Raw genomic sequence first — 288,358 nt, forward strand, 5'->3', positions numbered from 1 at the left:
CCTGCCTCGTGCTCCTGTCACAAACCCTCCTCTGTCATGTTGAACTGGACGGTCAAACTGTGAGCCGGCATCACGTAAAGTAACTAGCATATCCAGGAGCCATTCTCCCTGCCACTGGGTGTGACTTCTGTGCTTGTGGCTCTCACCTGAAGTGGGGCAATCTCTGAAGCTTGTGATTCTGACCTTGGCTCCATTTGCAAGGATGATCCCTCCTATGCTCTCCCTTTCTCCTGCCCCCTTCCAGCCCTGCATCCCTCCCTGCCTTTATCTCCCTCTCCTCCCATCCCTCCCTCATTTCTCCCTCTATCCATCTCCCCTTCCATCTATTCCTCCTCCAACTGTTCACTCCTTCCCTGCCATCCATCTAGTCATCTTCCTGTCTATCCATCCACACATCCATCCATCCATCCATTCATCATATAGACATCTGTCTGTCCATCCATCCATCCATCCATCCATCCATCCATCCATCCACCTTCCCATCTATTTGTTATTTTACTACCCACCAATACTTTAGCCTCTTTCTTCATCTATCTTTCCATCCATCCATCCATCCATCCATCCATATATACATCTGTCTGTCAATCTGTTTTCCATACATTCATTCATACATATATACATACATACATATGTCTATTTGTCTATCCATACATACATTTATCTATCTATCTATCTATCTATCTATCTATCTATCTATCTATCTAATCTATCCATCCATCTATCCATCTGTCTACCCATCTATCCATCTATCTATCATCCATCTATACATCTATCTATCCATCTGTCTATCCATCTATCCATTCATCCATTCATCTATACATCTATCTGTCTATCTATCTATCCATCCATCCATCCATCCGTCTGTTTGTCCGTTCATTCATCCATCTATCCTCTTATCTATCCCACCTTCCACCCATCCACCCCTCTCCATTCCCCATCTATTCTGCCCATTCATCTCTCCAGTAAGTATTTATTGTCTCCAACATACCAAACATTGTATTGAACATTTAAACAACACAGAAAAACAAAAATGTATCATTTGGAGCTGGATTTTATTTTATATCTTTGAAGGAGATACTGAGGGAATGGAAAGTTTAATACACATGTGTTTTTGCCACCAATGCAGCACAACTGTGGGTCTTGCTTTGTAGGGAGTAACATAATGAAGGGCTTACTTGGCTAGGCCTGTTATGAGGCCCTGAGTCTCTGCAGGACTTGAGCAAGCAGTACAGATCCACCACTAGATACTAGGGGAGAGCTGAGGAGGTTTACAGGGAAGAGGCAGGGAGGTGAGTGTTTCACAGCCAACCAAATGGCAAGTGCCAAGGCCCTCTGATGTCAGTGTGTGAGGGAAGACAGGAAGTGACATCAGAGGGCATGGACACAGGAGAGAAAGTAATATCAGAGGGCTTGGAGAGAGGAAGTGACATCAGACGGCATAGACGTGGGAAAGGAAGTGATATTAGAGGAGATGTGGGAGAGGAAGCAGGTGGTGACAAGGGCCAGGGCACACAGGACTTTGAAGGCAGTAGAATGGAGTTTGGATTTATTTGTTCAGTCTGTTGGTCTGTGCATTTAGCAAGCATGAGCCACTTCTACACAGCAGGCAGTGTGTTAAGAGTTAGATTCAGTGGAGAGGCACCGAGACATGGGTCTGTCTGTCTGTTTATCATGAGACCTCAGACTAGTAGGTGGGACGGCAGTTTAGAAATCTAGGAAATCCAAACTCTCCCAAAATATTTGAACATGAGTAGTGTAGACTTTCTGTCAAGTGTCCTCCACGGAACCGTCTTCTGTCTCAGGAAGTCCTTTCTCATGGCCCCTTCAGATTCCCAGCCCCTTCCTTGAAAGGAAGTCTCCTGTCTCCTTTGCTCTGGGTTGTCTTCAAACCCTATCCCAACCCTGCCCAAGGCTTACTTTACTCATGTGAAGCACCTGTGCATGCATAAGGCATCCCCACAGATGGGACCAACATCTGGGTTTTATATCACAATGCAAAGAATTTTACATGTAATATTGAGTTACTATATATTTAGTTTCCAGGTGTGCCCTTGTGCCCAGGTATGCCTATGCCAGATGTGCCTGTGCCCAGTGCCCAAGTGTGCCTGTGTCAGGTGTGCCTGTGCCTAGCATTCTTCATTGGTCACCTTACATTAACGTCCAGCTATTCACCATATTCACTTACTATGGTGCTCCCTCCAGTCCTCCTGGAACGTGGCCTTCTATGCACTTGGCCTCATGGGAATCAACCTTCCATTACAGCCCATTGACAGATCATCATTTAGCAGGTAAAACCAGAAGTGAATTGTTGGACCTGGAAATAACACGTTTGCTTTGCTTTTCCCCTTGTCTTAAAGAAGACCATTGAAACATTTAACTATTAAGTATTATTAATTAAGTATGGTTTGGGGCACATTGGACGTTTAGAGAATATTTGCTGAGCAAATATCAAATGAGCAGAAATTCCCCTCTGATTGGCACTATTTCCTACTCTTTCCTTTGAAATTGGGCTGGCTAGGACCATTTGGGTTTTGATGGATGTCATCATTATTTGTTTTGCCTTGTGAGCACCCAGCCTGGCAGAATAGATTGTACTGTGTTAGGATTGGGGTAAGTGACAGAGGCTCTGGATGGCATAGGGGAAGCTCAGCTGAGATCCTAAAGAGTTAGCTGGAGAACAGGATAGGAGAGTCATCCTCCTGATGTCTTTAAGGGTCAGTCTGTTGTGAAGAATGGAGAGAAGCTAGGTGGGGTGGGAGAATGGAGATTTGGGGCATAGGGAAGAAAGTTGTGTGTGTATGTGTGTGTATGTGTGTGTGTGTGTATGTGTGTGTGTGAGAGAGAGAGACAGAGACAGAGAGAAGAGAGACAGAGAAAAACAGGTGGATAGATAGATGATAGATACACAGATAATAGATAAATAGATGATAGATAATAGATACATACATAGATAGATGATAGATAGATAGACAGACAGATAGATAGATAGAATGATAGAGAGAGGGAAGGAGGGCAAGACAGAGGCACCTGGCAGGCTTGTGAGTCTTGTGAAGAACTCTGGAGCTGGTCCTATAAACAACGGACATTTGGAACAGGAACAGCATGTCTTTCTCCTTGGCTCATGGGTTTTCTTGTGCTTCAGGCACCTCACGCGCACTGCACATACCCCTGCTGTTTGTTCAAGTCTTAGAATTGTGCCTGATTCCTCAACCCTGACTTGCCTGACTCTTGTTTGCTTAAAGCCTGATTTGATATCGCACCTCTCCTTCCCCAGCATTTGAGACTGACTTGATAACTACAATTCAGCTTTTGCTTTGCTGGGAGAGTAGAGAGTAGGCTGAGTGAACATCCCAGGCTGCTTGGGGGTATTGCTTACTAGGTGTGTGATTTGGGCAGTGCACTTCATCTTTCTAGGCCTCAGTTTCCCCATCTGTAGAGGGGGAGCTAAGACCTGGCCCTAGTTCATAGGAGCCTAATGTGATCAAATATATAAAATCAGTTATCTGGAGCATCTAACACCTAGTAAGGATTCAGGGTCACTGTGCCAACTTGATTTCTGTTGCTGCAATACAGCACTAACCAAACCTAACTGGGGGAGGAGGAGATACTTGGCTCACACCCTTCTGCTGTGAGCCAGAGCAAAGCTTTCCTTCCTTCACTTGCTTTTGTCAAAATAATTTTTCACAGGAACCAGTAAAAGTAGCTATGACATCATCCCATTCTCTTGGGCTGCCAGGAATTGGACTCTGGACAGACATGTGACCCGTTCTAGTCCAGGGACATCAAAGACGACATTTACTGGACGTCTGGATAATGAGAGACCACACAAAGAAACCTTTCACCTTTCGCCTTTCACCCGGCCTTCTCCTCCCTACATTGTCATGGGAGGATGAGATTCTTGCACCCATATTTCAACCACGAGGACAGACTATGATGATGGTGTGTCAAGTGGAGTCACCTCAAAGGGTACAGACCAAGTATGGGAACCAGAGCTGCAGAAACAGCTCTGCAGGCACCTCTAAACGTCTCCTGGGGTTGGCTGAAAGCATTCATACGATGTCTAGCCCCTCTTCATTCAGAAATCGTTACTTGAAGTTGTAACATCCCGATAGTGTACAGAACATTTAGCTGCTCGCTAAATGAAGCACAACAGGTTAAGAAGAACATCAGCTCCTTTATTATCGCCATTATTATGTACCGTTATTTTCCCCCTAAACAACAGCACAGTTCACACAACAAAGACACACACATCCCCCCACATACACAATGCCACTAGCCTGCGTGCCAGGCTGTCTGGCCTTTGCTTGGTTCCTGGTGGCGCTGCCTGAAGACAGCTCTCTGTAAAAATCTGACTTGGACACAGGGGACACAATAAAAGGGGAACCTTAGCCAGAGAATTAACTGAGGGGCTCCCCAGAGTCTTTGGTGGTGATGGTTTGAGAGCCACGGGGTCATGCTGCAAAAAAAAAGGCACTGTGTTGTGTGGTAATGGATAAATCCCATATGAGGACATAAGACCTACCTATAATCTCGTCTAGACAAAGAGTTTAGAAACACACTGAGGTGAGCCAATGAGTCCCATCAACCAAGCCACATATAAGGAGAGCCCAGGGCAGGGATCTGGGTGATGGGAAGGTCCCCAGAGAAAAGCAACTCTTGCATTAGCTGCAAGGTAAAAATGTAACATGAAATCTTCAGTCCCCATTTGCTTGTTTTTGCAACTATAGACCATGTGGCATCTTCACCCAGATAAGATGAAGAAAAACCTCCCAATACTTTGACCTAACTAACGCAACCAAGCAAGGCTGGCCCATTACGTCACCCTGTGAAGAAATCTATTACTACATTAGCCAGGGACGGTCATTCGTTTCTCCCTCCCAACCCCCAACATCTGAGTTGCCTTAAATCTGAGTGCTGCTAAAGTCATGTACCCTCAAATCAGAGAGTCCCTGGGGCTGGGGACAGGAGCAAAGAAGGACCAAGGCTGACGTCTTAGGAACAGGTGACTTCCTGGTTGTCTTGAGGAAGCTCGTTGTTGAAGCTGCTCTCTCCAAAGGGTGAGTAAGGAGGGACCTGGGGAGCCTCGATGATGAGCAGCCCCTCTGGAGAAAGCGAGGCAAATACCGTCGCTGGATCCACTTCTGCAGGAAGCCTAGGAGAGCAAAACACAACATCTTACCCACCGATTGTTTTTAATATAGCTGAAACGGCTGTATTCATTGGAAAGAAAATGTTCTTCTGCATGCAAGTGGGTGTATGGTGTAAGTACGTGTGTGTATGTCTGTGTGCATGTATGTGTCTGTGTGTCTGTGTGTGCATGTGTGTGTCTGTGTGTGTATGTGTGCATATGTATGTGTGTGTGCATGTGTGTCTGTGTGTATGTATGTATGTATATGTGTGTGCATGTGTGTATGTGTGTATGTATGTATTTGTGTGCATGTGTCTATGTATGTGTGTATATGTGTATGTATGTATATATGTGTGTATATGTGTGCATGTGTATGGCTGTGTCTCTGTGTGTGTATGTGTGTGTATATATGTGTATTTATGTGTGCATGTGTGTGTCTGTGTGTATGTATATATATATATATGTGTGTGTGTGTGTGTGTGTGTGTATGTGTATATGTGTGTGTGTGTGTGTGTGCCTGTGTGTGTCTGTGTGCGTATGTGTGTGTGTGTACATAGGCGCCCATCCAGGCCTCCCTGATGTTGGGAATCTTCCCCTATTGTTTGCATCTTATTGTTTGAGGCAGTGTCTCTCACTAAACCTGAAGCTCATCAATTTGGGAGGCTCACTAGCCATTGAGCTTCAGGGATACCCCATCTTTCCACTTCTGTTACAGACGTGTACAGTCACACCTGGCTTTAATGAAAGTGTCCGGATCTGAACTTGGGCCTCCTGTTGCCATCTTTTAAGAGTTTCGGGCAGTGAACCATGCGAATCCAAGCTTCTGTTTCACAGATCATGAGACAGAGGGGGTGGGGGGAGGGGGAATGGCTGACAAGCTCAAGACAGAAAGCATCAAAGATGGGACCTGTGTTCTCAAACTTGAGTCTGCTTAGAAGGGTTTGGGAGGTGGAGGAGACAGCGTCTCACAGAGCCCAGGCTGGCCTTATGACCTTAACTCCTGGACCCCCTGAGGACTGTAATTGTAGGCATGTGTCACCCCACCCAGCCCTAAAAATTAAAAGATCTTTTCTTTGTTATTTGGAGGGAACAAAGCTACCCAGTATATGATTTCTTCTTCAACAAACTCGAAACCGTGAGGGCGTGTTAATGGTTTCCCTGGAATGCCAATATTAGTAAGAATACAAAAATCTCACGACCGGCTGCGCCCTTTCAACATTTCGGGTGTTGCCTCAGATTCAGTTACTAAGAATCCCGCCAAGAAGGTTCTATTACTGTCCCTACTTTGTACAGGCAGGGAACGGTCTGCCCTCCCCTGGTTGTGAGCACGACTCTCCCTGGGGGGTTGAGGGGTGGGAGTCATTTCCTATCAGAAGCCCAGAGCCCTCCGAGCCACAGTCACCCAAAGCCACCTTGCCAGACCGGAACTATGAAGATCAACAAAGGTGCTTGTGGAAGACTTGGATGATGGCCAAGCCAAACTTTGGAAGCAAGAAGACAAAGCCTGGCTGTGGACCTCCCTCCTGCCTTCCCCCCCATCTCGGGGACCTGGCGATTGGATTCTGTTTAACCGTTTGTGTGCCGGGCCGTGGGCACCTGGTACAAGTAGAGCTTGGGTCCCACAGGCGAGCAGAACTGAGTTGACATTCTGAAGCTTCTCCAACCAGCAGAAGGGAACTGACGATCTGACCTCTTCCAAACCTACTTCCATGTAGGGAAAAGAATGTCGGAATAGTGTCCTGGAGTCTACTGAGTGTTGTGAGGATGCCTTGCCACACTAGCCCTGCATGCTGGCATCCTTGCAGTTTTAGATAGTTAAAGGCAAGTTACACTGATATCAGAGCCCAAAAGACCTACCTGATGGCCCCAAGGATATCTCTGGATCTCATTTGCATCTGAATGACGGTACCCCACCGAGTGCTAAATACCCAAGAGCCTCTAGGGCCCTTCTTTAACTGCTTTCCCTTTCTTAGTAAAAGCTGACTTAAAACTTGGGCCTCAGAGCAACTGGCCTTATCTAGTTAGAACTGGCCTGGGGTAGAGTCCTTGAGTTTATTTTCCTCACAGGTGGGTTCTTTAAGGATCTGGTTGGTGGTGAGGATTTAACATTATCAGAAGTGAACTGACAGCAGAGGGGAGTAAAGTCCAAAGTCGGTGATGGGAGCCATGGAAGTTTATGAGTCTGAGAACATAAGGACGGTGAAAGCTGTCATCTGAGATCCCTCGGTCCAGTAGGAAGGTAGAGAGACCTGTGATTAAATTCCACATACTCCTTTTCTTTTAGAGACAGTTTTATCAGACTGTGTATGTGTGTGTGTTCATGTGGCTATGATTATAATCACAAACATGTGCACGAGCATGTGGAAGTTGGGGGTCAACTTTAGGTATTGTTCCTTAGGAATTTTCCAGCCCATCATCATTATTATTATTATTACAATAATAATTTTGATTTTATCATCATCATCATCATTGGGATCTATTTTGGGGATCTGGCCCAGGGTTATCCCAGTCTCCAGCCAGACGCCTTGACGTCCCCCATCTGTCAAAACCACTCATGTGTAACTCCAACCTTGGGGGATTTTAATAATATCAATCCCCCCACCAAACCCTTTACTGTAGCCCTCCAACCCTCTCACACAGCCACATGTGGGAGGGAATGTAAGCTGGGAGCAGCCACCTGAGTCACTCCAAGTGACCCATTAATTTTACCTTAATATGGAGGCTCTCTACACCCAGGGTAGGAATTAAAATACTAACAGAGTCAGGGGGACACTGGGCATTGACCATTCACAATGGATGGGGCATGCTGTGGAGGAAGACCCTGGGGACCTCCAGTTGTTGTAAGGGAAGGAGGTTTGGGCAGTCTTAGGGACAGAGTTTGTTCATCAACGTTGTTAGTATTCTATCTAAACTCCACCTCCCCAGTAACCTGGCAACAGTCAGGTATGCTCCTCCCCACAGTTACCTGGCAACCGCCAGGTAGGCAGATTCACTATAAAAGGGGCTGCTTGCCCCCTCCTCTTCCTCTTACTCTCTTACTCTCTTACCCTCTTGCCTCTCTGTCCCCTCCCCCACCTTCCTCTCTCTCCACATGGTCATGGCCGGCCTCTACTTCTCTTTTCTCTTATCTCTTCCACCTTTCTCTCCCCACCTTTGCCCTTTCCCCTGAATAAACCTCCTCCCCCTTGGAACCGCCTGGTCTGGAGTGGTCTGTTCTGAGCTGCGGTCGGACTTTTTCTTAAAACAACTAGCAAACGTGTTTGGTCCTCAGAGAAGGATGCTGCAGAGTGGATTGGGGGTGGGAGAGAGACTGCTGTTGGCAGCACCATCCCATAGTCTGAGGGCAGGGGGCACAGTGGCTCCGGACAGTGGATGGCTCACCCACCAGCAGCTGAGTAGCTACACCATCTTCAGCAAACTCAGGCATTTCTGTCTACTCACTTAATTCCCAGAGAGCTGCTTCCTGTGAGGCCTCAGAGGAAGGGAAATCCGAAGAAAATGGGTGTGTTTCATTTTGTTTGAAACAGGATCTCACTATGGAGCCCTAGATAGCCTATATTAGCTGAGGTTGGCCTCAAACTTAACAATATTTCTGTCTCAGTCTTCAGAGTTCTGGGATTATAGGCACCATGTCCAGCTTTGGGTCTCTCTTTCTCTCTGTCTCTGTCTCTCTCTGTCTGTCTCTGTCTCTGTCTCTGTCTCTCTCTCTCTCTCTCTCTCTCTCTCTCTTTGTGTGTGTGTGTGATGTGGAGGCCAGAGTAAGACATTGGGTGTCTTCCTCATGCAGTGGTGGTAACTCTCTGCCTTGTTCCCTTGAGGCAGGATTGCTCACATGAAACTGGACATTCCAGCGAGGCTGGCTACCCAGTGACTGCTCAGGATCTGCCCTTCGCTGCTCCACAACAATAGAGCTACAGGTGTGTATGCACAGCCATGGCTGGTTTTGCACATGGGTGCTGGAGATTCATTCTCAGGTCCTCCTGCTTACAGAGCAAATCTCTTACCCTCTGCACCCCTCCTCATGCCCTGGACATTTCTGAAGGGATTGATTCACCATGTTCCCTGCTGGATCTTTTTCTCAGCTCTGCCGTATTTGTGATTCTGTCCTGAACCTGAGTCTGAGCCTCTGGAAGGCAACATTCGCATTCTCCCTCCCTCTCTCCTTCTCTCCCTCCCTTCCTTCTCAGTTCTATTTGATCTGGAGGCTGAGCTAGGGAGAGGTGAGGGTCACAGATTCAGGCAAGCCAATGAACGCAAGAAGAAACTTGCTGGTATTTGCCTTATCAGGAAGTTTCCAAGAGCCTCCAAGAACCATGGGGGCTGTGGGGGTGGGTCAGGGAAATGCACAAGGTACAGACTTATGACGCTGAATGAAATCTCTTTCAGCTGGTGAAATCTCTCTGACCCAAGACATCTTTGCTGGGGCTAGTATGGAGCTCAGACACAATCACAAGGATGGTGGCAACAAACCACCCATTCGAGGTCCCCTAGGGACATCTACCATTTTCTGCAAGGATACGGGAGCAGTATCCCTTTAGCAGGTGGAGGAAACAGATCAGAGACCTGGTTAGGGTGGTGCCAAATCTTTGCTATAGACTTCAGCCTTTCCCTTTCACCTACTGGAGATTGACTTTCTCCAGAATACTCAGAGGGAGGTTTGCAATGCATCTTCTTATCCCTTCACTGCAGAGGTCAGAATAGGGATGGCTGAGAAAGACCTCAGGGCCAGACATCTACTGAGTGATTGATATTGACCGGAAAGACAGCATGACAGGCACCTGAGTGTCTAATGCAGCCAGCATCCTCCACTGAGCCTTCTCTCCCTACAGGGACTGTCAGTTAGGGAATATGGCCATGCTTCATTCATTCAGCTTGGCTGGCTGCTTACTGCTCTCACAAGACCGAAGTTAACAAGAATCCCTCCCTTAAGTCAAACTGGTCCTTCCTCTAGAGCAGTGTCTCAGCCTCCAAATCTCCACAGCTAGCGAGAGTGATCCCAGGAAACCAGACATAGTAAATCAATATTTTGAGGCATGTAGGTATTATCTAAGCTGTAGGGGAAGATAGCCTATTTGGAGGGGCCATGGAGGTGGCTCCGTGTGCAAGCATGAGGATCTGAGTTCAAATTCTCAGCACTCATGGAGAAAAACAGGCATGGCAATGTATACTTGTGACCCCAGTGCTGTGAGAAGGGGAGGCGGGAGGACTGGTGTGGGCTTTCTGGCCACTAGCCCAGCTCTAGGGTCAGTGAGAGACTGTCTCAGGGGGGTAAGGTGAGAAGTGTTGGGGCAGAGCAGCCACAGACAGCATCTGTGGCTGACCTCTGTTCAAGCACAAGGGGTCATGCACTCCAGAAACATGCACACAGCCATGCAGGCACACATGCATGCACTCACATGCACACGCGTGTGCACACACACGAACATATGCATGCACATACACACGCACACACATCTATGCATACACATGAATGCACACACATGGACGCTTATGCTCATGTGTGCACACATACCACACACACACACACACACACACGATTCTATCACAGTAACTAGTAGGCTAGAAGGCTAGAGGTGCGTGGGGCTTACTTTGATGGCGATACCCTCTCCTGTCTCTCCTCCTGGATGGACAACCACTATGGTTCTCAGTGTAAGTTGCATGAATCATTCTGACTCTCTGTTCCCTGATGGGGTCAATGCCCTCTTATAGGGCACTGAGCTGATGAGATGACAACCTAACCCCCTACTTGGGATCCCCCTATTGAAAGTTTACTATGATAGCATCTTCCCTTTTTGGTATGAGAGCTCAATTCCTTGCCCAGGTGTGTCTCCCAAGAACATTGGGCTCTACTCACAATCGCAATGCCTGCCTGCCCAAAGTCCACCCGCAAGGCCACTTACTGTATTTTCTTGGTGAAGTTCTTGGAGACAATCCCACCTTCCTGCTGCTTCTCTTCATGCTTGCCTGGAAGACAAGAGCATCATCGTGTGTTAGAATCTGCATCCCTCGAGCATCATTCAGGACACGGGCTTGGATCCAAATCCTGTTCTGCTGCTGTTTTATGCAGCTTAGGGGTGGTTCGGAGTTCAGGCTTTGAGTCTTAGGACTCTGGCGTATAGACTCAAGCCCACCTCCCAGGCTGGCTGAAGAGGGGCTAAACTGATGGGCAGGAAAGAGAGTCTTCACCACAGTTTGTTGACAGCTCCGTGTTAAACTGGGACACCTGCTCCTTAACTTCCAGCCTCACACTTAACCAGGACCCACTAGCCAGCAGCCACAGCAGGTGACAGCCACAGGAAGTAACAGGGACTTAGCAGCACAGATGCAGAAGGAAGAACCATAGTAGCATCTGGGACTTCTTAGCCACCCTGAACCCTTGCCTGGTTCTGCTGATTAGAGCAGCTTCATTCTCCGGCTGTTATTGAAGTATGGACCGAAATCCCAGAGTGGGTTGGAGGCCACCCAGGTGCATGGCTGCTCTGGGCTTTGATCACATCTCACTGGATCAAGGCCAAGTGCTGTGGCCTCCTACCCTACCCCTCTCGCTCTCAGGCTTGCAGTGAGCGAGCCTTCTGTACCACCTTATCCTAGAGAAAGGACAGCCTTTCTTTAATGCTTCAAGATGCTGGACACACCCAGACTCTCCTAAGGCAGCTCTCCTCCGAGAGCAAGCCACGGAACCAGAGATCCCACAGCCCCACCTCCCAGGAGCTCCTTCTCCCAATTATAGAGATGAAATTACAAGAAGGTTGGGACCAAGCCGGCTTTTACACTGCAATTCACAGGCAAATTATGATGCTCTCAGCTCTCTTCATCCTTCCTCTCCCCCTTCTTCCTCTTCTTCCTCCTCGTCTTCAATTTCTCTTTGAACAAACAGGATTAGTGCCTGGCTCAGCCACCCTTCCGCACTTCCCACTCCCTTTTGAAGCCGCATTCCAGAGCCCGGGCACCACACTCACACGCAGGAGCTTCATAAAGCAGACTATAAATACCCAGGAGGGTCACAGCACCATGTGGAGGTCCAAAATGTCTTCAGCTCGTCATCTACAGGTGATTGCATTAGCGATACTTTGTCCCGGTTAATCACCCCATTTAATAACATTTTCTGATTACAAGATAATGCATATGTATGTTAGAAAGTGTAGGAAATAAATTTTCAGAAAGCACAACCACCCATGGGTCTCATCCCCACTCCCCAGGCTGTCATAAATACTGTGTTTACATCTCCAGACATAGAGAATGCTTCTTAGAAATGTATGGATTTTTTCTAGAATTCAGCCATACATGATACACTGTACCAAAGGGATCATTCTATGCACTGCTTGGAAATCTGTTCTCATCTCACTAAGACATTCTGATTACTTTTCCATTTCCCCCAAATACTCCTTAACAGCATGAGTGTGTTTTGTGTATGTGTGTGTGTGTCAGTGTGTGTATGTGTGCACATGTGTGTGTTGAATGTCATTCTCATTTGCTTATCAGCCTTATTATTTTATTGTGTTTTAAGTTTATTAACTTATTTAAAATGGTATGCTTGGTGCAGGGATCAGAGGACAGCTTGTAGGAGTCACTTCATTTCCACCTAGTGGATCACCAGGGTCAAATGTAGATGGCCAGGCTGCCTTTTAAACTGAGCCATCTTACGAGGGGGTCGCTCAACCTTAGATTTTTGAGGGAGGGTCTTTCACTGAACCTGGAGTTTCATTGATCAGTCTAGTCTGGCTGATCAGAAAGTACCCAGAATCCTCCTGCCTTTGTCTCCCCAGTGCTCAGGTTGCTCTGAGGACTGGAACTCAGGACCTTGTCATTTTTAACGGCTGCATCATACTCCACTTCAGGATTCCATAATGTCTGACTCAGCGTTCCTCTTACCTTTTGGAAGCCTCCTCTCTGCACTAAAATGTCTTGCAGACGGGTCTTCACGCCAAGCCAGGTGATTTCTGGGATTTGAAGCAAGCTTTCAGCCATCTAAGGCCCGAGCTATATTACTACATGGTTCTTAGGAAGGCCACACTATTTCTTGTTTTTCTACCGGGAGGAAAGGTAGACTGACCAGAAATCACTTTTGAAACTGCGGTGTCTGGAGGCCAGAACTCTCTATCCTGTGGGTGTGCTGTCAACCAAGAGGTCATTCTGTTCACCTCTGTGACAGTTACCTGCCCTGCCCTAGCACAGGCCTGTGGTCACAAGAACATGGTCTGTTCTCTGGTCCCCTCCCTGAGGCCTGGGCCTCCGAGGAGCCTGGTTCCACTGGGAGCCAGGGCCTCTGACTCAACTCTTCCTTCTCTGTCTTCCTTCTGCCGGCCTCCTAACTACCAGAGGCGAAGATGAAGATGAAGGGCTAACAGCCAGCTGGACAGACATCACCAACGTCCAGTTTTTGAATGGATTCTTATCCACCCTGTTTACCATGCTGCTGCTGTGTGTCGGTTCAATAGATGACACGAGGTAGCCAATGCTTTGCAACAAAGTCAGTGTGGGGCCAGATAATTTTGCCTGAGAGTAGGCCCGTTTCAAACAGACATGGCTCAGCCGTGGCTGAGGCATATTGAGTACATTTCCGACTTGGGATACTTTGGATTTTAGATGGGGTCTCTGGGGCCCTGGTTCCATAGTAAGCCAAGGGACACCCACGTAGGCTGGGCCCAGTGTCAGGCTCTGTTCTCAGCAACTTACTTATGTCACCTCCTTTAAGCAGGGACTTACTTTACTGCCAGCACTGAGTGGATAGAGAGATTGAAATTCAGAGAGGTCCGTAAATCTGCGACCACATCACCCTGTACACGCCTGATCCAGTGACGTTCCTGAGGCCAAACACCCCAGAAGTCACGGAGCAAAAGATTTGGAAGCAGAGGTGGCGGAGTCCAGAGAGCCAGATGTCAATCCTTGCTTAGACACTTCCTGACTGGATTTTACCCTTCTCTCTCCCTCCGTGTATTCGTCCCTAAATGTTGTGGAAACCGCCTTACTGGAGCTCTGGGAGACCGAGTGAGTCACGTGGTCCTCGCAAGCTGCACGGGTGAACCTTGTTGTTCTTTAGGGAAATGCGGATCCTTAGACGTGAATGGATCCTGCCCATGCTTTGAAGAGCAGGCTGGGGGGAGGGAGGGGGACCTCTGAGCAGGAAAGACTCCAAGATTCCCTGGAAGGAAATGTGTAATGAGGGCCCGAGGTAGGGGACAATAGAGCTTAAAAGAGGTGGGTCAACCGCATGCTTCCTTTGCGCGTTATTTGCATATTATTTGCATATCATTTGCATGCGTGCCTTGCTTATTGTACGTCTGATGTTATACCAGCAAGTATAGCTTATTATGCTTCATTATATAATTTATTTATATTATTGTTTATTAATACACTTATTTTATATAATAATATAAATATATTTTGTTATTGTTTACATATATGATTGTTAACGTAAAAGTAAATATTATGATGAATAATATTAAATTATGTATATTTAACATGTAATCATTTATTATATAATAAGGTGTAACTTTATTAGCTTGCTTTCTGGTTCACATTTTACACCATCGATGTTTTAACCTTTGTGTGCAGAAGGAAGTCCGTACAAAAAGACCATCTCTCCCATCCCACGACAGCACCAGCACGGCTCTGATGTTTATCAAGTGCCTGAGAGCTATGGCTGAGGGAGGAAAACACCGTTGTTGGGGAAGGATGGGACCCATCAAAGAAAGGTGCTATTTCCAGGCACAGCAGAGGCCTTGGGGACAAGAGTTTCCAGGCTTCCCCCAGCCAGAGCCTGGCCCAGTAGCCCTGAAGGGCCATGCCTCAGATCTGTGAACTGCACCGACTAGGGAAGGCTCCAAGCCCTGGGCCAGGAGGATGCTTACTCATGATTTTGGCACATCTGTCATCATCCAAAACTCCAAATAGCCTTTCCTCCACTCTCCAGACAGCCGGAAGCAGATGACGAGGCAAATCTGACCTAACCCCTTTGGGAGACCAGCACTGAAGCAGAGACCAGAGGTTGGGGGTGAGGTGTCTAAGCACGTTCACAGTTCCAGCTAGAGTCAGCCAATGAACCTCCAGGCAGGCCTGGCTTTAAGTATTAGGTACTGCCAGAGAAGAAGCAGGTGGTTGGTTGAGCTGGGTGAGTTAGCTTTTCTAGGACTCAGTTTCACTATCTGTAAAATGGGCAGGGCTAGTGTTACAAACCTACCCACGATCCTTAAAAATACAACAGTGAGTAACCAGTAAGCCAGCCTAGTTGGAAGTTGAGCAAAGGTCTGGCCTGAAGTGCTTTCGGAAGGACAGGTTCTTAGTCGTGGTGTAGCTGTTCCTGGCTCTGTTCCCTGATTTCCCTTTGCTTTTGCAGGGAGCCCCAGGTCTTAGTTCTCAAACCCCTTTCATGGGAGAAAGCTTTGGCACCCACTATCAGTGGGCGTCGAGACTGTAGAGTTGGGGGCCACACGTTAGCTGTGCCTGGATAGCTTTATCTTTTGTGTTAGTTTCCAGCCTCACAGACAGAGACATCGGGGCTCCGAGGTACACCCCGAGCCTCGGGATCACTAAGGCCCATGGCTGAGATCTCAGCCTGTGGCTGCCAGACTCCACTTGTTAAGGCGTACCTTCAGATGAGAATGGAGAAGAGACTACAGGGTGTGGGCGATCTGGAAGCCTCTGGATTATAATTAATTTAATCATAATTAAAACAGAACCAGGGCGGAGTGATGATGGGTTCCGGCGGCGGCGGGATGCGCTATTAACTCCATTTTACAGGCACTCTGGATATATGGTCTGCATTTACTACATCTTCCCTGCTTGACAGGAACGGTCACAATTCCCTTTGCACAGATGGGAACACTGAGGCTCAGAGTGACAAAAAGACTTCCTAGTTTGCAACCATGCTGCTACCCCACAGGACACCTGGGATTTGAACCCGGGTCTTGAAGAGTGTTTATCATTTATTATTACCAGGGCCACCACTGTGACTGCTGTTAACAGAACAAACTAACTGTTAGTACCCGGGCACCATCTGTGCAATTACCACGTAGATAAAGATATGTTGGTGGCTACCACCATCCTTCCTGAGGACCCATAGGGACCTCAAGGCCCAGAAAAGGAACAAGGTATCTGAAGAAATAATTAGCCGTCTTGTAGGTTAGTGAGCGGCGGAACCAGTGTTGGCTCGCCAGCCAATGCAGGGAGCCTACACCTACGTCAACACGCGCCCCTGAGCGCCTGCCTGCCCCACCACACCCACACCCACACCCACAGCGTTTGATGTTTACAATTCTACTCCAAGCGACTTTAGAACACAGCCTCGCACACTGCTGGGGCTTGTCCCTGCCCAGCCAGTGCGTTCAGCGTGGCTGTTATTGATTTTCTGGCTGACAGGCCTCTGCCAAGAACATGCTCTTTTTAATGGCCTGTTAATTGGGAGGGAGGCAGAAGAAAGCTTTTCAGAGGCCCAGCTTACCAGGGGGCCGAGCTTCCTGTCTCATTGGTCTTTTCCCCTTCTGTGTATGTATTCTTTCTCCCAGAGTGCAATGGGGTAAGGAAAGCCCTGGGCCTAGTGCTGTGACCAGGCCTGAGCTCTGCTCTGGCCTTTTTGCTGACTCATTGTATGTCCTGGGACTAGGCCTCCTCAGCTACAAGAGGGGCCGGAGGTGGGGAATGAATATATATATATATATAAATGAATATATATATATATATATATATATATATATATACACCAATTCCCAAGGCAGCCTGGGTTTGAACCCTTTACTGCCTTGAGCGAATTATGCTAATCCTCTCTGTGAGATGTGGGCACAGGAGCCCCATCCTCTGGCTGTACTAACACAGGTGCTGTCTGATGCTGAGGACATGGTTCAGTGTGGTGCCTGACAGACAGCTCTTCACCTAGGATAGGAGCCGTGCTGATGACATTACCACCCAGCTTTAGTCTCCTTGCCTGGTGACAGTATGGAGACCCAGCATTAGCCCCGGCTCCTGTGCCCATGGCTTTGGAGTGTGGTAACCCCTCTCCCTGTGTCTTCAGAAGTCCTACGTGCATCCATCTATTCTTTATATTAAATTAACCACCTCAAAACATCTAGGCTGGCTTCTGCCAGCTCTCAGGTGAGGACTCCAGCTAGTCTGTCACATTCAGACTCATTCTGTCACCCATTGAGAAACACTTGTCTCTGAAGATAACATTGTGGGTTGCGTTCTTGAGCCGTGAGGTCACCTGAGCCATGTTGTCTGTCACAGGCCCCTTCTACTGAAGCTCTTTCTGGGCTGAACCTGAGAGCATGTGCACGTGAGCATGACACACACACACACACACACACACACACACACACACACACACACACACACGACCCTGTCAGCCTCTCACTCACCTGACACTTCTACGTATCCATCCTTGGTCTTTACCATCAGCTCTTCTGGCTTGAAGCTGTGCACGTTGACACACACTTTCCAAGGCTCCCCAGGGAAGGGTGGAGGGCTCCTGCCCTCAGCAGGCACCCCAAACCTGGCTGTGGCTGGAGGCCCTCGGGGTACCATGCCAGACCTTAGGGTTCCAGGCCAGGCAGAAGAGAGCCGAGGTAAAGCCCACTCGGGCCAAGGGGCTGTCAAGTCGTCTGGGAAGGGGTCCATGCCAAAGCCATCGTCCAGCAGGCGGGAAGAGAGCGGTGAGTCCCTGAAGGGGTCTCGGCGCAAGCGGCTTGGGTAGGAGCACGGAAAAGGCAATTGCCCGTCAGCCATGGTGTTTGTTGAGCTTACAAAGGGAAACAGAGGCTCAGAGAGACAGAGCCACCTACCCAAAGGTCACACAGCAAGGTGATGTGGCTTGAGGTGGCTTTCAGAGTTTAGTCCTCCACTTCAGAAAATGCTGATCTTCCTTTAGCCACGAGCCCAACCATCCGCTGTCCAGAATTGAGTTGAGGTCCTGGCTCACAAAGGTGACCCCTTAAGCGGGCCCAGCAGAATCCCAGAGGGCCTCTCTCAGTCCCACCTCACCAGGCTATCAGCAAGCCACCGGCTGCCCTCCTCCCAGGCTGCCCCGGCTCCCAGCCAAAGCCTGCTGAGGTCTTGAGCACAGCAGCCAGGAGTTTAATAAAGCCGGGGACACGCGCGCCTAGAAACTTCTCCTGGCTTCTGGACTGGGAGCTTTCTATTTATTTGCTGCTGGGGGCTGGGGGCGGGTTTTGCAAGCGCCTCCTGTCACAGGAGTATTCAAAGGTGATGAACCAGCCCCTGAGAATCCGCTGAGAGAACAACTGGGCTCTGGGAGAGGGTGGGGAGCTGGGAGGGGCCGTGGCATCCGAGTCCAGGCAGCCTCTCAGGCACTCTCTCCTCCTCCTGCTCTGCTCCGCCCCGCCCTCCCTCTGCCTCCAGCAGAGTCCACTCCAGGCACCAATGCCCTGCAGGGCACTAAAGCCAGACTATTAATAACCCTCCGCCAGGCTGAGGGCTCAGGTCACACTCTGGAAATACCATCTTCAGAGCATGTTCTGTCTTGCCTCCCACTCTGGGGACTTGCAAAGGAAGAGAGACAATCCTCATTGGATCCAAAAACATACCGAATCCCCACTTACAGTACGGCCCAAGTCTTACAGCCTCAGATTTCTGAGAATTATGATTATTTGTTTTAAATGGCAGTTATGAAAAGAGGGACGTTGTCAGGCAGAATCTATTGGGATAGGTAGGTCTTGGGATGAGAAAACAGATCGGGCTCAACTCCTAGCACAGCTTGAGCCACTGGGGATTTACAGCCTGGAGGTAGAATTGGGGGGGGGGAGGCGGTGGGGGTCAGCGGATGGGAAATGACTGAGGGGAATCCAGGGACCAGAGGGAATTCCGGATAGAGGGATCTAACTGGCTTCCTCTCTGGATAGACTGGGGTGGCCAGACCTCACTTTGAAAGCCAGTGGAGGATAAGCAACTGATCAGACCTGGGAGGGGGTGATCCTACATGGAACTATGGGGGTTGTGGCTAAACTGACATGTTCTCATTAAGACTGGGTGAAGAGAACGCAGCCCTGGGCCTCCAAGGAGGAGTCTGCCTAAAGTTTGGTCAAGGGAAGAGTTTCTATCCGCGGCCATATGGCTCCCAGGCATGCCTGAGCTGCCTGCTTTCCACCTGTGGGATGGGGCAGGAGAGGAGCCTGCTCTGGGACAATGTCATCAGGAATGCATGACGTCACAGACCTCGCAGAGGAGTCTGTGCTTTTAAGCTTTAGACTTTCAATTTGCCGGTTGCACAATGTTTGCTCTTAAGTGCTTCATAAACATTAGCCAGTGAAACCCTCCCCCTCTGCGCACTGAGAGCTATGACTGTCCCATTCGGCAGGAGAATTAACAGCCATAAGTCATCAGAAACCTTTTTTTTTTTTTTTTTTCATTGTCTGCCTTATACATGCCGGAACGGATTTCACACCACAGAGCTAGCTGCGCCTCCAGCCCTCCTCCTTCTGTAAAATCATTTATCACGGTGGGTTCACAGATGAAAACATCACACAGCGAAGCGAGCCGCTCGAACACCTGCGCAGGCCCAAACTCTATCCATCTCCACAAACCCCTGTACACAGAACAGCCACGCCCTGGAGTCCCCCCTTTGTGAACCCCTGTACACAGAACAGCCGCGCCCTGGAGCTTCCCTTTGTGAACCCCTGTACACAGAACAGCCGCGCCCTGGAGCTTTCCTTTGTGAACCCCGTATACAGAACAGCCACGCTGGAGTTTTTGTATGTGATTTACACTTTAACTATCAGTCACATCTTTATTCACAGGGGGGAAAATATGTTTTCTGACCTCTTTCATGACTTATGCGTCCTTTGCCTACGTTCTATCCTTTCTCATTACCTAATATGGCCCTATCTTGATGTTCTTTCTAAATGTTACTCTGTTGCCCATGCTATTCCTCATAGTGGGAATCCTAATCTGTTATCTCTCTCTCTCTCTCTCTCTCTCTCTCTCTCTCTCTCTCTCTCTCTCTCTCTCTTTGTTTCTGTCTCTCTGTCTCTCTCTGTGTGAGATGTATGTGTATGTATGTGTGTAAATGAGGCTTATGTAAGCAGGTAAAGAGACTCTTTTATTTCCCTTTTTATTTTCAGATAGCGTCTCACGAATTTACCTAGACTGGCTCTTGACCTCACTCTCGCTCGGCTCAGGCTGACCTTGAACTTGTGAGTTTCCTGCTGCAGTCTCCTGTGCATGCTGGACTACAGGCCAGCAGCGCCAGGCTGGGTTTATATCTTTATGCTGAATAATAACAAATCTCTAGATGCATTGTTCTCCAAGTGGGATATTCTGAAAACCTAGATCCAGGAAGAACCATATCTAGAAACCTCTGCTAGAAAAATGAATTTATGAATCTTTTAACCTACAGGTGCCTTGAGTTTAGGGTTCCTCAGCAGGTGGGGAGCTTTGGACTTTTCATTTTCCCTTTGAGAGTCTCTGGGTCCCAGCTCTGCTTTCTTTATGGGGTGGGCTTGTTGAGGAATTTGAGTCCCAGGTTGAGAAGCTGTTTTGATAGAGAGCTATCCTACTCAAAGTAACAATACCGAGAAGGATCACTCCTGTGTGTCTCTCACGGCGGCGAACCGCAGGCATGGCAGGAAATGTTCACAGCCATCTTTGTTACCTTCAACCCATTTTTCAGATGAGAAATAGAAGAGAGCTGGCCCATGCACACAGATGTCCTGTTCCAGGAAACCTGGTGGGAAAGCTGATTGGTTGTAATCTTAGATCTGTACTGAGTGGGTGGGCTGAGAGCCCTGGCTTTTTGCTCCAATGGGGAAAGGGTCCCCCAGAACCTGGGTGACCTCGATACGATGCAGGATGAGCTCATTGTCCCAGAAGACTTACGCTGACGTCATGGCTGGGCATAGACGGCATCTGGGAGGGGTGGGGTGAGCCTGCAGCTAATTTTGAGGAGAGTCACCCCGTATGATAAACAGGGAGAAATCTGGCCCTGCCTGGGACCAGGCGGGGGCGGGGCTCTTCAGTGGGTGGGATGGGATGGGGGCGGCGCGGTCTCTGGCTGAGTGCATGTGGATTCGGGTGGGCGTTGTGGTGTGTGTTTACGCGTTGCTGAGCTGTATTGATTTATGGGTCAGTCTGTTTGGAAGATGTGTTCAAAAAGACTTTCCTCGTCTCTCCCAGGCCTCTTGGCACATCTTCATTGAAACTTTCTAGAAGGCCTTTCTACCTGGAACCAAGAAGAGGGAAAGCTTGACAGCGGTGGATTAGCGTCTGAGGTGGCCTGAGCTTCTCCCCTCCCAGCACACCCCCCCCCCTTTCTGTCTCTCATGTAGCACAGGGCAAACCTTGAGCTCCTTATAGAGCAGACGGTGACCTTGACCTCCCGACTCTTCTGACCTCAGCATCTTAAGTGCTGGGATTACAGGAGTCTGCAAATGGAGCCCAAGGCTTGGCATGTGCTAGGCCAGCACTGACCACTCGACTCAAACCCCAGGCCCTGTATTCTCTTTATAAGGCTGAGGACCATATGGCTAGGAGACCCAGGCGCCTGCCTCTGCCCTTCGCACTTTGAACTTCCTGTACACTCATGGAATCCTCCCAAAAGCCTCTGAGGAAGGGGCTTTTAGTGTCTCCATTTTATAGCTGGAGGACTGAGGCACACGCCGACTTGCCTAACTCTGTGTGTCCTTCAGTGACAAAACTGGGATTTCAGCCTAGGCCTTTGGCTCTGACCCAGCTGTCATACTCTCTGAAATCAGAGTCGCAGATCATGTTTGGGCAGTACTGACCATATACAAGCTCCTAGTTCAGCAGGGTTTTTTTTTTTTTTTTTTTGTTAGTTTGTATGGGTCTTTCTACGTGGTTCAGATTGGGTGGTAATTTGATATCTTCTGCCTTAGCCTGCTCAGTGCTGGGATTATAGCTTCTGTTCATCGCATTCTCCTTCATATGTATTCATCGTAGTCCAGAGAGATGAAACCACCTCCTCCAGAGCCAATGGGATGCAGGTTGCTCACAATAACCACGAAGGGAAAATATCACCCAGGTCTTGTGGTCCTCTGCACCACACGGCATGCTTCTCTGGGATTTTACTGCATCCTGGGTCAGGCCAGCTTTCTGCCTGGGGAGATTGAGAAGTGAGGCAGCTGCTAACTGTGCTGACTGAGCCACCAGTTGAGATGTAAGATGACTTGTGGGGAAAGCAATCAGTAAACACCCTGGGCCATCACTGACCATCCAAAAACATGGAGTTAGACTCAGAGAGACTGTGGAGAGGGAGGAAGCCCGGGCTGGTTTTTCTAGAAAAAGAGAAACTCTAGGAGTGTGTGTGTGTGTATGTGTGTGTGTTTATGTGTGTATATGTATATGAGTGTATAAATGTATGTATGTGTATATGAGTGTGTTTTGTGTGAGTGTGTATGAGTGTGTTTTTATGTGTATGTATGAGTGTATGTGTGTACATGAGTGTGTGACTCATATATATATATGAGTGTGAGTGTGTATATGAGTATGCAAATGTGTGAGTGTATAAATGTATGTGTATGTGTGTATATGAGTGTGTATTTTTGTGTGAGTGTGTATATATATGTGTGTGTGTGTGTGTTAGGATGTTAGATCCCAGGACCCAGAACAAACATTGTCTCCCCTGCCTGCCATCTACTTAAAACTTTCACACGGGAAATACCACAGTTAATCTCCCAAAGAGACAGTTCAGGGAGAAGGTGACATCATCCTGCATTCCAGAACTGGGGCCCGGAGGCAGAAGCAGGAGCCATAGTCACACAGGTATTGGCAGGACATCCTCCCATTCCTTAACCCCAGCACCATCATCAAAGACTGAGGGAGAGTCTCTCAAAGGCAAGGTTTCTGGTGAGAGTTTCCCCCCTGCTGCATCATGGCCCCAGGGCTCAGAACTCTCTCTGGGGAATCTGGGCGGCTCCTGGGGCTCTCCATCTTCACTGAGACTCTGGGTCCAGGGTGACCTGTCTTCTCTCCCTCCACTTTCTCAGAAGCCTTAAAGATGTCACTAATAGAATCTCCAGCACGCCACACCTCACGCAAGCATCATGCTTGGGTGTCCCGTTTCCGCCCGGGTTCTTGAAGATAACATGCCGGGGCAGAGCAGAGCACAGCCTTTGTGAGCATCTGATGCTCCCTGAGTTTGGTTTGTCCTGCCCTGCATAGCATGTACAAGTCATAGCACTTGGAAATGTACTGAGATAGCCATAATGGGTAGAAGGAAAGGAAGGTCTCCAAGCAAACCCCATCTTACAGATGAGGAAACTGACGCCAGTATCATCACCAATTTGTGGATTCTCAATGCAAGTCTATGTAAACGTCAAACTGGGATCTCTTCGGTCTGCACAGTGAGGTCATGATACTTGCTTCCCCCCTTCCCCCCCCCCCCCCCCCACCGCCGTCTCCTCCCTTCCCTATGCCTGGCCAGATCCCAGCCCTCCAATCCCAGCCACGCCTAATAACCACAGCTGACCTTTAGTTTGTCACCCCATCCCTTCATCCTTCTCACAGGACCGGGTTTTCTGGAACCTTCTTCCAGTGGAACAAATGACAGTACACACTGAGATTGAGGAAATGGGCAGTGGCCTGGGATGAGCCAGAAATATGCCCACTACAGGCAAGTATTCTTAGTGTGAGATATCAGCTCTCAACTGCCCGGGTAAAGCCTGTGCCAACTCATAGAGATGGGTAAGCTCTAGATGATCAGGTACCCGGGTCTTGTTCATGAGCCCCTCTTCCACGATGCTTACAGTTACCTTCTGTCCTTCTGTCCTTGCTGTGATAAAACACTTACTTTGGAGGGAAGAGTTGATTGGTTCACAGGTCACAGTCTGTCACTAGGGGAAGCCAAGACAGGAACAACACCGTGGCAGGAGCCAATGCAGAGGCCATGGAGGGCGATGCTTACTGGCTCGCTGTCCACGGCTGGTTCAGCCTGCTTTCCTGTAGAACCCAGGACCACCTACCTGCCTAGGGGTGGCACCACCCACAGTGGGCTAGTTTTCCTCACATAGATCATTATTCAAAGTATGTCCCATAGACATGCTTATAATGGGCCAGCCTCGTGGAAGCAACTCCTCAATTGTCTTGCCAGATGACCCTAAGTTGTATCAAGTTGACAAAAATTAATCGAATGGGAACAGAGTCACTAGAAGGATCCCAGGGTCGAGAGGGAGCCCGTCAAACACAGGACTTGGATTTTAGACCTCGTCACTGAGAGGGCTAACCAGAGGACTAACCAGGGGAAGGAGGGGGGTGTGGCCCGCTCTGGTGAGGAGGGGGTGTGGCCTGCTCCATTTCTCATCCATTCCTTTCACCACTGCATGCTTATGTGCACAAACGGCTAGCCTAAGGAGTAGAGATGGAGGAGGAGAGAGAAGCCCTGCCTCTCATGAGTCTTCAGAAACAACCAAACAGCTAATTAAAATGGCTGCTGGTACGGAAAAGCTTTGTGAAGGCGAAAAGCAAGCTCTCTGTTAGCGACCTCATTTGATTCTCTGCATTTGTTTCTCACGATCTTAGCTCTTTAGCCACAGAGGCCCTCCTGCTTCTCGGACAGAAGAATGTTCTCGCCCGAGACCTTTGCTGCGTCTACTCCCCCTGCCTGGAACAGTGTTTCCCGGGTCTCCCGGCTCATTCAGGTCTTTACTTACATTTCATCTGCTCAGAGGAACCCTCCTTAACCGTTGGCGGCAACAATCTCTCCTGTCTGCTGGCTTCATTTTCTTGGGGTACTTGCCACTAACTGAGGTCTTTATTTTCACGTCTAATTCTTTGTCTGCCCCACTTCCATCAGCATGGGTATGGTAGGAGGCAGGTGAGAGGGGCCTTTAATCCAATCGTTCACGGCTGTGACACAGTGCTTAAGAAAACGTGTTGTGGTTGTCATTGGGGCCTGTTTGTCAGGCATTTCCAGTTTCTCCTGTGGTAGCTGGTTTCTCATCGCTGTGGCCCATTACCGAGCAGAGGCAAAACAAGGGACAGGGCTTGGCTTTGGTTCAAGGTCCAGGGATGGTGTCCCTTACGGTGTGGTTGCAGAGGCTGTGGCTAGGACAGTGGAAACCCGTGGCATGCTGTAAGGCACACACCAGTGAGCTCAGAGAGCGCATCAGGAAGTGGCTCCACCCATAACACTCAAGTCCCGCCCCCTTGGAAACCTACTTCCTCCAGCAAAGCCCCTAAAGGCTCCATAACCTCCCCAAACACGCTACCAGCGGTGTGTTTCAGGGCACGAGCCTGTGGGAACGCTTCATATCCGACTGCCTCGCAACTCATTGAAACCTACCTGATTCTGACAGGCAGCCCTTTCAACTGTCTCCCTTGGTACGTGTGAGTATATAGCTCTATGCACAAGACCATTCTCAATACGAATGACCCTCAAACGGGCGAAGCTTTCAGTGTCCTCATTTGAGGAGTTTTTGTCTGGTAATCTCGTGCCCATTTCTCTCATTCCTGGACATTTATTACGCATGCTGTGTTTGTCCCTTCAGCAGAAGGGTGACTCTGAGCTCTTTGGGAAAGGGAGACCTGGGAGGTCCCTTCTCCCAGAAGCCACTGGGGTAAAACAGGAGCTGGATTGACCAGTTGGTGACCATGACACCGAGCAACTGCTGTGGAAATGTTTTTTTTTTTTTTTTTTTTTTTTTGAGACTGAGAGTGACAGCTCTTGGGGGTGTGCAGCCTGAGGAAGTTCTCTGAGTCTGAGCTTGGGGCAGGGCCTGAGATACTGTGGAGAGAGAAGGGTACCAGGAAGATGGCTCTGCTGGGTGGCAGCCCTAGTCTCACCCTGGATGAATGAGAATTAGCCTTATCTGTGAACAACAGCCATACAAAGGGTCACCCATGAAAACCGGAGAAAAGCTGATTTCTTGCCACTGCCAGAAGTCCAGGGATGTCCATCCAGTACTGGTCCGATGCCCACAAAGCCCCGTGAGAGCGAGGCATTTATAGTGCCTGTCACACATGTACTAGCTCCAGCCTCCTCCTTCATCATCGTCTCATGAACCACGGAGCCACTTGAGTGCCAGCCATCACATCCACATCCCATCTTGAAAGAAAGATGGAGGGGACAAACAAGGGATGAGGCTTTCTCTAGAAACACCGGGTTCTGCCCTTCTCTGATTGGCTAAAAATAGTCACCTGGGCGGAACTAACATAGAGGAGGCTTCATTGTCTTCTTCCTGAGTGGCTATAAGCCTAGTTAAAAATGGAGGAGGGCCTGTATTATCATGGATGACAGAGAAAGGGATACTGGGGGTGGCATTGGCGAAATCTTCACTATCTTAAGAGAGGAGAAAAGTTGTTCAACCATCCTAAAATTTCCTACAAGTTAAGCTCGTAGCCCCTGTGTTGATACTTTCACACGTTCTCTGTGGAGAGCATCAAATGATGGAGTTCAAGTCATGGATTCTCTTTGGTTAAGATACCTTAATGTAGAAATACGAGTTGAGGGGAGAGAGGTTGAGGAGAAACAAACTCTCTCTCTCTCTCTCCCCTCCCTCCTCTGTGTGTGTGTGTGTGTGTGTGTGTGTGTGTGTGTGTGTGTGTATGTGTATGTGAGTATACATGTGCATGCCTGAGTGTGTGTGTGAGTGAGTGTGCCTGTGAGTATGTGTATGTGTGAGAGAGGATGTGGGAGAATGTGTGTGAGTGTATGTGTGTGTGTGAGGATATGAATAAGTGTGTGTAAGAGTGTGCAGTGAATGAGGGTGGGTGTGGCTGTAAGTGCATGTGTGAGAAAGTGTGTATACACATATGCACAGGTACACACACACACACACACAAACACACACACACACCAGAGGACAACCTTGGGTGTGATTCTTCAGTCTCCACCTTATCTTTTGAGACAGTATCTCTCATAGGGACCTGGGTCTCGACAGCTAAGATAGGTTGGTTAGGTTGGTTGACTAGAAAGTCACAGGGCATCCTCCTGCCTCCGTCTCCCTGGTATTAGGGTTACAAGCACACGGCACCACGCCTGGCTTTTACATGGATGCTGTAGGTTGAACTCAGGCTCTCAGTCCTCCACGGCAAACACTTACTGACTGAGCTGTCTCCCCAGCCCCCTTTCTGTTACATAATATGACTCTATTTAATATGGTTGGTATTACTCATTTAAAGCTTAGATGTGAGAGGGTGCCAAAGAGGCCTAGTGTTTGTTGCAGTTTGAGAGAGCATCGGATAAGTTTCTATGGCAAACTCAAAAAACAAGGTGAAAAGAAAAGCCAGATGTGAGTCAACCAATTGCTGGTTAGTCTCAGCTATCACATGATGTGGAGTTGGAGTCCCTGGGTGTGGTAAAGTAGAGCTGTCATTCCACATTGATGGACAGGCAAGGACAGCCCACAGTCTTGTCTCTCCACAATAGCACTGAATGACCAGTGTAAAAAGCTTTGATGGAATGCCAGGGGGCTGCGGAGAGGGGCCAGCTCTCTAGAGACTCTGGATTCTTCTGAATGGAGGAGACACTATGAAAGGTAACAGATAGTGAAAGGTCTGGGACTCCCCAGAAAGGGGGTCCACTTAAGTCACAGGATAGCACGCACCCAAAGGACACACGAGAGACCGTCTTGCTGTAAAGCACATGAGGTGGTTTATTAAATCAGAGCTCTGGGCCAGCCCATATCCCCATATCTCACATAGGGGATAGAGGGACTGACCTTGTGGCTCAGGGGTCTAGCGCTTATATATGGGCGGGGTGGGGGAAAAGCGAACTTTCGCGCGGGTGCACAGGATTGGTTGTTTTACCTTTTTTTTTTTTTTTTTTTTTTTTTTTTTGAACACTAGTAGGCCGTACCATGGGGCAGGGTGTAGTTCCTCCCTTGGCCAGTCAGTTTCTGGGATGTTCTTAACAGGCCTTTGTACTGTAACTCCCCCTCCTCTGTAACTAATTAGATGGACCCAAACCTGCTGGCAGGTGCTTTTCTGCCCAAGGTCTAAGGCGAAAAAATTACACATATTTCATAAAATGGCCTTTATAATTTCTCACTCTACAATAGGAGTGCTTGCTCTCCCAGACTAGGTGGCATGGAATCTTCCAAAAACTTCTTGTGAGCTTATCTCAGCATTGGTTCTCCTGCTCCTCTTCCTAGGGGTGTGTGTGTGTGTGTGAGGGGGATTCTAAGTCAATCCTTTTCTCTGCTGAGTGCCTGGTACACACCACCTCCTTTAAACTCCAAGGTGATTTTGTGAAGTTGGTGTCTTGTAATTCTCTGCAGACAGTAAGAAACTTGAAGCTCAGAGAGACCATGAGACCCACATAAAGGACTCACAAATACGACAAAGCCATACATAGTCTTTGCTTCCAACCACTCCTTTTAAGATCTGTGTCATCCTGTAGCCCCGGGGTAGGTGCCCCTGTGCCTCAAGTAAGGCCAGATGGATGGTAGGGGACTCATGTCTGCCCTACCATCTGTGATCCCTTCTCTCTTCCCAGGGTGGATCAGTGACATTGCTCGGGGGACATGTCACTACCTTACTGTAGCCTTCCAATAGAAACACACACACACCCCATATATATATCATATATATATATACACACATACACACACTCCATATATATATGTATATATACATTTATACACTATACACACACACACACACACACACACACACACACACACACACACACATCTGCTTCAAAATGAATAGGCTTTGGGAGGGAGCAGAGCTGGAAGCCCTGGGCAGATCCAATCACTTGACAGCCAGCTGCCTACCAGGCAGTGTCCCTGCAGGACAGAGAAAGCTCCTGCCCTCAGAGAGGGGCACTAAACAAAAGAAGTAATTACAGGTTACCAGTAAGTACTGAGGTAACCGCCCCACCCCCACTCCCACCCCGGAACGAAGGGAGAGAGGGGTGGGGATGGGAGGTGGGGGTGAGGAACTGACTTCAGGCAGGAGCTGGATCACCACCCTGCCCCCACCCCCTGCGCATGATTCTCCCGTGGCTCCTCCCTAGGCTTCATTTCTGTTCTTGGCTAATCCTCCTGACCCAGCATCTGCCTAGAGGGCACATTCCTCAGCTCTGTGACATCTTGCTTGACCCTCCAAGGTGTGTCATTACTCTCTGCCTTATTCCCCTCCCCCACCAGCTGGCTGTGTCACTTTACTACCAGTGAGACCGACAGCAACCATTTGTGTCCCAGTTTCTGCAACTATGAAATTGACGGAGATGAATATGTAGGTAGTTTATGTTGACACAAGTCATATGGAGCTCCCAGACACCTGCCTGGCCCATGACTGGCACCATGGAGATGCTGTCTGATCTTAGTGTTGGCTTTTATGGTCACTTAGATGTGTGTCCTTCACCCTAGAACATCGATCAGCTCTGTGTAGTGTTGTGGGTACCATCTTCTTCAGTGTTTTCCACCCTGGCTTCATACTGGAATAGCCTAGGGAGACTTTTAGAAGCATGGGTGCCTGACATTCTCCCTTCGACACACATAATATCTGGGGCGGGCTAACAATTCAAAACAATTTCCTACACCGCTCAATAGGTAGAGCAGCTGTGTCCTAAAGAAGGGCTTTACTTGCTGAAGTACTCGGGCTGCTAGTGCAGCCTGCAGGAGTCTGGGTTCTATCTCCTGGAAAGTTCTGTTTCCCAACATTCCTCCCACGTCTTGAACTGTCTCATCGATTGAACTCAGCAGAGAGGCTGCACGCATCTCCGGATCACCAGAAGCGGGAGTGTTGGAGGCATGTTGCCTAGTTCCATAATTGGGCACCTGCCAATCTGGTAAGGAAAGAAGGCATCTGAGAAGCAGGGTTTTACCTCTGCAGCCTGGACAGCTGGGACTAGGGGGGATGGGAGGATAAGGGGTGCGGGGGTGGGGCATCTGTCCAGACCAATGGCTAGGTCAAAAAACACGTGGATTCCCAGTAACTGGGAGTCTGGGCGGAAGACAGAAAGGTGAAGGCCTGTCCATGAGTCACAGAGAGTGATGACATTAGTCACAGGGACAGACTCCCAAAAGACACAATTTCTGACAAGTCATCTAATTGGAACTATTGGGGAAGTAGGGTGTGCTAGCTCTGCATTGATGGGAGTTCACACACTCGGGGATAAAAAAAATAAGAGGCGTTTAAGAAATGCTCCTGGCAAATCTGGACCCAGATGCCCAGTAGTTATGTGAGCTGGAGCCTTAGCAGTATCTTCTATGAAATGGAGCACTCCAAAAGTGATGTGTCAGTGTGGGCAAAGGGCAGGTGGCTGTTAAGTCATCCATTGGTCTTAGTCACTAAAAAACGTCAGAAGAGGACATTGGTTACTGCTTCACCACCAACTATTTAGGAAGAATGAAATCAGTGTGGGGTTGGCAGGGGCTGGTGGGTGGCACAGACTTACGCAAGGCAGGTCACCCCACCCTCAGGATTCCCAAGGCTGGTTTTCATTGGATAAGAGACAGGATGAGTGATGAGAATAACTGGTTCTGTGTGTGTGTGTGTGTGTGTGTGTGTGTGAGACTGTGTGTGTAACTGTGTGTGTAACTGTGTGACTCTATGTGTGTGTGACTGTGTGTGTCTGTCTGGGACTGTGTGTAACTGTGTGTGTGACTGTGTGTGTGACTGTGAGTGTGTGTGACTGTGTGTCTGTGTGTGTGACTATGTGATTGTGCGTGTCTGTGACTGTGTATATAACTGTGTGTGACTCTGTGTGTGACTGTGTGACTCTGTGTGTGACTGTGTGTCTCTGTGTGTGTGACTATGTGACTGTGTGTGTCTGTGACTGTGTGTATAACTGTGTGTGACTCTATGTGTATGTGACTGTGTGTATGTGTCTGTCTGTGACTGTGTGTAACTGTGTGTGTGTGACTTTCTATGTGACTGTGTGTGTGACTCTGTGTGTGTGACTGTGAGTGTGTATGACTCTGTATGTGTTACTGTGTGTAACTGTGTGTGTGTGTGACTTTCTGTGTGACTGTGTGTGTGACTCTGTGTATGACTGCGTGTCTCTGTGTGTGTGACTGTGAGTGTGTGTGACTCTGTGTGTGTTACTGTGTGTAACTGTGTGTGTGTGTGACTTTCTGTGTGACTGTGTGTGTGACTCTGTGTATGACTGCGTGTCTGTGTGTGTGGCTGTGAGTGTAACTGGGTGTGTGTGTGACTGTGTGTGTGACTGTATGTGTGTATGTATGACTCTGTATGTGACTGTGTGTCTGTGTGTGTGTAACTGTGCGTGTAACTGTGTGTGACTATGTGTATGACTCTATGTGTGACTGTGTGTGTGAGAGACTGTGTTTCTGTATGTGACCTTGGTGTTTGTGACTGTTTGTGACCCTGTGTATGAATTGTGTGGCTGTGTGTGGCTGTGTGTGTGACACTCTGTGTGTGTGACACTCTGTGTGTGTGACACTCTGTGTGTGTGACACTCTGTGTATGTGAGTGTGTGTGTGTGGTAGTAGTGACTCACATGATATTTGAAAAACATGATGGTGTGAATAGCTTAAATATAAGACTTTCAACCTGAAATGCAGGTCCCCTTGAGAACTGGAGGTTGTAACAGCCCTGGGCTGAGATTCATGCCTGGAAATGTGTGTACTGTGCTCTCCATATCCCCAGAGCTAACCCTACCCACTCCCATCTATCCCTTGAGTGCTTTCAACTTGTCCTGGAGGGGAACAGATGTTGAATTTTGTCTTGAGAACATTCCCAGAAAACCCGTGTTCCAAGATGGCTCCGTCGGGCTGACCCCTGGACTCCCGCTATCACACTTCAGGCTCAGGGCTGGAAATAATAATTTTGCTCATTATCACTAGTTGAATGCTATCCCCGCTTTCAAGCATTTACAGAACTGACTATCTCATTTTGTTCCCACAGCAACCTAGGGAGGTAGCTGCTGCTAACCCATTCTACAGATCAGCAAACCAGTCACCTACAGGTGCTATCCTTATCCAGTGCTACACAGAGAGCAGTGGAACTGTCCTAGATGTTTAGGATCTAAAATCTTTGCCAGACCGTGACGGAAGAGGTTAGATATTTACAAACTCTGGAGCTACAGAGAGCAGTCGGCAAACCAGGATTTTGAGTCAGCTTGCTTGAATTCTGTCCCTGATTCTGGAGACTGTGGCTCTTGGGCAAGTGGCTTTGTTTTTCTAAGCTTCGGTTTCTGTTAGGAAGAAAATCTAATGTTGGGATTGAGGCAAAGGCTGAGATGAGGTGTACAGTGAGGTGACTTGGAGTATGTTTTCCGAGGAAGTGCAGAGAAGCTACTACCATCTGGGTACCATGGGTATCCGAAACCCAGGCAGGGTGGAGGACGCAGTTGATAAAGCACCTGCTTCATAACTATGTTCCCCAGAACCCATGTAAAGAGGCTAGGCGTGGTTCCCCAAACACATGTAACCTTAGCATTGCGGGAGGTGGAGACAGGCTAATTCCGGAGCCACACTGGCCACCAGGCTGGTGAGATCCTCTATCTCAAAAAAAAAGTGGTTGGACAGAACCTGAAGAATGACACCTGAAGTTATCCTTTGGCCTCTGCATGTATGTGTGCGCGCGCACACACACACACACACACACACACACACACACACAAATGCACACAAAAAGCCAGGCGGTGGTGGTGCACTCCTTTAATCCCAGATTAAAGGAGGCAGAGGCAGGCAGATTTCTGAGTTCGAGGCCAGCCTGGTCTACAGAGTGAGTTCCAGGACAGCCAGGGCTACACAGAGAAACCCTGTCTCGAAAAACAAAAAACAAAACAAAACAAAAACCAAATGTACACAAAAGTAAAATCACCCAATTGCTTACAGATCTGTTTGGGGAATTCAATAAATGCACTGAGTCATGAGGATGTATGTGCAACGCATGCCCATAGGCCATGAGAGCTCCCAAACACCCTGCCTTCCTTCTCTGAACAGCCCATACACAGAAGACACTGGACCACATATGAGAACACCTTAGCATGGACCTTAACTAGAATGGAGCTGTGAATCCTACAGGCAGAAGAACTGGAACCCCTTGGGAAGGTGTGTTGTGCTCACTGCAATGTTCCCAGGACGCTGGAGGACACAGAAGCTTTCCCCTCTCTAGTGAAGACATTCTGAGCAGATGCTGTATGGTTGGGCTGAGCCGGGATAATTGAGGGTCTTCTACTTTGATATTTTCCAGGTGGGAGTCCTAGCCCCTAATGTAGAGACATAGCTTTAAGGTGTATGTGGGCAGAATTAGCTAGGCCCTTGGCCAGTGGAGGAAATAGCTTAGCCTTGGAGAAAAGAGACACAGTGCGGAGTCCTCACAGTTTAGGTCTTCCTAGAAAGGTTTCACAAGGGACACGGAGTCAGGCAGATGCCAGTTCTAGGAGTTCTAGGAGTTGGGAGTGACAGTCCCTCTTCCACAGGCTGGCCTCAGCCCCTCCCATCTGAAAAGTAGCAATAGGACCTTTGTCACCAGCTCATTAGAATCATTATAGAAGATACGGCCTGCCAATGGACCACACTTAGATTCAGGACAGCGTAGAGTCACTTTGCTTCCCCCCAGCATGACTCCAGGGAAATTAGACTGGAGAGTTTAAATTGGACACAGAAGCCTTAGAGTCAGGCTCTGGGATTTTTATCACCTTGGTGCATCCTGCACCCCAGCTATTCCTATTCCCTGCAGGAAATTCCAAGCCCTACATCCTTTGGCTTCCTTCCTTCCTTCCTTCCTCGGTAGATGTCCAATGGTCTTGCAGTCTATTGTAATGCTGTAATGCTAACTCTGGGACCCCAAGACCTGGAGTCTGCACGTAGACCTGTGACCCTGCCCCCTCTCCCCCTGAGTTATTTCTGGTTAGTAAATAAAGATGCCAATAGCCAACATCTGGGCAGAAGAGACATAGGTGGGGTTGAGGTTTCCCTGGGCTTGGGGTCGGAGGAGAACCACAGGGGAGAAGAAGAAGGTGCAGGAGGAGGAAGAAAAAGCCACCATGGGTTAGGAGTCAAGAAAACATGGTCCCGTGGGAGGGCCAACTGGAATTAAGAGTATCCCAGATGAAACATAGTAAGTAATAACTTGGGGCTATCGATAGAAAAGTAGATTCTAGTAACATAGAGGGTAGATGTCTGCCCAGCTGTTATGCTGATTAAGGCTTACTGTAAATATAAAGGCTGTGTGTGTCTTTTATCTGGGAACTAGATAGTCAAGGATGGGATAGAAACCCTGGGTTGGGATAAAAAAAAGTACTACAATATGGTATAGCCACAATATCCACCAGGATGGAGTTCACTGCACCAGAGCAGAGCTCTCTCCCGTGCCCTCCCCAGAACATACTGGTCAAGTCCATTGGGTTTCAAGGACAAGACTGAAGCCCAAGATCCACTCCTATTATCCCCTAAGGCAAGAAAAGCACACAGGAATCTGGTGGCTTTCTCTTTGACGGAGCGTGTTAATATACAGACATAATTTCACGTGGTCAGGGAAAAAGGATTCTCTCTCTGTGTTTCAGTTGTGACTTTTTTTTTTTTTTAATAGAAGTTGGTTCGAGTACAGGCATTTGAGTTCCTCAATTAATTTCCATCTAAATGAGGTTTTTCCAGAGAGAACTGGTGATTTAGCTCCATTTGGACTTAATTTGTATGACAGAAGCCTCTGTTTCTGTGGTTCCAATTCATCTGGTAAGTCTAGCACTCATTACCTGGGTGATAATTCCCCACCACAGACAGCAGCACCCAGAGTTGAGAAATGGATGGGTTTCCAATAGCAACCCAGCAGGAGGACTGGTCCCCCTCACTTCCCAATACCACTCAATAAATAGGAAATAATAAATTATTAAGTAAGCCATGTTCCGAGGTCAGGCTCGCATCATGGTATTTACAGTGCAAAATGACAACCCCCCCCAAAACAAAACAAAAACAAACAAAACCACAATATCAAAACAGAGATGAGAATAATGACACAAAACAAAAAGCTAAAATCAAAAACCGAAAGAACCCCAAATACACAAACAGAAGTAAATGTTAAAGACAGAGGGATGGTGACCATGGTGTCACTGTCATTGGCTCATCAGTACAGAACAGAGAAGGCAGAGCGTTCTTTAAGTGTTTATCCAACAATGTTGTGTTTGGCCAGAGTGTCTCTGGTGGGCTGGTCAGTGGAAAGGGTCATACATACATATATCACCAAATAAAATTTTCTACTCAGCAGAGGGAAAACCAAGGTGGGACACAGATACCAGAGAGACTATTCAGAATATCTGCAGAAGAGGGCGAGGGAGTCTAACACAGGACTGAGGGTGTGGCTCGTTTGCTAGAATCCTTGCTTAATGTGCATGAGATCTTGGGTTCCACCGTTAGCACCACCGGAAAAGAAAAACGCAGCAGAAAAAAAAAAATAAACAAACAAACAGAAAAAAAAAACCAAAACAACAAAAACCAAAAACAAAAACAAAAAAAAACAAAACAAAAAAAAACTGAAAAAAAAAAGTTGGAAGTCAGCCTCAAGAGAGACAAAACCCAGCGCTCTCTTCAACCTTTGGTAGCATCCTAAATCTGTACCTTCTTTAAAGCAAACTCTTCTGGGAAAGAGACTGGGTAGGAGAAACGTAGGGATGGGGGCTCTCTGAGACTAAGACCCAAATTCCTTTCCAACGGTTTCCATTTTGTTCTGCTCCAGAAAAGCTGAGTCACCCTCCAAGGAGGTCTCGAGGAGAACCTGGAATGTGGTCCGGCAGGGGTGGACATGAATGGTCTTTGCTGGCAACTCGGATTAGTTTGTGTTCTCATGGGAATTCAGATGCTATTTTTAATTTCTTCTCAAGAATGGGAACCTCCCTGTAGCATTTCAAGATTCTTCTCCTCCCTGAGTCTCCGGACACTTATTGTGTTTATTGACTCTCTCGGCCTCAGGCCAATGTTTGGAATTATTGGCCAACTACTCCACCTCACTAGGTGGAAACACTGGCTCATAACAAAGTAACAATTAGCCCGGGTTCACTCCTGTAGAGCACGCCCACAGCAGGAGGTCAAGGGGGCTTTGGCAATGTGTTGCTTAACCTCAGGCTTATATGTTCTACCCATTTTGGATGTTGGTGGTTGAACTAAGCCCTCACCCCATAGCCTATCGTCACCCGGAATAGCGCCGCTGTACGAACACAGCTGCAACCCGCTTTCGGGTGGTGTTGTTCCCTGGAAGCAGAAAGTAATGAGGAGGGTACAGTGAGTAGATAACACCTGAGTATAATGGTTCTACTTGACCAAGGTTATCAGTGTCCCAGAAAGAGTTCTATGTTTGCTTGGAAAGAGAAGCAGTATAGAGGAGAAAGGGAATGAGGGATGAGAGATGGAGGAGGAGAGAGGGGAGGAGGAGGAGGAGAGAAGGAGGAAGAGGGAGAGGAGAGATATTGAGGAGGGGAGGGGGAGAAAGATGGAGGGGGAGAAGAAGAAGAGGGGGAGAGAGATGAAAGAGGAGGAGGCAGGGGAGGGAGAAGCAGAAGAGTAGTGTATCCTAGCCTGGATTAAAGCATGACAGCCACACTGATGAGAAGAGCCAGGGATGTGCTGGTGAATCCACAACTGGACCAGGCAATCTGGCACCAGCAAGGCCATGAAGAATGACTTCTGAAAGGACAAGAGCTCTCTGTAGCCGGCAGGCAGAAAGTCACTGCCAGTTGGTTAAGAAGGCAGGACGGAGAAAGGTCTTTAGGTCTAAGCATGAGCTTAGAAATGACCTTTGGGGGGGGGGGTGGTGGCTTTTGGCTCTCCCTCCATCTGCCTTGTATTTTCTAGTTTCCGAAGTAGCTTTGTGCTATCCCTAATGGAACAGCTGCTGATCACAGCAAAAGGAGGCTTGATTTGGGTTATGGGTTTGCCCCAGGATGGCCCGTACGTACCCTCTTCACAGAACAGTGTTTGTCAACCTCGGATAAAGCAGGAAAGCTTTCTGATCTTAAAAGCTATGAGTGAATTAGAAGCAGATAGGGGTAACTTACATAAAAACCTACCAGTTTTGCTCATAGGAAGGATTGGATTCCTTCCACTGATACCAAGATGAGCACAATGTCTTCCCCGGGTGAGCCATTCCTACCTTTCTCTCCCGATGTGCGAGCATCAATCAAGCACCATCAGAATGATACTTCCTCTCCAAGAGCCATGCTAGTATCAGAATGTTCTTAACCACCTGGTTCCCCAACAACAAGGGAAAGGCTCTATCATGCCTGACACGGGAGACTGGCCTTCTGGCTAAGACATGGCACTTCTGACGCTAGACAGTCATTCAAGGAGTCCTTCACAGCCCTTTTAAATTTGTGTAGCTTTACGTGCTAATGTCCGGCTCCAGCCCTGGATTGAGGATCATAAGCTCTGTGGCTGACTTCATCTTTCTGTTATCTCTGTGATAGCAGTGAAGCTGGTGTACATGTGGTTGAGAAACAGGTCTGAACCTCGCTGACATTAAACTGAATAATAAGCCTTAGGACTAGTACACTTTGGGGTCAGTCCCAGGATATTCAGGGTTTAGAGCATTCATGAAAAAGACCAAGATGCCTCTAATCTCTCCCACTGCAGCCATAGCAACGAGATTTAAAAAAATAATAATAAAAGATACACAAATAATTTAAAAGATCCCACCAAATACACAAATGACCACATATCAAGGTACACAATCTCTCTGAATAAATACATAAATAAATAATTAAATACTGCCAATGGTGAGGAGAGAAAGCTCATCACATAAATAATAAATAAATAAAAAATAAATAAATCTAATAAATAAAAAAAAATGTTTGCTAGGAGCCCCAGGCAAAATGGTCCCCTAGAGTGGTTTGAATGAAGTTAGTCTGTGTCTTCCGGACAGGCTCTCCTGCCTTCATAAGCTGTCCTGCTGAGGAGGGTTTATTAGCTCCTGGAAGCCTTTGTCTCCATGGAAAAAAAATGAGGCTTGGTTGGCTTGGTTGGCATCCTGGGTGGGGACGAGGGTTATTTACAGTTGCTGCACATGCCCTCCCGGGGGCATCTACTCCTGTGTCAGGCACCTGCCATCCGGCCTCCCGTGGTGTCAGCATAGGCATCCATGAGTTTCAGTGGGTGGAGTTTCTGTCTGGGCCAGAAGCCATGATGTGACCACTGATCCTCGGCCTCTTCTCCTGACGGATGAAGAACTTGCCTGGTGCTCACTGGACCCCCAGGCATCAGGATAGGCTGGGAAAGCTTGGCATGGGGAAGATCACTGCTTTAATAATGGGAACTCCTCCCCCACCTCCAGATGTTTTCCTTGAGGCAAGAGGGCTAAGTAACTGTCCTAGCAACTATTCAAAGCTGGGAGAGAAGCTCTTTCTCCATGTGCCCTGGCTCTGCTCGACTGTTGTCATCACAAACTTGACACCCACAAGGCTCAGGAAAGCCAGGCAGCTGGTGAGGGGGATGCCCATGGGTTTATTTTAAGGACCATCTCTCTTGCCTGTCTGTTCCCAGTATCTTCTGCAGACAGAGCAGCTGGTGGCATTTATGTATCAGAGGGCAGCTTACCCTTGCTGGCCAGCCCTGGGCACAAGGGTACTTCTATAGCTTTCTTAAGTGTGGTACTTCCTAAGTTTGATTGGATTTCCCTTAGCTGACAGCAAACTCAGAAGCTAGCAAGAGCTCGAGACAGGGATCATTTAAGTCCCTCTGTCACAGGTTCTCTGTATCTGAGTCGTTTCCCCACAACACTGATTTACAATGCAGTGTCCTGTCTTGGCAAAATTCCTGAGAGGCAAGGAGAGTGGTCTTCATGTAGGACAGCAGGTGGCAGGCTGCCCTGGGTAGAATCCAGGGTGTGGCAGACTGGGCAATGTGGAGGGGGGGGGCTGGCAGGCGCCAACTGGAGGGCAAGGGCAGACTGGCTGGCGCTGGGGGCTGGCTGCTGGCCACTAGCCACGGCACTGAGAAGGCTCAGCAGATGGTCCCGTGGAATCAAATCTGTGCCAGCTCCCGGGGATGAGGCAAATTTGGGATGTAGGGCTGTAGCCCAAGGTATGCTGACTGTTCCAGTGTCTCCTTATTATCCCTGGGGTGTCACGGGGCCCTGTGTAACGGCCTCCACAGAGCTGGAACCTGCCGGGCTCCCTTCCCTTGACCATGCTGACATACTAGGAAGGCAGATAACCTGACTCTTCGCGGCTATACTTATAACTAGAGAACCCATTTCCAATCTTCCCTGCAATCTCCCTTGCTTGTGTCTGACCTCTCATAGAAGGACCTAGGAGCTGGAGGTAAAAACTCCGAGCTCTTATCTAGAATTTCAACCACCCTCGCACTCCTCTTTTCCCAACACTGGTTCCAAACTGTGCAGCCAGGAGACAGAATGAGGGCGGGAGGAGGAAGAAGGGACAGGAGGGACGGATTAACCCTGGCCTCTAGGAGATTTCCTGTGAGCAGTGGGTGAGCAGAACAGAGCCATCTCCACGTCTTGGCCAGGCCCACACTTTTGAGTCATGAATCATAGCTTTCCACAGGTGGTCCTCTCTGTCCGCCCTGGTGAGCCCCAGGTGCTGGTAGAGAGACTCCTAACAGCTTGGCAAAGGAATGGAAGTCCCTGTATCCCATGCCACCTTCCCAGGAAACCATGGAGGACAGGAGTCAGGAGCATTCCGTAAATGTCACCCGGGGGATATGATCTGAAAGGCAGGTAGTAAAGGAGACTGCGGAGTACGGAGGGGTCCTCCCGGTGGGCAGCTGGCTCGACAGAGGGCCTTCACTTAGCGCCTCGTGCTGGCATAGCTTTCCGCTGAGCTGTAGCTCAGGCTCCGGTTCCGACTGCGGCTCCGGGAGCCCAGGCTGAGGCTGCGGGAGCTGGAGCTGCGGCTGGTCCGCGTCCTGCTCCGGGTCTGGCTCCGGCTGCTGCGGCTGCGACTGGGACTCCGGCTCCGGGAGTAACTGCGGCTGGGGGAGCGGCTGCTGCTGCTGCTGCTGTACCAGGAGGAGGCGCTACTGAGGCTGCTGCAGGAGGAGGGGCTGGGTCGGTAGTAGGGGATGGGGCGTTTGCGGGCGCTGTAGAGACCAGAGATTGGAAGCATGAGGGTTCACTCAGCTCTCAGGGAGCCCAAGTGCTGTTCCAGAGAAAACAGTATCTTTCTACCCCCCCAGTCTTTTAGCGAGAGAAAGCAAACCAGAAAAACCCCAACCCCTAACAAAATAGCATACCCCATCTCTCTTTTTTAAAGCCCCCTCTGGTAGTTGAGACAAACAAACAAAAACAAACAAACAAAAATCAAAACCAAACCAACCAACCAACCAACCAAACAAACAACAAAAAACCTAGCTTAATCCTGCTCCATTCTGAAAAAAATGATGTCACTTTAAAAAAAAAAAAATCAGCAACTCAGGCTTGGGGCTCACCTTCACAGCTAACAACAGTGCCTACATTGTCACTTTAATTGAAGTTTTGTTTTGCTGTTTTTACTTTTACTAGAACCTTCTATTCCTAGTAGGTTCTGTTTCTAGGCTGGAGAGGCTGGTTTTCCACTTACTGGAGTATACTCTTTCGTTTTAAAAAGAAGTGCATGGGGTGTGTGTGTGTGTGTGTGTGTGTGTGTGTGTGTGTGTGTGTGTTGTGGTGCTGTGAAAAAGAACACACTGTTTTTTTAAAAAATGAGGTACATCCATGATCAGTTAGCCGGCAGCATGGGTGACCAGCGACCAAGATGCTCATGAATATCCAGATGCTGGGAAGAGAGCATTGTGGGTTATTTGAGCTGACAACTCCATCCATCACTCTGGGTCCCCTTGTTCGTATTCTGCCTCCTGGTCCTCTCCAGGAAGGATACAATGTGTTTCCAGGATCCCTGCTGGTCTCTGGGGGTGAGTGGAGATGTCTAGAAAGATAACCTATTGGGGGAGGGGGCATTCTCCATTCTCTCAGCTTTCAAGGCCCGAGGAATTCAATTTCTCTCAGTCTTTACCCTCTCTCTGCCAACAGCGCTTCTCCTGAGACCTTAGCTGCCACAGGTCACACTTCCGCCTCTTCTGACCACTCAGTCAATAATGATAGAATACGGTGCGTCCCGCGTTTTAATTTACAAAGCGAGGTCACCTCTTCTCACTCCCTTTCATCTCCTTCACGTGACACTCTTGGGGGGGGGGGGCGGGCGATGCCTTGTTTTGTGAGTGAGAAACAGCCTAAGGAGAGGAAAAGGCTCTGGGTGCCCCCAGGAACCCGGTCTTAACTCAAAAGCTTTCGTGGACACAGCTCCATTTAAGCCCTTGGAAATCTCAGGAATAGTATTTGCATTCTCTGAACTTGGATAAAGGGATGATCACACACAGCTTAATTTTAACCCGGCTCTGAATATTCTTGGGTATCGGACTATCTCCACCAAGGTCCGCTTTACTACCAGGCCAATGCCCTGCCCTACGGGAACAAACACCCTCCTAGGCTATTAGCCCATCATCTTCTCTCCAGTCTCCAGGACAAGCTCGGTGCACATGATATCTGAGTCCCTGCCCCACTGCAGACATAGCAGATTGGAAGTTCGATAAGATTCCACACTAGGGAACGCTTTGAACAAATATCATCATTTTGGGGGTTGGAAGGGCCATTCTGGAGAACCCCCCCCCCCTCCTTAAATCCAGTTTCAGGGAGGCAAAAGGAGATCTAAAAGATCGGCGCTATCGTCCATATTGACAGAGGGGAGAAGGCTGAAAGCGGGCAACGCCTGCTCTTGGGTCTCACCTGGTTATCCTCCGGGCCTCCAGGTGGCTTGGGGAGTCTCTCCGGCGCTTCCTCATGGGCGAATAGGACCGTCTCCTCCTGCGCGCACGTTCTCGGGGCTGTGGTTCCTTCTCACCATACTTTGGGTCTCGTTCCCTGAAGGGGTACAGCAGCGGGCGCAAGGCAGAGAGGGGAGGTTACTAGGTAACTAGGGCTGGGCTGGCTTTTCTGGAGGTGTGTGCTGTTTGAGTTCGAGACTCTTAGCTGTATCCACTGAGGCTGGGCTTTGCTATGGGCCCCAGAGAAGACAGGGAAGGGAAGATGACCCACTCTGGAAAGAATATGCTTCCGTGAGTGAGCACCATGAGGTGAGCTGGGCATGAGCCACAGTGGCAGTCTCTGTGCATGCGCGCGCGCGTGCGAGTGCTTGTGTCCCTTGGTAGAGGCACAAATATTGGTGAGTGAGGAGGAACATATCAGAAGGCCCTGGGGTGGGCAAGAATCGGGCGGTGAATACAGGGGCAAGAGGACGCAGTAAGTCAAGCAAGGAAACCGAGCACCCGGATGTGAAAAGACAGTAGAATAAAGGGAGCATTGAGGCCTTGTTGTCACTCTCGATTGGACAAAAGGAATTGCAAGAATTCCTGTCCCTACCTTTGCAGGGTTAGGGCTGGGACAGGGCTTGAGATACCCGGTACAGAAAGGCAAGGTCCAAGGGATGTGGCTCAGAAGGTGGCCATCGGGGTGATACCTGCTGGGGCTGTAGCGGGAGTAGCTGGGACTTCGACGAGACCTGGAGCTTCTGCTGGGTGGGCTCCTCTTGCCAGACTTGGACGAATAGCTGGGAGAGCGAGAGTAGGACCTGGGAAAGACAGAAGAACCCCTAAGCAGCTTACAGTCTGCAGCCTGCAGACCTGTGTTTTAGGGCTGTGCCATCATCTAAGGCTCTGCGCACCCGGTCCCCAGGTGGCGCTCTTTTTCTTTGCGCAAGTCTCATGAAGGAATCTGTTCCTTAACCAGAGAATGAAATCTCCTCCTTTTTGAGTAATTGAAAATAATACAGACAACATCCCGTTATGTAGTGAATGCTTGTTGTCCTGCGTGATCTTGGGTAGCTGATTCCTACTACTCTAGGCTTCTGTTTTCTCGTCTGCAAAATGGGGTAATACTACCAACCCTACAAAGTTGGTTGTAAATCTAAGAGTAAACCAGTACACTGTTATACATTTTATTATGTGTGTGCCAGGCATTGAACTGAAAAGGCATGTGTCTCACTTAAGAATTATTATTAATTTCATATTATGGATGGAGAAACAAAGGCACAGAACGGTGATATAACACCACAGAGCTTGTGGACACATGAATCCAAGACTTTCTGGCTGCAAAGTGCTTTTCCCTTCAGTAGATTACAATAGTCCCTCCTCTCTTACTAATGGCCTTGCCTTTTCTGTGGCTTCAATGAATGGTTTGAAAAAAAAAAAAGAAAAAGTAGAAAATTCTAGAAACAATTCACAAATTTCACATTTCAGATCATTCTAAGGAGCATGGTTAACATGGTGGTCCTGTTTCACCATGTCTAGGCAATAGATTGTTTCTTTGTGCAGAGTATCCATGCTGTATTGACTACTTGCCTGTTACCAAGTAGCCTTCTTGTGATTAGATCTACCATCATTGTATTGTTTGTGTGACAGTAATCCCTACTTATGAATGGTTCGTAATGATGCTAGTAACTCCCACATGTCAGAAAGCTGCAGGGGTATGCTTGCCCTAAGAAGAGAGGATAAGCATCCCCATTCAATAAGAAAGAAAACGATTGGACCGCAGAGTGTGTCGAGACTGTGGTAAGAACTGAGGTCTCTGGGTAACTGAAGGAGAAGGAGAGGAGAACTTGTGTTAATTTTGGTATAATACCTTGAATTGAAAATATTCCCATCATAGTGCAAGACAGATGCTTAGTTACAAAAGGAGATGGGCAATGTCATTACAGGGGTTGGTACTGATCCAGGGGTTGGCTACAGGTGTCCATTAAGTATAACAACTGTATCTCCTGTGGGCAGAAGGGTAGCTCTTCACGATGCATCTCAGATACTAATCCTATGGTCCATCTCTCATGACTGATGGTTTTACTCTTAGGGAACACCATCGAGGAAGGAATGATTCTTTCCTATTGAGTACAGTTGTGGTCCCCAGAAAAGTGTCCCACCACTTTGCTCTTTGCATGGGGAAATGTTACAGAAAAAAAATGCAAGTGCCAGTTTTGAAATAACCAAAGAAGCAACTGTGTTTTGATTATATAGTTGCGGAAGAGGAACAGCCAGCTTGCTGTTGGGAGTTTCTATTTGGAGAGGGAAGCTAGGATCAAGGAGGCACGGAGGTTGCATCCAATGGGATTTTCCAGCTCCTGAGATCTTGTGTCTGTATGTTCCATGACATAGTTATTCCATATAAGGTGAAATGTAACTTGGCAACTCCTCCCACTAAGGGAGAATCTTCTGGATGGGTCTTGTGACTTACTATGGCTAACAGAATAGCAAGACGGACAGAATGGAATGTTACTTCAAGCTAAGAAGTAAGGAAGCCTTTTATATTACTGTTTTCTCTCTCTCTCTCTCTCTCTCTCTCTCTCTCTCTCTCTCTCTCTCTCTCTCTCCTTGTCACTACCATGTGTACAAGCAGATAGTGTCCTCCTGTTGGTTGATGAGAGACAACAGAGTCTAGAGACAACTAATCACTGGATGACTTTCAATTCTCAGCCCCCAGCCAACCCACCATCTGGTCAAAAAACACACGAGGGGGGCTAAGAACGGAGCCAGCCTGCTGAGCCCAGCACAAATCGCTAATCCACAGAGTTACAGCAACTAAGTAAACATTTCATTTGAAGGATGGTGTTGGTTACTTTTCCACACAGCAGGAAAGTTAATTGATGCTTAACTCCTCCTCGTGCCAAGGGAAACAATAACAATGAATGTTCCTGTGTTCTAAGAGCTTCTACCCGGGGAGGAGCCATGGGGCCCCTGAGCCAAGCATTCTTATTTTTATTTATTTATTTATTTTTATTGGCCACACAAGGAAGCAGGATCTTAGAGATGTTAGCTGTCTTAACCAAGGCTGTCAGTAGTAATGGCTGGAGCCAAATCTGACTCCTCTTCCCTGGTGAGGGGTGGGGGAGGGAGGGGGAGGACAGGCATCGCTAGTTACCCAAACTCCCTGCCAAAGAAGGACTTACAGTAGATCAGACGCCAAAGACACACACTCACCTTTTTTCAGAGGAGGTGGACCGGCTCCGGGTGTACCTGGGGGAGGCTCTGGGGTTTGGGGACCTGGATGAGGGACTGGAGGATCGAGTGCTGGTATAGGAGGAGCTACGGGAGCACTCTTTGATGGGAGAGCTCCGGGCTGTGGATGGGACCAAACTAGACTTCTTCACCTCTGCACACTGGAGGCACGGGGACTGAAACCCTCTGCAGGAGGAAAAACATCTGCTGTTACCCAGCCACCCTTACTCTGGGGGCACCTTGACCTGATGCTTCCTCCCCCACATCTGCCCAAGCCACAGTGTCCTCAGTTCTTCTTTCTATGCCCCCCTCCCCCCATCCTTTCAGGGACAACCTGCCAGGTGTCAGATTTTAGAAGAGCAGAGATAGAGAAGACCTCACAAGTAGATGAATATTTGGTACAATTCAGCATCTTCAGGTAAGGGACACATACCACACCACAGGGGCTGCTTCAGAGCACCCCAGGAAGCCCTCCTGGGCACAGTGTTAATTAAATAACATCAAATCACGTGGTGAGAGATTCCCGCCCCTCCCTTTTCTTGTCCTTGTCTAGTCCTTCTGCATGAATGAGAAAGCCCTGACTGGGTACCCATGGGTTTTCAGCACCTCCCTAACACTTTGTAATCTCCCCAAGATAAAGGAACAGGCCCTGGGGTTAGGGCCTTGAGCAGGGAACTGTAACTGACCAGAGTTAAAGACACTGTCTCAATCATAGTATCAGAGGTGCTTTCTATTTAGGAGTGTTTGTGTTTCAGAAAGTGGTACACATTTCAATACACAAAAGGCATGATACGATTACAATAAACAAACCAGTGTGAACATAGGGTTTTTTTTTTTTTTTTTTTTTTTTTTTAAATCAAGAAGGTGACCTGTGATTAGGCGACTTTGATGTAGCCCATCTTGCAGATAGAGTGACTGAGAGACTCCCACAAAACAGAGAGATGGTGGCTTGTTCATAATCAGACAAGGGGTAGGGGGTCTTTGCCTTGCAGTCTCTCTTGTCTAGGGATGTACTGAGCCCCTGAGGCATGTTTGTTTCGGGATGAACAAGAGTCAAGTTCAAGAGTCAACTTCACATCGCACTGATAGAGTTTTCTAGATTCGTGACGACCTCCGTTCACCTCCTGCCTTGGCTCTTGGCCGGAACAGTCTATTCTCTCCTATGCACAATGTCCTCTGCTGTCCTTTGTCCCCAGACCTTAGGACATGTTGGCATACAAACTCCTTTGTCCTTGACACCTAGCCATGCCTCTACATGAATTGCTGGTTTGACCTCACCCGGTCTTCTCTGAAAAGCCTTTTAGGACATTGTCTCTGCTGTCAGTCTGGGTTGAGGGTCTCCTCTGTGTTGTCATGGTTCTTTCTGCCTAGTCCTCCTCCCATTCCTTTATGACTCCTCCGGTCATGTAATTCCACATGTCTTTTGCCCTGGTTATTGAGCTCCTTGGAGAAAGGGCATGTGCTCCTCCTTGATACCCTCCACACACATGGCTTGTCAAGTGTCACCTTGAAGTCATCCTCTTGGTCTCCGGCCCTTCATAGTCATCATTTCTTCTAATCCTCTCACTAGCTGCATCGCTGGCCCTCCTTTTATGACGGAATTACTGAGGCGGCTCAGAAGGGCTAGTGACTCCCTCAAGGTCACTCGGAGTTCCAAACTTGGATCTGTCTGGAGGCACACCCACGTGCCCGTCACCGCTCCAATCCCTTCCCCTTCCTGTCTGGGGTGCCCTTGGTTTCCAGTTCATATCTCTTCCACTTAGCTCATATTTATTGAACCCTTTGTCCAGAGCTGGCAGGGCATAAATACCCATGATTTCACCATCATTTACATTCAACAGTGAAAGGCTGCTTCTAAATTATTTAATTGGGCCGTCTATGTAGATCAAATTAAGCAGGTAACGGCTATATATCTCTCGGACTTGGAGTCTGGTCTTCATTTGAATGCCGCTACTGTTGCTTATTAACTGAATTTAGGTCGGCAGGTCTGTGCCTCAATTTCACTTCTACTTCACAAAAAGGTGGTAATATAGAAATAGATACAGATGTAAGGCTGTGGAGACACTAACAGGAGCTGAGGAAAGCTGTTCGCGGGAAGCATTTTTAACAGTGTCTATAGCATGTTACCTGACTCAATAGATGTTAATGGCTTTTAAATTAATTAATACTAATACCATTGTTACTGTTATTATCGCTTCCCTTTCTCTCTACTCTCCCAAATGACAGAACGTTAGTGTGCCTGTAGATATGTGTGGTCTCCCATATGGGACTGTCACTGTCTGCTCTTGGAGAGGCAGACCTTTGTTTGCGCTGACACAGCTCTGGCTCTCGGGATCAGCACGAGCTGAAGACAGGGATGTCCCAGAGAAGGTAAACCATAGGCCGAGCTACAGGCAGCTCCAAGCTGTTTGCTGATACTGAAGCCCTGCCAGGTCTTCTGTTAGAGACGAAGGGCGCTGTGTCCCCGAAGAAGCTGCCAGCTGCCTTCACACGCCAGCAGCGTGCGGCCATCATGTGGAAATCTCGATCACTTAAAACAAAGGTGGACTTGAAGCCCCAGCAGGAGGAGAGACTCAGTGTTTCTCTGGGTAAAGTGTGCCAGCCAACTTTCTCTACTAGGGTATCATCCTAGTGAATTATAAACTTGGGACAGGGGCCCGCCATTTTCACCAAGCCTTTAGAGTGTGTCTGGTAAGAAGCTGAGGCGTCAGCAACTGAATGGACGGTGCTGACTAAGTGGCCAGGAAATTTTAAACAACTACTCCTGTGAGAGCACATCCAGTGCTTAGTGTTGCTCTGTGATTAACTTTTTTTTTTTCAGATTCTTTTCATGTGTCTGTGCGTGTGTGCAATACGTGCGCGCACACATAGATATGGGTGTGAGTGTGTGGGCGTAGGTTCTAGCTGATGCCAGAGATTGTTCTCCACTACTCCCCTCTTTCCTCTTTGAGGCGGGGTCTCTCAGTTAAATCCAGAGCTTACTGATAAGCCTGGTCTCACTAGGCAGCTTGCTCTGGGGGGATCCCTTGGCTCTGCCTCCTGAGGACAGAGTTACAAACAGGCCTTCGAGCCCACCTGACATTTATACTGCTTGCTTAGTGAGTGAACAACTGCTGAACTGTTTCCTCAGTTGCCATTTGCTGAGATTGCTCGAGAGACAGAGCCGTTGGTGACGAAATGATGGCCTTGTCACTGGCTTGTGAATGAATGTGAAACTGTGTTTTCTGAAGGAAAAAAATGCAGGCAGCAAGCACAGCACTCAACAAAAAGGCCTCCACCTAAACTTCACAGTGGCAGCTAGATGTGTTGTCATGAACAATCTTTATTTTGGAGCACTTTAAATTTCAGCCTGGCCTTCAGGGCCTCATCCACCATACACAAACATCCCTCATCAAAGTGGTCCATGTCTTAGAACTGAGGAGCAGTGTCTTACATCAGCATCCAAAACCTACACTGGCCCTTGGTGTTATACATCCTATGGCTTTGGGTGAATCTCTGGACGTTAACTCATCATGATTGTATCATGTGTTAGAGTTTCATGGCCCTAAAAATGTCATGTTCTACCATTCATCTCCCCCGCCCCCAGCCTATGAAAACAATATTTCATATGGAAAAATTCCATATTTTCCACAACTGGAGTCGTGTGTGGGTGGGTGTGTGTGTGTGTGTGCTTAAATGTTTCTTTTGGGTTTTTGTTGTTGGTTTCTTTTTAGAGCCAGATAATATTCTAGAGTCTGAGGCAGGGGCTGGAGAGATGGTTTGGTGGTTAAGAGCACTGGCTGCTCTTCTGGAGGACCCGAGTTCAATTCCTAGCACCCACAGGACAGTTCACAGCTGTCTGTGATTCCAGTTCCAGGGAATCTGATACCTTCTCACAGATACATGTAGGCAAAACACTGATGCATATAAGATAAAAAATAAATAAATTATTAAAAAAGAATTAAAACATATTCTAGAGTCTGGGTATACCACAGTTTATCCACTAAAGACTTGATTGCTTCCATAGAAATATGAATAAAACTATTATAGTCATATATATGCAGGGGGCTCGAGGGTGTATACTTTTAATTTATTCTGGTCAGTATTATGGTACGTTTTTAACGGACAGTGACTCAAATGAAGTTAACATTAGACTTTCTTTGAGATTCTTTGTAAACTGGTGTCTGTCTGCTCCCTACCCCTTCCTCCTTGATATGGTGAACACTTCAGCTTTTCCTGAAGAGGCATCCGGATCTAGCCTGTAGCTCAACATCTACTCTGCCAGAGGCTGGCTTGAGGAGGGACAAATGACCTAAGCTGGGCCAAGGAGAACCAATAGTACTAGATCGGGTGTTTTTGCTAGGAGTTTTGAGAGGGTGGGGTGGAGGTATTCTGTTGCTGGCCAGAGAGACGGGTCCTTAGCATATTTATAAAAGCTCAGGGGGGGCCTGCCTGAGAATGAAGCCACCAGAGTGTGGGAGCAGAGCTGAGAGTTCAAAATAATAAAGGCGCAGTAGCAAATTTTAAGCCGCTGGGTCGTGTGTGTGTGTGTGTGTGTGTGTGTGTGTGTGTGTGTGTGTTATATATATATGTGACATATATTATGCTATATACATGGCATGCACACACACACACACACACACACGCACGCACGCACGCACGCACGCACACACACACACACATATGAAGGGAATGTCCTGTCTCCTGCAAATAAAGACACCTGGGAAGAAAAGGACACCATAATGAGACAGTGTAATGGTGCTGCTAAGATGGGGATCCCCCACCCCCAAATACACTGACCTTGACTCACTGTTCCTGCAGGCTGGAGAGACATTCTCCAAGACAGCCCCCTTGTTCTGGGGGGAGGAGGTGGTGAAGGAGTTCCCTGAATCGGAGGTGTTGCCGCAGTTGAGGTCCCGACTCTTGCTCAGATCCCCACCGGGGCTCCCCTTCTCCTGGCCCTGAGACCTGGCCGAGCTGGTTTGTGTGGAGGGCGGCGAGGACGTGTCATTGCCGGAGTCGTACTCCTGCGAGCGCCCTCGGGAGGCTGCGAGCGGGCTGGCCGATTTGCTAAAGAGGTCAGCCGCAGACCCCGACCCAGAGATCTGAAAGCAAAAAGACCCGTCGGACACTGCTGAGCTCTCGGGCTGTGTGTCAGTAACCTAGAATGTTAACCGTCATGAGTCACTGTAACGAAAGCAAAGAGAGGGGAGAGAAGAGACGCCAAAAAAACAAAAGCACAAATTCCTGAAAGAATTCCACAGAAATAGGAGATCTCTAGATCTTTTTTTTTGTTGTTGTTTCTTTTTCTAAACCCCCTGCTAGAAGAACTGGAAGATTTAGAAGTCATGCAGGGAAATGGCATGCGATTCAGAGTAAACGAAAGTAAAAGGAAATCATACAAAAATGTAGTCTTCAATAAACTCAAACAAAAGAGACAAATGAATAGAAAGGCGAGGGCTGTAGACACCCTTAACCTCAAACAATAATCAAAAGAAAGGAAAGGGGAACGGGGAAGAAAAAAAAAAGAAAAGGGTCTACGGGCCTCAAAAATTATATCTTGAAAATTAAAAACACAAAGGGCCGAGGTTTAAATTTTAACCAAAATCCTCAGCTTCTCTCTCTCTCTCTCTCTCTCTCTCTCTCTCTCTCTCTCTCTCTCTCAAAAAAGTTGCCTGAATACCATCCTGAAGGAATGTCACATGGGCCAAAGAAATAAAGATGAAGGTTGGTGTCTTTTCCTTTCTTTCTTTCTTTCCTTTCTTCTTTCTTTCTTTCTTTCTTTCTTTCTTTCTTTCTTTCTCTTTCTTTCTTTAAAAAAAGTCATGGTCACAAACTGATGACCCAGCAGTTTCCAACTAAAGGAGTCGAGAGAGGGAGGGGCAAAATAAAAGTAAAGTCATATAGTCTGACTGAAAACAAACAAACCAAAAAATAATAACAATAATAACGATTTGGTTTTTTAAAAAAAAAGTCTCTACAGGCATTTGTGCGCGTCCTTCTCCCTCCTAGGAGGCAGCTAAGCATCCTGAGTGGCTTCTAATAAAGTCTCTCATGTCTTTGCGGATTACATCCACTTACCAAGCAAGGCCTCCTCCTTTAGTAGGAAAGGTGTAAGAGAAAGGGAAGAGCGGGCAACGTGAGTCCATCATCAGAGTCGTAAATGACAAGAAAAAACACACACCTTCCTGCACAACTTTAACCTTTGCCCTGACCTTTGGGTTTTGGGGTGCTCAGTGCTTTGAGTGAGTGGATAGCTCATACCTCGTCACTCCCTTCCTGCCCAGGTTGGATGGGGGAAACCTTCACTGCATGGGTACCTGAAGCTACTGTTATTTCTAGAGGACACGGGGGGGGGGGGCGGGGGGAGGAACTCATGATCACGACTGGGAGATTTAGAAGGACAGACACATCAGGGATCGCTGGAAGGGAGGCCTTGGAGTCCTGCTTGCGGACTAGCCTAGGAAGACTGAGGGCTTTGGGAGCCTGTGAGCAGTGAGCTCTTGGGAAGGGAATTCTATGCTGAGAATATGTTTTTCTTCAACGTTCAGGTCAGGCTGTGGCCGAGAAGCTCCTGGCCATTGTACCATGTTCAGCTGATGTGGGTAAGAGGGATCCTTGCCCTGGACGTTGCTATCAAATATATCTCTATGAGGAGAGAAATCTGTGGGGTCAAGCGGACACTCCCTGGAAACCTCTCTGGGGCTCTTAGGATTCCAAAATTCTCTATTTAAATGGCTCCTGAGCCTTCTTCTGAGGTATATGTCTCCTCAAGGTACATGTCCCAGAAGTAAACCATGACTCAAGTGGACCAGTCTTGGCAGAATCTGCATGATCCTGCTAAGGTGTCCAAGTGCCTGTGTGGGGCCTGTCACACTGTTAGATAGTGACAGAGACATGAAGCCTGAGACCTTGAGGCAGATTCTCCCTCACTGCCCCATTCTAGTGCAGAGAGACCCTGAGATTCTGGATTCAAAGGTGACTTTCACATCACCTTGAAGACATATTTGCTAAGAGAGTGAACATACTTTATTAGGCTTTGTTACTTTATTTATGAGCATTTAGACATCTTGACTAGTATAGACGTCCTATCGTCTGGCCCTGGGCCTTATGTAGTAGACTAGGCTTTCCTATTTAAAAAATAAAAATCTGCTTTCCCCCAGCTATCTCCCTTGTTTTGCAGACCTGCTAGAGAAGGGCCATCCGAGCTTTCCTAAGAAACCACTTCTGCCTTAAGGGGAGATGTGCACACCTGGAACTGACAATCACAGAGAGAATCCCAACAGTTTGGAATATCAGGTCCCGAGGCTAGGAGGTAGGGCTTTCTTTACTGTTTCTCTCAGAAGGCTTTGCACATGGGCAAGGTAATGGTCTAGCCTTAGTAAACCCTATAGGCACAGGGCAGCCTCTGCCTTAAACACATAGTGTTTGCCTGGCTAGCTAGCCTTGAAGGTGAGACCTTAAAATAAGGTGGCCAGGTGGAATTTTCTGGAGCAAGACCTCTTTTAAATAGAATACACAGGCTCTGTTCCTATTCAGCTCTGTTTAGATTGGATGCCGTTTCTTTCCCACCTCTGATGTCCAATGGTTCCATAACCATTCCCTTTCACCTCTATCAGGAACGGGAAACCACCATGATGGGGAGCCAGATCTGAACTTTCAGGCTGGGGTTTGATTCAGGGAAAGGATCGAGGGATTTTTGACCTTGAGCGAATGGTGGGGTTACCAACGTATCAGAAAGTAAGTCAATCTTGGAGGGAACAAGGCTGGCCGAGTTCAATGGCAGGTACCTGGGAATTCAGTGCTGTCGGGCATCTTGTGGCTAGACCTTTTTTTTTTTTCTCTTCCAAATACTTTCTCCTGATATTAACTGCAATCTAGAAATGTCTTATTTTCCTGATATCATGGCTCCCTGTGCAGAAAGATGTTGAATAGGAAGTCTCTCTAGGCTAGCGCGCGAATTGAAGGGGACCTTGCCTTCTGCGCATGCTCAGCCCCACAACCTGAGCCCACAGGGATGTTTGCAGAGTGTCTCTCCCTGGCCAAGATGTAATGCAGATATGGCTTGTGTGTTTGACCTTGCAGCGTTAAATAGGCTAATGCTTTTCATCACCAGGAAGTAGAAATGAAGTTCTACTGGGATGCTTTCATTGGGTAAGAGCGCCAGGGTACACAAACATATCAGCCCCTCCTACTTGTCTCACAGTCTCATTCCTTTCGTTCACACGTTCACACGAATTATCGCGTTCTCATCTAAGTCATAAACCAACCAGAGATCCTCACCTGTCACTGCGCCATGCCTCCCTGAATAAGCCTCCCACAGCCTCCATGATGACCAATATGTTTTCTTGGTTTTGCTAATACAGGCCACACCCCCACCCCAGGTCATTTGCATATCCTGTTTCCTCTGGCAGAGACAACTCTTTCTTTCTCTCCCATCACCTTCTCTGACCACTGAGGCCAAACCAGTACAGCACTCTGTAATTAATTAATTCAATCTTTCAACCAACTACTAGCTCCAGGTTAAAATGTCTCATTGCTCAACAGGACAACTTCTTCAACTGCCGGTCTCTTTGCCGGTGCTTGTTGAGGACAGGGGCCCGTGCCTGGTGCAGAGTTGTACAGCAGGACCCTCTAGTGCCTGCCTCAGGGTAGCCGCTCAGCAAATGCTGTTAAATAATCTAAACTCCTCCATGGTCCCTTGGGAGTCTCAGGGACTCAGTCTTCCGTAGAGCTGCCCGTGTGACCAGGCAATGGTGAAATCTGCTCAGATAGATACCAGCTTTAGAGAATCGATTTCTATCATAAAAACAAAACAACAACAACAACAACAACAAAAACCCCAAAAAAACAGCTCCTTAAAAGTCCAGGGGTCTTGAAGCCAACATGAGGCTGCATGTGTTAAGCTAGAGAGAACCTTGGGGGCCAAAAATTAAGTCTGGACCATGGCAGAAAGAGGAGTTTCTCCTGGGTGTTTCCTCCCGATTCCTCTGCCTACACGTTCCTGCCTAGACCTTCCAGTGCATTGCCGCCAGCATGTGCTCCAGGTCTCTGGTGAGGATTTTGAGCTGTACAGAGCTTTCCACAGGAGACCAGCCACCATGGCCTTCTTTGCTGTCATTTGCTTGCTCTGCTACTTTGAAAGGTCAACGAGCCGAGCCTTTAAACTTACATGCAAATGGTTGCTAGCTTCCATTTTGGTTAAGTCCTTCTGGCTAAGGAAAAATGTTACGTCATCTCTTTGAGCCAGACAAGTCAGAAACTGCGTATCCTGGTCTCTGGACTTAAAGCAGGCCAGCTTACCTCACTATGGAGGGCTTGGTGAGTGGAGGGTCAGTGGGGTCTTACTTCTCACTTGCTTCTTATGACACTGCATCACCAAATCCCCTCCCCCCCTTGGCACATACCCCATCTATTTGTCCTATTAGAGGATACTGTGGCAGGGAGAAAGGGGTCATCTGAAGACATTTCTATTCTTTGTTCACAAGGACACTGTTCTGTTTTATGTCTATAGGTCTTGGTGGTCTCTACACTTTCAGGTAGGAGGAATACTTTAATAAACCTGGGGACATTTAATAAATCTGGGGACATCTTTGCCCTTTAAGAACCCCCCCCCCCCGCCCCAGCCCCAGACTCCATCTTTTCAGAGTGTTCAGTTTATTCTGAGAGAAGAAAGCTTGAAGTCACCGTGAGAGCAACCAAAGGCAGAGCTAGTACTGGGGTGGGAGCGGGTGGAACGGGGAGACTGCATGCTGTGATGAGTGACAAAGGGGGCGTCCGTCTTCTGGCCTTTGTCCTCTCATCTCTGAACATCTCTCCATAACCAGGTACCCCACCCCTCACCCCCACGGCACACAAGATACAAGCACTCCTTGCTCAACATCATCATGATTGGATGGCTTCTATTTTTGCATTGTTGACACATGGTTGAGCTAATAGGCCCCTTAAAATCTGTCTTTGAAGAGTTCTTCATCTGGTAGGGATGTTTACATGTACAGTGACTCTCTGATCATGTATAACTGGCTAAGCAATGATCTCATGTCTCACAGATTCATCACTATCTAGTAATGATGGCCCCGTAGTGCCCAGGATCCCCAGAACTCTCACACTAGGGTTCTCTTCTTTGGGCTGCCCTTACCTAGTCCTTGACCTCAACCTTAATTCTTCCTGTTCTGTCTTCATAAAAGCCGATCTGTGGCAAATAGCAAAACCAAACCAAACCAAAATAAACCAAACCAACCAAACAAACAAAAACCCCTGAGCCCAAGAGTTAGCCAGTTACCAAGGAAGAAAGTCTTATCTAACCTGGAACCCCAGGAATTGAGGGAAGAATTTGAGGGCTAATGGTTTATTTTGAGAGATGAAAGCCTTGTAGTGAAGAGAAAAAGAATCAGATTAACAGGAGCCTGTGAAAGGTCTGTTGTTAATACACAGTGGGCAGTGGAGCCCAACCCGAAGAAGGTCTTTGGGAATTAGAATATATATCAAAGACCTAACATTAGCCCAAGAGGGAGTGAGCTGGGGACTTATGCACCAATCATTCAATACTCATGGGAAAGACTGTCTCTAAGGGATGTCACTTCCCTTCTGTGTTAAGACTGCCACACAGGCAGGCAAAATGGGCCTTGGCAACCAGAGGATACCATCTGGAAGCTGCAAGTCAACTGTGTGCCCTGAATTAGGGAGCATGAGGAGGCGGGTATGGAAAGTGTTTGCTTCAATGCATCAAGTTGATCATAGAGAAGGGTCAGGCTAAGTTGTACTGTGACACAGCTAGGCTTTCTTGAGCCCATTTAACGTGTTTGAAAAATAAATGTGAATGGACTCCCAACGTATGCTGAGCAGCGAGGGCTCACACAGCAACCCCACTTCTGGTTTTTATTGGACAACTAGATCTGGGCCCATAGTCCTTGGAAATGCTCAGGTTCAGAGCAATTGCAGCAGTGCGCTGGGACCTTAGGGTCCCTCCCATTCAAATATACTAGTGGTGGGGCCCTTAAGATATTTGAGACCTTCTGCTCTAAAAGTCCAAAGGCCTCAGACGAAAGATGACCACAATGAACCTGCTCTGTCTCCTTTCTCCCTTTTAGACCTAGGACATGTATCATGCTTCTCTTCCATCTCAACCCTTTAAACCCTTGTTGGACTGTTGCCAATCAAAGGAGCCAGGAGGCCAGAGGCACTAAGCCACAAGCAGACTCCACAGTGACTCTGGGTCCTATGAGCTAACCTCAGCTACTCATGTATCACTACTGTTTGTGTATCTGTCCATGCTGTTGGAGCTCAGAGGTCAACATTGGGGGTCTTCCTCATCTACTTTCCACCCTAGTTTGGAGGCTCTCACTGGACCGAGAGCATCAGTTCAGCTACACAGACTGACCAGCAAGCCCCAGGAATCCTCTTGCCAATACCTCCCCAATGCTGGGGGTCACAGGAAGGTGCTGTAGCACCGGGCTTTGCATGTGGGTACTGGCTATCAAACCTGGGACCTCACGCCTGTGTAGCAGGTGCTTTACCAACTGAGTCACCTCCACAGTCCTTACTTGTTAACATCATTATTAGGACGAATTGCTTTTCATGAATTCATGGCCACTGCAGGGAGAGGCTAACAAATGTCTCCCCCTTATCCATCTATCAGTCCTGATGACACAAACCCTCCAAATTCTTCTCTTCCTCTCAGCTTAGGAGTCATGAGCTCTCTTCATCTCCATGTTTCTTAACACACTTGATGTTAACACTTGGGGGTTTTCTAATAATTAATTAAATCCCCTCACCAGGAGCTCCAGCTCCTCTGAGTTTCTCTGGGAATACCTCAGCCCTCCAGGGGAGCCGGCACAGTTATTTATTGTTTTTGTTTCAAATCATTATTTAATCAAGAATGGAGAGGGGGAAGGCAACCTCTCACTTACGCTTCAGAATTTAATTTCGGCTGAATTCCGAGATCAAGAGGCAGCTCGGTCTAATAGGTTACAAAAATACAATCAAGAAGAGAATTTCAATTAAACTGAACAAGTCCATTTATGGGGCTTCAAATGGCCCCATGGAGAGCGGCAGCTATAAATTTCCTCTTGCTTCCCTGCCATATGGGGAGCTGGGGAATCTCACATGCTACAAGGCAGAGCAGGCAGCTAGAGAGTCCCGTTCATTCCTTAAGAAACCAATCCCTTTGTTTCTCTAAGACAGAGGGGTCTGTTTTCCTTGGTGACATTCCTCTTTCTTTGACACTAATTAGGAACGCAGCAGAAGAAAGGGCTTGGTGACCGGATGAGATTCATTTGGGAAGCAGAGAAGAAGAAGAGGAGGCTGGGTAGGAAGAGACTGATTTTCTGAGTATAAAGAGAAGACAAGAGTTTCTAGGACTGAGGCACTTCCAGGCCCTGCAGTATGTCTGACATTGGGTAGGGAGAACTAGCTGGCCTCAGTGTCCTTTCTCTTTCAGGAGGACCCTGAGAGGAATGATCCCACCCAGCTCCGCCTTTCTCAGAAGCCTAACCCAAGGTTTTCCTGTCTGCCATCTTCCCACATCCTCCATATAAACTTGGCTGGATATACCCACCCCCACCCCAGCCTGGGGTTGAAAGGAAGAAAGTAAGCTCAATAATGAGTTTTGCATCCAGGTAAATTTCACTCAGTTTAAAGATGCATCTTATTTTATTCACCAAGGCAATGTGTTTTTCTACCTCTTCTGGTGGTGAAATATCTCTCAGCTGATTTAAAAAAAAAAAAAAAAGATGGTTGTTTCTTCTTTTCTTACACAGCAGAGACTATGCTATGTCATTTCTCATTCCCAAGTCCCCAAGTGTCACCTCCCTATTCTGGACTGTGTCTCCTCTCCACTGCAGGGAAGGACTTTGGGTGCTAAAGCTTCCCTTTCTATAGAATGAAAAGGCATGTTTCCATCCCGTCTTTCCTTAAAGGTTGCTGTCAGGCGCATCGGTGGATTCTGAGGCTAGAGGTCATTGCTGGGCTTATTGGAAGTGAGACATTCAAAAGCTTCCATGGTAATAAATCACGTTAGCAGCTACCATGGATGGGTGTGATGTCAAATTCCAAGCCTTGAAATGAGTTTCTGTAGAGCAGATGCCTGGCGCGTGGTAGGACTGCATAGTTGTTGTTATTGTTGCTGTTGTTGATGTTATTTACATATTTGTGTACACATTCATGCTCACGTGTGTGGGCAAGCGTATGGAGGCCAGAAGTCAACATTAAGTGTCTTCCTTAATCATCAATCTCCATCCACCTTATTAGTTAATTTGTGGGGAGCCGACAGAAGGTGGCTATCATCCTTGTAGCCATCTTGAGCCATACACCCTGACAAGGGACTTGTTTACAATAGCCTACAACAGCTGAGCACACTCTGATAACATCTTGTTTTAGATACCCAGGGTCTTCCCTTGGGTATGTGAGACTTAAGGGTGTGACTTAAGGGTGTGACTTAAAGGTGTGACTTAGAAGTGAGACATATAAAAGGTGAGAGGCAGACAGAAGAGAGACACTTGAACTTGAGACTTGACGCTTGGAGAAGGTATCTAAGAACTTGGAACTCGGAAAGAGACTAGCAACTTAGAACTAGAACTGGAATAAGGACTTGAAACTTATTACAGCTGGAACTAGGAATTAGGACCTGAGACTTGGTACTAGGAACTAGGGACTTGGAGAGAAGAAGAGAGACTGAAGAATAAACGGGATTGAATCACACTCTGTCTGGTCTCCATTCCTCATGTCCATCCTCACTCTCTCTCTTGCTGAACCCCGACCTGTGGACTGGAGCAGCTTGGGGCAGTGCGGGCTCTAACAACTTAGCCCCCAAGGCTTTTGGCAGTGCGGGTTCCAACATTGATAAAGCAGTCCGTGACATTTTGGCCCCCAAACATGGGGTAGTTCGGTTCTCAACATTAATTGATTAAATTTTTTTTTTTGAGATAGGGTCTTTCAATTAACCTGGAGGTCAGCAGGTTAGCTAGACTATCTGGGAAGAAGCCCCAGAGACCTTATTGTCTCTTCCTTGCCCCCCATGTTCTGGGGTCCCAGGTACATACCATTGTGGTTGGCTTTTATATGGGTGTTGGGGATCCAAACCTAGGTTTAGGGTAAGTGATTGAGCTGCCTCTCCTGACTTTAATGCACATTTTAATAAGTGAATAGATACCTTGTCTCACTCCATCATCATATCGACCATGTACATAGGTTAATTGTACATGTAATTATCTCAAGGTACAGATGATGACATTTACATGGATAAGCACACGGCTCTCCTGCTCAGGTTCTCTGGCTTCCAATCTGAGTTTCTACAATGAGGAGCTGCACTTTGTCACCATGGGCCACGGCATCATTATTCTCTAGAGTACATACTGTGTCTGTTGAAGGGCTATAATAAAAACACACGAGGCAGCGTCACGGGTCAGTCATCTACGCTAGCATCTGGTTACATGGTAGGACCTTAGAGAACATTAGTTAGTGGTGTCATCCAAGATGTCACAGGAAGATGAGGTCAGGGACTCCAGAACTCAGATCTGCTCTGCTCCAAAGCCCACATTTTGATCACAGACATTCTTTTGGCCTTCCTCAGTTTACAAAGCACGTGAAACTGTCTTTGACAGACTTTGAATTTTCCTTTCTTCTGTTGGCATCTGTGTACCCTGTGGTCCATACATGAGATAGGACTGCCTTTGGCCCTGATTACAGCACAAAGGAATCAGGAAGAGGTGGCTTGGCTTCTCCTTGGTTCTGATTCAGTCCTTTTCCTAGATCCCCGCTGCAGTTATGAGTGGCTTAATGGAGAATGTCCATACAACAGAAATAGAAAGGCCATTGCTAAGTACCTGAGGCTGCCAGCATTCCCCGCTGTCCTGTCTACCCTCTGCTGACATCACAGTAAGCTTCTAATGTACAGTATTTGCTCTTGCTGTTTTTCTTCCCTCCCAATTGTGTGACTTTCCTAGATCATGGTGCTCCCAGAGCCTCACTTTCTCCATCTGCAAAATGGGGATGATAATAATGCACACCTTTAAGAAACGGGGGTGGGGGGATAACTATGCAAATTATGTGTTGGTGCCTGCCACATAGTGATATTCCATTTCCTTCTCTACATGAGTCATTTCAAATCGATACATCCCAGCCATCCTTCAGTGCCCAGCTCAAATATCCTTTTATCACAAATCCCTCTCAGACATCAAGACAAGAAGTGTAATGCCTCTACAGCATAGCGTGCACGCACCCACCACTGCTGAGAGTTATACTCTGAAGAGTCACCAACTGAGTGTTAGGTACACCCCATTAGAAGGCAGGCTTGACACCGAAAGGGATTAGCTATTGTATTGTAGTGTCAGGGGAGTGCAGAGAAAGTGTGAGGGGAGGATGGATAATTGGCTGGCAGGGGAATGGGACGAGGCAGCAAAATAACCAATTTACCAATCCATGTGCAATCACTTGACGGTTTTAACAAGCGCAGGAAAGGGATGGTGCCCACAGCCATGATCCTGCTCTAATTAAACCGACTACTGTGTCCTTGAGACACTCAGTGACCAAGCAAGAGCGCCTCTGGTCACCTTTAACCAACTGGGATCCAGGTCAGAGTCAAGGCCTTCATTCACACAGGCATAGATGCAAAGAATTTCCGAAGAGCTCTGCGCACGGAACATTGGGGGCGGGGCAAAGGAGGCTCTCAGTGCTTGTAGAACTTCCGTTTCCCTTCTCATTGGCTAAATCCTGCTCATAGTTTTCTGAGTTTTCATTCTCTATCTGCCCCAAATCCTAACACCTTCTGCCTCATCTTGGAGTCCATCCTTTGTCACGCTTGATGACTTTCCTCTTGTCACCTCAACTCTGTTCTCTCTTAGCAGGCACAGACTTTCTTCCCCGTTCATCAGATGCCCGATGTCCAAAGCAAAAACCAAGCCTAACCCTTTATAGATGCTCAGTAGACATGGGTAAACTTGAAGAAATGGTTGGTAGGTGATTTTGTGCAAATGGCCCTGCTGTTCTATCTAATGGAGATTTTGGAGGCTAGAACTCTTGGGACACCTGGGATGCACCTGGAATCTTCTCTCAATATCTGCCTTTGTAATGGAGAAGACAAAAGATGGACAGAGGGAACACAGAATAAGATTTTGGAGTGTATCTAATATTTCCAGGAGCCAAACAACCTCTAATAGGGTGAGTGCAGCCATATTGGATCTAACCAGTATTTTTGATGGAAAGGTAATCCTGTAGGAAGAAGGATTATGACTCTTGTACCAGTTTACCCATTGGCTTACCTAAGCTCCCAGCATACTTTTGTTACTAAGACCTCTGATAATGCCTCTGCCTCCCATGCTGTTGTACCCATGATATTGCCGGCACCACCAACAAGCATTGCATAGCATTTGCCTCTCACCAACTGCATTCTAAAATGTTTACTCACAACTAATCAAGGTGATCCAATGACAAGCTTATGAACTAGGTCTCACTAGTTGTCATGTTTTTCCGAATTTGAGGAAACAGAGACACAGAGAGGTAATGTGACTATCTCAAGGTTCCACAGCAGGAATCTAGAATGTTATCCAAGTTTTGTCCCTGGACAAAGCATTGGGATAAATGATTATCTTTTGAAGAAGACACTGTATATATTGTGCATGTATGCATGCATGCATTTGTGTGTGTGTATGTGTGTTTGCAAAATCATAATGCCTTGTTTTGTTTCATTTTGTTTTTTAAACAACCCCACCTTGAAAAAGCCATCATTACTCTCTTATGCTTCTCCATTTTTGTCCTTCATAATTAATTTGTTGGAAAAGAGATGAGCTCTTAAGGCCTCTTCCTTGCATATAAAGATGAAGCCTGGCTTTTGGTTCTTCTGACAGGGATTGGATTCCTAGGGGATATGGAGGCTTCTGGGGTACATGGAGGCTGCTAGGGTACATGGAAACTCCTGGGTTACATGGAACAGCCACCAAGAGCCTGTGTTCTATAAAACAAACTGCCAAGAGCTAGTCTGGTAACATCACTGGTAAGTAAGGAAAGACAGATGTAGTTTTCGGCAGCATCTTCACACATGTGAGTTTCTTCGGAAGCCATTCCAGATAGGTAAGAAAATATAAAGTCAGATTTTGCCACTGGAACACTGTAGCTAAGGTCAGTTGGGGCTACTAGGTAGACTACCACAGGCACAAGTACAAGGGAGAACTCAGCAGCCATAGCTCACTCAGGAACTTTGTTCTGTCTCCTACTGCTCATCGTTCAAGTTTATTCATACTTTTTCTATAAGTAAAATAATCACACCCATTTCCCGCCTGAGAAAGCTGAGGCTTGTGAAGGTTTGCAGGTTAGTTGATTAGCAAAGACTCAAAACTTAGCACCTGTTGTCTTTGCCACACATGAGATTTAGGGCATTTTAGGTGAGAGGATGCTAGTGGGGACTTGACACCTGCATGTTCTCAGTAGTCACAGACATCTTGAAAAGGAGGTACTTAGGCAGATTACTGCCAGCCATACAGAAGACTGAGTAAAATTAGACCCAGTAATACAAGGTACCTTGATGTAAAGAAGAGTTTCCCAGAATGCACTGCAAATACCTATTGTGTCCACCAGGCCACACTGTTGCTTATTACCAACTCCTAACACTGATCTTCCCACAAGCACCCCTGAACTCCTCCTTTTTAAGGGGAGCACCTCCAAGTTCTCATAGATCTGGAAGACAGACGCCTTCAGGGCTGCCCACTACAGTCTTGTGCTATGTCAAGGCTGACAATCATCCTGTTTGTCCCTGTGACCTGTTAGAGTCCACAAAGGGCCTTCTCACATACTTTCTCTTACTGAAGAGAGTCAACCACCTCAAAATGAATCAGTTTACCCAGTGAGAAAACTGAAGTGATACAGCTCACCCAAAGCCACATAGCTAGGGCGAAGCTGGGTCTTAAACTCAGATCTATTGCTCACCAAAGTGTTTTTGGTCATACAAATTACTTCTTGTTGACCTGAAGGGAGGAGGGTTTTATGCTTTTATTCATTGCCGGCTCACTAAGTTGGATTCAGCATTGTCTCACTCTGTGACTTTGCCCCAGTTCCTAACCTGTCTGAATTTTGCCATTTCTGCCCCAACTGTGAGAGGGATGAGTGATAGCATCTTAGCTCTCAACACCTGAGATTCTGTGTGTGAACACATAAGAAGACACAGGTCAAGTGCTGCAAGCTCACATTACCAGGAGGAACCAGATTCCAGCTGTCAACCGATGCTGCCAGCCAGCTGGCATGAGAAACATAGACTGTAAATAAAAGCCATAGTGTCTTTCCAATGTCAAAGGCCCCTTTCTCCTGCCCAACCCTAAGAAACCTATATGCATCTCACACATGTCACCCAGAGGCCGGTATCTGTGTTTCAACACCCACCCTGAAATACGAATCTAGGTATTTTAGTTTTTCTTCCTCTGTCTCCTGAGTCCCCAAGCCAAGTGCTGTCAAAAGCTGTCGAATGACCATTTGGTGAGCCAATAAGAAGATCTGGAGCCAGTGGGAAATTTTACCCAAAACTGAATTAAAAGGTATCACACACTGCCCTGAACTTGGACCTCACCTCCCACAAGGGTCATGTCAAGGCTGGCAGAGGGGCTGTATGCAATACTTACTACACCCCTGGCTGACAGGAAGCCGAGCCTCTGGAGGGGCTGGCTGGGCAGGTGGCTGGACCGGGCCTCTGGGCTGACCTTGCAGTGGTTCTTGGAGCAGCGGCGGGAGTGTGTTCGGCGGGATTTCCGCCCTTCCTCAGGAGACCGACCTCGGTGCCTGGGGATCCAGAAAGAGATACCTGAAGGCATTTTGAAGTGAGCATAATGGAAAGATGGTTGGGCAGCCAGCATGTTGTCTGAGAGAGTCAGAGAGTATGTTTCCGTATGTTTGTATGATTTTGTCCCTGGGTATGTCTGTGTATGTAAGAATGTCTCCTGTTTGCCTTTGGATCAAGATGTAGAACTCTCAGCTCCTCCTGCACCATGCCTGCCTGTGTGCTGTCATGTTCCTGCCTTGATGATAATGGACTGAACCTCTGAACCTGTAAGCCAGCCCCAATTAAATGTTGTCCTTTATAAGACTTGCCTTGGTTGTGGTGTCTGTTCACAGCAGTAAAACCATAACTAAGACAGGCTTAGGGGTTAAGGTTAGGAGCTACTCAGTGTGGGACAGAAACTGCGTCAAGCATTCTCCGGGCTGGAGGATGAGGGGCAGGGACAAAGGGGTTACCTGCTCTCGCAGCTGGGGGAGCGCAGCTCTGAGCTCTGAGACCTTGAGGGGTCACGGTGATGTCTATGTCGGTGGGACTTCCGGCTTCGAGATCTTGTGGTGAGGAGAGAGAGAGAGAGAGAGAGAGAGAGAGAGAGAGAGAGAGAAGCAAGACATTGATTTTGATCTTGTGATACATAGTGCCTCTGTCACTTTGTGATTCCCCATACAACTTGCCACTCACCCCAATGCTCTATGACAAGTCACAGTGACACCTTTTCTAGTTTGGGTCGGGGAGGGGTCCTGCTTCTTACAGAATTCCTACTCAAGAGAAGTCTAAGTGGATCTCAAGTCTAAGTGGATTTCTACCTAAGAGAAGTCTAAGGGACACAGCTCCCAGCTTCTCAGTTCCAGCCTCCTGCTGGCATCATAGGAGGTGGGGGGGGGGTTGTCTCTGCCCAACTGTGCTTAGCACAGGGAAGGAGAAAGGGGCCTTTGTGGAGACATGGATGACTAGCATGAGACTTGTCCTCATGCTACAGACTGTCCTGGTACAAATGGCACCTCAGGCAGGAAGTCACCCCCAAGTCTCCCCTGTCTCTTCTCAGGGTCTAGATCTGCATTTCACTCAGTTCCAAAGGCTAGCCAGGTTCTAGAAAAATCCTAATCTGTGGCCTGGGCTGAAGAGAAAGAGTCTGTTGAGCTTCCAGACTTCTGCCCACCAGACCTTCGGATGTTTCAAACCCACTGAGAAACAAGTGTAGACCCTTTAATGTAAAATATCCCTATCTTACAGAGACATTCCTTTAAAACAAAAAGATAACCTTCCATGCACACGAAACACTTTTGCAGAGCCTCCTGGGCTTTTCAGCTGGCAGCTTGGGACCTTTGACCCAGCACATGAACTTCATGCCCTTAGCATGGAGTCAGGAGCCCGTCAACAATGGTGACCACCGTCAGCATCCGTAGTAGTCACCACCCCACCATTAACAGCAGGCTCACCCTGCCTTACTTCAATCACTCCCAAGGAGGGCTCAATCTGCCTGAGGACGAACAAGGAAATCAGATGTGGTAGTTCACACCTGAATCCTAGTACTTGAAAAACTGAGGCAGGGGGATCACCATAAGTTAGAGGCTGCCTTGAACTATATAGGTCAAGGTTTGCCTGGGCTCCATAGAAAGACCCTCATCATGAAACAATTAAGACAACACAAAATGAAAGGTGTGTGGAATGTTGGTGGCTTAGGAATCTGCTTGTTTATCTTAGCAAAGGAGTTGGATTCTTTGGATACAAGTAGCAGGCCACATCATTTCCCTGCTTAAAACCTCCTCACTGTCTTTATGTCCACTCTGTCCAGACTCTGGTCTTGAACCCCAAACTCCTGCAGAAGCTGGCCCTGCCTGACTTTCCATCTGGCTTAGCCATCCAACATGCTCTGTACTGACCTGTCGGACTCAAGCAACAATGAATGTGTGACTCAGCTAGTTTTCTGGCTCAAGAAACCTTCTGGAGGAAGATGGCAATGATGTCAGGCCACCCACATCTAACATATCCTTCAGGCCCAGGCGTTACATTCTAAGCATTTCCCTCCATAGATTTTGCTTTGTTTCAAAGGATGAAAGGGACCCTCTAGTCTCTCGGTACATAAGGAAATTGATTCCAGCAAGTTGAAACTATGTTTCTAGTATCCCCTTCTGTAGGAAGCTACCCTCACCATCAATCCTCATTTCTCCCATGGAGTCGTTACTGTGTCCCAAGCTTTCTTATGCCACTGCTCTCCCGTGCCATCCCCTGGGCCCACTGCCACGTGCCAGGACCTCGCTAAGGCAAGAGGGAAGGAAGGAAGCCAACTCTCGGTCAGCTTGGTAAGAATCCATTGCTTCCCGGAAGCCCCTGGGATTCTTGCTCTCCAGCCCACCTTGTGTGCTTTGTGTTTTGATGGTGAACTACCGGCCATGGCTGGAGCTCCTCTAGCCTTTCACACTGGAGAGTGACAACCTCAACGCCACCATTATTCCTCCCAACGCTCTTGAGGTTGACTGGCCCTAGGCTACTGATACCCGAGACCATGTGGTATATGCGGAGAGTGAGAACCCCAGAGCCAACCTCCAGGGTTTGCAACACACTTAGGTCACCGGCTCCAGTGACTCTGTTTCTTCATCCTCACAGTGGGATGATAATAGAATCTGTTTCAGGGTATGGGGGCAGGGGGAGTCATGTGTTTAATGTTTCTCTTGATGACTTCATTTAAATGAATTGGCCAATGGGGAGGTTCTTCCCTGAGCTTACTGGAGTCTCTCCTCTTTCCTTCTGGAGCACGGTCCATGTCTTTGTGGTACTGACTGAAATGTCCTCCTCTGTGATGACCTTGAAGGAAGGGAGCCTTTGAGGCAGCCATGCTGATTGCCCTCCCCCTGAGCCCTGCCTCTTTTTCTCCCTCCTCAGAAGCTGTCTCCTTTCATTCTGCCCTCTTTGATCCTCTCTTTAGATGCTTCTTGGCGGGAGATAAAATATTAGTTGATTGGAAAACACATTGCACTAACATTTACAGGGTGTAACCAAATTTACTTTTAATTTGATGAGGAGCTGAACTCCACAGGCAGAACTGAGCTGATTTGAATTTCTACTACCAGCTATAAATGGTGAAACAGCTGGGCCTGAGACTCGGGACTCACAGGGAGAGTTGTACTATATGCCAGAGTAGGTGAACCCCAGCAGTCAGAGTATAGGTGTAGATGCTCACACACACGATCACAACCCACGATCATACCCCACAGTCCATGCACACACTACACAGACATGTGCATAGGTAAAGACTCTCTCTCTCTCTCTCTCTCACACACACACACACAGCCTACACAGAATGCACAGACATACAGTGTGCATGCAGAGTGAACAGAATTCATACACATGGATCCACCGTGTACCCATGTGAATGCTGTTTGCTATCATCCTCCTACACACAAGCACACAAATGCATTCATGTGCACACAGCTAGATCCCGGGCACACATGCATCGTGTTACATGCACTGTGCATACCATGTGCACAGAAGTTTGCATGGGGTAAAAATGTATAGACATTCAGAAATGATGTGCGCACTACATTTATACAAGCTACATACAGATATATACACGGTATACATACGTGTTACACATATGATGAGCACTTCAGACATAAAACACATCCCAAGCACACAAAGCACACATGTACATGTCCACAGTCTATCCATGCATACCCCAACCCTGACTTTCAAAGTGAGCATAAAGCCCTCTCCCTCCCTTTCTCTGTTTCTTCCTTCCTCCCTCTCAGCCACTGTCCCTTCCCTACCTGTCCCTATTTGTTATGTGGCTAACAGTCCAGCTGAGGAGAGGCCAGGCCTCCGCATCCTCAAACTTCAGTGTGCTCCAGGGGTGCCTGGGTACTCACTGTTTTTTGTGCCTCTTCTCTTCCCGTCTTTTGCTTTTAGGGCTACAGGAACTAAATGAGAAACAGCCAGTTAATTGGAAGATAAAGCACTGAGTGCAGCTCAAGATTAAACACAGGCAGGTTGTTCAAATGCCAGCATCTTTACAAAGTGAGTTAGGCCCTTCCTGGCTCACATTCCTGTGCTGAGAACAGGGCACCAGAGGACGCCAAGTTCACTCTGGTAAGCGAATCACAGCGGTGGCCATGAAGGTCACAGCAGTGACACCTGCCACACTGAGGCCTTAGCACACATCAGGCCCCGTGCTAAACACTCCGTGTGAACGATCTTCCTCTATTGTTCCCACTGCCAATAGGTGGAGGCACGGCTTGTAAGAACCCATTTTAGAGATGTCGAATTTAAACGTCTGATGGGCTGAGACACTTTGGCAGGATCACATAACTGAGCTGAGGTGTGACCCAGACCATGATCTCCTGCGATTGCTGGTCAATCAGGTTATGAGGGAATAGAATGCCACGGAGATAGACAAAGGCAGATAGGGTTTGGTAGATTATGTAACACTCTGCCCATGAACATTCAAGTACCAGAGCCCCAGTGTGTGGACAGAATGAGACAAGCCAGGCTCCCAGTGTAGACCAGCAGAAGACTGAGAAAGTGAGCCAGCTAGCTCAAGCCAGAGTGGCTTCACACGTTCACTGGACCCCACTGCTGCCTGCCTTACTGGGGTTCTGGAAGGGGTGTGCACATTAATCTCATCTAGTGGTACCTCACCAAACTTGAGTCCTGCCTCTGCTACTCATGTGACCTTACACAAGCTACTCAGTCATTTGCCTCAACTATGGAAGGAAGAAGCCATAGCTTAGGCTGGGTGGCTGACTGGATAGTACTCACTGGCAAGCAGGGACATTGTTAATGACCATTCATTAATGAACACAATTAACTAATGAATTAATGACGGGGGCTTTGCCATCTCCAAACTCCTCTGAATGTTGCTATTGTTGCAGAAGAAACCACCGTTGCCTGTATACATCCCCCCTCTCTGACAGATTTGGCTTTGAATTTTGGCCATGGTCCTGGCCTCTTTTGTCTTAGTCTCAGTTTCTCCATCTGTCAAATGGGAGCCATACGCATGCCCACTGCTCACAGTATAAGGAAGTTACAACGGATAATGGGGTTTGTGTTTCCTAAGGGCCTTGACTTCCAATGTCTGGGTGGAGCTTGGTCTAAAAGCAATACAGAATCCCGTGGAAGTTCAGAGCTAACTATAAATGTTCTGGAAAATTAACATGGGCTCTGATGGGCGCGTGGTGCTGGAAGCTGAGAGCCCACCCAGGTAGCTACCCAGAGCTCACAGGAGCAGAAGGCTGAGCACGCAACCAGAAGCAGCAAGAGTCTTACCTGTGTCTCCTTTTTTTGGAGAAAGACCTGATTCAAAGAAAAGAGAGGGGGAGGAAAGACAAAAGGAAGGGAGGGAGGGAGGGACGGAGGGAGGAGTTAGCGGGAGGAGTGGCGGGAAGAGAGAATAAACACAGGTGAATGAGTATTTCTTCTGGGATGATGCCTTAGTGCGATGGGATCTGCGGGACTCAGGAGTCCTCCCCAAACCTCCTCCCCATCAGAGTTTGAAGAACATGAAGCCCCCCTGGGAAATGCTGCCTTACATACTGAGCTTCCAGTCAATGATCATAAAAAATTGCCAGCAAGCTTCTCCAGGATGAAGTTGGACCAGGAGGGCATGGGAAAGTGTGCAGTGCTCCCCAGTCCTCCCATCCCTCTCCTTAATTGTAGATTTCCCCTCTTCTGCATTCTAGTCTTTCTCCTCTTGCTCCTCCCCCTCTCCCTCTTCCTGCTCCTCCCCTCTCCCTCCCTCTCTCCAACCTCTTCCCCCTCCCCCTCTTCATCTTCCCCCTGCTCCTTCCCCTCTTCCTTCTCCTGTTCCTCCCCCTTCCTCTCCTCCTCCTGCTCCTTCCCATCCCCCTCCTCCTCCTGCTCCTCCCCCTGTTCTTCCACATACAAAACTCCTGCTGTGCATCAGGCTCTGTACTACATGCTCAGCTCGTACAATCTCATTCTGTCCATCCTATGGCACACTATGGAGGGCAGAGAGATTCAAAACTCATGTCAGATCACCTGTGTTTCTCCCTCTCCTAGGCTGCCCTTCTGCTGCCCTCCCTACAGCAGTTCTCAGCAGGCTCTGAGTCCAGTGGCTCAGCCTTAGTGGGCTGCAGACCTCTTTACCCAATAGTCACCATTGACCCAGTGGCCGGGGAACAATTTGAGAACGGCAGCTGGATTTTGCTCACTGTTTTGTTTCTGGGGCTCAGAATCTTGAGTGTAAATAGAGGTCAAAGTGAAGTGTTTATAAAAGGTCTCGAACTCTGATATTAAGGGAAGGAAAGGCTCAACGTGTCTCCTAAGCTCACTACTATCTCCAAAATCATCAACTGTCATTAACCAAACCGTGTCCATGAACATGGACTCGGAGAATATGGGCTGGGGATGGAGGGGGCCCAGTAGGGGGCTTTAGGGTGGGCCAGAGTATTCACTCTCATTTCTCCCCTAAATTGACCAGGCTGGCCTTGAACTTGTGACCTTCTTGCCTCGGCTTCATAAGTGGCTGGATTACAGGCCTTGAGTGAGAAAACACCTGGCTTTCAGGATCCAGGTGTGGGAAAGTCCCCGACACTGGCACCAGCTGCTCAGCACAGGCAGGTGACAAGCAAGCGTCTGTCTATACTCGAGGGCATGTCCTTGCCTTAGCATCAGGCTCTGTGGTGGGAATGACTTATGACTCTAAGCTAACCACATGTCACCAATCACCCAGGATCTCAGCTTAAGTAGAGACTGTGGACAGGTGGTGGATGTAGCCAGTAAGACACAACCAAGCTTGAGAACATTCTAGCAACACCGGGTGAGATGTGGCCAAACCCCTGGACTGAGAAAACTCTTATTTGGTGCCATTTTGAAGATGAGGAAAACCAAAAACACTTCTGATAACTGCACACAATTAAACCTTATAGGGGCATCGGAAGATGCGGGTAAACTAGAATAAACCAAAAGCCGTTCTTTCCCTAAAATCCACAGCCAACTGCAAAGGCTCAGGCCATGTGGAGAGTAGAGCAGGGTGACCTTAGGACACAAGGTTCCTCTGAGCTGCTGGTGGCAGCCCCTGGGAAGATGCTCCATGAACATGACTTTCCTTGCAGAAGAAAGGTAACATGGAAGTTTTGTATTGCAAAATTTCTCAATTATAACATGTTGGCTGGGCTCATTGGTTTTACTGGGTCCCAGTCCTTTTCTCCTTTGTAAACAGATATGTGCATTTGACTCCATGTGTGTGTGTGTGTATGTGTATATGTGTTTGTGCACATGCGTGCACATGTGTGCACTCAAGTGTGTTTAAGTATGTGTGTGCATGCACATGTGTATAGCTGCCTGTCTCTGTATGTATGAGCACACACACTCGAGTGTGTTTAAGTGTGTGTGTGTGTGTGTGTGTGTGTGTGTGTTTAGTAAACGCCAGGATTGACTTCAAATCCCATGATTTTCCCTGCTTCCCTACCCAAGATGGGAATCCCTGGATGTCCTGTTCTTCAACATGACCTTACATCTAGGACACAACTGGACTTTGAAATAATGACCAAGACATTATTGTCTGCTTTTGGCTTGGCCTGTGATGTGGCAGAAATGGGACAGAATGCACCACCCACCCCCAAGGACCAGGAAACAGGAAGAACTTCCTGGGTTCTCTTCTAGGCCTGGCTGGTCCCCAAACTCTCCTGAGTTCTTCTGACCAGCTCTGCTTTCTGGTCCTAGTTAGCTTTAATGGCTCTCGGTTCCTCACAACTCACACTGAAGACAGAGATAAAACACAGATAAAGTGAGCATGCTGCAGAGATGACCTGAGGTCCTTCCGGTGACCTTTGGACCCCTGACCCCTGCCACCACTGGGACATCCCTGTCTGCACGGAGGAAGGACAGACAGTACCTGTGTCGCTTATGTTTCTTGGAGCTTTTCTTCTTCTTCTTCTTGACTGGTGATGGGCTGTAGGACGGGGACCTGTGGAAAGGGAGACAGGCTGCCATGGGTTCCTTCTCCATGTGGACATAATATCTCAGCTTTTGGGGGGACCATATACAGGGCCAACCCCCATACTCAGAGTAGCTTGCATTTGTGTTGGATATTATGTGCTCTACACTTAAGTAGATACAATTGCTATTCTCCCTTTTCAGACCAGACAGACAGACAGACAGACAGACAGACACAGACAGAGAGAGAGAGCAAGAGAGAGAGAGAGAGCAAGAGGGAGAGAGAGAGCAAGAGGGAGAGAGAGAGAGAGAGCAAGAGAGAGAGAGCAAGAGGGAGAGAGGAGGGAGGGGAGGCTCAGAGAGGTAAAATGACCTGCCCAAAGACACACAGCCCAGACCGGGATGGTCTGAGACTTGAAGAGAGTTCTCTTTGTTCCCGAGGTTTGTTCATTATAACAGCAGCAGCCCATGGCTATCCTCTTAGATAAATCTAAAATACTTCCTTGATCTCATCTGTGGCTTTCCTCAAAAACTCTGCCTCTTCCGTATTCCGCAGTCTGTTCTCTGCTATCTCCTTGGTAAGCCTGTGTCCCTGACTTCATAGGCCTGGGGCCAGGGTCCTGACTCAGCCTGACCTACAGGCTCAGGTCTCTGGCTTGTCTCCAGCAGGCTAGCAAGAGGGCTGAAGCTCAGGGCTGGTTTGAGCCTCTCTAAGACAGTAGATGTAGGAAGCAGGCTGCCTGGCAGACTGTCAGGAGAGGTGAGGACCGAGGAGAACAAGCAGCAGCCACTCAGAGGGGGGTTGGGGTTCTGTGTGTGAGAGTGCAGCCCCAAATTTCCACAGCACCCACCTTTCCCATAGAAGATTCCAGAAGTTTGTATTTTTGCATAAAACACAAACCTCAAAGAGCTAAATTTAATAATAATAATAATAATAATAATAATAATAATAATAACAATAATAATAATAATAAACAGTAAAACTGGGCGGGCTTAACAAAAAATATCAGCGAAGAGAATTGGTTGAGCAACTCAACACCTAGGGAAGTGTATCTGGGGGAATTAGGGAGCTCTACGTTCTACACACTTCTAAAATCAGGAAACTCGATTCACCCAGAGTCCGTCCCCTACCTTACAATAGCTGGGACACCCGGTGTTACTATACTCCCCCTGATCCCTAACTGGGCCCATCCTTAAGCAGGTGAAGGAGAAACCCCTGCAAACCCGGGCCCCAGGCCTGAGCGGTCCAGCATTGCTCTCTGCTGCCCCCTGCAGGCGTCTATAAACACCGCCCAGGAGATTTGGTGTGATCACTGCTCCCCTGCAGCCGGAATTCTACACAAGGTTTTACTGGAAGTCGACAAGGGAACCCGGAAATATTTTTAAGAATAAAAACACATTAAAAGAATTGTGTCTAGCAAGACATTCACGAAGCCTAAAAGAGCCGCGAGTTGGTAGTCATATGGAATGCTAACCCTGGGTGGAGAAGATCCTAGGAATCAAGTCCAAGGCGGATTCTGTAACTGCTTCATATGAACTGGTCATACACGATTTCTAAACACTGTGTCAGTTGCCTCCATATTTACATCCGCCTTTTCCTCTTTTGTGACGCAGGGTCTCTCTTTGTAGCTCGGGCTGACCTAGAATGCACCATGTAACTCGGGCTGGCTTCAAACTCACAGCAATCCTCCTGCCTCAGACTCCCGACTGCTACTATTACAGACGTGAGCTCGCCATAGCCAGAGACGTTTCTCTTCTAATTCTCACAAATCCCAAGAGGTTGGCAATAATTACTATCATTTTAAGAAGAGGACGAGGGAAAGAAGCCATAGAAAGGTGAAGTCTAAGGTCACACAGGCAGCTAAGGCAAAGAAGGGATTTGAACCCAAGGTGGCGTCACAGTTGGACTTATTACTCCTCTCCTGTCTCTTCTCCTGTCTGAGTCTTTTAGGTCTCATCTCTCTCAGGACCCTTACCTCCTCCTCTTTTTCCTGGTCGATTTCTTCTTTTTCTTTTTCCCCCTGGAGGAAGGTGGTGGTGTCGGGTCTCGGTCTTGAGAGGCACTGTGGGAAACGAAAAGCCAAGCCGATGAGAGGGTCCACTGGCTCCGGGTCTGTCATAGCCAGAGAAAGGGAAAGGACCCAGCTCCTTGGAGAGTCAAGGACCTATGGTGAACATCTAATTGTCACCTCATGGTTGATTCGGTCACACCTCAGATTAAAAGTCTCAAAGACTTAATGCACGCCTAATGAGACAGACACTGTAGTTACCCAAACACCAATTGATTATTTAAAATAAGGTTTATAGAGGTTAACTGCCCCTTAATAGATTTATTATTGAATTTGCAAATGACTCACCTCGGTAAATAAATCACTTTAAAAATAATGAGTTGGCAGTCCAGCCCACTCCCTTCCCAGTCTGCCTCGTCTATACTTCCTGCTGTAAATTTCAGGAGGCGGACGATGTGTTGAGTAGACGCCGATTATTAAAAGTGTATTTGCTCAGGTCTAATGTAACAAGATACATATCTCACATTGCTTCACAGAACCTCAAACACCCCCCCCCCCCCGCTCTTCAGGAATAATTATTTCCCATTCAACTAAATTCAAACGCACAGGCTGCAGTTAAATGAAGTCAACTTATCTCCTTTTATAATTGGGGCAGGCTCCCGGGATTTATTTAAAACAAAACAAAACAAAACAAAACACTATCCTATAGCAAAGAGAGATGGTTGTGGATTGAAACTGCCTGAGAACGGAAATATGGGAGTTTAGTTCACCTTTACTGGAACAGCTAGTATTATTCTTATCCTTATTATAGTAGCAACGAATCCAGCATTGGTATGTTTCTATATCTTGATATAAAGTGTTTAGAAGGCAGTGAGTTTGAAGGCCAGGGAGCAACTTTGGGTTTGGTACCTTAGACATTTCCATCATTTTTTTTTTTGTTTGTTTTCATTAACTTTTTTCCCTTTCTTCTTCTTTTTTTTTTTCTCTTTTCTTTCTGAGACAGGGTCTCATTTTGTAGACCTGGCTGTCCTGAAACTTGCTGTCTAAACCAGGCTGGTCTTGACTACACAGAGCTCGGCGTGCCTCTGCCTCCAAAATCCTAGTAACACAGCCCAGTGTTCCTTTATCTGGTTCGTTTTCTCTGCCAATTAAATAGCTAAAAGGCAGGTCGAACCTCAAGCACAACAGGTGACTGTGGAGAAATTTCTAATCTGCAGCAGACAGAATCAGCAGTTGAGGACAGGCATTTATCTGGGGTGAGGATGAACACAGAGAAAGACGCTCTGCCAAGCCGTCACCACCATGCTTTTGAGACAGGATCTTTCAGTGGCCTGGAGCTCACCAAGTAGGTGAGGCTGGCTGACTAATAAACAGTCAGAGAGACCCCACCCCACCCCCTGGCATCACAGTGTGGGCTACTGCACCTTAAACCCAGCCCCTGGGATTGAACTCTGGTCTTTAGACTTACAAGGCAAGACACTTTGTTGACAACGCCCTTTCTCGGTGAGACCAGTATGATTCTTGTCATTTTATTTCACAGGTTAGACTAATAGGGTCCAGAGACTCGGGCTTACTCACCGGTGGCCACACAGGGAGGAATCGTTTAAGATGGGATTTAAATCTGCATGCTTCTTGCTCTGAGAGCAGCCTCAAAAAAACAAAAATCAAAACAAAAACCAAAAACCAAAACCAAAAAAAAAACCAAAAACCAAACCAAAAGAAAACAAAACAGAACAAAAAAACCCCAGCTACCTTCTAGAGCCTTTTGTACAGACAGTCAGATGGCAATGGCCCAGCTCATTGAACAGCATAAAACTCTGTCATATTTAATTCCATTTGAAGAATCTGGATAATCAGGGTTGGTAGAAGGGAAGGTAAGGGATTAGAATGTATGTTAAGGTCTCTGGCCCACCAATCAATGTGCACGCGTGCGCGCGCGCGCAGACACACACACACACACACACACACATACACACACACACACACACACACACACACACACACACACACACGAGCCGCTTCCAAGTTAAAAATAAACATTCTAAGAATCGAATCCCTGGCTACTGAATCACACCTACATCTATAAAGCATGAAGCACAATAGACTACCCAGTGAATGAACTGGCTGCTTTTACAGGCACGGTGGTGGGCCACTTCCAAAGAGCACCTGACTTACAGCAGGAACCTGAGCATTGGTCAGATGACCAAGGGGTGGGTGAAGGGATCCTGGCCACGTGCTGGGCTGTCTTGTCCCCTGAGAGCACATCCCAATGCAGCAGCTGCTGGGAATTTGGGGGTGGCGTGGGAAGTCTAAAAGTGTGTCAAAAACGAGGGGAGATTCCATTGTTAAAGGCTAAGAGCTCTGACATCTAGAATCCTAAAGTCTAAGAGGCAAGGGATCTGAGAACTAGTGTCCTATTATTTAAATATCATTTAAATAATATGTAAATAATTTAATATTTAAATTAGTCAATTTAAATGTCATTTAAATAATAGGACACTCTTGAGAAGACCCGAGAGTTGTGAGATGATTATAATTAACCAGTCACTCCATCCTGTCCCAAAGCCTTCACACACGAGAATCTACATTTCTCCACCTCTTCCCCATACCCTCGTTCTATGAAACGCATCACGGACTAGGAGTGAAGCACAAGGTGGTTAGCGTTATGTGCAGGGAAGGGCTGGGTACACAATGCTTGTACACGCGTGAGTCCCAGGTATGATGGTCAAGCACAGTGGTCAGTGCTGCAGCTGCTGCAGGAGTAGACAGTCAGTTCAAGTGAGCAAGTGTGTAGTGGTCGAATCCAGACTGTGAAGGGGCCGGGGACAAGAGCACGCCACTGTGAAGGAGGCAGAGGTTCAACACACATGGATGAAGATAAGAACTCAGTTATGGGGCTGGAGAGATGGCTCAGCGGTTAAGAACACCGATTACTCTTCCAGAGGTCCTGAGTTCAATTCCCAGCAACCACATGGTGGCTCACAACCATCTGTGATGGGATCTGATGTCCTCTTCTGGTGTGTCTGAAGACAGCTACAGTGTACTCATATGCATAAAACAAATAAATAATTCTTTTTTAAAAACCCCTCAGTTATGTGTATAGTTTTAAAATGTGCAGTGGCTGAGGAGGTGATGATCATAGCTCCTGGCATTGTGGTTGAATCTGCAGAGGTCAAAGGTAAGAAGAATGACATAAGAAGTGATTGTTCTAGAAACGCACAGACCTGGATGTACGTTTTTTTCCCCTTCTCTAGCTCAGAGATTTTTTAAAAGCTTGGGTTGTCCTCAGCTCAGAGGCGGGGATTATACCAGGTACCTGGGTCATAAGTTTGTTGCCATGTGCCCTGATTGATGAGATGGTTGTCCCGTTAGACGATAGTAGAGCTGAAAAACTCCTATTGACGGCGTCACTCATGTGTGTGTGGTGGTACTGGAGGGGGCAAGTCAGTGCGAGCCAGTGTTTTCAGTCAGGTAAGACACAGTGCAAACATTTATCCGCTGATTCTAATGCTTGGTCATGCCAACAAAGGGGCGGGGTATGTAGTCACTGTATTTTTATTATCAGAGTACAGAAGAGTATTTGTTTTAAGCAAAAGCCTTTCTACCTTGGTGTCTGCTTTCACAACTGGATGTCATCATTGGGTTCTTGCGCCCCATTTGACCCTGCTTTATTTCACACCGCCCTCGGAGCTGTGAACTACACCTAGAGCTGAGGTGCAGACTGTGCTATGTCTTCTGAGTTTGTGTAAGTCCCCTCTCAGGTGTTCGGACGACAAGATCTTCTGAGGACAGACTCTTCCGAACGTGTCTCCATCATTAAGTATGACTTCTCTTATCACCAATATGATGGTTATTAATTACCATCATTAGTGTGGCTTTTAACTCCTCCGAGAATCAGTCCCAGACAGAGGACAGGAGGCGCAGACTCACTGTACGGCTCAGTTGATAACATGGTGTCATCTATTTTGGGAACCTCCCGTGTCCTGCACCCACTGTTATGGTTTGCATCTGAAATGTCTGAACCCTGCTTCCCTGGTGTGGAGACGCCATGTGAGCTTTAAGAGTTGGAGCTTGCATGAGAAAAGTAGGTCAGTAGGTCACTGGAGGTGGGCCTTTGAAGGTGATACCTGTCCTGGTTTTGGTCACACTCTTTCTGCACTCTGTCCTGGCCATCAGCTCACACCATAACCATCACTGCAGGTGCAATTCCTTTAACCCTTACCCACCCTGGTCATTAGAAATATCCCTGAAACCAGGAGCCAAAGTAAACCTGTGTTCCAATTTCACACACTCTGTTTCTATCAGGTACTCGGTTACCTGCAAAGCAAACCACCACAGGACCTGACCTGTTCCAATCCTTGCCTCAGCTTTCAGAAGATGTCTATATTCCCATTCATAGCTGTTTAACTAAGGTGCAGACTAGAGCTCAAAAATTCACCATTCACATTTTAAAAAAGAAAATCAAGCTTCCTGGTGTGTGCTTGCAGTCAAGACACTGGATGCAATGAATGGATATCAGAGGCTTGCTGGGCAATCAGCCTAACCTAACTAGTGAGCACTGGGTGCCTGTGGGAGATCCTGTTGTGGAAAACAAGCAGTGTCCCAGGATTAACACCTGAGACTGGCCTCTGGTTTCCACACACACATTCACTACCCCAACGTGTACTTACACACACACCCCTGGACACATGCTTGCACTCTCACACTCCTACATGCACACACTCATATGCACACATGCATGAACACACAGTCATGCATGCATGGATAGGCACATGCAATCACATACACACAAACACACACACTCATATACACACACATGTATGAACATATAGTTGTGCATGCATGCACAGATACATGCACATGCATGCACACACATACACACAAACACATACATGAATGCATTACACCTGCCTCCACATGCACATGTGCACATACACACATGCACGCATGCATGTGTGCACACTCTCACACTCCCACACACACACACTCATGTATACATGCTCACACACAAGCATGCATGCATGTGTGCATGCACACCCACATACTTTCATAGTTGCACATGCACACACTCATACACACACATGCATGAACACACACTTGTGCACACACACACAAGCACATGAACGCCCACACACATACAATGGTGTTATGACCATTATTTGTATGAGACAATCATGGACCAGGCTCTAGGTGTGTAAGTTAAAAAACGACAAACCAGGGGGTAGAGAGTGCTGGCCCTTCATTATCAACTCCAGGCTTGGTTTAGTTAAGGTAAAAAAGACTGGAGTTTATTTGTTTAGTTAGTGTTTATTATTTATTATGTCTGTGTATGGGCACACACACACATGTGTCGTGGTGCACATGGAAGACGACTTGGGGGAGTTGGTTCTTTCCTTTTACCACATAGGACCTGGGGAATCTACTCCAGGTGGTCAGGCTTGGCAGCAAACATCCTTATCTCCAGGGCTATCTTGCTGGCTCCAGCTAGAATTCAAGATAACCAGGTTTAATTACTGGCTGTCATATGTTGATCACTGTGTCCCGGTTAGGAGCCTCAGTAAAATGCCACTTATAAGCGTCTATCACAGTACCTGTCATTTATCAGGGACCAAAGAGACAGTGGCTGCACAGCTGACTTAAGGAATGAGTAAAATAGTCTGAAACTCAGTACACAAAACTGAAATTATGATTTCAGAGTCCGAGGCTCCTAGAACCTCTGTGTCGGGAGGAAACCATATCATTAAATGTCAGGGTCTCGTCTGACCAATGACCCAGGTGTGGGTAAAGCTAGAATATCAAACTGACTGGATTGACTGATGCCCAGGAGACAGGTAAAGTATACTTGTGTGTGTGTGTGTGTGTGTGTGTGTGTGTGTGTTCCTGAGATGAGTGACATATAGATCAGCCAATAAGGAGGGAAGACCTGCCATTACTGTGATGATCTGATATTTGGCAGGCTTTCAAAGGAACAAAGGTAGAAAAAGGAAGAGGTCCAACTAGGGAAGGAGTGAAGATATTCTCTCCCCCTCCATCTCCTTCTCCCCTTCTCCTCCTCTCCCCCTCCCCTCCCCTTCTCCTCCTCTCCTTCATCTCTTTTGTCTCCTCCCTTCCATCTCCCTATTTCCCCTTCCCCCTAAGTCTCCTCTTTCCCCTCCCTTCCATCCCTTCCTCTCCTCCCCCTCCCCTCGATCTCCCCCTCCCCTTTGCCCTCCTTTTCTCTTTCCTTCCCGCCTCAACACACACCATCACAAAAACAACAAAACCCGAGTTACCACAGAGCAAAAATTCTGAAGCCAAGAGCTAAGAATAACCTTCTTCCTCATTTTCTTTCCATCAGATTTGTCACACGCCTAGCTTGCCCCCTTTTTTTATAAATACACTGTCACTAGAACTCCAGTACATCCATTCAGTGCCAGGATCTAGAGTTGTGACAACAGCCATTGGGTCTGCAAACCTAAAACTGTGGCTCTCTGGCCCACTACAGAACATGCTAGCACATGCTGACACTCCCAAAGAGAAACTTGGGAAAGAGGAGGGGTCAGAGAGGGCACACTTGACTGCCACACACTCAGCTCTGACTTCACTGCCACACACTCAGCTCTGACTTCACTGCCACACACTCAGCTCTGATTTCACTGCCACACACTCAGCTCTGACTTCACGCCATTGGTTTGAGGGAGGCGCAGCATCTCACCTGTGTGCTCTGGCAGGACCCAGCTCCCTGCAGGCCGTCTCTCTTCCCCAGCTGTTGGTACCAAGGGCCTCAGTGGCCAGACGTTGGCCCAGCTTTTCTGAAGGTCCATCCTGATCTGGGAGCAAGAGACTGCTCTGGGGCTCTGTCCTGCAGGGGAAGAAATAAGGAGGTAAACCTGTTAGGGCATTTGGAATTATCTCGTTAGATATTCAGACCTATGATTCTCTAGCCCTTTGCTTGACTGAGATCATTAGATTATCCCTGACATTTTTTTTTTCTCCTCTGAGTGGAGTGGTGGCAGGGGGTGGGGGGTACATTTCCAGTTCAAGGCAGCCAGGGTCCCTGTGTCATCTCTGCAGTTCTCTTTCTGCCTTGATGACTTGAAAGCTACAAACTCTGAACGTTGAAGCCAAGCCACTTGGAGGGAGGGAGACATCAGAATGATAACAATTTTATAAGAAAGAGGTGAACTGCATTAAGTGACTCAGGTCTCAGAGTTTGTTACTACTGCACACACGTTGTCCTACCTCAAATATGGAAGTCTTGGAAACCAGAATTCACTTTCTCAATGAAGCACAGAAGGAATAGTTTAACCCCTTATTCCTCCCCCCTCTTTGCTAAAACTCTATGTCTCTGTATTATCTGCCTCCTCTTATCTGTAGGGTGTTTTTTTTTTTTTAATTAACCAGTACCCATTCAAGCTCCAAAAGTATTAAATGAAAAAATTCCTTAAGCAGATTACAAGAATAAACATATAGTTCTCTTAGTAGTACAATGAAACCTTGTGAGGTCCTACTGCCTCCTGCTTGGGGCATGGCACGTCCTTTAATCCAGCCCATCCATGCTGTGTATGCTACCTAATTGTTAGTCACACAGTAGGTATATTTAGCAGATTAACTGAGTTGGTACTACAGCACTGTCTTAGTTTGGGTTTGCTGCTGTGAACAGACACCATGACCAAGGCAACTCTTATAAGGACAACATTTAACTGGGACTGGCTTACAGGTTCAGAGGTTCAGTCCATTACTATCAAGGCAGGAACATGGCAGCATCCAGGCAGGCATGGTGCAGGAGGAGCTGAGAGTTCTACATCTCCATCTGAAGGCCACTAGGAGAACACTGGCTTCCAGGCAGCTAGGATGAGGGTCTTAAAGCCCATGCCTACAGTGACACACCTATTCCCACAAGGCCACACCCACTCCAACAAGGCCACACCCACTCCAGCAAGGCCACACCCACTCCAACAGGGCTACACCCACTCCAACAAGGCCACACCCACTCCAACAGGGCCACACCTTCTAATAGTGCTACTCCCTGAGCTGAGCATATACAAACCATAACAAGCACTGTGCCCAAGTCACCCCTTTGTACTCACTAAGCCCTCAGGTACAGGAGAAGGAATGATACCAGGCGTTTGACTACGTCAACAGGAAAACATAGGTGTTCATTTTATGAGATGGTAGAAACACTGTACGGTATTTTAAGAGAGAAAAGAGATCACATTTGTAGTATGTTATTTCCCCATTTCCTTAATTATTATTATTAACCTCACACTATACCTAATTTATAAATAAAACCCATTCATAGGCTCATCTATAAAGGAAAAAGAAAACATATCATAGTATGTGCAGTGCTTGCTACTATCCTGGGCTCCAGGAATCCACTGTGGTCTTTGATATTATTCATATTGGATATGCAGGGAAGTCTGGATGTGTGAATGTGGATGCTATCTCTTCACTCGACATCTGCAGTACAGGTGGCCACTGGACTCCTGAGTTCCAGGTCCCTCGGCACTGAGACAGAGAACTCCATCGGCCCTGGGACCATTGATGTAGCATGAGGAAAATGATAACCTATGCCAACCAAAAGATCTAGAAACTATCATTCTATATTGCCTTTGGTTTCTTGTAAATCAGCCAGTCTGCCATCTCTCGCAGGGGTGGGGCCACCTATTTGGAAAAGCAGTTCCTATGATGGCTTAATGTTTCTTCCTCCTGCCAAACAATACCCAGGAGTCCCTAATATGCCTGATTTGAGTCCTAGGAAGGGACAAAAAGTTGCCTAGTCACTCATGTCTTTGAGGATCCTGTTACTCAAGGTCCTGGATGCAAACTAAGAGGATCCAGGAGCTTGAGGGTCCTGAGTGTATCTGAGTTCATCCTGCTTCCTGACTCCCGGTCAAGCATCAGTCGAAGTCATCAGCGATTCTGCACCAGGTTCCTGCAGCTGCTGCAGCTCCTGCATCAACACTGGTTTTATGACTGGGGAAAGAATGGATCTGATAAGTTCCCTGATCCTTAGGGTTTCCAGGGAGTGAGCCAAGCCCAGTCCATGGAGAAGCAAGAGAAGAATAACACATCCATCTCTGCCAGGCATTTATTAGTGTATCTTCAGAAGCAGAGTGGCAAGTCGCTGCCAGCTAAGGAGGAATGGAGATTCTAATCAAGACTGCCTCCTGCCTGGTCTAGGCCAACCTGCGTTCATTAACTCCAGCCTTGGTGCCAGTTCTCAGTGTGGGGATGCAGTGATCCAGTCAAGGTTCTCAGTGTGGGGATGCGGTGACCCAGTCAGGGATGCTACTATGACCATGAGGTTAATATCCAGATGGCAGAGGCAATCATTGTCATTGTCATGTAAGTATGTGTGATGATTTATATATGCTCAGCCCAGGGAGTGGCACTATTAGAAGGTGTGGCCTTGTTGGAGTAGGTGTGGCCCTGTTGGAGTGGGTGTGGCCTTGTTGGAGGGTGTGTCCCTGTGGGCGTGAGCTTTAAGACCCTCATCTTAACTGCCTGGAAGCCAGTCTTCTCCTAGCAGCTTTCAGATGAAGATGTAGAACTCTCAGTTCCTCCTGCACCATGCCTGCCTGGATGCTTTCATGTTCCTGCCTTGATGATAATGGACTGAACCTCTGAACCTGTAAGCCAGCCCCAACTAAATGTTGTCCTGTATAAGAGTTACCTTAGTCATGGTGTCTGTTCACAGAAGTAAAACCCTAACTAAGACAGTATGGAAAACGTGACTTATTGAACATGACCAGTTAGGATGAGGACGGAGTAGCCTAGATGACAGGGAAGGTGGTATGGTAGCTATTACTTTACAGAGTCAGAAAAGACTCCTTTGACAAGCCACAGAGGGACCGGGAACTTGCAGGGTTAACGGTCAGAACTAGGCGGCCTATATTGTATACACAGATTGACTGACACTATTGTCAGGCATATTTCCTTTGCTGGAAATGGCAGATGGAGCCAACAACTTGCTTGCCATGAGTAAGCGGGACACGTGATCGAGTATGACTCTCAGATTATGTCACTAGGCATCGTTTGCCTTGCTCTCCTTGAGCGACTGTTAGGGACCATCATCTGCCGTGTTGTAAGAACACTCGGACCCACAGAGAAGCCTGCTGCCAGAAGCCAGCACTGACATCCATCCATGCAAGCAAGCATGTGGACGTGAGCCCTCTGGAACAGAGCAAACTTTTGGCAGAGGACACAATCCTTGTGGCATCCGATGATGACCTCCTGAGATGTGCTGAGCCAGAACCTTACAGCCACATCCTCAACTCACTGAAACTAAAACACAACTGTTTATTGCTCCGCCCCGCCCCTCCCCACCCCGCCCCGCCCAAGCAAGGATTAGGAGTGGGTTTTGTTTTGTTTTGGTTTTTCCCCATTATAATGCATCCCTTCTGTACAGGTATCTGCAGAAAGGGAGTTGTGTGTGCCAGGCAGAAGGAGTTAAGTTGAAAGAGCTCGGCACCTGCAGGAATGGCAAGAGGTAAGATCAGAGAGGAGGCCTTTGCAGTGAAATTTCTGTAGCTATGCACTGGGAGATGTGCTAGCCTAACTTGATCTTTTTCTCCAATAGTGCTAGCTCTGGCTTTCTGGACTGGGGTACCCCACTGGGAAATCTGTGGTAAAACAAACAGAAATATAATAAATACTACAGAAAGTGCTGAGGGGAGGCACAGGCTCCTTCACGACAGAACATTCAATTCCAGGCATCCTAGCATTTTGTGCCTCAGCTTCTCACTGCCTCCTGGTCTCTGTCTCTTGCCTACATCAGCCTCAGATACCATTCTGAGACAGAGTCTGTCTATAAGGCTTAAGGCTCGCTGAGGTCTAGGGTTGCTTTTCAGTGAGTTTTAGGTATCTTGCTGTCTCCACCCTTCCAGACCTTTGATTTCACGTGTGCCACCACACCCAGCTCCCTTGATGGGCACAAGAGATTGAACTCGGTTGTTCGAATGGCAAGCACAGAGCACCTGAGAGCCGTCTCCTAGCTCTGTTCAGCTTTCTTAAAACTGGAAGAGAGAGTGTGGAAGAGAGAGTGAGCTTAGAGTCGTCCCACGTTTCCCAAGCTTGGCACAATATCAAAGGTTCCCAGTGGGGTTTCCAAAAAAAGACCCTAGGACCCACTGTAGATGTATTGAATGACAGTCTCAAAGGGGTCGACCCAGGAATCTACACACTAAAGAAACATCCCAGATAAGACAGCCATTTATTTGTCAGACCACGCACACAATCCAAAGATGCCGCAGGATCTGGCCTCAGTCCCATCTCCTGCTTCTCTCCCCATCTTTCCATTGTTCGAGCCATATGGTCTTCTTGCTGTTTCTCAAATAGGTCAAAAGCTTTTCATGCCCCAGGCCCTTGGCACTTGCTGTTCTGTGCACCTGGCATGCAGCTCTTGCAGCAGCTTGCCTGGCCACCTCCTCATCCTCTCTCAAGGGTCACCTTTGCAGAGAGCTGTTCCTGACTTCTGCGTCTTGTCCCCTCTTCACTCCCCTCTTCACCCATGGTAGGAACCACTGGGCTTGCTGCTTTCCTCACTGATAATTTTATACGTCCTTTAACTGACAATCTGGGTGAGCACATGTGTTCTTGAGTTAGAGACTGGTCCTCTGACCATCACGTCATCAGAATGTCTGATGCTGCATCTGTTTGCTGCTGAAGGGATGGAGGGATGGACAGAGGTTACAAATCAAGGTGAGGGGACTTGACGGGACTTGTCTGCAAAGCGCCACAGCCCTTCAAGGGAACCAGACTTCAGCTGCAGCTCCCACCATGTTTTTTTCTGTTTCTAGTCTTGCATCTTTTCACGGCCTTAAGAAAAAAAAAAATTCCGTTCCATTTCTGCTGAAGCATGCCCGAAGCTGCTTTGTCTTTACCACAGAGTTACTCAATGTTGTAATGTCTTTCCTTTTCTTTCTTTAAAAAAAAAAATACTTAAAAGAAAGCAAGATCTTCAGGGGACAGCCGAGACAGAGAGTCAAGGGCCTGTACACTCCACTTCACCGAGGAGGAGAAGGGTAGTGTTCAGTTCCTTCAGGCTTCTCCTCTGTATTCCTGCTAATCAGAGGCCCTGGCACTGCTGCTGCCTGTAGTCATGGTAACTAACAGTTGATTCCTAGCCTCTGATAAGAGTCAGGGCTGAACTTTTCTAAAAAAACTCTCTAAGATGCCTGGGTCTCTAGCTGCTTGTTCGATTCTCCATCAAAGCATACACAGATGGAGCAGTTTCCGGCCGGCCGCTCCCAACAACAAAATCAGAATGCTGTTCATTTGGCCTGGAGCCAGAGGCTAATCCTCATGACCCTAGCCCTGGGCAGAGTTAACAGGATTTTAGAGACAGATAAACAAGGCTTGACCATGAGCCAAGCCACCTCTGTGGAGAGTGGGGAAAAAAAAAAACAGGGTCTCAAGACACTCGGAGAGTTGCCCGAGTCTATGTCATCATCCACGTCAGAGCCAAGCCTGATGCTGTGGCCTTTTGTCCTCTTGGTCAGTACTCTTCCTGCAATTCCTTGGTCCTAACAGCCGTTTGCATCTATTAAGCACCTACTGAATACCAGACACTGAGATGGACAGTTCTTTCTTACCCTTCAGCACGTTGTAGTTCTAAAGAAACACACCAGCAGGTGCAGCTAGTTCCACTGAGTGTGGAAAAACTGAGGGATGCAGATGGAAATGAATACTCAGCCAGCATGCCAGAGGAAGGGAGGGAAGGAGTGGGGAGAGAGAGAGAGAGAGAGAGAGAGAGAGAGAGAGAGAGAGAAGGGAGGGAGAGAGAGAACAAGAGAGAGAGGAATACTCTGAGACTCTGAGACATATTTTAAAACTACAAGAGAGTGCTGAGCAGAAGCATAGAACTTGCTGGATAATTCTAGTGTCTGCAGGACAGGAGCATCACAGAGCTTGGCATGCATCTTATGCCTCGCAAGGAGAAGCAGCCCTTGGCTGTTGGCTCTGAGATACTCCTGACTCCGACTCCCCTCATTCCCCCCATAGCCGTGCCTGTGAGTACAGCGTTTCTAACCTGGCTTCTCAGTGGATGCTGAAAACCCTGTACAGTGTGCAGAATGGTGAACTTCCCTCCCGGTCCCACTGCTGAGGACCCAGACCTGGCAAGGAAAAGGGACCTGCTTCTGAGGCAGTGCCCAGCCTCCCCCACAGAACCCCCACCCCCCCATGCTAGTTCTGCCTCCAGGCTGTGAATAACCCTGTTCCTGTACTAGCACAGGCCTGGAATCTTCTGTCTTCCATTCTCCCAAGAAAGAACAGAACTTCAGACTCCCAAGGCTCCTGGAAGTCCCAGAATTCATCCTGGGACCTGACCCAGTCCACCAATAAGATGAATGTGGCTAATTTGTGCCTCGGCTCCTGGGACTCTGGCCTGGAGTCTTGGAACTCCAGGTCTTTTTCAAGGTTAATCTAGTTAATTAAGCCCGCTTGGAGGTAATCTGCAGGAGCCTTGACCCTTCGAGCTTTCTTATCGTGGCTGGAAGAAAGCAACAAAGCCCGAGAGAAGACTGGGGATTCTGTGGTGGCGAGAGGGTTCCTTTGGATGCAGGCACAGTCATGCACATTTTAGTAAAGACTGAATGAAAAGTAAGGAAAGTTTCCTAAGACGATGTTCCCTCTGCCTTCCGTTTGTTGCCCCACAGATGTTCACCAAACATCAACTTGATGGTGCAGCACAAGAATACAGAAGTCCAGACCACGACACAGTTAGGGAGGCTTCATCACGGAAGCAGAGGGAATCCCTAAACTAGGGAATAAAAGCCAGAGGACTAATGTGTAAGGGGCTGAGGTGCCTGCCACACACCAGCACCCAAATCAGCATGGAAAATGCGGGCAGGAGACTGAGGTGAGATTCCTGAAGGGTGAACAGAAACTGGTCAGGGAAGCAGAGGAGGAAGGGCATCATAGGAGCAGAGAAACTTCGTATAACTACACAGGACACGGTGTGTTAGAATAGACATATGGGGGGGGGGAGGGAAGGATGGATGGCAAGCATTGGGAAAGAGGAAGAAGAATCTTTCAGAGCCATGTGCACAGCTGTTTCTTGGGCTTGGGTGTGCCTGTGAGCCACCAGGAGATTCTGTCCTGGTGACTGCTGATTCAGTGGGGCTGGGGTGATTACATCCTAACTCATCTCTGGTACCGCTGTTCCTGGAACACACTTGGAATAGTGGAATAGTCAGGTTGCAGAATCAACAAGGGATTTAGGTTTGATCCTAGGCTGACCTATGTAGACAGTGGTTTTCAACCTGTGGGTCACGGCCCCTTTGGAGGTGAAACAACCCTTTCACAGGAGTCGTCTAAGACAGCAGAGATCTCAGATATTTATATTAGGATCCGAAACAGTAGCAGAACTACCGTTATGAAGTAGCAACAAAAATAATTTTATAGCTGGGGGAATCACCACAGCATGAAGGAACTGTGTTAAAGGTCGAAGCATGATGAAGGTTGGGAGATATTGAGATAGGCAGACTTCCGATTTTCTGAGACAGTGGGTGAATGGTTCAGGAGAGAGAGAGAGAGAGAGAGAGAGAGAGAGAGAGAGAGAGACCCAGACAGACAGACAGAGACAGAGACAGACAGACAGAGACAGACAGACAGAGAAAGACAGACAGAGACAGAGACTCATAGATCAAGTGCAGACTTTTAAACCAAAAGAATTAAACATGGAAACATCCGCTCAGAGTTTCTGGTCCAGCTCAGCCAAGCAGGTCAGTCTCTCACCTGGGCCTGGGTTTTGAACCCTCATTACAGAGCACAACTGTGTGCTGGCCCTCATCCCCAACCCCAATCAATCCCCCCAGTCCACCCGATCATACCTCCTTCCACAGGCTGGCCTGTCAACTGCTGATCTGCAGTGAGAGATCAAACTGTCGAGCAGGGGATTAGAACTGATGGCTGGGCCTACCGGGAAAGAACAGCGTCCCACTTGAATGTGTCATGAAATAGTTAGGTGACACTGTGAAAGCATTAGCTCAGGAGTCCCACTGACCTAGGTTCAAGCTCCAACCCTGCCACTGTGTGTGGCCATGGGCAAGAGTGTCATCTTTCACTCCAGCCTGGGACCTTTGCATCTACTGGGATTGTAGACCCAGGCTTCCTCTGAGGAGAGTGGCTGTTCATTATGTAACACACGGCACCCCTGGAGAGATCACGCAAGATGGGTCCCTTTAAGGTAGGGGTTCTCACCAGTCTTAATACCATGACCCTTTAATACAGTTCCTCAAACTGTGGTAACTCCCCAACCATAAAATTATTTTCACTGCTACTCCATAACTGTAATTTTGCCGCTGTTATGAAGTGTAATGCAAATATCTGTGTTTTCCGATGGCCTTAAGTGACCCTGTGAAGGGTTGTTTGTGACCGTAGGTTAAGAACCATTGCTTTAGGGGATCATCACAGCTGCTGCAGGGAGGAGGGATGAAGTAAACAGAGATAGCTCTCCGTGTGAGAGTTTTTTAGCCTCAGAGGGAACCTGGGTCCAGCTTGGTGGGGCGAGAAAAACTCCTGATAGGGGCTACCAACAACCATCCGACTCTTCTGCATTTGGGACATAGTTATTGAGTACCTACTGTATTCGATCTATGTTGTCAGTACTGGGAAGGCAGCCGGGAACAATGACAAAGATGTACCTGCTGTGTGTAATTTTTATTCATTCTATTGAGGCGGGCAGAAGAGTGCAGAGAACAGATATAACCACGCGATAAACACAAAAGACCATTAGATGGTGATGAGAGACGCAGAGAGAGGAATCGGAACTTAACACAGGAGGCAGAGTGCTCCCAAGAGGGATGTGAAGTGCTCCTGGGATAACATTGCAGTTTCAAATGAGCTAATCGGAGGTGACATTCCAGCAAAGGCTTGAAGGTGGTCAGAGAGTGAGCCCAGAGCATGCCTGGGAGAACGTAACAGACAGAGGCACAGCTAGTGCAAAGGTCCTGAGAGGTAGGAGCACATCAGAGCTGAGGACCAGCAGGGAGCTGGAGCTGACTGAGCGAGTGTTGAGTAGGAGGCGTGGTTTCAGACAGTGAGGGGTCGGCCCATAAGGGTCTGCAGAGCCCTTGCAAGGAGCTGGGTTCAGTGGACTCTGAGCAGAAGAGTCATGATCTGACTCAGATATTAAAAATTCTCCTTTGGCACTTGTTCAGTGGAGATCTCAAGGGAGTTTAAAATCCACAGTGAGACAGAGGGAAAACTGTGGGCGGAGCTAGACAGAGGGAGAACTGTGGGCGGAACTAGACAGAGGGAGAACTGTGGGCGGAGCTAGACAGAGGGAGAACTGTGGGCGGGGCTAGACAGAGGAAGGAATGGTGGGCGGAGCTTTTTTAAAATTACGATCTATGACTGACACGCCACACCAGGTTTTGTTGTGGCATTTTTATAGATGCACATAATATATTTTGATTATGTTCACTGCCATTGCTGTCTCTCAATCTCCTGCCACTCTGGCTGATCCTTTTCCTTAACCAGCTACTCTGGCGTTCTCATATATTTTTATGTACTTCCTTTGGTGATCCAGTCTCATTACGGTTACGTACAGAAGCATGGGCCTCTTGCCAGTCACTATACCACTGAAGAAAAATATTTCTCCCTTCCCTGGCTGCTGCTAACTGCTTATGGATCCTCAGGGAGGGGTGGGCCTCGTGAGCCAGACCCCCAAATGTTATTTTGAGATGCTAGTTAGATACCCACACAGGACTGGTCACCGGGTAGCAGGATATAGGAGCTTGGATGTCAGGCAACTCATAGGAACTGAGAAATGTATCTGAGAGATGCTGCATTCGGTACAGTAAAAGCAAGGGTCTGGATCATCTGGAATTAAGGTGGAGCATCTGGCTACACTTTGGCGGGGAATGGACAGGGAGGCAGCTCTGAGGTCATCCTAGAGGAGTTGGGGGATAATAAGATGTCTCAGTAGGAGTGCTCCATCCGGATGGACCAGCTATTAAGACATGCATGCAAGGCACAGAAAGGTCCTGTTCTCCCATTTAGATTCATTCAATCATTCATTCATTCGTTAGCAACACATCCCCTCACTCTCCTGCTAACCCCGTCATTTTACTTCCAGTAGACCCAGACATGAGTCCCTTCATTAAGTTTGAAGTCCAGCAGGAGAGATAGGGCCACGCATATAATAAATCATCCCGCATGAGAGAAAAACATCCAAAAAAGGAAGCTAGTGGGGAGGAGAGACGTCTGTCTGGGGAGGAGAGACGTCTGTCTGCAGGAATCAAAGCCAGGTGGGTGCAGGAGGCTGAGTCCAGTCCAGGAGGATGTGAGGAGGCTGGAGAGGAGCTGTCAGATAATCCATCCGATTGCTCACCGGCTGGGTGGCCTGGCCCAGTCCCTTCCTTCCTGTTGAAAGTTCAGTCACCTGGCAGAGCTGCTATGGGAACAGGAGAGACAATGTGTGCCCAGAGCTTAGTGGCTCTTAGCCTGGCTCTTGGTGGCACTTTCAAGCTTGCCTCTGGAGACACATGTTGCTGATCCTGGTGGCTTTTCCCCAGAGAGGAGGAGAGGGAGGAAGGTTGGGGTACCCTTGGGGGTATGTTGAGAAGCTTCATATTGGGTGAGCTTTGGTGCCCACCAAGAGGACTATCTGATTTAGTGCCTGTCAATACCATGTTCCCATTTTTCTCTGTGTCCTGGCTTCTTCCTTAATAATTCAAGGATGGAATTCTTCTCGATCTCCATCCAGGAATAACTACTGAGTTCCTGCAGGCAGAGGAATCCTGAGATACACACAGACACACACAGACACACACAGACACACACACACACACACATACACGCATGCACACACACGCACATGTGAGATGTGAGTACACGCATGCAGACACCCATATGCACACTTATACACATGCACACACACATGCACACACATGCATACACACATATGTGAGATGTGAGTACACACACGTGTGCACATACATGCACACGCATGCATGCACACATACACACACACATGCACACCCACATGGAAACACATGCACACGTGCACACAAGCAGACACACACATGCACATGGACATGCACATGCACACACAACCACACACGTGCACGTACATGCACGTGGAGACACACGTACACATGCGTGCACGCACACACATGCAGTCGTATGTCATGCATCCACCTCCCCACTCACACACATACACTAGTGCTGCCCCATGCTGCATGCATGGGAACAATGTTCTTAACAAGCAGAGGGTGAGCAGCTGCAGACATCTTTGGAGAGGACAGAGCAGACAAGCCACAAATCTCGATGGCAGGCAGCAAGCAGGCGGCGAGCTCCAAGGTCTGGGCTCGTTAGTTTTAAAATAACACAGCAGAGAACCAAGATAAAGGGTTTCCATGGGGGAAGCTGTCAGATACGGCGTCTCACATGCTGGAAACACCAGAGGGACCGCTGGTCCCTCTCCCTGGGTTGTCTGTATCATTAGATCCCCATGTCAGCATTTGTCAGAGCCAAGCCAGCTCTGAGGACACTGGGCCCAAGCATGGTAAGCTTATGTAGTCCGTGGGGGCAGTGACGGGGGCAGGGCACTCGGGGTCAGGGGCAAAGCAGAGCTTGGGTTCATCGGCTCTGCAATGGAGTGAATGCCACTGCTTGGTCAGACTCCTGGTTCTTCCGGAGCTGTCTTCTCCCACACTGACCTGCGGATGCCACACTTCTGTCCCGGGTCACTCTTGCTGTGCTGTCCGTCAGTCAGGCATGCTATGCTCCCATCTAAGACATGGACCCAAGGCTCTTCTCTACTGAATAAAAAGCAACGATGAAGCCTGTGGTTGTCTGTGGCCATCATCTCTGCTTTGCATCTTCTTGTGTTTACGACCCATAAGGAAATTACTAAACACAGTCAAAGTCAAGCTTTCTCCTCTGGAGATGGGACATGTTGTCTGGATGTTAGGATTACCTGCCTTCTAATGGAGTGGTGATATACTTAGCACGTTTCTGGACACCCAGTAAATGATTAATACATGGTTTTGTTGCTGTTGGTGGGGGGGAGGGGGAAGGGGGATGGAGATGAGGATGGTGATGATGGTGGTTGTGATGATGATGGTGAGGATGATGATGACTGTGAGGATGCTGAAGATGCTGATACTGATGCTGATACTGACAGGGAGGCGATGGCAGGATGGATGCATATAGCAGCTGCTCCATACCAACCCCACCAATCAGCAGAAAGCTTTCAGAAGATTCTACCTATGTAGCCCAGGAACCAATCACCAGTGTGCTTTCAAATCACCCTTTCTCTCCTCTCCCCTTAGGCTTACCCCAACCCATCCTTTGTCTACACTGCTCTCTTCCTCCCTGTGGGAGAAAGGGAACCCTGGGGAAAGCCAGTGTCTAGTTTTGCATGGCAGTAGCCATTTCTCAATTCCAGCTCAGATGTCTGGTCCTCTCACTCTTGGGAGTGACTCCTCCACACAGATTCTGAAGATGCAGCTGTTGGCAAAGGTCTGGTCCTCCGCGGAGACGTTTTACCAGCCCTTTAAAAGTCAAACCCATTATCAGAGGATTGTGAGTTTATTAGGGAAGTTCATCTTTATTAGGTAGCCAGATTCACAATCACCTCTCACTGGTTTTTATGGGCTCTCCTTGGCCCCAAAGGGGGTTCAAACGCGTGTGTGTATGTGTGTGTGCATGTATGTGTACTAGGACACCTTAGGAAAGCTCCCTCCCACACACGTATGAACAGCCATCTCTTAAAGCTCCGTGGCTTCTCAACTGATAACAGGTAGGAATTTAACAGTCAGAAGCCACCGGGGCTTTGGGATCAAGCTGACTGGAGCTTAAAGCTGGTCCTGCTGTTTTCCAGCTGTGATCTTGTATGAGCCTTCTCACATCCCTGGCAACACGGGGATGATTACCGTATCTGTAAGAAGACACAGGCAGGCGTGTGAGACCTTTCCTGGTGCAATAAAGGCTCTCCGTCAGTGTTAGCTGTCACTGTGGTTACAATTATTCATTGTTAATAGCTACTGGGGCGACTAGAGCCTTCTTGTCTTTGCTAGAGCCCATTTCCTTGCCTAGACTGTGTTCTGTCTCCCTGGCTCTGCCAAGAGAGGCCTTACTCATCCTTCTAGGCTCAGAGCAGCCATCACTCTCGACTTCTTTCACATTCTTCTTGCTCTGGAATTGCTGAGACCCTGACAGCATCTGACACCTGATGCTGGACAAGGCCACTCGTGTATTCAACTCTCTTGTTTCTGTGTCTTAAAGACGGGGCTAATACTCCATCATGTGTTTAGATGCTTATAGCAAACACACACTTATTAGGCTGAACACAATATCTTATCGTAATTATAGCTGCAATTACGATCTAAAGAAGCTTGTTAAATCCAATATGAAAAAGAATTCCCACATGGTAAGGAGTCCCGTGGTTCTCCTCTCCCACAGAGCTTTGAGACTGGCATCTTACTTCCTGCTTGCCTGTACCAGTTTGGGGAGCCTGACACACACCACTGTGACCTCTAAAGAGCCTTTCTAGTGTGGAGACCTTTGCGGATCCAGTTCTTTTCAGGCTCTAACTCACGCACATCTTTTGGCCTCTTTCTTGGTACATTTGGGGGTAACACAGTGAGTCACTGGTCTTCAAGCCGTCACCCCCAACTGCAGTGTCGGAGCGAACAGCTTCCGTGTTGAATGAGACCTTACAAAGGGACAAGCATGCTATCAAGGTATCTAAACTCCACGATGTCATTTAAATCCCCAAAGCTCTTGAAGGAGGTACTACAAGAGCCTCAGAAAGGTATAGTGACTTGCTTATGGATCCACAGTAAGCCGTTGAGTAATCCCAGCATCCTAAACTACAGGTTGGTGCACTTGACTTCCAGATGGAGCAGGGCCCCACAACCCAGATGGACGTCTCCAGAGTGTCTGGAGTAATCATATCCATTTCTACTTCAGTCCTGAGCCGTGTGTGACCACCTCCTTCCCCTCCCCCTGCTGGCTTCTGCCAGCTTCTCCTCATGTTCTCGCCTGAGCCCAGCTCCCTGGCCGCCGTCTGCTTGGTCTATTGACCAAGTCATTCAATCAATCAGCCCGCTGGCCCTGACAGCTAAAAAACACCCCGTCCACCAATTTTCCCTCCAGTGCCTTTCAGAGGTCCATGGAACCTCACTAATTTGGAATTTGCAATGATTTCTGACATAGACCGTACATTTCTCATTCTGGTTAAAAAAAAAAAAAAAGTCTAAATGAAATGACATCATGCAAACCCTTGGGGGCTCCTGAGACAGGACCCTGCTGGCAGCCAAAGGGCCGTGTTCTTGCTTCTTTCCTCTTTGTCCCTCCCCCTGCTCACATCTGCTCTCACCTCCATGCCGGGTTATGATTGACAGGGACGCCATTATCCATGCTAACATCAGTAGTAACCACAGCGGACACACCCTCGCTGGCTATGTGCTGTACATGGTGCCAAGTGCTTGGCATGGGGTTACTCTGGTCTGACCTCGTCACCATGACTGCAGGCCAGCACACGTGTCAACTGGGCTCAGGGGAGAAACTGAGGCGGGGAGAAACTGAGGTGGTAGAGATGGGACTCTAACCCAGAACCTAATCAACCTTTCTACCACCTTGTCCCTTGGGATGGGCAGTCTGGTGGGGGGGGGGGGTGCAGATTTGAGTTTTCTTCATGCCCCATTAGAGTACACCCCCAACTTTGGACTTTGGAGTACACCACACACTAGGGCCAGGTAGCTTCACAATCTTCTTTGTCTGTGTGTGGAAGCCACCAGAGTTAGACTTAAAAAGCGCTGCTGGTTCAGACGCACACAGGGAGTGGTAAGGAGTTTGAACATCTCTAGGCTTTAATCCTGCTCGGGACGGTGATGTTTTGCCCTTGGGGACCAGCCATTGATCCAGAACAATTCTGCTCTGTGCTGCTGATCATGTTGAGAAACACACAGCTGGCTCGGTGTGTGCGAAGCCCCACTCGTTCCTCTCCCGCAAAAAGGCCCTGTGACATCTTTTGGCCTACCTCCAGAGCAGAGATACCTCTATGGATATGCGGGGAGGTATCCTTCTAGTGTGAATGGAAACATGGCCACACTACACAGGCCTTGCATGGATGCTTTGAACCTGGAAGGCCAGACCATTTAGAAGAACTCACAATATGCTCCTCCCCCCCCCCCCCCCCCCCCCCCCCACAATCGCCCATTTGACTGCTAGGTGTAGACAGAGCTCTGGTTTCTATAGACATTTTGCAGTCTAAAGAGACTGGGCTGAAACCAGAGACAGACAGCATGAGGGACTTGCCCAACTGTACAGTTCCCAGCCCAAGTGTGACTTCTTCCTTAGGAGCTGAACATTATGGGCACATACGTGTAGCCGAGAATGCTCGCACATGTGCGTGCACCAGAGGCGCAGAGCCCAGTCCTAAGTGGCTTTAATATCTAAGTACTGACCATATAGCCTACCGTTCAAAGCAAACAGGGCATTGGCAGTCAAAACTCAGGGATGCCACCATTTGTGACTCTCTGCTCTGTTTCCGTGAGCAGGCTCCCTCCCATCTCTCCTCCAAGGCTACTCAGCCCCACCCGCTCTCCTTTCTTGTCCTTGTTTCCTGCTCATTCTATTGCTCAAGCGAACGGATGGTGCAGTGGGATTCACCTCCGACCCTGTCCAGTCTCAACTGTGTGCAGACAGCGGGGCTGCCACTGGTCCTCTTTCTTCTGCAGAGCCCCCAGAAACAACCCGGAAGCTCTCAGCGAGGCACTGCACAGGAAGCCTTCGAGGACTAGCTGCACACTGCTACGGGCTCTGCTGCTTCTCATTTATTGTGTTCGGGCCTCCTCGAAGGCTCCCCGAGCCCTGAACAGACCCTGTACTTGGATGGCTTTTTCGCCAGGAGCCAGACTGCTGGGTTCAAAACCCAGTCCAACAGTCTCAAGTATTGACTGGCTTCAGCTCTCTGGGCTTCACCCATCAGCTGGGATTGGTAGTACCATCCTCGGCCTTCTCAGGCTATAGAAAAGAGTAAGTGATATATGCAAAGCTCTGGGTGACAGCGCCAGGCGCAAAGCGTGTGCTCTGTGTCAACTTATTTTAAATGCTCCTTCTTCGATTGGGTCACTTGGTGTTTTGATCACATCTTGCTCTAAGACACCTCCTCCGGAAAGCCTTTTCTGATTATCAGGAATGCTTGTATCTCTCGGTTCTTCGTGTTCATCATCCGTCTCGTTTTACTTGTCTATTTAATTCTTGTTTCCCACAGCAGGATGGAGCGTGTGGAAGACGAGTCTGGGGCGTCTGCTCTATGGTGATCTCATATCCAGGAGAGTGCTGGGCTCCTGACAGGTCTTCAGGAAGCATCCACTGAGTAACAGGACCGATCACAAAGGCAGTCCCATCAAGATAGCAAGGTACAGGCGACAGCAGCGTGGAGTCATGGCAGGATACAATGCTCAACAATGCCACAGAGTCAGCTTGGGATCTTCCCCCGGGTTCTAGGACACGCTATTTGGAACAGATGTTTCTACATGACGGGCACATGCCAAGGGGCAGAGAATCCTGCACACATAGACGGAATGTGACGCCCCCCACCCCCCCACCGTCCTCTTGCTGCCACATGCAGACACTCCTTTGCTTCCCACTATCGAGAAAGCATAGCTCCTCAGCCCCAGGAGCAGAGGACAAACCAGGTATTTCCTGTTCGGTATCCAGACCACCTGCCCAGCGCCGAGTGTCCTCCACCAAGCCAGTTCTGAGCTCATAGGTTCAAATCCCTGCTTTGCTGTATACGGATTATATGACCTTGGGCAATCTCAGCGCTCTCTGCCTTGATTTTTGGGATGATGCCAATTTCCCTGGTTGTGATGATTCTGTGAGCTAATTGGTGGCCCCTGTCACTGGGTCACGGCAAGACTTGGCTCTTTAACACCTTTGAACAGTAACGATGGCAAGCCCCGCCCCCACCCCTTACAAGCCCCGCCCTCTCCTCACCTTTATGCTCTTCTGCCTCAGGCCTTACCGCTTCTGTGTCCGTAGATGCTTCAACTGCTCCTATCTTATTTAGCTCTGGCCCAAGACAGGGCGATACCTTGTGGCACGCCAGGCAACTGCACCTTCAGCTCAGCTCTACGCAGTCTGGATTACAGAATCATCATCGAACTGACGCAATGTCTCTGGTCATCTTAGCTGTGGGCCTGTTCCCTTTTATTTAACCTTAGGGGTAAGGACAGAGGGGCAGCCTGTCTGTGACAAGATGCTCTATAGGGAAGTGGAAGAGACAGGGACAACATCCGGTTTCCACCACAGAGACAACCAAGGCTAACTCTCCAGAGGAACACCAGGAGCCAGTGCAGCCCACGCTTACTAAGTCTCTCCACCCATGCGTGAAGAAGCTGGGTATGGATCCATCAGCTCATGTTAGTTCTGAGTAGACGGGTGCTCCAAAGGGACATTAATCCCGCCGTTTTGCAGCCAGGTAGCCAACTCTCAGTGGCCAGAGGAAATGCTCAGGGGAAGCCACTGGTCTCCTTTACTGGAAACCAGGATGGCACGTTCAGAAATGCGTGTGGGGGAAGATATATAAGAAGTGACAGCACCAGATCCTGAGGATGCGTCTGAGGATGCGTCTGAGCGTAGAATAGAGTAGAATAGAATAGGGCATAGAGGGCTGTGGTGTGTGCCTGTGCCCCTGGAAAAATATAACCATAGGCAAACAGCTGGCTTGCCTGGAGCTCTCACCAGTGGATCCTAAAGTCTGGTTATAAACTTGACCTGGCTTATCAGATCTTCTTCTGCCTTCTTCCAGTGTTGGGCTCTATCCTAATAAGTATTCTTGGGCTGGAAAGATCAAGCAAGAGGCTATGACCCTCCAGGTCTATGTTAGTCACATTCCAATTCTGAGGCAACGAACTTATGAAGGGGGGGGGGGCTGTACATGGGGCCGCAGCTTCCATCCATAATCCACTGATCCCTTGCTTTGGGAAGAGAGTGTACCAGAGCAAAGCTGCCCCTCTCGTGGCCAGGATGGCAAAGTGAGAGATGGAGGCAAAAACTGCTGGCCCCCTCCTCCCCAAGAGCCTCTGTCCAATGCTCTAAGAATCCCCGTGAAGCTCTAGCTTGTGAAGACTCCATCTCCTCCTCAGAGCTCCAAGTTTGAAGATCCATCCCGTCACACAGGCAAGTCCCACAGAACATGGTCCCAGACGCCTCGTGCTCCTGTCTCCTCTGCTCAGGGCTCCCTTGGAAATCCCACTCATTCCTCCAGTTTCTTCCCCTGGCTGGAGGACAGAGATGTCTATCTAGGTGCTGGATGCAAGGCGGGCAATTAGTAAAGCCTTCAACCCTCCACGGCCTCGGGCTGAATCACCAAGCCAAGCTGGCTTGGCTCTGTTTAAAATGCATCCTTCTGCGCTGGACTGGACCAGTTTCAGGGAAAAACTGGATTTTGTCTTTTGTTGTTGTCATTTAAAAGAAGGGAGGAAAATCACAAAGCACATTCTCCCTCTCACCAGAGAGGATCCCATTTAAGAAAAATCAATCAGATGCACTCAGCCAAAGCCCCTGCAGGAGGAACCCATTTCTCCAGAGCGGAAAGAGCCCGGCTGAGGCTGGAGAAGAGGCCAGGAAGCTGGGATGGCTGAGAAATTATTCCACTATGGCGGGCTCACATGCAGTGGATGGGACAGAGACAGAGGTCGCATGTGACACAGTGTTCTTTCCTTTAGTAGAGGGGCTGTCCCACTGAGCTACAGATCCTCACGGCCCCGTGTAATCATGAGGCTGATCCTGAGACCCACACACTGCGGGATCCAGGAACACTCCAGTCTCCTGGGAAGAGTGGTCCTAAGACAGTAACTCAGCAGTCTGTGACGTGGCGGTCCACCGTGGTCGATTGTAAGCACCATCGTGGGTTTGCTATTGGTGGTTATTAATCTGAAGCTAGAAGGGTTTCTAATATAAATAACCAGAGAAGTAAGCATTGTCCTCTCGGTTGATGGCGGCTCCCTTCGATAACCTTAGATAGTCTCCAGAATATATCCAGAGACCAATTGCTCTCCCAATTCTACACAGATCCCAGTCTGGCGCCGGCCGGTCCCTGGTCCCTGCCCCCACTTCACTCCTCATCGCCAGAGCCTCCTAAGACACGCCTCCTTCCAGATCTTCAGGCTTAGCCCTCCCGCAATCCACTCAAAGGGACCCCACTAAATATTAGGGCAGATCCTGACACTTCCCCTTTCCAGCCCTTCACGAGGACCTGCCTAAACACAATCAACCACAAGGCCCACAGTTTGCTACCGCTCGGACTGGACCTGGTATTTCTTTGCTCTGTCCCCTCTCTCCCCTCTCTCGTGGCCTCTTCACTGTTTCCCAGATGTGGACACTCTATTTTCGTCTCAGGACCTTTGCACGCGCTGTTCCTGATGCCAGAGCTACCCCAGTGGTTGTAGGACTTCACCCCTCAAGTTCTGCAGACCCCTGCTCTGAGTCACACTTCATCCTGACAGTGTTAGGTAAACTCTGTTTGCAACCAAGCCCCGGTGCAGTTTCCTCAAGTTCTGCAGACCCCTGCTCTGAGTCACACTTCATCCTGACAGTGTTAGGTAAACTCTGTTTGCAACCAAGCCCCGGTGCAGTTTCCTCAAGTTCTGCAGACCCCTGCTCTGAGTCACACTTCATCCTGACAGTGTTAGGTAAACTCTGTTTGCAACCAAGCCCCGGTGCAGTTTCCTCCTGCCCATCCGCCCCCTCCCCCCCACTCCGGCAGCGCTTCCTAATCGGCCATCCAGACACCCGCATATTTGGGCTCTGTGTTGGGCCTCTCCCTGCCCCTTCATGAACCTAAGTTTCTCAAGGGCCCTGGTGTTGCCTGTTTGGTTTACAGCTGTTTCCTGGCCCCTTGCTGAGTGCCTAGCCTCAACAACGACTGAGTGCCTGCTCATTGAATGACTTGACTGACGATGAATAAAAGACGGATGATAAAATAATATGTGATAATTCAAGACACCTCCTGTAGCAGCTCTCCACCCACGGATGGATTTTTGTCACACTTTCCTCCACTCAAAGAAAGCCACGAGGTTGGCTTGTGCACTGAGAATGTTCACACTGTGTGTCCTTGGCCTCACACATGGGTCTTTGAGTGTGAACAGCGTCTGTTGCACGTTCAGACTCTCGAAGAAAGGTCAGCTCGAGTGACACCAACGAGCAGATACACAGAAGCACAGACCCTCTCATTGCTGTGTGGCTCCGAAGGAGTTGCCTGCCCTCTCTGAGGCACCCGAGGAACAAGGCAACAGTCCTTGCACCCAGGGTGATTTGGGCTCAGGTCCTTGACTAAAAAGCCTATCTTTTCTCAGTATGGAAAGAAGAAGAAGACGCCACAGGCTAGGAGGGAAGACAGACTTATGTAAAAACTTGAGAACTAAGACTGAAAGCCTGGCTGTCAGCTCCAGTTCCCCCTAGATGATAACAACTACTCGAAACTGGAGAAAAGAATTCCTGTGTAGACCGAGGTGTGGGATTGTTAGCAGCTGGAACTTCTAGCGATTTGGATTCCAGGGTTGTTGTAAACATGCACAGGCCTCATTCAAGCCTGACTAGGATGCAGTGAGGACATATTTTCTCAGTTATTTCGGAAGCACAGAGTGGCTATGTAATTTACCCAAGGTAACACAGCAGAACCAAATTTCAAAGTTATAAAACCAACCATTTCTCCTTCCTCTCTTTCTATCCCTAAGTACAAACACCTTGCTTCTTGATATCCAGACACTCTCTGCCCCAGCTAACAAAGTTTAGGCTTTGGATGGAATACCATGTTTCATAGGAGCCCCCCGCCCCCCATTTCTAAGTATTAGAGCTCCCACATCAGAATCTGAGGCGGGGGTGGGGGTGGGGTAGCTGGATTTGGCTTGATTAAACCAAGGAGAAAAATCAATTATTTTTAAATAAAGAGAGGAGATTGGAAATCAGGTACAATGCCTTCTTAATTATGGCACCTAATCACTGGCTTAAAAAAAATAGCTGGAGTGTTTCATCTCCTACGCCACAGCCTCACGCCTCTGTGAGGACAGGTTCCTAACGAGATCACATTACTCCACTTGACTAGTAATTGACTAGGCGATCCTGACCGCTTCCTTAGCAGACATGATCAGGTATAATACCCAGGGCTGTCTCAGGACGTGACAACACGGGATGCTTTGGTGTGGAACAGCAGCCCACCCCCAGATCCCACTCTGCTGTGTGAGCCACAGTTCTCCTGGCAGTGGCCATGACCACTGGGCAGGGCTGAGTGTGCTACGGCGTGCTGGCGTAATTAGACAGCTTTCTCTCTCTTACGGTTCAGAGTCATTACAAACACTGGGGAAGATCACCAGCAATCAGCGATCAAACGGCCCAAAGAAATCGTTCCAAGTCTCCCTGCGACTCTGCTGATGGAGTAGGGCCTTCTTAATTGGCCCTTCTGTCTCTCCTGCCTCGCCCTTCCAATCTTTTGCCTTCTTGGCAGCTAAGTTCACGCTTATAAACCACTCTTCAGTGAGTCACTGCCTTGATGAAAACCCTTTGACTTCCTCTTGAGACTGGAGCCATCCAGGCACCCTGCCATGGAAGGAGAGGGCAGATATAATCTGGTTTCCGCTATCCATCTCTCTCCTTCATCATGCTCCCCGAGTCCTTCTTCTAACCTGACCGAGCTCCTCTTGTCTCTCTTGCTCTACCCGGGGCATCCTTTCTTCCCACTAACTCCTGTATCATGTGCCTGGACCGCTCCTCACCCGGCTGGTCCTCCAGGCCTCTTTGTTTTAGGGTAGCTGATTTCTCCCACACCGCCTAGCATCGCTGGAACAGACACCACCCATGAGGACTGGGAAGGTCTAGAGCCGACTCTGCTGATCTGTTTCATCCTCAGAACCCAGCACGCTGTCAGCCTCAGCACACGATCCTTTGAGTGAGTGAGACAGATCTGACCACAATGCTTCTTGCTTGCGAGCACCCAAATGGCTCGCAGCCTCTTCTTTAGAACCGCCCGTCTCCCTCTGGAGACGCCTCCCAGGCTCTTTGATTACAAACATCTTTGCTAAGGCTCAAGGTCTTCTTGTTCTTATGGCCCTTGGAAGATATGTGCAGAGGTGAACGGAACTCTTGATAAAAAACAAACAAACAAACAAACAAACAAACAAAACCTACATCACTGGGCCAGTTGCTTAGCCATTTAGTCATTTAGTCATTTAGTCATGCATGCAATGCCCGGCAGTAACCAAGGACTTGAGCACCGGAAGTCTGACCAAGCCTGACCAAGCCAAGGCCCGCTCCTCTGCAGACGCCCAACTGGATACTCAAAATTCTAGGGCACAGGGTATTTTAAAAGTCTGTTTCCAACGGAGAAGACAAAGGCATAGACAGATGCCATGGTTTCCCAAGGCCTCAAAAGATGGTGCTCAGTTAGTGAGTGAACAGGGCATGTCTCGCCCCTGGCTGCCCCCTGGATGCCCATCTTTGGGGAGAGGCAGATCTCCAGAGGCATCAAATAATCTGGATCCAACAAAATTGTCCCTCAGCTCGAGTGTCTTTGGGCCTGAGTGAGGTGTGGGATAGCACTACATAGAATGAATCCCTGAGAGGCCAGGCTAGCCCAAGAGGAGAAGGTCTAGAGATGATCGGTCTTACACATGGGGGTGGTGCAAAAGCTGCCACCTTCAGAGTGTTTGGGAGAGAGAAATTTCTCCCCAAATCTCTTCACCATCTATAAATGGTATAGACTTGTGGAGATTGAGAACTGAGTGAATCATGGAATTTGCCCATTCATTGATCGAAGTGATTATTTATGAAAGAATATTGATGAGATACTTAACTCTGGGCCAGGTGATGAGCTAAGGGATTTATGGGCATTTCCTTATTTAATACCTGGCCCTTAAAGTTAAGTTGATTTAGAAATATTAAAAATAATTATCCCCATGGTACAGACGCAAAACCAGGAGTTAGAAAAATAACCTGTCTGGGTAGTTATAATTAACCAATAATGAGAATATTTGACATTTGTGGGTCATTTATTACAGTCTTGGCACTCTGCTAACATAATATGTCAGATTTAATCTTCACAGTGAAGTTATAGGGTAGGTGTCATTAATATCCAATTCTACATGTGATGGGGATTGGCGCTCAGAAAGGTTAAGTGAGTTGACAGGGATGGCAGCTCAGGTCTTGATGGAGCCAGATTCTTAGCTCAAGTCTGCCAAATACTAAGTCTACTGTCTCTCCTCACAATCGCCTGCACTGGATTCTATAGGACACATGATCAGGGCTCCACATCCCAGCCCAGGAATCTGAGGGCATACCCAAGGAATGTACATCTTATATGGAATTATTGCATTCATTAAAGCATGAGGGGTGGGAGCCCCGGATGCTCCAGGGCTGTAAACCAAGGAAGCTAAGACGTTTTCCAACACCCGCCTGCACTCCGGCAGATGTGTTTACGAAAGTCGATTTGATTGCAGGTACTAAAAATAACCCCCCTTCAAATTTAGGAGTCCTCAATATTTCCTCCCGTCTTACCAAAAGGCAGTTAAAAAAAAAAAAAAAAAACCCAAAGCCCTTAATTCAGTCCTTTCCCCCCCCCCCCCCCGGCTCTTTCAACAAGTTATTAGTACTGATGTCGGAGTCCTGGAGTTTGTTATCAAGAACGATAGAGGCACATCGCAGAGGCATTTTCTCTGATTGCGGATTCTCTGCGCCTTGGCCTCGCCGTTTCCTGACAGCCACCTCTATGAATCAGCAAGGCACAGCTGTAACCTTCCACTTCCTTGAGGTGGCTGGAAAGCAGACTTCAACAACTCCCCCAAATAAACCTCCATCTCTATCCGGAGTAGCCAGCCTCCCCGACCCCCAACCCCATGTATGCTTTGCATCTTGGGTACGACTTTCAGAACTCAAAGGTTCAGAGACTTAATTCACAGATGATGGAACTGAGGGACAAAGGGTGTGAGGGGCAGGGCAGGGGCGGAGCGTGGGCATGGCAAGGCCCAGGCGTGGCGGGGGCGGGACAGGGAGCCAGCAAGCATCTGCCTCTCAGAGGCGAGGCCAGGCTCTTTCAGGATTTCTGCCACCTCAGGCGAGTGACGAGACCTCTTAGAGCGCACTTTGTCACCTATACAGTGAAGTTAACACTGCCCAGTTCCAAGGGCTACTGGAGGATGTCAGGGAGCGACTCATGGAAAGCGTTATGCACAGTAAGTTCAGAGTTATCATGCACTACCACCATCAATGCCAGTCAACACCATAATCACCTTAACCACTGCTATATCACCATCGTCATCATCCCCACCCCTATACCATTATCATCCTCAACATCAGCACCATTATCATCATCACTCTCATAATCCTCCTCCTCCTCCTCCTCATCATCATCATCACTAAGAAATCACCATCATCAACATCACCATCACCACCACCAGCCTCAGAGAGTTCATATTTGACAAGCTGGTGAAAAACGGTTATTTCGTGGGGAAAAAGTTCTGTTTTACAGCTTACCTTTCTCTAGTAAGGGGGGAAAAAGGTATCTCCCACATAGTAGGTGCCCAATAAATACTTTTTAGGTGTCCTGAATAATAAATATTCAGAATGATTAACCTCATCTGAGATTTTGACCCATTTGCTACCCATTTCAATCAATGAGTGCCCAGGGGTGGTGACCCTGTTCAACCTCCCTGTGACCTGCAGAGGGCGCTGCTCTCAAGTCTGCTCATCCAGTGGGGCTGCCTCCAGTGTCTCCTCCCCCGAGTCCTCACTCCCATCTCCTTAGAGACAATCTCTCTTCTCCTAAGTGTGCTCGGCATCCTCATGAGGTCCTGTTTAACATCATGGGGATCACAGGGCAAGCAACAAGCCCTTCCTTATTATAGTAGGTGCCGATGCCTTGAAAGAGAGCATCGGTTTGCCCCCTTTAGAGAGTTACTGGGGCCTTTTAAGTGCCAGCTAAGTCTCTAGAGCCACCGGATTGTGTGAGAGCCCGAGGAATTTTTTAAAAACGTCATTGTCCAGGCCCCAGGTCACATAATGGAGCTAACTTTTAGGTCAAAGTTTCAGTCATTCCTTTTTCTTCTTAGTGGTCCTTTTCAATATAGGGCCAGGGGTGATAAATTTAAAGGCCATTTAAAGTATATATATATATATATATATATATATATATATATACACACACATATATACACACATACATATATACATATGTATATACACACACTTATATATATACACATATATGTGTGTATATATATATATAACATTCATATATTGCATATAATTTATATTTATTATATAATAAAATATATAGTTATATAGTGTACAATATATATTATATATACAATCCTATATATCACATGCATACAAGCCTCTAGCCCACTCGGCTGGAAGTCCATAGGTTCAGGTCAGGAATTGATCTTTGCATCTGCAGTGCCAACGTTAAGATGAACAAGCCCCCAATAAATGTTTATGGAATCAGATTGAAATGACCTTTTAAAGCAAGCACCATGGCCCTCATTGATCTTCAAAGATGGAGCCTCTGATCTTTTTAACCTCTTGGAGTCTCTGCTGTGCCGCCTCTGCGGCACAGGTGAGAATAACATCTGTTTCTCCAAGCTATCTATGGTAAGCCGTAAGTGAGATTCCAGAAGGGAAGACTTGCCCATTTAATATGTATATGTGTGTGTATGTGTATATAATCACACCCCACCCTGGCTTCTCGAGTTGCTAAGTCCTATATGGCTGGTGGTCAAAGGGGAGACAGGCAAGAAGCACTATTGATCGGGGTGAGAGATTTTCAACAGTCGTATGCCCAAGCTGTCATATGCTCACCTTTGTCACTGTCGACACCAGCAGTGCCGAGGCCAATAACAAACCCAGACACAGTTCTCATGCATTCCTTCCATTAATCCGATGGTAACTCCAGCAGGTGTGTGTTATGAATAGGGTTTGCCAGGGAGATCGTGACCTTGCCTGAGCAAGGTCACAGGGCTATGAGGGGTGATGCCAGGGTCAGATTCTACGGTGACAACAGAATCTTTCACAGATGTCACCAAACTCCCTCATTTTTCAGGAAATTCATTTTCGCAAACTAGACTCATTTTTGTCCTTTTGGGTCTTTGTTTTGTCTTTGAATATCCATTCTGTCCTTGTCTGTGTGTCTGGCCGACACGTTGTACCTCCTTCTTCATTATCTACTCCATTACATCACTACAGATGGCCACGTTGACTGCTCACTATTGACCCCTTCTCTCTTCTTGGTTCTTTTCAAATGCAACAAGTGTTGCCTGGCAGGCCTCTGCTTAAGTTAGATTCAGATCTGAACTTTGAAGAATCCTTTGAACAAAGTCTCAAGGTAACTCAGCCTCAACTATAACAGGGCATGGATGGCGGTCACTTCATAGAACAGCAGGTGACTGATGCGGGGGTCACGCACCTAGAACCCAAGGGGCCAGAGCATGGAAGCATGTGAAAGTAACTGTTCTTATTCTGTCTTGGAAATGTCTTGGCTGCCCACGGGTCAGCCATCACGTGCAACTGGAGCAGACTGGATGCCCGGCAAGATCTGGAGGTGCCCAATGTCTCTGTTCAATTACCTCCATCTGTGGGTAAAGCAGCCCCTGTGTAATGGACTGATTAATCTCCTTATCTCGTGGAGCACACAGTGTAATTACATCAGAGAATTCAGATCCCCAAGCGCAACATCAATCAAATCAGAGAGAACAGCTCCCCGACTCCTTCCCCCAGCAGCTTGGGGGAAAAAAATACATCTTTCTTCCCTGCCCCCTTTGATCCTCCTTCCCTCAAAGAGGAGACCTGAGCCGATGATGCTGTGCAAATAAATGACTTCTTGAGAAGCAGGTAAGGAGGGAAGGTGGGCAAGATCTATTTTTAGCCACCACTGACATTCAGTGACAGCTGCCACTCTCTTATCAAATAAACCTGGGTATTGCTTGAGTTTGGAGCGTATGCACGGGAAGAACAGAACCCTGTTTTTTAAAGGGTAGTCAGAGCGAGCATTAAGGACCAAGACTTGGGGGTCACCTCTTACAGAACTCTTACAATTCTTTCTACAAAGGTGTCACCTCTACTCTCCAAGTCTGCGAGGAAGGATCTGTCACTGGCACTCATTCTGCAGATGAAAACACTGAGGTTTACAGAAGCCAAAGCTTCCTGGTTAGTGCGGCACAAGATCCAATGCTGGTGAGTAATACCCTGCACCCCAGGCTTCCAGACTCTATTTGACTTGTAGACCCCAAGAGCTGGGTTTTTGCAAGGGGACAGCCGCCTCTTCCAACTCTTCCAAGCTTTCTCTGGGTACGAGTGTCAGCCACGCCCATGTGCCAATTTCTCACTAAGACTCAGTCATCTGCTCATCTGGTGATTTCTGAGTGTCTGCTGTGCACGGGTTGCTGGTGAGACGCCAGGAGAGGAAGGCTCTGAGCCTCGTTCCTAAGAGTGATGGGGTGGACGCAGACAAGACCAGGTGCCGGAAAGTAGTCACCATGGCAACCACATTAGAAGATGTGATTCTGTTCTCATCAAGTTCTGAACCAGGAGAACCCAGCTTACCATGGAAAATTCTCAGGACACTCGCTCGTTACCTCCAAGGGCTGACAGCAGACTGAGGAAAGACCAGAGGGAATTCTCTGGTATGATGAACATATTTTCCACTCAGGGTGTTGTTTTCAGGGTGTCTGTATTTGGGAGGTAATTAGACATGTGCATCTCACTGAATAATAACCCTCTCTGAAAGATTCTGGGCAACTATGAGAAGACAGAGCTTACTTCGGTAAGAGCTATGTATTACGTGCCTACTGTGCATGGTGTTTACAGCACTGATAAACTTCATTTTCATAAAAGCCTTAGTGAGACGCAAAGGAGGTGAAGCTAAGATTACAAAACCAGGAGGCGCCAAAGCTGGGATTCCAACCCAGGACCATGTCTGACAATGAGAGAAGCCCCAGTTCACTGCCCTAACCAGTATCTTCTCCTTTCCTTCTCACGTGGAGAACCATTTCTATCTAACCCTCTGTCTCTCAACTAATGTTCAGAACTCTGTAATCTCTGAGTTAAAATGTTCCATCGTGGAGGGAAGCTAATTAAGACACAGGATGTTCAGAGGCGAGGTGAATACACCCTATCCTTGCAGGAAGTTGAAACATTTCTTCCATCAAAGAAGCCCATTAAACATGAAGTAAACAACTCAAAGGCTTCAGGAAGTCCCTGAAACTGACCGGATTCACTAGGCCCTGCCTTTCCCAAGAAAATACGAGCAACAATGACTTTCAGACCAGCTAAGCTGCCTAGACATGGCAGCGACTATGGCAGCTGCCTGGAGGAGCCTCAGACCAACTACTTTCTTGCAAAAGACACTTTCCAAGTTGCAGGTTGTGCAATGTGCTCCAGGTCTCTGGCTTTGAGGAGTGGTCACCCATGCTGCTCTGAGATTTGCTTATTCCTGCTGCTATAAGTAACCCCTCACCCATATTCCTGAAGTAACTCCCAAAACCTCATTGGTTCACTAACTGGATTTTGTTAGTATTTTGATCAATTGTGGGTCCCTTATCTGGGGTGTTCATGGCTCCCCAGGAATAATGTCACAAATAGTCGCTAGGCACGTTTCAGGGACTTATGATTAAAACACACTACAGACTGTGAGTTGAGGATTCCACGCCCAGAGTGATAGGATCTACCCTTGGAGGCTCCCAGGCTAGGGATGACTCTCGCAAGCCTCCTGAGGGAAGGGTTAGTCAAGCACTCTGCAATGAGAACTCATGGCCCATTCCATGCTCGCTGCAGTATCTTCCACCTCTGTTTCACCTGGGAAGCTCTGACACAAAGACATCGTGGGCTTTGACATGGCTGAACTCAGGGTGATGTACAGTAAAATGATCCCAAGATGCTCCACTCAATCTCTCACCAGTTGTTCCCATTCCAGGCATGAGAGAGATACAGGATGAGTCTAGTCTGACTGTCCTTGGGTAGTGGGAAGGAACCAAAAGAGTCTAGCTATAAGCAACAGCCTAACCATCCATCTTTGCTTTTAGGAATCTGGAGAATGGAATTCATCACGATGATTCAGGGAGCGATACATGTCACATCACCTTTGAGGTCCTTGCCTTTGCCCATCTGTAGATGTAATGGCGGCCCACACCTCCCCACACAAAACAACCTAGGAGAGTCCTGTTTGAAGCAGGGCATGGTCGTGAGGGAGGCTGAACACTCAAGGTTCTTATGCCTCAAGTGAGATCTGAGATGTGCTCTCAGAACCATTAGGAGATTGGAGACACAGTCGGACCCCAAGACTCCCCACCTCTGAAATCCAAAGAAATGGCTAAGTCAGGCTGGGTCTGATTTGTTCCTAACCGGTCCCTCCTGCTTACAGCAGTGCCAAGCCTAATAGATAGATGTTGAGCAGACAGGTGCTGGCAGTCAATTAATTTAGGAAGCAGACAGATAGTTTCTCTCCTGCGTGAAGAAGCTTCTGGAAGGATTGTATCTGAAGATCCATTTTGTGTATGCTGCAGCAGACTTCTTAAGAACTCCACCTCATTGAGAAGAGTTATTACTCAGATAAATACCCCCCACCTCCAGAACTTTAAGCTCTGACAAGAACCAATATTGAAGATGCAGGTTTTGGGGGTGAGGTGTGCACTTCCAGACAGCTATCTTATAAGCTACATGTGGGGGTGCCTCCCCTGATTTACATAGGTCCTTGCCTGGTTCGTTTCATCTGCTTATGGGATCTCTATAACCATGCTAAGGGTACGTTTTGTGATTCTTTGGTTTAAAAGGTCAATTTCTTCTCTTGTTCTTATAAAGTACAGAAATGTACAAAGCTAGCCTTAGCGAGGTCCGTTCTTTAGCATGACTTAAATGGTCTGAGAAACGTGGACAGCTTTATAAATGCAGGCATCTTAGAAGAAATTAACCGACCTCTATGCAGATGATCTGGGGAAAGTGCAATCTGTCACTGTTCTGTGCAACTAGCTGGGAACTAAGAGAAGATATGAATCTCATTGGCTAGGGGTGTGCTCCAAGAACCGCCATACAAGTTAGCACCTCATATCATCTTGTACACAGGAAACGCGTCGCCAGCCAGCCATCAGAGGGCTCTCTATTCCCCGGTCCCCAAATGATGGCTGAGCCCTGGTCAAGTTTAGAGGGCACTAGGAGACTGCCACTGTGCCCTCAACTACTGAGTATTTTTAATTATCTAAGCTCAGTTTCCCCACATGTATCTGCGGCTCAAGCAGTCTGGGCTACTTCAGAACCAGAGAAGAAAGACCTTCCTGTCAGTACAGATTCCTCAGCCCCATTGCGCTCTCGTGTTTACCACAGATGCCCCCAATTCCAAGTTATTAAGTGCTATTAAGAAGGGTATGAACATACTCCAGAACAAGAGAGCACCCTAGCAGAGGGACACGGAGTGTGTGTGTGCGTGTGTGCGTGCGTCTATGCATGCGGGACAGCAAGTGTACTTGCTCTGTGAGTGCGAGCATGCGTGCCTGCGGGCAGGCGTGCATCCATAGGTCTGTGGGGCAGCGGGTGTACATGCCGCGTGCATGCGATGTTACATGTACCGTGCTGCGGGGGTGGACGTTAGAGGACAACTTGTGTGAATCAGTGCCTTTCTACCATGTGGGGCCCAGGAATTAAACTCCTGAGTTCAGGCTGTCAGGCTTAGGTGGCATCTATGTTTATGGGAAGCTCTGCGGGGTCTCCCCAAGTTCATCCACGGGTGGGAACAAGCTAAGCAGCGCTCTTCCCTCCACTTGCGCTGCCTTGTGGTCCCCTAAACGTTGACTCAGCTATTTGGGACACTCTCCTGCTTCCATTTTTTATTTCACCTTGAACTTCCCTCAGGGATAGCTCCCAAAGCCCCATAGCTCTTTTCCTGATTTTGCCTCTCAGATATTTGCAGTTATTTCCTTTTTTTTTTTTTTCACAGATAACCCCAAATTCCAGTGCTATCAAGAAAGGTATGAACATGCCCCAGGATGGTGGTACCCTTACAGAAGGAGATTTAAATATGAACCAAAGCCACCCAGATCATCCCTCTTCTCACTCCCCACCTCAGTGACTATTTCTGGCAGCTTCTTCCACACTTCAGACCTTGTTTGCTTTTCCTTTTAGTCCCTATCCTCTCTGTTTCTTCACCTCCATTTTTGGATCAATTAACAAGAACAAATGCGGCTTTATCTCAGGGGTTTTGGATAACATCAGAAGTGCCCAGCACCTCTGTGGCAGGTGACTGGGAAGCGTCCATTTTGAAGCTCTGTGGCATACAGAATGTGAATCTCAGAGGTTACCCGGTGGGGAGATCACACCCGAGACCCCCAAAGCCACGGGACAAGAGGCATCTGGAAGTGATTTTGCGCAGTCACTAAAGGAGGAGGTTTCAGAGGACTAGGGAGGACTGGGAGGAAGGATTCACTCGATGCAGAGGCACTATGCACAAAGCCTGAGGTATCTTCATCTTTATTTTCAGCTCCCACAAGGCCCCCACAGTGGTGATGTTTGTGACAAAGTTGACAACAGACAGGTTTGTAGCAAATGTCACATGCCAGCTCAAGCCACACATGGTTTCTTTTCTCCACATGGTTCATCTGGCTTTTGTCACAGCTGTGTGACACGGGCCCTCTGTTGCCATAGCTGGATTTTCAGATGACAGAATGGAGGCATGGGGAAGTCGGAAACATGTGGAAGCCCCCGCCCCCGCCCAGCTGGAGGGTGGAGGAGCCAAGCATTTTTTTTTGTTTTGTTTTTTTTTTTTTTTTAAAGACTGAGCCTAGAGCCTGATGCTTAAACATCAGGTTACTTACCATGATTCTAAGTTGTGTCCTCATTTGAACATCTCGAAAGCACATCTGCTGTGTAAGGTGTGAGTCACCAGAAGCTCAAGGAGCCGGCAGTGAGCTGCAAGCCCCGGGATTTAATAAGAATGCCCGGCTCTGTCCTACCACCAGGCAGAAGAGTAACAAATTGATACACTGATTCACTTAACCCTTCCCAGCTACTGTATCACCCCCATATTACAGGTAAGAGAGCTATGGAGAGACTAAATCACATAAGTGTGGGAGTTGGCGGAGGTGAGAGTCATATGCAGGCTTTTTATCTTCAGGAGTTCAAATTCTGATCTGAGAGCCTCATAAAACCACCCAGAGGTCAAAGGTTAAAAACCACACAGGGGCCATACCAATACAGTGTATAGTAATAGCACAGGGTTCCTAGATATTATTTTCATGACTGTTTATTGAGCATCTTCTTAACATTGATGCTAACTGCCAACTTAACGGAACCTGGGATTGCTTGAGAGATGGGTTCTCATGTACCTGTGAGGGATCTTCTAGATTAGGGTTAACCTATGACAAAGTTAGCAAGGGACTGTCATGTTAAGGACATGGGAAGACCTGTTTGAACCATGGGCCAGACCATTCCTTGGACACGGGATCCTGATTTATATAGAAATGGAAAAGGGAACTGATGAAAGGCCATTCATTCCTCTCTACTTCCTAAGTGTGGATGTCATGTGACCAGTCCATTCAAGCTCCTGCTGCCTTGATTCCCGTGACCAGCCCATACTTCCTGAGTGTGGATGTCACATGACCAGCTCATACTTCCTGAGTGTGGATGTCATGTGACCAGTCCATTCAAGCTCCTGCTGCCTTGATTCTCCTACCAGGATGGACTGGACCCTTAAACCGTGTGGTAAACGATAGCCTTTCCCCCTTTAAACTCCTTTTTTCAGAGTATTTTAATCACACTGTGTGTCACATTAAGAAGTAGGTATAAGACATCAAGGGGGACATCCTGGTTCTGTGTTCCTGAGAGACACAAATGGCGAGCATATGTGTGCGTATGCAATAGGCTAGCAAGGAATCCAGACAGGGCAGGCAGGTATGAGAGACTCTTGAGAGCGAGCATGTTGGACTGCAGAACCCTGTATTTGGGCATTGTGTCAAGAGAAATGGGAAACCATGTATGGTTATTGAACAAGAGAGAGGCATGATCAGGTCCACTTTTAGAATGGCTCTTCTGCCTTTGCTGTGTGTGTGTCTGTGTGCACATATGTGTGCCCCCGCCTCCCCACCTGTGCACACATGCATGAGTGTGTGTATGTGTTCAGCATTGTAGAGTGCAGGGTACATCCAACAGCAAGCAGGCCAGAAGACTCTCACACTGATTCTGTGGACGCAGTGAGAGAACCTGATGGCTTACTTCTGGTGGAAGTTTCTACCCAGCCCCATGGGTGCAGCTGGTCCAAAGCATACATGGCGAAGGACCATGTAGATGGCTTAGTGTACGTGCCTCTCCAAGACCCAAGGAGGCCAGGGTTCTAGACAAGCACAGTGATTCCAGAGCTGGAGGGGGCATAGATGCACCCGCCAGGCCCTGTAGGGCAGGTTGCCAGGCTGGTTTAGTATGCCTGGGCTGAGACCCAATCATTTGCATCTCTAACAAGCCTCCAGATGATGCTCATTTTGTGGTCTTGGGGAGCCATCCAAATTGCAGCCATATTCCCTCGAGCTGAACCCAGTTTCTATCCCTGTTTAACCCAGTTAGAATAGGATGACCTCTCGAACACCCTTTTGGCTGCAAAATGGGTGGTCACATTAACATTGCGAGTTGGCTGGGTGCTTCTTCAGTAAGTCAGGTAGCAGGCTTATTCCAGTCCTTGGCACAAAAAAGAAGACTCAGTAAATAACAGTCTATTATTATTACTACTATTATCCAGACAAAAGCTTGAACTGGAACTTGGGTAATAATAACGCGCATTCAGATGAGAAGAAAAACAGTGTCTTAATGAGCACTCAGAGCCTGGGGTCACAGCAGTGACATGCAGGTGATGCCAGTGAATAGTGACAAGATTTGGAGGCACATGTGGAAGGGTTAGATTTGTCAAGCAAGATATCAAAGGCAGACAAGAATTGGAGGCTCTTACTTTACAGCTGCTAAACCAGCCTGTCCTTTGATCCATCTGTTAAGTAGGGAAATGCCTTTTTAAATTCACCCATCCAGTTCTTCAGTCTGTCTCCCCATATCTCACTTATTATCCCACCAACTGATTAATGTAGTAACCCATCCAACCATCCGTCCATCTGTCTGTTCATTTGTCCATCTGTCTACCCACCCACCCATCCATCCACTCACCCACTTATCCATCCACTCAGCCACCCAACCAATTTACCCATCCACACGTCCATCCATCCATCCATCCACCCATCCATCCATCCATCCATCCATCCATCCATCCATCCATCATTTCACTTACCTGCCCATTTATCCATCCACCCACCCTCTCACCTACACATCTGTCCATCCACCTGTGTAACCCAGCATCTGTCCAAGCTTCACTCTTGACTGTAAACTATCTCAGGTTGCTCAATGACAAATATCCTCAGTCAAGCAGACCTAGCATTTGAATCTTCTTTGTGCTGGCTGATGTTTCCATTTTCTATCCAGGAGATCTAATGATCTCAGAACCATCCACACCTCTCACAGAAGTGAGCAGAAGGTAAACCAGAACAGCACATCCTGAACCAAAATAAGAGACAAAGAAGAGAAGTGGTTAAGAGCTGAGGCTCTGTCACCATAGTATCTCACTGCTGGCTAACCCAGTCTTCAGTGGGTGACATTGGATGAGTAGCCTCCTCCTGTGAGTCTCAGTTCCCTTTTGTAGAAGATGGAAATGTTAACAGTAGACACCTCATCGTTAGTTGTCAGATACTACATAATATGAGTATCTTTATATACACTTATATTATAAAGGAGATGATTCTTAGCATATTAGGTAAGTACTGGATAACTCTTGCCTGATACTGGGATACAGGACTGAATTGTTAATAGGAAAACTTGTTCAGATCCTCTTTTGCTAAAACAACACTTTGCTGATGCCTCCCCTGAGAATACATGCCTAAGATGAGATGAGGGAAAATCCTTATTTCTTTAATTAGATGCACCTTCTGCCGGACAGATCAGTGCTGGGTGTGGGGATCAAGGGAGAGAAGTATTTACCAGCTTAAGCTGTCTTGTAGTGTTTCAACACACATTCCTATCTTGCCCCTCACTATATCCTGACAAAACACCATGCTTTAAATAAGCAAGTTGTTATTATCTTCATTTAGAAAGAAAGGAAGGAAGGAAGGAAGGAAGGAAGGAAGGAAGAAAGAAAGAAAGAAAGAGAGAGAGAAAGAAGACCAAGAAGGTTGGGTGGTTTCTCTGAGGTCACACAAGTAAATGGCTTGGAGTAGCCAGTTGTTTTTTGTTTGTCTGTTTTTCCCATTTTTTCCCCACTATACTATGCCACAAACTAAACTCAATTTCTGTTTCCTGTCTTTCAATAAGTAGGAAACCAGAAAACTTTGGCTGACTTCTCCAGTTCTTTATACTCCTCAATGCCACCACTGAAAAAAATATGTATATGCAGAGGTTTGGGGCTATTGTAAATTATGAATGACAACCTCTTTAGTGTGTCAAATCCATCCCTTTGTTTGGAACATTCCTTTTGGCATTGGCAACAGTGCCGAAGTAAATAGTTTATTTGCCAATAACATAGCTTGTTAAATTTTAATCAAATAGAGTATTGTAAGCACGTAGTTACTAAGATGTACCCCTTGGGAAGGAGAGAGAGATCGCTTTACAAATGAATTAATAATGGGGCCCTTGGAAGCCAAAATGAAATGGCCAATGGAGCCTTGATGTGAATTAGGAGAGTTTTAGTTGCAAATTAGTGAAGTTGGTCTCATCCTGCTCCTATTAAAATTTCCTTGCTAATTATTTTTGTAAGATAATAAGACCAACCAGATATGTGGTGTTTCTCTGCCACCTTTCCCCCGAAAGGCTCAGGCTTTCCTCGGGGTGATTTCAGCATGCAGCCCATCATCCCAGCAAAATGAAGGCGCTGCGGTGGCCCCAAGGAAAGTATTAGAGTGGCTAATCCGTAGGGTGAATCTCCCTCCAGGCGCACAGTAGGGCTACCTTCTATCCACTCACAAAGCCATGACATTCTTTAAAGAGATGGAAATAGAATCAGTATGTGTACGTTCTTGATGGAAGACTTAAGGGTGGGCACATCAGCCATTTTCCCTCCTCTGTTATCCAGTAACTGCATAGAGTACAGATGTTGAGTCTCAGTCTGGACCCTTCAGAGAAGACAACGCAAGGCAGAACCTATGTTCAGTTTGTGATGGACACAAAGAACAAGCCGGGAAAGAAACTATGGTTAGTTTAAATCTCTGACAGTTGGTGGCTGGCTGTTACTGTTGCAACCCAAGCCTATCCATACAAATACACAAGGTATAGTCTTACGCACATTTCAAACAACCACCAGGTTTAAGGCTGATACTTCAGGTTTGGGCACCCGAGCCTGTGTCTTGTCCCTCTTTGAACCTCTGTTGCCTGCCAGATTGATGAGTGTTTGTGAGAGACTTGTAATGTCTTCTTGACTTGTCTTTCCTGTGTGTATGCATGTGTGTGTGTGTGTGTGTGTGTGGTGTGTAGTGAGTGTGTATGAGTATGTGGTATGTGTGGGTGTGTGGTGTGTGTATGTGTGGTGTGTGTATTGTGTGTGAGTGTGTATATGTATGCTGTGTGTGGTGTGTATATGTGCTGTGTGTGTGGTGTGTGTGTGTGAGTGTGTATGAGTATGTGGTGTGTGAGTGTGTGTGGTATCTGTGTGAGTGTGTGTGGTGTGTGTATAAGTGTGTATAGTGTGTTTGGTATATGGTGTGTGTGGTATGTGTGTAAGTGTATGTGTGTGTGTATGGTATGTGTGTAAGAGTGGTGTGTGTGTGTATGTGTGTGTGTAAACCAGAGGTCAACCACAGATGTTACTCTTTGGGAGGTTTCCATCTTATTTTGGAGACAGGGCCTCTCTCTCACTAATGAGGCTAGCCAGGCTGGCCAGCGAGTCTGAGATCCTCCCTTCTTTCCCTCCACAGGGCTGGGATTATGAGCACGCATCAGTGTACCTGGCTTTGGATAAGGATGATGGGAGTGGAACCTGAGTCCTCATGGCTTCTCTCAGTTGGAAAGCAATTTTCCAATGGAGCCTTCTCCCCAGCTCACCAATATTGTTTACTAAACAAGCTATTTTAAAGTGTGGAACATTGTCCTTTGGAGGTAAGTGGCTGATCTGCTGATGCTGATAATGGAGACGGTAACCTCGCCGATGACACTGACATCCACAGAAGGTTCACAGTGAGCCTAGTGCTGTGCTAAGTAATTCAACAACAACAAATTCCAGTCAGTTCTCATGTTAAACCAGTACTAGAGTTGTCTCAGTACTGAGAACCATTGAAAATATTAGGGCCGCAGGTAAGACACTCTCCAAAGCTGTTAATATGTATCAAAATCGGGACTCACCCCCAATCTGTCCATCCCACATGCTCTTAACAGAGTCAGAGATTCTGTCACGAAAGGGAAGTGAGCAATGTTTTAAGACATCCTGTGTGGTGTGACAGGCACATATCAGCTACAGACCCCAGATGGTTTATGTGTTGCTCCAACACATATGATGACCTCCCCGTAAAGTGAGGAATCATTCAGCCCCCAATGACAGCCAGAAGTGCCTTTAAACCCCGTGTGTGCCAGCGAGGCACTTAGCCACCTTGTAATTCAAAGTTTCAAGACTGCCATGCCATCTTGCCTGAGATTGCTGAAAATAAATGAATGCACTCCGAGTTGATCACGTTCTACATTAGAGACTTGCGGGCGGCTTTTCAGCAGTACACGTATCTCACAAAGAGAGAGACAGTTGGAAGGTGATGTAACCTCAGAAGTCCAGAAATGCAACAGGTAAGGAAGGTCACGTTTGCAGCCCGGGTCGGCAGCCTGAGCCATTGTCCGCGGTGCTGAACCAGCCTAGTCCTGGAGGCTCTCTGTGGAAGACTTACTCACCAAGTACGGACGCAAGGAGACACCTTTCCCCATCTCTAACCTCCACATCTCAAGGACGCTCTGCTCCCTCCCTTGGAACAGGTTAATTAACATGCAGGAAGTGTTGCTATTTTTGTGTCCATCTTGAAAGGATTTTCGGTCTGAGGCTTTGACAGAATGGCGGTTTCCTTTACATTATACATTCCCTCAACCTTCAAGGTCTTTTCTGCCGCTGAGTCTCTGCCATATGCCTGCATAAGCATACATACATACATACATAACACACACACTCACACATACACACTCATCACACCCATACACACACACACACATACATATTCACACACAAATACATACCCACACATACACACACACACATTCACACACAATACACATACATGCGCGCACACACACACACACACACACACACACAGCTCAAGAACAAAATAGCCATATTCAGAAGAGATTGGAGCATAAGATATCTCAAAAGATAAAACAAGAAAATGGCTGAGCATGGGACTCTTTGTGATTTTAATTGATTAATTGATTAATTGACAATGTGTGTGTGGTGTATGCTATGGTATCTGTGTGGTGAACATATGTAAATGTGCAAGGGCATGCACCCACATGTATATGAAAAGGCCAGAAGAGGACATTGAATGTCTTCTTATACTATCTATATCTCATGTCCTTGAGACAGAGTCTCTCACTGAACACAAAGCTTCCCATTTCAGACAGGCTCGTCGGCAAGCTAGTGTCTAAGACCTGTCTGTTCCACAGTGTAGGCATTACAGGCACGAAAGGCTTTGCTTGGCTTTAATGTGGGTAACAGGGATTTGAACTTAGGTCCTTATGCTTGTGTGGCAAGCACTCTTACCCACTGATCCATCTCTCTAGAGTCAGAGCTCTGCCATTACACCAAAATCGCCAGTGGCCAGATGACTGGCAGGTGAGAATTTCGTCACTTCCATCTCACAGGATGAGTTAAGTTGATGTGTCACAAGAAGAGGCGCAAGCTGACCTCATGCTAAAAGGCTGTCTTTCAGGGTCACTGTGTCCTTCAGGAACTCATAGCATCAACACTGGTGGGCATGGCACAGTGGGCAAGCCTCCAAGGCTGAAGACAGAATGGGGATCTGATTACTACAAGCTCAAGTGGCTGCTCTTACACTCATGCTCCTGGGAGTCCTGCTTGGGAGGAAGGCTGGTCAAAGAAATTATGGATCATGAGGGATGTCTTCCTGTTCCTGCAGAAACACTTGATGCAGAATGGCCCTGAGAGAGGAAAAGGTGTGTGTGTGTGTGTACGTGTGTGTGTGTGTGTGTGTACGTGTATGTGTGTGTCTGATGACATACACAAAATGTTATACGACAAAACATTTAAGAATGCTTGTATAGATACACTGAAGATATTCAGCGGACATTCTGCACCGTAGGTTGGAGTGACATATCAATATCCACTCCTTTAGATCTGGCTCACCTGGTGAATGGCAAATTTCTTTTTATTTTATTTTTGTGTATCTTGTATACCAAAGTGGAGAAGTGCAAGAAAAGGTTTTTTTCTCCCTTGTATTAGCACACACTTTGTTTTCAGGCCGGTGTCTTTCTGGACAATACCTTGATACCTTGATTTTAGATACACATTGTACCCAGAGGACACCAACTGTTGACAAACCTCCGACATCTTCATGCCATGAATGGGAAAACTGGGGCTTGTAAATGGTTAAATCATCACAAAGTCATGTGGCATTCAGGACTGTGCCTTGACCAGACTTCGTGACTCCTACCCTAGAGGTCACTCTCTATGCTAGCCATGGTTGGCTACTCAGCATCTGGGATTGGCTTGGGGTGTGTGCCAATCAACAGATATCCCGCTGCTTGACATAAAGGAGCCTGAACTTCTTTTTTTTTTCCCCAGAGATTCTGAACCCTTCAGTCACAGACTCTGGACTCTTCTGGTAATGGGCCATCCTGGGCTAACAGTAAATGAAGGTCTGCTCACTGGCTCTGAGTGGGCTATGCATGGAACAGAACTGAGCAGAACCTTCAGCCAAATAGTTTCAGTCTAAGGAGACATCACTGTGGGAGCTGAAGGCCATGTTCTTCCCTGGCTCTGGCAAGGTTGGGGGGGTGGGGTCATCAAAGCTTCTTCACTGGAGAGGAAACTGCTTCACAGCAGGGCAGACATTCTCCAGTGTGGCTGCTACAGGTAGGGACATTCTAAGGGAAGGTGAAAGGTGAAAGGTGAAAAGTGAAAGGTGAAGGAACTGTGGATTCTGGAATAAACAGGGTGGCTGGAGGGAGGATGAGGAGTGAGGAGGTGGCCGAGTGTGCCCCTGGGCATATCCGAGTCCAAGGAGAAAGGAGGCATTCAGGAAGGAGAGATTGCTGACAAACGTTCTAGAGGAACATCCAGAGACGAGCTGATGACTGACAGGCTGTGAACTTGGACTCTGGCCTCAGACCGCACGACTAGCTTTATCGCCCGCCAACTGAGGGACCTGGGAACGTTATCTAGTTTGTTAAACTTAATCTAGCCCTCTGTAAGAATCACAAATCTTATGCCAGGTGTAGGGAGTGCCCATCTTACTGACTTGATGGTTAAAACTCACTTGGGTATTCCACAGGACAGAGTGCCTGGGACTCGGTACAGGCTCAGTAAGGGTCGACTATCGACTACTGTTAATACTTACTGTCTGTTAGTAACTAGCTTGTCGTTGATATTTGTCGAGATCTGGGGAATGTAGCTTGGTTGGAAGAGTGTACCCTGGGTATGCCCCCCCCCCACTACACAAAACAGGTGTAGTAGCTCATATCTGTGGTCCTTGTACTTGAGAGGTGAAGGTAAGGGGGTGAGCAGAAGCTCAAGGCTGTCCTCAGCTACACGGCAAGATCAAGGTTAGCCTGGGCTACATGAGCCCATGCCTATAAACAAACAAGCAAATATATAAATAAGTTTAGCATTGTTGGTGGCTTAAGCTTCATTTATCTATTGACTTCTGGTGATCTTTCAAATGTCTTATACACGATGGATACCAAAGAAACGTGATTCTCATAAACATACAGACAAATGGGAAATTGGAGAGATCTTTATGCTCTGAGCTTGCTATGCAGTTACACACTTTGGACCGTCTGTTTCCTTCACTTGGAATACCATTCCCCATACTACTCCTCCACGACTGCCCACATTGATCAAGAATCAGCCTGAAGGCTTGATTTTTCTAGGGACAAAGACCCCTGACATCACCAAGGTTTTGGTCTTTGCCCTTAAAAGCAGCTGGGAGAGACACAAAATACTCCATCTAAGAAGTCAAGACCTGGATTTTCAGTTCCGTTGTGTGGAGAGCCTTGAGCGTGACCACGGGAGGGTGGGGGTGGGCAGATCTCTTGGTATTTTTGTGCCTAAAGATGTGACAAATGAGAGAGATGCTGTTCCGAGAGCGAGCAGGCTGCCTCCTGCTCACTGCAACAGCAACCATAGCGGAGTGTAGATAAATCTTAGTAAACATGACCAACAGGAGATGTCACAATTTGGCGTGGGAGGCAGACATTAGAACGATAAGTGTTACAGAGAAGATAGGGAATTACAATCTGTGATGTAGAAGAGGTGGAGGCACAGCCAGAAGAGGCTTCCTGGGACTCAAAATGGTAGGAGCGAACAGCCATTCAGAGGGGTTAGGTAAAGCACCCGGGCTCTGCAGAGTGGCCCCGTGTAAAGGGGGAAACTCGGGGCAGAGACCTTAGTGGATAGAGAGAATTTAAGGGCCTAAGGACAAGCGAAGTGGGAAAGGAAATGAGAGATTGAGGCCAGTCGAGTGGGCGGGGCCAGCTCCTGAAAGACTAGCAAACCACAGAGTGGGCGGGGCCAGTCCTACAAGACTAGCAGACCACAGAGTGGGCGGGGCCAGTCCTGCAAGACTAGCAGACCACAGAGTGGGCGGCGCCAGCTCCTGCAAGGCTAGCCCACCGACCACAGAAAGTATAGGATCCCAGGTAAGAGCAGGAGAGAGCTTCTTGAACAAACCACAGTGGTAAAACCACAGAAGAATGTTAACAACCTTCATCCTGTCACTAGCCTTTGGGTTTCCTCCATCCACGAGATAAGATGGCATTATTTATCTGACCACCCCATACCCACGTCTAAAGATAGTGGCAACTCCTTGCAAAGAACACCCCTGGGTGACCGTATAGCATACCTGGGCTTCGCTCTGGCTGTACCAGGCACTGCGGGCCACGGGTTGTGCCAGAGCTCAGACAAAGACGAGCTATAATCAAAGGGGAGGGAGCTTCCTGCAGGCTGTATAGAACCATGATGTATGAGGTTATTCCGGGCCTGGTGGGAGGGAGGCTGGAAGGGGGTTTGGCCGGAAGAACAGTTATTTCAGGACATAGCGGCCAGCAGTTTGTAGCCTGGGTGTGTAGAACGGGTCTGAATAGACAAGAGACCCAGAGAGCCTGCAGTTTCTGGAAGCTAAGGGATGCCCCTCTGTGGCTCCAGATAAGAAGGTGGGCTCCTTCTTAAGTGTAACAATACGAGTAAGTGTGACACTACGAGTTCTGGAAGGAGAGGGTACAGTGTCAGCACCTGCTGTGTGATCCTGAGCTGGCACCTGCCAGGTCCAAGGTACATGGCCAAACACCTTACACACACGCCTCCTGATAATTTAATCATGGCTGTGGCGAGGCCTATGAAGAAGCTGACCCTCGGAGAGGTTAAGTGGGTTACTCATGTCCTGCAGGTGGGAGACTCAGCTCTCTACAGACACTAGGCCATTTGTCCTGCGTTTCACTCCCTTCTTTGTATCACGCATGACAGAGCAGGCCCATGGGACAAACACAGGATGCAATGTGTTTAACACTCAGCTTTGCCACACTGAGGCTGCTCTTGAGTCCACAGCACAGCCAGACTTCACTGTTAGTATGTGGAGGTGGGTGATAAAGTCAGGTCTTAAATTTAGCTGGGAAGGATGAAGTTGCGATTTTAAGAGGATCTCTAGTCACTTGGTTAAGAATTCTGTACCCAAATGTATGTGTCTACGGGAGCCTAGGAAAGGGACAAAGTGCTAATTCCACTTGTAAACAACACTCTTGACTACAGTCTTTAGGATAGTCCTGCCTAGGGAAGTCTAGGGAAGTCTGGTGCCAGGTACCAGGTGTTTGGGGAAGAAGCTAGTGCTTCATGCTACACCCAAGACCCTGAGACTCACAGAGCAGTGCTGGGGGGATGGTAGAGGAATCCTACTTCCTCCGTGAAGATTATAAACATGTCTTCACAGAGCACAGAGTCCCCACTGCTGGGCATCCCTTCTCTCCTGTAAGGATGAAAGCTAGATTCTTATACTCTCTGTGTATCCGGCTCAGACAGACATGTGGATCTGCCCTCTGGCTCCTATGAACACCAGATCTGATCCTGGCCCTTAAGTCATCACATTGCCCTGGCCACAGTGACAGGTTCGTAGGCAGGTGCTTAACCAAGGGAGGATGGGCAGAGGGAAGGAAAGGGTGGGGTGTTCTTTGGTTAGAGGCTTCAAAGGATGAGACTGCGGAGCTCCGGAAACCTTCTTGTCACCAGAGTTGGAGAGGTTACCTGAGGATGGCTCCAATGCCATACAGAACGTGTGTTGAGAACACTGAACAAGGTTGCATGAGCTCCTGGATCCAGCTGGACCTGAAGCCGATTAGCATCTTGCATACAAGAATCAACACTGAAGCCACCGTGTGTGGTTGGTATTCTTTGTAAATAAATGAGTGAGTGTGAGTGTGTGTGTGTGTGTGTGTGTTTTGTATGCATGCGTGTGCATGCATGAACAGTTCAGGGGCCAGAGGTTGAATTCAGATACCTTCTTTGGCCACTTACCTACCTTGTTTTCTGGTGCACGGTCTGTCACTGAATTGGCTGAACTGGCACACCAAGAAGCCTCAGAGACCATGCTGTCTCTGCATCTCTGTGTTGGGACTTCAGCATGAGCTGCCACGCCCTGCTCTTTTCCTGAGTACCGAGTACCCAAACTTGGGCACTTGGCTGACATCTCCCCAGGTCCCGACCGGCAGGTTCTTACTGAACAAATCACCACCATCACTAACCATAAAACGTTACAGTGGGTTTGGGACGCACAAGCCCGCTGTGCCTGAGAGCAGCTTGCAAATGGGTATGGAAGTCCGGTTTACGGCTTTGTCTGCTGCTTTCTCCAGTCTGAGATTCTTGGTAAGTCATTCTTCCTCCCAGTGTCTCAATACAGTACTATAAGAACAGCCCCTGCATCGCTGGACTGGGGGGGGGGACACTTTAAATGAGATCATACATGCCTAAGGCTATGGCTGCTGACAGGAAGAACTCAGGGGACATGACTGTTCACAAACAAGTTGTTTTCCTCTCTGCCGATTTGAGACTCTCTGAGGTCCTCTGTCTCCAAATGGAGATGCTCATTGTAAAACATGCACAAGGAGAATTGCCACTCACTTAGCCTCTGCTACGGATCCTATAGGGCCGTATCTCACACCCACTATGTACAGTGAGATACTTATTGTCCCCACTGATTGATAATGACCCTGAGACAAGCAGATGCCAGTAAGAATGTTCAAGACAGCACAACACACATCTCTGCACATCATATAAACATTTTTTGTCTTCTTCCCTTGCCTTGGCCACTCACAGACTGAGCTCAGTTCCCATCCACGAAAGCCACAAATGCCACGAAAGCCTGTTCCCCACAGTCCACCTGCTTACCACTATTCTTGAGATCGACTTGCTTTTTTAACCCAAGAGATTTAATTAAAGAGGAAACGTCTTGTCGCTGTTGTAAGTGGGAAAGGACCACCTCATTTGCAGAGCGGGGAGACGGCCTTAGAAACGGATAGGACGAAAACAAAGGGGTGCCATGAAATTCCAGCTCCAGCAGCTGCCCGCTCTGGGCTCAGGCCTGACACCTGGTCTCCCTTCTGTTAATAAAGGATGAGCAGGTGTTGAGAGGCCTTAATACCAAAAATGGAGTGAATGCCACCAACCAGGAAAGTGAACCAAAACAGAACTCTCCTCTTTGCCTGCGGTTCCTTGGTGTTCTTACTTGTGTTTACGGAGTCATGTAAAATCTCTCGTGAACACAGTGGGCCCCCAGCTTTGGAAAACACTGAGTCTCAAATCAATCAATCTATCTATCTATCTATCTATCTATCTATCATCTATCTATCTATCTATCTATCTATCTATCTATCTATCTATCTATCTATCTATCATCTTGTTGGATTCTTTCTATTCTCTCTCCCCCCACCCCACTCTCCTTTTAAATCCTAAATAATCCTTATGTTGGGATTTGTTTGAGATTAAGCTAAGTGCACACACACACACACACACACACACACACACACACACACACACTGGTAGGAGAACAGGAGGAGGAGGAGAGAGCTTATGGGTCTTCCCTTAGGTGAGTCTAAGAAACCCTGAACTACATTCTCAGAGATGCTTAGCTGTCATCAGATAGACACATGGGAAAGCTAAAAGCTCACTGCCCCATCCCTCTCTTCCGGGTGAGCCAGCTCCCATTGCCTGCTCCACAGGAGCCATCTGTATCCACACAACAAGAGCAGCCACAGTTGTCATGGTGATTCCTCTAAACAAGGTAGGTGATGTAATTCTCCTTGGGAGTGTGGTATCAAGCAGGAGAGTCAAGCACATGCTACACGTGATTCAGACTCCCGAGGAGAAAGATTTGTGCCCATCCTAACCATCCCCCTGGAACCAGAAAACCATGCACACACATCTGGCCAAGCTATAAAAAGGCACACAGTAATGTATGGCTATGGGTAACTCATTTGGTCCAAAGCCAGTCGCCCTATCTGTCCCTTCCCAACAGCAAGCCTTGTTTTTGGTCATCTAGATGCCACAAAAGTACAGAGAGACCTGGGGCGGGGGGGGGGGGGGACTCAAGAGACAGGACTATTAGACACACATATTATATTCTAAATCTGACTATACTGTGAGGTAAAAATTTCTGAAACATGTTCCAGTAAACACAGATTCTGCCATACATAATGTTCCCCTGCCCTGCACTGAGGGTGGGCTCTATAGCTGGAGAACACCAAGAAATAACACATTAAACAATAAACAGGCACGTTTATTATTGCACTTGCTGGAGTTTTTTTTTTTTTTTCCATAGGTTAATGCAATTTGGAAGTCAGGATGGAAGTATCTTTCGCAGGGTTTCTTTAAAAAAAAAAAGTTATAGAATTTTTGTCTTCTATGTCGTGGGTAGTGGACACTCCAGGTGCCCATGGGGAGCACACTCAGGGAGCACGGCTCTTTGAGGTGCACTCATGTGGAAACCTTCAGTGGGAAGGAACTCATTCCTTCCACTTTCAGCAAACAGTAGCCAGTTTTTCCGTGGACTGAGATGAAACGGCTTTCCTATGACTTACACACATCAGTTTCACTTCTGGTCCTCCTGACATGCATCTCTGTCCTTTTCCTTGGGGATAGAGAGTCTCTGTCCCTAGTGATCCCCTAAGGCGTGGAGAATTATATAGGACAATGACATCTCTCCTTGAAGCACCATGGACTGTCTTTACGTGAGCTGCCACCCACCGGTTAGCAACCCGATCTCCTGTATTTGTAAATTGTCCCAGTCAGAAACCCTGTGGACCCACCTTCCTGGAGACAGACCGTGTAAATCGTCAGTTCACAACCTTGTCACTTTTGCTTTGAGAATCTGCCCTGTACACTGATTCATATTGAAGCCCTTCCCAGCCTTTATCCACCAGAAGCCTGTAGCAAATCTGCAGCCTGAGAACCGAAATCATCCCGAACACTGCCAAGTGGCTGAGAATAAAATCGTCCCCAGCCAAGAAGCATTGTTGAAGATCAATCTTTCTGTGGTAATGGCACCGTATGTGCTGGTCCGTGTTCTCCAATATGGCAGCCATAAGCCATTCAGCGAGCAGCTGAGATGTGGCTCTGGTAGTAGGGGGAATCACCATGTCTCTTTTTAAAAATAATAATAATGGGACAATGAGGTAGGGGAGCCTTGCCTCACTCTTCCTCCAGAATGGTTTCTGTCATTGCTGCTCTGGAAGCCCGCACTCCAGAGTCTTTGGCATGTGGGCTCTGGGCTTTACACAATGCCACTTGCTTCCCAAGACTTAGGGTCTTTGTTTTTGTGCAACTGGGCTTTTTGTCCCTGATCCTGAAGGCTCTGGCTTCTTGAGCTGAGTCCCTCTTTCCAGTGTACAGATGGCTGACATGTGACTTCTTAATCCCTGTGATTGTGTGAAATGATTTCACACACACACACACACGTATGTACACGTACATATACACATACACATGTGTATATACACATAGATATACATGTATGTGTACACATACATATATACTACATATGCATCTTAATATCTCAACAGACTATAAACATATAGTATTTAGACTAGCTTTCCAGTTAGGTATGTATTTGACCTATATATAATCGTACAATAGAAAACATTTAAGTTACATCAGGCTCCGACACCTAGCATTTTCCATATAGTATCGTGGTTTTGTTTTGCTTTGCTTTGCTTCAACCTCTTCACTCTGCCAGAGAGTCGTACTGTATGACTAGCAGAGGTCATATTGTTATCATCTGTCTTCCCAAACTGGGGCTCGCCAGGTCAGAGTAGAAATTAAAACCCTCATGCATTGCCCCAAATAAGTTAAGAAAAAAATCCCCCCACAGTTGGCTTCCCACCCAGGTGTCTTCTGAGTTGTCCCATTCTTTTTCCAAACTTTCTAACAGAACGGGAAAGGCGCGCTTCCAGTGAGCTTCCCTTCAAGCACCGGGTATAAAGGGCAACTAAGAATCCCCTCAATGCTTGCCTTCCTCACTGTTCACCATGGCCAAATCTTCTCCCGAGTTCAGCTCTATTAACCACATTTTGCTGTCACTTGCGTATCCACCGACAGCCTTCACCCTTCTTCTGAAATATAAGCCCCGCCCAGGGAAAAGACTAGCGTGGAGCCTAAACGTGGAGAGGTTAGTTCACAGACAAGTGAGTGCTTGTGTAGGGATTGGAGACCAGTTCTCGTGTCCTCAAACACTAAGTCACATCTAAGATGAAGCATTGTATCACTGGACTTCCAGGTATTTCCAAGGACTGGGTAACAGAGAGTTCAGTTACCATGGTGACATTAAAAACAAATACACAAATCACAACAGCTACAGAACCAGTAACATTCTAGGCCCCCAGCGAGACCCGGGTCATATCCTGCTTTTGCTGTAAACCAGCCCAGCTGTGTGTCCTTGGTCATGTCCCCTCCCCACTCTGGTCCTAAACTGCTCAGTAATGATGTTGAAATTGAACCTTACAAAACTCATTCTTGAGATGTCCCCGAAGCCCAATTCATCATACCACGGTCTTTCCAGGATCTGCAGCAGCCCTGTCACTGTCAGACTTACTCTGTCCGCCTGGAAGCTTATTTAGGAAGGTGAAGCCTGCCCCAATGTCAGTCCTCTCACTTCTAAGGACTCATCCTGGGATAATTAATGATGTCCAATGTAGATCCCTGTGTCCTGTCACTTTCTGCAAAGGAGGCATCTCCAACAAGGTCATGGCTGAAGGTTAGGTCAGAGGGAACAAACCATGCAATGTTGGCAGTGGGGAAGGGCTGGGGTGATGTCTCAGCCTTGGAAAGCTGGTGGAGAGTCCTGAACAGGGTTTATGGAGCCTGGAGAAGCCCTGAGCTGGCACACACCTAGATCACATTACAGCTTACTCTCCAGGGACTGCATGTATTCTAGGTATGTCCCCTGCTGCCTTTATCCCCATGTAGCTGAAATTAGAGATGACCTTAATAATGACAGCAATTGTTGATCCTACTTAGATGTGGGATCAGACCCCATGGTAAACATTTCTGTTGATCACCATGAATAACCTAAGGAAGGTAGCACTAGTTCCCCTCCTCCTGAACAAATGAAGAAATGGAGGCACAGTAAGAGAAGTCACTGGCTCGAAGACACTTTAGCAGGGGTAAACACAGAAATTTCTGGTTTATGGGATTTGCATTCACTTATAACCACAGGGCTGCACATGCTTCTCAGAAACCAGGAAAGGCTCAAAACAACTCCACTGGATGTCTTGACTTTTCTTGTGTGCGTGTGTGTGTGTGTGTGTGTGTGTGTGTGTGTGTGTGTGTGTATTGGGGTGTGTGCATGTGTGTGTGCACATGGTAGGGTATGTGTATGTTGATGCATGTGCATGTATGTGTGTTGAGGTGTGTTCATGTGTGTCTGTGTGTATGTTGGGGTATGTGCATGTGTGTGTATGTATGTGTGCATGTGTTGGGGGAGTGTGTGTGTGTGTGTGTGTGTGTGTGCATGCATTGTATGCTTGTGTTTGCCAGCTCACTTACCATTTGCCACACACATTTAGAAGCCAGAGATTGGTGTTAGATTTCTTCCTTTACTGCACCCCACTTTATATTTTACAGTCAGTCTCTCCCTGAACCCAGAACTCAACATTTTGACTATATTGGTTATCCAGTGGACCCTCAGGTAACACTCATCTCTCCTTCTCTCAGAGAGGAGACTACAGACTCACATCTCTGTGCTGGAGATTTGAGGGAGGGTCCACAGGCTAATGTATTGTTTCCCACTGAACTCTTTCCCCAGCCCTCAGCCTCCTATCTCTGTCTGTGTGAATCCAGCATCTCACATGCATTAGGACAGCACTCTCACACCGAGCCACAGCTTCTGTCTCTCGTTAATACAAAATGTCATAGTTACCAAGCACGTTGTGTGTGGAAGTTTTTGTTAGATAGTTCCTGTTTTGTCTAGTTCCTCATGGCAGCTCTGATATGCTCTCAGTCAGACAGCTAAAAGGACTTGGCCAATGTTGCACACCTGGCTATAAATCATGTGTCTACAACTGATATCCACAGAGAGCCTGCAGTGGGACCTCCGGGGCTGGATGAGCACATTTGGTAGTGTTGCCTCTGGCTTCCCACATGGACTTTCGTCGATCTGTGCAAGGAAGAGGGTTTGGCTTCAAGTGAAATCTTCAGACCTTTGGAGTTTGGGGATGTTTCCTCAGCCCCACCCTCTGAGTCTCCCAAGATATCCACTGGGAGTTGCTCTGCCAAACATCCCTGGCATCCATAAAGTTTAGCATCCCTGACACGCAAGGGACTGGAGAATAGCCTAGAAGGTGGTGGGCTCCTAATGCCACCATAATATCAGAAATCCAGGTTAAATCTAGACAATGAGCCCACTAAACTACCAGGAGATGCCCAGAATCTGGTCTTTCCCTCCCACTCCCCTCCCCCTCCCCCTCCCCCTCCCCCTCCCCCTCCCCCTCCCCCCCCTCCCGTCTGGGTCTCTGCTTTCTTTTCACACATCCATGTCTCACAGCCTCTATTGCTCTGAGTCCTTCTGACTCAGTTGACCTCCCAGCTTTTCTTTCCTCATTGTCTTACTTTTCTTTCCCTTCAGTCTCTGTCCACTCTGACTCTCCCTCTGCCTGCTTTCTTACTTTTATCTACATCTTTATTTCTTAATGCTTATCTCCTATGTCTTCCCTTCTTCCCTCCTCCCTCCTCATTCCTGCCTCTTCTTTCTCTGAGGCTTTTCTTGCCCTTCCCCCATCTCCTCTTGCTCTCACTTCCTCCCTCCCTGTCCCCTCTCCTCCAGCCCCACCCTGTCCCTCCCCTCAGCCCCGCCCAAGCTCCTCCTCAGCACCTCCCCCAACCCCACCCTTCCCCCTCCTCTCCAGCCTCACCCCTGTCCCCTCCCTGAGCTCCACCCCTTCCCCCTCCCCTCCAGCCCCACCCCCTCCGTCCAGCTCCACCCCTGTCCCCTCCCCCAGCCCCACCTCCCCAGGCTTGCCATTTGTTGCTGTTTGTGGAGGCTGACAGTGCCCTTGGTGGGCGGTAGATCAAACACATCAGAGGTCTGAATCAAATCAAACTGCAACTGAATTACACTAATAAACCAATTAAACGCCATTCAAAAGTAATTTCCGTAGCATCCCTCATGTCTACTGCACATCTTGTTTGGCTCTTTCTGCCTCCCCAGGGCCCTCCCCACCTCTCCCCTTCCTCCTTTCTTTTGCCTTTTTTTTTGCTTCCTTCTCACCCTCTGACCTTGTTTCCACCCCTCCATCACTCCCTGATGGGAGCAGGCTTCCCGAAACTAAGATCTTGTGTTTGACCCAGTCACCATCTCTCTGGGGACGCCCCAGGGTGTTTCTGAACCTTGTCATATGCCCATGAAAGCACTGGACTGAGAGATTCCCACAGTAATGTTTACCCCCCAGTATCAATGTCACATGACATCAACAAGACCCAGAGTCTGAAAGTGCTGGAGAGGGCATATCTACCTCCTCACGCCTTCAAGCTAGGCCACTGGTAATGCCAGGCTGTGTTCTTCCCCCCTCCAGGGTGGCTCACCTGCTCTGTCTCCTGTTCTACAGACGGGCCTCTCATCACTGCCTAACTATCTATCAAGAATCTCTGTTTGATCCTCTATTCCTTGGCTTCCCTTAAAGCACAGAGTCATCCCACACAGGCTTTTATACACCCAAAAGATGTTAGTGGTTTTTCCATCTCTCATCACATGACAAACAAGTGGCCTAGAAACATCCAGGGTTGTCAAGTCACCAGCTGGGTTTTGAAACCTGTGTGGTCTATTTTAAAATTTGAAACCTGAAGTGACCATGTTGCTGTATTGTTACACACACACACACACACACACACACACACACACACACAATAATTCAAATGAATTATTTGAATTCAAATAATTCAAAAAAAATAATTCAAATTATTCAAATAATTCCACGGCCTCTGGGACTTCACTAGATTAGACAAAGTAAGGGGATGAGCTAGAGTCAACCCAACTTTTTTGTTACTAGGACAAAATACCCAAGTATGCCTGAGCCCCCATCCTGACACGCACACTATAAAAAGTAATCTCGTGAGAATGAAGATTTTGACTCATGGTTTCCTAGATTATGGGGCTGGAACTGTGTCCCTGGGCTGTATAAAGCAGAGTGTCAGAGCAGAATGTTAGACTGGGGCTGAACTGTTCACACCGTGTCAGCCAGGAAAGAGAGAAGAAACAGTATTTGGCCAGAGATAAGACTTATCTTTTCAGGGCTTGCCACCAGGGATTACCCTCTAGTTGCAACCTCTTCCAAATTCTAAATCCCTGAGTGGATTAATCTAATGATAAAAGTTGGAATCCCCAAGAGCCAATCGCTGCTCGGAAGCTTCAGTTATGAACCCTGATACAATGAACACTCAGCTGTCAAGAGGTGGGGTGGGAGTAGGGCATATGTGAGCTTCTGGGTTGGGAGTCAGGGAACATTTTATATCCAGAAAATGACAATAGCTCTCAGATCTGTTATCTGTAATTAGACCTACACAGGAATGGCTTTGAATCCAGGCTCTGCACTTGTTAGTTGGAGGTCCTAAGTAGCTTCTCTTCTCAGCACCACGTCCCCTAATTGGAATGATGATGTCATAACTGTTCCTCTTATGCAACCACCAAGAGGAGAAAACACGTTGGTGCATGTGAAGAAGACAATGTGACCAATACCTGAACTGGCTCTGGAAGGATGTGTAGGTTTCCAGAATGAGGTACGTTTCTCCTCTTGACGTTCAAGTAGAGAGTTATGGGTTACTGCCAAGGCATGCCTGCCACTACAACACTCTTAGGGTTATTCTGCCATGCTGGTCCTTGGGTTCATAGGTGTCATAGCTGGGTAGGACTGCTGGTTACCTCTCTCCTTTGGATGTTTGCATGCCTTTTGGCAACATGAAAGGTAGCCCTGCCCCGGGGGAGAAGGCTTTCAGCTCAGTTGCAGCTCAGGGGTCTCTGAGAGCAGAAGAGATAGTCTCCTCTAAAAGGGAACAAGCCAACAGGTTACCCAAATGGTCAACCCTGAAAACATACATATGAGTAACTTTATACAGACTGGGCAGGCTGTGTTTATATATTTAGGAATATATGGAATATATTAAAATATCAACACATGCATATATTATATCAATACACACATACACACGTACACACATCAACATTTAATGAAAATTAAAAGGCCATGGATTTGAAAGAGAAATAAGGTGTGAGTTTGGAGAATGGAATCTTTAAAAATAAAAATTAATTTTTAAAAAGCTACTGTTTTTCATATTCCTATCACTATTGGGACCCCTTCCCTCTTTCCTCTGCATCATATCCTGTCCCTGGGGGATGCTTACCTCCACCTGATCCCTGTCCACCCTGAGAAGGTGATGTCACCCCTGCCTTCTCTCCTCCCCATACCCATCGCTCTCCCTGCAGAAGGTCCAATAAGACAGCAAATGGAAAGAGGTAGTAGAGAAGCCGTGGAAGTGTGGAGCCACTGCACACACAGAGGAAGTGCACTCTGTATCTGTTTCCTCCCCTAGTGCCTTGTGGGCAAGGAAAGTTCTCCACTTTCCAATCAGAAAGCTTGTCTCTGCAGTCTGGCTATAAAAGGTTAGTTTCAGCCCCAAGCTGGGTTGCATTTCTATGAAGGCTCTCTGAAGACCATCTTGGGTATTTATGTTGGATAAATACCCACCTGGATTCTCACTGGTGACTAATCACCATGTTATTTCTTATCTAAGATGGGGTGTCTAACAGCCACAATTTGTCCAGGACTAAGAAGACTCGGGTTATAGAATTTTCCATTATAAAACTCAAGATCTATATAAAACTAAGACCAGTTATCACTGGGCACATGGATTCAGACTTTGAAGTATGAATGAGATGATAATAAAGGAAATATTCATGGTAAATGTGAAATTAGTAGGTCACGTGAAATATCCAACCACCACATAAGATGCAGAGAAGAAACGGATGGCACTCACCAGTCCCATCACTCAGGGATTCCCCAGCCAGGACCGGGCACACAAAGACACTGCTGTATGTGCTTGAGGCGACACCACTTGCTTAGACTATAGTGTGAACGTAACCTGTTTGGTGTCACATGTTGTGTCAGCCCTCAACTGTAGCATCGTTCGTCTTATTTAGTGGGCCTTTCTCCTGTGTTCCCAGGAGAGAAGGATGAGTCTCTGTGACGGGCCATATGGTGTCCCGCTGCTGGTGCTGAGCAGAGCTGACAAGAGTCATGAGTGTACTCCATGGTGATGTTTGGAGGTGTGAGCCCAGCCCCTCCCTCTGTTTGCTGCCTCTCCTCTGCTTACAGTTCAGTGCCCTTGGATTTAGAGTGTTGAGATGTAGAACTGAATCGGACACGATCTGCTGGGGCAGCGTGTAACACATCAACAGAGCAGCTGGGTGTCTAATGGCCAACTCGATTCTTTATTTGCACCCTCGTGACTCCCCTCTCAACACTGTCCTTGGAAGTTAGGGGCAGTGAGAGAGAGGATTGCCACAATTTTCTATAAAGGGCGGATAATAAATTGGGTCCAACTGGGCAGCAAGAATACCATTAGCACACGCCTGGGGATACCTGGTCCCTTGTCATGTTCCACAGAGACAGAAAAGCGAAGAGGAAAAATAAAGACACAGGGAGTGCGGATCCAGCATGCTCAGTTACTGCCTGGTAAGACGGAGACGAGAGAACACACAGAAATAATAGAGAAAACTTTGCTGGGTTGAAAAAAAAATATTAACATTTTTTTCGGCAAGTTAAATAGACTTAGCAAGTTCCGGGAACGAATGATGAAGTACAAGAAATGCCTAGAATTCTCAGGGAGAGTTTTGAATGTCAAGGCTGAAGAAATGGCTCTATTAGCAAGGCGTGGAGATGACTGACTTTTCTGTGGGTGGTTTGGGAACATGGGAGAGCCAACAGGTGTACTGATTGTTTCTGATCCTGGCACCTACAATGGCATGCAAAAGTTGGTCAGTAAGTAACTCCCGAATGAATAAATAACTAGATATAATGGTATTTTAGATTCCAACCCACGCCAAACATCCATAGCTTACTTCAGTTTCCATCACAATTCATTGCCCCAGCCGGAAACATGGCTACCTTCACCTTACATTTGAGGAATGTGAGATTCAAAATGGGGGGGGGGGGGGGGGCGGGGGGGAGTGGCTACAGTCAACCCAAGTTCACAGACCTGAAAACGACAGAGAGAAATAGAATCCAGGCATTTCAGGCCCTTAGTTCCGGGCTCAGATATGGCCTGGGTGCTTGAGAGCAGTGTGTTTGTTGCCCTATCTGCTAATCCCTTCACTTTAGCAAAAGTCTTAGAGATGCTCCGCCCACCCCACATCCCCACAGAGATGCTCCGCCCACCCCACATCCCCATTCTCAGGCACCACATATATTAGCCAGCTGTCCCCATGGTGATCAAGTCTGCAAGGCCTAACGGATACCCACAGTGCACACACACAGAGATACATCAACCAGACTGACCCATAAAGAAATTTCATGTGATACGGTGGCCCTTGGCAGTGCTATCTTGATTTGCAAAGATCTATTTTCCTTAGCGGGCTGGGGATAATCTTTCATCCGAACTGTAATACGATGAGGAGGCATACAGACATCCATGAAAAATTCAACAGAAATCTAACCTTCGTTCCCAAGGCAGGGAAAGCCCTGTCTCTCCTGTCTCCCTGCCTCCCCTCCAGCCCCAACTACAAGTCCCCCTCCACTCTGTTGTTTGCGTTGTGGACAGGAAAATCTATTTTCTGATAATGGACCTTAACTACTGTGACATTTCCCCCTTGTATGGCTTACCATTTTGCATTCTGGGTGATAATTTATCCTTCCATTCCAATACACGTTCTCTCCTCCTTTTCCTTCGCCTTCTCCTCCTTTGCTCTCCCACTCCCTCTTCCCCCTATCCTTGACCCCTTTCATCCTTCACTACCCATCTTCCACCTTCTGAGCTAAGCTAAGGAGCCAATACAAAAAACAGTATGTATGTGTGTGGAGTCATTTCTGGTTTTGACCAGCAGGGGGCGCTGATCTCTACCCTGCCTTTGATACCTAATCCATAGCTACTGTCAGCCCAGCCCCAAGCAATTTCTGATCTTTTAAGAATGAGACTTGAGCCAGGCAGCATCCACGAGCTGGTCCAAGGCCCCCGGAACATATATAGCAGAGGACTACCTGGTCTGGCCTCAGTGGGAGAAGATGCGTCTAATCCTTGAGAAACTTGAGGCCCCAGGGAAGGGGGATACCCGGGGTTGGGGGTCGGGCAGACAGAGAGAACACACTTTCGGTGGCAAGATAGAGGGGAAATGGGATGAGGAACTGGGGGGGGGGGGAGGGCCGAAGGCTGGAATGTAAATAAATAAAATAATTTTTAAAAAGGAGACAAAAATCTCTTGTTCCCTCTCCTTTCACAGAAGACTGCCAGTGTGTGAACCAGGAAGACTGGTAAGGAATTCAACCAGAATTCCTTGTGGGACATGTGGCTTCCCCCAGAGTTGGTGCTGTGAGGTGCACATGGGTACCGTGGACCATTTGGTAGGACCTCTTCTGCCTTCTGTCCTGTCTCCTTTACTCTCTCCTCTTTCCCCTGACTTTTCTGCACGCAGCTCTTTCCCTCTCCCTCAACCTCAGTTTTCCTCTGGGCACCCCTCAAAAAGAACTCTACAACCTATGGGTGTCACATGTCACTCTCCTTTTCTGGTCCCCAAATATCTGTCAAGATGGCTAATGGAATACACAGAGAGGGAATTGTCTTGTTCCTGTATCCAGCCCCTGACACTGCTTCTGCTGGGATCCAGGACAAGGCTAACATTCAGAGAAACATGGAAGAGTATTGTCAGCATACGGGGCTGCCGGGCTGAGCATGGATAGAGGCCTGGGCTTAGCTGGGAGCCACCATATGCTCAGAACAATGGCCTTTGGCGCTACTAGAGGAGACCCTGGCTGGATCTGGAAGCAGCTGGCAGAGGAGCCAGTGCACATTACAAACTCACTGAGTGACAGGTTTGGAGCCCACCTGGTATCCTGCAAATTGAAATAGGAGCAAATAGTCACAGCAGGTGGAGCCTAGGGCGGTGATCCGCAGAGGCTGTGGGAGTGAGTACTGGAGACACTGCTTGTGACTCCCCTCTCAACACTGTCCTTGGAAGTTAGGGGCAGTGAGAGAGAGGATTGCCACAATTTTCTATAAAATTTGGGCTCTTGCTGACCAAACGCAGAGAGAGGCCACATCTGGCTTCCCACAAAGAAGAAAAGGAAACCTCTCACACAGGCGCCAAAAATAGCTTTGGCTCTGGACACCTTTCTTATCTCTCCAAGCAGCTGAATCTCCGAAACGGGAAAGGAAAATTACAATACAATCAGCTTTCTCTTTTCCCTGGACTGGAATAGCCAATCAAAGATCTACTAAATTCTTCTGACAAGCCATATGGGCTGCCAATGTATGAGAAGCATGGGGCAGGCTCTGTAAGCACGAGCAAGCAGTTAAAACTGTTCTAAATGTTTGAAGAAGATGAAAAAGGCTCAATAGGACAGCTACCGTGAGAAGAAAAGTTTAGAAGCATTTGTGATTGGGGAGGAAGGGAGCTAGAGAGATGGCTCTGTGGATGAGGCAGTTGCTGCACAGTCACAGGGACCAGAGTTTGGTCCCCAGATGCCACATAAAAGTTCAGGTGCTCAGGAGCTGGGGGCAGGAGACCTCCAGGGCAATGGGGGTTGGGTTATCGCTACAAACTGATGAGCTCTGGGTCAGCAAGATGCCCTACCTTAATAAATACAGTCTAGTAAGACAATGGATATCAACCTCTGACCCCCACATACATGCATGTACACATGCACACACATGTACACACACACACACACCAGTTGAAAAAAACCCACTGTATCTATAAAACTAGATGATATCATCAGACTAGGTAGCAATGAAACCTGAGAAGTGTCCTGGAAATAAAAACAATGTTGCCCAAACTAAAGCACAGGGAAGGAAGCTCCACAGGAGAGAGCCTGTCGGGCCCTGCATACACAATGCCCTGTGTTTGGGCCCCAGCATCACAGGAATTCTTGCCCCAACAAAGCAAGTGAAAGAAATCATAATGGTGCCGGGCGGTGGTGGCGCACGCCTTTAATCCCAGCACTTGGGAGGCAGAGGCAGGAGGATTTCTGAGTTTGAGGCCAGGAGTGAGTTCCAGGACAGCCAAGGCTATACAGAGAAACCCTGACTCGAAAAACAAAACAAACAAACAAAAAATCATAATGGTAAAATGGAGGCTCTGAACAGCAGGTTGTATATATGCTTATGAAAAATCCCCATGCACTCAGGATACAGATAAAAAAACTGGGAAAGAAGAGCCATAGAGACATGTGTGAATCGGGGGAGATACACAGAAGAGCTGATGATGAAAACTTTGCTGATCTAGATAAATCTACCTGCCAATCTAACAGATGCAGCAAGTTTCAGGAAAAGGCGAGAACAGGCTAGTGTGTTGGTGAATTCTTTCAGTCTCAGTGACAAGAGACTTTATAAACCAAGTGGTGGGGGAAGCCACTGCCAAGAAACCAACAAGCCCCAAATCTTCCTTCTACAACATAAACAAAAATGCAGCCTTGAGGAGAAAATGTGATCTGAGATTTATAAAACAAAAACAAAACACTAATAATCCAATAGAAACATAGTCTGCATTAAAAAGAAAATACAGGGGGCCTGGAGAGAGGTTCCACAGTCAAGAGTTCTTGCTGCTCTTGCAGAGGACCAGAGTCTGATTCCCAGCTCCCACACCAGCTGGTGCTGATTAGTATAACCCCAGTTTGGGGGAGGAGGTCTAGTGCCCTCTTCTGGCCTCCATGAGAACTGCCTTCACATGCACACACACACACACACACACACACACACACACACACACACACAAAGACAAGCACATTCATGCATAAATAAATAAAAATGACATGACAGTTCAAACGCTAACTTCTTACATGTGTACATTCTGAAAAAAAAAAGATCCAACAGTGTACAGCCTCCAAGTATGAGATTAATCAAAGTAACTATAGCTTGCATAACCATAATCTGAAAACCGAGGTTCACGAAAACAAGATGTTAAATTGGCTCCAGCTGTCACCGGGAAGGGGTTAAACACCATCACTAGGACACCAGCCTGTATTCTCCATTGTAGGTCAAACACAAAATTACAAATCTGTTATGCACTCTTTATAACAGATTTGGCTCGGAAATGAGAGGAAATGGTAAAAAATAGGGTACAGCTAAAGATAGATAAGACAAAAACGAAAAATATCAATGGATATAAAATTCAAAGCAAGTGGAAAGACTGTTCAAAGCGAGCGTTTTGCAGAAGCAGGAAATTCAACCCGTAATGAAGATAAAATACTGTATTTAGGTAGTGACTGTCACAGCTGCGAGAGGCATTTTATAAATGAGAAGATGCCAGGAAAAATAGCCAAACCATAATTTTATTAGAATAAATGTTAACATCTTCTAACAAACCAAGTGAGTAAAAAAATTAGCAACTTTGAATAAAACGTACTGGATTTTCAGTTCTCTAAAAGATAAATGTGATTTCTGAACATTGATGGCTCATTTATTAGAGAGAAACAAACAACAAACTCCGAAAACTTTGAAATTTCTAACCGAGGTTGTAGATTCTGCTTCAGTCAAAAAAAAATTTTTTTTTAATTACAGAAGCTAAACAGCCAATAGGAAGCTACTTAAAGAGAGGAAGCATTTTGTATTTGGCTCACAGAGGGACTACAGTCCACCATGGAGGTTAAAGGCTTGGAGGCAGGTATTTAAGGTGACAGGTCACATGGCCTCTGCAGTCAGGAAGCACAAGAAATGATCCCAGGCTATGAAGCCCAAGGCTTGACCCCACTGACCACTTCATCCAGCCGCATTCTACCAGCTGAGAGTTCCACGGCCTTTTCAGAACAGCGCCACCTGCTGGAGACCAATTCAAACACATCCATGTCCCCTGGGGGCCACTTCCCACTCAAACCACAAGAGACACCCAGCCCAGATCACACCCAGCAGCCAGCACTCAGCAAGCAGCGGACTTAGGGACTAAGTCTAACACAGAGACTCCTTCCGGCAGCTCCCTACATCCAATCATTGACATGGGAATAAGACTATCTCCTCGCCCCGACAAAGGCCATTCTGAAGCATTCTCCGGCTATCTGTGGGGTGTGCCGAGGCACCCACTGAGGCTCCACCGAAGCTCGACTCCCCTCTATATCCAGTCCAGTTTCTCTTCCTTTGCACAAACGTCATTGACCTCAGAGTCTCTGCATGCAGACCCCCATCTTAGATCCTGCTTACTGCCCAGATTTTCTAGCCACCATGCAAGAACAGAAAGGCTTGTTTGGGTTCAAAGACCTTCCACTTCCCAGGAGTGACAATCTGAGGACCAAACCAAACACGTAGGCCTTTGAGAGACACTTCCGATAAAGATTAGAGCACAGGCCTCCCCATCCCCATAAACAGGGCTGTGTGGCATTTGAGGGGTACACATGACTGCACGTCCTCATTCCTTACGGTGATCAGACCAAAGCTGTGGCCAACGTGGACATGTAGACGTAAATGAGAATATCATAGATCAAACTTATTATAGGACCTGAAAATTCTGCATTCAGAAGCCAAGCCAAATCCATAAACACCTTTTATTACCTGAGAATAAAATTGTCAGTCAAATACAATAGAGAACGGAGCAGAGAACATACCTAGAGAGACAACGACAGAAATTCTTAAAAATGTACTTTAAAAGTGCACAAAACGACAGGGTTTCTAGGGGTTTCTTTAAAGTATTCCAGAAAGTGAAAAAGAGGAAGAAAATGTGAAAAACATTAATAATTATACGTACATACATATATTATATGTCTATATAACATAGAGACATATTAGACACATGTGTACATAGAAATCACACTGTACCTCCTAATTTGAATGTTTTTATATCAGACTGAACAGAGGGAAGTAAGGACAACAAATGAAAACATTAATTCATTAGAAAAACACATGAATACTTTGTGTGAATATATGAATAAAAGTCAGCCATAAACCAGACAATGCATCCTATCTAACCCAGGCTATAGAATGAACAAATGAATGCATATAATAAGGAATCTTATTACAGAACTGAGGTTAGATGTAAATATTGTACGGCCATCATCAGAAGTTTTATCTAATGCATTTTAAATTCCCAGCAAACCCCAAACTTCAGTACTCAGGAGGTGGAGACCGGAGGATCATAAGCTCAGGGGGCAGCCTTCACCACGCAGCGAGTTCAAAGCTACCTTGGTCCACACGAGACTCTGTCTCAAAACTATTAAAAACAGCTCTGTCCTCAGCCCTGGAGTTTCTGATAATAGGTTGCTCCTGTTGGAGCTCACTCCGTCTTGCCACTGTTCCCTCAAGGTCAAGCCAGACAGGACCTGCTCTGAGCCTTCTATTGACAGAGAAGCCAGATGCTCTGTCACATCTGTGGTGGGAGATTTTAACACAGTGGATGACCCTTAACTCACGCTGGCTTTAATGAAGACAGCTGCCATCTGTGAGCTGACCCGGGTAGAAACACACGTGCCAGGAAACTTCAGGTAGCCTCAGGTGAACAACCACCAACCAGCTTAGACCGCAGCCCCATGGCCTGCAAGGAACTGAATCCTGCCAACAGCCATCTACAAGAACTGAAAAGCAGGTTCTCTCCAACTCGAGTTTCCCAGTGAATCCTGCATCTACATGTTGGCCTTGAGGGATACCCTGGAGCGGAGGACTCAGACACCTAAGTTGTACAAATGGTAAGAAAAAGACAGTGCCGTTCAAGCTAGTAACTCTTCATAGATAGATAGATAGATAGATAGATAGATAGATAGATAGATAGATAGATAGATGTGTCTGTGTGTGTGTGGTATGTGTGTGGTGTGTGTTTGTATTGTGTGTTGTCTGTGTTGTATTGTGTGTGTTGTATAAGTGTTGTATTGTGTGTTGTGTGTGTTGGGTTGTATGTGTGTTATATTGTGTGTGTTGTCTGTGTGTTGTGTGTGTTGTGTGTGTTGTCTGTGTGTTGTATTGTGTATGTTGTCTGTGTGTTGTATTGTGTATTGTATTGTTTTGTGTGTTGTATTGTGTATTGTATTGTTTTGTGTGTTGTATTGTGTGTGTTGTCTGTGTGTTGTATTGTGTGTTGTGTGTATTGTATTGTGTGTGTTGTATGTGTGCTTATTGTGTGTGTTGTGTGTGTGCTGTAAGTGTGTTGTATTGTGTGTTGTGTCTGTGTTGTATTGTGTGTGTTGTGTCTGTGTTGTATTGTGTGTGTTGTGTGTTTTGTGTGTGTGTTGTGCGTGTGTGATGTGTGTGTGTGTGATGTGTGTGTGTGTGATGTGTGTGGACAAAGGCATACCATGATGCATGTGTGGAGGTCATAACTACAGGTGTCAGTTCTCTCCTTCCACTCTGTGAGTTCTGGGATGAAACTCAGGTCATCAGGCTTGGTGGAGTGTCCCTTTAACTGCTGATCCATCTCCCTGGCCCTCCATTCTCAGTTATACAAACCAATGCTTAGCCACAGTACAAGGACTTACAGACAGATGTGCACAAAGAGCTGGACACCAAGATGCTCCCCAAAAACGTTTTTCTAATTTTGAACATCTGGAATCAGTTTAAATGTCAATGGATAAAAGCTAAAGAAATAAATTATAACACAGGTGAACCGCGGAATCATCCTTGTAGGTTAAAAAGGTCACTGTGGTTTTACGTTTTGTTTTAATGCAGTCACACAGTGAATTGGAAGACTGTGCTCCTGGAATTCATCTAGACCCAAGAAAGAAGATTCCATGAAACCTCTGTATGAAAAAAATCACACACACACACACACACACACACACACACACACACACACACAGCACCAAGCCAGCAGGTGTGGAAGCAGGAAGCACACACTTTTAATCTCAGCTCGTAGGAGGCAGAGGCGGGCAGATCTCTGACAGTTTGAGGACAGCCTGGTCTACATAGGGAGTTTAGAGCCAGGCAGAGAAACATAATAAGACCTTGTCTCCAAAAAAGTAAAATTATCAGTAATGTTTATATTCATATTATGGGATGGCGCTGGTGTTTCTTCATCCTGTACTTTTCCCACCTCAGATTATAGTGTTGTTGTTATTGGTGGAGGGGACAGTAACAGGAATCAGAAAGTGAGGTTAATTTGCTCAAACAGACAATGGGATGCATTGCTATGCCCACACTAAGCTTGCTTAGGACATTCCGCCTTGTTTCTCACAAACCATTCTCCCTGAGTTCCCAGGCTTTCAGTGCCACAGACAGCGCTGCAGTCCCTCTCCGCACTTTGCAAGATTAACTCTCTGCTATCTGGGAATCTATCTGCCACCTGTGTGGACAGACTCTTCTTGACTTGTAGTAAAGACCTGCTTCCTTGAGCGGCTCTTTCCAAATTTCTTGCTTTCTGACATTTCATGACGCCGGGCAGTCAAGGGATTCTGAGGGCTAGCGTGTGTTCTGAGAGCGTGTGGAAAAATCACTGTTTCTCTCTCCTGTTTTGGCTTACCTCTGTCCTGTCTCTGCTCTGTTTCACCTGTTACTTGGCTAACGACCCTATTAGAAAGCTGAAAGGCTTCCCCGCTTGAGAATGGCCAATGAATATTTTCTTTTTTTTTTTCTCAGACCTCAACAATACCTTGGGACAGCTGTATGGGTCCCCGAGGGACAGACCATTAGCTGGGAGGTTGTCCTCATGGCACAGTGCATTCCCCTGGGTCAGCATGAATACCTTCTACATATACCCCCTGCAGTCTGCTCACCATGATAACCCTGCCACGCCTTGCCTGTGTTAAATCCAGGACTCCCACACCCAGGAGAAGAAAGGCTCTGAGTGACAGAATGTTGGCACAGTCAGCTGGTGTCATTACAATCAAGGCACATGCTGTACCTGCTGGAGAAAGTGCGGGAAGGTGGGGATGTCTGATCTGGAGACGCTCCATGTTTTCTTGCATCCAGAAAGCCCTTTAAATACTTTCAGCCTCTTAGCTAAGCCCAAGTTGTAATAACATGGGGTTAGCCCAGGTGTCTGGTTAATTCACCAAACACCTGTGACCATTTTTTTGGCAAACAGCCTGCTCCCGTGAGGTAATGGCTGGGTTGGTTGACTGATTAACAGTAAATATGAAGAATGATCTGCAGACTCTTTACTATTTTTTTTAACTGTTGGGCCAATTTGTAACCTTAAAAAAAGTTTTTCCCATTTTAAGTGTGTGTGTGTGTGTGTGTGTGCGCGCGCGCGCGCACATGTTCCAATTCCTGAAGATGGCAGCAGAGAGTATGAAATCCCCTGGATTTGGAGTTATACACCGTTGTGAGCCACCCACCCTACATGGGTACTAGGAACTGACCTTGGGTCCTCCGCAAGTCCAGCAAGCACTCTGAACTGCTGAGCCATCTCTCTAGGCCCCAATAACTTGAAATCCTGACGACCTCCCAGAACAACCTTTCCCTCATCTGCACAGGGCTTTTGCAATGTTTGCCCATCACGTCTATGTCTTGATTACACGCTTCCCCAAGGCTTAACCTTGCCACGGCTTTCCATCACTCTTAGAATAATGCCATTTTTCACTTGGTGACAAAGGAGAAACCGTGTCCTTGTCCTTCGCTTTGATTAAGAAAATTAAAACGGGAATAAGGGAGTGCTCCAGTGGGAGCACCTCAAAGTCCTGCTCCTCGTGTCTCACCTCTGAGTGAAAGCAGGCAGAAGTGTCTCTCCTCATATGAAAAGACATAACCTGTCCCTTCATCTCTGCATTTTGGGATTGTGCTCCACCCCCACAGTAAGGATGTCTGCAGGACTGTAGCATGGTGAGCTCAGTGGTTGGGCCTGCAGCCTGGTGTACTGGTTGGTTTTGTCTACTTGACATAAAATAGAGTTGAAGAGTAAACCTTGACTGAAGAATTGCCTCCATAGGACTAGACCCTGGGCATGTCTGTGGGGCATTTTCTCAATTAATGATTGATGCGCCTCCTTTGGGCTTTGTCACCTCTGAGCTGGGAGTCATGAGTGGTACAAGACTGAGCAGGCCAAGTAAGTCACAGGGAGCAAGCCAGTGAGCAGTGCTTCTCCATGCCCGGGCTAGGTTCTTGCCCCAGCCTCCCTTTATTTTGAACTGTAAGATGAAAGAAACTCTTACTACCTAAGTTGCCTTTGGTGATGGTGTTATCACAGTAACAGAACCCTGACTAAAACACTTGGGGGTGGCTAGCTCAGATGTGTTCTCCAGAATGTCTCCTACGTCTCTCAAAGAGCTTCCCTGAGCATGCCAAGATGCAGTCTCTCCCTAGACCTACTATCTTCTTTTCCACATCTGTCAAATGGGCACATGGGGCCCTCCCCTCTGCAGTTATTCTGAAGCAGTATTCTCAAAGCAGGGTCCCCAGACGTGCAGTATCACCTGGTGGCTTGACAAAAGTACAAACCCTGGCACACACTGCATATGTCTGGAAATGCTGGGGGGAGGGGCACAGAAAGTTGAGTCTTAGTAAACCCTTTAGTGGCTTCCAATCGACCAAATCTGAAAACTGTGAAAAGCAGAAACAATTCAAGCAAAAGTGCCCTGGAATATTGTTTTTCAAACCTTATATTATTATTATTATTGGGGAGGTGGCTCAGTTGGTTCCATGCAAGGATGAGGACCTGGGTTTCTCCCTCAGCACCCACACACAAAAGCAAGTCGCACAGTGCTCACCTGCGATCCCATCAGTGTGGAGGTGGAGCTGATAGATCCCTGAAGCCCAGTGGCCTTCCAGCCTAACCAAATAAACAAGCCCCACATTTGGTGAGAGACCCTGCCTCCAAAACTAAGGTGGGGTGTGATCAAGGCCAGATATTGACTCCTCCTGTACTCTCTCACACACAAGCGTGTGCACATGCGCACACAGGAACACACACACACACATGCATGCATACCCGCACACACGAACACACACACACACATTCATACACACATATGTGAGCGTGTGCACACACCCACCCCCCACACACACGTGGACACACACACGTGTGCGCATGCATTCACCTAACACAGACATACAATAACACACATACCTAGGGAGAAAGGGAAGAGGAAGAATGAGAAAGACTCTGCTATTCTTATCCCAAGTGCGGTGTGTCCTGTATCTATTATCCTCTTGGGGAATGCAATATCGCGCAGTGGTTGTAAAGAGTTCAGCACAGACTGTGGGCACAGGCTAACGTTGCCTCGGATTTTGTGTATATCATAAGACGTCTCTGTGCTTCCCTGTCTGTAAGATGGAGACAGAGGTAGGTAGGAGCAATGGCTCCTCCTCCGTGTGTGGCGAGCGGAGTTCGTAAGACTGGAGGAATATTTAACCTACTGTCTGATGGGCAGAAAGTGCACCACTCCCAAGTAATCTATCATTAGAGTCTCTCTGAGTGTTCACCCTACCTCAGTTATGCCCTAAACTCTTGAAAAGTGAGGCTGACAGCATATTCTAAGATTTTTTTTCTGTTTGTCCATGTTTGGGCTTGTGCATATAAATCATGCAGTACCCAAGGAGGCCAGAAGAGGGCGACAGATCCCATGCAGCTGGAGTTGCAGGTGGTTGTGAGCCGCTAGTCTTGGGTGCTAGAAACCAAATTGTCTGTAGAGCCCCAAGGACAGAGGGTGCTCTTCCTGAGCCATCTTTCCAACACCCTGAGAGATCACTTGTGGTGATTTACACTGTCCCATACGTGCAGCTGAGGCACAACTAACACTTGTAGAATTGGCTCTCAGTACCCCAGATGATAAGGTTTGTAATCCCATCGCTGTTAGATAGCTTATGTCCATATCAAGAAGTAAATCTCCATGAATGGAGGGCAATGTACAGAATGACCTGGGATTGACCTCACTCTGCCACCCACCAGTAGCTCTGTGACTTTAAGGTTCCAATGCTTAATCCATGAAACAGGGATGGTCCTTGGTATATGTCTATAAGTAGAAAATCCCAGACTCAAGTTGGTGCAAACCATAAAGTCATTTGTTGGGGTAAAGTGTTGCCTTGCAAGCATGAAAATGTGGGTTTGGCTCTCCTGAACTCAGATAAAACAAAGAACAAAAAGCGGCAAAACAACAAACAACAATACAAACAAAGAAAACCCAAGATGTAGTGTTTATAATCCCAGACCTGGAGAGGTAGAGTCAGGGACTTGGTAGTCAGCTGTCTATGTGTATCAGCGAGCTTCAAGTGCAGTGAGAGACTGTTTTGAATAACAAGATGGAAAACAATTGAGAAAGACAGCCAATATTACCCTCTCCATACATGTGTGTACACACACATGCAATGAACTCCTCTGGTCTCCATACACATGTGTATACACATATGCATATGGACTCCTCCCCCACACATATGCACACACACATGCAATTTAAAAAAAAATGTGATGTAAATTCTAAGAAATTCCATGGTCAAGGTGGATCTACTACCGCTTCATACATTGACTTGACACTGTCAATAAGGGCCCAGGTTCTTTCTACCTTCTTGCTCACCCATCCATGGCTGGACCCTTGGGCCTTCAGGGTGGCCCTCTCCTAATTACAAGTTGGTAAGACGTTCCAAAAATCTATTAAAGATACCAGGAAACCCAGAGAGAAAACAGAAAATCTAATATATACTTGGGGAAAAATCTATTGAGACCATTTCTCCCCATCCCAAGGGCACTACAGATATGAGCCCAGGATTACCAAGGTTAAGTTAGGCAAATCATTCTGTTTGGTATGGATGTAACAGAATATCCCATTATTCAGAACTAACCTGACAAGGCCAATGCTGCAATTAAATGAGATAATTTTCTAAACATAACCACCATCCTTCTTCCTTCTTTCTTCCCTCTCTCCTTTCCTTTCATTCCTTCCTTTTTCTTTCTTTTCCTTCTTTCCTTCCTTTCCTTCTTTTCTTCCTCCCTCCCTCCTTCTCTCACTTCCTTCCTTCCCTCCCTCCCTTCCTCCCTCCCTTCCTTCCTTCCTTCCTTCCTTCCTTCCTCCTTTCTTCCTTCCTTCCTTCCTCCTCCCTTCCTTCCTTCCCTTCTTCCTTCCCTTTCCCCCTCATTTATTTCTTTCCCTCTTTCCTTTCTTCCTTCCTTCCTCCCTTCCTTCTTTCCTTCATCTTTTTGAGTTGTTCCTCGTGTTCTTCCACCAACTTCCTTCATACAATTTTAATACGACCCCTCCATATGACCTTCTTGCCTTCCAAGTTAGTTTCTTTCCATCAGTTTCTTTCCTTAATCTCCACAAAGGTTCCTCCCGACGATGTCTTCTTAACGTTTATTATTGATCCATTCCTCCCCATCTCCGTTACAGCCACCAGAGCAATCGTTTTATAACATAAATTGTCTTAAAACCTTCTGTGGCCTCTCATTTTCCATAGAATTAAATTAGGCCCAGGTGTGGTAGGTACGAGAATGCATCTCCCAGAACTTCAACCACAAAGAGCAATTAATGGACCAAAGACCTTCAATGCTGAGCCCTGACCTTGTAGAAGATCAAACTTCCTACAGGTTGCTTGCAGCCAGTGGCTAGGCAACTGGATACTAAGATGAGTTTGCATCCTGCTCTCAGATACTGGCTCCCTGTGAGCCCTCCCCAGCCGAACCTCTGACACACTGCACACTGAGCTGGTAGCTTAGCTCCTAAATGTCTTTGTTATTTTTCTGAAGTATGTGTGGTTAGCCAGAGGCCAACGTTGGGTTTCTTTCCCCAATTGTTCTCCATTCTATTGCTTGCTTGCTTGCTTGCTTGCTTGCTTGCTTGCTTGCTTCGAGACATGGTCTTTCCCTGAACATGGAACTCATCGAGTGGCTAGAGCTCCTGGCCAACAAGTTCTAAGGATCTTCCTCCAGGATTATAGATGCATGTGGCTTTTATATGAGCACGGGACTCTGAACTCAGACCCTCATTCTGTTTCACACACAGAGGCGCCTCCCACATCCGTTCTGCATTCCTAAGACCTTGTCAGTAGTCAGAGTCTAGTTTAACGGTGAAAGAGCAGCCCAGCCCTGAGTTTGATCACCAGGATGACAGAAAGATTTATTTAAAAAAAAAAAAAAAAGAACAAATTGTGGGATGGAGAGATAGCTCAGCAGTCATGAAAATGGGTTGCTTTCGCAGAGGGCTCCAGTTTGATTTCTGTGCCCTCATCAGACAGCTCAGAGCAGCCTGGAGCTCCAATGCCAGGGGATCTTATGACCTCTTCAGACCCCTCTGGGAACTTCACATACACAGCATGGCACACATACATATCCAGACAAAAGCACAAATCAATGCCAGTCACACCAGTGTGCACCTGTAACTCTATCACTTAGGAAACCGCAGTAGGGTAAGCACTGAGTCCAGGAGTTCAAGACAAGTTTGGGCAGCATGCTTAACTTGATCTCCACTAAATAAATCAACCAGTTAATTAGTCATTAATAGGGAAAGAGAATCCATCCTGTAATTGGTTTATAGCAACTAGATTTATAGCATATTTTATGATGCTCTCTGGAGTGTAGAAGGTAGACGTCCGAGGACACACCCTTGTACTCCCAATTCTGTGTTGGCATCCATGTCCCAAAACACTAGAGCCTGCCCACATCTGTGACCATGGCTCTGCCTACCTGTTTAGCCTGGTGTCCCCTGTGCAGCCTGATGTCCCCCACTTATTTCTCACACTCAGAGTTACAGCTATGCTGATGACAGTGTCCTCTCACTTGATATTTGCGCATGACTCTTTGGTGCCTGAACACCACTTCCCACTCCAATGACATCTCAGTGAACTTCATTTCACATATGTGTGTGCACATGTGTGTACATGCACATGCCTACGCATACACACATGCATTTGCACACGCATGCATATGCACACACACATCATACACTACACACATGCATATGCACACACACACAATATATATGCACACACATGTATGAACACATAGCACACACAAGCATTTATTCTGTCACACACCCAGGTAACATGTCTCTCCTGGAGCTCAGAATATTCTCCCAGGCCCACAACAAAGCATTCATTGATCTGTTGTAAGTTTTGACTCTTGTATCTTGACACAGAGTGTGAGCTCTGTTGTATGGATAATATCCTCACAGCCCTGCCCCTGCTTGCCCACTGCTCAGAATAGAGCCCACCATACATTATATGTATGTGTATTGATGGTCCCTTCTCCTTCTGTGCTATCAGCACTTGACTGTGTGAGAGACAGAAAATTCCAACCGATCCCTGAAAGACATGTTTGGTATCCACCCCTGACATCGACCTAGTTGGATATAGAAGGATTGAAAAAAAATCTCCCCAGACCACACGACCACACAATTGAGCATAGAGATCTTTCCAGCATGTCTGTCCCTGGGTTTAGACAAGAGCTGGTCTCAGCCCCAGGGAGGCTCCGTTTAAAAGCATGTCAATCATGCTTTGGTGAATCCTGGATTAAAAGATCAAAGCTGACAAGCGGTCTGTTAAGAGAGGGGGCCAGAAGGACATACGAGAGATGTTTGGAGTGGACTACATGGAGGGCTGAGGAGAGTGAAGCTGACGGTTGCACAAACCCAGCCCACATCCCACCCACCTAGAGATCTCTGTCACGAGACTGCATCAGCTATGTGAGACTCCAGCAGTGATCTTGGGTAAGGAGGCTCTGGAGAAAGACTTGAAGCTGGAGACAGCAGAGCTGAGTTCTGGTCCTTCTGTGTCTCCAACAGGCTGAAAGGTGCTGGGGGAAATTACCTCCTCCTGAGAGCTTGGGATACTATTTCTGAGGTCCACGATGGACCAGAAGCTGTGTTTAGACACAGGCAATATAGTGTGGATGAGACAGGAAGATGAATGGTCCCCCTGAAATGCGCTAATAATTGGGGAAGCAGGCATGAAACAAATAATCGCATAAATAAATCAGGACAACAGTGATAAGCACCGCGCAGGAAAGTCAGGAGATCTATGAGAGAGGATCACAGAAAAGGGGCTCATTTGCAAGCTGAGACGGGCTGAAAGGAAGAAACATGCGTAAGAGTTCATTAGAATGTGGGCAGGGTAAGGCACTGACTATGGAACAATATTTATCCGTTCAGCAATTATTTATGAGCATATGTTATGTGCTGGGGTCTGGGACCGCAAGGAAAGAGCCCATTGGAGCAGAAACAAAAGAAACAATAGGAAAACGGGGGTCAGCTGAAGTGGAAGGTGGAGGGTGGCAGAACTTTCAGGACCATGGAGAGCCTCCTGGATTCTGGGAGCTAAGAGAAAACCTGTGACAGGATATGATTTACATGTTGAGCAGATCATGCCAGCTGCTTCTGAGAGCCCAGAGCCTGTTGGATGCCATGGGGAGACAATCGGAACTGCCCTGTTGTATCACAATTTTAGTCAGGTGACCTGAGATAGACAAGCTCTCCCTTTATCATCTGTCTTCCCAGTGGTCCTCAGAGGATTGAGTGTCTTTTGGGTTCTTGGCTACCTTAGTAGACATAGTTCTTCCTCCAATGGTAGGCTGGTGTGGGGGAGGAATGGACAACCACAACATACAAGGGCAAGTGAGTCCTAGAGTTTGATCCTCTACGCCAAGCAGACCACTTCATGTTTTGTGACCTAGGGATTGGCCCGTGAGTTCTAATACATCATAGAGATCCACACATCATGGCCACCCAGCAGACACTGCCCTATACAAGGGAATCAAGGAGTCAATTCCCCTGAATCCTCCTTGTCTTCGGGGGTGGGGGGCTTATGTTGGAAGCAGTATGCCTCATCAGACATTGGGCATTCCCCTGCCCCAGGTAATGAATCTTAATTAATCAAGTAAAGTACACTCTCAGTACCAGTTGGTTGGCTCTAAAGCAAGCTTGGAATCCTGCAAAGAGTGGGGAGGGGGTTGCCTTTCAAAGATGAGCACAAAGAAGAATGTGTGGGGGTTATTGCCTGTGCATGAAAAGATAGACACCACAGACCTTTTGTAGCAGTGAGGAGAGGCAGCATCAGCATCTAACGCTCTCCTTAAGTTGCTGAATTAGCTAACGACCTCTCAGGACTTCTGGTAAGTTGGAGAGCACACCTCACTCAGTCTTAAGCCACTTTCCCCTGTGTTTTCTCAAAATTGCAGCCGGAAACATTGTAACTAGCTTGGGATCCCTAAACATTGTAACTGGTATGGGAATCTCCGGACCTGAATTGGTGATGTTTGTGTTAACATTTCATGAAGTTCTCAGTCACCCTACTAGAATTATATAGTTCACGCCTACCAACAGCTCTGTAATGAGTGAAATCTGTGTCTGATAAAGCTTTCTTCCTGGCCATCAGATAGACCACTGAACTAATGTTGTAGTCAGAACATTGACCCGCTATCTGCTCACACGCTACTTTGGGGACTATCTCCCTATGAGGGGGCAGGCTGTGAAGACTTTCTGTTTGACTTAAAACCACCACTTGGAATTTCGGCCACTGAATGAATCTAGGTCATTGCTTGGTAGAGTGGTCTATGAGTAAAGATTTTCTAACTGAATGAATGAGCATGAAACCTTCACCAGGGGGCTGAAGGGAAGAACAAACCAGCATCCCGTTCTTTGACAAAGTCATGGACACACCCCTTTCTACCAGCCTCAGCTCAGATATTGGGGCTTCCTGGTGGAATGGATCTCGGATTGGAATTCTCAGAAATCTGAGAATTCTGAGTTTGCTCAGACTGTACTTGGTCACAGGGACCACTAGGAGGTGGTAATATGGCACATGGCCAGGCACAGGTGCACACAGTCAGCCACTGTCCTTGGGATGCTCTTCTGCCTAGCTGTCTCGCAAGCCCTGGTTCTCCAAATCTAGCCTCGAAGAAGGCACACCCTCCCCTAGATGGTGTCTTCTTGTAGTGTCTCTTCTTTTCCCCCTCCTCTTTCAACTGCCTTTCTTGGGTGTAGGTAGTTGTTTGTCTACAGTTTCTACATCTTCAGAGCTAGAGGTTACCTGTGCTGTAGTGTTAGGAGCACAGGGGAAATGCTTCACTTCTTAAAGTAAACATTTAAACAAGCCATGGCATTCCCATAGAAGAGTTCCTGGAGTACCAGACAGGAACTTAATGCATTTCCACTTGATTGGGACACATAGGGAGCTGTGGGGATGGCTCAGTTGGTAAAGGGCTTGGTATGCAAGCTCGGGGCCCTGAGTAAGGGAAGGACCCCAAGTAAGAAAGCCATGGCGATCATTCCTGTAATCCCAGTGCCATGGAGTGGAAGCAAGAGGGTCCCTGGGATTTGTTGTCCAGCCAGCCTAACCTATTTGGTGATTTGCAGATTTGGTGAGAGATCCTGTCTCAGTAAAACAAGGTGGACAGTACCTGAATGAAGAAACCCAAGGTTGGCCTCTGGCCTTCCTATGAACCTTCACACACCTGCACACAAATGTGCATATGGGCACACACGGCACACACATACAGAGGAAGACTCAGAAGAGAGAGGGAGGGAGGGAGGGAGGGAGGGAGAGAGAGAGAGAGAGAACATTCCCAACTCCTACAAGTGCTGCATGACCCCTGTAACCTCTTCCTCTTTGATCTCTTGATCCTTTCCCTGACTTTTCTGATTTCTGGATGAATTTTGCCTTTTGGGAAATGGATATAAATGGGCCTACGTAGCAGATGCTTTTGTGAGAGTTTTTGTTTGTTTTGATCCAGCGCTTTCTCCAGGCCTCCAATGTCGCGCGCTAAGGTGCTGTACTTACTTTCATGCTACGTATGGAAGAACGAAGGCTCAGAAAGAGGGCTCAAGAACAAGCCATGGTCACTAACCTGACCATCAGAGCCCGTTAGCTTTTCGCTATTGTCTCTAGGAATGCCTTTCCCACTGCCCCTACAGCGCCCCCTACAGGTAAATCAGTGTACCTCTTTTCCACATACCAACAGAACCATCACCCGTTTGAAAAACCCTACCTCCACACTGCTTAAAGCCCTCCTTGACTCCCACGTAAAATCCTCTTTATTTCTCCAGCTCTCCCCATCCTGTACTTCTGATATAAAACCTTTCCTGGTTCCACTTGCAATTACCACCTAGAGAAATCTCATCTATTCTGGGAGATTCATTTACGCTTTCACACCGGGGCTGTCTTTTAACACGACTGAATGATCCTCTTCAGGGCAGCCTGCCCCCCTCCCATTACACCTTTTCAATGCTACCGGGCTCCTGACTCACACCCTCTCCATTGGGGACTCTCAACCTTTTCATGATTTCACCCTGTGTGCTGTTGAAAATAGATCATTCAAGGCAGAGGGTACTGATAAGAGCGGTTGCTCTTGCCTGCCTGGGGCCCCTGGGTTTACCATCAGTTCAGTGTAAGCATCTTCGATGAGGATTTAATTTAGATAATGTAGACACCAGATTTTTATCTACCACCCTGGCCACCTTACCTCTGGGTAGAGTGAACATAATCCATGGGCGATTTAATCAGGAGCTAAGTGAGAGTGTCTGAGTCTTTAGGGTGTGTCGATAGGATGAGGTTGGAGAGGCAAGACTCTCAATCCGGGTGCGTGACCTACCGTGCAACCTTGAGAATGTCACTTCCCCGCTTTGGGCTCGAGAGTCCCAACAGGGAAATGAAGGAAATGTGAACCAACTTAGGGAAAGAAAATTCTACAGGAGCTCATTCAAGGACACCACCCATCCTCAACTGTGCAAAGCCTGGCCGCACTAGGGTGGCAGCTATGGCATTTGGATCTGGAGTGTTGACCAAAGGCTTGGTCCTCAGACTGAGGAGTTAGTTATTGGGAGGTTGTGGGATCACAAACAGATGGGGCCCAACTAGAGGAAGTTAGGTCATTGGGGGCATGCCTTCAATGGGCAGTCTGTTTCTCATGCTTTGCTTTTCCACTAACATGGTGAATATGTATTCTCACCACACAGTCCCACTGTGATTATAGAGCCTCTACTTACCATGCTGGGTCCCCCAGAGAAGGTAATCCTTTCTAACTCACACCACAGCATTGTGAAGACTGCACAGAGTGTTTGTTTGTTTGCTTTGTTGTATGAAAAGACAGTCTGGGGCTCTCCAGCTTCTCCAAGCACCCACTTGTTTGGAAAGGATTGGAACGTATTAATTGATGTGGCCTCTTAGGCCCCACACTTCCTAAATGCTGTCAATCTACTTCCTTCGAATTGAAACATCCCTTCCCAAAGGGAGGACCACCAAGGCTCAGAAAGGAAACACAACTTACAAGGCTCAGGAAGTAAACAAAAGCTACAAGTCTCAGGAAACACTTTGAATGCCCTAGCCTCTGGGTTAGGTAAGTATTTATGATTGTTAGAGGGAGGCTTTGAGGACAGCCAAGCCTCCTGCCAGACAGGGAGCACTAGAGGGGCAGCTTGTGTGAGTTGTATCACAGCTAGGGTGTGGGATGTTTCAGGGATGCAGCTGGTTTTTTTTTTTTTTTTTTTGTCACCTATGCTCATGAAGTAACCCCTCACCCATACTCCTAATTAGCCGCCCCAATAAAATCACTGGTTTCCTAGGCTCAACTTGGGTGGAATCATTTCTTACACTTATCATTCTTACCCTAACTGTAGTAACCGTGGTAAACTGACTTTTGTTCTTATCACACCAGGAAAAGTCACACAATACCTAACACTATATATCAGTTAATATGCCCTTTTGCCTTTACCCCCTCAGCATCCCCCCATTCTAATGCTGAAATGACCGTGTGGTGCTTTGAACATGCTTGACCCACAGGGAGTGGTACTGTTAGGAGGTGTGGCCTTGCTGGAGGAAGGGCGTCACTGTGAGAGTGAGTGGTATTTGCAGGTTTCCTCCTATGTTCAGGCTCCACCCACTGCAGAAGAGACCCTCCTCCTAGCTGCCTAGAAGACACTCCTCTCTTGTTTGCCTTGGGATCAAGATGTAGAACGCTCAGCTCCTCCAGCACCGAGCCTGCCACGATGTTGCCATGCTCCCTGCCTTGATGATAACGGACTGAACCTCTGAACCTGTAGGCCGGCTCCAATTAAATGTTTTGTTTGTAAGAATTGCCTTGGTCATGGTGTCTCTTCAAAGTAATGAAAACCCTAACTAAGACAGACTGATAACCACCAAGCCATACTCCTTAAATATAATATCCAGAAAAGGGATGCCTGACAGAGCAAAGGTTTCTTTGCTTCGTGAAACAGTCTTACTCCAGGGAGAAAGAGGCCAAATGTTCACCAGCAGAGAAAACACTCATAAGAAAGGGAGGAACCAAGAGTCAGGGAAAATGTGTTATTTGGAGGAGGTAGGGGGTGTCAGGGAGACGTTGACAGGGAAGGCGAGAAGCCACTGTTACTTGAGGTTTCCGGCTGAGTGCCAAAAAATTACAACAGTTGCAGCTGAGGTGGGTGGGCGGAGAGGAAAAGCTGGAGGGAGAGTAAATTCAAACTCTGAGACTTCGGGGTTGTACTGAGGTTTCTGGCTTTGCTCGGACTGACTCCTGGAAAGGAGTGAAGGGGTTCAGGTTAGCAGGCAGCCTGCCCTACCCCACCCACACCAACCTTCAGAACATTCATTATTTCAGCTCAGAGATGGTCAACGTGTCTTAATGGTCACGGCTTAATTGCTCACGTTGCACGCATTATGCACTCGTCTCTCTCTCTCTCTCTCTCTCTCTCTCTTTCTCTTTTAAAGCCTCCATTAAATATTTAAGTAGCTGGTCCCTAGAGCATTTAAATTAGGATGTGATTTATGTCAAATTGATTTACACACTACCTTTGCCAATCAGACCCTCTCTGCAGTCAATGTGAAATTAGGGCCAGGAGATTGAATCTTGCAGCTGTGGGGGGAAGCGATGGAAGAAGGTGGAAGCCTGGGAACCAAAGTGGAGACAGGTGGGTTCAAGAATATCCCCCATTCTGACTTTTACTTCAGTTTCATTGACTAAGTTGGAGGGTCTCACAAACCAGCTGCTGTAGCTTTAATGTCCTGAAATGTCCTCTCACAGGCTCAGGTTTCGTATGCCTGGTCCCCAGATGGTGGAGCTATTTGCGAATGTTCTGAGAAATTTGAGAGGTGGAGACTAGCTGGAGGAAGCAAGCCACAGTGGGGTAGGTTATCCTACCCCAATTCCTGTCTTATTTTCTGCCTCCTGTCTGGTGTGATGTGAACAGTGTGGTGTTCCCCTCAACCTCAAGGGCCCAAGCGATCATGAATGGCCCAGACTTCTGAAGCTGGGAGCCGAAGTCACTCCATTATTGAGTCGTGACTTCTGGGTCTCGTGGTCACAGACACACCAACCACAGAAAGCTCACAGTGAGCTCTTCATGACCTCTAAGGTAGGAATATCCAACTTCAAGTGGATCCTGGGTGTGATATTTCCCACTTACAGCAATGCAGAGTTAGAGACATTCTTCCCACTGCTGCAAAGCATCATGGGACTCTGCTAAAGCTCATGGTCCCAGCATTGGCAATTAAAACCATTCATTCTGGTTCATTCTCTTAAAGAGTCTTAGAAAATCTCAATCAATCTCTCTCTCTCTCTCTCTCTCTCTCTCTCTCTCTCTCTCTCTCTCTCTCTCCTCATAGTATGTCCCCATGCTACATTGTATCCATTAATGATACTGTTTCTTTTTAACACAGAGAACCTGCTAAGTTATCTTCCCTCCATGTTAGTGGTGGGATCACTGTGGTTCTAGCAGCTTAGGTAACCCATCCAAGAGAAGGAAATCCGTGAGCTGTGCAGTCTGGAATTCAGGCCATGATCCGTGAGGACATTATCCCTGAGTCTAGACAGCAGAGTGGAGCCACTAATCTGTGGAGAAATGGAACACACAGGCAGGGGAGTGACGCTCAGTGGCTCGAGACTGGGGGAGGGAAGCTGGGGGACTGAAATGGACAGCACAGACAGACAGACAGCTGAATGGGAGGAAAGGGAGTGGGGATGCCGTCAAACACGGGATCAGGAAACCCTTGAACTTGAAGACAGAAGGACACCAGTGCAAAAAAGAGAGAACAGGCCCAAAGAAGGAAAATGGCTTTCCACTGCCATGACCCTGCCAGGGGGGTGACCTGGTTCTTAGTCATCAATCCACTCAGCAGTTATACCCTTTGTCAGTCACAGGAGACAAATGTATTAATCTGAGGTTATTTAATGGCATAGCTCCTGCCTTCAGAGAATTTTTATTTGGGTCCTTGAGGATATCAAGCTTGTCTATTAATGTAGCAAGGTTCCCATTGATTTCCATCTTCCACCACATCACACAGTATTCACAAATGATGGCACCTCTTGAATGCTTGTGGCCACCCATTTTATGGATAGGAAGACTGAGGCACAGAGGTATGAATTGACTCGGGGGGGGGGGGGGAAGGGTCATTCAGGTAGGAATTACCCAGCAGGGATTCAGATTCAGTTTATGTTCCTCAAACACTTCCATGACAAGACATTGGGGTAGGGGTTACAAATACGCTCTTCAATTTTGGGGAACGAAGTAAATGGTAAAAATGAAAAGCTGAAAATGAAAGAATTAAGAGGAAAAAAGGCAGTGTCTGCAGTGACAGAGGGAGACAGGGTGGAGATCCACAGGTATATGCTTTTTTTTTTTTAAATCTTTACTAGCATTGAACCATAAATTTCAGCATGAGTCTCCAGAGGAAGAGAGCATCTCAAGTTGTGTTATTATCATAACTCTTGGTTTAGAGAACTAAGCTACTCCTGAGAAGTGCGGCCGTTGATTCTGCTTTTGTTTAAAAAGAGAGAATATTCAGCCAGATGTGGTGGCCCACTCCTGCCCTCTGGAGGAAGGCAGAGCCAGGAGGATCGGGAGTTCAAAGCCAGCCTGGGCTACGCAGTGAGTCTGAGGCTCCATGAGGCTCTGTCTCTCTAAACAAAACAAAACCATCTATTGCCCCCTCAACTGTCACAGGCCAAGGACATGTCACTGCTGTTTGTAGCGTGCATCCTGAGACACACAGGGCATGTGGTCAGTACGTGATGGGAGGGAGGCGGGGACAGTTTCCCTTGCTGCCCTAACGTCTCCAGAGTTGAGTGGCTTAACACCACAGACATTTAACCCCTCAATTCTGGAGGCCAGAAGTCTAAAATCCAGCTGTTGGCAGTAAACTGGAGGCACAGGATGGGTGGTTTCTCTGTTTCCCTGAACTGTTTCAACTGAGTTTTCGGGACGCAAGCGCAGAAGCCTGCGACCGGCCTTGTGATGACCTTGAGTGCCTGCCAGAGCTGAAGGTTCCTGGGACCCAAAGGTTCTGACTGGAACTTCCTCGCAGGCGGCCCTAGACAGAAGTAAGGGGCACCCACGACAGTTGCAGGAAGAGCCAGAAAATCCCAACATCTTAGGTACCCACAAGTTCTGCTTGAGCTATCATGAAGGGCGGGGGTGGATGGAGACAGGGCAAACTCTCTCATGACTCCCAGCTATAGCCAATCAGCGATCAGCTTTTACCGCTGGGCACTCAGGGCTGGCGGTTAGATGTGAAACTCCTCTATGTCCTTGATAGTCGACCTGTAACCAGCCGTTTCTTTTGCAAACTCAGGTACCATATTAGCTTCTGAGCTTGTCCAGCAGTGAAGTCTAGTGAAACGCTCTTCTCTGCCTTGTCCAGATTCTACTGGCTGTGGCACACCTTGGCTTATGGCTACAACCTCCATCCTCCTCCCCAAGTTCCCAAGGTCACATCTCTCCATGTTTGTGTCTCTACTCTTCTCATAAGGGTCTCGGTCATACTGGATTATGGATTCGTTTCCTCCAAGATGATGCCATTTTAACTTAAATGATACCTGCAGCCACTCTGTGCACATACAATATCAGATTCAGAGGTTCTGGTTGGAGATAAATTACTCAGTTAAGGGTAAGTCATCAGAGGTGGCATCTCTGAGGAGGTGACATTTCTCTTGACCTAAAAGCATAGTTTATTTACCCAGCCATCTACACACATGGAAGAGGCACGGTCTAGGGTGAAACGCTAAGACTTAGTCTTCGATTAAGATGGCAGTAGCAAGGAGAGGGAAGAGGGGTTGCCAGGGGCTACACTGGGTTGGAGCAAAGCAATGTCATGAGCTGATATGGTTTAGGCTTGATCATGCTGGCCTCCACGAGCATCACACCCCATAGAGAAGAACACCGAAAACAGTAGAATGGTGTGTGCCGACGTCCTTTAAGCCTGGATGAGAAATGCTATCAGGTCTGTCCAGTTCTAAAGCAGTGGAGTTGGAAGAAGATGGGTACTTGCTGTGTTTGTCACTGAGAGACTTGTAGATGACTGAATTCTATACTGGGGAGACGAAACGATGATCCTGTGGTCCCCAAGCATTACGTCTGACCGGTCTCTCTCTCTACCTGTAGCTGCCGATTTTCGATCGGCAGATGCCTAGTCCTCTACTCTGTTTCCACATTTATAATTCAGCCTCGCTCAGTTCAGCTGCTCAATTATGTTCCGCATGTCTATGACAACAACCGTGCACCGCCCGTGAATCCCCTACTGCTGAGGGCTTAGGTTGTTTCTGATTTCTCAGCTTTGTGTCAGTGTTTCAATAAAGATGAACCCAAACATTAATCCAGTTGCTCATTTATTTGATTTATTGAACAGAATCTACTCATTGAATCCCCTGAGGTGTCTAAGGGTCCTTCCAGAATAAAAGGGGTCTAATTGGGGTGCGGAGTATTTTTGCTCTCAAAGGACTGTGTGCATCTATACTGCACAACCCCAAGGTTTCAGTGGCCCTAGGAATAGTCTGTTGCCAAGCCAAAAGGCTTGTCCCTTTTTTTTCTGCAGTGGGACAGCCCCAAGGATCTCCCTTCCCGCCTCCTTCCCCCTTCCTTCCTTCCTTCCTCTACCCTCCTATATTTAAATTTTTAACAAGGCTGAAAGCCATATGCCACCTTGAGCCTGGTCTCTAAAAACACCTAGTGACATTTTGAGATGGGGACCAGACTGCCAAGTGCAGCTTGGATCTGGAAATAGCCCAGTCCTGCTGTAAGACCATTGTCTCTCCTGTGATGTCTGTCCTTTGATCCTGGGTCCAGCAGGAGGAGAGATTATTACCTGTTACCTGCTCTGACTCATAGTTATCCATCTGTTCCTACAAATTCTTGGTGCAGAGACAGAAAAGTAGAGAGGCTTGGGGAGGAGATTAGATCTCACATGTGTTCTCCCCTCCCCCCCCCCCCCCCCCCCCGCCAGCCCAGCTTCCTGTCCCTTCTCCAAAAGCACCTACAAGGAGTTCATCTGCTCTCAATCATAAACTTTGTCAGAAATAATTTGTGAGAAGTTTTAAGCAACAAGCAATAAAATGAATACTTTCTTTAATATACAACAAGCTTTTATAAATTAAAATTATTAGTCCTGATCTACTAAACTAATGAAAGACATGAGAAGAAAACCAGAGAAAAATTCAAAATGGCCAAAAGAACACTCAGAAGAGTATGCTTTCCACTCATTACTAAATGAAGACATATTAGACAAAGGAAAGATAGCTCAGTGGTTAAGAGCGTTGGATGCTCTTGCAGAGGACCCAGGCTCAGTTCCCAGCACCCACATGACACTCATAGCTGTCCCTGCTGCTGTCTGGATGCTATTTATAGAAGGGCAAAATACTACAGAAAAACAAACTAGGTCATTGGCCTTATAGTGTAACTGCACCTTGAAATCATGCCTGGTTACATATAAGCAACTTGGTGTTCCCACTGTTGGTCTGGTTTCCATAGCTCCCTCTGTAATCCTACCTGTGGCCTGGTGGACACTCAGGGCAGACAGCGTTAGCTCCCAGGTGGATATGATCCACCTCCTGGCCTCTTCTCTGGAGACTTCCTCAAAAGTTAAAGAGAATAAATCTTTCTAGGTCTCCAGTAAGATTCAGAAGAGACTTAGAGAATATTTCAGCTTTTGTCTTCACTTCAGAATCCGAGTTCTTAGTCACATTTGTTGACCACCCCCCACCCCCCCCTTGATGTCTATCTGTGGATATGAGTGTCTGTATCATGTCTTCCATCTCTTCTGCTTGGTCCTGTCTGCTGTTGGTGCTTTCTGCTCTCTCTCTCTCTCATTGATTGGTTCATTCTTTCATTTCTAGACTTTTCAATGGACATAGGAAGATCTTAAAGCAGAGAAGCGGTCATCAGCAGGGACCAAAAGCTAGGAATTCTTGGGCTGGAAGAGGCAATAAACAGAAAGTGGGACTGGGGGCAGGGCTGGGGAGGTAGCTCAGTCTATAGGAGTATTTACTATGCAAGCAAAGATAAGGACCTGGGTTTGAATCCCCAGCACCCAAGTTAAAATCTGGCTCTTACTACATATCTATAACTCCCCCACACTGTCAGGGGTAGAGGCAGAGGATTGATAGGGTTTGCTGGCTACCAGCCTGGCTCCAGGCTCAGGGAATGATGTGGAGAAAGAGAGGAGAGAGAGAGAGAGAGAGAGAGAGAGAGAGAGAGAGAGAGAGAGAGAGAGAGAGAGAGAGAGAAAGTACACTCAGTGTCCTCCTCTGGTCTCCACACACACATGCACACCTGTTATCCACCATACATACAACCACACAAGCACACAGAAAAGAGACAGAGGGACTTTGCAGAGAACTATCAAAGAACCATGGGCTACCAAAGAGAGGCAGGGGCCACCATGGGGCTAAAGGAAGTCAGCCCACTGCAAGCAGGGGTACTGCAAGAGAAAGAACAGAAGCCCCAGGGAACAAAGATGATCTTGGCAAAGGTTTGTTTTGTTGTTTTTGTTTTTGACAGACAAGTCAATGAATAAGAGAAACAAAATTGTGATATTTGCAATCATTACACAATGGGAAAAGTTAGCGTGTGGGGACAGGGCTTGTGGCAGGAGAGAAGCGTTTGAGGAAAGCTCTGTCTCCCTGGGATGTTGCTATGACAGGGGACATCCTCCTGAGAGTTACGTCATGGGGACCTTGATGAGAAAGATGTATGGGCAAGTGCCAGCTTGGATGCCAGGTTACGGGGGAGTGTTGGGAGCTCCTGCAGGGCAGGCTCTGACTCATTCTTTGGTGAGGAAGTGACCTGTGGCAAGCAAATGGAAAAATACTTGCTATAGATGAGTGAATGGGCCCTGTCCTCTTGTAGGGCAAATGTATGACTTTCCCCAATTATCCCCATGTGTATCCTATCGGCTATGTCAGAACATGGTTCATGTGCATCTTTCGAACATGGCCACTGAAAGTGTCTTTGCTGCCACTCCGCCCACTCTCAGAACAGTGACAAATACTCCCAGGGATTAATATCTCATTTAATCACAATTAATTTGATTTCATCTTAAATCCAGCATAGGAAGTGGGACCTTAGGACTTAGCAGGAAGGGAGCTGGAGAGATGGGACAATGGTTATGAACACAGCACTGGCTGCTCCTTCAAAGGACTGGAGTGAGTTCCCAGCACCCAGGTTGGGTGGCTCAAAACTGCAGGTAACTCCGGCTCCTGGGGACTCGAGGGCCTCCTCTGGACTCTGTGCATGAAGATTTGCACACATACACACAAACACACACACACACACACAGAGAGAGAGAGAGAGAGAGAGAGAGAGAGAGAGAGAATGAGAATGAGTATTTTATTTTTCAAGGAAAGGTACAGCAATTCACTCAAGGTTGTCCAGCAGGGACTGGAAGTGTGTGACCCTTGGAAAGTCCCCAGGTGCAGTCACGAGCATGACAAAGGCCACGGTGCCCTCGTGTCAGGGGTGATCATCTCTAGATTTGATAAGAAGCCTGAGCAGAGCACCCAAGCTCCGACTGAACACTGCCAGACTCCAGCCCCATGCCCTTTCCACTCTGACAACCTCTCCGGCCTCAGGGCAGGCCAAGAGACAAGACTTCCCATGGCTTAGCCATCTTCAGTTTGCACACTTTGTCTTCCAGACCTTACAATGTCAGCATTTCTGGTCTTGCTGGCCAGCACCCAACACAGTCAGGAACACATGCCTAGCTCAGTGCTCACTCACACTGGAGGTGTTTACTACCCGGGGATAGCTGGCAAGGTCAAGAGAGAATTTTGATTGGCACAAGCCAGAGGGAGGGTGGTGCTAATGATGCCCCCCTGAGTTGAGTTGAGATGCTGCTAAGGATCTTGCAGTGGCGGGGGAGTCAGTCATCCATGGGGAGCCTGGCCTGCACCCAAGGCCCAGGCTTCAGCTTCCGAGGACTGACTGTAGTTACTTGTGTGCCCTTCAATTCTTCTTTATAGAAGAAAACACACACACACACACACACACTCATCCACAGCAAGTACTTTTGCATTTCTTGCCATGGGTCACTGTCTTACCAGGAAAATGAGTCAGAGCTTGCCCCACAGGAGGTCCATATAGATAAGTACAGGTATATATATAGGTGTAGGTGTAGGTGTAGGTACAGGTAGATATGTATATGGTTGCATCTGTATGCATATAGGGAGAAAGTTGGTGAAACACTCATTAATATGTAACACACAGAGACAAGTCATTCAGTAACCTGCTGCATGTTCTGTGGGATGGTTGCTTTTCTCAAAGATTTATTTGTATTTGAGTGTGTGTGTGTGTGTGTGTGTGTGTGTGTGCCTGAGCATAGGAATCCTCATAGCCCACCTACACAGTGACACACTTCCTCCAACAAGGTCACACCAATAGTGCCACTCCCTAAGTGCCAAGCAGACACTTGAGTCTGAGGGCCAAACCTAGTCTAACCACTGCAAGTCCCTACAAGGCAAAGATGCAATTCACTTTTGAAGGACTCTCCAGTCTTTTTCATCCTTGAACACTATGTGTTTGTGTGTGTATGTGTGTATATGTGTGTATCACATATATATGTATACATGTATATTAAACATGTATGTATATACACATGTGTGTATGTGTGTATGAAGTGGGATGAAATCGTATCAGAAAGTATTTTCAAAGCACCTATTGTGTGCCTGACACAGGCTCTGAGACTTTCTCTGCACACAGAAAATAGTCTCCCACCGCCCAAGACTCCATGGCTGCTTCCGAGGTGAGAAAATACCAGCTGGAGAATTAAGAAGGAAAGGGGGAACCCCAGGAAAGATGCTTGAGAAAACGGGTTCCTGGCCCTGCCCACACCTTCTCTTAAGCATAGTCTCACCTTGCATCCAGCAAACACCTGTCCTATTCTGTCTTCTCTCTGCCACATCACCTGGTAACACAGCACTCAATAGGCAGGTGCCTTTGCAGTGGGATAGCCCTTCTTGTTAACCTCCCTCAGATCTGGTATCCAATCGCCCTAGTCCAGTGGAATCCCAAGGTTCAAAGAGGTGTGAGGCAGGGGACTGTGAATATCACTTACAGCAAGCAAGGAACGCAGCCAATCAGAGCCCCGATTAAGGTTTGGGAGTTCTGAGGCTTGTTTTTGACCCAGGCATTGTGGCAGGCTCCTGGCTGTTAGTGAGTGTAGCTGGGGGGCTCGGGACACAGGGAGAACAAGGACTTTGCAAGTTCCAAACCTTTATTCTGCTCAGGGTTTGAGAGACCTGGCTCTTTTGAGGCTGGAGCCTGGGAGTCCTTGTCCTGCCCCAATCAGTTTGTACATCCCTGCCTTCCTAGCCTGTAGACTCTCCTGCTATGACCTGCCACCCACCCCCACAGTAACCCTCCGGCCAGGGTGCTGAGGCTGGGGGGTGGGGTAATTAGTAGACGTTCTTCCCTGGTTTGAGTTAGGCTGTAGCCTCTCAGGGGTGAGGCAGTAAAACTTTGCTAATGATAATATCTACAACCTGGGTGTAAGCAAGTGCGTGTGTGCGTGCGTGCCTACGTGTGTGTGTGTGTGTGTGCGCGCGCGCGCGCGCTCCTACGTGTGTGTGTGTGTGTGTGTGCGCGCGCGCGCGCGTGTATATACTCGTGCTCGCATGTGCCTTCCCGTCTGTGTACAGGGCCACCAGGCTTTAAGCCCCAGCCCACCCCGTGGGTTCATTACAGATTTCTCTTGATGGCGCTGAGAGGTGGGAGGGGACGGGACCAGATGGCAGACAGGAGGGAGGCTGTCGGCCCTGCCTCCTCCCCTCACCAAGCAGATGCCCTCGGAATGAGGCCTGGAGGCACAGGCAGGATTAGAGGGGGAAACTCCGTATCAATTAGTGTCAAAGGCCGGGTGCTGGCGCGGGGGAGGGGCGGCCAGTTGGCTCCTGCTGGTGGGGGAGGGGCCAGAGAGCGGAATGGAGGAGGGGACGCTCTGCAAGACCCACAGGGGCTAAGACAGATTCACCCTTACATAATTGGGGCAGCACCTGCCTCTCCTATAAGCCTAAAGAGGAGAAAGACCAGCTTGCATTTTGCAGCTGGGGGCTCGGGCTAATCCTGTTCCGACCGGAATATTGTGAGGTGCTGTTAGTGTTTTTGCCATTAAATAACATTAGATTTACACAATACTAATAGGCATTAGGTTTTTATTAATCTTCTTCATATTCTTGCTGCTGGAAATACATTTTTAAAAATTCTATCATTGAATAACTACTATTAATCTCGCAGCTGAACACTGCGTGTGGACCAGCCACTAGGTTGATCCTTATTTAATCCCCTCAGTGGCCTGACAAGACTTTTGTTTTATGGACAAAGGAACTGGAGCCCAGAGAGGGCAGTCAGGTTGCCTAAAGCCACACAGCCAATAAGGATGGGCTGCCATTCTTACTCCGGAGCTAAGTATATCAAAAAGGCAGAGGTTCTTAGAACTCCCTCCTAGTGTGGTATTGGAGCCATATTAGTCTAAAGAAATGGTTCACCTAAATCCTCACTTTTTACCCCAAAATAACCAAATAAAGAGAGAAACTTGAATTGCACATCCTGAGACCAATATTGAAGCTCAGGCTGATACTACTGAGCTGGGCGGCCTTAGGCAAATATGTCTCAGCCTGCCTAAGTTTGTTTCTTCTTTGTGGTGGTGAAGTCCTGTAGCAATGGTGGTTGGGTGATTTTTTTTTTCCCTGCTACTTGTGTGTCGTGGAGTACTACGTGGGCATTAAAAATGGTGGGTGAACCGGGCAGTGGTTGCACATGCCTTTAATCCCAGCACTTAGAAGGCAGAGGCAGGTGGATTTCTGAGTTCGAGGCCAGCCTGGTCTATAGAGTGAGTTCCAGGACAGCCAGGGCTACACAGAGAAACCCTGTCTCGAAACAAACAAACAAACAAAAATGGTGGGTGAGATGAACAGGGAGGACATCGTCGTTCACATGTGTAATCCCATCACTCGGCAGGTTGAGGCAGGAGGATTGCCGTGGATTCTAGACCAGCTTAGGCTGCATGGCAACAACTATTAGGGGCCTGGGAGGCTACAAAGCAATACCTCACCCTGTATTGTCAAATTATTCTAAGTGCTCAGCCGTCGGTGTGCATGGGAAGAAATAAGTAAGAAGAGATATTCCCGAGTCACGTGGTATGATGGTTTTTTTTTTTTTTCCTTTCACATCAACGTTTACAAAGCTAACCTTTAACAAAACCTGACTATACAAACAGTCTCCCCCTCCCCTGTTCATCTGCGTGTGGTGAGGATTCAGGGCCTGGCTCTGCACCCCGGGGTGTCGCACACAGAGGCCGGTCTGTGGATCTGAGCATAGAATGGGGAGCCATAGGAAACCAGAGTCCACAACTCAGCTGGACACCCAGCCACTCCTGTCCGGTTTCCAGCTAGAACCAAAGCTCCTGGAGGCCCAGGGGCTGCTGGCGAGGTAAGGGTTAACCCGCAAAGCCATCAAGCTGACCCTGGGGTGGCCCACTTAGACGACCATCTGCCAGCAGGCCTGCTGCCAATCACGGGCAGCCCCTGCCTTCTGCAGACTCCTCTCAGCGCACACAGCAGCCCACCCGCTCCCTGGCCTTGGCCTCAGTGTCTGCAGCCCTGGCGCCTGGCAACTCCCTCCGTCCCTCCCCCACCCCAGCAGCCTCTGCGACCGGCGGGGGGTCACCAGAACTTCCCTGCTTTGTGATCCCAGCCTTGTGGTCGCCTCAACGCCTTATCTTAGAACGACATCGCTGAGTCTCAGAGGAGCTCAGTTTTCTGCCAAGGACCTAGGTCTTGGGAAAGAGTTCAGACTCCTGGGGTAAAGGCAGCCACCTCACCTATGCCTCCATAGCCCCTGCCCGCCCCCGTCCCTGCCCCAAGGCAGAAACTCCCTCAGGATAAGCTGAGGGGCCAGAGGTGTTGCAATGCACCGTATCCCATTCCCAAAGAGTGCTAAAGGAACCCAGGGACCCGGGTTCGAATCTCCGCCCCAGCTTCTGCTCTGTCCACAGCAGGAGAGTCCATGGCTTTCAACACTCTGAGTCCCAGGAAGTGAATAAGGTGGCGGGGTTAGCGTTTAGCACCTCTTCTTTGGTTCTGTCACCCCGTACCAGACCTGCATCAGAGCCTTGCAGATCAGAAAACTGGAGAGAAAGGGCTTAAGCTGAGAGGCAGGTGGAAGAGGAGAGACACCTTGGAAACTGCCCAAATGTCAACCCAGCAGCTCAGGATTGACAGCCAAGAGGAGGGAGGGAGAGTAGGGAAAGCTCCCTGAACAGATGGGCTAGCCAAGGCACCAGGGGGTTGAAATGGCCACCATAATTGTAATATCCCAGATTCCTCTGGTGCATCCCCGTTTCCAAATGGCATTCAAATCCATTATCTTCTTGGAATCTCACGACTTCCCTGGACAGTAGATGGTCAGCGACTGAGAGACCCATCTGGCAGGATGAGGCAACCAAGCTCAGAGAGGTTAAGCATTTTACACAAGGTCACACAGCTCATTGTCGTCAGAATGCTGAACAAGAGAGTCAGGTCAAACCCAAAGCCAGCCAGCCCAGCCGTGTATTTGGAATCCCATCCTCTTGTGTTCTAATCTGGTGCCTTTAACCTTATTTATCTAGTGATAAAAAGAGCAGCAGAGACAATAGAGCCAACGCATACTGCTTGCTATGTGGTAAACGTTGCTTTGAGCACCCGATGTAAATAGTATTTCATTTAATACTCATTTTGGCCTTGTGTGGCAGTTGCTTTAAAGCCTAGTTTGAAATAAGCATATAAATAAATAAGCAATGAAAATTCTACAAGGGGCCCTCTGTAGGGCTCACTAAACCTTGTCTGTCTTAGGGGGTGGGGGAATGCCAGGGGCTCTGGGAAGAACACTTCTGTGCAGAGAACTTGAAGCCGATGAACTGTGGCCCGCAGAAGCCAAGGTCCCATTTTTTTTAAATAGACGGGAAGTCTGTTGGAGCACCTCTGTGTTAAAGCTGTGTCCTTCAGCAAGTGATGGCTGTCACGTGAGCCTTAGACTCGTGATCTGTCACGTGGCATTGACGGTCGCGGCAAGCCACAGGAGCCATTGATGGGGCTTAGTCATCTCGGGTGGGTCAGGTGCCACTGCAACACAGTGGAGTAACAGGGACAGGAACCCGGAGAAGCACAGCGTTGTTTAGGGAGAACAGGCAGAACTACTTCAAGTATTGAACACCAACTCCGTTCCGGCCGCTCAAACTCCCTGCCCCAACCCCTACCCCACCCCCAGCCGGAAGCTAAGTGAGTCTGGGGGATCATTATAGAGAGAACAGACTCTTTATCTTGAATGTGGGTCCTGACTCCCCGGGTGAACTAACTTGTGAAGCAGGTTCGAGCCTGACCAGGCTGCGGACAGTGTCGGGTCCATTGGAGCCCTTCTGGTTCTGAAGTACCTTTTTGCCAAAACCAATGTGCCGGCAACATCTGTTAGCCTCGGGGTAGAAAAAGGAATCTGAGTGGCACGGAAAAATCCAGAGGAAGCCAGGCCTCCCAGAACACACCGCTGTCAGGAGCAGCTGCTTCAAACCCACCGCAGCATCTTTGTTAAAAGGTCACGCTGGGAGACAGTTTGCCTCTGTGGGACCCTCGCATCTGCTCTGTAAACGTGCCGGACACAAAGGGGGCATATCCAGGATCACATGTCATATAGAAAGATGCTCTCTCTGTAGGAGGCAGATGACAGCCAGGGGCTGGTAGCACAGGAGGCTGAGGCCCCCTTACCTCAGCTTTTCACCACCACAATGGGGGCTTTGAAAAGGAAAGGTTGGTGGAGGTCCCAAGACTATTGAGAAATAAATGTGGAATGGACACATTAAAAAAGGCAGACTCAGTCCCCCTGGGGAACTTTACAAGGACAAGCCTTTCCAGAATTTCCCCGCTGTCTTTCTACTGCCCGGGAAGACAACCCCTTTGGTCTTAGCTATGGGGTACCTCATTTTTAGTAAGTGACGCCCCCACACTTCATAATCTCCACAAGCCTCTAAAAACATCTCAGACCCACGAGGGGAGGGGAGCAGGGATAATGGAACTGGAGATGTGTGTATAAAGTCTCCCTTGATTTAACTCATGAGCCATAGAATGGTTGACTTCCATTCTTCACACAGTGTGTCTGTGTCAATCAAGGGTTAAGGATCTCACAGAGCCTCGGGGTCTGGGACTAAGGATGCGCTGGTATCAGGAAGGTTCTGTGGCCTGGGATTGGAGGCCACCAGCAGCTGGGGGGGTGCTGGGGTGAGGAGAGGAAGTGGCTCAAGGGGATTGTTTCCGTTTCTTTGATTCTTGACCACGATGGGTACATACCCGGAGCCACGTGCACCAAATGCAAGTAGATGTTACACTTTGGTTACAGTTACAAGGCCAACTGCACCCAGTCCCCTGGTAATTGCTCACACCTATCATTAAGGAGAGCCAGTCTGGGAAGTACTGCTTTCTCCTGTAAGATGGCTCGAGGTGTGTGGCTGGGTCTTGATGGTGCAGTGCACATCTCTGATGTGTCCCTGTGAGGGGCTCATTCCTAGTTTGATGTCTCCAGTCTGCCCAGTAGCCTTGTGGGAGACTGATAGGTCCTATTCTGTGGCTGACAAAGCTCAGGCTTGCGGGGGTGAGATCGCACATTAGAAGCAGCCTTGTTGTACTGTCAGGTTCCACAAGTCTGGAGCAATACGTCATGTGCCCAAGTGTCAGACAAAGCTCAGCCCAGAGCACAGAGGAGAGGTCCTTCCCAAAGCCTGGCATTATTTTTAAAATGTTTAAAAAGGCAAAGTTTCATGATATAGCCTTGGCTGTCCTGGAATCTCTCTGTAGAACAGGCTGGTCTTGAACTCACAGAGATCTGCCTGCCTCTGCCTGTGCCTCTCAAGTGCTGGGATTAGAGCACATATGCCACCCCACTGCACCCAGCTAAATTTTTATTTACTGTTACTGTATGTGAGTGTGGGCAAGGGTGGGGGAGGGTGCTGTAGTATACCAGCCTGGACCATGTGAGACCCTGTCTAAACAAACAAACAAACACCAACCAGAAGAACCCGCCTGCCTTGTAAATATTGTGAGTTAAATGAATGAATACACATGATAAACTCAGAACAATGTTTGGCATGATGGCCGTTTTCATAAATAATTACTCCTAGTTTTCTCATCTCGGAAATGGAAATGAAAAAATAAGTCTCTTCCCTTCCCAGTGATGCCATAATTTGGGACTCTTTAAAAATGCACTGCACCATTCTGCAGATAAGATAAATCACCCCTAAGCTTCACACAGGCAGGACACAGCTGGGGAAAGACACAGCAAGAGAGAATCAGGCCCTAGGAGCCCACACACCCACACACACCTTCTGCATGATACTCAGATGCTCCAGGTGAGACAGAGCTGGCATTGTCCAGACTCAAAGTTCCAGGGTCCCAGCAGTGGATCTGGCTTCGGCAGCTCCCTAGCACCCTGCTGGCAGCACACCAAGGCAGAAATAGCACCTGGATGCAGGACATGTCCTCCATCACTCGCCTGAGGCGATTATGAAATGTGTGCTCTCGGCTCAGCATCCTCACATTCAGCACCCAGTGCCCTGCTTGCTTCTCCAGCTCTTCATACCCCACCAGAGAGTTCAAACAATGCCTCCCTCTTTCCAAGACGGTCAAGTCTCTTGAATACTACCCTGTATTCAGCCTCTCCAGCACTCCATGATTCAACAGACACTCACTGTCCACCCAGCATGTGCCAAACACCAAGGTAGATGCTTTCCCAGTGTGTGCAAACTAAATCCTCTTACCTCTGAGTCCTCACCCACTCTGATCCCACCCTGATCACACCCTGGGGTGTTGAACATTATAAATTCACAGTAAATGTGACTTCTGTCCTGAGCCTTGTCCTGTGATGGGAGTATGAAGATAAATAAGACAAAGACCCTTGGCCACATGTATACATCCTCACGGTAATTGAGACGTTCCACCATGATTCTCTATTGACACTTCTATTTCTCAGCCTAATGGTTTATGTATTTAACAGTAATTATCAGAGCTGGTTAGCCACTGACTGGCTTCTTTAGCCTAAGGCCAATGATAGCTAGCCTCCTGAGATACTGTTTGCTTCTCTGCAAAATGTGTTGTGGTAGGAAATATTCATCCTGCAATGGACATTAAGGAAGATACTGAATGAGTAAGCATGGTGTCAATGGCATACATGGTGGCTCCTCGATAGTGAACAGTTGATATGAGCCCTCAAAATAACACCCCCTTCTCCAAGAAAGAGATGCATATCATGTATACCACAGCCTCCTTATTCAGTGCCAGTGGCAGACATCACTAATGGATTTTAGACAGTGTACTATAGCCTCCTTATGCTGCACCAGTGGCAGACATCACTAATCGATCTTAGATACAGCCCCAGAAGTTACCTCAACCCAGTGCTTCTGGTAGCCATGATGAGTTGACTGTAGCTGTTGACCTTCTACAGAGCTCTGCCATCCTGTTCTTAGTCACATGGTTCAGTATGTTGTCACTCTTAGGAACATCTTTTTCCTCTTGGAGCACTCTCCTTGGGTGTTGGGATAACCTCCCCACACCTTACACAGCTGAGCTGTGTAAGTCTCAGGCTCAGGTGCATGCAGGAGATGCCAGTTAAATGCAGGCACCAAACCATGCACTCTGATCAGCACATATGCATCCATTCTGCTGACTTGCTGATCATCTTGGAGAAGCCATTTTTCATCGCCAGATAAAAGTTCCTCTCTCAGGTAAAAGAACACTGGATGGGGTCGTGATGGTGGAAAGCTGGATGGCTGGCACCTCCGGGGTGTGGCTTTGCACTGTGGCTCTTCTCGAAGCTCAGTTACACCCATGCATCCTTATCTGCACACAGGAGATGCAGTCTCAGAGGCCTGGGGGCGGGGCTTAGTGGCTGTTGCATGTGCAGTGGAGTAACACTTTGAGATGCTAGCCTCTGTGGATTTCTTGCTCTCTCTGTCTTCCCCATTTAGTCAGGTCAGGGCTCTCCCCTCTGCCCAGGGAAACTGTGTCAAGGCTGCAGACAGTAAGGATGTAAACACATATAAGTGTTTGCTTTTCAGGAGCCCTGAAGCCCTTGGGAGCGGGCCACTTAGGAGACAGGCTCAAAGAAACACAAAAGAAAAAAGTCTTTTGAACAAAAGAGATTGCTTCTAAGTAGGGAGAGAGAAAGAGATGGAGAAAGATGGAGGGGGTGGGAACCAGTCAGGTGCCTTAGGGGCAGGGATGATGTACATCACCGTGGTAACAGGTTCCAACTGATAACCAATGGCTAGAGCTCTAGCAAGCTAGACAACCTTGGGCAAACAGAATGACCTCTCTGAACTTGTCTTCACTTGCAATACGAAGGCTGTTTTCAATGTATGCATAAATAAGTGGGAATGGATAGTAATCCCTGGGGCTTAAGAAATGTCCCCCCTATCTACTTCATCTCTGGGTCTACGTCTCTCTGGGATGCCATCTTGCAGTTTAAGTCTGGCCAAGGACACACATGAAGGTCAAGAGCATGCTTCTTGGCCTTCCTAACCCTGCAACCCTTTAATATAGTTTCTTGTGTTGTGGTGTCTACGTCTCTCTGGGATGCCATCTTGCAGTTTAAGTCTGGCCAAGGACACACATGAAGGTCAAGAGCGTGCTTCTTGGCCTTCCTAACCCTGCAACCCTTTAATATAGTTTCTTGTGTTGTGGTGACCACCTCCCCCCAACCATTAAATTATTTTCACTGCTACTTTACAACGGAAATTTTGCTACTGTTATGAATCATAATGTAAATGTCTGATATTTGACCCCCTGTGAGGTCATGACCCACACAGGTCAAGAACCACTGATCTAGATGGGTAACTAACCAGTAAGCACTGGCTGCTCTTGCAGAGAATCTGGGCTCAGCTTCCGACACCTACACCTCACAGTGATCTATAACTCCAGTTTCAGGGAATCTGATGCCCTCTTCTGGCTTCCACGAACACCAGGCGCTCACATGGTATGAGAATGCGTGTGAAAGACTCATACATATAACATAAAGCTAAGTACGTCTCTAAAAAGGAATGAGCATGAATCACAGCTAACACCAGCTGTCTCCTTCCCCCGGAAATCGTAGCCCATGTGTGAGAATGGAGGTTTGGAACAACTTGGTGAAGGCCACGCCTTGCCGGGCTCATCATGAAGACAGGTGCAAGTTCCAGGTGACAGTGTGAGCCCCAAGGGTCACCTTCAAGGCTCCCAAGGCTCCATGAGCTGTCTGATCCCCCCTCCCCCCTTTAAGGACAGCTTCACTGAGCAAGCTATAAGGTCTTCCTTCTGGGTGACAGCCTAGTGCAGGAGAGATCATTAACAGCTTCTACCGCTTCTACAGCCCCAGGAGCTAAGTCTCAACTCAGGTCCTTCCTCCTGTCCCAGAGCCCGGAAGAAATCACAGGGAAGCATGCTGGGAAGATGAGGCGCCTTGGAGGTGACACTTGTACCCTTGAAGTCTCACCTGAACTACAGTCCTCATGTTGACCCCTAAGAGCTCCCCACTCACATTCTATAAAATGGGGGTGCTGATGCAGAGTGCTGGGGCCGAGATGTGAAACTATCACTGTAAGTTGCTAACACAAAGCCTGCTTTACTGATGGGAGAGAGGCCTGCAGTCACGCTGCTGTATCACTTCTGATTCATGTGACCTTGCCCAAGTCACTTCTATTCAGGTGTGGCCTCGGCTCTGTTTCTGACAGCGGTGACTGCCAGTCTGTTCTCTCACAGCTAATTATTTATAAACACGTCTCCCAGACCCTAGTGTAAGCAGCTCCAGAATGGAGGCATTTTATTAATTGCTAGGCTTCGCTTGTGATAGGAGATCAATGTTGGGTGAAGGCATGGGTGAGCAACCGAAAGCCATATGTGAAATCCCTTGACACAGGTTTAAGGGAAAGGACCATGGCAAATGCTGTGAGTGTTTTTTGTTTGTTTCTGACAGGAATGAAATAAATACGGCCATGGAAATTGTCAGAGCAAAATAAAATAAACCCAGAGCAGAAAGGAAACCGAGGGTCTCTGTGTTCTGGTTGCCGTTTAGGTTTTGAGACAGCATCTTGCTTTGTACCCAGGCTGAACTTGAACTCCTGAGTCTCCTGGGAAGTGTTTGGGATTAGAAGATAGAAGCAGATGATCCGAACTGTTAACTTTTTATCATTAGTTAAATAAATAAAGTAGATGTTCAATAAGTATCGGTTGGGAGATGGATAGATGGGTATGTGGGTGAATGGATGAGGAGATGGATGGATGGATGGATGGATGATGGATTATAGGGTGTGTGAAGAGATGGGTAGATGGACAGATGAACAGTTGGGTGTATAGATGGCTGGGTGGATGAGTGGGTGGATGAACGGATAGAAAAAGAGTAGTCTGAAGACAGATGAATACACGGAGAGTGAATATGCTACATATTGAATGAATGAATGAACAAACTAGATGGATAAAGCATAGATGGGTGGAAGGACAGATGGATGGACAACTAGATGGTGGATAAATAATCAATGGATATAAGATGTATCATGAATGAATGTACTGGAAATAAAATAAGGGCTGGGCCAAGTTCTCAGCAATCATGAGGAATCATATATGTGAAGACTTCCCACAGCTGCCCAGTGCCTGGGCCTAGGTGAGCTATCCTGGGCTAGATGGTGCCTGGGCCTAGGTGAGCTATCCTGGGCTAGATGGTGCCTGGGCCTAGGTGAGCTATCCTGGGCTAGATGGTGCCTGGGCCTAGGTGAGCTATCCTGGGGTAGATGGTGCCTGGGCCTAGGTGAGCTATCCTGGGGTAGATGGTGCCTGGGCCTAGGTGAGCTAGCCTCATGTAGGTGGTCTCAGTCAAAACTTACTCTCCTTGTTTCTATTTCTTTGGGAAGCTTGCTTAGGCTGTGACATTAATGTAGCATCAAACTGACAACTCCCTGAACAGCAGCAGCAGGCAGTGCCCAGTAGGCTGGATGTCCTGAGCCGTGTTCTCTCCCGTGCCCCACAGTGGTACCATGGTGGATCACGATGGATCAGGATGGATACTGGGAAGGAAGGCAGCTTGTCAAGAGCTTTGGTGTTTCCATATGGTGCCCTGATTTCTTTCCTATGTCTGACAAGCAAAGCAGGTGTTCCAGACAGGTGTTGCCAGCCTAAGATTCAAACCCTAGTTCGCACATTACCAAGCTCTGTGACCTTAGGTAAACTGCCTACCTCTCTGATCTTTTCAGCTACAAAGTGTCACAATACCTAGCTACCTCAAAGGACGGCTGACTGCAGATAAAGGCATTTTGCTCAGGGTCTGGCAAATACCAAAATACTCATAAACTATCCCCTGTAGTTATGATTGTGTTATTTGACAGATGAATTCTGGGAGTGGGGAGATCGGGATTTCCTTATACTGCGTGGCTTGGGCATTTTCCATGACTACCTTTCTCTTCCTTTGTAGTCAAGCATTGACCTTCGGAACTCTCAGGTTGAAGGTTTATCCCAAAGGTTTATCCCTCTCTAATCCACACTCAGATTCTCTTTGGATAAAAATCTGAGCAGCAGAGAGCAACCATGTCCAATACTCAAGTCTTACCGAGGGTCAATAATCATGTTACTGACCAGGCTGCTGGGCTCAGGGGTAGCTGAGGACATGCTCATAGCCACACAGCTTTACCCAGAGGACCGGAGCTCTCCCAGCTGTGTGGTCCCCACCCCAGGCACCTAATGGGCATCTGCTTGACGAATGAGTGCCAAGGCTTTCCTGTGGTGGGGTGGCCAGAGGTCTGGGGACACAGAACACACAATATGGAGGGCTATAGCAGGTGGAACTTTGGACCCAAGTGTGGCTGGCTGGCAAACATCAGATGTCGATGTCTATAGTAGCAAGTCACCCGACCCACAGCTGGGATCTCCATGGCATCTGCTTTATCCTGAGATCCCACGGGGTGGGGAGAAACAGTACCTCCATCTTCACTAGGACCCTACTCTCAGCTCCTGGACTAAAACCCCTGCAGGAGGATCAATGAATTGATTTATTCCATGCTAGTCCTCACCATGATGACCATGGTGACGTGAACAGACACCCTGATGTTTGCAGGGGCTGCCCTAGCATACAGCCCGTTCAATAGCTAGAGGTGTCTGAGTCACTTCTGCCTTTGCTTTAGGGGTCTGTACTAGAGGTATACTCCGCTTGGATCTAGAGTCTTTGTAACTCAGAGGGATGTAAGACCTCAGTTTCTTTTCCTGTAAAATGGACATAAAATGGATATCTACTGTTGTCAAGACTGAGGGACGCCCACAGTGGGCGGTTTAACAGTACTAATGGCTGGAAGATAGTGCCCATTGCTGCGCAGTCTAACTTCAAGCAACTGGTCCCACACCTCTGAGCTCCGTGTGTCTACTTGTACAAGGAGGATGGATCAATGGTTTTGCCTCTTCTCCCAAAGACTGCCGAGCCTCATGATGTCTTGGGACTGGATGCCAAGTGGCACGTAGCTCTTGGAATTTCTTTCTGATGTGTCCTGAAATGCTACGCTTCGCTTGTTCGGTGTCTCTGTCTCTCTGTCCCTACATTACTGAGGCTATGTTTCAGTTCCTGGAATGTGCCCTCTGGCTGTGGACTGGTGGCCACAGTGAGTTGACGGAGGGTGGATAGGTAGAAAGTATAAGGGTGATAATGGCCTCTCATTATTTTGCTCCAAATACCCTATAACACAGCCTCCAGTCCACACAGGACCAGCTCTCAGACATCTATCCTGTCTCTGGAGTGGACCGGGCCCCAGAATCACCTACCACCTGGCTGTGGGAGGGAGGTTTGAACAAGCAAACTGGACAAACAAAAGCTCATTGTCTCCTGCAAGCTCTGAAACCTGATGCCCGAAACAGCCTAGCTGCTTCTCTGTTCTGTCGGGGCAGTCTGGGGCAGATGGGCATCTCATCAGGACCCCCAGGTCAGTCAGTGGACAACATATGCCACAAGAGACCCTTAAGGGGCAGGAAGGGGTGTGAGGTGGCAAGAGAGGGTTTATGTTTAGTCAACTGCCTACAACAGAGATGTTCATTCAAACCAGATATCATGGCACCAGACTTAGTGCTGACAGTGTGTGTGTGTGTGTGTGTGTGTGTGTGTGCGTGTGTGTGCGCGCGCGTGTGTGTTTGAGACAGAGTCTCACTATGTGACCCCAGCTGACCCAGAGCTCACTGTGTAGATGAGAGAGTAGTCTCAGACTCACAGAAATCCACCTGCCTCTGCATCCCCGGTGTTGTGATTAGAGGCATGTGCCACTACACCCAGTTTTCCTCTTTTAAAAGTTTTTCTCCTGAATTATGTGCATATTTGTGTGGTGGGATGTATGCTTGTGAGTGTGCAGGCACCTATAGAGCCCAGAAGAGGGTGTTGGAGCTGGAGTTACAAACATCTGTGGGTGCTGGGAACTGAACTTGGGTCTTACAAACTCTTTAACTGTTGAGCCATCTCCCTAGATCAGGGGTTTGTTCTGTGTCTGTCCCTTTGTCTCTCTTCCCCCCGCCCCTCTCTAACACACACATACACACACCCCTCAGCAGGTGTATAATGAAACATCAATATGCACATGTATTTATAAATCCGATATGCCTTCTGCTGTTATACACATTCTAAATTACGTCTCCTCAGCCTGGAAACAGAGGCATGGAAAGGCCTCTAGGCTCTTCAGCCCTAGCTAGCATTCCAGGGCCGATCCTCTGCTGGCGTCTGTTTTTCTCATCTGTGCTTCCGGCTGTGTTATCCTTTATCCTTGCTCATTATCATACATGTAATTCCTGTAGTAAGTTCCAGGATCCCACAAAGACTGAGAAAGATGCTATCCCTGGCTACTGGCTCAAACTGTTCTCTAGTGAAACCCATAGAGAAACATTGCAACTTCTGACTTTTAGAGCTTGTGTTGGTCACCTTGACACCTCTGTAACAAACACCCGAGTCAATCCCATTCCCAGACAGAAAAAGCTTGCTTGCCTCATAGCTTTCTCTTTCTACCATGTAGATCCAGGGGCCTGAACTCAGGCCATCAGGTTTGGCTGCAAGTGCCTCTGCCCACTGAGCCATCTCGCTGGCCCATGCCTTTCTTCCCATGGGCCTGGAACTGTCATTCAGACTTCCAGCTCTCTGGCTAAACTTAACTTTTAATGAAGCCAGTGAACAGTGACCCATAGGTGGCTGTCAGCTCTGTGAAGCAGGATCTGAGCTGTGAGAACCCACCAACGAAGGGATTTCATGTGACACATTTGTGGCCAGAGGATCTTAATATTTGTTTTGAACAGACACATGTAGACATAAATTGCTTAATAACTGTTTTAGGTTTCAGCCCATTCCTGTATTTGCTTTGGCTTTGTTTCTATGACATTTTAATTTGGGATTTTATTTCACGGAGCTCCGTGCAGAGACTGGAGTATGTGGGAACTCCCTCTGCAAGATTTCAAGGTGAGAGAAGGAGGGAGGGAGGGAGGGAGGGAGGGAGAGAGAGAGAGAGAGAGAGAGAGAGAGAGAGAGAGAGAGAGCGAGCGCCCTTTGAGTGTAAGGAACCACTGAGGTTCACACACCAGGCCATAAGACATAGACAAGTCTCATCGCCCTGCCACATTGGGAACAAGATAGGATTTACCACCAGGGTTCAGAGGTCTAACTAATACCCTTTCCAGTGTCCTAATCTGATGGGTCATGATCAGATGCTGCGACTCCTTCTCTCTCTCTACCGTACGTCAGATGGCCCAAGCACGCCTCCACCCCAGGGCCTGTTCATCGATGTTTCTTCTAACTCAGATACTGTGTTCCCAGTTGTCTTCCTCATTTAGATTCCCGAGGACTACAGTCCACAAAGTGGCTCCTCCCCTCACCCTACACCTGGAAATGTCATCACCTGATCTTCTATTTGCTTATTTATTTGGTTCTTCATTCCATGTCTTATTTTTTTTCTCTTTTCCAGAAGAGCAGGGACTTCCTATTGTTTGACTGCGGCTACCATCCTTCGTAGTATCTCAATAAAACCGTTGCAGGCTTGCATGTGTGAAAATACAACTCAATGTCACAGTGGAAGGACGCTGCTTTTGCTTTGTGGCTTCTCTTCTCCTGGTGGCAGTGCTATGTTCGATGTCTGTGGGCTCCCTGCCACCCCTCCCCCAACCATCACTGCTTGCTCAAAGAACACAGGATGCATTTATATTAGTTATCTAGACCATGAAGGACTAGAAACCTAATGGCCCACACCAGAGACAGTGCCCTTGAGCCAAGAGTGGGGAAGTTGGAGATTTTGTATTATATGAGCCATCCCCTTCCTGTGCCCCCACACACAGGTGATGCCTCCCACAGGTGATGGCCCCACAGGTGATGCCCCCCACAGGTGATGCCCCAACAGGTGATGGCCCCACACAGGTGATACCCTCCCACAGGTGATGCCCCCCCACAGGTGATGGTCTTGCTTTTACTCTCTGAGACCCTCCTGAGCAGAAAGACCCCATTCTTTTCTCATTACATCTCATCGGCAACAAAAAAAATTAATAAAGTCATATCAATTTCACAGGTCAGATACTTAGGGAGAACTGTAGACATGAACAAGTGTCCCTGTGCCACACTGGGGGGGGGGGTGTCTCTCTTCCCTGTTTGAAGCATAGCCCTGGATCTTCCTTCCCATCCCCACTGGACTACATAAGCCCGACTACCCAGAGTCTCCTTTTCTGAAAATTATGAAGCCTTGATAGAGAGAAGCTGCACTTCATTCAACTTCTCCTCCCTGATGGGCCCGGCTTGCAGTAATAAAATCTGTGATTTATTATTGATAACAAGAACTACCACAGAAGAAGTTCTTTCCATGTGCCAAGCAGCCAGTACTCTCCATAAACAAGCACACTCAGTCCTCTCAACGGTTCTTTGAAGTGGTTGCTATTATTAGCCCCATTTTATGGATGAGGAAATCGAGACTGAGGTGGAGTCACTTGCCAGAAGCCTCCTAGCCACTGTGTTTGTAGGTAGTAAGAAGCATTGATTCGGCTCCTTTGCCGGACAGATTCTGCACACAGACGCAGAGCTCCGTCTCTTTGGAAACTTGCAAAGTCACGTGCAGAAATAAACAGAGTCGCTCGAGGATATAACAAACTCAGGTCTGATGGTACACGCTGTCACCCCAGTGCTGGGGAGGCAGGGACAGGCAGATCTCAGGGGCTGACTGGCTGACCAGTTTACTTAATTGGACAAGTTCCAGAGGAGAGAGAAACTTTGTTTCGAAAAGAAGAAGAGAAAAACAACAGGTGGGGGTGCCTGGATAATAACATCCAACTTAGTCCTCTGGCTTCCGTGTGCACACACATACACATGTGCACATGCACGCGCATGCGAGCGCGCGCGCACATACACACACAAGAGAGAGAGAGAGAGAGAGAGAGAGAGAGACAGACAGAGAGAGAGACAGACAGAGAGAGAGACAGACAGATAAACAGACATATAGACAGACAGAGACGAGGTACACACACACACACACACACACACACACAGTATTAGCATAAAGGAGAGGCAGAGCCAGGGAATCTGAACACCCCATGGGCATCCTTCCATGCCTTAGAAGAGTCTCAATAACAAGCCATTGAAGAACTCTTGCTAAGCCCCTGTCTCTTTTACCTTGAAGGAAGAACAGATCCAGCTGTCTGGAAAGTGGGAACAGGTTTTTAATTTTGTGTGACCCTGTAGCATACCTGAGGTACTCAATGGAGCATAAGGTCCATTACTGTGGCCTTATTGCAGAAATTAGGATTTGGGGGGATGCCCCCCACTATGTGGTGGCCTGCCAGTAGGCAGTCCATGGGGACTCGAAAGTCCGATGGCATTTGATCTAAACTCCTGACCTCTACTGGATCACATGCCCACTCCTTGAGCCAGCCAGACATCTTTATCTGGGGAGCCTCATTCTGACAGGAGGGACAGTCTGTTTGTAGCATATGTCATTCAATGGCATTGATTAGAGTCCTCAGAGTGTCAGATAGAGGTGGGCCTGGGAGAGAGCTCAGCTTTCCCCAGATTGGAGCCTTGCATATTTGAACAACCCATCCAACGTCCCTTGAACATCTCCACACTACGTGTCTTTAAGATGCCGCATTTGCCAAGCAAACACAGAGGCAATGTCGCAAAGGGTCCCCGCCACTAACCCCTGTGTGCCATTCAACAAATTTCAATCTATCAGATGAGGAAATGTTCGACCCAAACAAAGTCACTCCCTTCCCTTAAGAAGAGCATGCATTCATCACCAAGGCAAGCATTTTCTGCGTCCCTCAGAACATTGGCTCTTAAACACGGGCTGTCAGTAAAGCACTATCCAAATGCCCCTCACCCTGATCCCAAGGATGGAGTAAGCACAATTGTGTAAACTGATTGCCTGGCACCAAGGGGAGTCTCAAATTAAATGGTTCAGAGGCATTTTTTTTTTTCTCCTGCTTTACAATTTGGCCATCTTTTCCCTCTTGCAGTAAAACCTCCAATAGTTTGGAATTTATGAGCCTTTGGACAGGGACTGACTGGGCTTCAGTCGGCTTCTGGAGTATTCTGCATGGAAGGGATTTTTTTTTTTTTGGAAGAAAATTAATAGCTTGCCAAACAAATAGGAAGGGGAGTGTACAGTCTATTTAAGCGGGGGGTGGGGGTGGAGGGTGGGGGTGGGGGCAGGGAGCTGCTGCTCTAAGCCTCAACAAATATGCATCTGCAAACAATTCATATGCTAACCTCAAATGATTTTTACATGTTCATTAAGTCCCCTGTTCTGACTGTTTATTGATATGATTATTATGGTTTGGGCTGGCTTCAAAGGCTAGCTTCTGCTGATCAGGAACTTCTTAGGTACGAACTTTTTGGAGGCTGAGAAAATTAACAAAGGAATTAAGGAACTGTCTAACAATGTTCTTTGGTAGGGATGAGAGAGCTCTCTAAGTGTTGCTGACCTTACTGATTCCTGGGGCAAGGGTAGGGGGTCCTTGTCGGGTACTATAGGGTGAGGTTTGACCTCACTGAATCTTGTCTTGGATTTCCTAGGGTTATCTCTGCTAGAATTTCCATTTTAAACCCCTCTTCTCTCTCTCTCTCTCTCTCTCTCTCCCTCTCTCTCCCTCCCCCCTTCTCTTTCTCCCTCCTTCCCTCCCTCCCCCCCCCCCGTTCTCTCCACCCCCATAAAGTTTCAGCTGGGAATCTCAATTTCGAAACTGCCACATATCAGACTGACCTGTGAGCAAGTCTGTGGAAGACATTTTCTTGATTAGTGATTGATGGGGGAAAGCCCAGCCCATTATGGGCGTGGCCATCCCATTGTGGGTGGAGCCAGCCCATTATGGGAGGGGCCATCCCTGGGCTGATGGTCCTGGGTTCTATTAAAAAAAAAAAAAAAAAAAAAAAACAGGCTGAGCAGGCCATAAGGAGCAAGCCAGTAAGCAGCATTCCTCCATGGCCTCCACATCAGTTCCTTCCTCTAGAGTCCTGCCTTGCGTTTCAGCCCTGACTTCCCTCAGGGGTGTGACTTGGAAATAAAAGAGGAAATATGCCCTTCCTTCCAATGTAACATATGGTCAGTGTTTTATAATAGCAGCAGAGAAGCAAACTAGAACATTTTTTTTTCTTTCCCGCTGCCCTCCCTGCCCCCCCCCCCCCCCCCCCCCCCCCCGAGTTTCACCATGTAATCCAGGCTGATGATGAATTCACTATCCTCCTTCATTGTCTGGAGTGCTGGGACTGCAGAGGTGCCTCACTAATCCTGGGTTTCCTATTTTACCCTTAAGATGTTTTTTTGATACGAATTAGAAATTCTACAATTACTCCAGATTTGATAAAACTCAAAGTGAATTTATGGCATCAAAAAGTTTAAGATTGTCAATTCCTGATGTCACCTATACAAACCAAAGGCTATTATTATCTAAGGTGTTTAGGGATCAATTCAGAATCCAGATACTTCTTCATTGTCCCCCAGCCCCCAACTCAATAACAAGAAGGAAAAAGAGTTAGCCTTCTGTGCTGGTTAATCTCAGCTGTTAACTCAATGAGAGTTAGAGCCACCAGGGAGGTGGGCTTCTAGGTAGGCAGGTGGGAAGGGATCTTGATTAGGATAATTGAAGCGGGAAAACCACCACTGTGGGTGGCGCCATTCCCTGGGCTGGGGCTGTGGAAGAAAATGGCTGCACTTGAGTGTTATCACTTTGTTCCTGGCTATGGATTCAATGTAACCACCACTGTGGGTGGTGCCATTCCCTAGGCTGGGGCTGTGGAAGAAAATGGCTGCACCAGTGTTATCATTCCTGGCTATGGGTTCAATGATCAGTTTCCTGAAGCTCCTACCCTGCTGACCTCCTACCATGTTGTTTTACACCCTGAAATTAACCCTTTCCCTCTTGAGTTGTTTTTCAGGTTTCATTTTTGTTGTTGTTTTGGTTGTTCGTTTGTTTTATCAGAGTGTCAGGAAGAGAAAAAAACTAAGCCGCTTACGTGGATCCGGGGTCATCCCTACTTGATTTGGTGTGTATTAATTTCACCACAGTGTAGTCCCCTGTCCAGAGCTGAACTTTGAGAGTGCCAATTGCTAGCATTATTTAAGGGAGAAATGGGACAGAACTTGTTTCCCTTTAACCACTATGAAGTTCCTTCCAGGATCAAGGTCTATCAAGCAGACATTGCAGAGTTTCACCCTGCTCAATCCTCACGCTGGCTGAGGCAGTCATGGTTACAGTTTATATTTTCAAGCTGACAAACAAGGGAGGTGAGGTAAAGGCTTGAAAGATTCAGGACAGCACCTGGGTTTGTCTGGTGCTCGCTCACAGAAGCACTTAAGCCACCAAGATGGTATGCGGTGTCTCACTGTGCTCTGCCATCCAGCCGACTGAGCCAGACATCTGCTCGAAATTTGATACATGATAAAACTCTGCCTCATCAAGAATGCCTCACAGGAGGGAGAGTGGGGGGGGGAGAAGGGAGGAGCCAAGGGGGATTCTGCTTAGGAAGCAGTTGTCTGGTGTGTGTATGTTGCTGTGAAATTAACAACTTAAAACCCATACTTCAGCCCCAATGCTAAACTGTCTTCAGCCACAGATTTGCAATAGACAGTGAGGGACCCCCCCCCCAATCAAATATTAAGTGTGTAAGCAACAAGACTGGCTGGTGGTTTACCCCGCCCCTCTCTCATCTGCCCACAGACAGTGACTCGTGCCAATCCTCTGACTGAGCTGGGCTTGACTCAAACAGCTTAACATTTCTGATGAGTACAAGTCTTGCTTCAGGAAGAGTCACCGGGGCTCCACTGAAGGTACCTGTGCAGCATCTTCCCCTTTTCTCCTCCTAAGAGCTTGACTTTGGAAACATGACATTTCCACCCTACAGTAATACCGGAATGCTGGAAGGGAACAGGGAGCCGAGTATCACTGCATGAGTCGGATCTTACAGTCAGTCTGCTGAAACATAGCTAAGCCCAGTCCGTTCTGGGGGCTTGGATGTAAATGTTCCCTGAAATCCCTGCATTAGATAAAACATCTACGAGCCAGAACGTGTTCTACAGAGGGAGAACTGCCAATCACTGGAGTATTCTTGTATAATATCAATCGAGACCTTATAGAACTCTGACATAAACTTCAAAGGTGTTTTTCAATGGGATAGAAACCCAGGGCATTAAAATATATCAAGAGTGAGAAAATACCGAGGGCCCGTGGAACTCCCGTAACAAAAGTCACACGCAGCTTAAATTAAAATGAATAAAAGCTGGAGGCTAGAAGGTCTCTTGGTCCAGTCATATGATCAAAGCTGTTGGCAAGAAAATGGTACGTTGGTTGTATCAGACAGACAGACAGACAGACAGGCCAGTAGGCAGGCTGGCAGGCAGAACCATGAAGGTTCCAAACATGGTAATATTAGGGACACTCGCCTAAATTAAAACAGCAGCAAGATTCCCTGCCCGTGTGTCCATAAAATAGAAGACCGTGGACCAAACATTTCTGCCACCAGACAAATTTCCCCTGGTTCCACCCGCAAGGCCGTTTTCTCTGGCCAGTGCAGCACTGATGTGCCAACGGTAAATGCAGGAAGGTGAAGCTGGTGGCAGAAGACCAGGGACGTAAAAACGCTGACGTCAAACTTCACCAGAACCTCTGAGCAAGCAGACAGTGCCAGTTTTAATGACATCTGATGTCACGCGCACCCCCAGACCCCCCACCTCTCCAGCTGGAATCAGTGGGCTTCCCGCCCCTCCTATGCCCAAGTCCACTCTGCTTACAGGATCCACATTTTGTGGATCCTTCCTGCTTCCTGTCCACCCATTCCCCACACAGGATGCTTCATTTGTTTTTGAAAGACCTGTTTGAGCCTCAGTCAGAACAAAGAAAAGTTGCTGGATGTGGGTTTGCTCTAATCAGATCTATTTCTCAGGATCAGCCTTCGTGGACCCCACACTTGCTGGGAAGTTCAGAGCTAGTTGAAGCTGGATGAGGCATTCTGTCAGCGTCTCTTTCCCAGACATGATTTCAATCTAGTCCCTAATGCAGCCTGCCAGGATTAATCAATCCTGCGAGTGGTTCCCCCCAGATCGTCCCTTTAACTCTCAGAGCCACTCAGCCAGCAGCAGCAAGAGATGAGTTTTCATACAGCCTTGATTTTCCCTGACAGAAGGCACAGCCTTCTCAAAGTCTTCTGAATCTAACAATCTAGGAAAATATTGTTTTATTTTCTCTGCCGTTCTGTGACCCTCAACCCCTCTTCTCTTCGTACCTGCACCCTGTTCTTTCTCTCCTGCCTTCTTCTTTCTTTCCTTCCTCTCCCCTCCTGTCTTTTTCTTTAAACTACTGCTTCAGCAACCCCAACTCACCCCAAAGTTCAAAGCACCAGATCCTTAAATAAAATAAAATAAAGCAAACCAAAACTTTCAATATTATCTTCAGGCTGACTTTGAGCTCAGAGTTTTGGTTTTGGGTGCTGGAAAGGAAAGAATTCAACACCACCAGCAGCCTCGGCTAAGGCACGGAGGAGGGTGCTGCTTGGAGCGAGCGGGTGAGCGTATTTGAGGGAATAGCATATGGGCTTTTGTTGAAGTGTTCAGAGCCCACTAGTTTCTCAGCCGAGGGTTAGAATGCGTGTATTGAACACCGGCTGAGCTGAGTTCATGTTTTGTATAGCATCCCCAAATCCACCTCAAATCCACCACTGCTTTGCCCCCCACCCCTGACCTACGAGCTTGGTGATAGCTAGAAAAGTTTTCAGTCAAGTACATACCCCGAGCCACACCACCCACCCTAAGAAAGCAACGGGGTTGGCATAGGAGGTGCGGAGTCTGTGGGAGTGTTGTTCTCCGTCAAAGAAATCCCGTCCTTTTCAATAGACTCCTCTTTACACAAGCGGTAATTTCTCAGGTTCCAGCGTGAGATACCGGGTACAACGGGTATAGTCCAGGCACCCTGGCCCAGCTGCCTGCGTCCACCTGTCAAGATTCTGGGGCACAGGCAAGAAAATGGGGAACCTCCCCGTGTTCCTAACTCATGAACGAGGTCATTACCTTGGCATCGGCTTGCGGGCTGTGATACTGGCGACAATGATGCTCTCGGGACGCGGAGTGGCCACCGCTTTGAAGGTCCCTTTCCAGAACTTCTCAAACAGCTGTTTCTCGCCCTGCTGCAGGCTCGCCATCCTGAAAGCCCAAGGAGCCCGGGAGCCTGGGGCGCTGTCCGAAGTGCTGAAACGTGGATTTCAACCCGATGACACGCCCTGGGCTCCGGGGCGCTGTCCGCGTGAAACCCCCAAGGGGTGGGGTGGGGAAGAGATCGGAGTTCAGGGCGGGGGATGGGATAGAACGGGAAGTCTCCGGCTAGACAGGCAGCGGAGAAAGAAGGTGGTCCCCCGGCTGGCTTCACCTCTTGGCTTGGCTCTGAGCTGCGCTGGGAGCAGGCTGAGCTCCGCGTCCTCGGCAAAGCAAAGCTGGGCCGGCTTTCTCTACCGCGCAGAGAACACAGAGGAGGCGACCCGGGCGTCTGCCGTGCGTGCGCGTGTGAGCTCCGGCGCGCCCGGGTTTTGTCTCTTGCACAATGTGACGTTGGAAGGGGAGGCTGGTCGCGCGAGCTGTACTTTCCTCCCTCCCCTTCTCCGTCTCCTCCTTCCCCAGCAACCCCTCCTTCTCTGGCTCAGCCTCCCGCCGCCATCTGCATAACAAAAGCCCGCAGGTCTGAGGAGGAGAAAGGGAGGGGTGAGCGCTTGTCTCCAAGGCCCCGTGGCCACTGAGTTGCGGCTCTGACCCCTCCGAGAAGAGACCCCAACACCTCGAACAGAACCAAAAAGGAGATCCTCCCTCTCAGCCCTCACCCCTCCTCCGTCGTCGCAGGCCTTCCCCTCAACCCTTGCATGCTCACTCCCGGGCCTGGGCCACCTCCCTATCCTTTTGCAAGACTTGGAGCGCATCTTCCATTGAGGGAGCTACTAAAAAATGCCCCACCTATCCACCCACACCAACCTGCCTTCCTTCACCCACCCCACTTCTGGGATGGACTGCCGAGGTCTGCAAAGTGGGGGTGCCCGTATGATTTTCTTTACGCCTGGGGGCCGCAGGCTCTTCCACCCCTCCATCCGAAAATGCCATTTGATGGACAATCCGTCACCAGCGCGGTTTCTCGCCATCTGTCGAGCCGGCCCCCACCCGCAGAGGGGCGCAGCGTCACATCTGTGCTTGCGGCGCTATAAAGGATATCTCTTTTGTGCCTCGCAGCCGGCCTGCTTCGCGTCCCCGCTGCCAAAGCCCTCCAAAAGAACACCCCTCCCCCACCCCTTCCCACCCCCATCCCCCTGAGAACTCGCAGCCTGTGTGTGAAGCAACAGTCCGATTTGGCAAAGAAAGCATGCGGTGGGGTGTGGGAGGGCAGGGGGATTCCGAGGATTACAAGTAACTTTTTGGTCTTTCCATCTTCCTCCTCCCTCTACCCTCCCAAACTCCAGATGCGCAGATTGTAGACCACAGTGTCTCCCCGTTTTACCGTAAGGGTCTTCTTAGGGAAGATATCCTAGTGAGATTTCCCCAGCCTATCTCTCCTCTGGAGTCTTTTATTACTTGGTACACGGACCATTTTCACCTACCTCCAGCGTTTAAAACAGAAACTCCTAGAAGGAGCCTCTGCTAAGTCTTACAGACATCTAAGCACTGACACCGGGTTCCACCCTGAAGGGGGAAAAATTCTCTAATTTTTGTTGACCTAGTAGCGGTGGGGAGCGAAGACCCCCCCCCAACGTCGGTGCGAACTTTGTAAATCCTTTGCAAGAGAATAGGAGGTACGCGGGGGGGGGGGCTGGGGTGGGGCAGAGTGGGAGACAGGGGACCAGGATGAGGCGAGAGAAGCCGAGACACAGAAATAAGGAGTGAGCGTTGGCCAGGAAGAGGATACAGGACGGTTTTGTGTGTAGTGGATGGCTCTGTACCGGTTTAGGAGCGCCCAGAGCTCGCTCCGCAGCGACCCTTTCTGGTCAACAACTAGAAGTGCATCTGGTGGCTTTTAAAGGGAAGAGCAGAGACTAGGAGTTGGGATGGGGTTGGGGCTGGGAGCCTTGAGGACAGAGGATCATAAGCTAGGGAGTGAACTTTCCACTTCCCTCTTCCTGATCCCCTGCATTCAAATCCCCCATTCTTAGATTGCTTTTAGGGCTTGGGTTGCTCTCACTTCTTAGCCTCGGCTATTTAAAGAGACCCTTAGTCACGTGAAGATACGAACTGGGTCGATTTCCGGAAACTGGTAGGCGAGACTTTACCTCCACCAATCAACCAACACCTTGCAGAGGTGTGTCTGCCATTTCATTAAAAGGGTCTGCTTTATCCTTAGTGGTTAAGTGCATAAATGTCATCTGTATGGGTGCCCCACTGGGATCAAAAAAGGATGCCAGACTGAAGCAGTTAAAGGTGGTTGTGAGCCACACAGTGTTGGCTCTGGGATTCGAACTCTGCTCCTGGGGGGGGGGGGGGGAAGCAGCAAGCAATCTAACCATAGAATCATCTCTCCAGCTCAACTATGTCTGTTCTTCAACGTTGGTATTATGGCAAGGCTCCCAGTTGGGCATCTCAGAACAACCAGGTGAGGTGAGAAGGGAAACTTTTTATTACTTGTGTACGGACGAGGAAGCAGAAGTTTAGAGTGGCCAAGTAGTGTGCCCGTGTGGCTCTAATGGAATAGTGGGACTCTGGGGGGAAAAAAATACATTAATCAGGTGTGGGAGAGAACTCTGGGGATAGGAGGCATAGCAGACTGGAACTAGGCAAAGTCTACAAGAGGCCAGTGATTCCATGCTTTGAAGCACACAGTGCTGCGGTTTTCAAGTTGTGTGCCTCCTTGAAGAAGCTCAGGGCATAGCACCCAGACTTCCAGCGAGTGACCTCAGTTGTTGTATTAGTTGTCTTGTTACTGTGACCAAATCCCTGACAAGAAGCAAACTAGGGAAAGAAGGCTTTATCAGGCTCAATGTTTGATTCCATCATGGGGGCGGGGCGGGGGGTTGGGGGGGGTGTAGCAGAGGAACCTGTGATGCAGCTGGTCCTGTTACACCATGGTAGGAAGCCAAGGGAGATGGAAGCTGCCGCTCATCTGTTTTCTGGATCATTTTAATGAAGTCTGGAACTGAAGGTCCATGGGACAATTCCATCTGTACCCAAAGCCTGTCGGGCTGCTTGTCTGCCTCGAAGCTGAGGTGCCCGAGTGCTGCCTGCAAGCCGCTCAGGGGAAGCAGAACACTGTCTGTAATAGGGGTCCCAACCTGTGTTTTCCCGGATGAGGATGAGAAACAGTGGGGTTTGGGGCCGATGCTGTGGTTCCTGGCCTGCTGTGTACCCAGACACTGCTGGGGACCTCAGGGAGTTGGGAACGGGGGTCCATGGGTACCTGGACGGGGGTGGAATCTGGTTTGGTTCCAAGTGAATGCTGGAAGAGAGAGAGAGAAGTCCTTCTCTGGGAGATTTAGGTGCAACCCTTTATGACCAAAGCCTCTCCCTCTCCAGCCCCGGTCGATCTTCGATGAAGGTCCTTGCTTATCCAAATTGTTTTATTTGACAGTGGATGCAAATGCATACATCTTACTCAGGTTGAACCAAGGGATTAAATACCTTTTGTGGGGTGGAGTGCCCAGGAAAGGAAGTTCATTAGCAAAACACTCAGGACTATGTAAATACCTCATTAGCATGGAGAACTCCAGGTTTTTGTGCTATGTGACCGACTGTCATAGTCCTCTCAGTGGGGTGTCATGGTTACATGTTCCAGATCAGGTAGTTTGGCAGGGAGTCGGCCCCACACCTTCTCAATTCTGAGGTTTCCCACAGTTTAAGATTTCTCAACCTTACCACTTCTTCTGTCTGGTGTCACAGTCCACTTGCCCCACAAAACTGGGTCTTCCCTTTTCAGTTAAATTTTCTGGAGACACCTTTATAGGAAGGGAGGCGCATCTCCACACTGCTTTAATTCCAGTCAAGTACACAAGGAAGAACCCCCACTCTTGCCAAAGCCTCCATTTCAATATCTTCCGTGAAGTTTACTGGATAATACCAGTACCACCAGAGCAGCCTTACGTGATATTCCACAAAGACCGGATATTTCAGGTTTAAATAGACTGGCTAGGGAGATTAACAGAGTCTACAGGGTGGGCAGGCTACAAAGCAGTCTGTGGAAACTAGTTTAGTAAAGAAAATCAATTATTGTCAGAGGCTAAAAGCACAGTCTCTCGAATGAGATGGTGTTGGGTGTGGTGATCAGCTCTGCCTCTTCTTAGCCGGATGACTTTAGGACAGGACCTAACTCCTGCCTCAATTTTTCTACCTGACCCCCCTGCCCCAAATGAGACATTAATACGTATTTCACATGACTCTTTTAAGGGTTACACGACTTAAACATTAGGGCTGGCTTCTCTAATAGAATTCAAAGCCTTGTTCCGCTATCCTTTTATACAGCAGAGCCATCTCTGTCCATCTCTGTCTCCCCCCACAGTGTGCCTGCTCTCTGCTTCCCCAGGGGTCAATGAGCCAGGCCAGGAGCTGATACACATCAGTGTGTTGGTTAGTGAACGGTGAACATAACACCCGTGGCACAACTGGTATTTACCCTCTGTGTGCCATCACTGGAAGACATTGCTAATTCTGACTCACACTCCTGGAACCAGACCTCAGAATCCTTCCCCAAACCAACTTCTGGGTAGAGTTCCCTGGTAAGTTAAGGCTGGCAGTCTTTGTATAAAAGACCTATTTCCAGCCACTCCTTCAGGATGTTTCTGTCCCTGATGGTGATATCCTCTCAGGTGTGGAAGGACAGACAGGGAAAAAGAGATTCTGAAATCTGTCAACCTAAGCATCCTTCCAGCCATGGCTGAAGAGATTTCTACGTTTCCATGTCCCTTAGGCAGCATCCCTGACTCAGAGAGAGCTGCCCACATTCTGAGTTTTAATTCAGCCTTGCTAACAGTGCTGTGTTACCTTGGGGAAACCTCTTAACCTCTCTGTACCCAGTGTTTCTCTGAATACAGTGGAGCTGATCATGATCTGCCTGTATGGAGGGACTTCAGGCACCTTGACAGTCTAAACTCATTTCCAAAAGTCCAGTGAACAGTGAAAGAGTCAAATAATTACAGAGATAATGGGAAATATGATAATGAAACCGATCTGTCTCTGTGGCCCTAAAGAGGACCTCACTAAGACCATTTGGATTATGAGATTCTTTATTTCCTCATACAGTGGTTTGGGGAGTATCAAAGTCAAGCTTGTACTACCCAGGGTTTGCTGACCACCACATCTGGGAAGTTCTACTTTGTGTCTAATCTGAATCCCACCTCTATTCTTTACTGTCCATCCTCTTCTAGATCCCAGATGTGCTTGAATGAACACAGATAAAGCAGGAGCCCCCCCCCCCCCCATTGTACAGCTCTGTAGCATCCTGTTTGTCTCTTATCTGTGTCACCAAGGTGGGGTTAATGAGTAAATCCCATGTCTGATAGCTAACCATACAAACATTTCTGTCACACACTAGCTTAGAGGGAGTGAGGGATGCATCCATGGTACAACCATGTGATGCCTATGGTGTTTATTGATGCTGTATGCATCCCTGGAATAAAATAACCACATTTTGTATCTTCTGTATGCATGTTTGACCACATACAAGAGTAATGACGATATGCAGCTAGAATAGTGTAGGACTGTGTGAGCCTCAGTATTAGGATCCTTTAAGTGATTGGATTAGAATCTGCTATTAATCAGAAATCAGAAACACAGAAAGGTGACATAAGCTGTCTGAGGACACACAACAGCCCAAGGTAGAACCTGTACATAAACCCAGTCACTGTGACTTGCAGAGTCCCTGTAATTTACCACCCCCACCCCCACCCAATGGCCTGTAATATAGTTTTTATGTCCCCAAGTGGAATCAATTCTTGTGTGAGCGTGCACCAAGCCTAGCACTTGGGCGGGGACAAAGCTAGAGCCTACTCTTGTGGAGTTACAGCCCACCAAGTGAGTGACAGGCGTTAAATGCTAAAGAAACAAATAATCAACACCGTGTTTCCGTTAAATGCTAAAGAAACAAATAATCAACACCGTGTTTCCGGTAAAATGAAGTGAAGCTGGAGATCTGGGGGTTTTGCCAAGCTGAATGTCAAGAGGTGAGACCTTTGCATTTAGTGCCTTCTACGGTGGGGTGACAGGTGGGAAGGGGAAGCTGCATAGTGACAGAAGAGTTCAGACACACATGGGGGGGGGTGTCCTCAGAGAATGAGACAGGAAAGGGATGGAGCCAAGTGAAGGAGCTGTGGATGGAAACTCATGCTCTGTGCAGTGCGATGAGAGAACAAGTCTCCTTCAGAGAGCCATGCTGTTACAGAATGTTTTTGTTGTTGTTTTGTTTTGTTTTGTTTTGTTTTGAGACAGGGTTTCTCTGTGTAGCCTGTCCTGGAACTTGCTCTATAATAGACCAGGCTGTCCTTGAACTCCCAGAGATCCACATGTGACCTCAGCCTCTCAGGTGCTAGGATTAAAGGCATGATGTGGCAATCATAGTATGTTTTAATAGTCAATGATAGAATGATTCCCAGAGCCAGGTGCTTCGGAACCCTAGCGGGACCCCCAGGAAGCATCTGGAGGTACCATCAGAGAGAGGACACTGACAACCTGAAGCTTGTCCATTGTGCTCCTACCTCAGACTCAGCCACAAAATACTTCCTGGCCTTGCTTTTCCTAAAATGTCTTGTTTGAATAAATGTCTCTCCACTTTCTTCTCAATGGTAAGAAAGTTGCCCAGACAACTAGAAGTTAGTAACAATGTTTTGTTTGCATCGAGGACCTTCCATTACAACACCTGGAGGGAGTTGGACCTTTCCTCATCAGAAAGGCTCGGGACCAGACATGATTCAGAGTTCAGTTTTTCCAGATTCTTAAATGCTTGCATAAATGTTAGTGAGAGGTTGAGCATCCATCCTTCATCTCAAACTCTAAAGTCTAAAATGCTATAAAAAAATTAAAACTGAAATCCCAGATTTGGGGTTTTTGGATTAGGGCTGCCCAAGCAATCCTGGGTTTTCTTTCTTAAAGTCTTCTTTGTGATTTTAGCATCAGATTAGACAAAATTGATACTCTTTTATTAATGCCACCAGATATTCAGTCAACACCCATTTGCCCCAGGGTTCTCTTAGCCATTTGGTTGTTTGAACTGGTGGCTTGAATGAGCATCATCTCATCCCCATGTATTAAAAGTCTTGTCACCAGCAGAATGAAGTTAGGTCCCTGCAGATGAGCTCTTCAAAAGAAGACTGGGATCTGATCTGGGATTCTTCTCCTTCCTTTCTCCTCCTCCTTCTCCTTCTCCTCCTTCTTTCTCCTTCTCCTTCTCCTTCTCCTCCTCCTCCTCCTCCTCCTCCTCCTCCTCCTCCTCCTCCTCCTCCTCCTCCTCCTCCTCCCCCTCCCCCTCCCCCTCTCCCCTCTCCCCTCTCCCCTCTCCCCTCTCCCCTCCCCATCTCCCCTCTCCCCTCCCTTCTCCCCTCCCCCTCTCCCCTCCCCCTCCCCCTCCCCCTCTCCCCTCCCCCTCTCCCCTCCCCTCTCCCCTCCTCCCCCTCTCCTTCCCCTCTTCTCCCCCTCTCCCCTCCCCCTCTCCCCTCCCCTCCCTCGCTCCCCTCCCTCTCTCCCCTCCCTCTCTCTCCCCCCCTCCCCCCTCTCCCCCCTCTCTCCCCCTTCCCCTCCCCCTTCCCCCCCTTGCCCCCTTCGACCCCCTCTCCCTCTCCCACTCCCTCTTCCTCCTCCTTTTCCTTCTTTTTTCTCTTCCTCCTCCTTCCTCTCCCTCTTTCTTCTCCTCCTTCATGTTTGTGTGTGCCTGTATGTATGTGAGTGCGCATACATGTGTGTGTATGTATGTGTATGCATGTCTGTGCATGCATGCATGTTTTTGTGTGTGTATGAGTGTGTGTATGTCTATGTACATGCATGTGTGTGTGTGTATGTATATGTGCATGTGTCTCTGTGTGTATGTGTGTGTGCGTGCACGATGTAAGGCAAGCAGTTTGTTCTGCTCCAGCACCTGATATCTTTCTCACTGTGGGGTTCAAAGCAACGAAGCCAATCAACCATGGACTGAAAACTCCAAAACTACGAGTGCAAACAAACCTTTCTTTCTTTTAAAGTTGATTGTCTTAGGCGTTTTGTCACAGTGCTGAAATGCTGACAACAAGGTCAAATAAGGCCCGTTTGCTGTGGACGAAGATATGTCCTACAAGCATCCTATTTAGTCTGTGGTGTTCCCTTGGTGTTCTCCTGTTCTGTTTACATTCCTGTTGCCATGACAAAAACACTTTGATCAAAATCAGCTTGAGGAGGAGAGGGTTTATTTGGTTTACAATTCCATGCTACAGTCTATCCTCTAGGGAGGTCAGAGCAGAGACTCAAGAAGGAACCACAGTAGAAAGCTGCTAACTGGCTCATGGGCTCAAACTCCGCTAATCCCACCTGCATGGGGAATGGCACCGCCCACAGAGGGCTGGTCCCTCCCACATCCATTCGCAATCAAGACATAGCTCCACAGACAGCTCGTGGACCAATCAGCTCTGGGCAATTCTTTCATTGAGGTTCCTTCTTTACAGATGCCTCTACATTGCTCACAGAATTAAGGCTAACCAGGACACCTCCCCAGTGTGCACAGCCATCCCTCTGTCTCCTCTACTGTTCGTGAGAAATATAGTTGTTGCCATCATCTGTGTTCCGCTGTGGCCATGACACGAAGGTTTCTCTGCATTTTCTGTATCCCGAGAAGTATCGTAAGAGCTTAATCAAATTTTAAATTTTAAGTAAATTCCACCACAGTCTGAGTAACGTGTGGGTTTTGTCTTTTCTTGTGATGCTGACAACGGGGATCATTACCACGCCTGCAAACCGGTGACGTTTAAAACTATCACTTATTTTCTGTGTATTAGAAAGAAATTTTTCCAGAGAGAGAGATATCTCAACTGGTGCTTTGGTAGCTCACTAACGGGAAGACAGAGCCTGAGGAGATGGCTCAGTTGGCCAAGTGCTTGCCCTGTAAGCCTGAGACTAGAGTTCGAGCCTCAGAACTCACTTCAGAAAAAGTGGAGTGAGGAGTGTGCTCATGTGACACCAGCGTAGGTGAAATGGAAACAGATGGAATTCCAGGTCCCCGGTGGGCAGGGTGGGCTATGTGGAGAGTTTGAGGCCAGTGAGTCACCCCTGCTAGTACATACACGCGCGCGCACACACACACACACACACACACACACACACACACGGTTGATGGCCTCTAAGGAGTGACATCTAAGGTTGTCTCTGACCTCCACATGTTACATGTACCCACGCACGCACACACACATACACACACAAGGTACACAGACACATACACACAAAAGGTACACACACACACACACACACAAAAGATACATACACACACACACACACACACACACACACGAATGTGCATACGTATGCATGCGCACACAGAGAAAGTAGAAGCTTAACCCTTTCCACTGATTTCTTAGTTTATAAAATAGAAGGTGAGACTCTGTCCTCCTTCAGGATGCTTCGTTCATCTCCACGAGGAATTTACGGATGTAAGTAGAGTTGATGGGTTTCCACGATCACCTCCTTGGTGATCCTTACTGCCCTTCACTAGGGGGCTCTCCCATGGATCCCTGTGAAATGACCTTGGAACCTCTTCATGGCTTCCTTGCTTTCTGATATGTCGGGACATTCCAAGTTCCACCTATCAACCTCCTGACTGAAATCCACATCTGGAATCCATCATTTCTCCAAACGCCTTGGGCTCCTCTGGGTGGGCACCAGAGACTCCCATTGCCACTGGGTTTGCTGGTCAAGGCTTCCAGGGTGTTTTAATACACAGGCCTAAGAAATCTTATTTTAAGACTCTAAGTATAGCAAAGGTTTTTCCTTGACCATCTGGATCAAATAAAGGCTGCTGGGTTTCCCTTAATCAAATAAGTCTTTTTTATTACTATTAAATTTATTTATTTATTTATTTATTTATTTATTTATTTATTCATTCATTTTTCAATCTAATACCAACCCTTCTTCTCCTCCTAGTACCCTCTCATGTAAGTCCTCCCTCCATTCCCTTTAGAAGGGGAATCTCTCCTCTGGGTATTAACCTCCCTACCCCCACCCCATCCTCTAACCCTCACCCTTCACATCAAGCTGCTGTAGGACTAGGCACATCCTCTCCCACTGAGACCAGACAAGGTTGCCCATTTATGGGTGTGGGATCCACAGGCAGGCAGGTAGACTAAAGGCTCAGGGTCAGCCCCTGTTCCATTTGTTTGGGGGACCCATGTGAAGACCAGGCTGCTCACCTACTGCATATGTGCAAGGGGCTTAGGTCCAGCCCATGCTTGCTCTTCGGTTGGTGATTCTGTCTCTGGGAGCCCCTACTGGTTCAGGTTTGTTGACTCTGTTGGTCTTCCTGTGTAATCTCTGTCCTCTCCAGGTCCCTCAAGACTTCTCCCAACTCTTCCGTAAGACTCCCAAGCTCCATCTACTGCTCGGTTGTGGGTCTCTGCCTCTCTTTCCATTGGCTGCTGGGTGGAGTCTCTCAGAGGACAGTTGTGCTAGGTTCCTATCTGCAAGCATAATGTAGTATTATTAATAGTGTTGGGAATTGGTTCTTACCCATGGGATAGGTCTCAATTTACAGCAGTCATTGGCTAGCCATTTTCTCAGACTGTGCTTCATCTTTTCCCCTGCACATCTCCTAGGCAAAGCATTATTTTGAGCTGAAGGCTTTGTGGTGGGTAGCTGTTCAAGTTGGCTTCCTTTGTGCTATATCAGAGAGCCATAGTTAGTAACAGCAAAAATGATTATTACTTTCCTTTGTTCCACCAAACACACACACACACACACACACACACACACACACACTCCATAAAAGCCACATTTATAGTGGCTATCTGTAATTACTGAAATCAACATAAAGGTTGTTTGTTTGTTTGTTTGTTTGTTTTTCCCTCGTTCTGGTTGTACATTCAAAGGATCACTCCGGAGTTTGCTTATTCACTTTTGATGTAGGGGAATGGCTTTTGTGATTTACCTTTTCAGCTATATAAAATAGTGACAGAGCAGCGAATGAAGTGAAAACGATCCTAAAATGATACTCAGACAAATTCGGATACCTCGTCCTGAGCACTCTGGCCCCTCCCTCTCCATCGGTGATTTAAATGGGGTGGTTCATCTTACCATTAAAATACATCTCATTCAAAATGATCCTGTGTTTTAAAGTGCTGATGTGATACTTGAAACCTGTGACATCCTGGAAACTGAGGTAGGAACCAGGGAAATGGTTCAGTAGATGAGGTGCCTATAGGTCAATATGAGGTGCCTATAGGCCAATATGAGGTGCCTATAGGCCAATATGAGGTTCCTATGGGTCTACATGAGGTTCAATTCCTGGCACCCATGTGAAACCTGACCCAGTAGGCTCAGCTATTATAGCCCCAGCTCTGGGATTGGAGCTAAAGGTGAGGGAGGGCAAGGGCAGATTCTAACACTCATTGCTCAGCTAGGCTCATTGAATTGATGATCATTAGGTTCTGTGCCTCAACCAATGAGAATTACGGAGGAAATACATACAATAGTGTCTTCCACCCCTCCATGTACACGTGCATGCATCCCCACAAACACCCCATAACCCCTACCCCTACACACACACACACACAGAGAGAGAGAGAAACAGAGACAGAGAGATAGAGAGAGACAGAGATAGGGAGACAGAGACAGACAGAGAGACAGAGACAGAGAGACACAGAGACAGAGGGAGACAGAGACAGACAGAGACAGATAGAGAGAAATATCTCTAAGAGAGACTCAGAGACAGAGACAAAGAGAGACACAGAGACAGAGAAAGACAGAGAGAGACAGAGGGAAACAGAGAGACAGAGACAGAAACAGAGAGAGACAGAGAGAGAGCATTTAAAAGAATCCCCATGTACTGGCTGGTTTTGCATACCAACTTGACACAAGCTAGAATCATCAGAGAGGAAGAAGCCTCTTTTGAGGAAATGCCTCCATGAGATAGATCCAGCTGTAAGGCATTTTCTTAATTAGTGATTGATGGGAGATGGTCACGCCCATTGTGGGTGGAGCCATCCCTGGGCCTGTGGTCCTGGGTTTTATAAGAAAGCAGGCTGAGCAAGCCATGGGGAGCAAGCCAGTAAGCAGCACCCTCCGTGGCTTCTGCATCAGCTCCTGCCTCCAGGTTCCTGTCCTGCTTGAGTTCCTGTCCTGACTTCCTTCAATGATAAACTGTGGTATGGAAGCATGCACCAAATATACCCTCCCTGGCTCCCAGTTGTGCTTTTTTGTTGTGGTGTTACATACAACAATAGAAACACTAACTAAGATACCCTCAAGGTAAGGGAGGAAAGGGGGTTATTTGGCTCAAAATCCAGGTTACCCTCTGTCCTGTAAGAGAAGCCACAGTGATTGGGACTTTAAACTGCTGGTCACAGTGCTTCCATTGTCCAGACACATAGAGCAGGTAATGGCTGACTCTACCCCGCTCACTGGGATCTCAGTCATGGAACGGTGACATCCAGAGAGGGCAGATCTTCCTACCTCAATTACTGTAACCAAGTTAATCCCCAACACACAAGCCAAGAGGCCAGCCTGATCCAGACAGTCCTTCACTGAGACTCTCTTCCAGGTGTCTCTAGACTGTGTGAACCTGACAATTAAAAATCGTCACAGGTGGGTCCGGGTCTGCTGTAATATCTGTCCATGAGTTATAGCTGCCATTTCGAAAGTTAGAGGGAATATGCCCAGCTTGTAACCCAATGGGTGTTTTACACACTGGTGTATAGTCCAGTTCCCTTTGCATTCAGACAGCTTGAGATGGGCATATTCATGTTTTGGGCATCTCATCTGCTTATGTAATATCTAAATGTGGGTGGCTGAATCTATATTCCTATGTACAGAGATAAAATGAGAATTCAGTTTTTGCATTTAAAAGCATTCTCTCTCTCTCTCTCTCTCTCTCTCTCTCTCTCTCTCTCTCTCTCTCTTCCTTTTTCTTTCTTTTTTTGTCCTTGACGCCCCTCTGTGTGTGTAGTCAGGGGAGGTCAAGTGTATAGATGTTCTGTATGGCTTCAAGTGTCCTCTGCTTCTACAGACAGACTGCAGTTTCTGAATGCGACCAGCTTGGTCATGTGTGCTATTTCCTCTCCACTGAAAAGAATACAGAATTCACTCCCAGAATGCTTTGAGGCAGAAGACAAAGGCAACTGACCTTTGGTTTAGGGGGGGGGGGAAGAAAAGAATGAGGGATTCTCAAACTATGACTCTATGTACGCCCAGTGAAAGACCTCAGGGACAGAGTTGAAACTCCTGTCCTCTGGAGCTGGAGGAATTTGTGTGGCTTTTCTCTGCATTAGAACCTGTCCTCCCTCCTTGTGCCTGGGCTGGACACTGCAGATGTAATTACCAAACAAATCGATAGTGCATGTTGTGGTCAGAGCATCCTTGCTAATGCATTGCTTCACTCCTGGGAAGTGTCACATCCAGACCGGATGTGCTGCAAGTCCCGGCCCACCCAGCAGCTCGAAATAATGTCCAGAGCACTTAATCTTTCCCAGGAACAAGCACTTCACAAACAGATTCCCATTCGTTTTCGCTGTTTCCCTTTGAAACAGGCTCAGCTAGAAGTCAGGGGATGGGAGTGAGGTCAGAGAGCCAGCGTGTCAAGGGTACCTTTCTCTGACTTTTCTTTGGCAAAGGAGATGATTATAATAAAGAAATATATCACAGGATTTTGTTTCTGGGAAAGTAATAAAGGCTATTTTTTTAAACCCTCTTGACTACATTGCATGAAAATTTGAGAAATAAGCTTACATCTTCCTTCAAAGAAGACTTGGGATGAGACAGTGAGGCTGGATTTTCTGTCCGAGTCAAACTGGATTCACTCAGAGCTCAGACTCAGGGTGAAGGCTAAACTCCCAGAAACTTCGGCCTGGTGGCCCACAGGGTGAAGCTAGCCTACAGATCAGTTTAGTGTATTAATATAAACAGAGACTCTGAATAACCATGTTAGCCAAATACTTTATTTACCAATGACCCCCCTTCTCCTAATTGTGTTCTCTTCAGGCCCCATGTATGTGCACACCTCCCACCCAGCCCTGCTCCAGATTCACAACCTCAGGATCTCTAAGGATGCTCTCAAGAATGACAGCCTGTGCTTCCTTATGCTTTCCTTAGAATTATTTACAAGGACCACTGTAATAATGGAGAACAAATGACCACTGTTATAAAGCAGACACAAGCATCTGTCAAGCAATCACTGCATACCTACAGGGGGACTGAAGACCTTAGCAGCCTCCAACTCTCCCGACTCCAACTAATCCCAGGGGGGTGCAGGATCCAACTGTGGATCACTTTTGGGTCTTGGGTGGAGAAGATGTGTCGCCTGAGGCCATACAACGGCGGTAGGATTGAGAGCTATGGTTTTTGAATCTAGGTCATTCTGAGCCCAGGGTCCAAGAATGATATTTAAAGTCTTCAACAGCCAGCAGGGAGTGGGGATGACTGATCAGATGGATGATGGGTACAAAGCAGGTCTCAGAACAGGGGGAAGTGGTCAGCTCTCTGCAGTGGGTGCGTTTTATAGAAAGGTGTTTGCTGAGATGGATCTCTCTATACTAAGCATATGGTGTACCTACCACCACAGTCTCTGGCTGAGTGGGAGCCATTTTCCAACTCCATTGTCAACTGAACCTTAGTCAGTCAACCATGTTTAGAAACATGCTGTACAGAACAGACATTAGCAATGGCAGGCCATCCTTGGCATGGGTGGAGTCTCCTGAGAGAAAAGGTGGGGTCTTTCAAGGTAAACAACAACAAGGACTCAGAAACTGCAGTTGGACTCTGCTTTCAGGAAACTTACCAGTAAGAAGGGGAGTTGGCATTGGTCTGGCAAGCCACTTATGTGGGTCTGCATGAGCGTTTAAGGAGGCCCCGGCGCTATACGAAGTGTGGCTGACGGCTAGAAAAGTAATTCAAGTCATGAGCCTTTCTGATTACCACAGTGCATTTACAAAATTTACTCGGCGTAGACAATATGCTGGGGATTGTTCTGAAACCTGATATCTCAACATGAAAGAAAATCTCTCCTCCTTCGATGAACGCGCTTTCTACAGATTAGCTGCTCATGTGATCTGCGGTCTAACGAGGTAAACTCAGAAGAAAAAGATGTACTTAAAGGAGCGGACTTCTCTGTTGGGGCAACGGGGGAGAAAGTATGAATCACCCAGGCCAAAGGAGGAGGGGGAGGAGGAAGAGGATGGAGGGGGAGGGGGAGGGGGAGGAAGAGGATGGAGGGGGAGGAAGAGGACAGAGGGGGAGGAAGAGGATGGAGGGGGAGGGGGAGGGGGAGGGGGAGAGGGAGGCGGGGAGGGAGGGGGGAGGAGGGGAGGGAGGGGAGGGAGGGAGGGGAGGGAGGGAAGGGAGAGAGGGAGAGAGGGAGAGAGGGAGAGAGGGAGAGAGGGAGAGAGGGAGAGAGGGAGAGAGGGAGAGAGGGAGAGGCTGGGTTAGGAAGAGGGCTCTCCATGTATAAAGACCCAGAGATATGGCTTAATTCTCCTTGCTTAGACTATAGTGGTGTTTGCCTATATGGAGTCCAGACCACCAGCAGCAGCTGCTGTGGCTCTGGAAGCTTCCTTGACTTACTATCTTCAGCACTCTGGGGAGATGGGTAGAACCCAGCAATTTATTTGGTGAACTCTCAGGTGACTGTAAGTCAACTTTAAATTGGAGAAACATGGAGTTCAGAACTTCAGGGTTGCACGGTCAGACGTTTGAAAAGAGGAGAAGAAAGAACAGACTATGCCATTGGGTGTGCCTTTGAATTTCTTGCTGTTGACCTGATCCTACATCTAAGCGTTTGGATATATTGCTTCTTCTTCCTCTTCCTCTTCCTCTTCCTCTTCCTCTTCCTCTTCCTCTTCCTCTTCCTCTTCCTCTTCCTCCTCCTCCTCCTCCTCCTCCTCCTCCTCCTCCTCCTCCTCCTCCTCCTCCTCTTCTTCTTCTTCTTCTTCTTCTTCTTCTTCTTCTGGAGCTTTCTAGTTCTTGATTTCTAAAGTATGAGTACTTCCTTATTTAGATCTCTGCTCAAAGACTGCTTCTCTGATCACCCTGAGTGTCCTTCTGATCCTGTCTCCAACATCAGTTAGCTGCTTCTGTCCACCACCTCTTATTTATTGTGTCTTTCTTGTGCGTCTTACTCTTCTAAAATGTATCTTTGTGAAACGGGGGGGGGGGGGGGGGGGGCGAGAGTTGAAACAGTTACCTCATTCGACCTGAGCATGGCCACCGCCAACTTCAGTACTTTGCACATAGTCAGTACCTTGCACATAGTCAGTGCCTTCAGTAGCCAAGTCAGTGCGGGTGAAGGATAAACAATAACAATGCCCACTGTGAAACTCCCACAGTCGGGGGGGGTGGGGGGTGGGGGGGGGAAACGACTGCTCCGTTGGCAAGGTTTCCTGGCATGCCTTCTAGAAAGCCCTCTCTAGACGGCTTTATATGATGACATACATTTTCCCTCAGGACATCAAAGAAAGGTAGGCAAAGAAAGAAAATGAAGAATCATAAAGAATTCATAAAGACCCAGAATGACCTTAGTGGTCAACCCAAGTTGAGAGCAAGGAGCTTGTCTCAGTCCATTTCCTGTTCCATGACAGGGCACCGGAGGCTGGGTGATTTATAGAGGAAAGGTGTTTATCTTGCCTAATGGCTCTAAAGGCAGAGAGATTCAACATTAGGTAGATACATTTGCTGGGGGACGCATACTGCTTCATACCAGGACAGAATGAGGTAGAAGGAAAAACAGGTATAGTACCTGAGGAAGAGAAAATGGGGGCAGGGAGCTAATTCTCATGGGAGATAAACCATCAGTCCTTTTGCTCGGCCCCAGTACCCAAACAAGACTCCTCCAGCAAATACTGCTGCATGCAGGATCTAAGGAAGCATCAGGTAGTCTTTGAGGGGCTATACGCAGATCATAGCAAGTAGACTGGTTGTGTTAGGGCATGTGTTCCAGAGAAGGATGCATGGGGAAGGTGGGCAGGGAAAGGAGGCAGGGTGACATGGAGCGTTGGGTCTCTCTGCCCGTTCACTCCCCTTGGGATACTGAGTTCTCCCTGTTAGGATTGAAGGCACCTAGGTGTTGGGATTCCACAAAGAATATAACTTCACAGATGCCACATGTTCTCACTCTTCTGTGGGAGCCGAGACAATTATTCTCATAAGCGCAAAAGGCCAATCAGTCTGGAGAGATGGCTCAGTGGCTAAGAGCATTTGTTCTGCAGGTACAAGGAGCCGAGTTCAAATCCGGAGCACCTACCTAGAAATCTAGGCATGGTTGTGTGTGCCTGTGACCTTAGCACTGTGAGGGGGGCACAGAGAGCTAGCTGGCCAGCAAGCCTAGACAAAATCGGGAACCTGTGTGCAAATGAGTATGCACACACACACACACATACACACACACACACGCCCCAAATATACACCATCATTGTACCACATGCATACAGACACACACACACACACATACATGTCAAACAACACACATCATATGACACTCATACACTAACCATACTGCATGTATGAGAGAGAGACAGAGACAGAGACAGAGACAGAGGAGTAACTATGGCTACGGAAGTTGTGAATTGAGGGAAAGGAGCTTAGGAAGAAGCTACCCCCAGCCTGTACAAACTGGAGCAGTGAGCAGGATGAAGTATAACTGTCCTTAGCAATGCTTTACCATATATTTCAAAATAGATAAAAGAGGGAATTGGAGATGATCCCCCACGGAATGAAACGATAATCTCGGGGATGATGGATAAGTCAATTATTCTGATTTTGCTGTCACTTACTGTAACATGGAGTCCTGTACTGAGTCCCAGAATGGTACATGGCCATCACGCATCAATTAAAATAACCAAGTAAAGAATTAATGTAGGAACGGATCGGACAGGGGCTAATGATTACTTTTTTTTTTTTTTTTTTTTTTTTATCTGTGAAGCAGGGAAGTATTTCTGTTAAGAGTCAGCTGTTGTATCTCATGGTCATTTCACAAAAGAAAGAGAGCATTTTAAATGCAACGCACCAGAAAGAGAGAGAGAGACCCATTAGCTCCGAATAAAGAATTTACTCCTAAATTGGCTAAATCTTACACGCTGAAAAATTCATTGCATTTTCTATGTCGCTTTCCCCCTCGTTCTGCCAAAGAAAACGGTGAGAAAGGCTTTCAGGAGACCACACTCTGGAACACTGCCCTGTGCGGGATGCAGCTGGCCCCACAAACACCCGGGATGGGCACCGAACGAGCCCACTCAAAAATAGCAGAAAAATAGCAGAGCTAGTGGGTTCTTGCCCAGGCTGCAAAGTCAAGGTTCAACCCACAGATTTGCTAACTTCACAAGCCCATCCGTCTCATCTCCCCTCCCCTGTTTTTAATGTAGCAAAACAACAGAGACGACAATTTTAATAATTTTAGATGATTCAGAGGCATTGGAGAATATTTACCACATTGCATCATTTAAATGCAGGTCGCTTCCCCAAATTCTGGTACCCCTTAAATAGTAACTCCCCTCTTGTCAATCCAGCTAGCCATTGGGAACTTCTATCTATCCTATTTCCTGTGTTTTCTCTGCGTTTCCAGATTTTGGTTGCTCATGAAAGTGGATCAAACATTTATCACCTTGTGTCTCTCTCTCTCTCTCTCTTTTTTTTTTTTCACTGTTCCAAAGGCTGGGATCTCAAGGTTAGAGGGACGAGGACCAGGAGATCAAGGGGGAGTCCCTTGTTGGAACCGAGGCTGCAGTCTCGTTTCACACACCGTGGTTTGTGTTGCATGAGAGTCAGAGCTACCAGGCTCAGAAGCAGACATTCAGGGCAAGGTTGGGGCAATCCATGTGTTTACTTAAGAAATATCTACTAAGGATCTGGAAGAGAACAATCCTTTAGTCCAGACCCAGGGGTCCAGCTGGGACCCCAGGCCCTGCTCTAAGACTGGACATTAGAAATTTAGTATTCAGTAGAAAACAGTAGAGATTCAGAATTCAATGTCATCGGCACTCTTAAAGGGAAGCTTTTGAACGGGCATCTCAGTCCCAGATGACTGTGAAAAGATCCCTAGAGGAAGTGATGGCTGAGCTGAGATCTGAATGTAAGCAAGAGTTTCATAGCAGAAGGAACAGAGATAGAATCAAGGTAGTAAGAGGATCCAAGACTTAATAAGGCAAGAGACAAGAAAGAACACAGCCTCTCAATAGACGTGGTCCAGTTCACAGATGCTAGAGCTGAGGATGCAGACAGAGGTCTGGAGACGGGGTGTCAAATGTCCCGCTAGGGCATTTGTGCCTTTCTTTGAAGCCAGAGGTTAATGGAGCCTATGGCCTTCCCGAAGCTTTCCAAAAAGGTTGTCATGTTGGGTCCATGTGCATTATTCAGGAATTAATGGATTTCTATCAATGTCTCCAAGGGATTTTTAGATTTCCCAGTAAGTATGAAGCCCCTCAGAGATGTGGAGAGCATCCAAGTCTCCCATTGCTTGGGGATAGATGAGTTAATTTTCTGATTCCATTAAAATGTCTGACAAGAGCAACTTACAGAAGGATGAGTCTATCTGGACTTGTGGTTTGATGGCACAGTGCACTGCAGAGGGGCAGTCACGGCAGCGGGAGGGGGAGGCAGCTGGTCACATGGCATCTGCAGACAGGAGCAAAGAGAGGGATACTATTGCTCAATCCTTTTCTCCTTTTTGTTCAGACTGGGACCCGGATCCATGGTATGGTGTCATTCCTATCAGCTAACCTGTCTGGAGGTTTGTTTCATGGATGACTCTAAATCTGGTAAATCTGGTCAAGTTGGGATTCAATTCCAGCATAGGGCTCAATCTGTACAGATGAGGGATGCTACAGATATTGGGGTGGCGTGGCCTCCAGGAAGCCTGGATTCTCTGCTCTCTATTGCCTTCCTTTACAAATCTTTTACGTCAGTTGTCCCTGTCACCCCTCTACCACTGCACATCACCGAATTCACTCTTAACTGTTCTTCAAATCTGCATCTCAAACCTACCCGTCTTGGGAAGGCTAGCCTGCCTCAATCCTGACGTCAGACCCCCCCACACACACACCCTACAGCCCCTCCCAAGCCATCTCCGCACACTGTAATTACCTAATGATGTAATTTGTCACTCAGAGCTCTCCCCAGTCCTCCTGTCTAGGTGTGCCTCTGTGGCCTACGCATCTCGCCTTGTTTACCTCAATGATCTCTGACTTCACACTCATGCGTGTGACTCGTCCGGTCTCAGTGACTGGAGACCAAGTAGACTTGAAAGAAACTTGGACATGTCTTAAATTCTGGTGCCTGGGCCTCACACTCTTAGACTGGTTCAGGCACATAGTGAGGATTCAGTAATAGTCTTATCGATCATATGATTACTTCAATAAATGTCCAGATCAATGAGTAGGCTTACGTATCTGATCATTATCCTTCCCATGACCATGACTTGAACGCATAGACAATGCCACATTTTTTAATATGAAGGTTTGATTCTAAGGACCGTTTACTCATTGCCCACTGCACAGCAGGAAATAGTTACAGTGAGAAACTGGCCCTAACAGGCTAGACTCCAAAGCTAGCCCAGTAGCTGTGTGAGGAATTGCTGGTGTCCAATGGGCTTCAGTGTACAATGGATGGCACTGCTTTGGGAAGGATGTGGAACCTTCAGGAGAGGGAACCTCACTGAAGGAAGTGGGGCCATAGGGGATGGGTCTTGTTTTGTTTTTCCTCTTGTTTTTGTTTTGTTTTTATCTCAACCCCACTTTTCACATGCCCTCTGCTTCCTGACGTCAGATACAGTGTGAATAGTCACCTCATGGTCTTGTGACGCTGTGAATAGTCACCTCATGACACACTGTAGCTCCTTAAATCATACTCCAAAATAAAACTTTTCCAGGAGCTGGAGCGATGGTCCAGTGGTTAAGAGCACTGGATGCTCTTCCAGGGGTCGTGGGTTCAATTCCCAGCACCTACATGTGGCTCACAGCCATGCCAACTCTAGTCACAGGGAATCCAATGCTCTCTTTTGACCTCGGCAGGCACCAGGCATATGCATGGTACACAGACACACATGCAGACAAGACATTCATGCATATAGTAAATAAATCTAAAACAAACAAAAGACATCAAAATAAAGCCTTCCTCAAATTGGTTCTTGTTAGGTATTTGGTCACAGTATGGGTCCAAAAAAAAGAATAATAATTAATATAGGAATGTTCTTAACCACTCAGTGGACGAATATGGGATGTGCTAAAATCTTAGGACCTCTGTGAAGGAGCCAAAAAACCCCATCGCTGACCGGAAACTATACCCTTCTTTTCCTTCCCTCCCTCCCTCTCTCCCTCCATACCTCCCTCCATACCTCCCTTCCTCCATGCCTCCTTTCCTTCTTCTCTTCCTCCCTTCTCCCATCTTTTCTTTTGCTGGTTGAAATCCCAGTATACATTTTCAAATGATATCTCACCAAATCTTGGAAGAAGATGGAATAATTTGCATTTTTTCCATATTCCTTGCACACAAAGAGAAGAAAACACCTACACTCTAGTAGGGGCTCTGGCTGTTGTAGTATTCAAGTTGAGAATGAGTGATTTGGAAGACAGAGCCTTGTCATACTCTCTTCTTGGGTGCCAAGTTAGCTGCAACCACCTTGTCCCAACCTCTTCCCAAATTCTGTGACACCACAAACTCTCAACCTCACCTCCTCTGCCTACACCTCCACCGGCCTCATGTCCCTTCTCCATAGAGTGGAGAGATGAGCTAGCAGCAGGTAGAAGTTTTCGAAGCAATACTGTGAGACGTGTCCCTTTCTACTTCCCTTCTCCCTATCCATCAACCTACCCAACTAAGGGACCATCAAACTCATGTGGTCGCCAAACTCCAGATTGTAGATACTTCATCAGGACACAGGGCAAAGCCACAAGCCCTAGAAGGCTGTGATAGGGGAAGACCCGCTGTGCAATGGCGTGGAGATCCATTTAGCCTGGAGATTTAATTATGCATCCTTTGCCAGTGGAGACTTGCTAGGTCTTCTCCAGGGTGCCAGCATTTCTCCCCCTTCAAACTGTAGTGCTGTTTTGTTAAAGCTGCCAGAACAGAGAAGGAAGGGGAGAAGCCGCCCTTTTTCATCGCTTCAAAGGAAGCCTGAATTTGATCCCTTTAGTGAGTGGCACAGGATAAAAACCTCCACTTGGGTCTGCTTCCTGTGATTAAACAAGCCTCTTGTTTGTCAAGTAGCTCAAGGCTGGAAGAAAGGCGCACTCTTCCCTGTGAAGTTCTCTGCAAGCCTCCCTCCCTGCCCACAAAGGGATTCTCCAGACAGGAGGCAGAACTGGACTTCAAACACCCAGAACAGAAGTTAAAATGGGATGAGGAATTGGGGAGACCTGGAAAGGCTCCCAGAAGATGACAGAAGCCCCCCAGTTGAGACCCTCCAGGACTCTTGAGGATCCTCACATACCTTTGAGGAACGTGGTGACACTGGAAACCATTGTGACATTCTCCAAACAAAAGAATCTCATTCCTGTGAAAAGCAGTCTGCACAGGATGATATCAGGAAGGTTGAGGGGGGGGGGGAGTCTAACCTAAATCCATTCTGCTTTGCTAAGACTCCGCTGCATCATGTTGGGTGTCCACAGGAGGCAGAATCCTTTCACCCATATCACTCTTGCTTTTTGAAAACTTCCGCAGACGAAATGCTAAGATTGTGCTGACTTGCTGGTGAGCTGGGCAGAAGAAAAGAATGGAGAACACCTAATTCAATTTGAATTGCAGATGAATATTTTTTTAACATGACAAAAGTATTACTTGTGACACACTTACATTTTAAGAATGTCTTCATTCTGAGTCTGCAATTCAAATTTACCTGGGCATCTTCCATTGTATTTGGCCTAGTGACAATCTTAAGTCCAGATTGCATTTCCTGTCGAATCTACTTGTGAGAAGCAGGGGAGACTCTGAGGGCTGCCGGAGGATGCCACGGAAATGGTTTGGACCATGGGTTTTGGTGTGAGGCAGGGCCAGATTTCATATTTACCCCTGGAGGTAGAGTTGCAAATGCTTGTAAGCCACTATGTCCAGTGAGCCCTTAATAGAGTCCTCTCTTCAGCCCCATGGGCCAGATTTACACCTCAACCTGTTTCTTTTATGTGTTCTCCCACAAATGACAACCCCCTCATGGGCTCTTTTCTTTATGGTAAAATAGGACTCTGTGCATGTGTGTGTGTCTGTGTGTATTTTATATATATATATATATATATATATATATATATATATATATATATCATATATGCATTATATATTATATATAATATATGCATTATATATATGCATTGTGTATATACGTGTGTGCTGTATATATGAGTATTGTGTTGTTTTTGTATGTGTGCATATATGTTGTGTACGTGATGTATGTGTGTTGTATGTGTTATGTGTGTGTGTGTGTGTCTGTGTGTATATGTGTGTTTTGTGTTGTGTGTGTATATGTACATATAATATTGTATATGTGATGTGTGTGTTGTGTGTATATGTGTATGTTGTGTGTATATGTGTATGGAGTGTGTGCACGTGTGAATGTTGTGTGCGTATGTGTTGTGTGTATGTGTGTGTATGTGTGTCTGTATATGTCTGTAAATGTATGCACGTAGTTGTATGTATGTTGTATTTAAGTATGCACATATCCGTACATGTAGAGGCCAGAAGCTAATGTCAGATATCTTCTTCAATCATTTCCACCATTTTTTGGAGACAGGGTCTCCCTGTGTAGCCCTTGCTGGCATGTACCTCACTATGTAGACCAGGCTAGCCTAGACCTGACAGAGATCTGCTTGCCTCTGCCTCCCAAGTGCTGGGATTAAAGGTGTGTGCTACCAAACTCAGATCCACCTTATTTTCTGAGACAGCCTCTCACTGAGTCATTGAGACCACAGGTTCAATTAGTCTGGTTGGTCAGCAATGCCAGAGACCCACCCATCTCTTCCTCTCACTAGGATCATAAGCTATGCCATGTACCAGGCCTTAACATGAGTGCCTGCAATTAAACTCAAGTTTCAGGCTTTACTGACTGAGCCTTATATCCTCAGCTTAAAATGGGAATCTTAATACTCCCCTACATGAGGAGACCCTTAGAACCAACCATATTCTAGGTCCCGGACAATGGCCATGCTCCATGTGATTCCCATGTACCGGGCTCTTCCTTCTGCCATGAATTCTCTCCCTCCAAACTTCACCTGTGAATCTTTTTCACTATTTTCTTCCGGCCTCGCACAGACTTCCCCATCAGACAAGCCTGTGTCACCCTGAGGCTGTTGGGATCTCTAAGTGTTACAGCTCTGACGGGAGAGGTATCCTAGCAGTCGACGCAAAGTCACACGGTACTATAAACCTCACACAAGAGATTGATAGGGAGGGAAGAACCCAGGAGGGTGGCTGTCTCTGCTCAGGCAGGAAGCAGCAGAGAACTGGGCGGAAGGTGGGGATTTTTACAGGGGTTCTTTGAGGGGGCGGAGCTTTCCAGGAGGGGGTGGAGATTTCCAGAGTGAAGATTTCCAGGTTGAGGATTGGTGGGATTTCAAGTCCTGAGCTTGGGCTTTTAACTCTGTAGGGTTGGGGTTAGGTCTAGCCATTTAGAGCAGTCAAGAGTGTTCTATGGGTGGGACCTGGTGGTTGGAGGTCCTCAAGGGAGGGGCCTGGTCACCCATGTGCCTTGAGGGGCTCACACTGTCAACAACGCTTTTTCAGTTAGATGTTGAGATGGAGTGGTTATAGCTATAGCGCCCACACAACTTAAAAGGGAAGTTTATGTTGGCTCACCATTTCAAAGGATCGGCTCATGGTTGCTTGGCCCAGTGGGCTTGGCCTGAACATCACGGGGCGGAGTGGGAGCATGGGTCAGAAGAGCTTTGTCACTTCAAAGCAGACAGTGGGTAAGAGAAAGCTGAGAGGAAAGAACCAGGAGAAGACAATACCCCTCAGGACAGGTTTCAGTAACCTACTTCCTCCATTGAGGCAAGAGGCACCGTGATGTCTCAAGAATCCCTCCACTTTTTGGATCCTAAAGTCAGTCAATCCACTGACTAGGTCAGGGCCTGTGTGATCCGATTGTCCCTGGAGACATCCCCCCCCCCCAGGAGTGTGCTCCCTTAATCTCTCAGGTGTCTCTCAACCCGGTCAAGTTGACAAACATGAAACGAGGCTTCTCTGTTCTTGTTTACGGCTATTTTTCCCAAGCAGGTGATAAACGCTCCTCAGATAGAAGCATCCTGCATCCCTACACGGGCAGCACAGGGCTTGGAAAGAGGAGATCCTGATGTTTCCTAAATGACGATGCTATCAAGCCATTAGCACACCAGTATAAATTATCTTCCGCTGTGGTTTCAAATGGTAATGCACGGCACAGAACCGTAAGGTTGGAGAGGAGCATTTCCTACAAAGCTAAAACTTTTCTGCTCAAAGGACCGCCTTTTGTTTGAGATATTTTCTTTTCCTTTCTTCTTTATCTGGAGTTAAAATTGCTATTTAGAGAGTAATTTCAAAAGGCATTTTCTTCACAAAGCGGAGAGTCTGCAGCCTTGTGACAAGGCATTTCAGTGTCGCTACCGCCCGGGTCTGCAACTCAACACGAACTTTCTACAAGGAAATAACACTGAGGGGGAGAATCCTGAGGGTGAGGACCGGACCCCTAAGATCCCAGAGTGAAAATGAGAACTGAGGCAATGTAGTCTACGGTTGGTAAGAAACGGAGGGAAAGAGATATGTCTGAGAGAAGGCTTGGAAGACGCAGTTCATCTGAACAAAAGTAGTGAAGGGGTGGTTGGAGGGGTGGGCAGGGGGGCGGGCAGGGAGCAGATGAAGGGGCGGGCAGAGGGGCGGGTGGAGGAGCCAGCAGAAGGGTGGGTGCAATAAGGGATTCTTTTCAAGTAAATGGGCTGGAAGGATGGCTGTCAGCAAGGTACTGGTTGCACAAGAGTCAGGAACTGAGTTCCAGTCCCTAGCACTCAGGTAAAAAGCTGTCTCAGTGGTGCAGTCTTGTATTCTCAACACAAGAGCATCCCTGGGGCTCACTGGCCAGTCAATCTAACCTAACCTAGCCTGAGTCCAGTTAGAGACCCTGTCTCAAGATACAAGCTAGGTAGCTCCTGAGAACTGAGTTTGGCCTCTGGCTTCTGTGTGAACACACACATACACCACACACTGGCACACACATGGACACATGAACACACATACATACCACATACACCATACACACACATGCATGCATGCTCGCAGACACGTACTTACACACACACTGCACACTTGCACACACATGGGCACATGAACACACATACACAATGTGAGTGGGCTTCCCCTGTCTCTTAATCTATCCAAGGCGGAGCTTGACCACAGCAGCCCCTTCCTGAGGTCCCTCCTGGTCTTGCCTAGGTGCACAATCTTGCTCAGAGAACAACACAGTACCAGATAGTGCCTATACGTGGACCTCACCAGAGCCTTCTGTCTCTGGAATCAAGGCTGATCCTTCTCCCTGAATGAAAACTGCCAGGCCAGGGCCCTGCGTAAATGCCAGGACCTTGTTCTGACTACATCTCAGAACTGTGTATGAAGAAAGGGGTCTGTAACCCATCGCAGCACAGCCACTGACCTGCCACTGCAAGTGTCCTGAGGTCACCCTCAGCCTCGCCCACATCTGTTCTCCCCGCCCTGTCCTAGTCTCTGTGTAGATGCATCTGTTACTTTTAAGTCCCCATTGCTTATTTGTCATGGCCAACAACCAGGAAAAGACAAAGTAAGGAGCCAAGTGACTGCTTTGTTACCAAGAGGCAGCCCGACGTGGAAAGTTCCCCATCTGAGACTGTCTCCCACCCTTATGTCAGACGTGTAAGTGTGGTGAGGATTATTGCTGAGGACTGTGTGGCAGGAACTGTGATGGATAATTTCTGCACACTGTTTCCTCAATCTTCACAGTAACAGACAAAGAAACTGAGGCTCAGAACAACCCCTGCCTCAATCACTACCAGAGGATCCAATAGCAGGGATCCTCTGGTAGTGATTGAGGCAGGGGTTGGGGGGAAGGGGAAAGGCGGGGCACAGGAATGTATGAGCGCCTGTGTGCCTGTGTGTATGTGCCTCTGTGTGTGTGCGTGCCTGTGTGTGTGCTTTTGTGTGTGCCTGTGTGTGCCTGTGTATGTGTGTGCCTGTGTGTGTCTCTGTGTGTACCTGTGTGTATGTGTGTGCTAGTGTGTGCCTGTGTGTGTGTGTCTGTGTATGTGCCTGAGTCTCTATGTGTGTTCCTGTGTGTGCTTGTGTGTGTGTGTCTGTGTGTGTGCCTGTGTGTGCCTGTGTGTCTATGTATATTCCTGTGTGTGCCTGTGTGTATCTCTGTGTGTTCCTGTGTGTGCTTGTGTGTGTGTGTCTGTGTGTGTGCCTGTGTCTCTGTGTGTTCCTGTGTGTGTCTGTGTGTGTGCCTGTGTATGTGCCTGTGTGTGCCTTTGTGTGTGCCTATGTGTGCCTGTGTGTGTCTATGTGTCTATGTGTGTGCCTGTGTGTGCTTCTGTGCCTGTGTGTGCCTGTGTGTGTGCCTGTGTGTGTGCATGCATGCATGTGTGTGTGTTGATACATGCTGGGAATTAGAAAGCCAAGTTCCTGACTCTAAATATTTGTGTTCAGCCCTCCTTCACACGGCCCCTACCCAGCCACGTTTAACACCTCCTTGCTGACCACCCGATTGCATTCAAATAATCTCAGAGGATCTCAGGATCCCTTCAAAGACTGGTTCCTTTTGCTTCCATCATCCGTCTCCACTCCTGCACTTCTGGAATCTTCCATGGCAGGTGATTTGAATTCTTTTTCCTCAAGTTCTTCTGTTCTGAGCCCTTTGATACTGCTTTGTCTGTGTGACTGTGTGTCTGTGTGTCTGTGTGTCTGTGTGTCTGTGTGTCTGTGTGAGGAGTATAGAGCCTAACTCTAGGGGTTATCTTCAGTCACTGTTCACTCTATTTTCAAGGTAGGGACTCCCCCTGAACTCAGAGCTCATCAACTCAGCTAGGCTGGCCCGCCAGCCAGTTAAACATCAGGGATTCCTATTTTAGCCTTGGAAGGGCAGCTACACACCACCGAAGCCTTCTTTCTCACTGGGAATTGAACACACAGCCCCTGACTAGCATAACAAGCACTTTACCTCCTGAGCTGCCTCCCCAGGCCCCCTTACTCTGCCTTTCCATCTCAGACATATCCATGTCACGACCCTGAGTTCCCATTTTGCCTTTCCCAGCCAATGAGTTCATCTTCCCCTCGATATCAAACCCAAGGGTATCAAACCCAAGGGTTTGGGTGAATCGAGTGGCGAGTGGCGAGTGGCGAGTGGCTCCTGCAGCAGATCAATCCAAGCCTGTGGGTAATCCTCTCGCATATGGATATCTCCCATCTTGACAGTTTCTGTGTGGAGGCACCATGCTGTGGTACTTGTGTCTTTTATATCACTTTACTTGAAGATACAGGAGCAGTGTTTGTTGATTGACTTTGCCTCTTCCTCCCCCTCCTCCCTACCTTCTCCTTCCCTCCTCCCTATCTTCTCCTTCCCTCATTCTTACCTTCTCCCTCTCTCTCCCATCTAACCCTCCTTTCCTACTCCCCTCTTCACTTCTCTCTGCAGTGCTGTGGCTCAAGTCCAGAGTCTCATGACTATTAGGCTAGCACTCTACCACTGACCTACATCCCCAGCCTCCTCTTCTATTCTTCCCCACGACCCTCCTCATCCTTTCCCTTTGATTTTTCACTTCCTGTGATTTTTTTCTTCCATTTCCTTCCCATTACATTTTACCCATTTAATAGTTGCATTTCTCATTGTATGCGTATGCACACGCGCTTGAGTGTGGGTGTGCTAGCCCTTGTGAGAATGTGTGTAAGTCGGAGACTGACCTGGAGGCCCCTTCCTCAATGGCTTCTCTACCTTATTTTTTTAAGGCAGGGTCTCTCATTGAATGTGAAAATCACCGTTTCAACCAGACAGGCTGAGCAGTGAGCCTCCGGAACCTGCCTGTCCCTCTGAACCCCTCTATCCATCAACACTAGGATTCAAGTGTGCTGTGTTACATCTGGCTTTCCTGTGGGTGCTGGGAATCCGAACTCAGGGCTTCATGCTTTTATGGCAAGGACTTGACTCACTGAACCACTTTCCTGGTGCACTCTTTCGGTTTTTAAGTGTGCCAGGCAGTTGCCCATGCAGTCCTTGGTCACCCCCACCCTGTGACATCAGTCCTCTTCCCTGGATGCATGTGGTACCCAGGGACATGCACCTAAGGGGCAAATGCATCAGTGGCTAACTAGTTTCATTGGCTTTGTCCTCTTTTGCTCATTTTGCTGAAGGCAGACTCCCATGTTATGAGATGCTCTCTGGAGCGACCCATATGGCAGTCAATCAAGGAATTACTGTGGCTAACAGCTCAGGAAGATTTGGGTCCAACCACCCTCAAGGTATGGTATCCTGCCAACCACCCTCTTGAGTGATCTTGGAAATGGACCCTTCCTGGCTGAGCCTTGGGAAAGACCCCAAACCAGAGGGCATAGCTAAAGTATGCTTAGATTGCTAACCCACAGAAATTTGTGACATAATACATTTGTTCTTTTTAGAAAAAAAAAGTTTTCAGATAAATAACACATCTAGTCTTCATTTAACTCAAACATTTGTTGACAAGTTCTGTACGTGTTTAGGGTATTGATTCTTGGGCTTCACACAGGTTAGACGAGCGCCTTACCATCGAGACACAATCCTTTTAAAAACTGTTTGTAACAAAATCTCACTGAGCTGCCCAGATTAACTTGGTACTGACTCTGAGGCCAAGGCAAGCTTTGGCTTGCGCTTCTTCTGCCTCACCCTCCCGACTAGCTGGGTAGCCAGGCCTGCACCAGCCAGCGGGTCTCATGGGAGTTTATTATGGCGTCCTGATTGTATGAGGAATCACAAACCTGACATTGATCTCTAGCTGGTGTCTTTCTCAGTCCCTTCTTCCCACACTGGAAAGCCTCCCCTTTCTCTTTATGAGGCTCGCTCTGTGTCATCATCAAGCCTCTGGTCATGCTTCCAGATGCCTACCCTAAGTAAATATTCTGCAGAGATAGATCCTTTGTTGACTTCTTCTCTCCCCTTGATGCTCTGGCTCTCCCATCCACTTGAGTCTTGAATCACACAGCAAATTTGGCAGATTCACTTCATACCCACGCCTTGCCCTCTGCCAACCCCCCAGATACTGCAGACTTCCAGTCTCATCCAAGTTTTTCTTTTCTTTTTGAATTGCCTCTTGGCGGATAGCCACTCTCGTGGCTTCTCAAGTCTGGCAAATGGTCCGCCCTCTATACTTTGTCTTTCTCACTGAATAATTTAATTCTTGCTAATTCTCATTTTTGTAAACCGTTTTCCATTTCAAGCCTTTCTTTTAAAAGAATATGTGTGTGTATGTATATATGTATGTGTGTGTATGTATGCATGCATGTATGTATATGCTGTAGCTTTCTTCAGACACAGCAGAAGATGGCATACGAGTCCATTACAGATGGCTGTGAGCCACCATGTGGTTGCTGAGAATTGAACTCAAGACCTCTGGAAGAGCAGTCAGTGCTCTTAACCGCTGAGCCATCTCTCCAGCCCCAAGCCTGTCTTTCTTAATTAGCAACTCCACCTACCCAAGAACTCTTATTTTCCTTGATGCTGTGGGCAAACCTACCCACCCCATTGTCTTTCCTGTCGCCACACTAGGACAAACGTCAGTTAACCGACTACAGCAGCGTCTCTGCAGAGGCAGCACCAGGATAAGGGATGTCAGACATCTGTAGACAGTTGACAGCATGGATCCCCAAACACCCTTCCAGGAGTGTATGTGGTATGCCTCCATTCCGGAACACTTCCCAAGGACTGCTCTTCTGAACAAATCGAAGGTGGCCAACGTCTCCAGAGAGCCACGTTCCCATTTACAGAAAGAGCAAACTGGGCTGCACAAATCTGGCTTCTTCCCATTAACAGGATCTTCTCGCCTTCTGCTCTTCGGATGATCTATCTCAGCATTAACAGAGATCTTAGAACAGCACACAGAAGGAGGTCTTTCACGGGATGGGCACAGGAAAGAGGCATGCCTCCTCTCTGACGGTTGAAGGAGCTCTCAGAAGACTGTTCTCTGATGATTAGAATGTGCCCGTGTGTGCCATTTGACGGGCAGCCACAAAGCATGTGAGATATAGCTGGCTTCACCCAAGGGCTGAGGTTTTCATTTTACCTCAGGTAATGTAAATATAAATAGCCACAGGCGACCCATCATGGGACCTACAGCTACTGTATTTGACAATGCATTTCTCCACGGTAAAGGGTATCTGGCTCATCCTCCTCTATGGCGGTGGTTAAGCTGTTTGGGAGTCACGGGAATGTGTAGCTTAGATGTGATTGGTCCTCACAGGATCCACACGTTAAATGTGATTGGTCCTCACAGGGTCCACACGTTGGATGTGATTGGTCCTCACAGGATCCACACGTTGGATGTGATTGGTCCTCACAGGATCCACACGTTAAATGTGATTGGTCCTCACAGGGTCCACACGTTGGATGTGATTGGTCCTCATAGGATCCACACGTTAAATGTGATTGGTCCTCACAGGGTCCACATGCTGGGGCTTGGTCCTAGTAATGTGGTGGGAGAGCTGATTGAACTTTAAGAGACAAGGCCCCGCCAGGCAGTGTCACCCTCGGAACACCAAGATTCACCTGGGTCAGTAGGTGAATGTCACAGAGTTCTATGCTCAGAGGGGAGGAGAGGGGGACGGGGATGGGGAGGGGAAGGGGAAGGGGAAGGGGGACGGGGATGGGAAGGGAAAGGGGAGGGGGAGGGGGAGGGGGAGAGGGAAAGGGAAAGGGGTAGGGGAGGGGTAGGTACACAAAGCTATCTGTAGCAGAGCTCACACATCTGTGGTCCACAAATGGAATAGCCTCTGTAGGTAGGTCTAATGTACACAATTTAAACATTATTTGGTAAGTATAAAAATCAAGTAAAATGATAGGAAGATTTGGGATTCCTGCTTCTCCTGAAAATTCAAAACGCTTGTAAGACAGCAAAGAAGAAATCTTCCTTCCCAAGAGGAACAATCCACAGCTCTCTTCACCGTCAGCACCCTCTCATCCTGGCGCAACGCCCACCTTGCAAGCTCAGGCAGGGCTAAGGGCTGGGAAGGGACAAAGCAAGGAAATCGATCAAGTGCCTGAAACCTTTGTCCTCTGGTCATACACGTTGATCTGAGAACTACTTCTCTCATGCCTGCTTCCTGTAACTACTGGAGACTTTATAACAGAAACCCCCAAAGGTAGAGGCCTCCCATAACCTACTGATGCTCCAGTACCTTCCTTAGGCCCGGCATCAGGAAGCAGAGACGGTAATTATGTAACATCATGTGCACAAACAGGTCTAAGGAAATCAGACTCATAAGCTAAAGGGCGGTAACGCATCCAGGAGGCTGCTCACAGAGATGGGGTCGGGGAGGATGCAAAATACTGGATTAAATTCTTGAGCAGTTATGACGTCAGCTTCTAGCAGTTATGACGTCAGCTTCTAGCAGTTATGATGTCAGCTTCTAGTGTCTTGCCTTTGCACAGGTTTACGAGGAAATGTGAGATCCAGAGTATGCTGCAAGATGTCTGGAAGCCTGCCCCCACAAATTGGATTCTGTGTGTTTGGAGGTAGGGCTGAGGATATTGCATTTGGTAGATGGACAAGCCATCTTAGTATGCCCATCACTTAGTCATGGCATGCTGATGCTTGGAGTGCATGGGTAGTCCCGAACAGATTTTACAACGGGGGAATGAGTCATAGAGGGTCTGAAGGGGTAGCACTGTCTGCCAGCCCTCACGGGCGCTAGATGGGAGCCACAGTAGCAGGCTAATGTGTGTCCATCCTTTCGCTTTGTGTGCCAACCTCGTCCTAGGCTCTAAAGTGAGAACCATGAGCAAAACAGACAGAAGTCTGTAGTTGGGCAACATGGGTCATTAGCAAACCACAATACCAGACTTGGATTATAAGCTGGTCTGATGAAAGAGGTGTATGGGTGGTTTACATTTGTAATCCCACAGCTGGAGAGGCAGAGGTCAGCCAGCCTGGCTCACTTGGAAGAGAGAGAGAGAGAGAGAGAGAGAGAGAGAGAGAGAGAGAGAGAGAGAGAGAACAAATAAGCAGTCAAAGAGCATGCGGCACCTGGAGTCAGTCTCTGCCCTCCACACACACATATGCATGGGCACATGCTCACACATAAACGTGTATGGACAAAGGTGGTGTTTTATTTTAGGTGTCAGTTAGACTGATAAGAGGTGCTCAGGTATCTGGTAAATATTTTGGGCGATTCAGTAATCATTGAGCCGACCCCTTTGCAGAAAGGGGGGCATGGGTGTTTGGAATGGCTGGACTTCCTCAGATACGCCTGTGAGTTCTGGAGACACTGGCACTTGAGTTGGTTGACCAGTGAGTGAGGAAGACCAGCTCTTCAATCAGTGGACACACACAGGTCTGATCATCCAGGGACAGAATTGGGACACAAGTACAAAGGGGGTGTGAATCCTTGCCCTTCCTCCCAGAGTCAAATAATAATTAGAAGACGAAAATAATAAGAATAACCATGATTACAATAAACCTGTCCTCTTTAGAATTTTCCCAGTCCCTAATAGCCATTCACAGCAATGGAAAACAAAGTAAGACACCATACAAATTTGTGGGTTGAAGCCCTGATAACTACGACTTTAATGTATGGCTGTATCTGAAGACAGGGCCTTCAGGAGGCAATTAAGTTAACATGGGGCCATCAGAGTGTGCCTTCATTCAGGACAATCATTACCGTTATGAGAGAGGACCCCATTAGGACAGAAATAGAGAAACCAAACACGGCTACATAAGCATAGATGATTTTGTGTTACAACTTGCAAGCCTGGGAGAGAGACCTCAGAGGAGACCAGCCATGCTAGGGACCATGGTCTTCCAGCACACAGAACTTTGGGGAAACATAACTTTCTGCTATTTAAGCTGAACACAGAACTTGTAGTACTCTATGGTATCTACTGGACAGTTTTATGTCAAATCGACATAAGCTATCTGAGAGGAGGGACCCTCAATTAAGAAAATGTCTCCATGGGATTAGGTTGTAGGCAAATCTGTATGTAGGTATAAAATTTTCTCAACCTACTTTAATAAGCATTCAATCTCTTCTTTAGCCCACCACCCACCAGACGTCATAGAAGAGAAAAGTTGTTAGGATACGGGGGAAAGTAGACCTGTTTAGAGATGGTTCTTTGGGGGCAAGTCCAATCTTCTTTGTCAGGATATCCACAGTTCAGTCCAACACCAAACACCAACAGGAATCAGAGCTGCAGGCCAGTCTACTTAGCAGTCACCACCACAAACAGCAAGGGCAGTTCAATCCAGAAGAAACATCAAGCAAGACTCACCAACTTCCCCAAGCCTGCAGAAGCAGCAAGAAGCCACAGGGACCTCAGGAGAAGTTCTTTGGCAAGTTTCTCTCTATGACATCACCACAAGCAGAGCTCAGCCATGCTATGCAAGACAAAGCAATACATGTTTGTCATGTCATTAGCAAAGAATGGCGAGGAAGAGTAAAGCAAAGCAGTGCTTGAGCTCCCACTGTCTGTGGGGTCATATTTATATTCCTTCTAGACATCATGTGTCCTTTCACGTGTTTGCTACAGCAAAACATCCTCTCACCTGGGTACCCCAGAAAAACATCATTTGACATAACCGACTTTCCAAAGAAACCAGAAGTGTCACCTCATCTGTAGGGCATTTTGTTAATCCATGGTTAATGTGAGAGAGGCCAGCCTATTGTGGGTGGAGCCATCCCTGGACTCATGGTTCTTTGTTCTATAAGAAAGCAGGCTGAGCAAGCCATAGGGAGCAAACCAGAACTGGAACTCACACAGGGGAGGAACCTGGAGGCAGGAGCTGATGCAGACGCCATGGAGGGGTACTGCTTACTGGCTTGCTCCCCTTGGCTTGCTCGGCCCTTTTTCTTATAGAACCCAGAACCACCAACCCAAGGATGGCTCCAACCACAATGGGCAGGGCCCTCCCCTCTTGATCACTAATTGAGAAAATGCCTTACAGCGGGATCTCATGGAGGCATTTCCTCAACGGAGGCTTCTTTCTCTGTGATAACTCCAGCTTGTTTCAACTTGACACACAAAACCAGCCAGCACAGATACCATCCAAGAGACAGCTCGGCTGTTCACAAACTGCGGACAGAGGAAGCCAACGAAACAGATGATCACAGGAAAAACACATCTATTTATTTACCTTACCAGAAAACCCACCAACAGAGATACAACCATTTGGGCTACCCATTGGATTATCATCACTAACCCACTGATATTTGTCGAGTGCTTATGATATTTGTGATGTTATCCCAGGCCCAGAGAATACAATGAAAGACAGGAAGGTATACCATTTGACTTTTGAAATCCACGCATCCCCAAACATCTCCCTATAAACTTAGCCCTATGCTTCACCCAAGGTCAGATGAGTGTAGTGTGGTATGGGAGACGCCATTGTAGGGTCTTCGGTCTCTGTTTAGTGTTTGGTTAACATATAAGCATTATTTGGACCCAGTGTGATGGTTTGAACCAGGTATGGAGTGTGTATGGTCACATCAGGAAGCTGGATGTTAGCTCAGGTTCTGCCCCTAACTAGCTTTGTGACAGGAGACAAGCCTTTTAAGCAGCCTCCTTGGATCTCTAAAATGGCATTGCTCATCCCTGGGTCAGACAGCTGTGAACAGCAAGTTTGATGATGAACACGGATATAATCACTCGGCAGCCATTCATGATGGTTCCTCCCACCTCCCCCGTAGCAGAGCCAATGGCAGCAAAGATTGTTACCGCTACTGCAAAGCGCTCTATGAATGCGAGAGACTCTCTGTAGTTTGTGTATATGATTTTTTTTTTCCTTTTTCTGAGACAGGGCCAGACACTGTAGCTCAGGCTGGTCTTGAACTTGCAATCTTCCTGAGTGCTGTGTTGTACGCATATGCCCAACAGCTTGCATGTAGGATCTTTTTCACATCCAAAGAGAGTATTTCTCTGTTCCCTACCATTTCCTAGTTTATTTTTTTTGTCTTTAGTTTTTAAAGCTTCTATTGTATTTATTTATTTATTTATTTATTTATTTATTTGAATATATGTGTGTGCCACAGTGTTCATGTGGAGGTCAGAGGACAACTTGGGGGACTCAGTTCTCTCCCTCCACCGTGTGGGACCCAGGGAGGGGATTGATCTCAAGTTATCAGGTTTGGCAGCAAGCTCCTCTCCCCACTGAGCCATGTTGCTGGCCCTTTCTTCCCACAAAAAGTATTTACAACCCAGGATTACCCAAAGAACAGCCTGCACACTCTCATTAAAAAAAAAAATCATCTGTGTTCTATGTCCCCTGCCTTACAGTGGTCCAGCTCTGCCTGGAGGAGATGTCTGGAGGGTGTCTATTACAGCTGCAGTCACTGTCAACACGATGGACTGCAGGTGCCCATCAGGGTGGTGCATATGTCTCTGTACATCATACCTGGTAGGGTTGTGGTTACATTTTCACTAGCATTATTGAGCAGTGAGCTACTTGTTTCTTCTCAGAATCTGGAGATGGGAAACAGCAAAGACTGGTTATCATGGAAACCACGTCTTCCCTGGGCCCCAAGGGGCACTTCTGGAAACGGTTTGGAATCTGATCACTGTCTTCAAGTGAGAGAGTCGTGGTTAAAAGCTGTTATTTCCTTGGGTCTGATAAATGGTTGCTGAGAAGTTGCTCGCTCTGGTTTTGCTGGGGGAGATTGGATTGGGGAAGGGAGAATGGATTGGGGGGGCCCAGAGCCTCAGACCTGAATAGCACCCCAAACTGTACTAGTGGCTCAGAGACAGCCCTGCATGAACCTCTGTGAAGACTTCGGAAATTAAAGAACTCCAAGGTAGTGGTGGGGAGATGGCTATGACCCTCAGAGGTTGGAAAGCCTTTCGACTCTTAAGAGATTCACAACCTGGGGGAAAACTTAATTCTAAGGGAAAAAAAAAGAGAGAGAGAGAGAGAGAGAGAGAGAGAGAGAGAGAGAATTCCAGATATCAGGGTTTCCATCTCAGATACATTCAGTCACCAGGTAGAAAACATCATTTGTCAAAGTGAGCTTGGTGTAGCTTCAGGGGGACAGGTGAGTACACACATCCTTCACCTGGGGGTGGGTTGCATTTCTAGCTACAGAGAGTAGCATACCTCAGCACTGGCTCATTGCGAGGTTCTCCAAAGAAAACTCCAGATGCAGAATTCTCAGCCACAGCTTCTGTTAGAATGCAAGCTATGAATTCAAACACATCTAAATCACGTCAAAGTCCAAAGAAAAACACATCAGAAGGTCAAAGCCAGTGCATTCCTCTCCATTTGTAAGTCACGCTGCCGCTGCCGTGAGGCTCATAAAGAATCAGAAACTCCAGAGGCAGAATGGATACTTATTGTGTCCACAGTAACAATACAGCTTTGAGACGCTTTGGTATGTACTGTGAGGTTAGCCACCTATTTATGCTTCAGCACAACCTTGAAAGCATCTCGAACTTTTACCTCAACATACATATGGGGAAACTGAGGCTGCTGGATGCAAAACCACTTTATTTGCCCTCCCCAGAGTCTCTACAGAGCACAGATAGCCCCAGACATCTGCAAAACCCCCTCATCCTCAAACATTTCCCATCGTTTGTTGTTTGCTCTGATGTGATGTTTCCTAACCAGGAGGCAGAGATCTCAAACTCCAAGGGACATTTGGCCACCTCTGCAGTGATTTCGTTGTTGCTGTCTCAGGAGGCACTAGAAGGCCTGGGTGCTTCCCAGCATCCTAAAGTACATGAGACAGCCCCTGCAGCGAACAGCTCTCTGCTTTAAAACATCCATGGCCCCTCCTCTAAAGATATTAGGAAGAGAGTCCCAGGGCTGGGACTGAGGAGACAGGAGAAGGAGGCAGAAGATGCTGAAGGTATTGGGTGTGATGGGTGTCCCTATCAACCTGACAGGGTCTGGAATCACCTGGGAGACAGGCCTTTGGTGGTTATCCTGATTATGGTAACTGAGGTAGGAAGACCCTCCCACTGTGGATGTGTGCATTCTCTGATTGGGTTAACTGTGTAAGCGGGGCAACCACTGAACACTCAGTCACATGAGTTCACCCCTCTCAGCTTCCTGACTGCAGACTTCCTGACTGCTGTATTCACCTCCTGTCACCTTGACCTGAAAACTGTGCCTTGCACTATAAACCCAAAGAAATCCTTCTCTGATTCGCGTTTATCAGAATATTGTATCACAGTGACAGGAAAAGGAGCCGGGACACCTAGAGAGCGGCTCAGTTTGAATGATAGACTGTTCTCAGTCAAAGGCTTCACTAGAACACCAACAGCCTAGAAACACGTCCTAGTGCCATTTTACACATGAGAAAACTGAGGCCAGGAGGAAGAAATGTTTTCCTTCAGGCTTCCTAAGTAGTTTCCCACAGACACTTTCGGGGCATCTGAAGTATTTCACTTGAGCTGATGAATCTGCTAAAGCTTAAGTTTGTCCCTGCCAAGTAGAACACTAAAAACATTTCATGTTGGAGTTGGTGGCATAACCAGTAAAGGCCAGCATGGCATGTAGAAAGATCTGGGCTCAGACTCCAGCACTGCACCTCAGCCAGCATGGCAGGTGGAAGGATCTGGGCTCAGACTCCAGCACTGCACCTCAGCCAGCATGGCATGTGGAAGGATCTGGGCTCAGACTCCAGCACTGCACCTCAGCCAGCATGGCATGTGGAAGGATCTGGGCTCAGTCTCCAGCACTGCACCTCAGCCAGCATGGCATGTGGAAGGATCTAGGCTCAGTCTCCAGCACTGCACCTCAGCTAGCATGGCATGTGGAAGGATCTAGGCTCAGTCTCCAGGACTGCACCTCTTTCAGTTTTTCTAACACCCTAATAGGATGGGTGCTCCATACACCTCCATTTTGTAGCTTGGAAATTAAGATTTAGAGATGCAGAACCAGGATTTGAACCTTGGGATTTAGCAGGCTGAGTCCTGTGCTTTGAATCATTTTACCGCTCTGAATCTACCCTCAAGTTCTTCTTGTCAGGAGATTTAGTGGAAGTTGGGGACACACAAAGGTGTTTCCAGAATGTATTCCAAGTTCAGGGAGGTTAAATTGACTTGACACAGATCAGACACAGTTGCCACCAGCTGTTTAAACCAAAAACCAAAAAACCCCAGAAAGACTGGAGAGATGGCTCAGAGGCTAAGATCACTCAATGTTCTTCAAGAGGACCCTCGTTCAGTTCCCAGCACCCAGAAGGAGGCTCACAACCATCTGTAATTCTATGGGACCTGGTGTACTCTTCTGGCTTTCTTCGAGCACCAGGTACACATGCAGGGCACATATATGTTCAGGGAAGACACTGTACACATAAAATAAAAGTAAACAAATCTTTAAAAGCTTGAAAAGTGGGCTGATCTGATGGCTCAGTGGATAAAGGTATTTGATGCCAAACCTGATGGCCTGATCAATCCCTGGAATCCACACAACAAAAGAGAGAACTGAATCCTGCAAGTTGTCACCTGACCTCCACACGGTGCTGGGGGCTTGTTCCTGCACACACATATACAGGAAATAAATAAGTAAAATGCTACAGAAAATTTTGTATTTCATAAAAGGTAAAACAAAAAAAAAAGTGATCCAGAATTCAAGATGAATTAGCTAAACTCCTATAAGACAGGAATCAGCACACCATAACCACAAGGCCAATCCAGCAGCTTGCCAATGTTTTGTGAATAAAGTTTTATTGACACAGTCATGCCTGTCCATTGATGTATTTCTACAATTGCTTGTGAGTTGAACAGTCATTATAGAAACCATCTGGCCAAACCTCTGTAATTAATTCTCTCAACAGATCCACGAAGTAGGTGCTGTTAGTTCTTAAACATGGTGAGCCTGAGGCCACCATGCAAAGAAGCCAAGAGCCAAATGCAAGTTCAGTTAGGACATTAGTGAACTTCTGAGAGAGGCTCTGGTAGTTCCAGTGCATCAGCCAGCAAAGGTGGAAATATGACTCACAGGTCCTCATTCATAACTCCTCTGCAGATAAAAACTTTCTTCTGTTCTGTCATGACTGTAGGTCAACTCCTGTAAGACCCACTTGTTCCAGAAAGTACTGGAAGCTTCCAGAATCATCCTGTCTTTCTTCAACAGCCTCCGGCAACTATCTAATTCTGGTGGCCTCTGGGAATCCATGCTGCTTGCAGACTGGCACAAACTCCTTCCCACCCTGCTGGACCAGCGGCTGATATTTACCCAGGACTTTACAATCTCCCTTGGCTAATCCGGCATGTCCCCTGGTCACTTCCTATTAAGCCTAAAGTGGCTTCCTATTCGCAGGCTGGGAATTAGAGTGTCACTTCTCCCAGTGAGAGGCTTCGGGTGACATGGACCAGCAAGGAACTCAGAAGGCAAAGGAGGGAGAAGGGGAGAGCCCCCAGTCAGCTCCCTGCTCCTTCCTTCCAACCAATAGCAATCCTGCTCCATACATCACCCCCCACACCCACAAATTAAACAAAAATAATTCCCGCTATCTTGGGAGATGTTTTTGAAGCTGAGGGTATCTGGCTTAGCTGGTGCAGGGAGATATTTGACAGCATCAGCTGAACCATAAACACTGTTCTCCACGGTCCCAGACTAGATGGTTATGCCTACTGTGTCTCCGCCCAGCTGAACCACTCACTATATAGAGAGAGCTGCCTCACCAGCAGACAGTTGCTCTGGTTTCTGCTGTCCCCAATCAAGGAGTCCACAGCCTCAGCCTTTCTTCCTTCCAGTTTTATCTCAGATCATAAAAGCCAACTGTCTCCCAGAGGCATGCAGTTACTGATGAGGTGCTGTTCCAGCATGGTGAGAATGGTCCCTGGGACTCCCCCCCTGCGGCAGCAAATTCAGGAGCATGAGCAAGCAAAGCTTCATCATTTAGGGGAAAGGATTTGTCATGTGACACCCCCAACTCTGCCTCTTCCCAGCCTTGTGGTCCTGGGTAAGCAGCAGAGTGTCTCAGCTTCCCTCGCTTTTCCCATAAGCTGCCTCCTCAAGTAAGGCTGTCTCCATTATAAAATTCAAGGACAGGATAAGATATCTTTCTCACTGTGATGAAGTCCACAGAACACGCATTTGTTTGGTGATAAGAACCACATCCCACTGCTGTCCAACTACCAACACCGCCCCCATCTCTACAACTCTTCAGTTTTGCAAAGCCCCCATTTAGTATTTGAATGTGAATTCCCCATCCCCTTCTTCCTAAGTCCCTGACAATAAGCAAGTTACTTGTCTGTGGCTTTAAATAACACCCCCCAGGTAAGCATGTGTTCTATATGCACCTGGCTTACCCATTGATCATATAGGTTTGTCCATATTATGGCAGGTGACAGAATTCCCTGGCTCCTCGAAGCTGACATCCTACTGTACACACAGGTCATGTTCTTTTGCTTCATTCATCCTTCAGCTGCTTCCAAGTTCTATCTATAGCAGAGAATGTCACCATGATTGTGGGTGTACAGATACCTCTCTGAGAATCTCACCTACCTTTAAGCACGGACTCACATGTGGAATTGCTGGGTCACATGTGTTGTAATTCTGTTTTGAAATTTTTTTAAGGAAGATTTTTATTTTTCATCTTGTGGATGTGTCTGTGTCGCTACCCATTCTGACCCACAGAAAGAAGCGACACAACATGGGATTCTTCCCAACGCAGTTTACTCAGGAACCTTTTTACAATATCTCTCTGGAAGCCCCTGATCCCAATTCCACTTTCCCTTTTATCCCCATGCCTGGTCACTCAGAGCCTGCCACGTGGGCACACACCATTGGCACATGTCAAATGGCTTGATTCTGCGAGGCAGCGAGTCTACGCAGTAGTTCTGCGGACGTGGCTCTGACCAGGGTGTGTGAGGAAGTCAGGTGCCATTCACAAAACCCGGCAGGTGCCATTCATAAACTTAGGCAGGTGCCATTCATAAGCTTAGGCGCCATTTTAGCTGGCCGCCACACCCACTCCCCACATGTCCGTGCTTTGCATTTGGTGATTGATGAGCTTGCCTCGGCATCTTTTCTCAGGCCTCCCTGACCCCTTACTAATGCATGGAGTGTGCTTGGCTGCAGAGTGGATGGCTGTGTGCACATGAGTGCAGTTGCCCTTGGTGGCCAGAAGAAGGCATCGGATCTCCTGGAGGTGGAGTTGCAGGAGGTTATGAGTCACCTGATGTGAGTGATGGGAACCTAACTCAGGTCGTATGCGAATGTGCTGAGTGACTTTCTGCTGCTTGAACTGTTTACCAAAAGATAGCCCCCAGCCCCTCACCACACAGGTTTCTATTAGAATGTCACCACTTTCCATGTACGGTCATGGTGCAGGAGTGTTACAGATTCTCCACAAGATTGCCAGTACTTGTATTTTCTGTTTGGTATGTGTGCGTGTGCATGCGCGTGTGTATGTGTGTTAGAGAGAGAGAGAGAGAGAGAGAGAGAGAGAGAGAGAGAGAGAGAGAAAGAGAGAGAGAGAAACTGAGAGAGAGAGACAGAGAGACAGAGACAGACAGATAGAAACAGAGAGACAAAGCTACACAGAGCAAAATACACACACAGAAAGAGAGATAGACAAAAAGAGAGAGACAGAGACTGAGGGACAGAGAGACAGAGACGGACAAAGATAGACAAAGACAGAGAGAGGCAAAGAGAGAGACAGACACACAGAGAGTGATATACACACAGAGAAAGAAAGAGAGAAGAGAGGGGTAGAGAGAGAAAGAGATAAAGAGAGAGAGAGACAGAAAGACTAGCTAATGATATGAGGTGGTATTTGGTTGTGGGCTTGGTTTGCATTTCCTTATTAATTAAGTGGTCTCAGCACCATTTCTCGGGCCTGTCTCACACTTCTCTCACCCAATGGCCCATGCTTGGCTGCAGAGCTGATGCCCATTATCAGCGATGCTGTGATATCTGACTCACAGCTCCAGCTGAGTTTTTCTCACAGGTCTGAACGCTTGTCTGCTCCAGGGCTCAGAGCTGTTTTGAGGGAGGAAGCTGGTACTTACTGCAGTCTGCTCTCTCAGTCATCGAGAAGTCACATCACTTTTCTGGGCTCCATCAAGATGCTCTGAGGTTTATACAATACGTTCAAAGCAACCTTATAGGCGGTCAGGAAGCACTGTGCTGTAGGAGTTACGTGATCCAGGCTCTGCATCCGGCCCTGCCATTTATAAGGTGCGCAATTTCAGCTGTGCAACTGGCTTGCAAGACCAACAAAAATGAAGACTTCCCATGGACATCTATTAAATGGATATGTGAATGAATGAGTCGGATGAATGGTATCTTGCCTATTAGAAAAGTCACACCCATTCCTAACCTGCTAAACAAAGAATTTGCTTGCTCAGTTCTTGGCTGTTTCGAGAGTCCCCGAGATGCACTAAGGCTGAGGGGCTCAGAGCTTACAGGTGCACCTTTAGATGAAGCAGAGCTTGAAGCCTAACCTGCCCATCTTGAGCATGTGATCTCGAGCAAGCTATGTCATCTGTTTAAGCCTTACTCCACTTTAAGTAATTAGTGTGTTTATAAGTGTTGGTGTATATGTGTGCATATGGGGTGAGTGTGCACGTGTGTACATGCTTGTGGAAGGCAGAGATTGGTGTCTGTCTCCTTAGCTCCTTCCGTATTCTATTTTAGAGACAAAGTCTGCCACTGAAGCCAGTCATTCAGACTGGATGGACAACAGTCCCTGGGGGTCCTTGCATCTCTACTTCCCCAGTGCTGGAGTTCTAGGCACATGACACAACATCCAGGTTTTCTATGTGGGTTCTAAGGGATCGGAGTTGGGGTACTGATGTGTTCATGGTATGCACTTTTCCAATGGAGTCCTTTTGTCATTCCAGTTGCCCCGTCTTTGCCATGGGAGCAATAGATCATGTTACCCCTCAGAAGTGGACTTCAGGATCTTGTGGGGTCCCCCATACATAAACCAGACCATGTTGTTGAAATGACAGGATGTGACCTCAGTTCCCTGGAGGACACTCTCATGGGGGGCAGTCGCCACCAGCCACCATATAAAGAACACACTCAAGCAGCCCCATACAGAGGTCTGCATGGCAAAACACGGAGCTTCCTGTTCAGGAGCCAATACCACCTTGCCAAACAGGCGTGTGAAATGCCTTGAGAGGGCACCAGCCCACCAAACCCTCAGATGACGGCAACCCAGTAAGGCAGCCTGAACTGGTCCCACTCAGCTCCCAAGTTCCCAACCAGACACTCTGCGTGAAGGAGCAAATATTTATTGCCATTTTGAAGAAGAGAAATTTGGGGGTGATTTGTTACTCAACATTAAACAGCTGACACTCATGAGCTACGGTGGCCGCGTGGTTCAAATGCACACGAGAGTCTATCTTGCCTGGTACTCGGCACGCCGTTGCAACACAGCGTAGGAGCTGTCATCTACGATGGCCACTTTGTACCGTAAGAATATTTGTTTTTTTTTTTTTTTTTTTTTTTCTCTTTACTTTTGCTGAAGATTGAAAAGGATGTGCACCCCAAAGCTATGTCCTGGAAGATTTATCCATGGAAGACAGAGCACTCATAATGCAGGCTAGAGAACACCCACTAAACAGAGATAAGGTGAAGATCCTCTCCATAATATCAGAGATTTAGACAATCCAACTGCAGGGGCTAGGGAGATCAAAGAAACATTAAATTGGAACTTTGTACCAGTTGGCATGCTAGACAGTACTTACAGAATTATCTCTTTTCATCTGCATTGTGGCCCCTAGGCTGGCTTCTTTTTTTTAATGCCCACTTTATGGATTGGACCAATTGAGGCTCAGAAGGTTGAAATAGTCCTCCAAAGACAGAGTCATATACTGGTGATACTGGGTTTCAGAAACAGGCCTCTGTCCCTCTTGACTTGGACTCAGCTCTGAGATCATTGCAGGGTACCAGGCTTTGGTCTTGTCCTTTCTCTGAACCTCAATGCCACAGAATTTCACCAGGGGTCATGTTTTCAGAAGTTTAATATACAGGAGAGATGGTTTAAGTGAGAAATTCAGAAGCCATCAACTGCCTATAACTCGTCAGTTAGGTGTGGGACCTTGGGAGCCCCTCCCCTATCCATGCTGGGATTTTTGGCTGGCTTGATCCTGTGCAGGTCACCACAGCGGTTGTGAATTGATGAACGTACCTCACTTCCAGAAGTCTCACATTCCACAGCTCTCCCCACCACACGACAGCTCTCCCTTCTTTCTTCCTCCTTTTCCATGTTGGCCCCACACCTACGCTTATGGGGCCAGCACAAATCGTACCCAGAGAGTTGTTAATAACAATACGGTAAAGAAGACTTGGTAAAGAGAAAATGAAGTCAGGAGTGAGACAGGGTAAAGAGAAATGAAGGTGGCTGGAGGGAGATAGTGGTGAATGGATACACCCAAAATACATTCTATAAACATGCCAGGCTTTCAAAGAGGAAACAAGATATTTAAAATGAAATGGATACAGAGTTATTTATACCACACCCACAGCAATACACACACAAAACAAAAGACAATGGGATTGCCAGTTGGGTAATGGACAGTTATAATGGTTTTAGTTTGGCCCCTACAGACTCATGTGTTTGAATGCTTGGCCCACGGAGAGTGGCATAAGGAGGTGTGGCCTTGTTGGAGGGTGTATGTGACTGTGGGGGCAGGCTTTGAGGTCTCCTACGGTCCAGCTCTATTCAGTGTTGAATCTAGTCTTTTCCTGGTTGCCCGCAGATGACAGTCGTCTCCTCCTGGCTGCCTTCGGATCAAGTTGAAGAACTCTTGGATCTTCCAGCACCATGTCAGCCTGCAGGCCGCCATGCTTCCTACACTGATGATAATGGACTAAACCTCTGAACCTGTAACCCAGCCCCAACGAAATGTTTGCGTTTGTAAGAGTTGTCTTGGTCACGGTGTCTCTTCACAGCAACTCGAACCCTAACTAAGACAGAACGAAATCAAAACTGCTGAATGGGTATCCTGTGTTGAGTGGGCATCTTAGGTCCGGCAGGTTGTTGTCGGGAAGGAATGTGAGTTCTGGGTAGTCAGACTGCTTATCTTTTCTATGAGAGTGAGTGTTATAGTTTAATGGTTGGCCTACAGGGAGAAATAATAATAATAAAGGGTCCAGAGAGATGGTTCAATGGTAAGAGCACTTGCTGCTCTTGCAGAGGACCCAGGTTTGGGTTCCAGCACCTACATAGTGCTTGTAACTATCCATTACTTGAGCATCAATGGATAGGATGTCTTCTTCTGACCTCCATGGCTACTAGCCATATACATAATGCACAAACACACATGCAAGCAAGATAAAACAAATGCATTTAATAATAATAACAAATATAGTCTGTGTGCATCAAATAATACACCACCTGGTCAAATGTAGCCCATGAACCTTGCTTTAGTGACCTCTAGATTGGCCAACATGCAAGGAGACAAGGTCCCTTCCTGCTGTGAGACAGGTTGTTTCTGCCAGTATCCTATACACTATGTTTGTTTGCAAGGGACACAAGGCAGCTTCATAAGTATTCCAAAGTCGTTTTCACACACAGATGTGAGCTGTGTCCTCAAGCAAAATCCAGACTTGCTGAGGGCAGGGACCAGGTCCCTGGTTCTCATTGGGACTCTGTTTCTGATCCCCCAGCATGAGGTGCAGCCCCTCTGGGTGAGGTCTCCTCGTTGCTGAGGCAGAAAGCCAGACAGAATGACTGTCCTCAGGCGGTGTCTTGGGAGAGCTGTGAACATTTTATCACTGGGAGGCCTGAGCTCTGCATCTTGGGAGAGCAGCTTCCATCACTCCTGGTGTTCCAGGGATCTGAGGGGAGGGAATCAAGGTTAATGACTTTCACTTACAGAAGGTGTGCCAGGCTTATAAATGAGGCCTCCTTTTCCCGTTGGGAGCCTGCCTGCTGCTGGGCAGATGTGAGTGCTTATGCAAGAGGCCAAATACTTCCTTCAAATGATCTCCACTGAACAGGTAGGTCTCTGGGTGTCCTCCCTTTGGAGACTCCATTCTGTCATAACTGTTCTGGAGCTGGTGACCTTTGGGGTTCAAATCCCACATATGAGTTGGCACAACTGAGACCGGGATCCAGACCCTCCCACCTTAAGATTCAACATACTTGTTGACCATTCTTGTGACTTAAATGATACATTTTGTTTTGTTTTGTTTTTGATAACTCATATTCTCTGCCCTTAAGGCATTTGTAATTTGAAGGCACAGAACCAGGATTACCAGAGTCAAGAACATGTCATAAAGACTTAGGGTATGTGGTGGTTTTGAATGATAATGGGCCCCAAGGTTTTTATGTTTGAACACTTACTTGGTCCTTAGATGGCTTAATTGTTTGGGAAGGATTAGGAGGCATGGTCATTTAGAAGGAAATGGCCAGCTTTGGGGTTTCAAAGGACTCCTGGCATCCCTGGTGGTGTGCCTTCTGTTTTCCCATTTGTGGGATGAGATGTTAGCCCTTAGTTATCCTTGCTACAATGCCTTCATTTTGCTATCATTGACTCTAACCTTCTGGAACTGTAAGCTCAATTAAATGCTTTTCTTTCTTTCTTTCTTTCTTTCTTTCTTTCTTTCTTTCTTTCTTTCTTTATGGTTGTCTTGGCTGTGGGTGGTGCTTTATCACAGCAGTAGAAGAGAAACTCATACATCCTAGAGGTGAGAAGCTATAATTCATGGCAATAAGTGAGCATCAGAAAGTAAAAAGACGCCATGGAAACACAGCCGAGAGGAGAAGGAAATCCTCAGAGTGAGGAAAGAGACTGAGGCTTTAACAGTTGCTGGAGCTGGTCCAGATCGAGGCCTCTCTCCTCAGTGGGGAGTGGAGGCGCCTTTGCCCTAACCTAGAAGACAAGCTTGAACAGTCGCTACAAGCACGAGCTTTGTAGTTATAGGGTTCTTAGTTATAAGCAATAGAGTCCACCTTCAGCTGGTTTAAGCAAAGGGGGCTTGGTGGTTCTCAGAAATAGGCAGAGGAAAACTCACACAATACATTAGTAATTTGGGAAGTTCTTGAGCATAAGCATCTGGAGGCCCCTGGGATAGACTGAAGACTCATCAAGTTTTAGCCTCTTTTCTGTGCGTGGTCACACTCTCCTGCTGCAAGTGGACTTCCTCTAGGGCCCACAGAACCAGAAAGTTCTGGTTAGGTGCCTCCAAATTCCATGTTTCCGGACAACAGGATAGGTCTCTTCTACCTGCAAATACAAAGTCCCAGAGAAGAACTCTGATTGGTTTGGTTTGGCCATGAGACTTCCTGGGTACCACGGAAGTACAGCTGTGATTGTATAATATTGAATCCGGAGTGGTACCCTGTGATTGACAGCTCCCACACTATGAGAGTATACACAGAGAATCCTGTGAGCGCAAGTGTTGGGACATTTATCGGTGTTTGGAGAAACGATTGCAGAGACAGTGTGGCATGTGGATGAACTGGCTGAAGGTCCAATTTTTAAGGCCAGCTAGATGGTTCAGCAGGTAAAAGTACAAACCTGCACAAACCTGACAACCTGAATTTGATCTACGAACCTCATTTAATTTAATTTAATTTGATCTACGAACCTCATTTAATTTTTTAAAAAGTCATTTGGTGTGGTACACATCTGTAATCCCAGCATTCCTCCGGGGAGACGAAAGGTAGATTCTACTAGTAGCTCAGATTCAAGAGTACACAGTGTGGGAGACACAAGAGAGATCTGGCTTCAACAAAATGAGAAAATCGACTCCCGTAAATTGTCCTCTGACCTTCAAAGGCATGTCATACCAGGAGTACACATCTGCACACACGTTCGCGCACACCCACCCACACCCCCACACCCACACACACACAATCAAATAAATCATTTAAGTTCCAATTCTGCAACAAGTCCATAATCAAAGACTATCTGCATTCCCTTGTTGTTGTTGTTGTTTAAACTAGCTTTTCCAGATGGTCACAGTGGGCAACTGGACACGGGGGTTGCTGGCCTTTTCTGATCTAATATTTTACAAGTGAGGAGGCTCAGACCCAGGGAGAAAAGCAGTTCATTCAGGCTGCACAGCCAGGGAATAGAAGGAAAGGGGCGTCTCCCAAGATCTCTACCTTGGCAGCCCCCTGCTACATCAGTTACAGCTCATCACTCCCTAGGAGTGCTTTAACATCTCTCTGGGCTAAGAAAGGGTGTGATGCACAGACAGGGGCCCCAGGAGCCTTCCTATCCCTCACAGTTCCGCAACTAGACTGGATTCCCAAACAGTAACCAACCCAATACATCCACTCACAACTGCATGCTATTCCTCTCTCTTCAACACCGAGCTCATCCCCCTACAACTATAATCTGGTAAACAGGACCAGGGTGCAAGAGAGGAGGATGAGTGGACTCTGGGTCATCTCTTGGGCTGCAGAGAAAGGTGATGGATTCGACCTGAGGGAGCAAAGGATGGGGACACAGAGAGTGAGATTTCAATGGTCTGGGATGCAAAGCAGGAGAAAGGAAATTGGGGATTTACTGATGCTGGGGACCCAGAGCCAAGTCCCTGGAACCTGGAAGGATGTTCTACCTTCTGAGTTTATGTCGATACTCCCACAAACTCACCGAAAACTCTCCTTGAGAAGAAGCTGCTGTACAGCTGTGCCCGTGAGTGCCCAGTGTCTGCTAAACAAAAATAGGAATCTGCTTCTGTTTCTGACAACCCCGATGAGATGACAATCAAACTCCCAAATTAGAATTGTGAAATGTTTTGAAAGATGGTACTGGGGAGCCAACCAAAAATATTTTCTTCACACGCTTGCCCTGTGAATTCACATCCCCCAAAGGGTTTGGTGTTGGAAGAAAAATAAGAGCAGCAAATTCTGTCATCCTTAGTCCCCCGCCCCAGAGACCTTGGGATGATGAACATATTAAGGGCTTGGAGAAATCCCTAGAAAAAAATTCACAGAACTCTGTTGAGTCCCGGGATCCTGAACTTTGATTATAGAAACCCTCTCCACTGATATTACTGTCTGCCGTGCAGCAGCCCACTCTGTTGTGCCTGCGGGAGTGAGGGGAACTTTGCATGTCTCCAGTTTATTACTTTATGGAAAGCCAGACAAGAAAAAATGAACTCTAGAAGTGGTTACAGACGGTCCCCCATTTAAAAAGAATATAATTTAATGCTTGTGGAACATCCACAAGGGAAAGTGTAAACAAACACATATACACACATTCACACACTACACACACACACACACACACACACACACACACACGACATATACACACACTCACACACACTACAAACACCACACACTCACACATTACATACACACACTCACACACACTACATACACACACCACATATGCACACTCACACAACACATATACACTCTCACACACACTACACATACCACATATACACATACTCACACAACACATGTACACACTCACACACACTACATACACACCCACCACATACACACTCCTACATTCACACACACCCATGTACACACTCACAAACATACAACACACACAAACCTATGCAGACACACACATACACTCCCATCACATTCACACACACACACCCATACACACACCCATACACACACACTCACACACAAGAGAGACACACAACATACACAAACCTATGTAGACACAACACATGCACACACATGTACACAAAGAGCCTCATACAATACTATACACACACATACACATGTACACACACATAAATGTACATATATAGACACATAATATGCTGGCTAGTTTAATGTCAACGACACAAGCTAGCGTCATTTGGGAACAGAGAGATGCAACTGAGAATATTCATCAAATTGGCCTGGGAACAAGACTGTGGTTTATTTTCTTGACTGATAATTGATGTGGGAGAGAGGGCCCAGGTCACTATGGGTGGCACTATCCCCAGACTGGTGACCCTGGATTTCATAAGGCTGAGAAAGCCACAAGGAACAAGCCAGTAAGCAACACTCCTCCATGGCTGCATCAGCTCGCATCTCCAGTTTCCTGTCCCAACTTGTCTTGGCTTCCTTCCATGGTCGATCGTGATGGATATGTATAAGCAAATAAACCCTTTGTCTCTCAAGTTGCTTACAGTCATGGTGTTTCATCATCGCAATAGCAACCCTGTGACACATGTAAACATAGACTCACATACAAACTACAAATTCACAAATACACAGACATGCACATATATACACATGAGATACACACACATGTGAAGAACACACACACACACACACACACACACACACACACACACACACACACACGGTTCTATGGACAGATGTGTGATTAATAATTCGAGAGCAAATACTGAAATATATTCCTGTAGAGAAAGTGAAGGTGTGGAACCTTGAGAGGATAGCTTGGTTTCCGGTAGAGCACTGGCTAGAGATGGCTGGAGACCTAACAAGTATCCATACCTGCAAGGGACAGCATACATTTCACCACGCTCCCAGACTCCAGGCTCCTGACATGTGGCCAAGACCTCCATTGATCAGCGCCTTTCAGTCACATAGGGCAATGCCCCTACCAGCCCCTCCACAGGTAGAGGGTGTGGCTACAGGCCTCAGAGCCTCAAGAGATCTCCATATTAATGAGATACCTGAAGGCCAGAGGGCATAGCCAATTAAGTAGTCCTTTCCCAGACCCTCCTCCTTCCTCCCTCCCTATTTAGCTCAGGTCCACCCTGAGTTCAGTGGGGGTGCAGCCAGATTCATCTACCATCTGCCATGACAATAAAGCTTGTAAAGCCATGGGCTTCCTTGTGTCTTTGGGGCCTGCTGTGGAGAACTGTGGAGGGGTCCTACGACTACCGCCTAATCTCCCGTGGAGGACTTCTCTGCGTTCCCACCACGGAGGCTGCCAACTCAAGCAAGCCAGTTGACCCAGCCAAGCAAGTGCCAAGCGAATGCTGGTAACCAAGAGTCTCCAAATCTCCGACCTTTACCCTCCGGGCTGTTAGGGTTCTTCCCTCTCCCCCTCTCATCTCTGTTCTTTTATGGCCCCCAGTGGCACGTCTGGGAGTCTGAGGACAAAGACCATTTGCCTCCAGGTCCACTCAAGAGCCCTGCCCCCCGCAGGACTTCAGACTGAGTGAACACAGTCAAATTCCCACGCTTCTGTTCCCTGGAGGCATGTCCAGTGGCCTGGAGCTGCAGATTCACGGGATCTACAACTCCACCCAACAGGACCCAGGCATGCCCACGCGCAAGCTATCAACCCCACATCAACCCCACATGAAGGGAGAAAGTTTCTTACTGATTTTGAAAAAATGAAAGCCGGTTCTCTTATCTAGCTGGCTCCCAGAATCACGCATGCACCCACCGCATGCTCCCCAGCGTTTTCTGCACACGGTCTTAACACATAGTCCTTGGGCATCTGTTGGACATGCCTGACCTGTACGCATTCTCTGAGTCCAAATTCAAGTTATTTCTTTCTGTGTCTCATTCTTCACAACCCTTCTGAAGTTTCTGGTGAGGTTGATGCTTCCTTTCTTGCCACATAGGAGTGTCAGACCTCAGTTTGTTCAGGTCACATGTTTCTTCTGGCTACTATGATTGGCTCAGAAGTGAGCTTATGACTAAACTGGTTCAGTGAGATTTGACTCTGGTGTTTTAACTGACACCGCAAGAAACTCTCTTCCCTCTTTATCTTGGTTTTGCTGGGCTGCTGGGATGGACCCCTGAAACAGCCATCTTGTTAGCTCACCAAGTAAAAAAGACAGCAGGTGAACCTTGGCCACACATTGGAGGGGGACGGTAAATGATGATGACCATTGGCATCAGGACCTCCAAGTGCCTGGTCTAGTTTCATTTGGATGAACTGTGGCACCTCCAGCCCAGCCTTTGTCATCAGTTTAACTTCTGCTAGAGCATGTGCGCAGACAAAGAATTCAGAATCATCTGGCAAACACTTCCTGTCCAGCTGTCATGTGCTGGATCCTGTTCACAAGGGCTGAACTTAGGTGCAAGTGAAATAACAAGAATCCGTACTTTAAGCTGTTCTGTCTCATGAAAAGGAATGGCTTGGCCCCAGTGCAATCCAATGTCAGCACTGAATACACCGCGGTTCCACTTCATGCCAGGAGAATGGATTGGGGGATATAGCAAGGCAAGGCTTTTTTAAATAGAAACTGGATTCTGAACTCTAAAACGCTAATAATAAATATAATATACACCATATAATTTATGCATATGTATTTACTTATATATACATATGCACATACATATACATAGTCACAAGTTAGGCTCTCAGCTGGACCAAGTATGAAGGTGATAGTGTCAGAGGTTGTGGAGTAGTAAGCTTTGCCTTCAGAAAGAAGGAATTGGGTCACTGAAGGAGTGGGGGTGGCCTGAGAAGCAGCCTCCAAGCTGGCCACAGCTGGTCTCCTCAGAACGCTTTGAAGCTAGAATGGCCTCAGAGTTCTCTGAACTTGGCCACATATTCCACTTCCACTCGGACTGATAGCTCTTTGTGGGCTGCCCCTGAAGCGTCCATCTTTGGGTGAGGAGGCACCCGGTAGTGCAGCGGTCCTCCGTCCGCGGTCCTCCGTCCGCGGTCCTCCGTCCGCGGTCCCCGGAGGGCTGCTGGGTGCCAACAGCACTTCGAGCAGCTGGAGTAGCAGGGGAATCCGGGCAGGGTACCAACATCCTTACTGGACGTGCCTCACATGATAGAAATAATATCAGTGATTTCTTTATTGAAACTACCAGTCCCCGTGTACACTTATACACAATCGTAGTCATGATGGCAAACTTTTAAATGCTTAAAATGTAAAAGCTACACCGCCAAGAATGGAGCCTTATTCCTGCGCTCGCAGTTTGTAACAATAGCCCTGTGAAGTGGCTGTTGCTATTCTTATTGAGTGAATGGAGATGGTGAATTCAGCTCGAAGGGTTCGGGACTAGGACACGGTAGATTAATATTCAAATATAGCACCGTCCCACATTCAGGTGCAAACTCCTAAACCAAGAGTATGCCCTCACCCCCACCCCAACCCCTGGGGAGCCACTCAGGCCAAGTGGAGGGAGGGGTTAGAAGGAAGTGACAATGGGTAAGCAGCTACATATGGGTGCACCCAAGGAGCCTCAGAGAGGTCCCTTCAGTGATCCACAGGAACGCACCAGCAACTTGGGCGGGTTCACCGCCCCGGAGTTATTGCTCACTTTGTTGCACAGACAAAACGCCACAGGGAAGGAGGGTGCCTGGGTGACTCGAAGGTCAAGGTAACGAGCTTGAAGGTCACAGATGTTTTCAGAGTTGGACATTAGTTTGGGGGCCAGGGAGGCAGGTGATCCAGAGCATATTGAAAACAATGACTAAGACCTGAGTTTTGGGTCCCCAGCGCACCTTGAAAAGCTGGGCATGGCCACGAGAGCCTGCAACCCTGGTTCTCAGAGGCTGAGATTAGTGCATCTGTATGGTGAGAACGGTCAGTAATAATACGCTTTGTACTTCGAACTTGTAAAGAATAGATTTTTTTTTTAAAGGTTCAATGAAAATGCCCCATATTGCATATCAGGAGACGGGTATGTTAGTCAGCTCGGTGGGATCTTTTTTACAGAGTGTGTATAGACCATCAATGTCCGCTCAGTTAACATTTCACACTGAATAAAGCTTTAGCTCTGAGGGAGTGGACGGGGTGATGGCACTGGCTCCCCCCACTTTCTCACAGCATGGTGGGCGGTCACTTTTGAAGGGCGATCTGAGCAAATTATGTCTTTGCCTGCCGTAACTGTCAAATGAAAAGAGTCCTTTTTTTTTTCTTTTCTAAATACCATACCAACAATCCGTGTCCATTATAAAAATTTGAATAGCATAAAAGAATAAATTGGAAAAGGTTAAAACCACTTTCCACTGCTAGTCATTTGGAAAACGCGTTTACTTTCTATGCAGAAACACACATTTGGATATTTTATGTAAACAGTATGTTTTAATGCCGTTTTTATAGCTGACTTTAAAAACTTACCGTGTTTTATTTGAAAAAAAAAAAAAAAAAAACAACCCACACCAGACCTTTCCAAATAACCAGTATTAATAATCTAGCATGCGGCCACTTTGTGGTTTAAGGATACGTAGGAGTTTGAGAAATGCTTCTACTCATGTGGCTTTTTTTTTTTTTTTTTTTTTTTATCACGGTGGCAATGGGTGCCTTGTCTTGTCAGGGGCAAATGAAAATTTTGTCATTCCTAATTTCCTGAGGAGAAAACTAAAACCCAGAAATATGTGGTGGATTATTTAAAAAGCCACTCAGCTTGCAGATGGCAGAGGCAAGATCTGAAGTCCCTGCCTTCTCCCCCATTTCTCTCTACATGCTACATCCCTCATCCCCACTTTAGTGTGGTGTTGTTAGGGAAACACCAATGACTGACACAAGGGATCCAGCGAGTCCCCTCCTGTGTTCACCACACAGCACCACCCTCCTAAGAGCCGGCTTCAGACTGGAGCTGGTTTGGTTCCATTGTCTTGAAGGTTCCATTTCCCATTGTACCGCTTTCGGAGACCATACTATTAAAAATTCAGTGGTGCCAATGATGGCACCTTGGTGACAGCCTGTGTTACAATCCCCAAGAGACATGTTGGTCAAGGGAGAAGGAAGCGTAGGCTGAGGGTAAGGAGAGGAAGGTCTTTGACTGGATACTTGGAGAGAAATGAAAAGTTGGTTCAGCAGTAGTTACAGCCCCCTCTGGTGCTTTTTATATTCTTTATTTACAAGCTTTCAAGTGTGGGCTTGCAACAGAAAGAACATGGTTCCAACTTAATCCAGTATTTGATATTAATTTAGTATTAATTGATATTAATGTTTTAATTGCTACTCTCAGTAAATAGCTGTGATAACTGGTGGGGATGATTCTAGCGCAATGCTGTTATTACCTAGGAATGATCCTAGGACCAGAAGACTCCCTAACTCAGCCCTCTTGGTTCTCCCCACTCAGCTGAGGTCATAGGTTCAAATCCTGCATAAACTAGTTAATATATTTTCTCTCAGCCCAAGATAACAAAGGTTTCCATGGATATTTTATACCATGTAAAATCAGTAGACCTCCAGGTATTCATATTTGTCACTGTGAAAAGGGACTTTAGGTTTGTGTTTGGGAGATCCTTGGTTAAAAACAACAACAGCAACAACAAAATTTGAAGAGAAAATAACCTTCATCCCGCAGGACTTGTCAGAGCCTATTATTTGTGCCTCTCTGAGGAGCAGTTACAGTCTATAAGTAATGACATTTTAGTTGCATAGAGAAGAATTTAGCTTAAACAAGAAGAAATTGGTTCCTGTGACTTTAAGTCCTAGATGTGCATATAGTCCCAGTTAACTGGGTCTGGGTTTCAATTATGCCATCTGCTCTCCCTCTCGGGGACCCTCCCTCCTCCATTCGGGTTGTAATCTCATTCTTTCATTTGTTTTTACATACTCGGCCTCAAAGAGTAGCTGATTAAATATTTATTTTTTTCTTATTCACTTTATATCCCATTCACTTCACTGTCCGCATCCTGGTCACATAATCTCCACCCCCCCATCCTTCCCTTGTCCACTGAGCAGGTGGGGACCCCCTGGGAATTGCCCCATCCTGTCACTTCAAGTCTCTGCAGGGCTAGGTGCATCCTCTACCATTGAGGCCAGACAAAGCAGCCCAGCTAGAAGAGCATAACCCACAGACAGGTAACAGCTTTTGGGATCGCCCCCTCCTCCAGTTGTTCGGGACCCACATGGAGACCAAGCTTCGTATCTGTTACATATGTGTGTGATCTCATTGTTTCTCTCCCTTTCTTCCTTTCTCCTCAGCTACCAGAACCCGTTTTGTGTTTGTTATCATCATTAGGTTTTGCATTTGACCGTGACATTTTAAGCTTACAAACTAAGATCTGAAGACAACATTTCTCACTAATGAACAGCCTTGGGTCACAGACCCACACATGTTTCAACCCGTGTGCCAGAAGTATGGAGTGGTCTGATTAACCAGATGAAATGAGCCAGACATGGAATCATCAAGATGGTGACAACAGCTGCAGCTACCCTCCAATTACTTAGCGTTTCCTCATACTTGGGGAGAGCTATTTAAGAAATGCTGATTTGGTACAAACCAGTTTCAAAGGCTTGAAAATGCAATCACCGTTTTTAGCGATCATTTTCGGGTGTCTATTATGTGTCTATTACTGTCCATGGGAGTTGGATAGAAAGACACACAAGACTAAGACCTTCTACGAGCTTGCAGGAATCTCATAGAACACACAGCTGAGAAGGCAATGCTCCCCATGTTATTATGGTACAGGGGGAACAGAGTGGCCCCAGGAAGCCAGAGGACAAGCCGCATTCATCTGGAATGAACTGTCACCTGTAGCAGCTGTGGTTGGTTCTGATTTGAAAGGAGATCAAGTCTGCACGGGCTCAGGTGTCCAGCCATGGAGGGTTGCCCATGACTGTCTCCTCAGTATGCAAGCCTTCACTTGGGGTCGACTGATAATTGTTGGTTGATAGTTGTTCCAACCCCGAAACAGCCCTAGTGTTCAGCCAAGAGATACAGCTGAAGACTCCTGGAGACGGGAGACAGGCAGACAGGCTGGCTCTTCATCCTTCCTGGGAAAGCTGCCCTGGAGCCCTGCAACCACTGTTCCCGTTTCACTCAATGAACTCCCCAACTTTCTTTTCTCTGAGGAGACACTTCCTCAGGGGCTCTCTCAGGAGTAACCAGGTGATCCAGGCTCACCCAATTGCATTTTGTATTTTCTTAGTTACTGTGATTGTTGCAGGGATGATCATGTGACTGCAACACAGCCAATGGTGTTTATCTTACTTATCTTACTTTTGCATATGTGTGTGTTCATGCAATATAGAGTCTAGAGGATACTTCATATGTCATTACTTATATTCTACACACCTTTCACATTCTATCTATCTATCTATCTATCTATCTATCTATCTATCCATCTATCCATCTATCTATCTATCCATCTATCTGTTTATCTATCTATCCATCCATCCATCCATCTATCTATCCACCCATCTATCTGTTTATCTATCTATCCATCTATCTATCTATCTATCTATCTATCTATCTATCTATCTATCTAATCTATCTAATCTCTGTCTGTCTGTCTGTCTGTCTGTCTGTCTGTCTATCTGTCTGTCTGTCTGTCTGTCCAGCATCTCTCACTGACCTGAAACTCACTGAGTAAGCTGGATGGCTAGTAAACCACAGGTATCCATCCACCTGTTTTCACCTCCCTAGAAGTGTGGTTATAGCTGCATGGTCCACTGTATCCAGCATTCACACGGGTCTTGAGGACACTATGCTGTCTCTATGCTGTCTTGCAGTACTTCTGATAGAGTTGCATCTCAAGAAAGTTCATTTTTTCCCCCTACATCGGGGAAGCAGATAAAAGTGTAGATCTGAACTTGACCATGTATCCTCCCACAGCTTTGTGGTTTAAATTAGCCCCTTTGCTCTCCGTCAGGGCTGGTTTTGATTGTCAACTTGACAGAATTGAGAATCACTCAGAAGCTTGGTTAACACAGACCTGTGGGTGTGTCTAGCACAAGGTTTCCAGGGAGGGTCAATGGAGGTAGGAAAACTCACTCTGAATGTGAGTGGCATCCTCTCAGCAGGTTAAGATCCAGGCAGCATAAAAGGAAAAGAGAGCAAGCTAGCTCAGCACCAGTATACTCCACTTCCTCTCTGCCTCCACTTCCCTCTGCCTCCTGCTCACAAAGCATAGGAGAGCAGCCCCCACCATCCTTACCGCCCTGCTCTGCCAGGTGACCATGGGCTTGACTCCCTAAAACAATGAATCAGAATAAACTCTTCCTGTCTCACACTGTCTCTGTCAAGCAAATGGTCACAATGACTAAAAGAGGTGGGGAGATTTAGTCCATGCTCCAAAATGTTCTCGTTCTTCAGCTTGTATCTGCCTATTGAAAACTCCTCGGGAATCCTGGGAGATGTCACGTGGAAGGAAACAGTGTAGCCAATAAGGATCTTTTCTCATTCACTCTTTCTCAGGGCCGTTACTCACCCAACTGCAAACTTGTCTACACAATCTTACTACCTTGAGTGAATCTGCATCCCTTCCCCACCTCTAGATTTACTTAGCCTGTATCTGTGTCACTGTGTTTGTATCCGTGCCCAGTCAACTCACACACTACAGAGCCCAAATCCCTTTGGGAGCCCAAGTCTGACCACTTATGTCTAAAAATCAAGGTGTACCACCTGCACAGAGGCATCCTGATTCTCTGGCTTACCCTAAAGTCCTCCAAATTGTCAACAACTTTTCACTATTGGTGGGAGCATAGGCTGGCATAGCCTCTGTAGAAATCAGTGTGGAGATTTCTCACAAAGTTGGAATAGACCGGCCATTCCACTCCCTGGCATATATCCAATGGACTCCGCCTCCTAGTGTAGAGGCGTGCGCTCATCCATGCCCACTGCTTTTTCTAACAATAGCCCGTTCATGGAAGCAGCCTAGGTATTCATCAGCTGATGGGTGGATGATGAGGGAAACGTGGAATGTGCATAATGGAACTCCATTCAGCTGTGAGGAAAAATGAAATTAAGAATTTTGCAGGCAAACGGATAGGAGATAATTATACCTAGTGGAGTAACTTGGGCTCAGAGAAACAACTGCCATGTGCTCTTTCTCACATATGGATCCTAGATTCAAATATTTAGCTTTACATGTCTGGTTTGGGATATCTATGGAAGCCAGGAGACTAAAGGCTGCTGGGTGGGGTGTCTGGGGCTGAGGAGAGGCAGTTGAACAGAGGTAATAGGAAAATAGAATGTGGAAGAATAGATGTGGAAAGCTTCAAGACAGAGTTGGAGTCAGGGGCAGACAGGAAAGAAGAGGGAGACAGGGACAGAGGTTAACCAAAGGACATACGGAAAAGCCACATCAAAACCCATTACTTTGTAAACCAATTAAAAACATAAGTGACTTAGTCTTAGAGTGGGTGGGGCTTAGTCTTATAGTGGGCGGGACTTAGTGTAGGGTGGGCGGAGCGTAGGCGGGGCTGTCACTAGTAGATGGGGCTTAGTATTAGAGTGGGTGGAGTTAGTCTTAGAGTGGGCATGGCTTATTAGCGTGGATGTGGTCTGGTCACTAGTGGGCGGGGCTTAGCCACTAGTGGGTGTACTTAGTGTTATAGTGGGAGGGGCTTAGTCATAGAGTAGGCAGGGCTTAGTCACTAGTGGGTGACGCCATACGTACCCTCAGCCCGTTGCCAAGATCACATTCAAAACTGATCATTTAAAAACACAACCCTCTTGCTGATTTGCTATTGAGAACCTTAAAATTTATCTCCCACTTGCTCCGGAAAATATTTTCATTCCTGCAGTCGCCTACGTGATCTGACTGATTATCCTCACTTGACATCATCTTATTCTGTTCTTCTCCAGCTCCTGCTACTCCAGACCCAGGGGCCTTGCAGGCAGCTCATCACACCCAGCAGGGATGGATCGCCACATGGGGCGCAGGTTCCTCCTTCTGTCTGGCCACATTCCTCTTCCCTGAGTCTCCTCTTCACCACCTGCCAAAGATTCTAAATCTCACTCTACCATCTGCCCTCGCAGATACTCTGAAGGCTGATTGGATCGTTACCCTCACCTCTCCCTTTCTTAATACCTTAAGTTTTGTGTGGTCATAACAAATATTTCCTTGAATGTTTTATCTATTTTTTTCTACTTATTCTCTTGTCATATAATACATTCTAACCACAATCTCCTCCCTCTCTCTACTCCCTCCTACCTACCCTCAAGTTTCCCTCTTCCCCAGATCCACTGCTACTTTGTTTCAGAAAAGAGCGTCGCGCCCCCACCCCCACCCCTGCCGCAGGGAGATCCACTAGATGTGGCATAACAAGACACAGTAAGACTAGACACAAACCTTCAATAAAGATGGATGAGTAAGAGGAAAAGTATAACAGCAGGCAAGAGTCAAAAACACCCCAACTCCCGTTGTCACCAACTCCCACAGAAAACCCAAGCTGAACATGCACAGCATGTAGGCAGAGAACCTAGCACAGATCCCTGCAGGCTCCATGATGGCCGCTTCAGTCTCTGGGAGCCCCTATGAGCCCTGTTTAGTTGATCTTGTGGGCCACATTCTCCCAGTGTTCTCAAACCTTCTGGCTCCTACAGTCCTTCCTCTTCCCTCATCTGTGGGATTCCCCAGCTCTGCCCAGTGTTTGGATGTGGGTCTCTGCATTTACTGCTATCAGCTGCTAAGAGAAGCCTCTCTGATGATGTTTGGGTTTGGAATTATAGGTTATCTATTTGTGTGTGTGTGTGTGTGTGTGTGTGTGTGTGTGTGTGTGTCCTGACTTTTCCATTCCTAACTCTCCCTGTTGACCAGAATTTTGAGTACTTGATACATTTCTATGCCTACACAGTGCCTGACACATATTTGATGTCAATATATCTGTCAGATGTTTGAATGACTGAATGAACAGGCAAAATATTTGAATACCGAATTCCTACAATACAACTATCGTAGTAACTGTTCAGTATTGATCAAATAATGGAATCACTTTTGTGTTTTGTTTGTTTTTGTTTTTTAGACAGGATTTCATGTGGCTCAAACTAGCCTTGAATTTGATACGTAGCTAAGGATGGCCTTGAACTGCCGATCTTTCTACTTTCTCTTCCTGATGCAGGGGTTACAGGGATCATTTGAAAATGACGGCCTAGGCTGTGCTGGGGGCAGATAATATATATATATATATATAATATATATATAATATATATATATTATCAATTATCAAGTGTACTCCTTGGTTTTTGTCAATTTGACACAAACTAGATTCTTTCAGGGAGAGTAGAACTTCAGCTGATGAAATCCCTTCATCAGATTGACCCAAGTATATGAGCATTTATTTTTTTGCTTTGTTTTTGATGTGGGAGGTTCCAGAGCACTGTGGGTGGTACTCCCCCTGGGCAGGTGGTCAAGAGTGGTATAAAAAAGCAAGCTGAACAAATTATGGAGAGCAAGCCAGTAAGCAGGGCTCCTTCATCGTCTCTGCTTTAGTTCCTGCCCCCAGATCCCTGATTTGAGTCTCTTTCCTGAATTCCCTTAATGATAGAATACGGACGTGTAAGTTATAAAATACTGTCCACAGAGGTTTTGACCATCTCTGACATGTTTCTACAAATGTCTCCACAGGATGAAGAACAAAGCATTTAATGGGGTTTGGCAGTGAGAAGTCCCATTTCTACTGGCAAAACTCAGTTCCTTTTTGGGAGCGTGACACAAAGTCAGTCAATATTTTTTTTAAAATGAGAGTCTGGATATTCATCTGTATGCAAAACTCAGCTGTGTGGATTCTGGGACCCTGTAATAAGAACTCTGGACTGAATCCCACACCCAATTCATTTTCTCAATGTATATGTGGGAGTCTATTTGAAAAGAAATAGATTTCCATACAAACAGGGAAATGCAAAAAAAAAAAAAAAAAAAAATCCACCTCCGTTCACTCTCCATGAGACCTACAGAGACCTTGGCATCAAAAAGTAAGCAGCACAAGCAAGTACTTTATAGTCTGTAATAAACTTTCATGCACATGATTTCATTTGGGCTTCATAAGTACCCTGTGAAGAAGGGAGTATTATTATTTCCCCCATAGTGATAGTCTATGATATTATTTCAAGTTATTTGTTGTTTTCTCTGTAAGGGAGTTAGAAACCCTTCTTACTCTATATAGACTGCACTGTCTCTGTGGGGGAAATATTAGCTCCCTTTGTCCAGCACAAATGGAATGTGAACTTAGAAGACAGGGCATGACTGTCTTTGCTCTTGATTCTCTTTTTCATAAAGTCAAGGTAGTAAAGCTACTTCTGGACCCAAAACTGAAGGATCTATGTGGAGCAGAGTCATGGAACCACAGCTGAGAGCTAAAGTACAGCCACTGTGTGGGTTAGAAACAAACCGTATTACTGTGAGCCAAGATCTTGGGGTAAGGACTAATGTTACCACCACATGTTTGTGGAGCACATCTTCCAAACTGGAACATCTTCACATTGGAGGAGACTTACTGAGATTCAGGAAGTAAACAACTCACAAGTCTCAGGAATTCCCTGAAACTTACAAGATTATCAGGGCCTCTGCCTCCCCTAACATGATATAAACAATAAGAACTGGAGCAAATGAGGTATCTCAGTGGATAAAAGTACCTGCCATCAAGGCCCATAAACTGAGGTCAATCCCTGGAGAAACACGTGGTAAAATTAGAGAACTGACTCTTGCAAGTTGTCCTCTGAACTCCACATTGTGTGGTGGTACACACAGGTCTATGGACACACACACACAAATAAAGAAATACACAAACAAACAAACAACTGTAATTTAAAAACCAAGTAGATCACTTCTGGGGGGAGCAGACTCTGCTTGTGGTGCTGCCTGCAACTCATGCAGCTAGCTTCCAGGTTGCAGTCTTATGAGATGGGCTCTCCCATAATGCAACAACACACTTTGAATCATCCATGTCTCTGGAAGTAACCAACCATAGTAAATGTGTTGGTTTGTCAAGTTGACTGTGATAGAATTGTTTCTTTGGTCTGTCATCAATGCTTTATTGGGATGAGTAGCTATCTGTCCATTTCTCTGCAGGAAGGAGTCATAAACCATGGCCCTAGCTGACCAACACACACAAAACCGGATTTTGGCTGACCAGCACACACAGTTTACATGTGAGAAAGCTAAGAGTCAGCAAAAGAAGTGAGTTTCCCTAGGACCTTGAACTCTGGATTTTTCAAGCCCATACCAGTGTTCTTGTCATTCTAGTAAAGAAAATGTCTCTTTTGTGCATGCCCTGGAGTAAGCTGGGAAGCTGTGTGGGGGCAGACTCCCAGCTGGAGCCTTTTCACTGTGAGCCCTTTCCTCTCTGAGCCTCTGCCAAAACAGAAGGGGCCTCTGATTTCTACAGTTATTTAGGAAAAACAGTCTTGGCTCAATAGAGCTGTTTTCAACAAACAGGTCCTTGGAAACCATCCCAGCCCAGGGCAAAATATGAAATTTAATCACAATGGGAATTTAGCCAATACCACCAAACCCTATTGACAGTTCCTCTTGTGTCCTTTTAGGTCTTGGTTGTTTTATGGGAGCCCTTGGAGAGGCCTGGAAGCACTTGAGGAGACAGGAACTGAAGAGGCTCCATTCACTCCTTTGTTCTTTCTGTCCTGCCTTGGTACTCTTTGTAAAGACAGAAAGGACTAGGGACATGGGGGTGGGCCCTGAGGACATGCCAGTAGGGGTTAATGTTCCTGAACGGGTACATCTACATACATATAGCTTCTTCATTTGGGATACAGTCCAGAGAATAAACATTTAATTCCCAGGAGCTAAAATATGGTCCATGGCTATCAAGCATATGAGGAAATAAATGGTCCATGTCTCCCAGGCAACCTGACCATCCAGCAATGTTTCCAAGAATTTCTGTAAAACAAATGTCCTTGGGCACCTTCTGGGACTGAGTAAGGCTGGTTGTAGCCAGGGGTTGCTCATGAAGGGGCAGAAGAGAAAGCAGATGTTAGCAGAGTTTTAGCGGCGCCTTCCTGTTAGACCGACCAGTAGCATGCAGGAGAAAGCATGGGCATGCAGATCAACTAGCACAGCTAGCCATCCAGAAGCTGAGCAGGGATACGCGAAAGATGTCTTTTCTATTTAAGAAACATTTCTCTAACATTTAGTATGTGCCAGACAGTTTCCTAAGAACTTTGTAAATATTGACTTACTTGATACTGACAGCCATGTGGTTAGACACAATCGCTACCCCTGACAAGGAAACAGAAGCACAGAGAGGCTGAAGAACCCATCACTTGCGCACTAACAAGAGACGGCAAGCGGCACCCGACCCCAGCAGCTATATCTAGTGTGGACCTTCTTCAATACCGTGTTCCATGTAGGGAGTCAGACCTAGTTCAAATCGTGAGGTTGATGGAGTCCCTCTGACAGTAGAATACTCTCTCTCTCTCTCTCTTTGCATTTAAGCTCCTCTGAGGGTGAATGGTGTGGACACCACACCAGAGTTAGAGGTTGGTTGTCTGAAGCACGTTTCCTATATTTTGTATTCTTTGAGATGTCTAGGCCATGAACCCTCAGCACAGGGAAAGAGGGCCACTTTCGTGTTGGCAAGGGGTATTCACTAGCAGAGAAGGAAGCAGAGAGGAAGGAGAGGATGTGGAGGAAGGAAGGAGAGAGGGAAGGAGGGGGAGAAGAGAAGGCTGTAAGGATTGGGGGTAGGAATGAAGAGAAGGGGGGAAGATGAAGGGAAATGGATGGAGGGAAGGAGGGAAGACCTCAACTGTTCACTATCTAATCCCCAGGCAGGGGTTACCTATTAAGGATCCAAGGTGCTATCGCTCCTAGTGATGCCCTAGGAAAAGTCACCTCGGGATCCTCTAAAAAGAATGAAAATTTCAGAAGCAGATGAGAGCTCTGGCTTCTCTGCCTCTTTCCCTTGAAACCACTTTCCCTTGGTTTACCAGAATGCACATCTACTGCTGAACAGTATCAACAGTTATGAGGTCAGACACGCATTTCTCTCTCATACACCCACACACACCCACATACACACTCAGAGAAAGAGAGAGAGAAAGAGAGAGAGAGAGAGAGAGAGAGAGAGAATGCAGCTTCTCACCTAGCCAAAGCACTGTCATTTTTTATCATTCCACAAAGCACCTGAAAAAAAAATGTACTCAAAAGGGAGAGGCACTTGGCACCTTCTGCTGCCAGCCACGGTGATACCCACAGCCACCGTCTCATCTTTTGACTTCATCTGTTACTAGAAGACAGTGACAGATTAGACAGCACAAGCTCGAGAGCACTCCTGGGGTGTAGCTCTGCCCTGGAGACCGTGTCCAGGCACTGGCATCCCATTGAGGTCTTACCCTCATCTTTACTCTCTGTCTTCTCGAACTTATATCTGTGAAACATGCAGATAGTTCAGCGTGCTGTAGCTCAGAGTGCTGGGGTTAGAGATGGGAAGACAGAGCCAGCTCCTGCCTTGGCTGGGCCCCAGCCCACCCTCACCGTGGTCTTCCCTCATCACAACTAACATGGCAACCAGAAGCTACTTTTTTATATCGATGAGATGTTGCACTTAAATCACATGTACAGTTGATACCTAGTGAGCACTAAGAAATGTGGCCCCTGCCTCTTCCCCCCATCTTGTCCGGACCACAGCCTGTTCCTGGAAAGCCATAGCACCCCATTTGTGATTCCACTCATTTCTAGAGTCAGGAGTAGCCCTCCCTCATTAACCTTCATTTGGGAAGCAATTTAATACTCTGACATTAAAAATTAAAATATAAACAGCCCAGTGCCTTGATTTAATGGACAATTAAAAATTAAATTAACAGTTAGTAAATGATGAGCTAATTTTGTTATTGTAACCACATTAGCTTCGTGGTTGAAAGAGTATGAAAAGGGGGAAAGATAACCCCCTCCCCCAAAATAACACAGTCAAGAAAATATTTAAGCACATGTATCCTGGCATCCTTGACAGTTTCACTCTTTGAAGCCACTCCCTCTGAAAGCCAGTTATCTGATATTCATGCAAAAATGTTTAGATGCCAAACTAATGAGAATTAATGATCTGGAGAAAAAAAAATGCCAAACTAATATCTGATTGAAAAATACTGAGACCACAACTGAGAGGGGAAAAAAAAAGTCTTGCATAGTTGACTGCAGGTTGATTGGCAGCTGATGGGATAGGGGAGGGCTTTCTTTCTCTTTGCAGTGACTGAAAGAGCTCATCTTAGGCTTCAGGTCTGGAAGTCTTTGCTGGGATTCTGGCACTGGGATTCTCCAGCTGGAACTGGGAGTGTGCAGACAGATGAGGTGGATCAGTACCTTGGAGAGCACTCAGCAGATGGAGAATAGAAACAGTTGCCTCCTTGAGCTCACCAACGGTACTTGCTTTTTTGGTCACTATTAAAAAATTCCTGACAGCCCATTTAAGTGTATTTTGGCTCAGCATTGCTGTAGAGGGAGTCCATTGTACTGTGGAGGGCGTGGTAGTGGGAAAGGTTCATCCCTGCCTGTTCGGGGAGGGTGCAATGAAGCCTTTTCATTATCCTACAGGATCAGAAAGCAGCTGGAGTCCTGAAAGCCCAGCTAGGACAAGGTCAAATGTGAGCCAAAGAGAGGCCTTCTGGATGCCAACCAGGGTGTTACCCACCCTTTGCCTATTCCTCAACTATTTCTTGTTTTGTTTTGTTCAAGTAAGGGTTTCTCTGTGTAGCCCTGGCTGTCCTGGAACTCACTCTGTAGACCAGGCTGGCCTCGAACTCAGAAATCTGACTGCTTCTGCCTCCCAAGTGCTGGGATGAAAGGTGTGTGCCACCACTGCCCGGCTCCTTGCCTATTTCTGTTTCTTTCCCCAGAGTCCTGGTGTTCTCAGAGCCTTTAGCATTTGACGCAGTTGCTTTCTGATACATCTGTCCTATCTGCTAGTTTGCAAGGTCCATGGGTTCAGAGACAGCCTCTGATTGTTTATGGTTATGCACCAGTAAATATGGTATACAAAAAAAGGGACTGTGTATCCCTTTGCTTTAACTTTGGTGAGTTACATATTTGGTCAGGCTCATCTACAGTGGGTGTAAGAGGCCATTTGTTTGACTTGCTTTTGAATATGAAAACGGAGGTAAGTCTGAATCCAAAGAGTTAGCCCAGGCATGGCATGAACTCATGTATCGAGTAGCCAGGGCAGAGGGACGGTGATGGGAGAAGAGACCTCTTTCACAAACTCATCAAACCCCTGCTTGTAGATGCCTGTCTGTTTGCATTACATACTTGGATTACAGTCTTGGGAGTGAAGATCATACCACTCAGTTTTCAGCATGTGGAGGATCAGACAAAATGCAATGTGAGTCTGATAGGATGGGACCTGCATGAGGGAGCCCCCTGCCCACATCTGCTCTGTGATCTGAGATCTCTGTGGTCCCAGCCTTTGCTTTAAAGAAAGTGGTTTTGCTCGGCCTTGGCCAGCTCAGCATCTGGTGTCCCTTCCTCTAAAGCTTAATACTAGCTATGTACTCTTCTTTGGAAAAATTTTCTCTTGTTCAATGAACAGATATGAAAAGCCAAGGCAATTGACCTCCCAACTCAAAGACCCTGAAGACAAATGACCCAAGAGTGAATGACCAGCTCTTTCCTGCTGGGATGTCCATGGCTCTGCAGTGCAGTGTCACACAGATAGAACAGCAATTGTCTACTCTCTTTCAGAGTGACAGTTGTTTTTGTTGTGTTTGTCTTTTAAAGAATTTATGAAATCAATATCAAAGCATTCCTTTACTCTTTGAGCTTGGCTCTCCAGCCTTCTAATTCAACCTAAGATTCTATATTCATCCAATAAATGTATTTTCTGTCTTAGTTAGGGTTTTACTGCTGTGAACAGACATCATGACCAAGGCAACTCTTGTAAGGACAACATTTGATTGAGGCTGGCTTACAGGTTCAGAGGTTCAGTCCATTATCATCAAGGCAGAACATGGCAGCATCCAGGCAGGCATGGTGCAGGAGGAGCTGAGAGTGCTACATCTTCATCTGAAGGCTGTAGGCAGAACACTGACTTCTAGGTAGCTAAAATGAACGTCTTAAAGCCCACACCCACAGTGACACACCTACTCCTATAGGGCCACACCCTCTAATAGTGCCAGTCGCTGGGCCAAGTGTACACAAACTGTAACACTGTCTACATAAGCCCGAGTCTGTTTCTAGAATCTAAAACCTAATATCTCTAACTGCTATTTTTGAGTTGGAAAGAGGGAAGGCAGAACTTGGGTTCCCGGCTCTTTTTGAGGCTAGATTATGTGCATGCGTGTGTGTAAATGTGCCTGCATGAGTTTATGTATACTATATCTGTGTGTATGCCTACAGAAGCCAGAGGGCATCAGATCCCCTGGAGCTGGAGTAACAGTTCATATAAGCCATCTGATGTGGGTGCTGGGGACTGAGCACACGTCCTTTGGAGGGCAATGAGGACCCTCAACTGCTGAGCCATCTCTCTAACCCCTAAACTCTTTCTTAATGACAGGGTCATTTATCACTTTATTAGTGAGCTTTTTTTTTTTTTTTAAATGAACAGACCCAAATGGAATATGTACAAGGAAAGAGGAAGGGAGAAAAATTAGTATGGAAATCTGAGGATGACAAGCCCCGGTGGTGGTAAAAAGCTAACAGGATGATCTGCCCGAGGAAGCCAGTTTTCTGCCTCTGTTGCTTAGCCTTACTTTCAGCTGAATTAGCTGGTCTCAGTCAATTACTCTCAGTTAGAGAGGTTGGTTCCTTTGTAGCTAAGGCTTTGCCTGATAGCCAGTTTCTCTGTCTCATTTCCCCGATGGTTCAGAGGCTCAGAAGCATGATTCTCCTTTTTTTTTTTTTTTTTTTGTCTGTCTCTCTTTTTCTGTCTCTCTGTCACTCGCTGTCTCTCTGTCTCTCTGTGTGTCTCTGTGTCTCTGTCTCTCTCTTTCTCTCTCTCCCTCTTTCACGTGTGTGTGCGCGCGCGAGCGCGTGCGCGCGCATGCATCCCAGACCTTACCTCAAGAACAGAGTGCAGGACCACACGCACCTTGGTCCTCCTCATGGCTCATAAGTCAGGAATCAAGAGGAAGGCTTGTGAAATTCATCCTTTGTCTTGAATTGATGCATAGGTTAGTTTCACACCGCATACCAGCTGACAGAAACAACCCGAGCGGCAAAGATTTATGTGGCTTCATGGTTTCCCTGCATCACAGTAGGGATGGAAAACTGTAGCTATCTCGGTACACGTGGGAATGTGTGGCACTGGCTCTTTATATCACAGTAGATCAGAGCAGACCAGAAAGAAACAGGGAGCAGAAGTAGGCATACCTTTCTAAGGATGATCCCTGGTGACTTACTTTTACCAACTAGGGTCACCTCTCTAAGTTCACAGTGGCACCTGTTGGGGACTAAGTGTTTAAGTCGTGAACCAGCGATGTCAAATGTGATTAACATCATAAGAACTAGTGACACAAGCCACATAAGACATTGAATTCCTTTCCAAAATCAGGCATTAGCTATGCTCTATAGAATGAACGTATGTCCACTGCTTCAGGGTCCCTGACTCGCCCAGCCAGGTATCTGAGCAATGTATGGACCACATAGGACAAGAACGCCAGTTTTGATATATAGCCAGTGATTTACAACCTTCATGGTCTGGGCTAAAAAGACATATTCAGCCAAGCAAATTTTTATCGTTATCAAGGTGAGAAACTGAGTGAACACATGGGAAGGGAGGGTGTGCTGCGGTTTGGGGGGTGGTGGCATGGATAAGTCAGATTTTCACAGAGCATAAAAGGGCACCGGGAACATGACCAAAGGAGAGAATGGGGGGTTGGACAGATAATTGAAACAAGAGAAAGGATGAGAGAGAATAAAGGAGACTCCGCTCTTAGAAAAGGCCTAGGGTATCAACTACACCCACTTCTAATTACAGATCACAATGGCACTAATAATACCTTCACCGTGGCAAGAACCTGAAGGAGCCGATGTCTTACCCCTGCCAAATGGAGACAAAGAGAATCTACTGTGCAAAGGCTGAGGTGATCACCGCATGGACCAGTTCTGTTTCCTTTATCTCTGCTTTTTTTTTTTTTTAATGTGGAGGTGCAGGTGTCTAATGTCCCCTTCCTTCTCCAAATGTGGCTACTGGTGTATCCTCTGAACTTAATGGAATTCAGTGAGATAATAATACCAGACACATATTCATTCAACAGACATTGGTTCAACTCCAGGAGCACATGCTTAGACAACACTATCCTGGGATTGAGTGGAAGAAAAACACGATTGAAGAATTACATCCCCATTTCTTAAAAAAAAAAAAAGATGTCAGCCAGCAGATAGAAACGGTGGGCATTTGAAGGCTGGCAAGATGTCTCCGCTGTTAGGAACACTGGCTGCTCTTGCAGGGAACCTGGGCTGGTTTTCCAGCATCCACATGGTGACTCACAACCACCTGTAACTCTAGTTCCAGGAGACCCAACACCTTCCTCTGGCCTCTGTGATTAATTACCAATTACACTAACACACAGATATACATGCAGGCAAAAAGTCATTCTGAACTTGGTCAGAAGAAGGTCATAGTTGGTCAGAGACCTTACTAAACCCCTGTGAACACAGAAGACATTTCCTGTCCCACTGCCACAACCCCTTAAAGCTACTAGTTCTTTAAAGATGCCAAATACTATTTAGTTTAGGGATTTTATTAACCTTGTGCTCCTTGACTGATTAGAACACGAGCACAGAGTGTTTGCCTTCCCCAACCTGACTGAGAAGCGAATTGCTTCACATAGATGAAGTATTTTCTCCAAGAGCCTCTCAGTATTCTGGCTGCCCCGTCACCATAACAACCCACACTATATAATGAAAATTTAGAGGCAACAACAAATAAGGAAGAGACTCAGGCATTGACTTCTGTGGATATACGTTTTGACATTCCAAGCTATGCTCCAAACAGACCAGCTGCGGGTGTCTTCAAACATGCAGAATTTATCAGATTCTCATAATGCAGTGAACGTATCTATGTTTCCCTAAATGGCTGCAGTTGCATGCCAGACAACGTAAAGTGTTTTGAGTGTGTCTACACACAGCAAGGGGAGAAGCTAGCATCTATCAGGAGGGGCTAAAAACAAGTGCCATCAGAGGAGGCTAGGTAGACTTTAAAAAGTAGATAAGAAAAGCTAATAAAAGCCATTACATAGATATGGGCAATCCAGCTTCATACTGTTCAGCCACACAGACAAAGGGGGAAATGGAATATGTTTCATGGGTTGTCTGCTCCTGGGAAGGAGAATTTCAATCCTGTTTGAATATTAGGCATTTCTTGTAATAAGTGTACAATGCTGTTATCATAGGAGTCCCTGATGATTAGGGAGATAGAAATCAGGCCTTGGAAGGCAGTGGCGTGTCTTTCTTTTTCCTTCTAGATCTCTGTCAAAGTTTCTGTTCATTTGACAGAGACCTAGACATCCCAGGGAATAAGGACTCTCACTGAGAGATTACCACCTCCATCAGATTGGCCTGTTGGCGTGCCTGGGAGGCATGTTCTTGATTAGTGGTTGATATGGATCATCCCTTGGTCACTGTAACCCCTCAAGCAGGTGGTCCAGGGATATGAAAAATGCAGGCTGTGAAAGCCACAAGGAGCAAGCCAGTAAGCAGCCATCCTCCATTGTCTCTTCATCAGTTCCTGTCTCCAGGTTCCTGTCCTGACGTCCTTAGATGCTGGACTTCAAGCTGTAAAATGAAATAAGCCCTTTCTTCTCTAGGTTGCCTTTGGTAATCACAGCAACAGAAACACGAGCTGAGACAGTCCCCAAGTTATGGGCTGTCGGCACACAGTGTCCACACGATTCAGAATAGAACAAGTTCAAACCCCCAGGCCATTTCCACGCTTCCTGAGGACAATAGCTGCTGGAGAGTATTGTCTAGAATTCTCAAACCAATGCCCACCCAACTGAAATGTCTAATCAGTTTCAGACAATTCCTTCCCTTTTCTGTCTCAGGCTGAAAGAGACAGGGTGAGGCTAGTCTGTAGCTGTGGGTCATCTAGGGGCTGCCATTTCAATTGTGCAGACAGTGGTTTAGGACTGTTCTTATTAAACACCCTCCTTGGAATGGTTCTTAGTGAAGGGATGTAGCCACTCTTGGGGGGGCCACCATGAACCTTCCTGCTTAAGGGGCCACCATGAACATCTTCGTAGCCACTTGCTTATGGGGATCTCTCTTTTCCTCACCCAGGTCTTGAAGGTACCAAAACCACATCTACTGTAATAAGAGTAAATGCAGACACTCTGCATGGTCATGGCTAAGCATTTTTTAAAGTGCTACTGTTGTGTTCCAGCAAAGACTTAAAAGACTGTGTCCTCTGTATAGTCAAGTTCCTTGTCTGTGGTGTAGTCAGCAAAGATGGCCTCCCGTTCTTGTTCTCTGGTCCACCCTTTGCTTGTTTATTTTGCTGTGCGGAAGCTTTGATTTGGTGAGGTCCCATTTATCAATGGCTGCATTATCTCTTGAGCAACTAGAGGCTTATTGACAAAGTCCTTGCCTCTGAAGTGTTTTTTCTCTAACAGTTTTGAGTCTTACAGTAAGACCTTCAAATAATAAACTCTCTTACTCTCTCTCATGTGCATGTGTAAGACACAGAGAGAGAGAGAGAGACAGTAAAAGCAGAAGTAAACAAAGGGAGATGGGAACAAAGTGGATGGGAGACAGGGAGACAGGAGGACAGGAAAGCGTGAGGGTTAGACTCCATATACAATCATATACATGTACAAAACCTGGAACACATCAGACCGAGAGATGCATCTCAGTGGGTTGAGCGCCCAGCTATACACAATGACCTGAGTTTGATTCCCAGCACCCCATAATCCTGGTGTGGTGGTGCACATGGGCCATCCCAGCCCTGAAGAGGCGAGGCGGAAGGATCAGAAATCCAAGATGATCATCTGCTTGCTACAGGAGCTCTGGTCTCAAAAAACCCAAAAAACTGAAAATTAAGTAAAAGAGTAAACAACAATTTCAAGAAGTAGAACACAGTGATTTGTAAAGAACCCAAGCTACTCTGGAATCTGTTGCCTGTGTTCAGGTCTAAGTTCTGGGCAAGATAATTAAATTTTTTTTTTATTGTATTGGTCATCTATGGCTGTGTAACAAATAATCCAGAACTTGGTGTCTTATAGCAATATACATTTACGGTCCCACAGCTCCTATGGATAAAGAGTGTACCCACAGCCTAGCTGCCTCCTCTCACGTCCACAGCATCAATGTGTCAATGACAATTTCCATCATAAGAAAAGTTTGGCAGGAGAAGAAGCTGTGTCCGCATTCATTCAAGTTTGGCAGTGGCCCACCCTGGAGGATTCTGGGTGAGGGCTTCAGTGTTTACATGGCTGCTGGTTGGAAACCAGCTTTTGAGCCTGGTCACTTGGCCTAAGCACGTGGCAGTCTGCTTCCAAACACTTAGCTGAAAGAGTGTACTATCGAGACAAAAGTCCCAATCTGTAGTAACCTGATCATGAGAGTGACTCCCTGTCCGTCCACACTCAACAGGGAGAAGTAACACAAAAGTATGGGTTCCAGGAAGTTGGGGTCACTACAGACCATCTCCAAAGTCTCCTATCCCCTAGTGGACCTTAGTATTCTCATCTGTAAAATGGAGCCCTCACAGGCTGCTGTGTATATTACTCCTGTGAATGGTAAGAGAATTTAAAACTCATAGAAGATGGAGAGTCTGTTTGGAAGCAGACTGCCACGTGCTTAGGCCAAGTGACTAGGCTCAAAAGCTGGTTTCCAACCAGCAGCCATGTAAACACTGACGCCCGCAGTCCCAGAATCCTCCAGAGTGGGCCACTGCCAAACTTGAATGAATGCAGACACAGCTTCTTCTCCTGCCGAACTTTTCTTATGATGGAAACTGTCATTGACACATTGATGCTGTGGACTTGAGAGGAGGCAGCTAGGCTCGTTATGAAGCAGAAAGAGTTTGGACTTTGCCACTAATCTTGTGCATCTGTGCCCTGAGAGTCTAGCTTTGTGACTCCCAGCAGTGCTCTTAACCTGTCCGGCTGGTTTCTTCTATAAAATGGGGTTTGCTCCATCTCCCCACAAAGCCTTTTCTGAGATTCAAATAAGATGCCCCTATCCAATGTGCCAATTCTCAGCATATGACCTCTGACAACCCAAGCTAATGGAGTTGTTTATCTTTTGGTTTGCAAGATTTGGAGTGTTTTAGCTCAGAGTGCCCCCCCACACACACACAATTTCTTCCTCCCATCCTGGTGATTTGGGGTATCCTAGGTTTGAGTTGTTAACCATTTTTTTCCGAGTGACAGAAGAAAGTCTGGCTCTTTAAGGATGAATGAGCTAGAACCCAGGCTGTCTCTCCCATGGTACACATGACAGACCTGAGCATGCTCAAGGCCACACAAGAGAAAGTAACTCACTGTCACGCATGTTAGGAGAAGGATGTCAACAAGCGGGAGGCCCCCAGTGAAGCCAACTGAATGCTGGGTAAAGCCCTGGAACACTCATGCCATTCCTTGTACCTTGAAGATAGGGTGGCACCCTGCCAGGCTTCCATCCTCAAAGCCTGTTGCCATGTGGATGCTGTATACAGGAGTTCCCAGTCTCAGAACCATCTTCCACCCATTCAGTCCATCTTCAACTGCTCGGCACCCTGAATCTACCATGGATCCACTGGGCCTTGATTCTCCCAGTGCAGGTGGGTTTTCTCAAGCATCTGTTCCTCAGGGTAAAATTTATTGTTTTTAAAAGTTGATGTATTTCTCTAGAGTGTATTTGCTTGGTGCATAACATCAATGCCTAAAGGGAGATGGGATGGATATGCTACATTGGTTCACATATGTACAGAGCAGTGACTGATGCAGGTAAATTAGTGTAAATATCATGTAAGCTTTTGTTGTGTGGATTTTGAGTCTATCCAAAATAGATACCAGTTACTAGAGACTGGGGAAGGCAAGAGAAGCAAAGGGTTCAATGTAGGTGACAGTTATAATTACCCCAAAGCATTGGCATCATATGACGTAGTCCAGGACTGACCGAAAGGGAACACTTAGATTTATCGTGAATGCTTCTTACTTTACCTGTTGTTATGCACACAGTAAGTGTTCAACCGGAGGCTGGACCCACTAAGTGCTCAATGAACCACACATGTTGTTGGAGGCTCACTTAAGCTCTACTACTTGCTCTAGGACCAGTCTGATCTCCACGGTGACTTCATGAACACTGCCTGCCCCACTGATGAGTGACAGGTCTGGTATTTAAGCTCACTGCTCAGCCATGAGTCACGAGTGAAGATGTTCTGTGTTTGAGAGGACACAGGGATGCACACACTGTTTTAGCATCCAGTGTCATTACAATACTACTAATTATCCAATGTTACCGATAGCATTATGAGGTTTCTTCATCTTTAAAAGCAGCCACATTCTTCTTCAGCATCATCTGTTGCCGTTAGGGATTCCTACCTGAAAACATTTGCATGTAAGATCCTCCTGGTCTTCCCCAGGAGTGACTTACTGCCATTGCAATTGTTTTGAAAGCATGGTTGAATACAATTTTCCATAGTTTATTAAAAGAAAAAAAAAACCACCAGCCGCTTGCAAGGAGATAACTGGAGGTATCAACCCCATTCTCCATCCCGTTGTAGACCATCCCTTCCTGACAACAAGGCACCACATTCTCTAAATTGCCCCTAACCCTTCTCATCTCCGATTACGCATTACCGCCTCAGCAACATTACAGTATTAATTTGATTTATGGCCCAGACGCCCCACCTGAGGCCTCCAGAAGATGGCTCCCCTCCGATCGCTTCCATCAGCGGTGTAAGTGGAAGGTAATAAAAACCCGTGCATGGCTCAGACTTTCAATTTCAATTGGAAATTGAAACTGTGCAATATGATTAAAGTTTAATCTGCGTCATCAATAAACATGTGTGCTGAAGCAACAAGGCTTGCCTTCCCTCCTGTTCACAGGATTTGATGAGAGTCTGTCTGGTCTCCTGTCTAAACGATGTGTTTACCAGCGTTGGGATTGGCCACACCTATGCACGTGGGGTCATGCGGCATTGGTCTACTTACTTGAAAAAACGATGGATGATAACCATTTCTGTGGCTACGTTGGGGAGAGGAAAGTGGCTTGCAGTCCAGTGAGGCTGTCCTGGATTTTCTAAGGGTGCAGTGGTCTTTGGAAATACCCACAAATCCAGGCAATCATCGATTCATTTATCAGGTCTCGATTGAGTGCCTACTGTGTGTCAGATCAAGTGCTTGGTCCTAGGTTCTATTGGTGATGGGGGGGATATTATTTCTCCTCTCATGGAGCCAGTGATAGCAGTGGAGAGGGCTGCCAGTCAAATAACCAAGCAATAAAATGAAAAAAACCCGCTCTGTGAGGTTTCCACAACAAAGAAGCTTGCTATACTTAGTCCGGAGGACTGGAAGGTTTGACCCATGACCCAAGATAAGGGAAAGCTGCCTGGGGGTCGGAGATGATGAAGCTAAGATCTAAAGAGTGAATCTTATGCTGTCAACAAGGCTGGGGATGAAGCAGGAAGACCAGAGGCGATGCAGACAAAAATGCAATCGAGTTAAAAGAGGCTGTGTTCGTCCAGGCAAGGTGGCCAGATGGAGCAAAAAGAACAAGAGGTAGAGACTAGGGACTAGGCAGAGACATCTTATGGGGATTTATAAGACATAGCAAGGGTGTTTAGGCTTTCCTTTAAATGCAATGAGGAGTTATCAAAGGGACATGCACATCTTTAAGGCAGGTACACATCTGCCTTAAAGACCATGGATAGATGGATCTGCATGCACGATGGGGTCATAAGGAGTCAGGAATGGATGGGCGGATACGGACAGAACCTACATGAGTCACTCTAGGAAAAACAAAGTATCACTTAGAGAAAATGACAACATAGTCACTGTGTGTCCTTTAAACACACAATGGGTCTCTTTCCTCTCCATTTTTATGACTCTCATGTCTCCACATCACCTCCGCTCAATCTCCCAGTAACAAATTACTCAAGGAAACTCAAGCCATTCAACATTTTCCCTGGAAACTCTGCTTTTCCCTCCCAAACACTCCTGCATCTCTCCCATGCCTGTTCCCAAACACACACACACACACACACACACACACACACACACACACACACACACACCACCCCCTGCCTTACCACACCTGCATCTCTCCCATGCCTGCTCCCAAACACACACACACACACACACACACACACACACACACACACACACATACACATCCTCCCCTTCCTTGCTATGTCTGCTTCCATTTGCTTTGGTGTCCTGACACCTTTAGAAACACTGTTTCTTCTGCCAAGAATATCCTTTGTGTTTTCTCCGCTTTCAAGACCTCTAGCGTTTCTTTAGAGATTGCCAATGCTCCTCTATGAAAAACTAGCTTACATGGCAAGCTTTTAGTGGCCTGTAGTTGCTTTTAATAGCCATTAGACCACATAAACCATGAAAATAAGATGGGAATTCCTATCTCATATGCCCCCTCAGTACCCTACAGAGTAGGTACTTGTGATCTTGCACAGTATCAAGATCACAATACATAAATATGTATTTAAAAGGTCTTCTTCCTTTCTAATGATACTCTTATGCTGTTGGAAACCACTCATTTCTTCGGCAAGACTATCCCGTTCATTGAACCGCCCCATTAGACATACAGACTCACTCCCATAGCTCTACGCATACCTTCCTTCACAAGGCATTCGTGGTTTCCTGCCTTGAAGATGCCATTCATGCCTGCCCAGTGAACCAACTAGAAGACAAGGGTCTATGCTCTCTGTGTCTACTCTCTCACCCTTTGCTTCCTCTAAATGTAGATCTCACCCACAGGTGTTGAGGTTTGGTCTTGATGTCTATTGTAATGCTATGTGTGGGCCACCAAGACACAGAGTCTGCACATAGACCTGAGTGACTTATGTGACCCTGCCCCCAAGTCATTTCTGATTGGTAAATAAAGATGCCAACAGCCAATAGTTGGACAGAAGAGACATGGGTGGGGTTTAGGTTTCCCCAGGCTTGGGGTTGGAGAGGCACCATGAGGCAAGGAGTAAACAAAGGTAGACGGAGGGGAGATAAGCCATCATGGGTAGGTGAGTCATGAAAATGTGGCCTTAAGGGCTGGACAATTGGAGTTAAGAGCAGCCCAGATGAAACACAGTAAGTAATAACTCAAGGGATAGTAGATTCTAATAGCATAGAGGGTAGATACCAACACATGGGCTTTTGTTTAAGGCTTATTGTGAATATAAAGACTGTGTGTCTTTCATCCGGGAACTAATTGGTCTAAGGGGGTGGGGGAGTTGAAACCCCGGGTCCAGATTAAGCATTTCTACAGCACACAGGGTTTCATCAAGACAATCAGCAAAGCCCTGGGAACCTCCAAATGCCAAATTCAGCAGCAGCTTGTCGGGTTTTGTTCCTGTGGGCCAATCATTTAATGTGGCTGATCACTGCGTTGGTTCATTTTCTGATGCTGTTATAAAACACCAGGACCAAAAGCAACTTAAGGAATTCGAAATTTAATCTGGCTTCAGAATTCAGAGAGGGAGAGGGAGAGGGAGAGGGAGAGGGAGAGGGAGAGGGAGAGGGAGAGGGAGAGGGAGAGGGAGAGGGAGAGGGAGAGGGAGAGGGAGAGGGAGAGGGAGAGGGAGAGGGAGAGGGAGAGGGAGAGACAGGGAGAGACAGGGAGAGACAGGGAGAGACAGGGAGAGACAGGGAGAGACAGGGAGAGACAGGGAGAGACAGGGAGAGACAGGGAGAGACAGGGAGAGACAGGGAGAGAGAGAGGGAATGAATTCATACTGATGGGGATGCAACTGGGTAGATAGTAGCTGGTTTAGTTCCTTTACTCACAGGAAGCAGAGAAAATAAATAGGAGACGAGGAAAAGCTATAAACCCTCAAAGATGCATTGGTCATGCCTAGTGACCTATTTCCTCCAGAAAGGTTACGCCTCTTAAAGGTTCCATGACCTCCCCCAAACAGAGCCATCTACTGGAGAACCAGTATTCAAACTTATGAGCCCAAAGGGGACAATTCACGTGCAAACCCATCACTGTTTGAAGGACATTCTCTGATCCCTTGATTGAGGGAACATCTCCCAACTCTTTACCTACATCTCTGACTGTGATTTCTCATCTAGGACGCTTTACAGAACCTTTTCCGAAATGCATAACATTTTACAAGTGAGCATAGTATGCCGTGTGATTTTTTTTTTTTTTTGAATGTCTCCTTTGAAAGTGTTCATCCTTTAGAGGCCCTCCCTGAAGTATTCATAAAGGGTTACGCTGCCTTAGAAAGTGGCTTTTAAATACTCCAGATGTAGCTGAGATTTTACAAAAGGCAGTGAGTACAGTTGAAAAATAAGGTAAGTGGCACACGACTTCCTGTTACGCTGATTTCGTCTCAGAAATTTAGATCCTTGAAGTCCTAAAGCCAATTGTTTTCTCTGCAATGACCGATGGATTTCATGTGATCTAGGTGAGGAGTTACCCAGAGTCAGGGTCTGTACGGCTCTGCCTCACTCATGAAAGGTAAAGGACCAGGGGGACGTCTATGTTGTAATCAAGAAACCCCAGATGTGTTGTCAAGAGTCACGCCTTCTTGGACTAGGGATGTGGCTCAGCGACAAAGCCTAGTCTAGTAGTTACAAAGTCCCTGAATTTAATTCCCACCACTTCCCAAACAAGAGTTCTGACTCGGTGATTCGGCCCACCAGGACCTATAAATAGTATATTTGTCTATGCTGAGTTCAATCTCTCTGTATATGTAAGCTTGTTCTAGGAAAATAGACTCCTCTGAAGGAAATCAAGCTTACCAGGAAATTCAGAAAAGTGGTGGGGGAAAAGGGCCATCAATGTGCCATGATTAAGGACACAGGCCTGTGACACATGAAGATCGGAGTCAGCCCCAGATCCACAGCTTACTCTGCCTGCCCTTGGATGAACCCTGGGAGACCCCTAGCATCAGTTTCCTCAGGATCGAGAAGGGCTCTCTACTCTGACTATAGAAAGGATTAAAATGTAATGACACCTGGGAGTAGTTGTCCCCGAATTCTTGTTGAGGGGATGGCAGGCAACTGAGAGTCAGAGGGCCACCTGAGTTCTCAGAGAGAGGCCTGGATTGGTTCTTCTCTCCATTTCCCATGGAGCTCATTCAATCAGGATGATTTGCAGTTGGTGGCAAACCCAGCCCCGAGACGGAAGATGCAAAGCTGGTGATAAAAACGTCATCCAAGATTTGCTACATCTTCTTTCCACCCCCTGATCTCCCATTAAAAATGATTTGTCGTGAGGATGAAAACATGGGCAAACAAACGTGATTAAAATTTCCCCATATTAAATACCTGTGTGGTAATGGCAGGCATGAACAGGGCCCTCTGGAAAAGCTCAGATTCATCAGCGAGGAGTCGGGGGCATGAGCAGCTGGCAGAGGAAGAATGAGAATCCAGTTTTGTGTCTCTGCGACCTCGGGCATATCTTAGCATTTTCCTTCCATCTGTTGGAATTCTTCTCTCTCTGACTCTGTTCAACACACACTAAAGGGGTATGGAGCACCATGGGGGAGCACCAGAGCATTGTGCGGGCAGCAGGAGCTTGGGGGGAGGCAGGGTAAGTGCTCCCACCGTATATTGCCTTTCCAAGAGAGAGGGGGCAAGGGTCATACTCCTCGGAAAGGTGGTAGATCTGTCAAAAATCCATGCAGCCAGTTCCATAGCTCATAAAACCCTCTGCAGCCCTTTCAAAACACAAACCATTCGCTTTCTTTGGGTCTGTGATAGATCAATTACAAAAATATCCATCAGCTCTCCCTGCATTTCAAAGTCTTGCAAGGCAACCTTGCAGGGCCTTTCACCCAGAAGTAACATCCTTGAGCTGGAGTGCTCTTGTGGCTGATTTTAATTAAAAGAGCGAATCAGAAATGAATGTGTGCCCACTGTAAGGCACCAGCCTAAGAGGCTGAGGTCAGGCGTGCCTCCATTTTCTCTTACAGACAAGCTTAGGTTAGTCCGTTAGATGATAAGAAACACACAGCCCAACTACCACCTGCTACTTGGCCAGTAGCCAACTAACTTCCAGACTTATGAGTGAGGAGATCAGAGGAAATTCCTCTCCTCCTCGATTCCTCTCCTCCTCTCCTCACAAGAAAACCCAGCTGACATCAGGCCATCTTGTTGTGAAATTCCCAGTGACCTCTGGGTAAATTAATATAATAAACGTTACTGTTCAAAGTCACTTGGTAGGGGCCATTATGCAGTGAAGTGATTACATAATCTGACAGCGACAGCGCCGCCATGGGTACCGAACATAATCTGACAGCGACAGCGCCGCCATGGGTACCGAACTCGGTCGTAGGCCTGGGGGATTAAAGGAAGACACAGACTCCGGTCATTTGTTATGAGAGAATGCCGAAGCTTTTACTGGGCAAGTTCAATATATACACCAAACTGGGGAGGGAAAAACACAAACAGGAACTCAACTGGGGGGTGGGGGTGGTAATGGTTTGTCAAGTGGAAAGTCCCTGCCCGGGGCATCACATCTATAACAGGATGTTTTGTTCTTAGAAAAAGTGCAGAATATTACATGACAGCACTTGGAAAGTCTCAGCCAGGGCATGGCAGCCCTTCAGGGTTCTACAATAATCCATACATAGTATAATGCCTTACCTCTTGTACGTTTTCCTAGAATGTGCTTTCTGAATCTGCAGTCAACTTCATCAATATATCCTAAAAGAGGCAGTTGTTTTATTTTCTGAGTTGTGGGTCCTCGTTAGATCTTTGGCTGTTGGGAAAAGCTTTTCCTGAGAATCCATACTAACACAATTTTATCTGGATAAGACCAGCTTGTTCTGTCACTTGAGAACCAATGGAGAACCTCCTAACTCTCTACAAAACCCAATTGCCTGAGAGCCAGGGAGTTGGTTACCCCTCCAGGCTTAACTGCTTGAAATACCCAGGGAGGGTGTCTGTTATCCTTCCAGGTACCAACTAATTGCTGAATTTGTTTTTTTTTTTTTTTTTTTTCAAGGTGACTATAATCTGCTGGGCTGGCTGGAAATTTTGATCGATAGGGGGAGAAAAATCAAAAGTAGACGTAAGTTTGCTGAGCCATACTCTTACCCTACTCAACGTCAAGACAAGGGGATGATTAATCTGGATGGATCTGTCCAAGAACATCGTATTGAGGCAAAAGTGCCTGAGGCAAAAAAGTTCATCTGGACTAACATTGACAAGAAATCTTTTCTACTTTCTCCTCTTCTTCCTGCTTCTGCTTCTTTGTCTACTCATCCTCCTCCACTTTCTCTCCTTTCTCTTCTCCTCCCCCTCCTCCCCACCCTCCTCCCCCACTCCTTTCTCCTTGTCCTTTTCCTATTCCTTTTCCTTCATCCATCCTTTTTTCTCGTCTTCTTCATGCTCTTGATCTTTCACAGGGAAGGACCATTTTCACTGTCCTGCTAGCTTCTTCCAGGTCTAAAGAAAAAAACCCTGAGTATGGAGAAACAATGTATCCATTGGCCAAGACAGGCCCCGGAAGTTATCCAGCTGGTCTTCAGAGCTTACAGGAATCAGTGTTGGCTCATGAGCAAGATCCCTACATATCTCTTCAGTGCCATGCATGCTCTTCAATTATATTTCCTATTACCCTCTACACAGCCACTCCAACTCATAGACCTTCTAAGAAAATTCCGTGCCTCGGGAAAGCCTTGCTGATATTTCACTGAAGGATGGAGAAGGGGGTGTTCAGGGAGGCTTTGGAACCTGCCAAGGACTGCAGATGGACTGAGGCACTTTAAATGCAGACACTGAGGGAGAGTTAGGAGGAAATGGCGTGACTGATACAGAAGCCATGAAACTGCAGATGAGAACATGTTTATCAGCACACCTGTGCACACATATCAGGAGGCGACTGGCAGGTCTGAGGTGTCCCTCTCTTGCCCATAAAAACAGCCATCATCAACTGATCACAAAACAGGAATGTGAACACGTAAGAAGAGATAACTGAATATTTTCTTAAGCAGAACTCCTTCTTGAAAGCGGAAATCTGCATCCTGCAAGTCTTAACGTTATGGGTCTATTGCAAAGCCCTGTCCACCTTAAATCCTTCCAGTAATCTCATTCCCTGTACCCCATTCCTTCATCCCACCTTCCCACCCCCACCCCCACCATGAATACTAGAAATTCTCTGCCTCCGGATGGCTGCAGCAGACCCTCTCTATGGGGAATTTCAGCTCCCCCCACTTTTTTTTTTTTTTTTTACCTCAGATAATCCTTTAGGTCTCAGCTCAGGGGGCCTCATCTCTAAATATTAGAGTCACTGTAATATAGAAGCAGTTTCCATATGATGGCGCTTTCTATAGGCAGAGCTGGGTATAGCATCTCTTTTCTTCACTTAAGTATAAGATGAAGACAGTTGCAAGCATCACTTGGCAATCACAGCTCCAGAATGTTTGGGACATTTTTACTCATGAGTCAATTTCTGTGACCTATAATAAATGACAAATAAAACTCTGAGTCGATTCTTTATTATTATTATTATTATTATTATTATTAATTGAAAAAGGATCTTATTACGTAGGTCTGGCTGGCCTGACATGTGCTATGTAACCTAGACTGGCTTTGAACTGGTGGCAATTTTCTTGCCCCAATATCTCAAGTGCAGGGATTATAGACATGCACTGCCATACTCAGTTTCACTATTAAAATTCATCTTGTTTTAAGTAATACAAATACATGCACGCTTACAAATTATTTCTATCATAGCATAGAAAAAACCTACACTGAAGACTTGAAATGGTAACTGATACCATCACTGTCAATAAGCCTGTATTACAGGCACCTCAGTCCTCCTGGAGAAGGAACAGAGAGGTTGTAGCCACCCAGAGCCAAGAAGCCTGTCAGGAGTGGATTGTGTTCTATCCCGTTTTCCCAAGACCTAAGCTGGAGATGAGACAGGTTCTTCCTTTCAACTAGACCTCAGAAATCACTGAAGAACAGTAGCTAAAGAACAAAGCTCTGAGAAGCCAACAGAGTGATGTCTGACACCTTCCTGATGGTACCTGGAGCAGCAGACACTGGAAGTGGGTGAGAGCCTTTGTGCTAATTAATCCATGTGACTTCTGAACACTTCCCTAACCGCTTTATGTAAAGAAGCCATGAATCCACGCCCTCTAAGAAGACAGCTTCTGACCCACTCTTTGCGGAAGAGTACTTCCGACAGGCTGATGTTTGTGTCCTCAGCCCCAACCACAGGCTTAGAGAACACGTGGGCTGTGCCTTGTTCGCATCCTCGATGGCTGGGTTCTCAGAATTCACGAGACTGTGAACATCTAACTCAAGAGCACACGTGAGAGACTATGACTGACATTTATTGAAACTAAGATTCCCAAGATTAACAACCAGTTACCAACTTGGGCCTTGTCAACCCAGACTCTGAATTTCCTGGTGACGTAGTAATCACCTGCCCTGAGGTACCTGAGAGGAGGGGAGAGCCCACTCTCAGCCCTCAGACTCTCCTGAGTAAGTCATTGAGCCTCTGTGCCTCAGTTCCCTGGGCCATGATACAAGGGCAGTGATAACAAGTCTCCTGTAAAGTGATCGGAGAGAATGAGGTATCTAACTTTTGGCCAGTTAGCCACTTATTCTAAGTGTCTGTTGTGATGACCACAGATGTGACATCATCCATGAGACCAGCTCTGTTCTTGGACCTCATCGTTGGCTTAGAAACAAATCTGTGTGGGATAAGGAGTTAGTCTGGTAGTAGACACAAACATCAATTATCACGTGTATGGCGGGTTAACTCAGATTTCTCATGTTTCCAACCTCATGTTGACCATCTCCTTGTTTTTGAGTTGCATGCATTGGCTGGCCATATGGCAGGCACAAATATTTCCCATTGACAGAAAAGTTGGGGAAAATATCGTCTCACAGCTCAGATATTAGCTCTGTCTTGAAACTTGGGTGATTGACAGGAATTTTATTGCAACTGTGAAAATCTGCATCCCGTTCTTCCTGGCCTGGCACCTCTGCGATCTAGTTTCAAGCTGGTGCATTGGAGATAATGGGTCTCTAATGCCCTTGCTGGCTTGGCCTCAGAGCTGGCTACTGTACCATCAGCTCAGACAAAAGAAATGGTTGGGTCAATGACACTCATACGCCCACTGCCTATCAAGACAGTAGATATTCTCAGTGCTAGAGATGATATTTACCAACATGACAGTAATTCCACCAATGTTTATTGAGCTCCTGCAGCAGGGAGGGCTGAGTGGATGGAGTGCCTATCTCATGGATGGGTATGAAATAAACTCTTGTTTAATTGATGAGTGGAGAAAGAAAGGGAGAATGGGAGGGTGAGACGGAGGGAAAGAAGAAAGGTATACGGTAACTTCACTGAGGAATCCATAAAATTTTCTCAATCAAACTCGTAAGAAATTACTTAGAAGAGATGGAAGATGAGACCTCAGCTGCTATAAATGAGACCAGAAGCACAGGTCCAGGTCTTATTGTTTGCTGAATAAAATCTGAAAATTCCACCAGACAATGGCATCTGAAGCAGAGCTTTGCCCGTAGCCATCCGCACAAGGGTCACTATCATTTTCCCAGCGCTAATGGATAATGTTCAGTCTGTGAAAGGTCACTTGATGGAGGACAGAGAAGCTTGTTTGGGGCAGTCACAGGAAAGAGGCTTTGAAACCCAGGGACTGAAGGGCAGTGGTATAGACTAGGAAATATTTACCAGAGATGTTGAAGCTGAGGAAGAACTGAACTCTGGGAAATGTAGGCTGGACACTAAAAGGAAATAGCCCAACAGAAAGGCAGAGTAGCAGCTTCCCACACGGGTCCTAAAGGCTCCTCTGCACTGCATTCTATGGGAGCCCCACCCCTAAGGGCTCCTTTGAATAGCATCTCGCGGGAGCCCCATCTCCAAGGGCTCCTTTAAACAGCAGCCCACAGGAGCCCTATCCCTTACTGCCCAGATCTGACCCATGCATATGATTTTCATAAGTTCTGGAAGACTCTCTGAGTCACTTTGGGGAACCATATCCAAAAGGCATCGGGGTTCGCTGTTACTTAACCCTCCCAACCACCCGCAGAAGTAGGAAGACCGTTGTGGGAGTAACTCTTATGTGACCACGTGACCACCATACTCGACCGATAGAATTTAAGGGACGGAAGATTTGCAGGCTCATGGTTTCAGAGGGTTGCAGTCCATCATGGTGGCTGCTGTGATGAGAATGTGTGGTGGATGCTCTTTGTACTATTAGGGACCAGGATGCAGAAAGCGATGAAACTCTGGTCCAGGTAGAACATTCACAGACCTTCCACCAGTCAAGTCCCACCTCTGGAAGGCTCCCCAGCCTTTCTCTCTTGCGGGGGGGGGGGGAGCGGGGGGAAGCAAGCCCATGGGGCAGCAATTCAGATCAAACCATAATACGTCAGTAAGACTGAGGTTCAGAGAAGTGAAGTGATCTGTCCTAGGTCACACATTCATATTCTCTCTCTCTCTCTCTCTCTCTCTCTCTCTCTCTCTCTCTCTCTTTCTCTCTCTCTCTCTCTCTCTCTCTCCAAGTTCCAAGTTGTGAGAAACACAAACCTCAGACATGAAACTTTCACTTGATTGCCCACTCTGACTTCGAGGCTGCAGGACGGACAGAGTGTGTGAAGGGGAAGTGTGGGCAGCGGTTTTGAGAGAGAGAGAGAGAGAGAGAGAGAGAGAGAGAGAGAGAGAGAGAGAGAGAGAGAGAGAGAGAGAGCTTGTTCTGATAATAGTAGCAGTAGCGATCGATAAAGACACCGATATGGCTTTTATATCTGTAAAGAGAAAGGAAGAACACACCACTCTGGCTGCGGCAGACTTTATCAGGAGGTGCTGATTAATGAGCAGAGCCTAACGCAGCTTCCCTAATCGACGCTGGAGATTTCCATCTCTGCAGTAGACTGTGGCGGCGACGTGCTTGGGCATCCGGGACGTTTCCACCCTGCCTGTGATCAGCTCACCTCTGTTTTAAAACTGAAAGGTCACTAACCACATACATGGAAGAGAACAAGAAAGAGGGGAAGTTAAAGGAGCTGCCGAGCCCGGGGGATGGTTCAGCGGATGAAACACCTGTGGCTCAAGTGTCATAACTGGAGTTTGCGCCCCACCCCAGCTCCCATATAAATGGGGGGGGGGAGGGAATGCTGTGGCCCGCTGCTCAAGCACACAAGAGAACCAACACTCAAGAGATCAGATGGGAATCTTCAGAATGGGTTGGCTAGATTGGTGGTATCTGAATTCAAGTGAGAGACCCTGCCTGAGCATGTAAGATGGATCGCCATCTAGGAAAATGTCCAATGCCTGTCGACCTCTGACCTCCAGACTCCTGCACACATGTACATGCACACTTAAACCCTTACTGTGCCCACACACATCTGAATATGCAACACACACACACACACACACACACACACACACACACACACACACACTTCGAAGTAGTTATTAATCACGGGCATGACGCAAAACGATACTGAACTTGGGGCCACTGTCTATGCCGCCAAAGAGTGAAGTTCAATCACCCTCCCTTGTTCAATCACATTAGAAAGAAGAATAAAGAGGCCCTGTGAGCTTCCTATGTCCATCTTTGGGGAACTGAAGAGAGAACCAGGCTTATGCACACCTGAGCAACGCTGATGAAGATGAAGTCCTGCCCAGGATAGACCCATCATTATTTCGGAGTCCACCTTATGCTGAAAGGTGTTCTGTTAAGTGTTTCAAGAGTGTGAGGTTCCTTTGCAGGAGCCAAGGTCCCACCTAACTGACGGCTTTTCCTCCTCCCAGCTTGAAATCTTGAGGACACTCCCATTTCTTGGGGTCCACTGTGTCACTAGCCTCATAGATTGAGAGACACAAGTGTCTCATTGGAATATCTTCATTTCTGTCAGGCTGTTTATGAGAATGGGGTGCGAGCCCTTCTCTGGGCATGTTAACTGTGGACAGCTGGACATGGAAAGGGTGGGACATAGCCAATGTCAAACGTCCAAGGTCATGAGTCTTCGTGAACCACAGGGATTGTTCTCAGACCCCACCTGCCCCAGCCCCCAGTAAAACCTGGCTACCCAAAACCACAGGGAGGAGATGGCCTTGTATGAGTTGATGGAACCCAGGTTGGACATATTTCCTCTCAACTGTCAGCCCTCTGCCCAGCTGAATACTTCTTGGTCCAGCAGCCAGGAAGAGCATCATTCTTTAACCTTGTTGTATTTCTGCATCCCACGCCTTTACCTCTGATGCCCTTCTTGTAATGACTCTGGTGTTGGTCGCAGTAACTTCCCAGTGGGCTGTGGTTCTACATACCTGGAGCCTTGCCATGTCTCTGTTTGGTTTCCACATGCAGAGCCATGTCTGTGACATTGTGGGTGCTGTACAAACACTTTCTGGACTGAAGAAAACTGTGTTAGGACAAGAGCCTCCTCCGTTCGAGGTTACAGCCTCACTCTCTGCTCTGACTGCTTGTTTCGTGACAGTCCTTGCAAACTGGACCTTTGTTCTTAAGTTTGGGTCAACACGTAAGCATTATGTACATCTATCCAGCTCCGTGTAATATCCAGCTGATGTCTACGGGGCATACTGATCAAGTCAAGACAATGAACATTTCTGTCTTTTTATCACGTTTTTGTTTGGCTTCTCCCTTGGGGGGGAAAAATCAAGCATAGCAACACACGATTGTTATCCCAGCACTTGAGAGGCTGAAGCAAGAGGATGGCAGATTGGAGACTAGTCTGACTATGCTGCAAGAACCCGTCTCCAACAACACAAAAGTCTATAGCTTTAATGATGCATGCACACACACACACATGCACACACAAACTCACACATGCACATTCATGCATTCATACACACATACACTCTTTCACATTCACATGCACACTCATGCATACACACATATGCACAGACACATACACTGACTCTCTCTCTTACACACACACACACACACGCACACAAAGTTCTGTTTTCCCCAGTTAAATCCTTGTGCATCTCCTTATTTTTAGAATATGATACAAGCTGTGGTTTTTGAGACTTCTGCCTGGGTGTTAGACATGCTTTCTACTGAGCAACAGCACCTGTGTGTAGCCCTCTGTGGCTACCCCTCCCACACATTACATACATTTTCAGGTCCCCCTGCCCCCCCCACACACACACCTTTCAACCCCAGCATGAGTTGCTTCCTTCCTTGATCTTTGCCAAGTTCACTTTTAGGCAGCCTTTTACACTTGCGGAAGCACGACATCCTGCAGCTGCTTTTGCAGAATCTGTAGGCTCAGCTCCTTCCTCACAGGCTTCTGCAGCATCCAACTTCCATGCCGCCATCTGTCTTCTCCGTAGATTCCACTCTGTGAAGTCCACACAGGCAGAACCTGGGCTTTCTCCCGATTGCTAGATTCCCCACCGCTTAGCACGATGCTGGAGAATAAAGACTTAGTAACGACTGCCTTTGGACACTTAGTAACTACTGCCTTTGTGGGGGGAAAAAAAAAAGCAGGCCTGGAGAGCAAGTCAGTGGGGAGATCCCATTCACATCCCTTAAAGCACAAATTCCTTATGCTCCACAAGGCTATTGTAGATGGGAGGATTTCAGGTCTCAAGTCTGACAGAACCTCCCTCATTCACACTTACTTCTCAAGTCTAGTCTTCCAATGAAGCAATCTGACCATTTGCTTATCAGCAGAGACTCCTGGCCCTAACTCAGGGGAACCGGGACCACTGCTAAACATTATGGTGCATACCAACCAAGGCAAGCATTTTGGGACCTGGCTCTTTTACAAATTGCATTATTCAAGCCTCTAGCTAAGAAACAATAAGTTATCCTAGGGAGTGAATAATAGCAACCAACTCAGCCTCTAGAACGAGAGCAAAATTTGAAGCGCTTGAGAGAATTGTGCTGAAATTGCAGAGCCAAGAGGCCGAGGGGAAGTGGCTGTCCAGCTTCACACTCGCACAGAGCCCCAGCACTGGCCTTGAGGCCACAGGGGAGGAGAAGGACTAAGCACAAAAGAAAAACCACACGGAGACCTTTTATTGTTTTTGTTTAAGTCTAATTATAGAAAGCATAAACACATGGAGAAATCTTCTATAATTAACCACCCAGAGATAATGATGTTTAACGTTTAGCTGGATGCCCTTTTAACACTCAGAGAGACGGGCTTGAGGGCACCCCTATTATTTCACAGCCAGACAACACCCCTCCAGCCAACAGTGCAGCCCAGCTACGGTGAAACTGGGAAGCCGACGGCATAATTCTAGAATGTCAGCTAACTCTGGCACTGGTTTGGGGATTCTTAGCAAGGCGTTCAAGCCTTGATTTCCACATCTATGTGCTGGGGACAAGAGTGTGCTAATCCCTCTCTGTCAGAAGGAGAGGTGACCCAGTCAAGAAGTGTGTGCTGAACCATCATGAGGAAGGATCCAAGTTCAATCCTCAGCACCTAGGTAAACAGCTGAGCCTGGGGGGGGGGGTGCACTTGATCACCCCATCTAGCCAGCCTAACTGGTGAGTCCCAAGCCTCCTAGAACGCGCTAAGTGGCACCTAAGGACAAAGTTTGAGATTGACCTCTGTACAGGCATTCACACTCAACAGACATATCGGAATAAATAAGTATATCATAAACCTGATATATTAAAGATTATCAAGCAGCGTCGTTATGGCTAGCATAAAAATCTATCATGATGGTGTAGCAGCAATGACAACTTCTTCTCAGAACCATGTTTGATGGCTGAGGGTTGTGGTGAATGGATTTGCTTAACCCTCTTTTGTTGGGCATAAGGGTTCATGGCAGCAGCAGCTGACAACCCTTCCTGTCCATCCATTCCCCCCCTTTCCCTTCTCCTCCTTTCCCTTTTTTCTCCTCCTCTTCTACCACTTCCTCCTTCTCCTCCTTCTCTTCCTCTTTCTCTTGAGTCTGCTAGCTGGGGCTACAAGATGTTTCAGACCAAGGAGCCCCAGAAGAACAAAGATAATAGATATTAGCGTGCAAATGAACACAGCCACGGGTGGAACATCACGGCAGATGGGTCCCCAAGTAGGAAGGGAGAGGGGAGGAGGGAGGTGAGCACCGGAACTCTAAGGATGGGTTGTTTTTGTTGGATTGAGGGGAAGAATGGTGGGCCCAGCCCACAGAACCAGGAGGATATTTTTAAAATACAGTTCAGCTCCTCTTGCTCTGCCCTAATAAAATCCATCCCCCCGCCCCCCGCTCTGGTTTATGCAATCCAGAGTGAAGGTCTAACATTTGCCTCTTTCTGTCCCTACCTGCTCTTTGCTCATCTTAATTAAGCCCCGTCAGCTTCCTGGCTGAACTAGAAGCCTTCCGTGCTCTTTTTAGCCTGGGGCCTTTGCACTTTCTGTTTATAGGAAATGTTCTTCTTCCAGGTTTTTTATATAATAGAAAGTTGATGATTCTGAAGCATCTCCTTTCTGTTCTACTGCCGCTACCTCGTAAGCTCTGTGGAGGAGGACATGAAGGAGGAGAAGGAGAGGGATGAAGAGAAGGAGGAGGGGAGGAGGAGGGGAGGAAAGAAGAAAGAAGAAAGGGAGGAAGGAGAGGGAGGAGGGGAGGAGAGAGGGAGGAGAGGAAGGAAGAGAGGGAAGAGGAAAGGAAGAGACGGAGGAGGAGGGGAGGGAGGAGGGGAGGAAAGAGGAGATGGAGGATGGGGAGGGAGGAGGAGAAGGAAGAAGGGAGAGAAAGGGGAAAGAAGGAAGGGAAGAAGAGTGGGGGTGTCAGCAGCCGCCATTGCCCATAACCCTATGGCCAATAACAGGGGCCTCAGCAAATTCACACCACTACACTGGGTTCTCTTAAATCCTTTATTTTCCCTTTATAGATTTTACTTCTATCTGATGTTACATATTTTTATTTTTTTTAAAAAAAATACTATTTAATTTGTGTGTCTGAATGCACACCCACACAAGGTGGAGGTTGGAGGACTACTGTCAAAGTCTCTTACAGTTTCTTCTTAAGTATATGTATGTATGGAGGGGCATATACACACACACACACACAAGGGCCCAAGAAGGACAGGGCTGGTGTTGGACACCAACTGCAGCTGGACTTACAGATGTCTGTAGGTGCTGGAAACCTAACTCTGGTCCTCTGCAAGAGACGTGTGTGCCTTTCAGCAACTTAAAGAGACGAAGAATGTATAGAGTGCTATGGGACCTACCAACACTGGCACGTAGTAAGTCGGGTAGAATCAGGGACCATTGTAAAGGAGGAGGCCACAGGAGGCAAAGCCAAGATGGAATGTTGCACAGACAAGCAGGCACTCGGCTATGGCCCCACAGCAGCAAGGAAGCTGAGTAGATCATTTATAAACCCAGGCTCCTGGTCCTCAAGCTGGCCCTTGCTAGGTTCAGCCCATTCTGCTTCCTCTAAGGTTCCCATGAGGCCTTTCCCCTTGGCGCAGCAAAACTACAATTAGCTTGACTTAGCTGTAAAGGCTTTCTTGACATTTTATCAAGGAAATCTGATGAAACTCCATGACACGTCTGGGCCTTCAGTTGTCCCATTCATGGAGACTATTGGAGAGCAACACTCCTTCCCACTATTGGGACCAAAGGCCCAGGGGTCTGCTGAAGTGGACTCGCATGTTTCCTAGGGAACTGAAATGTGATGAATGAACACTGATTAGAAACGATTTGTTTCCCCCAAACTTTATGTGTGCAGTGGCCTCCGGTGGCTTCCTTATTTGGATGTCACCCTAACTGTACTGTAAACATAGAGAATGGATTATTAAGACTCTCATACTTACATGTTACATACAAGACTCAGACTCATACATGTTACATACACAGAGCTCATCCTAAGCCCAGGGGCTTGAATTTCTCTGTCACTGAGCTTTCTGGAGAGTGATCACTTATTTGATTGGGGGAGAGATTTTTTTTTTTTTCTGTATATCATACTCAGGTAACTAATTTGTAGAAAATTAGATTCTTCTAAGTAGAGATAACACAAACGACAGCAAACATAATTGAATCTCCCTCTGATGATTTAGGAGACACTTCTGTATGTCACTCCCCTTTATTCAAGGCTACAAAAAAAAATCTGGATAATAAAATTAAAGTCTTCCATTTTCTCATTAGAGCCTTCGGGGTGTTACATGTCTGTGGGACCCAGTCCAAGCATAAATGTCACATCCGGTTTCTTGGATTGTTTATCAGCATCACTGGAGTCCCATTGGATGGTGCAAGAAAGATGCATGGTTTCATTGCTGCTCAGAACCCTCCTACTGGCTCTGTAGTGGAACACACCCGCTGAGACTGTTAGCTCCAGGTCTACTCCCTTCACTCAGGAGACCAAGGAGGTCATAGAAAGCACAGAGTTTTCATGTTTTGTATTTATTTAATATTTCAAGCCAAGTCTCACAAAGCAGTGGAATTTGATAATCTGTGTGTCATGGTTATTATAAAATGTCATATCCTTAATGAGAACGGTAGGCATTGCTAAGTATGTCAGCATGTGGGAGCCAAAGCTCTTTTATGGTCCTCTGCAAGAGACGTGTGTGCCTTTCAGCAACTTAAAGAGACGAAGAATGTATAGAGTGCTATGGGACCTACCAACACTGGCACGTAGTAAGTCGGGTAGAATCAGGGACCATTGTGAAGGAGGAGGCCACACTCCTTTTATGCACACGCTTTGTGCACACAAAGTGTATTCCCAGAGATTCAAACTCCCACTAAGAGATAGATTCTTTTTCGACACAAGATATGACATATTAGCCAGTTTCCTCGTTGTCATGGCAAGATAATCTCACAAAGCAACTTAAGGAAGGAGAGGTTTATTTTGGCTTAGAGTTAAAGGGGATGGTGGCCATGACGGTGAGGAAGGATGGGCCGGGACTGCGAGACCATGGCCACGTGCCATCCACACTGAGGCAGACTGATGGATGCTGGGAATGCTGGCATCCAGCTCACTTCTCCTACCTCACTTTTTATTCGATCTTAGAATTGGATGTTGCCAACTACACTTGGGTTTCTCCCTCCTCAGTTAAACCTCTTTGGAAATGCCCTCAGAGCACACCCAGATGTGTGTGTGTGTGTGTGTGTGTGTGTGTGTGTGTGCATGTGTGTGTTTTTCCCCTAGGGGAACAACTCAGTCTCTACCGACGGAGACAGATAGAGAATCGAGAGGAACTCGGAAGCTCAAGGAGGTTTCGGGGCGTTGAATCACACAGACCTGAATTTGTTTCACCTCTTTTCACTGGGACATGACTCTGTGCTGTGTTTTAATGGAGTCCTTATTTCTTTCTTTCTAAACGTTTGCCCGCCATCACACCTATCCCTTCTCTTACTCAGTCTTTGTTAGGCGCCTACCATGCCTCTGAAACTATTCTCCCCCAGGAAGACACAGGGCCTGTCTTCACAAAATATTTTAAGCAAGTGACCTAGCCTAAGATCAGAGTTGACAGTGACACTATCTAGCAGTGCCTTCAGGGAAGGCTTTCTAGAAGAGGTGACATTTATACTTGGCACTGGGGTGGTAAGACAAAGTTAATGTCCAGTATTCTATTGAAAAGCAACCCCATCAAAGTTTCTACTTTACGATACCCGACGTTAGCCAAGAACCATCTAGATATCCATCCACTGATGGATGGATTGTGAAAATGTGCTGAACTTACACAATGTGTAATATTATTCACAGTGTGTATATTATTCAGTATATACAGTATATTGAATATTATTCAGTATACTGTGGAATATTATTCAGCTCTTAATAAAAATGAAATCACATAACTCACACAGGTCAATGGATGGGGCTGGAAACAAGTATTCTGGATGAGGTAATCCAGACCCAGAAAGACACATTTCACATATTTTCTGTCCTCTGTGGATACTATTACCTTTGAAACTTCAGATATGCGTGTTTTATTTGGAACACTTAGAGAGGTCAGGAAGTTACTAAAAGGCTATGGAGGGGGACTTTTAAAAGAGGGAAGAGAGAAAGCAGGAGAGATGGCTCAGCCGTCAAAGGCTAGGCTTATAACCAAAATATAAGAGGGGAGACAGAACACGTTGGTATGAAGAGTTAAAAGAGATTAATGAGGAAGAATTAAACTACAGTTGGAGAGCAGAGAGCAGGGTAGAGGACAGGATATGATGAAGAGCAGATAACACCAAAGACCTTTAGAAAAATACATATGGAAACCTACCATTCCAGAAGCTCCCTCAATTACATAGACACACATATGTAACAGGGCAACAATGGCCCCACTAGACCCCACAGGCTAACAAAGGAAAAGCTTAGTGTCAAGAATACTTCCTTTGGAGTTGCTGGCCAGTGCGGTCTCCTAAATTCCCAAACAGTATAGGGTGCTGCCACTGCTCTTGGTTACCTTCTGGAACCTGATGGTGAAATCCCTACTGCTGATGACTCCATGCATTTGAATCATAAATCATGGAGGAATCAAGGTTGTTTTGGCCCGGAAGTGTCCTCTATACCAGTTAGTGGTGTTGAAAGTGTCACAGGTGCTTCTAGAAGAACCATTATAAATCATGCCTAGCCGTGAACTCTCTGAGCTACAATGGTGACTGGCAGGACACACCCACGAGTGAGTGGCGTGGACATCACAGGAGCAACCAATCCCTTTCTGATTGGACTTAAGCCCTGCTCCATACCATGAAACCATACCTTGGCACCATTATTGAATCAACCAAAAACCCATGGCTAGATGGTCATAGACCCTAAGCGAGAACTTACTACTATTATCTTGCTAAACGGACATGGAATTAAACCACCTCCTAATGACTGCTCATATACTCATACATCAATGCATTCTTTGATCTTATGAAAGAAGTTTCTATTCGCAGTAGATGCTTATCCACAGAGAAACTCACAATTGACCAATGCACAGAGTGTAAGAGACTGCAGAATGTTCCGTCCTGAATGTAATAGAGATTCTGTATCCTCTCCTCCCAGGGCAGCAGGATCACGATGAAAGAGGAATCAGAAGGAGTGTCAGGCAGAGGTGGTAGATGAACACATGGAAGCATTATCTTCTGTACACATCAGGGCAGCTGCACATGTTAATTCACAGTAGTTGTGAAGGCATCTGCTGTACAGAACCTGTGCAAAGCAAACCAGACAAAACCTCCAGCATAGAGAGGGGAGTTGAGCATCTACCCTCATCCCCAGCTATGTATCTGCTGACAGTTGTTTAACTGCTGGGAACAGGAGAAACAGTGTTCTCTAAGTGTAACACTTGATAAATTGTCTGTGATCCATGGGAAAACCACATGCCCAAAATATTGGAGCAGCACAAGTTGGTCTTGAAAGATTAAAAAAACACAACAACAACAACAAAACCCACAAAGTTGGGTAGGGAGAGAATAGGGTGGATCTGGGAAGAGTCGGGGAAGGAGGTATGAATATGCTCAAAACATGTTGTGCAAAACTCTCAGGGATATAATGATAATATTTATAAGGGAAAACTAATCATTCAACAACAGCCAAACATATAATCTAATTTTAAATAGGGGGAAGTTCTGAATATGACATTTCTCCAAAAATGATATGCAGGGGGGAAAGGTGCAGTGTTAGTCACTAAGGAAATTCAAATCAAAGCCACACAAGATTTCAGACTCACTGGGATGATACAAACCCCAAATTGCAGATCACTGGATGCTTAGAAAGCCATGGGGAGTCTGAAAATACTGCTGGAAAGGCCAAGAGAGGGCTCAGTTGCTAGGATATATTCAATCACTTAAGTAAAGACCTACTACATGACACAGCCAGTCTATTCTGGTACATATCACAGAGAATCAGACATACATGTGCAGACAAGTCTGTGCACAAATATTCACAAGAGCATCATGTAGCAACTGAGGCATAAGGCACCCCAAGTCTCACTGATGGTTGAGAAGGACAACCCAATGTATTTTATTTCCCTCCAGCAACTGAATATTATGCAACCATTGAAGAGATCAAACACTGATACGTGGCACAACACAGATGGACCTTGAAACTACCTTGTTAAGTGAACAACATCAAAAATAATCCACAATTACTCATGGGACTGTCTGGGGGAAAGAAAGGGAGCTAGTGGGAAAGGCATAGAGAGAGGGGGTAGGAGGGAGAATAGAAGCAAAGGAGGGTGTATGCTGGGTGGAATTGTTAAAATGAAATGTGTCATTTTGTATGAAGAGCACTCAAATGGCCACCTAGTGTTTCCTTAGTAGCTCATGACCAGAGCAGGCAAACTGTAGAAACAAAGTAGATAGGTGCTTGGGGGGCAGGGGGGCAGGAAGCAGGGTTCTGGAAGGAAATGCACTGTGGGAACTGGGTTCTTTAGGGATAATGAAATGCTCTCAACATGCAGGTCTCTGGACACACTTTAAGGTATCAGATGGGTGAGCTTCATGTTGTGTGAAAACAAACACAAAAAAAGCAGGAAGTCACAGCAGGTGTAGTGTGCAAAGAGCAGAAAGTCACCGCAGGTGCAGTGAGTGAGAAGCAGGAAGTCACTGCAGGTCAGTGTGTGAGGAGCAGGAAGTCACAGCAGGTGCAGTGTGTGAGGAACAGGAAGTCACTGCAGGTGCAGTGTGTGAAGAACAGGAAGTCACTGGCAGATGCAGTGTGTGAGGAGCAGGAAGTCACAGCAGGTACAGTGTGTGAAGAACAGGAAGTCACTGCAGGTGTAGTGTGTGAGGAACAGGAAGTCACAGCAAGTGCAGTGTGTGAGGAACAGGAAGTCACTGCAGGTGCAGTGTGTGAGGAACAGGAAGTCACAGCAGGTGCAGTGTGTGAGGAACAGGAAGTCACTGCAGGTGCAGTGTGTGAGGAGCAGGAAGTCACAGCAGGTGCAGTGTGTGAGGAACAGGAAGTCACCGCAGGTCATTGTGTAAGGAGCAGGAAATCATAGCAGGTGCAGTGTGTGAGGAGCAGGAAGTCACTGCAGGTGCAGTGTGTGAGGAACAGGAAGTCACTGGAGGTGCAGTGTGTGAGGAGCAGGAAGTCACTGCAGGTGCAGTGTGTGAGGAGCAGGAAGTCACCGCAGGTGCAGTGTGTGAGGAGCAGGAAGTCACCGCAGGTGCAGTGTGTGAGGAGCAGGAAGTCACAGCAGGTGCAGTGTGTGAGGAGCAGGAAGTCACCGCAGGTCATTGTGTAAGGAGCAGGAAATCATAGCAGGTGCAGTGTGTGAGGAACAGGAAGTCACCGCAGGTGCAGTGTGTGAGGAGCAGGAAGTCACAGCAGGTGCAGTGTGTGAGGAGCAGGAAGTCACCGCAGGTCATTGTGTAAGGAGCAGGAAATCATAGCAGGTGCAGTGTGTGAGGAGCAGGAAGTCACCGCAGGTGCAGTGTGTGAGGAGCAGGAAGTCACAGCAGGTGCAGTGTGTGAGGAACAGGAAGTCACCGCAGGTGCAGTGTGTGAGGAGCAGGAAGTCACCGCAGGTGCAGTGTGTGAGGAGCAGGAAATCATAGCAGGTGCAGTGTGAGGAACAGGAAGTCACTGCAGGTGCAGTGTGTGAAGAACAGGAAGTCACAGCAGGTGCAGTGTGTGAGGAGCAGGAAGTCACCGCAGGTGCAGTGTGTGAGGAGCAGGAAATCATAGCAGGTGCAGTGTGTGAGGAACAGGAAGTCACTGCAGGTGCAGTGTGTGAAGAACAGGAAGTCACAGCAGGTGCAGTGTGTGAGGAGCAGGAAGTCACAGCAGGTCATTGTGTAAGGAGCAGGAAATCACAGCAGGTGCAGTGTGTCAGCGTGGACTTATTCGGGCTGCAGTGATCTTAGAACACTTTAAGGCTTTTTCAGTTCAAGGCCCATCAGATGACTCCCAGGTACCATCTTACCATGACCTCCGGAGCTTTGAGGATGCGGGTGCTCAGGGGACAATGACCCAAGCAGAGGCCCCTGCTTAGGTCATGCGGTTTCCCCAAGTGAACTGTGGCACAGAGCAGAGGAAGAGAATACATGAAAGATAAGGTCACGCGCAGAGACAAGAGAGAGAAGAAGAAATGCCCACCTTTCCCTCCCCTTGTCTCTAAAACCCAGGTGGCTGAGGATGGAAATAATGGACGCAGATTAAAATGTAATTCTCACTTACAAGAGGAAGAGAGACCAGGGGCCGGGAAGGCAGCCTGCCCCAGGGGATGCTGGGAAGGCAGTAACTCACCAGCAGCCCCGCACAAGAGTGGTGCTTATTAAAGGTCAAACGGAGCCAGCGGGGGCAGGGGTGGATGAAGGTAATAAAGGGACACAGAAACAGGGAAGCCATTGCAAAAGGCTGATTCTGGTTAAGAATTTGTTGCAAACATGTCAGAGGCCAGGCATTTGAGTGAGCAGATGCGGGCCGGGACCCCCGCTGGGAATGCCTGAGACTGAAAGCACTGCTTTTTTTCCCTCCATAGCTAGTAGTTTTTCCTGGCCCTGTACAGAGGTCACCAGTGCATCAGTGAAACACTGGCTTCAATAAGAAACAATTGTCAGGGAGTCACTAAAGTAGCATCGGAAGCCCTCTGCCTAGCTCATCTACTGAGGAATGGAGAAGCCACTGAACTGCCACTGGTCACATGACCAAGGAATGACTGAAACTCC

General features: G+C 47.3%; 2 protein-coding genes across 2 annotated transcripts; both read right to left on the bottom strand.

Annotated features, from left to right (window-relative positions):
- Window positions 1–4,154: 4,154 nt before the first annotated feature.
- Window positions 4,155–18,368, bottom strand: Hspb8 (heat shock protein family B (small) member 8). Its single transcript, XM_076922569.1, has 3 exons — window positions 17,479–18,368; window positions 11,029–11,092; window positions 4,155–5,152 (listed from the first exon to the last, which is right to left on the bottom strand). Exons 1-3 carry the CDS (start codon window positions 17,843–17,845, stop codon window positions 4,993–4,995), a joined length of 591 nt encoding a protein of 196 aa, XP_076778684.1. The 5' UTR covers window positions 17,846–18,368; the 3' UTR covers window positions 4,155–4,992.
- Window positions 18,369–35,092: 16,724 nt separating this feature from the next.
- On the bottom strand, window positions 35,093–188,346 carry Srrm4 (serine/arginine repetitive matrix 4). Its single transcript, XM_076922570.1, has 13 exons — window positions 188,084–188,346; window positions 80,294–80,440; window positions 73,567–73,653; window positions 71,550–71,621; window positions 68,960–68,986; window positions 67,564–67,614; window positions 64,156–64,248; window positions 63,546–63,702; window positions 49,744–50,048; window positions 44,947–45,150; window positions 42,441–42,551; window positions 41,711–41,845; window positions 35,093–40,029 (listed from the first exon to the last, which is right to left on the bottom strand). Exons 1-13 carry the CDS (start codon window positions 188,212–188,214, stop codon window positions 39,738–39,740), a joined length of 1,812 nt encoding a protein of 603 aa, XP_076778685.1. The 5' UTR covers window positions 188,215–188,346; the 3' UTR covers window positions 35,093–39,737.
- Between the last annotated feature and the right edge of the window lie 100,012 nt (window positions 188,347–288,358).

The sequence above is a fragment of the Arvicanthis niloticus genome, chromosome 24 (genome assembly GCF_011762505.2).
Source record: "Arvicanthis niloticus isolate mArvNil1 chromosome 24, mArvNil1.pat.X, whole genome shotgun sequence".
NCBI classification, from domain to species: domain Eukaryota; kingdom Metazoa; phylum Chordata; class Mammalia; order Rodentia; family Muridae; genus Arvicanthis; species Arvicanthis niloticus.

Coding starts and splice junctions, on each gene's coding strand:
- Hspb8 (XM_076922569.1), bottom strand. CDS start 17,845: ATGGCTGACGGGCAATTGCCTTTTCCGTGCTCCTACCCAAGCCGCTTG. Junction 11,093..17,478: donor TGGATACGTAGAAGTGTCAG/GTGAGTGAGAGG, acceptor CTTGTCTTCCAG/GCAAGCATGAAGAGAAGCAG. Junction 5,153..11,028: donor AACTTCACCAAGAAAATACA/GTAAGTGGCCTT, acceptor TTGCTCTCCTAG/GCTTCCTGCAGAAGTGGATC.
- Srrm4 (XM_076922570.1), bottom strand. CDS start 188,214: ATGGCGAGCCTGCAGCAGGGCGAGAAACAGCTGTTTGAGAAGTTCTGG. Junction 50,049..63,545: donor TCCTGTCAGCCAGGGGTGTA/GTAAGTATTGCA, acceptor TTTTGCTTTCAG/ATCTCTGGGTCGGGGTCTGC. Junction 45,151..49,743: donor TGCAGGAACAGTGAGTCAAG/GTCAGTGTATTT, acceptor TTCCTCCTGCAG/AGGGTTTCAGTCCCCGTGCC.